We start from the raw sequence: 288,358 nt of genomic DNA, 5'->3' as shown, positions 1-288,358 counted from the left end.
TAGTCATGTGCTTGCTATCTGAAGGGGCTCTGGAAGAGTGAGTGGGAATTATGCAGGGCATGAAGGCTGAGATGGGGTTAGGAAGTTGGTAGGAAGAATGCTCTGAGCAGAGAAAACAGCTTGGGCAAGCTACAGATGATTCCAGAGCTGTGAGGCCTGGAACGTGGGGGCAAAGGCTGGGGGTGGGCAATGACAGAAACCAACAGTACCGACTTCTCCCCAGGCTGGAGAGGTCCCCAGGAGGCCTCCTGTACACCGGCAGTATGGCCAGCTCCCTTCCTCTGCCCAGATAAAACTTAGGCTCATTCCTGCTGCCTCCAGTCCCATTAGAACCACACCTCTCTGTCTTCATTCCCCTACACATGCAGTTGATTTGGATTGGGGTCAGGAGGAAAGCTGGGAATTCAGCTCTCCCTGCACATTGAGAGACTTTGTGTCTCTCCAGAGACAGTTGATGGAGTGAGGGAGGGTGTTCGGTTGAAAGGAGAGCTGGCTCAGAGGGTCACAGGGGAAGCTTGCTGGAAGGGAGGTAATGTTGCCCCAGAACCTAAGGCAGGTGAGGCTAAGGGTTCCAGCCCAGGGCACCAGCCTCAATGGCCCCTCTTAGGCTGAATCTAACACCCCCTCCCTTCCCATCCACCTGCTACAGGGCTGCAAGGCATGGTGTTACTCCAGCCCCAGTGCTAATCAGGATCTCAAGAGAAAAGGGTATCCTTTTTTTTTAATGTTTATTTATTTTTGAGCAGGGAGGAGGGGCAGAGAGAGAGGGGAACAGAGGATCTGAAGCAGGCTCTGCACTGACAGCGGAGAATCTGATGCGAGGCTCAAACTCACCAACCATGAGATCATGACCTGAGCTGAAGTCAGACACTTAATCAACTGAGCCACCCAGGCGCCCCTGAGAAGAGGGCATCTTTTGTATCCTTCTGGCCCCTGTCCTTCCTCTTCTCCAAGGCCATCTCTGCCCTGAAACTTCCCAGAGTTTATCCCCCTCCAGAGAGCCCTCCCCAAGTGAGGACACCTGGGTGGTAAAGACTCAAGACTCAAGCCCAGGAGTTGCCGTGTGTTTATTCACACTTGTTTCCCTTGTTTGTGGCCAGTGGCTGGGTGTTTCCTCCCCAGCTGGCGAGTGCCCAGTGGCCCCACTAGGATGAATGGGCCTATAGTAAGCCCACACCAGGCTCTTCTCAGCCCTTTCTGAGCCTGCCAGACACGGGAACAGGATCAGGAAGGCATTTTGATGGCCTTTACCTTAAATCTGTCCCAAGAACTTGATTCTAAGACCTGAGACCCAAATCCATTGTCTGCAAGGCTGAAGTCTTATTGTGCCCAACCACCAGGTGTTTGATGGGAGGCATAAGAGAAACAAGCAAAACTGGAAACCAGCAAGGCAGACAAGAAATGTGGGAAGGGCCTAGGAGGCTGTGGAGCCATTGGCCAGCCCAGGGGCCTCAGGACTTGAGGAAGAGGGCAGTGGCAAGATGAGAATGCTGAGTCAACTACCCAGCTACCCAGGGCAGTGGGTTCACCAATAACCTCTGGGATTCCAGAGCCGCTCCTCCCACTAGTGCTGAAGACTGTGGACCAAATCTTTGTCTCCAAGGAATTCATCTGTATGGTGAAGGTTTGGTTGATCCAGAAGATTCCTACGAGGATTTCTAGACCTGACAGTTGGGATTCCTTTTTGCTTTAATGCTCATGCTCTGATTGCAGTGTTCATGGAAACACAATAGAGGAATGCATTTCCAAACACAATAGCCTAAAACCAGGGCCCTGGAAACCCACAATAATAAATACTCATGCCCCTCATGTGGTGTCTGAAATGGCCAGTTAGTTCAGGGTAGAGGAGTGGAGTCTCCCTAATAGCCGAGGTAGCCAAGATCAAACAGCCAACCCACGCATGGAGCTTCTGTTAGTCATCTGTGCTCAAGGCCAGTTGTTAGTTAAGGCCCTTGGCTTTGCAGGCCAGAAGGCGGCAACGAAAATAGGGCACAGTTCAGAGTGGGGAAGCAGACTCAGCACACATTCCTGTGTGTGCCAAGGGCTGTCATAAAGGCAGGGTTGATTCACCACTCCATTCATCTCTTTGGCCATTCATCGTTCACTCCTTGAGCTCTCCCTGGCTGAAGTTGCATGACAGGGTTTGTGTGGACACAGAGGATTAGGTAAGACAGTCTCTGCCTAGGGGGTGCATGGCCAGGCTGGGGGCATGGATGGGTAGCAGCAGTTAAGGGCCACCAAGATTCAGGAGGCCGAGGTTGGTGTGTACCTGGCCGAGGTGGCCCTAGGGGAGCAGGATGCAGAAGGAGGAGCTGACCCTGGGCTGTGGTGAGTGAGTAGGTGTCAGGCAGGGGAACAAGACAGAAGTCAGACAACTTCAATGGTGCAGCCCCACCAGGCCTGGAAGCCACATGAAAGGGAGTGGACTTTAGCCAGAATATAGTAGGAGGCACAGAAGGGTTGGAAATGCAGCTTGCTCAGACCTGTGCCATCAGGTGAGGGATGGTGATGTCCTGAGCAGGTGCAGGAAGGGGGGGAAGCAGAGTAGTATCCTAAACACCCAGTTTTCTCGTCTGAGCAACAAGGGAGGTAGTGTTGAAAACACAGGAGGAGTTTGAGGGAAGATGGCAAGTTCAGCTTTCCCTGAATCACACACGCCTGTATTTTCTTCAAGCAGTGAAGATTTCATTGATAGTCTGTAAGTGATTTATTGTTCCTCCCTGTGTACATCCATTATCCTCTGGATTCTTAGTCCTATATACCCAGAGACAGAGAGAGGTGCGGAGACAGGAAGAAACCCCCAGAGAGTGTGTTCCAGAGAGAAGCAAACCTTTCCTTTTCTTTCCTTTTGCCCTAAGACCATGCCTCTCACAAGCATGAGCCAGTTCCTCTGTCCACACAGTGCCTGCACCTACTCCCACCTTTTTCTGACAGCGGGCCTGGAAGCCTTTTGAAATGGAGGCCCCGTGAGAAACCATAACTTGCCAGAGGTCACACTTCAGGCAGTAAACGTTTCCTGATGCTCACAACGTGGTGGCCACCAAGGCATGCAGTTCTGCCTCCTTTTGTGGCTGTCAGAAGACACCTAACAGGTCCTGGGACATGGCAAAGACCTGCCTTGATCCATGGGACTGCGTGGCCAAGGGATACCTCTGGTGGATGCATCAAGGGTCTCCAGCCCAGATGAAAGGTTGAGAATATGAAAAAAAAAAAAATGTCAGGTCTGAATTCCTGTGGAAGTGCCTCCTGACCTTCTCTAACGTGGTGTGGTTTGACTTTTCCGGAAACCAAGCCCCCCGACTAATGGTTATACTCTCTTTTCTAATAAATACGTGGCCCCGGGCCCGGCTCCCTTCTCTGCTTTGTCATGAGGGACCCGTTATTTATGACTTAGGGATGAGTCACAGGCTTTGGCAAGGAACTCACAGCTCTGGGCCCAGTGTATTTTTCCACTCAGTAGCAAGTGAAGGAGGGTGGATGCTTGTAAATTCTCCTGTTGAAATGACTGTGTAGGTATCTTCACAGGGATGCTCTTCCTAGCTCAGCTGTAAATCTTCTCCCTGTTGGACATTTCTGGCAGTCTTTGGCTGCTGCCCAGGAGAGCGGGTGGGGGCTCTATGGACTCTGGACTCAGCCCCCAGCCCCAGCTCCCAGGCCACACAAACAACTACATGCCTCACAAAAGTGCCACGTATTCTGTGGGGACTTTTCCAAGGCACCTTGGGCACAGCGAGTTGATGGAAATGAAGGTGTCAGAACAGTAAGTCCCAGAGAAGATAGGGTGGTGCATGAGACACATGGGTGGCATGGTATAGGGCTTCCAGGGCTCCCCATCACCCCCAGATCTCAGTGTGCATTCCTTAGCTGGGAACTCCTGACTTTCTGTGTGTGGGCTGACCCTCACCCATACCAGGTGTGGACTGCCCTGGACACTTTGCACTCACTCCCAGCCTCCCTGCTTTGTTCCAGCTCTTCTCCCTCCCTCCAAACCCCCATCCTCAAAGCCCCTTCTCAAGCACTATGCTATTAGTAATCAGACCATGTTGTGGATGATTTTTTACTTCCTATTTACTCATCTTACTTGCCCAAATAGATTTTGAGCTCCTGAACAGAAGGTCTCATGTCTCTTTACATCACTTACATGATAGCCAAGCACTTGATTTGGGGGGCAGGTAGGAAAGGTGTCAAGAACTGTAAAAGGAGCTGAGGTTTGCACCCTTCTTGCAAGCTAGAAAGCTTACTTGCCACAATTTCCCAGATGCTGGCAGAAGACATGAGACTCCTGGGTCAGAGTCAAAGGACTTATTACTCACAGCGATAACAGTCTGGAGCATCAGCATTTGCACAGCCCAGGGAGCCCTAATTTCTACAGGGTTAGGCAAAGAGGGCCAGGTGATACCTGCACTCACTGTGGGTTGTATTACAGAAGACCTCTGAGCTTAGAGAGTCTGAATCTTTTATAATAGGCAATAAGTATGCCTCAAATTTGATCTAGAAATAGACATTCTCTTTACTGTTCTGGACACAGACAAAGCTGCGAATCAAGAACAAAGGGAGCCTGTGTCTGTGCTGGCAAGATGTGCAGAAAAATGAGATGCATGGAGCATTGTCTTACAACAGGGGCTCAATAGATTTTTTTTTTAATTCCTCTCATAATGACTGTATCTGCCATTGTCCAAAACTCTGTCATAGTGTACCAGCTTAGAGAACCCCAACTCCAAATTGCACATCAGAGCAGTCTTGGTGAGGTTGAGGGCAAGAGTGGGGGATGTACCTCATTTGTAAAAGCATTATTGCAGCAGGCCCCCTGGGATGCCTGCCATAGTCTTCAATGTCACCTCTACAGACTGAAGACTGCCTGTTACACACCTGTGTCTGCCTGTGCACAGGACAAGCCAGAGTTGATGGAGGCTTAGCGCTCCTGGAGGCAGTCCTCAGTCAAAGACGGGGAGATGGTACATAGATACCTCAGCTTCCTTCCCCTTGCCTGGAATGACTCAGTGAGATTGTGCCCCAGTTTCCCACACCAATAGCTACTCAATAGCACTCCCTTTACTGGCTTCTTCCCCTCCCTTTCTCACTTTTGTACTCCTTCAGTGCTTTCTTAGATCGTTTCCCTATTTGCATTCAAATCTTTGTCTTAGTACTACTTCTAGGGGATCCCAGCCTTAGACACCTAATTGATATCATAATGCTGTATGTTTGAAAAATGAAATACGGCAGGGTGCCTGGGTGGCTCAGTCAGTTAAACATCCAACTTCAGCTCAGGTCATGATCTTGCAGTTTGTGAGTTCGAGCCCCATGTCCGGCTTGGGGCCGACAGCTCGGTGCCTAGAGCCTGCTTTGGATTCTGTGTCTCCCTCTCTCTCTGCCCCTCCCCTGCTCATGCTCTGTGTGTGTGCCTCTCTCTCAAAAATAAATAAATATTAAAAAAACAAAAAGAATGAAAATGAAAAATGAAAAAATGAAATATGTATTGTCCTCACAATACGAGGTATAGAAAATAGCTTACCACAATGTGCTTAAGTCATGGAGATATGCAAAAGATAGTAATGATTCTTTCCAAGAGAAGGGCAGATCAGTGGAGGACAGGGAGGGAAATAATGGGATTAAAGGGGCTAAGATATCCTAATGTAGACCCTGTGTCAGCTCCTGAGAACACAGCAGCTGAAACTGTCTCCACAAGTACAAAAGGGAGACATGTAAGGACCATTGGCCAAGGGGACATTGGCCTGCAGCCTTCCCTTCTGTGGAACTCTCCCCTTATGTTCCAACTCAAAGTCTACCCCCTTCTTAGCCCAGACTCTTCCATTACAGGAATCTCAATCACACACAGACAGAGATGAGTATCTGAGAATAGCTATGAATGGGATCCCTGCAGCATTGACTTCACAATAAGCTTCAAAGTCATAAGTGAAAGAATAGCCAAGAAGGGGAATGAGGTGGGAGTCAAGAGCTTCAGAACCACTTGGGGAGCTTATCCAAACCACACACCTAGCAGGTTGGAGACATCCCAAGAGTGGGCTGAATGTCTCCAATTCAGCTACATCCCTGCATAATTTACATTCTGCCCAGAACCACTCTGCCAGGTTTCCTCCTCAGCACCTACACTTGAAATTCTCCCCTCCAACCATTCAACAAGCAAATAAAAGCATATTAGGAAATGACTAGAATTAATTAGCACTTATCATTTTGCTCACTATCATTATTATCTCTTGAATTCTTTATATTTTTCAAAGCTTTATCGCATTGACTATATGTCATCTGAGTTTCTTTCCATCCACCCCAGTAGATAATTAAGAAAATATCTTATCCTGATTTTATAGATAGTGAAACTTTGGATTAGAAAAAGAAGCTTGATGGAAATTCTCCTGCTTTACAGATGAAGAAACTGAGGCTCAGAAAGAGTGGCTTGCCTAAGATCACACAGCACATTAGTGTCACAGAGAGTAGGAGGAGCATCTTGTTATATGATACTCTAGTGGCTATCACCAGTTGGATTTTAAAATCTCCCAGGTCCTGTCTGCTGCGTACATTCAGCTCATGGTCTTCATTAATCTTCATTACAGCCCTTCCAGGTAGGTGCCATCATTATCCCCATTTAATGTATGAGGACATCAAGGCTCAGTGTAGTGAGTGCTCTGCCCCAGGAGGAGGGCCGATCCTGGCTGGGTGGGCATGGATGTGTGCGGGGTTAGGCTTCATGGCCTGCCAGCTCCCTCCAGGCATGAGCTCAATCAGATCTGACAGCCAGATGTCTGGGCTGTGACGTCAGGGCTTAGGGCAAGGGTCTGGGGGGCAGCCAAGCTCTGTTTGGTAGCCCCCACCCAGACAGCTCCCCATGTGCTGGGCCACATGAGAGCCAGAGTGAAAGAGTGTGTCTATTCCTCCCTGCTGAAAACACCCTGCTGATGGGCCTGGGGCTGGTCTTTGTACTAAAACCAGCCCAGTATTTATGGGTTCCTGGTTGGAGTGGGCCCTTGAAGAGTGCTGGACTCAGTCCCTGCAGCTCCAGTTCCAGTGTAGACAGCAGCACCAGAAAGGGCCAGTGACTGCCCATCCCAGTAGCGCCTAGCTGAGCAGAGGACAGTGCCTCCCCTCCCCCATCAAAGCCTCCTCTGTTCAGCCACAACCATTTGGCTATTGCTCCTTCTACAGACCTGCCCCATGGTCTCTTCCCAGGGAGACATCTTGCTCCCCTCCCAAGCATAGCCCATGGCTCAGAATGTACACCCAGGCTGACCTCACCACTTCACTTCAGGAACAGTTTGGTGTGAGTGCCAGGCAAAGTCTTGGGTCACTGGCAATGAAAGTCTGCTGTTGTGTCCCTTTCCCCCAGCCCTGACACTGTCCTTCAGCAGCGGCCCTTGAAGCCTTCTCAGTATCCAGATGTGTGGTGTCCTACAGCCTGGCTGATGTCCAGCCACACTGCAGCAGCATTAATGGACCGTGTAGGAATGGAGGCTTCTGCTGGAGAAGACTGGAGGTCAGTTTACTTAACTCAATTATAAACAAAAGCAATAATTAGCCTGGGTGAGGAAGGGAAGGGGAAAGGAATAAATTAAGCCCAGGCTGAAGAAACACCTGTGGAAAGGACTCCTCAGCCCAGGGGAACAGCGGCTGCAGTAAACAAACCACGAGTGACCTTGGCTCACAGACTATTAATTTGCTGATTGTTGATGGGTTTACACAGCCTAAAATGGGAGGAAAGCCATGGTCAGGCAGCAGCCCAGTCATCCTGTGTGGGAGCATTCAGTCACTGAATTAGCAAAGATGAACCAGCCCTGGCGTAGGGCTGTAGGCCTGAGAGGGGATGCTGCCATATTGGGGGACAAGGGGGCAGCAATGGGGCTGTGCCCTCTACAAACTCAGAGACAGACTGGGGGTGCGGTCACATTTGCACTCCGATAGCTACAATACTAAGCAGAACCAAACTAGTATATGTATTACTTAGGACTCTTGGTTGCAACTTGAACCAGATTAGGAAAAATGATGGATATTATTTACTCAGAGAATCCAACGAATTCATGGCAAGAACAGGAATCCTTCAAGCTCCTCCAGATGTGTGTGTGTGTGCATGTGCCTCTCTCTCTTTATATATATATACATATACATGTATATACATATACATATATATACACATATATGTGTGTGTGTGTATATATATGTGTGTATATATATATATATATATATATATATATATACATATATATATATAAACCCATGCCATCCATGCCTTTTTATGTGTTAGCTTCCTTCTCTCACTGCACAATGGCTTCGATCACACAAAGAAGACATGGCCTCTAATAGCTTCTGAGTTTTACATCATACTACTTCTTTCTCAGTTTTTAGAAAACATATCAGGGAATGACTCTGAGTGGCCTGGATTGAGTGAGGTGGTTGGTCTTAAGCCAATGAGCTAGAACTAGAAAGGTAAGGAGCTACGATTGACCCAGTTTGGGGAAGTCTCAACAGTGACCACAAAGGCAGGGCTGCCAAACACCAAGGTAGTCCCCTCCTTTCAACCACGTGATGATGGGGACAGCAGAGAAAGGAGAAAACTACATATATAAGGAGGGGTGAGAGATGTTAATAGCATAGCTGGACACTGCACTCTATTGACAGTAACAATACAGAACTATAATGGCAGCATGAGCAGCAGAAATCCAGAGCAAAGAATATGTGACTGAGTTGGGCAGACCAAATAAGGTAGCCCACAAGTGAGTTTTGAAGGATGAGTATGTGTTCAACAAGTGAAGAAAGGGGGAAAGGCCCTTCAGGTCGGGAGAAGCAAGTGACAAAAGATACAGGAGCCTAAGAACATGTGGGTATGACAAGAAATGGTGTGTCTTGGGATGCCTGGGTGGCTCAGTCAGTGAAGCATCCAACTTCAGCTCAGGTCATGATTTCATGGCTCATGGGTTTGAGCCCCACGTCCAGCTCTGTGCTGACAGCTCAGAGCCTGGAACCTGCTTCCAATTCTGTGTCTCCCCCTCTCCCTGCCCCTCCCCTGCTCACTTGTTCTCTCTCTCTCTCTCTCTCTCCGTCAAAAATAAATAAACATTAAAAAAAATTTTAAAGTCTGTGCTAAGAAATGGTGCGTCTGGGTGATGGAGTGAAAGGTAAGCCTGAAAAACCTTATGGTCCCATCATTCAAATCCTTCACATTTTTTGAGCTAGGGTGACACGATCATTTGTTCATTCAACAAACACTTTCTGGATGCTTGTTATTTTCCAGGCCTTGTGCCTGATGCTGGATCCAGGGAGAAGGAAAGTATATGCCCTCAGAGAGCCCCTGGGCAGGTGAGAGAGGGATACAGAAATGGATCATTACAGTTCTGCTCTGACCAGACAGAGGCTGTGTCATAGAGGCCAGGGGTTAGAGTTACATCTCAGAGCTCCCAAAAGGCATGGGAGTGGGTGAGAAGGGGCTTCCCAGTGGGGTAGACACTTAGGCCAAGTCCTGAGGGCTGAGTAGGTATCTGCCAAGTTGGGCAGATGGACAGAAAGTGATGGGTGAAAAACACAGGCCGAGAAACAGGATATGCACTTTTCAGAGCTCATGAAGCCACCTGAATGGCAAAGCATGAATAGGAAGAAGCAGAACAGGGAATGGACTGGGGTGTGCTCTATAGACACTGGGGAGCCATGGAAGGTGTATAAGCAGGGGGCGCACATTTTAGACAGTCTGGCTGCTCTGTACACCTGGGGAGGCAGATGCACAGGGGACAGCTAGCAGGCGGCTGCAAGGCCAGGAGGGAAGTACAGATACCTGGACCGAGGCAGGGAGATGGTGAGGAAGGGATGGCTCTGAGGGAGCTTGATGGATGGACTGCATGGGAACTGATGGAGAACCTGGGGTGGGAGGGGTGGTACCACACACAGAAGCTAGGGCCCCACGGGGAAAAGGGAATTTGGGAAGAAAATAATGAGTTAGGTTTGGGGGCATATTGATTTTGAGGTGTTAGTGGGACCTCCAAAAAAAATTACCCAGTTGTGGGGTGGAAGTGTGGGTATAGAACCAGGAGGTACGTCTGTGCTAAGATGCAGAGTTGCGAATGCCTTACTTCAGAAAAGTGGGGTTTGAATCTGTGGGTGCATTAAGTCCCCCATGGAGAACACATAGAGAAGAGAGCAGGCCAGAAAAGGGAACACCAACATTTAAGGGGCAAAATATTAACAAGGAGCAATCAGAGGTAGTTGTCCACCAACATCTGTTCTCTCCTTCTTACATGGCAATGGAATTTCTGTCTGGCTAGAGATCACAGTCCCCAGCTAGGTGTGGCCATATGCTACATTCTGGCCAGTGGGACACGAGCTGAAGTGACACTGCAGCTTTTGAGTCTTGCTTCTAAAGGAAAGTTGTGTGGCATTCCCCTTCCTCATCTCCCTTTTCCCACGTATGACAGGATCAGGAGCAGCCATCCAGGACCAGGACACGGAAGTGGCATATGGAAGATGGCAGAACAAAGAGAAGGAGCCAGGCCTTCACACCATCAAACCAACCAGCCATGCACTCAGCCTTCCTGAGAGAGAAATGAATTTCCATCTTGCTTAAGTCACTGTATTTTGGGATCATTTGGCCCAGAGGGTAGCAGAAAGGCCAAGGAGGAGGATGGTCAGTGTAACTGGCTACCAGAGAGGTCAGAGGAACAAGGTCAGAGAAGGTCACTGATGACTGCAGAGAGCACAGACTCAGCAGGCTGGGGGCAGGCTGTGTCTGAGGGGGGCAGGCTGTGTCTGAGGGGAGCAGGCTGAGCTGAGAATGGAAGTTGAATAGAGAAGCAAGTGTAGACAGCTTCAAGAAGACAGGCTGAGGGTGGGAGCAGAGAGACAGGCTGTGGGCCAGATTACCAGCAGTGTGTAGACAGTGATAACAGGCGTGCAGTGCTAGTAGATATGGGGGAGTGACCAAAAGGATATAGGGAAGCCCTATAGTTGTGGGAATACTCTTGAGTCCCAGGCTATAGCATGGTGGCCAGAATGGATATTGGAGGTGTAGTTACTGGACAGGGCCATCTCAGTCCGCAGGCCCATAAAACACCCCATGATCATGAAGGAGACCAGGAGAATGGAAAGAATTGCAAAGGCAACATGGGGTGAGGTGGGAGGATCAATGACTTGGACTAGATAGGAGGCAGGTTTGGACAGGGATTGGAGTACAGTGTTTCATGACAGGTTTGGGAAGGAGAAGCAAAGTTTCCACAAAGTCTATCATCAGCGTGCATGGACAGATCCAGGGGCAGCCCACAACTGCTTCTCTCAGGTAGCTTTCATGGAGCCATAATTGTCTGCTGTTGGGGACACTGACTCTGTCCAAGCTGATGTCTGCTGGGCAAGAAGAACCAAGGACTAGGGGGCAGACTGGGGACCTGATGAGGGAAGGAGGAAGGCAGAAAGGAAAGCTAGGTCAAGAGAAAGAAGGAGGATCCCATCTCTTGATCCTGGGCTTTCCATCTCTGGAACAGGAAGAGTGGGGACTGGAAAGTTCTGGGTCAGGAGGAGCCGAGTAGACGACTGGGGACAAGCTGGGCCTGAGGCTCCCCTGGAGAGTAGCGGGGAGACAGAGGGTCGAGGGTTCTGGTTCTCATGTCGCCAGGGCTGAGGGGAGCATGGCTGGAATGCACTACAAGCCAGCGTCCATCCCCCGGGGCAGCCAGTGGGGAATCTCCAGCCCTGAAGTCATCGCCACCCGAGGAGCCTGGACCCCGCCATGGAAAAAGGGTCCCGCAGGGGCGCCTGGCGCCGGCCAGTAAGGATGAGCTCATAGCTGTTTGCCGCCTCTTCCCCTCTTTTCCAGGCATCTCAGATTTCTAGATGTCAGGAGCATCTGACAGACAGGAGCAGAGGACAAGAAGGGGGATGGGATACAGACCCAAGGTGGGATGTAGGGTGCCAGTGGTATTCCCCTCCACCCCAACACTGCTCCTTCTTCCCTTGCTTCATCCTAGGCCATATCGAGGGGTGTTACCTTCCCTACTCACTTCCCATTTTAAGGCACCAAGGAAGCCCCGAAAACAAGGCTCCTAAGAAAATGTATCTGTGTCACCTGGAGAGGTGGCACTGCTATCCTCTCCCATCAGCCCACACTACTTATCATATACTTGCTTTGGAAATGAGGGTCTTGAACCCAAAGGGAATAGCAGACAGAGTAGAGGAAGCATTCAGGTTGGCAGGAGCATGGTGAGGCTGGGGACATCTGGTAGGAGGCAAGGAGCTGCCACACAGCAGTCAGAGCACTGTGCTCAGAGTCTGAGCACAGGGCCAGCCCCAGCTCCCGCTCTACCACTTCTAGCTGTGTGACCCTGGGGAAGCCACTTTCTGTGTCCTTCAGTTTCCCCTATGTAAAATGGAAATGCCACCTGACCTCAGAGTGTTTTGAGGATCAACAGAAAGCACAGAACTGGACTTTGAAAGCTTACAGCTCTTTGCACTCAAGGGGAGCACATTACTGATGTAAATAAAGTGTACTTTACTTTATGACTGCTACATTATACAACTGCAGGGGCCACCATTCACACTGCAGCCTTTAAGAATGGAGCACTTCCATGATGTGAATGCTGCTCTTGGGAGTGGTGCAGACCTGCAGACCTAACCCTATAGCTGGGCAACTGGCTTCCCAGAAGTTTCCCTGCACAGAGAGTGGGGCTACCTTAGTCATCTGACCATTGGGTGGCTCTCTGGGAGCCAGGTCCCTGCAGAACAGTACTGCATAGGAGATTCTAATCTAAAGGAGAACATGCTGCTTCCCAGGGGGAAGCCAGCCATTGCATCTCACAAAGTCAGGAGAAGATCAGACAGACTGCAGTTAATGAGACAGTCAATGAGACTGCAGATGAGACAGTGACACCCAGGCCAGGTCTGGCACCGGGGAGACTGGATCAGACATCTCTGGAGGACTACCCAGAACCCCTGTGAGGTAATCAACTATAAAGACTGGATTTCCTGTCTATACAGGGGACATCAGACTGTCAGGGTTATTACCATTGTCAATCACAGCAATGGCCTTGGAGGTTGAACACTCAGGCGTGACCCCTCTTTAGGTTATTGTCTCCACTGTGGGAGCCTGAGGGATAGGGGGATGTGCACTCAGGGGCAGCCAATCCCATAGCTGCACAGCTCTCCCTAGCATCTAGAACTAGAGGCCTCTTGGTGGTAAGTGTCATTTCATTTGCAGGGAGAATTTTCTAAGGGAAGAGACGGAAGGAAATGAGCAATGAGCTGCCAGTTATTGAGTCCTTGATCTGTGCTAGGCACTTTACCTTTGTGCCCAGCACATAGTAGGTGATGACTAAATAAGGTGCTGAATGAATGGATGAATGGGTGGAAGGTAGGAGGAAAAAAACCAAAGTCAACTAACACCCTAACTAACTGCAGTGATTCTTCCCCCTACAAGAGCGATATAATGTATTTCTTTCTTTCCTTCCTTCCTTCCTTCCTCCCTCCCTCCCTCCCTCCCTCCCTCCCTTCCTTCCTTTCCTTCTTTTGTTCTCTCTCTTTCTTTTTTTAATTTGAGAGAGAGAGAGAGAGAGAGAGAGAGAGGGAGCAAGTCGGGGGGAGGGGCAGAGAGAGAAAGAGAATCTTGAGCAGGCTCCATGCTTAGCGCAGACCCTGATGCAGGGCTCAAACTCACAACCCTGGGATCATGACCTGAGCCAAAATTAAGAGTCAGACACTCAACCGACTGAGCCACCCAAGGGCCCCTAATGCCTCTTCTAAGTAAACACCTTTGTGTGAAGCAAAGTGCCTTGAAGAACCATATGGTTTGCAAAGCCGGCCTCAAGGAAAAGCGATGGGAGGCTAAGGGAAATCATTTTCTCATCATAGGAAAATGAGAATTTGACAGTTTCCAGAGAAAGCACAGGGTACAGGAAAGGGTGCAGGGAATGGGGAGAGGGGTGGAGCTTGGCAGTATGGTAGCCAGGCTGGGCCTTCAGAGAAATATGGCCAAGAAGAATGAGCAGCAGAGGTGAGGGTGGACTTTTCAGAACAGCAAGGCCCAGAAATCACTCTTTAAGCTCCCACCTAGACTGCACTTACAGGGATCCAACTTCTAAGACATTCCCCCCAGAGTGTAAATAAAAGCTGCCACATATGTGTCCCTGGTACTTAGGAATATGAAGAAATTTGTGGGGGTGAGGTGTCCATCAAACAAAACCGAGGACCATCAAGGTGCTGAGAAAGGTATGGAGACGGGGACTGACACAAGACTAAGCCTTTGCTTATATGCTCTTGTTCACAGTTCTGTGTGAGTTCGGTGGTCAATACTTCCAGCCTTCAGAATTCTGGAAATGAAACAGGCTACCTCATCCATGGAGAATGCTCCACCCCTAAACAGAGTTCTTAGAAATGAGTCTCAAGCCCTAGATTGGGGATTAAACCATACCAGACCCCTTCCAATCTTGACAGTCCATGATTATGTTAAAATGGTCAAAGAAATCCTTCCATTCATTGAGCCAACATCTGCCACCCTATCTCATACTGGAAAGCTTTGGCCTTCATTCACTTTCAAGTCCTTTAAAGATCTGAAAAGAGCTGTTATGAAGAGAATATTTGCTGCCCTCCAAAACTTCATCTCTCCTGATTTGGGCAAACATCTGGACTATACCTCCCAGCCTCCCTTGCAGTTATGTGCAACCACATAACTAGTTATGTCCAATGATACTTTATAGCAGAAGCAATGTGCACCATTTCCTGGCCTGACCCATAAACTTCTCCTATGCCCCCACTCCTAGTTCTTCCCCATCCTGCTGACCAGGATGTTTACACCCAGAGAATTGGAAGCCATGTGTTGCAGATGGCAGAGTTATCACCAATGGGTTTCCTGGTGCAAAGAGAATTAATGTACAAGAGAGTGATACGCATGAAGCATTCCCCAAGCTTATTTGGCTATGTAGCATTTTATCTGTGGTTTATGTTGCAAAATATCTCAGCATGGCTTTCAAATCCCTCCATGCCATGGCTCTAGCTGACCTTTCCATCCTTATATTCTGCTGCTTCTGTCTATCAATCTTGTGCTCCAAACAAACTTTCCTAGAATCTGTTGGATTTCTGGGAAGCCAGAAATACCCAGGGATATGAGGAACAATGGCAAGCAGGTTTATGAACTTTGCCATAACTTGTCCTGCCTCTAGCTCTGGTATCTCCTGCCTCTAAATTGTTTTCTCCTTTCCATGAGCTCCTCCACACTGACCAAGTCTTTCTTTCATGACCATAGCAGCCTTCCATGGTACCTACATTGTCCCTACTCTTCCTGTACCCTATGAGCAAACGGTGCCTGTCACAGTCATTGAAGAGTATACAAATATTCCAGTTCTTCTCTTTCTAGGCACCTGAGAAGATTGCACTTCCTTGCCTCTTTGGAAAATAGTCTTGTTTCAGCCAATAAAATGTAGGCAGAGACAATATGTGTCACTTCTGAGCAATGTACCTAGAATGTGAGTACAAAAGTCTGTTGTTGAAAGCTACAGAAATTTTGGACCATAACCTAGCCCAAGCTGACCAGTACAGAAACAATGCATGATTCATCACATTCTCTCCTAACTGCCACAGTGACGCTAAAAGCACACAGAATTGGACCCTCCATCAGCACAGCCCATGGGTTACTATGAGAGCAGAACCCCCTTTTAACATATAGTATGAGAATTAAACTTTCACTATATAAACTTCCAAAGATGTGGGGGCTATTTGTTACCACAGCATAACCCAGCCTATTCAAACACTTGTCTTTAGATGCTCTACATATGTATCTGTCTTATGATTTTGATTGATATTCTCATATTTATAATATTCTGTTTGTCATTGCTAAATCCAGTATCATTGCTCCCATTGTCAATACCACCATCTTACTATCATGAAATCCACCATCTTGGCCATAGTCACTCCAGCATCCCCACCACTGCCAAATCCATCATCACCGCCAACATTCCCACCATTATCACCACTATCACTTCCACCTTCATTGCTCTAATTACCAATGCCATCCACATTACTATCACTTCCGCTTGCTTGACTCCCATTACTGCCATCAACCCCACTAATACCATGTTTCTCATCATGCCACTGTCACCACCATATCACCTCTACTATCATTGCTAATACCCCCTTCTCTAACATCTCCATCTTCAGAGCCGCTATCACCTCTATCATCATGAATAGTCGCCTTCATCATCCCGCTAGAATTATTTACGCCATTACTTCCAATACCATCGTCAACATCACTTCCACTATCGCTAGCCCCATCACTGCATCTATCACTTCTCTAGTCACTCCCTCTGTTATGCTCATTATAAATCCCCATTGTCATGCCTCTTCCTCATCTCTATCAGCGCCATCATCACACTGTCACCTCCAGCTTCACTGCTATCATCACTGTTGGATTCTAGAAGATACTCACAGCTCTCCCCTCCCTCATTGCTCTACATTCAAGGAGGAGCACTGCAATAGTTACTCAGGTCTAAGAATATCTTATAGTGCACTGTGTTAGTTAAGGAGATAGAGTGCCAGACTGAACATCTAGCCCACATGGGTGCAGTATGAGGGCTAGGGCTTGCTCCCCCAGGGAGAAGGCCCAATCATCTCTCCTTATTTTTGGCTTGAACTTTTTCTCCCCATTCCTCTCTCATTCTTCCATGTGGCAGCCACATGGTCCTGGAAAGGCTTGAGAAATCAGAGTAAATGCAAGATGTTTCTGTGTTTCTTGCTCTCCCTTTTGTGGCTTTCTGGTGAATGTGGACACATCCAAGACTTGGGTTTGGACCTAGAGGCAGTAGATGGAACAGGTCTTTCAGCTGATTTTGGTTCTGAGCCATTTGGACTGACTTATTTGGTCAAGAAGTTCTCCACATAATCTAGCATGGCTCACTAGAGTTCTCATTTTTATATTCTATTTAAATCTTTATTTTTTTAATCAAAGTAATACATGTACATATTTTTGAAAGTAAAATGTTCTACAAGGTTTATAATGAAAACCATAAGACTTCTCCAATCCTGCTCACTTTTGAGTCCTCCTTTCCTGAGGCAAGCACTTTGAATTGTTTTAACTCTTTCCTCTAGGATTTATTTCTATATTTCTATATGACATGGTAATACTGATATTTCTTATATTTTTCAATATTAGGTTTTATCTATTGACCATCTACTTATGGAAGATGAATATTCAGCTTTCTTACACCATCTCTCTTCCTCTAACACACACACACACACACACACACACACACACACACACACAATATTGCTATTTGTTACAGTATTATTCAGGATTTGCATTACTATCACTATATAACTATCACAATTAAACTACTTTTCCTTTCTTATACAGCTGTTTGTTTTCTCTTGGAAATAATAATTATCTTGATTTGCCATTTGCTTAATTTTCCATGTATCATTTGCTAATTTATCTCCAAGGTTTCCAATGGAACTGAAATTTTCCTTGGAATGTACACTACTGTCAGTTTCATTTTCTTCTTGGAGACCTCCCTCCTGGAGTCCTACATCCTCATGGCTAACATGGACTGACCATTCTCTACATATTTTATATGACTGTCATCCTGACACTTTCCTTCATCATCATTTTCAAACTTCCCTTTGTCTCTATCCTGATCATGGGATCTTTTGCCTCCTTCTTCTCCCTTGGTTTACTGCTCAGTTAAGGTGGATAACATTCCCCAAGATCCTCCTGGAAAATTCTGTGTAGGAGGTAAATTTGTAAGACCATTCGTGTCCAAAGGTATCTTTATTTTTATTGCTGTACTCAATTACTAGTTTGCCTGGATATAGATCTCTGTGGAAATCACCTCCCTCAGGATTTAGACACATCGTTCATTTTCTTCTACCTTACATGGTAGTTGTAGAGATCTGTGATACAATTCGAATTCACAATAATTTGTAAATAAACTTCTTTCCCCTCTCTGAAAACTTTTAAAGTTTTGGGTGACTTTGGGGTGAGTTGTTTTTGTTTTTAAATTCAGTTTGCCATATACTCATAGAAAAAAATTGATCTGTAAATTTATGTTCTGTAGTTATAGGAAATTTTCCTCCTTTTTAAATTTTCTCTCTAGGACCAAATTTTTAGATGCTGCTCTTAGACTGACCATGTAACTTTTTCTGTCAATTTTCTGTCAATTTCCATTTCTTTGGTCTACTTTTGGGGACTTTGTCCTGACTTTATATTATATTCCAACTCTTCTTTTTATTTTTTAATGGAATAAGGATGTTATATTTGTATGTCCAAGGACTTCCTTTCTTCTGCTTCTTGTTGAAAAAATCACCTCTAGTTCTCATTAAAAGAAGGCATAACCTTCTTTTATCATTTTAAAAATGTTAATCATAGTTTCTGTGCTTTTCTTCTTCACTGTTTTTTTGTATATTCCCTTTTCCTCTTCGTTGGTTTGGATGTCTGCCTTTCATGTTGAAGGCCCTCCTCAAATATCAAGTAATTCTTAGCTGTCCGTTCATATTGATATGTGAAGCACTGCAGTTCTGATTGGAAGTGGTGGAAGGAGAAGAGAGAAAGTTGTTGACATGTGGGCCTTACCAAAGGGTAATTGAGTGGGACTTGCAGATTCACAGGGAGACCAAATATCAAAACCGGTAGGTCTTTTCTCTTGGGAAAATCAGTTACCCTGGGAAACTTTCCTCCAATATCTTGCCTGTGTGGTGTTAACCTGGCTTACACTTTTCTGAGGACTGATGAGGAAGAGAGCTGAGAGCCTCATCTTTCAGGGAACAGGTTTATCTTTAATCCGTAATTTTAGAATGGCTCCTCTCTCCTCCCGTGGCTGTGCCTGGTGCTCCCACATCCAGAACTTTTCAGGTTCAACATCTCAGAGCATAAATCTTCTGTCTTCTACCAGCATGGAAGGGGATGATTACCTGGATGCATAGGGTAGAGGAATAAATCTGGAATGGGGAGGTTCTTACTGCTTTTTTTTTTTTTAACTTGTAACCAATCCTCCCATTTTCCACCCTCATTCTGAACCTCTGCCTTTGGAAGTAACTGATGCCTCCAATTCCCAGACTTTTCTGGGAATCTGTGGCTAAAAATGTTTTGCTACCTATTGGTTCTTGCCATCTACCCCCACAACCCTGTGGGCTTGAGTTTCAGTTTTCTGTGGTCTGCTAAGTCAGGTACCACACATCCATACACTTTCTGATTCCCAAATTCTTGATTTCTCTTGTCTGCTGCTATTCCCTCTCCCATTCTCTCTTTCCCTGTGGGTTTATGCCTTTCTTTTTTAAAAAAGCCCATTAATGCCATGTTAGTGGGGCTTCTGGAAATAGCCAAGATAAACATGTGTATTCAATCAGCAATGATTAAGAAGTCTAATGTTTTCTATTGCAGTTTAGGGCCAGTGTAACAGTTAATCATAAAGCATTCTTCCACCTTGCTTTGCCTGCCCCCTCTGTGCCTTTCTCCTTGAGTGGATAACTGTTGAAGGTAATCCTGATCACAGAGCACCATATCTCACCATGACTCCAAATCAAATGAAACGATCATCCCAAACCACACAAACATCATCACCTCTAACATAGGCTTTATAACCACCATCACCATCACTATTAGCCTCATCCCTGGCATTTTCCTCACATTTACTTCATTGTAGCCTATACTACCATCTCCACCACTACACTCATAATCACCTTAACAACATTCTCCATTACCTACTCCATAGCATCCATCACCACTGTAATTTCTGACACCATCTCCACTCCCTCCGCCATCATCTCATCATGACTACCATCAACTCCACTGTCACCGCTGCCATAATTTTCACCAAAACTTCTACCATCTTCTCCAACATTATCACCTGTAGAATATTTTTAACTATATATTGAATATATTCTTCCAGATGAATTGTAATAGTGATTGTCAGTAATGTGGGGGAAGGAGTGATTTCTACCTTAGAACACACAGCATCCTTCTTTTGACAAAGAGAGGGGTAGAAAAGAACCTAGTGGTTTCTCCAGCTTAAACCACCTACATGGGAAGAGGGAGGGGGAGAGGGAACATTCATTGAGCCCTTTCTAGGTAATAGGCATCCTACTAGGCACATTAGTTAGCGTATTTTCTCCAGTAAGAATCATTGCTCCAGTTTTACAAGGAGGAAACTGAGATTCCCAGATGCTAAATAACATACTCAAGGCCACACAATTAATAAGTGGTGGAGCCAAGATTCCAACCCTGTGTGACTTCAAAGTCCATATTCTTTCCATTACACTATGCTGGCAAGAAATCTCAGGAGCTTGGTTTAAGCACAATGGGTTATGACTCTGAGCAAAGAGAGCCATAGTCATGGTCCCTGATCCCAGGGAGACCTGATCTGATGAAGCAGAAGGAAGTCTCTCTCTCAAAAAGACTATTATCTGATGAAGAAGTTTCAATCCCAGCCTCACAAAGTCTATGCCCTGTCTGAAGGCCTCACTCAAGCAGTTCTTCACAGTGCCCAAGGCTGCCACCTCTCCCTGACCTTGAGTTCCCAGAGGGAGAGGGAGGGAGTGTGGACATCCAGTCCTGGGAATGCCTGGGGTTGAGAGAGCTGAGTTATTTTGGGATTGTTTACATTTGGAATCTTCCTGATCTTTGGTCCCAGAAAAACACCCACATGTTGGAAACTCTTCGGAGTTATTCACTGTTGGGGTTTTTCTTCATCTCCTTCAGCTTTTTCTTCTTCTTGGATGGAAAAAAAATCTGCTAGTGATTAGTCACAACCTGTGAGGCTCAGCTTTTGACAGCCCCACTGAGAAGAGAGAGACAAAGAGGCTCAGAGAGAGGCCCATGGGCAGATGCTGCTGGGAAGGAAATGTGGTTCACAGCATTGACCTCCCGGGATGAGGGATGGTCCATTTGCCTCTCTCTGCCAAGGGACAATCACTCCCCAGACCATGATTGTTCCATTCCAAGCCTTCATCCCAATTTCACTGGGGAGCACAGGCCAGAGCATGCATTAGAAAGCGGCCCAGGGGGTCAGGACCTGGGCAAGAAGGCTGAAAGAGAGGAAGGAGAAGCAGGTGCCAGGCACAAAGGATGCCCACCTCTTAGGCTCCCTCTGGCCACATTCTCCAACACAACCCAGAATGCCCCATTTCAGATGGAAGTATAAACTGACAATTCCATACCTCCTTGGACAGCCATTTGATCTCTGACAGGTTTTAATACATCTTAGGGCTCCTGGAAATCCCAGGGTGTGAGAGGGCCTTCTGCTTTTTTGCAAGAAGGTCGGGTGGGGCTGAGCACTGTCCACAGAGGCCAGGACAAAAGGAGATTGTTTGAGCTGAAGAATTAAGGCCTGGAAGTCAGATCTGGATCCAATTTTAAAATCTAAGGATTGTGAAACATGATGGGGAGGGGGTAATAAAGGGAATTTGGGAAATCTCCCTTGGTGTAGGTCTTTTTAAAGAGGTTTCAAGGCAACAAAGGGAAAATCAATTAATACAATAGGCAATAATACGGCAAGATGGCTTAATGTCAGGGGAATGGCGGAGCCAACCCTAAGGTGTATGGGACCCCAGGAAATTTGTTTTTTGCCAGGCTTCTGTCTACGTAAACAATTTGAGTCATTCAAAGTCAGCATGTCAGCACCATTCTGAAAGCCCAGTCTCGTGTGATCCCACATAAAAAATACTTCACCAGCCAGGGGAGCAATCCACTTGCCAGACTGCCTGCCTGGAATTGAGTGTGGCTATGAGGCCTCAGGATGGCTACATAGGTATGAGTCTTTTTGCCTCTTGGAGCATCTGGCCGACCTCACACATGGGATAAAAGGTTGGAGGGCACTTGAAAGAGGATAAAGAGGGAATGGGGCTCACATACATCTCAGTCCAAGCTCAAAGTGACCCACTCAGAGGGCACTGCCAGCCTTGGTCTGTTCTAAACACAGAAGGGGACCTCAAATACCTCAAGAAAAGGACTGCAAGGCATAGGGCCCTTCATGCCCAAGCCTTAGGACGGTATAGGGACTGAAGGCAGTAACCTCTCAGCAGGGCACCTCCTAACTCTACAGAAAGGAGTGCTAAGGGGCAGGCAGCAACACCTGGTTTTTATTCTTAGCTTTGACTTTTACTGGCTGTGTGACCTTTACTGGCTCTGTTCCTCTCTGCGCCTCTGGTTCCTCATTCAGTGTCATAATGCCTACCTCAAAGAGCACCGGGCTGCTCTGGTCCTGCCTCTGCCTGGGTGGACTTGCCCACGGGCAGTATGGTCCAGATCTAGAATCTTGCCCCTTGCCTTCCAGAGTCTCCAGGCTGGGGGTGTGCTAGCCAATACCACTTCTCCTTGCCTCCAATGCTGGTCCTGGGGTCAGAGTTCTGCTTCTCTGGAGGGGTCTCTAAGGCCAGTCCCTCTGGGGGAGGGCAGAGGGCCAATCCAAAACAGGCAATTGAGGCCAGCAGGGTTCAAGAGGCAAGCCTGACAGCCGGGGGAGGAAGGTCCACTCTGGGTCACCTAAGTGAGATTCTAGAGGATGTCATACCTTTAGAAATGCTGCCTTCTTGGACTGAAGGGGACAAAGAGGATGAAATAAGAGAAGGAGGTATGACAATGAAACCAAAGACTGAAGAGACAAAGCCATGAGCCAAGGAAAAGGACAGCATTCATCTTGGAAGAGGGAAGGAAACTGATTCTTGCCTGTGGGGGCAATTGGGCAAGAGGTTGAGGAAGTTGCTGGGCTGGGAGTCATCCTGACCTTGTCACAGAAAAAGGAGGTGGCAGCTAAGCCCTCAAAGAAAACTATTCAAGCCTCCTTCTTGATTCAGCCCTAGATGTGACTGAATCTTGGTGGCTTCCCAGTACAAGTCTACATTCTCATCCACGAAGCAGCCAGAATCTGGGGGCCAGGTGGGGAGTGAGGGCCAGGACTTGAATAAGCCAAGCATGCCCCCCCCAACTCCCTTTTTATCTCCTGATTACCCACCGCCCCCCCCCCCAATACTGCATGTAGGGGCCTCCTGGAAAATTCTTCCTGATGTCATCTCTGCTCTTGCCTGTGGAACTGGACTTAGATGCCCTAGGGTTCTCAGCACGGTCAAGCCAAGCTAGAACAGTCCCCAGAAGTAAAGGCAAAGGAAGCCCTTAGCAATGACCCAGCAAGGGCTCCATAGGAACCTGTCATGAAGACACTCCATGCGGTTGCCATCCCCAGCACTCTATCCTGGCAGGTGGCTAGCCTGGCCATCCGCCCCCTCTCTTCACATTGCAGGGCTCTCTAAATCAGCCTGGGAGGCAGCCCCCTGGCCAACCTCCACCTCCATTTGGAAATACCTCATTCCTCTACCTACGGCTACTTAAAAAAAAAAAAAAATGTACTCTGCCAAAGAATTTTGTTTTCTCACTTGGAAATTTAAATGAAAGTCTTACCAAGATATAAAAAATCAATTCCATTTATAGTGGACATTCAATAACTCCAGACTGAGAGCTGAAGCTGCAGGTGCAATGTCAGACCTGCCAATGCAGCCCCAACCTGGTAACAAAATATGGGACAGGGACCGGCCCCACCCTAAGAGGAGAAAGAGTTAAGTGCCTTCTGGGTCCAGAAACCTAGAATTGAGGGAGAAGGGGTCTCCGGGGCCTTAGTGGGGAGAAGTGGGGGAAAGTACTAAGAAAGCAGAGCAGATGGGGATGCCTGGATGGCTCAGTCAGTTGAGCGTCTGACTTTGGCTCAGGTTCATGATCTCACAGTTCATGAGTTCGAGCCCCCTGTCAGGCTCTCACTGCTGTCAGCCTGTCAGCACAGAGCCTGCTTCTGATCCTCTGTCCCCCAACTCTCTCTGCCCCTCCCCCACTGCCACGCTCCCTCTCAAAAAATAAATAAAACGTTTTTAAAAATTAAAAAAAGAAAGAAAACAAGCAAGCAAGCAGGGCAGATGAAAGAACTGCACCTGAGGGGAAGATTGAGGCCCAAAGCATGGGGACCACAGTCCAGGAGGCTGGCCCCACTCAGGCCAACCAATGCCCTTCTGCTCTAGATTTCATTACCATTTACCATAACAATATCCCTTTAGATCTTTCTCATAACTAACATCTCCAGGGAGGGATGTTGTGCATTATTTCTGTCATTTTACAGATGGAAAAGCTGAGGTAAAGTGACGACATTTGTATTCTTTCCTTGCTGACACCCTTCTTCATAGGCAGGAGCCCGATGAGGAACCCAGGGAGCAGCATGGAGCCACTGGTCCTGGCCCTGCATGTTGATAGAGCTCTGTTCCTGTCTCTCATCTCCCTGTGTGGGGTGAAGAAGAGACAAAGCTGCCCCAACCAGGTCGTAGACGATAGCTCTCAACAGGACAGGAGGGGGCACTGGTCACCAGGAAGTAGCCTAACCTTCTTGACCAGGTGCCCTCACCCACACTCACCAGTCTAACTGCCTGGACCAGGGCCCCTGGCTGGGACGGGTTGTGCAAGAGAACTGGCCTCTCGAGAACCAACCCTCACTCTGTCAGAGAAAGATTTAGCCTCATCTCAAATACCTGTGTTCAAATGTGCCAACTCCATTCTGCTTAGGCCACTCTGTGATGGAACTGAGACTGGGCCCAGCCTCCACCATCAGACTGGGAGCTCCCTAAAGACAAATTCTGGATCTTTCTCCCCTCCACTTTTACACGTTTAGTCCCAAGACTATTTCTTGCTTATTCTTTGCTTGTTAATACCCTATCACCCCTGCAAAAAAATGCATTTGATGGTTGATACTTTCCCGTCCCAGACACCCACCTGTCTAACTTGGATTTCCCTTCATAGACTGACAGAGATCCATGCTATGTGTTTGCCATTCGACGAATGGGTCTGAGTGTCCTCATTTCCCAGACGGAGAAAGCAAGTCTCAAAAGGTTGGGTGACTAGCCTGTCAGGACGCAGTCAGTCCTGGACCTCTGGCCTTCCAGCCTGCAGCCCTTTCCCCAGACAACCTCACCATAGCCTCCTGGTGTTCACCCCAAGTAAAATCCAGGAGCCGGCACAGGAACTGGGACAAAGAGGAGGAGGACACTGGGGCCGAGGCCTTGACCCCAAGTTCCTATTTATAATCCTTGTTCCGGAGACGGCCACTTAAACACACATTCCTGATAACTGAATAATCTTTGGCACCAAGCAAAAAATAGCCTGTGGCCCAGACCACAATTGCACAGCTGGAGCGGGGTGAGCAGGGGCGACACAGGGCCCCAATGGTGCGGGACAGGCTTCTGAGGGGGGAGAGGGGTGGCAGGCGGGGCTGGGGTTGGGACAAGTGAGTGGAACTGCAAATATAGCAGTTAAATATAGCCTTGCCAACCTGGACATGGTGCCAGCCTCCTCTACAGAGAACGTTTCCCAAATCGGCTTGGGTCTCCTTTTCCCAAAGGAAATGAGAGCTAGAGACTTGAAGGGAGGAGCAGGAGGGATCTTGATGGCGATGGAGCCCAAGGCTCTGGAGCAGTTTCCAAACAAACTGCAAACCAAGAAAAGTAGCTCTGCTGGCATCTTCGGGAACGGCCAGTCTGATGGTAGAGGCATGGCTGTGCCCTGAGGCAGATAACAGAGGACATCTCATTCCCCAAACCAGCTGATCAAGACCCCATGCATCTTCCAATACCAGGAGGACTGATGCTGAGGCCTCTTCTCCAAGAAAGCTCAGGCCAACGCAGAAATGTAAGTGAGAGACATGGAAAATTGTGGAGTCTAGAATCCTGAGGGATCTCTGAAGCAAGCAGGAGGGGCCTGACCCAGGCAAGGGCCCCAGAGAAAGCAGCCACGGCCCCTCCCTCCCTCACCTAGCCAGCCCCAGAATGAGCCAAGGTGCTGCTTGAGCTAACACTCTTGACAAACTTTGCTCTGCTCTTAACTGTTTCCTCTCAGGACCCTTCAGCTGCTCCTTTGAGGCACAAGCTCAGTTCTGAGTTCTAAATTTTGGAAAGTCTGTGTGCCCCTTCTTCAGTAATGACTAAGACACATGACTGCAGGCCTCAGGCTCTCCTGCCTACGTGGAGGCATCCCCTGTATTCTGAGGCCATTCTAGGCAGGGCTCACTCACAGTTGGGGAGAAGTGTCCTCACTTATCTGCTCACCATAAGCCATCTGAAGAAGTCTCACTCCAGCTTCTGCTGCCACTGTCCCTTGAGAACCCCCTCCATGCCCAGGTGTCTCCAAGCTCTCAAGGTCGCCACGCCTACGGAATGTCAAAGTACTGCTTTCTGTCCCATCCTCCCTGGGCGAGGGTCTGATTCATCATTTCTCATGAAGAAATGAAGAGAACAACATCCTCATCACCATTACTGTGCTTATGGGTCCTGAAGCATCACCGACTGGGCCCAAACTTCCACAATGTCCAGTGGTTTCTCTCTATCGAGAGTATGATCCACACTTAGCACATTGTGCTTGCCCTTTCTTCAACAGCCTTCCAAGAGGAAGGTGTGGTCTTTTGAGAAGCAATGCCCCACTCCCCACTTGAGAAGGTGAGATGCCCAGGCCTCCCTCATTGTCCCTGACAGCCAGGGCCAGGTACTCAGCACAGCTCAGCAAGGAGCATGCCAAGAGCCACCCCTCAGCCTTCCCAGGCTATGGCTGTCAGTGGTTCTGCAATGTTGCAGGCGAGGGAGCCAGGCCACGCAGGTCCGGCGCCAACAACTCTGGGGTCCCAGCATAGTGACCCTGGCCCTTCATTCCACAAAGATGCCCCAAGAGCCACCATGTGCCAGGAGGTATGCCAGTTACTGAGAGCAGCAGAGGGAACAAGAGCCAGGAGTCGCCCTGGCAGCTGCTCACAACCAGGTGTGCCAAGAGCACTGATGGAGAGCAGCAGGAAGCCTAGCCAATAGCAGATAGGGATTGGGAAGGCCTCTGGAGGCCAGGGAGGAAGAGGAGGTGAAGGACTCTAGACAGTGAGCCTGTGTGTAAAAGGCCCTGAGGAGGGAAAAGGAGGCCACTTGAGGATGTGGAAGAAGGGCAATCTGGTGCTCAGAATGCAAGGGGAGAGAGGGGAGATTAGAAGGCAGGGTGAGATTAGAAGAGGGAGTGGGGGCCAGATCATGCCCTGGGGCCAGACTCTTCCTGAGAGCAACAAGAAGCCCCACAAGGGTTTTAAGCAGGGGCTGAGCTGACCTATTTATAGGTGAGAAGGATCCTTTGGGCACAGTATGGAGAGTAGGCCGGAAGGGCCTAGACAGAATGTGGGCAGACCAGTTAGGAAGCACTTGCAGATGTCCAGGTGAGCAATGACGGGCACCTGAACTCAGGTAACAAAAGGAGGAGGTAGAGAGAGCTGAGCAGTCCTGAGATGTATTTAAGAAATGGAAGCCATAAGGCATGGTGAATACTTGACGTGAGTAGGAGAGACAGAGAGAAGTAAAACATTCCCTCATTCAATCATTCATTCAACAGCAATGCCACGAGTTTCTAACACACGTGAAGTTCTTTGCTAGGCATCGGAGATACAGTAGTGAGCAAGACAATAAGGTCTCCTTGGAGGTTTACATTCCAGTGACATGGGGACAATGTAAAATAAACACGTAAACAAATGCGAGATCATTTTAGGTAGTGATAAGTGCTATGAAGATAATAAAAAAAAAGGATAAATAATAAAGAGGGATTCAGGGAAAGGGCTTACCTTAGGTAGGGTGTTCTTTGAAGCCATTTCCAGAGGAGAGGATTGAAATGCCAAGGCTCAGAGTGGGGATGAGCTTGCAGTCTTTGAGCACAGAAGGAAGACTGAGGTGACCAGGGTGTAGTTTGAGAAGCTTGGGGAAAAGGAGATTAGAGGATTAGGCACATGCACATGTTCAATATGCACACACACGCGTGCACACACACACACACATGCACAGGCACACACATGCCTCCCAGGATTGTGCAGAGTTGACTTGATACAGCACAGATTTGGGGAGAAGATAAAGAAAGGAAGAAAAGAAGGAAGAGAGAAGACAGAGAAGACACGAAAACCCATCACCGGGAGATCATAAAACAAACACTGGCTCTCCACCGGAACCACCAACCAAATTTGCGTCACTGTGAAATTTTATGTAACTGGGATCATACTTTTAGTCTGTTTTTTTTTCACTATTATATTATAACTTTATAATCCAATGAAATGTGTTTACATAAGATATCAAAGACCTAAGGGTATATGCCATGGAGTTCCATACCAAAGAAAAGCTAAAGTAGCTGTGTTAATGTCAGACAAAAGAGATCTTAAGAAAAAGGCATTGCTATAGATAAGGTGATTCATTCACAATCATAACAGATTTAGTTCATCAGAAAGGCATAACTAGTTGAAATTCTATGCACCTAACAACAGAGCCTCAGAAATATGAATCCAAAAATTACCAGTACTTCAAAAAAAAAAAAAACTGACAAATCCACAATCACAGTGGGAGATTTTAACACATTCTGTTAGTAATTGACACACTAAAAAGAAAAGAAAATATCAGGGCACAGAAATTTTGAAAAACAGGATTAACAAACTTTGCTTAATGCACATATGTAGGAAACAGGACTCAACAAGTGCAGAAGATACATTTTTTGTTTGAATACACTTCGAAGATTTCTATAAACAGACCTTATACTTGGTTCCAAGGTCAATCTCAACAAATGTAAAAGAATGAAATCATTGAACATGCTCCCTAATCCCAGTGCAATTAAACAAGAAAAGTGTAACAAAAAAAGATAACAGAAAAATCCCCTTATGTTTGGAAATCAGTTAACACATCTCTATATAACCCAAGTGTCAAAAATAAATCATCTGGAAACTAGGAAATATCTTAAACTCTCCAATAGTGAAAATATTATATAGAAAAGTTTGTGATGTAACCAAAACAGGAAGAGGGAAATTTACTGTATTAGATATATTTCAAAAGGCTGAAAAATAATGAGCTAAGTTAGAACAACACCAAAACAAACCCAGAAGATAATAAAAAGGAAATATCAAAAGTAAGAGCAGAGGGGCGCCTGGGTGGCTGGGTCCCTTAAGCCTCTGAGACTCTTGATTTCAGATCAGGCCATGATCTCACGTGGGGCTCCCTGCTGAGCTTGGAGCCTGCTTGGGATTCCCACCCCGACCCCCCTGCCCCTCCACCACTCATGTGTGTGTGCACCCTTTGTCTTCTCTCTCTAAAAATAAATAAATAAACATTAAAAAAAAGTGAGAGAAGAAAATGACGAAATAGAAAACAAACATATAATAGAGAGGTTCAACAGAGAAAAATTGAGTCCTTGAAAGAACTAATACAATTGACAAACCACTAATGAGAATGCCTGAGAGAAAGAGAGACAGAGAGACAAAATGAGAGAAGACCAGGCTAACCAACATCAGGATGAGAAAGTAGACGTCTCTGCAGACGCTACAAAGATTTGGAAGGACAAGAGACTGTGCTACAAAACAAAATGTATGAGAATAAAGTTGGATGCTGCTGTGGTGTCAAGCCAAATAAGAACCAAAATGACCTGTGGGGGCAGCAACCGCAGTGGTAGCCAGCCGCCTGTCTGCCCTCCCCCAGCCAGCCTGTTCCAGGTGGAAGCTTTTGCCTCTCTAGTCCTCAGAAGCTGAAGGGTCTCTGTGAACTTGACACAGACTTGAATCAACTCAATTTACCCAAGCTGGAGTATAAACCACACGCCCATTTGTTCTTCTGCAGCAGGGACTATCCGTTCCTAGTGCCTAGAATGCACCCTCCACTCCAGGATACCCTTTCCCAAGGTCAGGATGTGGAACGGAATAGCAGAGTAGTTAGGTACATAAGGTCAGGAGCCAGGCTGCCTGGGTTCAAATCCTAGCGCTATATTTTAACTTAAGCTCTCTGTGCTTAAATTTTCTCACTACAAATTTGGGATAATAGATTATTGTGAAGATTTGATGAACTAATACACGTAAAGAGGTTAAAACAGTGTCTGGCCTACACTAAACAGTCAATAAATATTCATCATAACAACTGCTACTACCTGAGAAGACAAAGTCTTACCCAGAAGATGCTTGGTGAATGTGGAACTCAAAAGGAGTTGTGGATTGGTTTGGAAGGAAATTTTGCTTTGCTCTAGGGAAGCCCCATAAAACATCTCAACTCTACAAGTGGACCCTCCTCTATTTTCTGAGCCTCTCTTCCCTGAACATGGCTGGAAAGCAGCAAGCTATTGTTTCCCTGATCTTTTTAATTCTGATCTCACCATTCCAACCCACCCGATCTCTTGTAAATGAGCTGAGCATCAATGAGTTAGGTCACAGTTGCTGTAGCTGTGAACTCAAAGGAGTTTCTTAATGCCCTGTACCTCAATTTCACATAAGTTTCACAAAAATCATCTACATGGCTGGGTTGTTGTCCCTGTTATCTATTCCTACGTAACACCACTTCAACCTTAATGGCTTAAAACAGGGGTCAGCAAACTATGGGCCCACTTTGTGGTTTTGTGCAGCTCACAGGCTTAGGATGGTCTCTTAGGTTTTTAAAGAGTTGCAAAATATATCAAAAGAATACGATTTCGTGACATGTTTAAATTACATGAAATTCAAACTTCAGTGTACATGAAGTTTTATTGGAACACAGCCACACCCGTCCATTTATGTGTTGCCTGTGACTCCTTTTGTGGGACAACAGAGTTGAATAGTTGCAACAGAGACCTAAGGGCCCACAGAGCCCAAAATATTTACTATCTTGTCCTTTACAGAGGAAGTTTTCTAGTCTCTGGCTGAAAATATCAACTGTCATTTATTTCCCTCACAAATCTGCAATTTGAGCAGCACTTGGTAGGGATGGATTATCTCTGCTCCTTTCAGTGTCATATGAGGTGGCTCAAGGCTGGGAGTGAGTCACCCAGGGGAGGAAACTGTCTGAAGCCCCGCTCACTCACCTGTCTGGTGGTGGGTGGCAGCTTACAGCTGGGACCTCTGCTGGAACCGTTGGTCAGGTCACCTATGCGTGACCTCTCCGTGTGGCTGTCTGGCTCCCTCACTGCATGGTTCCAAAAGCAATGTCCCAAAGGTTGCCTTTTCTCTTGGGCAGAGGAACAGCATTGCAGAGGGTCACTGGTTGTTTCAGGGGATGAAGAATGGGCCTGGAGGGGATGAGGGTTGTCACCCAGCCGTGCTGAAGGCCCACACACAGTCACGCACATCTGAAGAGCCCTCGCCATGGGCCACGTTCCATGCCAAAGCCTGGCCTCCAGATGCCAAGCTCCGGTCAGGGCCACATCTGCCATGGTTCCCATAGGACCCCCCAGACTGCAGCCATGTGCAAGAGTCCTGTCAGTCGTGAGCTCAGGCCTTCCAGTTATAGGGACACATGGCCTGGCAGATCGGCTGCTCCCCAATGCCAGGCCTCAGCAAAGTATTCAGAACTCAGAGTTGCAAATGTCAAGACATTGTATGTGTCTCCATTGGATGAGGGACTGGGCAACCTTTCATCATTTAGGGCTTTTCGAGATCACAGTCTCATCCACATCAGTTACACTGTAGATAGTACACTCATCCACATCAGTTACACTGTAGATACACAGTTACAGTGTAGATAGTCACACTCAGCCCTAATTCTGGTCACATCAGTGTGACCTCAGACTGACCACAACCGTGGCCACAGACCAACCCTGACTCAGACTGATTCCAACCCTAGCCAAGACCAACCTCTGACACTGGCCACAAAGCTGACCCTGTCCAAAGACTAATCCTGACCCTAGCTACAAAATTGACCCTGACCCTGAACCACAGACTGACGTCTGACCTTGGAATAGGGCTAGAGGAATGCACCAAACCATAGCACAGCCTCATGGGCCCAAAGGTACACCAGTCTAGCTACACTTTAGTGACAGCCATGTGGGCCAGGAGCAAGAGGATCCGTCCTGAGCAAACCCAGGGCTACCTGCAGCAAGCGGGTCCTGAGTGACTGCTCCCAGGCAAGGTGACTCAGAAGCACCTTCCAGAACATTTGAAAGGACCAAGTAGTTGCCAAATACACCAGCTTTGCTTGGCCTCTGGACCTTTGCCCTGGAGTTCCCACCACCAAACAGGTTTTCTACACTTTTGCTAACTCTAATCCTGCTACATCCAGTGCCACCTGCCCGAGGAGGCTGGTCCTAATGTCCACTTAGGTTTTCAAAGGTCTTTGCCCCACATGATCTTGATAGGAAGTGTCCTCTAAGAGGGTCACTGAAGAATTTTTCTTTCCAACTTTTTAACTCGACACTATAGACAGCACCTTCCACTTGTTTCCCCCAACACAATTCAATAGAGACCACTCTGCCATTATTTAAACACAATTTCACTATCTTCTTGTGTACCTTGTTGCCAGGGAGAAGTCTGGTGCCAATCTGATCTGGGTTTCCTTTTGTAGGTAATCTGTTCTCTTTCTTCCAGTGAGTCAGGAGGAAAAGGCTAAGGGGCAGAAGGGGCAAAGAGTTCATCCGGTGGGACAATGGGGGTGTGGACAATGGGGTGGAGCCTGTTTGAGAGTGCCTTGGTCATGCTACACCCCCCCCCCCCCGCCTCAACTACTGCACCTGTGCTCCAAGCACCACCTGCTCCTTCTTCTCCCGTATTCCTGAGCCTTGACTCCTTAAGAACTAGGGTGCTCTCCATTCACAGCTTCTACTCTCAGAGCTCTGCATTTCCGCTCTGTCATGGCAGAGGGCCAGTCCTCATTCCTGCAGGGCTGGCCAGGGGACACGGCACACACATGTGAGTATCTGCTATGCATATTTATCTGCAAGCATGTGTGTATGAATGTGTGTGACTGTGTGTTTGTACATGTGCACACTTATGTGTGTACATATATATAGACACGGATGAGTGAGTACGTGTGAGGTATCTAGATGTAAGTGTGCCTGTGTTCAGTACGTGTGTGGGTGTGCGTGGATTATGTGGATATTGTGAATGTGTTATATATGGGATGTATCTACATGTGTGTTTGAGAATATGTTGGTCTTCCATCCCCAACCAGCAGTGTGCTTCTTGGGGGAGGCACCCTGCAGTGCCCCTCACCTATGTTTCCTGCAAAGTCCTTGGACTGGATATGGCAAATTCCCAGCAAAGCTTCAGGGCGTGGGTCCAGTGGGACTGCATCCCAGGCCTCCCGAGTCTGTGGCCAGTAGCCCTGATAGAGCCAGAAACCTGTCAGCAATTCAGTGCCTATGGGTGGCCTGGAAGGAATAAGGCTACCAGGAGCCTTTGGGGGTGGGCTTTTGCCTCAAAATTGTTACCCCAACACCAAGTCCAAGTTCACATGACAGTTGTTGCCAGCATATAGCACCTGCCACTAATGCTGCTCTTCTCTCCCCAAATCCTGTTCCCAGGCCCCAAATCCCAAGCCTGTCAGCATGAAAAGCACTAGCTCCTGCTTTCCCACTCCACCACTAACTCCCAGATCCACCTGCTGCACTCCACATTCCATACGCACCCTTACAGAGAACGGGAAGGAGACTGTGTGTCTTCCATCCCCAGGAAGTTCACATTTTCCACAGCCAGGATTCTGAGCAGGCCCGAGGGGAAAAACCAAAGAGCACCCTGAGAAAAGATCCCACACTTCAAGGTAAAACTTCAACCTCCATCTCAGCTCTGTCTGCCACCCATGAACCAAATCTGAGGTTTCAGAAACCTCTCCAGGTTCCGCTGCACCCTATAGCTGGGAAAGATTATTAGAGAGTGAATCACTTCATCTGTCTCTCAAGGCCTATCAGGAGTTTAGGAGCCCAGCACACAGGTTCACACTCTGACACACACTACCCTTCTGACCATGTGGAGAGAGAAGCAGAAAGTGAAGCGTCCTGAGAAGAACGTGAGGCGCCATGGGAGGGGCGTGAGGCATCCTGGGAGGGGCGTGAGGCACCCTGGGAGGGGGGTGAGGCATTCTGAGAGGAGGCTGTGATTTGGTTACATCACAGCTGAACTGCTTATTAGCTTTATGACCTCCGGCAAAGTTTTCTTTAGTTTAGCCTCCTTATATGTGGTGACAACTTAAAATCCAAATTGGAACACTCATAAGAGTGACGCTATTAATAATTGTACCCAGACAACAGGTATGAATCCCAACCATTCCAGGCAAATGGGGACATGTGATCACCCTACGACCTGCGATCACCCTGTGTCACCTACAGTAGTGATAATGAGGAGCAGGAGGGAAGAATTCCAAAGGGAAGAGCCCCTGCTAGATTTGCAGGCATTCCATCTGGCCACCAGCCAGGGGCTGAAGGTGAAGGGAGGGAGAAGGCAGCGGGAGGTCCCACCGCCTCGCAGCCCTTGTGCTCCGGGCCTCTTGCCCTGTCCCCGCCCCACTCACCTCCACATGCCCCGATTCTCCGACTGGAAGGCCGCGCTGATGCCTTTAGCAGCAGCCCAGGTTTATCTCCAGGGGAGTGCTAGGTTCAAAGATCAGATAAATTTTCTGGCAGACGTGGGACTGGTGGCCGACTGCCAGAGGTAGGAATGGCCCCGCTGGCGCGGGGTCAGCTGGGTTATTTTGACTCCTCGACATGGGGTGAGGGGCCTTGGGAAGGAGAAGTCTATAGTGTAGAGGGAGAGAGACTCCTGTCTCTGATGAGCTGGACTTGGCTTTGCCTTCCAGCTTGGAATAGGAGAGGGAGAAGGAGGAACTGGGGCAAGGAGCTGGAAAAGGAAGGGGGAGAGGGAGTTGGGAAAAAGAAACCTGGAGAAGGACCTATTTTAAAAGTCACTCATTTGGTTCCAGCTCTCCCCCACCACACCCCAAAGCTCAGGCATCGGGCCATAGGGTGTGGTGACAAGGTGTGTGTGGTCTGTGACAGGAAACCCTTAGGCATCCAGGGTGGCTGGGGAGAGGCCAGGTAGGGAGGGGGTGGGCAGAGCCAAGCATAGGTCACCACAGCCTGTCCCCCTGTCTCATCACCCTGAGAGTCCCTAGACCAGTGTCTTCAAACTTTTGATAGTGACACACTTTTTATGTATGCTGCAACCTAAAACACATAAAGATTCCCCCAAAATATTTGCCCTTATTAAGTCAATGCATCCTATATTTTCAATTCCACTTTCAATTCCATTTTAAAATGCTGATTGTAAGTCAGGGCATTGTTTTCACAATCTAGTATGGGTCATGACCTATGATTCTGAAAACCACTGCTCCAAACTAGTACTTTTCAAACTTTAATGACCCTGCTTGTAAATTACCTGGGAGCTTGCCAAATGCAGATTCTGATTCAATTCGTCTGCAACCTGAGACTCTGCATTTCTAATAAGCTCCCAGGTGATGTAATGTTGATCCTAAGATCCGGAGTAAAAGGCCCTGGATCACAACTTCCTGATCAGCACCAATTCTAGCAAAGGGCTTGGGGATCATGTATGCAAGATGAAAGGGGAAGGGGAAGGGTACCCACACTAAGGGTTGTCCACCACTCAGCAGCCTCCAGGCAAAGCTGCAACTGAAATGTAGCAAAGACATGATGGCATAGGATAACAATGAACTGCCCTCCAGGGGCCCAGGCTGTCTGTACTGCTCTGATAGAGGAGCCAAGGGAGAGTACAGCTGCCAGTCAGCATTACCTAGGCCTTACAGGAAGGAAGGAAGGAAGGAAGGAAGGAAGGAAGGAAGGAAAAGGGAGGGAGGGAGGGAGGGAGGAAGGAAGGAAGGAAGGAAGGGAGGGAGGAAGGAAGGAAAAGGGAGGGAGGGAGGAAGGAAGGAAAAGGGAGGGAGGGAGGAAGGAAGGAAGGAAGGAAGGAAGGAAGGAAAAGGGAGGGAGGGAGGGAGGGAGGAAGGAAGGAAGGAAGGAAGGAAGGAAGGAAAAGGGAGGGAGGGAGGAAGGAAGGAAGGGCTGGAGGGAGGGAGGAAGGAAGGAAGGAAGGAAGAAGGGAGGGGGAGAAGAAAAGAAAAGAAATTGTAGGGGTGCCTGGGTGGCTCAGTCAGTTAAGCCTCCAACTTCGGCTCAGGTCATGATCTCATGGTTCATGAGTTTGAGTCCTGCATCAGACTGTGCTGACAGCTCAGAGCCTGGAGCCTGCTTCGGATTCTGAGTCTCTCTCTCTCTCTCTCTCTCAAAAATAAACATTAGAAACAAATTCTTAAAAAAAAAGAAATTGTAGGTTTGGGGACCTCACTCAGCAATCTAGCAGGCAAGGTTGACAATGTCAAATTGGGATTACTCATCAGAAATCCAGCAGTAACCAAGAAGAGCTGCCTTGTTAATGTTCCATTATCTGGGTGCAACAGTAATGCTGACCTTGCCCATAGGTACTTAGGTTAAAAAAGCTATGCAGCAATTGATTAGGGCAGTGGGTCCCAAATAGAGCTCTACAAAACACTATCTCAAGAAGATCAACGAAAAATGAGTTCCAAGGTCAAATGTTTTTGGGAAACACAGCATGTTATCTCCTCCAGCCCCACTTAGAGTATCCTTGTTTACAGTGGAAGGCAATGATAAGACCTGCAGTCAAGAGCCCTGTTTAATGTGCTTGAATTCATCCTTTCTCACACAACCATGGAACTCTTATTCTCTTTAACCTATTGGTATGGACTGAACTGTGTCCCTTCAAAATTCCTATGGTGAAGCCTCCAATATGACTGTATTTAGAGATAGGGCCTTTAAGTACATAATTAAGGCTAAATGAGGTCATGAGAGTAGGGCCCTGATCCGATAGGATGGATGTTTTTATAAGCAGGGGAAGAGACACCAGAGCTCTCTCTTTCTCTCCATGTGCTTTCCCAGAGGAAAGGCCACGTGAGGACACAGTGAGAAGGCAGCCATCTGCAAGCCAGGAAGAGAGGTCTCACCAAAAACCAACCCTGACATCACCTTGATCTTGGACTTCTAGCCTCCAGAACTGTGAGAACATTTTGTGTTGTTGTTAGTACTCTGTATGGCAGTCCAAACAGACTAATATATCTATAAGCATACCATGGAATTTGCTTCAGGAAATCAGGATTAGATTTGTACTTTTCATGCTGTTGATCTTCTAGGAGACTTATAAGTTCATGTAGACAAGAGAGGGACTGTGATCACCATTTTGAAGTTAGGAAATGAAAGTCCACAAGCATAAAGTGAGTGGCTCAAAGTCACATAGCTGGGCAGAACTGAGTACATGGAATTCAAACTCACTGTGACTGACTCAGAAAACAAGTCCCCCACTGTCCAGCAGCTGTAGTCTACTAAGCATGATATGATATTCCCACTCACAATAGATCGTGGGCTGTCTCCCTAAACACAGACAAGGTAGTAAGAAAAATTGATGTTGATCAAAGGTTTCCTGGAAAAGATGATTTTATAAGGGGTCACACAGCAGTCACATTGGAAATAGCCAAAATCAAAACTAGCAAGACCAGTTCATGGCATGAAGTTAAGTACTAGGCTGAGGACCAAATATGATCCTGGCTGGCAATAGAGAGCCAATGTAGGTTCTCGAGCAGCAGGGCATGACATCGTCTGAGTCAGTCTAGGTGTGTGGGATGGCTGGGAAGGAACCTGGATGTGGGAGGCCCAGGGGCCAGACCAGCAGTAGAGTGACGCTGCAGAGGTGGAAGATAGAAGGAGTAGGGAGTTAACTTCAACATTCTCCCTGCTGAATGTCTTGCCTAGCGTGGGGATATAGGGTCCCGGGGGCTGGATGGATTTTCCAGGGTTTGCCATGTAGAGCTGGTTATGGAAGCCAGCTCTTCCCAGCCTCCTGCAGGGGAAACTGACAAAGAGAGGTGGAGGGTGGATGGAAAAACTATTTAAGGTACTAACCACACATGCACGTGTGCACACACACACAAGCACACACACACACACCATGGATGGCTGTTGGGCAGGGAGGCTCTCTTTCTGCTCCCCTTCTTTGTTCCCCACATGTAAGTGAACCCTAGCTCACTGCTTTCATTTCCATGTTTCCTCCCAGACTAACTGGTTCAGCCCAGAATTGTCACCCCATGAGGGAGGGCACCTGGCTGGAGCACCAACCAGGGTACAAGCTGGCTGCCCAAAATATGGTCAATTGACCCTTCAGGACAATGACTCTGAGGTCTGGGGGGTTGTAGGACTCTTCGGTTGCCTTGGAGGACAGAGGAGTGCTGGGGGCCAGACATCCCACATTAGTCCCTCACCATCATTCCCATCGAAACTGGACCTGAACCGGCTCAGCTCCACTTTTACCTGCTTTAATAAATTGGGGCCCTTAGGGCACCTGAGTGGCTCAGTAGGTTGAGCATCTGACCTCAGCTCAGGTCATGATTTCATGGTTCATGAGTTTGAGCCCTGCATCAGGCTCTGCATTGACAGTGTGGAACCTGCTTCAGATTCTCTATCTCCCTCTTTCTGCCCCTCCCCTGCTGCATGCGATCTCTCTCTCTCTCCGTCTCTCTCTCTCTCTCAAATAAATAACATTAAAACAAACAAACAACCAGGGGCCCTCATACATTCATTCAGTGGAAGGGATCTACATCTTAAAAGAACAAGGTGCTGAGCTGTGGCTGATGCCAGGCAGGGATCACAATGGTGACAGAGGAAACATGGGGAAGCTCTGCAACTCTACTTAATGCTCAAGCCAGTTCTAAGAGCTAAGGATGGTTCTCCAATTTTACACTATGGAAACCGAGGCTGGAAGACATGAATTAGGTCTTCTGCCCCTGACCACACAGCCAGAGTCTCCCGTCTTCCCTGGGGCGGCAGCAATTCCAGCAGCAACTGGTTACCAAAGGGAGTCTTAAATAGAACCACCACTGCTCCACTCACGGAACATTCTAGAGAGGCAGCAGGACATGAAGACTGAGAACAAGAGAAGTAGGTATTAGAATTCTGTGGCCACAGTGTCTTATAAGCTGTGCAAACTTGAGCAAGCTGTTCAACTGCTCTGGTTCTCATCTGTTAAATGGAGATAAATAGTACCTAGTTCACAAGGTAAATGTGAGATGAAGTACATACAAATTTGCAAAGCTCTTACAACGGGGCCTGACTTTAAGTGCTGTGTAAGTAAATATTAAATGAATTCACTCGTTTGATTCTGTGTGGTTGGTGCCCACAGTTAGTGCAAATCAGCAGGCTCGGGGGGGGGGGGGGGGGGGGAATTGCTACCAGGGCCAATCTGAGTTCAAGCCTGGGTCATTTTCCATGACTTGGATGTGACCCTCTTTCTGCCACTCATTGAGTGATGATTTGGGCTGGCAAATCTTGCAGGAAAACTGGCTGAGATCAAAGCCCAGTTCCCCACAGCCCCCTTTCTGAGCTATCTGCTCCTCATGCACCCTTCTGGGCCACAACACACATGCAGAAGGCGAACTCTCTGGGCCCAAACAATTCTCTCAAGGGGGGCTCTCAGGGTAGGGCCTCAGCATGGTAAGGCAGAAGAGGACTAGAGACCCACTCCCCTGGCCATGACAGGCAGGGGGCATTGTCCTCTTCTTTCTCCTCTACCACTCTGTCTCCTGTGCTGCGGCCACAACTCACTTCCCAGGCTCCCCTGCAGGGGCCCCTCCTGTGGCCCCAATCCTCCCTCGGCTGGTCCTCTCCTGGTCGTCGCTGTTCAAGGCCACAGGGAGGGGCTGGAATTGGGGCCCTGGCTACAGGCCTCAATGTCTTCCAGGTGTGGGGGAGGCCCAGCTGGATGGGCAGGTGTGGGGAGGGCCCGAGCAGCTGTGGGGTGTCTGGAAGGCATTTGGGCAGCTAATGAGCTCAGGATCTAATTAAAACACTGGAGGAGGAATCTGGGCCCAAGCCATGTGGCACAGGAAGTGCAGGCCGGGGGCCTGCCTGGGCCTGGGTTAAGCGGGACGAGTGCCTGGCTGAAGAGCAGAGGCCAAGGGGGGACTCAACTGTAGCCCTGACCCCACCCTTCCTGGCCCCACCCCTTCCTCCAAAACCCAAGTTGCTTGGATTCTGAAGTGGCGGGGCACTTTGACACCACACCACTGCACTCTGCAGAGACGATCGATCAACCCTGGGCTGAGGGCTGAGGCCTGCAGGGGTTAAGGGTGAAGACCAAGACTCTGCCCAGCTAAGTCCGAAGTGTTCCCGAGGACTGGAGATGAGGGAGTAGGACCCAGGTGAAAGGAAAGCCAGGGAAGATTCACCAGCCTGATACCCCACCCCACCCCAAAAATGCGGGCATCCAAGTGGAGCTGAGCTGAAGATATCAGTCTCTGCCATTATTACCTCCTCACCACCAACATCACTGTCACTATCTCTATCAACCCTCCGCACGCTGCTCATCGACCCGCGATGCCCTTGACAGCCTCCCCACCCCATGTTGAACACCTACCTCATTGCTCCCCCCAGGTCCTCCCATTTCTGGTGGAGCAGATCCCAGCTTCCTTGTACACCGTCCGGACCTTAACGCTTGCCCCCACCATTTACGCCACCCCCGCTGGTGCCCTGAGGAGCTCAAGAGAGGGGTATGGTAGTGTGGGCAGTGTCCCCAGTGTCCACATGCTGGGGCTTCTGCTGGGGCACTCCCTAGATAGACATGGCTCTTGCTTCTGTGTACCCTAAATCTGGAATTCCCTTCAGTCCAGACCAAAGAACTTCCCATGAAGGAGATATTTCTAAAGAACTGGCTCAGGACCCCAGTGGTCTGGGTGAGGGTCTGCCCAGTCTTTTCCCACGAATAATCCCACCAACCCCCACGCCTAGGCTGACCTCTTCCTCCTTCACGTCCCTGCCCCTCCCACCATCCCTTCCCATCTGCTCCCAATAACTCCAGCTAACATCTCCCAGCATGCTTTTCACCTCTTAGTCCCTGCGGGAGGACTGAGGAGGCACAACACCCCCCCCCCCCATTCTGGTCCCAACTCATGGTGTTAACAAGGAACAGGTTTTCACCCCAGCTGTGGGCTGGGCTCTCAGACGGGAGTTTACTCCCTCCTGCCTTCTCCTTTATTCTTCAAATGGCCCAATTTCCCCAACAGATGCTGGATGTTGAGAGGAGAGAGGCAGGTGGGGAAAGTGAAGGCTTCTTTCTGGAGTGGAGGTGACAGGGAGGGGAGGAGAAGGTGGGTATCTGGGGAAGCAAGGGGGACCATCGTCTGGAAGTACCTGGGGAAGCGGCAGTCCAGAGGTGAGAGGGGAAGTCAAGCAGAGGTCCGGCCCAGTCCTTGGGGGCACTCTCAATGGAGGGCTGGATGCTGAGGTCCCCCTACCAACCCAAGCCTCCTCAGGCCTCAGTGTCACCTCCTCCCTCCCCCATCCTCCCCATTCCACAAGCCCTGGGGAGAAGTCTTTCCCCCTAAAGCCTTCCCACGGAGCGCCCACACTCCAGTAGGACTGACCACAACACCCCTGCCCCCACTTGCCCAAAACAGCCTCGCAGGGCACAAGGACACTTGTTTGCACAGGTCTATCCATCTGCTACCCCGAAGGTAGCATCTGCCTCATTTATCTGTCCTCCTTACACAAGCTTCTGTGCTCAGCACCCAGCCCATAAATGCTGATTGACTGAGTGACTATATAAATGCAGTGGTGGCACTCACACAAACTGGCAACCTGGGAGACAGAGTGTGGAGCCCTGTTTTTTCTCTCCCCCTGCTTGGTTGTGCAGGTTTAGGCAACTTCCTTGCTGCCTCTGACCTCAGGGGGTTGGACTAGATGCACGGGGAGTAGGGGTGCTGCTGTCTCCCCAGCACAGTATGATCCAATAGGCTGTGGCTGAAAAGTGCACACAGGAACTACTTTGCAACCCCAATGACCTCCCCCAAGTGTGGGGTCCAACCCTTCCCTGGGAATGCCCCTCACAGACTTCACTGGGGAGAGGGATGGTGGGCTGTCCAGGGGCAGAGCAGCACTATGGACACAGCCCCTGACAGGCCAGGGTTTAATTTGCTCCTCAGAGGCCATGCAGGGGTTTCCCAGGATTCTGCATGGCAGGAGTACCATGAGAGGCTCCCCCAATATCTGGCTGCCCTTGCCAGGCCAAAGGAAGATGCAAGAGACAAGCCAGCATCCTACAGCCACGCTTTCAATGAGGAGGGGTGGTTTCCAAACCAGAGCGCTGACCTCACACAGGTCCCAGGGCTCACCTTCTCTGCCATTTGTCTCTGCCCATGAGCACTCTAGCAACTCAGGATTTGAAGGGAACTGGAAAGACCTCTCCTCATATGCTCCTCTGGCTCCTCATATGCTCTCCTCCTGGCTCCCCACAGGTGTCATTGTAAACTAGGAGCCTTGAGAGGGCAATATGCACCCACCCCTAAGGAAGTAGAGCTCTGGTGGGCAGGCAGAGGCATTCTCAGAGCTCTGAAAGTCCAACTCCCTGGGCCACCTCCTCCAGGAAGCCTCCCCTCATAGGGAGCTCCTTGTGTTCTATGGTCATTCCTTGGCCCTCAAAATAAAAATGCAGGGCCCCTTATTCAAAAAGTATTAAGAATTTCAGGCAGCGACAGGAGAGCATTAAGGCAAAGGCAGGGCCCTTCTCGGCACAAGGCCCTGTGCACAGGTCACACATCCATAAAGCTGGCCCTGTGAGGAGGGGCCCATGCCTCCTCATCGAGGTGGAGGGCAAAGAGCTGAGGGGCTGGACTGGCACAAAGCCAAAGGGAATGGGAAGAGACCTGGAGGTGAACAGTGAGGGGCCCAGGCCTGGAGGAGGGACACACAGGGTCACCTCCAGGAACAATGGGGCATTCAGGAACAGCCGGTCTTCTCAGCAGGGCCCTGACGCCAGGCTCAGCCCTGCGATTCAGGCTCCACTCACTGAGTGAGCACTGGCAGGGGCTCAAGTAGGAGAAAGTTGAGGCTGCGGAGGTGGCCGTGGTAGAAACATCTATTTTTACCCATGTGGGTGGGGAGGCAGGTCAACGGTGGCTTTGAGTGAGTCCCAGAGCAGCCACCACAGGGGCCAGTGAGGGCCTGGGCTGGGACAGTCGTGAAGGAAGGGGGGCAGGCAGCCCATGGCAGCTGACGGCCACCCAGGCAGCCCACCCGAGGAGCACCAGGTCAGGCCTGTGTTGCGCCTAGGAGCAAGATAGCCTCCCTAAAAGAAGCCGAGGAGGGCACTGCATCTATCCCCAGTTCTGCTCCCCCAACACTCACTCCAGGCCCTTGCCTCTGACACAACTGACCTAGAACAGAGCCGGAGACTCGTGGAGCCTAGCCCACAATCCCCACACCAACCCCTAAATAAGGACCATCACCTGTTTCACTTTAGGTCCCTGAGGATGCTCTGGCCCATCAAAGTTGGTAAGGGTTCAGGAAGAAAGACAGAGTCTTGGCTAACTTACCCTGATGGGGACACCTGCTCAGTTACCCTCCATTGGAAGTGGAGTGTGGGCTAGCCTTTAAATAAGGAGCCAGGAGATGTGGTTGCTGAAGCCAGTGGGTAAAGCGTTGATGGGGGAATTTCAGACTCTGCACCAGCCTGGCACCCTGCTTGGGTGGCCCCTACCCAGCCTGTAGGTGAGACCAGCCAGTCCCCACCCCCTGCCTCCGGCAGCCAGCATATGAGGCCCCCACCTGTCCTCCCCGCAAGGGAGATACTGTGTGCTGAGGTGTTTACGTTACATAAACCTAACCACGCTCGTCAAGACAATTTGTGGCTCCCCCTGAGTAATGAAAACTCAAACGCCTTCTTGTGCAGGGCCAGGCTGGGCTCCCAGCCACAAACCCTGGATCCACTTCTAACTCCTGGATTCCTCTGGGCCCCTGCCAGCATGAGAGAGGAGGAGGGACCCCCCCCCCCCCGCCCCAGCCCCACTCTGCTCACCACTGCCTACACTGCTGGGCTACCTCAAGGAAGGCAAGCAACCAACCCCTTGGGCAGCCTGCTGAGACTGTGCCAGAGGAGGGCACAGGTCCCCTCCCTGCGGGAGACCCCACAGGATTTGGGGATGGCTTGCACAGCCCTCAGGAGCCATGTACTCCCACACTTGGCAGGCTCCCTCTTCATTTAAGGACAGTCTGCTATCCAAAGGCCACTGGCCTCGCTCCTCAGCCACTCTTCCTGATCCATCACCTCTTAGACATCGTAGCAAACACTTAGTGTTCCTTCCTCCCTGTCACCCCTTCCAGGTGAGAAGGGTGGGGCCAGAAGTCCTGGGGCAGGAGCTACTCTGGAGGCTAGGGCAGGGGTGGAGAGGAGAGAACTGAAAAGAATGTCCACGCAAAGCTGCACTGCTTGTGTCCCACACAGTCCCGAAGAGGGAGTGCCATCTATATCATTGTCCTTAAGGATGGGGTCCTTGGAGGTGTGCAGTATACAACCTGTACAGCCTTCTCAGACAGCCCTGTCAGCTTCTAAGGAATAAGGGGCAGATCTGGGCTCCCCCAGGGGGCATTGCTCACTCTTTATAGGTCTTCTGAGCAGACCTGAGGCTGTCCCCTAACAAGTCCTGCCTGTTCCATGGGGCCCAGCAGATTCGGATCTAGCTCATAAACCACAGAGGTCTGAGCGCAGACAGCCGATGGGAGGAAAGAAGGCGCTGGCCCCAGCCACCAGCTGGGGCAGGAGGGGGAAAGGGGCCTGTAGACAAATGGTTTTTACACTTTGAGTTAATGAGGGTCAGGCAGGGGCACCCACTGGCAGGAGAGGATAAATGAGAGGAAAAGTTGGGGGAGGGGGCAGGAGGAGGGGGGAGAGTACTCCAAATAAGGGAGGTGAGCGGAACACTTAGTCATAAAAACCTCATAGAAACACACACGTACACAGAACAGGTCAGCCCCACGCGAGCTTCCAGAGCCCCGCTGTGTGCCAGGCCCGGTGCTGGAGGCTGTGAGGCAGCTGTCTCCAGGCCCTTTAGTAGCAAACCCCTATCAGTGAAAAGTCTGCACTCCCAACATATTTCTCTCTCCATAAATTACCTCTCGTCTGACTGCCACGGATTCGTTTCTTAGGGCACACTCTGTGCTTAGAACAAAGTTGGGTACAGGTGATGGATGTAAATCCTAATTTCAACTAGTCCTTGTGATATCTCAGTTTGTGTCACTGACCTCTTGTCAGATCTGATTAGGTGCTTGTTTTTTCACTTCCTAGTGCAGCTTGTCAGATGAGCCCTTGCTGGGGTGAGAGACGGGCGCGTCAGCCCTGCCAGGCATTTCTGCTTTGCCTTGTTAGCTTACCTTCACTCCGCTATTCTCTTCTGTTTGCGTTGTTAGTTTATCTTCCGTCGGAGTGTTTCACGGCAGGAATCTTTCTCAGCCATGTGTCCAATTTTGCGAGGGCTCTTTTAGTTAAATCCAGATCAGGTAACCTATAAATCCTCTTAACCAGACTCACACCAATAGCTAAGACACCAAACACTGATAAGTAAGAGTGGTGCTACCAAGACCCCATCCCTCAGGATACCTATTTACTTGGCATAAAGCCTGTACCCATCTGTCTCATGTCATAAGAGGAGTCCAGGATCAATCTGAACAGTACATACTAGGAAAGAGCAGTGGCTTTGATTTTGTAAATATTTTTTTCTCATACCCCAGTGAAGTATTGTGAACCTCCTGAGGTCCATGGAGACCACCCCGGGGGGAGGGGGCAAAACACAGAGGTGGAGAAGACATTTAAATATTTTTATTATTTTTTTAATGTTTATTTATTTTGAGAGAGAGAGCACATGGGGGAGGGGCAGAGAGAGAGAGAGAGAGAGAGGGAGGGAGAATCCCGAGCAGGCTCCACACTATCAGCACAGAGCCCGATGTAGGGCTCAAACTCATGAACTGTGAGATCACGACCTGAGCCAAAATCAAGAGTCGGGCACTTAACCAACTGAGCCACCCAGGTGCCCCAAGAAAACATTTTATATGCCCTTAAAGACTGAGCTTAAGGTAGGAGAAGAAAATGTGAAAGAAATATCTAAACAATGAACATCTACCATGTGCCACATCCTCCGTTCCTGTCCTCTGGACCTCACAGTAACCCTCCAAAAAGAGCTATGAGGAGTCCACATTTAAAGGGGGAACAGAACTTCCCCAGGCCTCACAGATGGTGGGGAGAGAGGCCAGAGAGGTGGGAGTCAAGTTCAGGCTGACCCAAGTAACTACTACGATAGTAGACAGGGGGTGGCAAGGGCCCTGAAGGAGACACAAGGCATGAAAGCAAGGTCTCTGAGCCTGCCCTGGTGAGAACTCAGAGGCAGCCTCACGAAGGAGAGAAAGGAGGTTTTTCACAACTGGTGATATTCAGACAGGCTCCCTCATCCATACAGTACCTACACTCCCACCCCCCTGGGGGTCCTCACCTGACACCCCACTACCTCAGCACCTCACAGCTTTTCTGCAGCGCTTTCTGAAGAATCAGCAGCCTGCAGACTCTCAGGACTTTGCCATCAGGGCAGGTGATCCTGAGCTCTCCCCACCCCCCACCCCGTGTATTCATTTCCCTACCGCGCCCTCCCCTCCAACCCTACCCCAAGCCTTTGTGGGCAGGCTGGAAGTCCAGAATTTCCTTCTTCCATAAGCAGCACTGTTTGTGGACAGCTCTAGGGAAAACACAGTTTTCTTAGTAAATCCTCTCTCCTCAGTCATGCCAGTGATTCACCCTTTGCCAGGGTTGGCCAAGAGACCTAAAGGGCTCCTGCCCTAAGCAAGGAAGCAGGGACCCACTCGCTCGGCCCCGACCCTCTGGCATCCTGAGGCCTCTTTCCCCACTTCGTATCTGAAGGACTGCTTAACACTTTGAAATCGCCTCCCAGAATGGCCAGTGGAAAAAAAACCTATTTTCTCTGGACGAGATTTTCCAAAAGAAAAGGAAACTGCCTAAAAGTCCACCAGTAGGGGACTGGCTAAATAAACTACGGCTTATCCAAATGGTAGACTGTTATGGAGCCATAAAACCGTGTTGCCGCGGCACGCTCAGTGATGTGGATAGACAGTCAGTATAGTGGTTGCAAGCCACTGTGTACAATGAGATCATATTCTTTAAAAATACTAACATATATTTCATACTCACATGGAAAATTCTAGAGATACCTATGTGCCAACAGTGGTTCTTTCTGGGTAATGGGATTAGTGGCTCTTTTATACTCTTCCTGTTGCTAGCTGTTTTCTCAAATTTCTATAATGAACACATAATACTTTTGTAATAAGACAAAAACCAATAAAAGCTATTTTTAAAAATAAAATAAATAGTCACCCTTGCCCATCTGGAAATAGTGTGTTGCCCGAATCCCCAGCAGGGGCTAGAGTGGGTAGTGAGGAGTGTGAACACTGGAAGCATTTCCCCAAGTGGCCAACCATGGGAAAGAAGACAGCCAAGGAGGCTCTGTGCCACACTTAGCCTAGCCTAAAGTGGGTGAAGGCACCTACTTCATTCCTGGCAAGGGCGACACAGGGAGGGATAGGAATGAACTGGATGACACTTGCCGAGATGCTGCCTTCCCTGGTCTGGAAGAGTTGAAGATGAGCTGTGTAACAGATGACAGCCAACTCCCAGGCAGTGAACAGTATGACCAGACCAGCAAGCCAACTTCTTCCTGCCTCAGGGCCTTTGCACTTGCTGTACCTTCTGCCTGGAATGCTCTCACCCATGTTTTGCGTGGCTCACTCTCTCACTTCAGCCAGGTTTTACTCCGATGTCACATTTTCAGAGGGCTTCTCCCCAGACCCTATGGAAAAAGGCCACTCTCCATCCATCATCATTTTTATCTCCTCCCCCAGTTCATTTTTCCTCCTCATGCTCACTTCTTGCTACCTGAAATTGTTTATTGTCTGGCTCCCTGACCGGGAGCTTTTAAAGGGCAAGAATCCTATGCTTAGAGCAGAGCCTGGGCACACCTCACAGCGCCCACGCTACCTCCTCACACAACTGCCCCTTCTTGATTCCCATGCCTGCTCCACACGGAAGGGGCTCTGGGTCCCGCTGAAAGTCACGAGCTGTGAGATTGGCTGTTGGCAGCGGAGTGCCTAGGCCTGTGTTGGGGCAGGAGGTGGTGTGCAAAGAGTGAGCACTCTGAGTCGACATGGCTGGGTTTGCCTTGAATCAGCAGCTGTGTGGCCTCTCTGAGTCTCAGTTTTCTGGTCTCTAAAATGGGGTTCAAAATAGCTCCTTGTCACAGGTAAGGATTAAAGGTGACAACGTGCCTCGTACAGCACCTGACTTACAGTTGGCACTCAGTAGCCAAGGGCTCCCCCTCTGACTGGCCTCCGACTTCACCCTCACCCCTGAACTGAGCCAACTCTGGAGGCCAGGGAAGAGCTGTGGCTCCCCCTGCCCCTGCCCCAAGCTTCCCCACCCCCACTGGGAACAAGAGAGCAGAGCTGCCTGGTGGGGATGGGACTCATCCTGGGTGCAGCAGGCCCGAGAGCCTGGCCTGGTAGGAGGGGAGTCCCAGGCATCTGAGACAGCCTGACTGAACAGGGACGCAGCCTCCCCCACCCAGCGGCCCTTGGGGAAGGCAGGGACCCCCCACCCCGCCCCAGCTCCTAAGGCTGGCACTGGCTGACGGGGGGCTGACAGAGCCAGCCGTCCCTCTCTCTGTCTCCCTTCCTCTCTCTCTCTCCGTGTCTCTCTGTCTCATCCCTGTCTCTCTCTCTCTCTCTCACACACACACACACACACACACACACTACACAACACACACCATACACAGACATCCACCACACACACATACCACACAAACCATACACACATCTCACACACACACACCACACACCGCACACACAAAAAACATACACACATACACACATCCCTGCCTGCCTGGCCCCCCTCCCTCCCCTCCTCTCTCCTATTCTCCATGGTGGAGGTGTTCCCTCAGGCCCATTTTTCTCATTCTTCTGGCAGTCTGAGCCGAACTGTGAAAATCCAGCTCTCCCGGGCCAGGCCCGGGTTATGTAAGAGGCCCCAGAAGCCCGGGGAGGGGCAGATAGAGCCCCCATCTCCAGCGTGAGCAGGGACAACTCTCAGCTCCCACTTCAAGCCTCTCTGTTCAGGGTCACCAGGGCCATTCCTACCTACCCCCTCCCTCCCAGCCTCAGACTCCCTCACTGCCTACTCACAATGCCCTCATGCAAAATCCAATCTCTGCCAATTCACCCATCCTTTTTCAAAACCAGCATTCGGGAAGGCCAGGGAATCAAACACACCCAACCCCCCACCCCTGCAATCCCCTGAGAGTAACTCAATTCCCCTACCTGCTGCTTGCCAGACGACCACCCCTAGGTCTGAGAGGGGATACACTTCATTCCTGGTGTGGGGCAGACAGGAAGCCCCAAATCTCCCACAACCAGAAGGAAGGGTATTACCAAGGAGAGGCTGGTCACGTCTCCCCCCAGCAGGCTTCTCGAGGGACACTCACCCCCAGGCATCCATGCCAGCTAAGCCCCCTGATCGTACGGGTCTGAGGGAGGTGAGTCCAGCTTTAAGGAGCAGACCCTCACCAATGGAGCTCAGAAAAGGGTATATAAACCAAAACACCAGTGTGGAAGTGTCTGTCCCGTGGGTGACACAGCTGGATCAGCACGGCTCCACACGCCCCCTTCCCGTGAACAGGCCTGCTGGAAGCCAAAACGGCATCAGAGGTTTGCCCACTAGTGAGGCAGAGGGTCAATTCAATGCTTCATATAGCCTTGGGGGATGGAACTCCTTGCCAGGGGTCGCCTAGCCGGCCAAGTCTCTCTTCCCTGGACAGTCAAGATGGGCGTCCGAGACTCACACGGTTCTCCTTAGATGGGTGAACACGTGCTCCGTTAAGGCTTGCCAGGCCCTGGGACCAGTCATCTCATCGGGGAGCCTTTGCCAGCCTGTGCTCGGGTCCTGCATGCAGTCACTTCCTAGTTCAGCTCTGAGGGCAGCTCTATTTCTGTCAGTTCTACGTTCTTGGATGGCACCTTGCTGCTGCCCCAAGGTTCAATTCGTGTGGGGGATCCAGGAATGACTGCAACTCTTTCCTGGATCCTGGACAGCAGGGAAGGGAAACGAGGGTGTGGATCAAGAAGGGTCCCCTGCCCTGCCCCATTTTCCAGGCTCAGCCACGTACTTACTTGTCCCCTCATTTCAGTAGCTGGCAGAGAGTCATAATTGAATTTGCAGTAGGGCTGAGAATGAAAAAAGAAAACCCTTTACATGTCTGGGATTAATTTATCCCTGATGATGGCCACATTCACACGCTCCTTTCTGCTTAGGTTTCCAGAGCATTCTGGCTGACAATGTGAAACACACACACACATACACACAGAGAGAAAGCATGTGTGCCCTGAGTGCACGCTGGGAGCGTGCGTGCGCCTGCATTCGTGACTGTGTCTGGAAGCATGGGGCTTCCTGGGTGGGTCTGACCATGACAGATGTAGCCGTCTGCATGAGGGGGTCTGTATGGGGCAGAGGGAGTCCTCTAGTGTGCACATCCGTAGGGATGCCCACTCTGGTCATTTGTGGGCAACTCTCCCGCAGCTCACCAGAAGCCAGAGTGGAATAACCAAGGCCGTGCTGTTTTGCTATGAAAGGAAAGCCCAGACGTGGTGGCCGAGACAGGATGGCACAATGGGCGCCGCCAGGGGGTCAGGGGAGCCGCGTGGCTTTACCACCCCCTGTCCTCATGCAGAGAGCAGCAAGCCCAGTCCCCCCGGACAGAGAAATGGGGTCACCATCACCCCCACACTGGAGGCCCCCCCCCGCTGAGAGACAGGAGCCATCTCCCACCTGCCCTGTCTTCTTCTTTAGTGCTCTCCCTCCTCCCTGAGACCCAAGTCAGCACGGAGGTCCTTTTCAAAATAAATTGAGTGCTCACTATGTGTCACACAATTTGCATCATCTTGGGTAGTCCCCACAACACCTTGCTAGGGAAAGACCACCATCATTCCATGTTGCAGATGAGAAAATAGAGGCCTAGGGATAAAGTGACTCATGATCACACAGCTAAGTGGCAGAGGCAGGGCTTGAAGTGCTGTGTGCCTGCTGCTAAAAGCCACCCTCTGGTGATGGGGATTAAGGAGGGCACTTGTGGTGATGAGCACCAGGTGATGTATGGAGGTGTGAAATCACTACACCGTATACCCGAAGCTAACATTACACTGTACGTTAACTAACTGGCATTTCAATAAAAACCTAAAAAATAAAAAAAATAGTAACAGTAAAAGCCACATTCTAGCAACATCTCTTTTGACATTCCTTCAAAAGGCTGGGAATCCTTCTAAGAATGAAGAAGCCTTTTGGTCCTTGAAGCTCTGTTCCCAGACGGTGTCTTCCAGGTGAGTTTGGTGGTCCACAGTGGGAGTGCTCAGAGGGCAGGACTCTCTGCATTCCCACATCCAGGGAGACCCAAGAGGGGTGCCCTCCTGGGGTTTCAGACAGTATTATCCTTCTGCCTTCCCTGTCTTGAAGGGTCTCTTGACACCTTCTTCCTGTTCTCTGGGTAGTGAGCCTGGATGGTAAAAGTGCTCCAGGAAAAGGAGAGGAAAATGTAGGTTACAAAGAGGTAAAATATACCAGCATTACCCATCATAAGTGTGGGTAAGATGATTTCTTTGTGGATTTTGGTCTTTTGTCTGTTCTTGGTCAAGTTCCTTTTGAAAAGATTCCAGAACATCTCTGCCAAAGCCAGCAGTAAAGGGAAGAGTTTCCTACATAGGCCTCAGCTGGCAGAGGGATGGAGTGGGCCCAGGAGACTGGGGATAGGGTCATAGGTAAGCTTCTGGAGGGCCCCACAGAGATCCCCTGTGTCTGCAGGAGGAAGGGGCAGCCAGGCTCTGGCCCCAGGCTGATGGCAGAAACATGGAGAACCGGCCAAGCTGGGGCAGCATCCAGCCCCTCTGCACAGGAGCTGAACCAGCCATGGCCCCTAACTCCACCCCACCCCCAAACACACTCAAGCTAGCCCTGCAGAGCCAACGAAAAACATGGAACCAGGTGATCGATGGAGCCTACCATGAACTACTGTGTTATGAGGGAAATGTGACATGAGGCTTCCCCAACTGGATTTGGGGGGACCAGCTCAGGGGGCTTGTCTCTCTCTTCCTCCCATATTCTGTTTCTAATCGAATAAGTCTGGGAGCCAGTGCCGGTGGGGGGGAAGGGGTGGTTAGAAGGGAGCCAGCTCTGGCCCCTGGTGGAATGACAAGCCAGCTGAGGAAATGCTCCAGCAGTTGCGTGAGGTTCTGGTCTCTTTCCTGTCCCCGTTGCCTGCCACAGTCGTCTGTCTCTGTCTCTGTCCCTCACCATGAATCTGTGTCTCTCTACATCTGTCTCATCTGTTGTCTCTCTTTTACACACACACATACACCGTGAAAAACTGAGACCAAAACAAAGGCAGAGAAATGGTATGAAACCCACATTGGGCCAAGCCACAGGGAATAGGAGCTGCAGCTGGTTGTCCTGGAGGAAGGAACAACAGCAAATGGGGAAAGAAGGGAGAGGAAGTTCCCACCTGTCATGTCAGTATCTCAGCCGCCATTTAAGGACAAGCACATCAGGCTGAACCCTGGCCCTTACCCTGTTCTCTTCAGCAAGCAGGAAACATTTCCTGGGCTGTCCCCGTGTCCCTGTCAGGGGATGCCCACCTGGCTCCTCTGGAAATCCCATAATCCTACATTTATGAAACACGTGGAGAGAGGATTGAGACAAGTTTGAGTTCCCTGGAGGTGGAGGCAAATGGGGAGGGGTGTGTGGGCCCAGGGGCAGGCCAGGGCTGTGCTTATAGCTCTTTCTGTCTGTCCAACCTCCCTGTCACCCTTCCTGGGCTGTCCACATAGCCCTAGAAAGGGAGCAGAAAATGGTGTGTGTGAGCACACACACATATGTGTGCATGTGTGCACACAGAACATCTCTCTCTAAAACACTGACAAAGTAAAGGCAGGGAACCGAGTATCCTGGATACAAAGGGCTTATCAAGTTCTACTGAACCATTTTTTGTAATGTTTATTTTTGAGAGAGAGACAGAGAGACAGAGACCGGGGGAGGAGCACAGAGAGACGGAGGCATAGAATCCGAAGCAGGCTCCAGGCTCTGAGCTGTCAACACAGAGCCCCACGTGGGGCTCGAACTCACAGACCGTGAGATCATGACCTGAGCCGAAGTTGGAAGCTTAACTGACTGAGCCACCCAGATGCCCCTTTACTGAACCATTTTTTAACAGATGAGAGTTATTCTCCACCTTGCAGCAAGAGTGGGTCTCAAATGTTGAGAACTAACAATTTCATTTAGAACATAAAGATCCCTTTTGAAATGGCTCTGAGAGCCTGGCTATTTAAAGAGAACTTTCAGTGAAACAGTCAAGTCCCTTTAGTGAAGGAAGCAGACATCTCATTAAGGTCTGTGATGCGATTTCAGCCCTGGAGGCACAGACTGAGGGTGGGAGGAGGCAGAGAGAATCATGTTTGCAGCGGTGGCTGCAGGTCAGAGGAAACACCCCGGAGGAAGGGCCAAACAGAGACCTGAGGGATGGGCAAAGGCCAGGTCTGAAAATGGCTCAGCTCAGCAGAGCAGAGGGAAAGGCAACAACAGATGACATGAGAGAGGCAAGTGAGGAGTCGCCTCTGGAGGAGCCCTGCGCCATTGTGATTGACCTCCCTCCTGAGGACAGTAGAGAACCAGGCCAGGTTCAGTTTCACTGCTTGTGGACAGTGGGTCAGTGGAGAGGAGGTGGGCTGAAGAAATGATCCTCGGACTTCCATGATGTGGGCCCAGTGGCGGCCTCATTGCAAGTGGAGGTGGTGCCAATGGGAAGAGAAATAGCTTGATTCAGAGAGACTTGAGAGTCAGAATCTGGGATTCAGTGATGTCTTGGATAAGGGGTTAGGAGGAAGTAAGACTCAAGGGTGCCTCCCACACGTCCAGCTCCAGTGACCAAGCATCTGGAGAGAACAACAGGGCAGCAATGGTTCTCATGGGGTGCAGAATGCAGTGCTGGGTGGGAGGTCTCGAGTTTGTGGAGCCTGTGAATGACCCTTGGGGAGATGCCCCTTGGGTAAGACGCTGGATAACATGGCTCCAGCACAGAGCAGAAGGGGAGGGGGGCGGAGGTAGAGGTAGGGATTCCAGGGTCAGTAGCCTCTGGAGCACAGTGGAAGCCATAGGAACATATGAGGCTGCAGAGGAGACATACAGTGTAAAAAGAACAGGGGGCCAGGGCAAGAGCTTGGGGAACACTGTAGACCAACAGAGAAGGATGCCTAGAAAGAGAGGAGAAAAATCGGACAACTGTGATGTCACAGAAGCCAAAGACTGAGAGTGTATCACGAAGCAGAGCGATATTCGGTGCTGCCGGCTGCTGCCCAGACACGGGAAGGGTAAGTGGCCACAGACTGAACAGCCAGGGCTAGATGGGGCCCCAGTGTGAATTAGAAAAAGGTGCCCCTTCCTCAAGGTACTTTACTTCTATCGGCAAACTACTGTAACACACTGATTTTATTAGAACAAAACACTTTACTGCCATCTGTAGGAAAATTGTTATAATAAATAATAAATGTATGATGTCTCAGATGTGGTGCCTGTGCAGGGTAGCCCTAGTTATTGGCGATGCAGTAAAAACGGTGTTCAGGAAAGCACAATATTTGCCAGGGAGATTGCTGTGAGCTGTGGGTAGCACGCTACATCGTCAAAGATGGCTTAAACAATAAGGAATTTATGACCCCATGTAACAAGACGACTAGAAGTTAGGGCAGTTTCAGAATCGGTTCTTTCTCAACGGCTTCATGGAGAACCAGGTCCTTGCCATCCTGTGTGTGCTGGCTTTCTTCCTCAGGCTGGTCTCTTCATGATCACGAGGTGCCTGCCATAGCTCCGGTCATGACAAGATGAGAAGGCAGAAGATGAAGATGTATCTTCTTGTGTGTCCTTCGTTATTGGGGATAAAACTTTCCTAGAAACTTTCCCAGCTGCTTCCCATCCCCCATAACCACCACCACCACTTCCCTACAAGTCTCACTGGTCATAAATGAGTCACATGCCTCCTCCTAAGCCAATCGCCGGCTAGGGGAATAGCATCAGTGTGATGGTTTGAGCTAATAAGACCCTTCCGGCTAGGGCTAGGGCGGGGCTCCTTTCTCAGCACTTGGCCATGGAGAAAGCTGAACAGTATGAGGATTCTTTCAACAAGGAGGAAAAGACAGGAGTGTGCCACAGGCATAAAGTCAGGCCACAGCGGGTGGAGTGCAAGGTGTGGACAGGGAGACACAAATGCAGAGGATGCTTTCTAGAACTTTGTGAAGGGAGAGGAGATACCATAACTGCAGGGACACGTGACTCTGTCCTAAACACGTCTGAACTTTCTTGTCCAAAATTGACTTCATGAATGGTACCAACCCTCATAAAGCCAGAAAATTGAGATTTATCCCATTTGGAATTTATCTCCTATCATACCTCACCCCACTCCCAGTCCTAACCAGTCAATCCTCTGGGCCTATCAAGTCTAATTTTCAGTTATTTCTGGAATCCGCTATCTCTACACCAAAGTTTCTCAACAGCAAAAGAAACGGCCGATTTGGACTGGATAATGATTTGGGGTAGGGGGTGGGGGCTGTTCTATAATGTTGAAGGATGTTTAGCAGCTACTGGATGCCGGCAGCACCCTCACCCCACCCCACTCTCCAGTCGTAACAATCAAAGACATCTCCAGGCACTGCCAAATATGCCTGGAGGGGTAAGACTGCCCCTAGCTGAGAACCACTGCTCTGTGCCCACATGGAAATTCGTATAGATCTTTGAGCTAGTTTCTGGCTATGGCTAGTCTTCACACACTCTGTTCCCTCTATTGTCTTTTCTACTTTCTGCCCTTGACCCTGTAACCCCTGCTCATCCATCAGTGCACTATAATTGCCAATCTATTTATCTTCTCCTACTCAATGGTGAGATGTGGGAGGACAGGAACCACCTTTATAAACCAATGTTTATCTTGATCAATGTTGCATTTCTGGAGCCTAGCCCTTTGCCTGGTGCACAGATGGCCACACATAGATACACACACACACACACACACACACACACACACACATATTTCTTTAATGAATGAATGAAAGGCATGAATGAATTAATGAGTGATTGACTCCTGCCTGAACTTTCAGAGCCTCCCTAGCTGGATGTTGAAGACTACTTCCAGCCTGAACCTCTCCTGAAGAGAGAATCACTCAGTGTTTGACATATAGTTCACCCAGAAGGGTCCAGGACATCAGCCCTGTGCCAATCAGGTGGGACAAGGCAGAGCCTCAGTCTGGGTCCCAGAGTGAAGAGCAATGAAGAGCCAAGTGCCCTGGAAGGATCACTGTGGGGCCTCAGCGCCCGGGCCAGGGGAGCAGGCTCACAGCAGGAAACAGGAGAAGCCCTCCTCGGTAACAGAAAGGGAGGCAGCCAGGCCAGCCGCTGTGCTCCAGAGTTCCAGCCCCTCAGGCGAGAGAGGCAGAGGCCTCTATTTTGGAAACACAATGTTTTCAAGCGCTTTGCTTTTTCTCTAAGTGTGTTTCTGCTGCCCCCATAGATTAAGCCTGATTCCTGCAGGAGACGACACACACGCAGCTTCAGACCACAAGAAAAAGGTGTGTTTGTGCAGACCCGATCTCTTAAGCAGAGTAAGGAAGCAGAGGGACGGAGTCACAAGAAATCCCAAATGTGTAAAAGATAAGGTCACAGCTAAAGGTCCAAGAGCCCTCCCTACCTGGAGAGTTTCTGACCCAACCCTTTCCATGGTGACCCACTTGTATAAAGTGCATCCTCTTCCAGGGCGTGGTCAAAGAAACTAGAAGGTACAGGTAACGGCCCACCTAAGCAGAGCACAACCTGGGAAAGGAGGAGGAGAAGCCTCAGTGAGGACAGGCAGGGGGTAAGGGGAAAGTCCTGGAGAACCAGAACAGCAAGTCTCAAAACTCACCCACCTCCGACCAGTCTTGTCAAAGGATAAAGCTCCACTCAGAATGCAGAGCCAGAGATGGCCCACACCCCACTCACACCCCACCCACCCAGACACATCCTCTACACGGTCACACCTCATTCAGCGACTATAGGGACACACATGCCAACATGGCCCTGTGGTTCAAACTGTTTTATACTGAAATACATATGGGCTGATCCAAAAAGGGCTGGGTTGAGGGGAAAAAAGAAATGATGAAGGTGGGGTGGGGGGTGGTGATCCCAGGGCTCGATGTCACCAACGCTTGCAGCATGTGCCAGTCTGTCTGTCTGTCTCCCCTGGCAGGCCGGCCAGGCCTAGAGTTCTGGAGGAGCTCAGCTAAGCTGGGTGGATAAGGCAGCCAGTCCTGGGCCAGAGTCCTCAGCTGAAGGGCTTCACCAGCTTCATGGCAGCATAGTTCTGGAGGGAGGGAAGAAGCAGGGACATGTGACAACAGCTGCCAGAGGGGCCAGAGCTGGGAAAGGAGGCTCACCTACTCAACCACCTGCCTATACCTTACCCTCACCACCCCCCATGCCACACTCAGCTCAACACCCTACCTCCTGGCCCTCTGGCCAATCACACAAGCCCATCCCCCTCCAAAATTCTGCTTGCACCCTCCAACCTGCGGCCGCAGCTACCCAAATTGCTGTCTTCTCCCCCACCAACCCAAGGCCCACTCCCATGTTCTAACCACCTGTCAAAAAGATTCTGATCATCCAGGGCCTGGTCAGGGCAGGCCTGCCCTGGCCTCTTCCATCAGACAGGTGGCCTGAAGGCATGGCCATAATTCTCCCCATCCCCCTCCCATACACCCCCGACATGGGAACCCACACGGGCTTATTGGCCACCACACTTCTGTCCAGAAAACAGAGAAAGAGGGTTGGGGGTGGGGTGTATGGGGACAATCTACCATGCAGGTCAGCACCAGAGATGGGTCACCCCTGATTAAGCCCTGCCTGATGTAGGACTGACAGGAATCTCCCCTCCCCACTCCTCCCCCCAAAAAACCATGAAAACACATACAACACAACACAAGACTCCTAATTGGGACAGTATGTTCCCCAGCGCCGGCCCGGGAAAGCCAACTCTGGAAACAAAGCCGCCGCTCCTTCCCCGCCAGATCGCCTCCTGCCTCCCTACGCTGGCCCTGCTCCCGGCTGGCTCTGGTGGGGGGGGGGGGGGGGGGGGGGGGGGAGGGGGGTGGAGCTGGTAGGAATCAGAAAGGCTGCCCTCCATGTCCCCCTCCCAGGGCAATTTCCAAGAGCGTGGGAAGTTAGGCCAATTGGAGGAGAGCAGCGGTGGCTTTGGGCCCCTCTCTACCAGGCCCTCTGCCCCCAAGGCCTAAAGGCCAGGTGAGGGTCTGGAACCCACCAGCTGATTGAGCGACTTGGCTGGAGGAAAGCAGGATTTACCCAGGTGGTAGACCCACAGACAAAAACAGTGTGCAGCCTCAGGCCTAGGCTGCCCAGACCCCTCACCTAGGATCTGACCCTCACAGAGGGTCAGAGTTGGTATTTTAAAGAGGGCAATTTCCAGCAGGGCTCAAGGAGAGTGAGGCCATAGCTGGGGGACGAGACCGGGGAGGGGCTCTGACCAGGGCTACTGGCCAAAGTGCTCCTCTGCCTCCTGCCCACAGGGCCTGGGGCTAAGGCTGCCCCAGAGACGAGGAAGGACCACAGGCTGACACTGACACTCTCCCTCTCCTGGCCAGGTAGTAGGCCTTCTTTCCCCAGGCCCCTGAAGTGCCACCCAAGTGCCTGGCAGGACAGGGCCCAGCTGGCCAGGGGCTGGTGCTATTCACACAATGGGCAGTGGTGACACTTTGGACTCGCCCCTGCTGGACTGACGTGCAGCACCCTCAGAGAAGGCAAAAGAGCTCCCCTAAGCACAGTGCTGTCACAGCAGGACAGAGCAGTCCTAGCCCAGCCTCCTCCTCATGAAGAGAGACTTGCCAAAGCCAAAGTCACACAGGAAGTCACTGGCAGAGCCAAAATCTAGCCAACATCTGACTCTAGGCACAGAGCTCTGTCCTGCACAGCAGTGAGTCACAAACCTCAGTATGTCCAGGGCAGATTCCCCTCCACAGACCCAGGGCCAGTCCAGGCCTCTGCATTTCTAACCAGCTCCCTGGAGCTGTTGCTCCTCCTCAGACCACCTCCTTGAGGAGCAGGGGTCTGCACCAGCTCTCCTTTGCCTGAACTCCCCTGGCCTGAGCCTCAGGATAGAGGTACCTGAACAGTACCCTGTCCCTCGTTCACGGGCTTCATTGTGTCTCCCGGAGAGCCACAGAGCTCCCCAGCAGCACAGAGCTCATCGCCTTCTCCTTCATCCCCACAACACTCCCTCACCTCCTGGACACACACCCTGTGCTTAGTGAGCTCTTCACCTGAACTGGGTGGCATCCGGATATACCCAAAACAAAAGGAAGTGAGCCTGAGGACAGGTGGGCAAGAGGAACCATGCCTCCCTGACTTGGCAACCTGGGCCTGCCCAAATAGGGGGAAAACACTGAGGCAGAGTCCTGGGCCTGACTCCTGATGCCAGGCCACCACATTCGCATGTGCCCTTCCATGGTCTGTGATTTTGTGATTTTGTCTTCCTTTGCTTCAAAAGGGCCCCCAAAACTGCACATGTTTCAGGGCCCTACAGCCTGGACCCTCCCCTAGACCACGGCCATATTTAGCCAATTGGCCATGACTCTTCCTGGAACACGTTTCAGCCTGGTGCTCCAGGTGAGCACAGCCAGCTTAGAGGGCCTGGCCTGCAGCCCGACACATCAGCCATTCTGGCTCTAGACCCTTCTTTGTCACTTATGGCCCAGAGAGTAGAGGAAGCCTGGACGTCCAGACCAGACAAAACCCCTGCTATTCCTCACAGTCCATGATATTAGGAACTGAAGCAGATGGCTTTGTGGTTTTAACTGTCTTCTTGGAGGAAGGTGTGTGCTGCTCATATAAGGCCTCGCCAACCACAGAGGGAGAGAGCTCTCCATTCTCCTTCTCCTCCTAGAGGATTCACAAAGCAAAGAGCACACAGACAAGTAATTCCCAGAGCAGACTGCCCACTGTGGGGACAGTGCCCTTGGCTGGCAGCTTGGTGCTGACCAGGACTGAGGTGCATGGTGGCCGGCACTGTGGACTCGGAGCTGTCTACAGATTGCTGTGCAGACCTGAACCAGTCCCTTCCCTTCACTGGCTGTCTGTTTCTTTGCATTAGAATCAGGGTGACATGGGGTTGATTATGCCATTCTCTCTACTTTTATATCAGTTTGAAATTTTCATATGAGAATTTTTTTTTAATTTAAAGAACATTAAAAATCAGGAATTAGCTAGGGGCACCTGGCTGGCTCAGTCAGTTTAGTGTCCTACTTCGGCTCGGGTCATGATCTTGCAGTTTGCGAGTTCGAGCCCCACTTCGGGCTCTGTGCTGGCAGCTCAGCGCCTGGAGCCTACTTTGGGTTCCGTGTCTCCCTCTCTCTCTCTGCCCATCCCTCACTAGTACTCTGTCTCTTTCTCTCTCAAAAATAAATAAAAACATTTAAAAAAAAATCAGGAATTAGCCTGAGAACACTTCAAGGTCTGATGTTCCAGAGACACAGTGGGATGGGGGGGCTGGAGCATCTTTGGGGCTCCCCTGATGAGCTGTGAGGTTGGGGAGCACAGACAGGGAACACAGCCCCTGATACTCCTCTCTGGAAGGGGCCCAGTGAAGCTGGGGGTACATCAGCCTCACAAGAGTGGCCCCTGCAGCTCTTTGCCAGGCATCAGCTGGCTTCTTACCAGTGCCACCAACGTTGCCCTGGTGAGAAGCTCCTGGGCCAGCCTCCTGCCAGCCCACACCTTCTCCCAAACCCAGCTCCCTGGGAGGCAGGAGGCAGGAGGCAGGACATACTCTATCAAGGTCCTCAGGTGGACACTAAGAGCCTCTCCCAGCCCTAGGGCCTCCCTTCCTCTGGACCTCAGCAGGTGCCATTCTTACAAACAGAGCAGCCTTCACCTTTGCCCTGCCATCCACATACCCACTTACACACACTCCTTCAACAAGGTTCCCCTGCCCACCCCTGCCCAAGGTGCCTCACCTTCTGCCAACATTGACTACAGATTCTACGGGCTTGCTTAGGACAGCTGTATCTCCCCATTGAGGGCAAAAACTCAGTTTCTCTCACTGGACTAAGAGAAGGACTTTGTCCCAAGGGTAGGACTTTGTCTCTACCAGACTGAGGACTCCCCAGAGTAGGGGCTATGTGTCCCTTATCAGGCCAGGGGCTCCTCCAAGGCAGTGTCTGGCCCTCCCCTGAGGCCTACTCACCGGGAAGGCATAGACGAAGATGCCCAGGAACAGCAGTAGGATGAAGAGAATGATGAAGAGAATAATGGCACACCGGAAGCGCCGCCATAGGATGAACTTCATAGTCTTGTACGGAGAGGTGAACCAGAGGAAGGAGGTATCAGGGCGCCTGGAAGGAAGACCCGAGAGGTCAGCAGGGCACCCCCCTACCAAGGCTGCCTTCTCCAAACCCTGCTCCCAGATCACCCTGGCCCTCCACCATTGGTCCCCAGAACCCACCCAGCCTCAGGGCCCCTAGCCCTCTGAGCCTTTGTCACAGCATGAGCCTCCCCATGCTCCCCTCCTCTTCTTGGTGCCGCCAAGCCCTATGCACCCTCAGAGACCCAGTTCTCAGCCACCAGCTCCCCTTCCTGACCCGGAACTTAATCACAGACTAGAGATTTGGGAGCCGGGCAGAGCCTCAAAGGGCTGCCGCATTAGGTGAGCTATAGCCCAGTGAGCCCCAGCTAAGCCAAACTACCTGCCTAGATGCACATGGCTGGTCCATGGTCAGGGAAGGATGGTGGGACATGAACCCAGAAAGCTGATTTTCTCTCACTCATAGCCAAGAACCTCAACACCTTCCCCTAGGTCATCGTCCAACTTAAAGAGCATGCAAGATGCTGTGTCTCAATACTGGCTGTTTTAACATCACAGTGCACACCGCAGGGTATACCAGGTCTCTCTCACTTTCCACCCAGATCCCACCATCCTAGGGCAGGGACACCTCCCACAGCTCTGCCGGCCCCATGGACTAGGGATAGCACCGAAATCAAGTGGTCCATCTGTGCCTAGTCTGACCTGAGCTGGGCTGTGGGGAGGGACCCAGCAAATGCAGCTGTCTCCACTGCCCCCACAGCCGTCCTCCTGCCCCTAATAACCGCTTTCAAGCCTTCCACATCCACTGGGTTGGTCTACATCCTTAGGGGCCTATGAAGTAGGGAAGGCAGGGACTCACAGATGAGAAAATTAAGACTGAAAGGCCATTTGAAAGCCACATTGACATCACAGGTGAGCCACAGAAGGCAGCTTGGTCAAGGTAAAAACCTTGATTGGGCTCCAGAGCCAATCAGAACAGGTGTAAGAATTTTAGCTTCACCACTTTCCTAGTGTAATGACCGCTATTTAACTTTGTCAACATGATTTCCTCATCTATAAGATGGGAATAGTAACAACCCAGCAGGGAAGGTTCCATTCTACGCCATATACATACCATGTGACCGCATGCTCGGCACACAACCAACAGCTACCCAACAGTCTCTGCTTCCTGAAAGAGCTGAGGAGCCTGGTGTGCCCTTGAATGATGCCTGTCATCTGCCCCTAACTTACCGTGTGGCTTGAGACAAGTCACGCCCCGCTCTGAGCCATGTGGGCCTTGTGACCTCTGCATGGCTATGCAGTGGTTGTCTCCCTGGACCACACCTCCCAGCCCCCTGGCCATCAGGGGTAAGGAGTGGGCACTAACCTTGGGTCCTCAAGCTTAGGGTTCATGTTGGGTTCATCCCGGCCCTGGCCAGCAGGCCGCTCCTCATGCTCACTCTCTGCTACGATCTCCAAGGTCATTTCCAGTTTTCCCTGAGGAGACAGAAGGGACCTGGTCAGAGGCACAAAGGCTCTGCCCCATGGCTTGGAGAGGAACCTGGCCAGAACAGACATAAGAGCCACTGTATTATTTTAAAAAAGAAAGAAAGAAAGAAAGAAAGAAAGAAAGAAAGAAAGAAAGAAAGGAAGGAAGAAAAATGATATAGGGTTGATCTGATCACAAAAGCGCTACTGCTCCTTGCAGAACATTTAGAAACTACAGAAATGTATAAAGGAGAACATCACCCATACTTCCACTATGTGGAGATGAGCACCGTTCATATTTTTATGCATCACAACTATTTTCCTCTGCAAGTATATGAAATACCTCACTGTGTATATAGAGTTCTAGAGCTTGCTTCTTTCACTTAGAAATATATTATGTTTCACTATATAATTATATATTCTTTAAAGTTTGCTTTTTAATGGCTATAAAAACATTCTATGGGATGGTTGACCACAATTTATTTAGTAAACCACTTATTTTGGTTCATTTAGGTTGTTTCCAACTCTTTGATGTTATAAATAATGCTGCAAGAAAACACCCCAGAGCCTACATTTTTAATTGTGTCTGTTTATTTCTTTAGGAGAGATTTTTAAAAGTGGGATGACAGAGTCCAAGGGCATAAATATTGTTAAATCCCTGGCTATATATTACCAAATTGCTTCCCTAAATGGTAAAACCATTAGCCCTCCCAGCAGAAGTAAATGAGGGGTCTGTCTCTGCGTCTTCACTAGCAATGAGCATTTAGATTTTTTAAATGTCTAATTTAATAGACAAAAAAATGTTTTCACATTTAAAATTATTCCTTTAACTACTAGGGGGAAATGAACCTTTTTTTTAATGTTTAATGGCCATTTATATTTCTTTTGTGTACTATCTACGTATGCATGCCCTTTGCTCATTTTTCTTTTGAGGTGCTAATATTTCTTAATAAGTGTTCCAATTCCTTCTTCAACAAGAGTATTTTATTTCAAGGTCCACTTTAGAGGTTGGCTGGCTGCCTGTGGTTTCTCAGTAAGCTGTCAGGGATTCACTTCCTCTCCAGAGGAAGGACTGTTCTCCAGGGTGTCACAGCATACCTGAGCAGACCTCTGGGCCAGGAGAGTAGTACAAGGATGGTCCCTGGTAGAATCCTGCTCAAATGGGAGAGGCACTCCCTCGGTTCTCCACAGGATGCCCAGGCCACAGGGGAACCCAGGACACAGATCCCCGGACACCAAAGAGCAGAGTATAAATTAAACAGGATCTGCAGGAGGTAAGGGTATCTTTCCATTTAAATAGGCTTCCTGGGATGCAAGCCTCAAGGAGAGGAAGGCTGGGAACTGGAAGAGAAGAGGGACAGTGCCTCGAAAGACAGAGAGAGGCAGAGCAACACGTATGTGCCCAGTGATATCTACAGAGGAAGCTACTTGGGCACCTGCCCTAAGCTGGAGGGAGCCGACTTACCGCCAGGATCTTCTTCTCGCTCTCTTCTGCCACACAGGGCCACCAGCCCTTCACAGTTTTCTGTTCAAAAAGGGACACGAACCACTCTGGGTGGAAGGTGCCATCCAGCTGGTCCAAGGAGCATTTCTCAGCTGTCTTGGCAGGTTTGGGCATGTGGTTGAGGTCCAGCTGCAAGGAGCCTGAAGCAGAGAGAGGTTCTTTGGCCAACGGTTTCTCAATCACTGCCAGCCCAGGGCTCCCCTGGGGCTGGGCAGTTTCAAGAAAAACTGCCACCTCCTTCATTTTGATCCATGGGCTTAGCCACGGGTCGCATCCCACAAACTCTCCATTTCCCCACCCATTGCCTCTCATTCCATATACACAGCTTCCCATTCAACTACTCACATACCCATATGCTCATTAATCCACCCTTACTGGTTCACCCTTTACGGGGCTTCCCACATGCTCCATTTCAGCTTACGTTGTACAGATCCATTCATTCACCCATTGTCTCTATCCATCCATCCATCCATCCATCTTTTAAATTGCTTTTATTGTGGTAAAATATATATAAAGTTTGTCACTTTAGCCATTTTTCAATGTATAACGGAATGGTGTTAATCACATTCACAACATCGTGCAACCAATCACCACTACTTATTTCTAAAACTTTTTCGTTCTCCCAAACAGAAACTCCGTACCCATTAAGCAATATCTCCCCATACTCCCCTCCTCTCGGCCCCTGATATTCTCTAATCTCCTTTTTGTCTCTATGAATTTGCCTATTCTAGATACTTCATGTAAGTCGGATCATAAAATATTGGTCCTTTTGTGTCTGGCCTATTTCACATAGCAGGCTTTCCAGGTTCATCCATGTCGAAGTATGTTCTAGTACTTCATTCCTTTTTATAGCTGAACAGTGTTCCATGGTGTGGATGGACCACACTCAGTTTATCCATTCATCTGTCAGTGGGACCCTTGGGTTGTTTCCACCTTTGGCTGTTGTGAATAGAGCTGCTCTGAACTTTGGCATACAAGTGCCTCAGTCTGGGTTTTCAATTTTGGGGGGGTATATAACTAGGAATAGAATTGCTAGGTCATATGGTAATCTCTGTGTTTGGTTTTTTGAGGACCTGTCAAACTGTTTTCCACAGCAGCTGCACCATTGTACATTCACACCAGCATGTCTGAGCCTTTCCAATTTCTCCACATCCTCTCCAACACTTGTTGTTTTCCACTTTTCGTTTGTGTTTTTTTATAGCCGTCCTGGTAGATGTGAAGTGGTATCTCAGTGCGGTTCATCCATCAGTTTTTTCACCTGCCAACTGATTTATCCAAGCTTCTTTATCCATCTTCCTATACTGTTTATCTATTATTTTAATCCATCAGCTCCCCGTATAGCTCCATCTGTTTGGTTACATCATATGAAAATGGTATTCAGCCATCATTGACCTATAAAAGCAGCAATTTTATGTGGTTTCACCTAATCCAATCACAACAACACGGATGAAGTCAGTGGGATTGGAGCATAAATTGCTGAAGCGATTGAGAGACAAATCTAAAAAATGTTTTCTGAGGCCAAATTAAAGAAATTCTTGAATACCATGCAAAACAGATTAGGACTTTTCAGTGTGGAATGTTCGGTTATTGTAAGTATCCACTGATTGGATCTATTGTTCTAGTTTTCTTTCTTTCCACTCATCCATTTATCCCTCCACCCACCCATCTGCTTTGATCTATCTCCATCCCTCTGTAGTTACCATTTGTTGAGCATTACATCTACCCATTAATCAGGCTATTATTCTATCCATTCACTTGTTCAATTCTGTATCAGCGTTCATATACCTATCAACCCACCCACATGTCTCTCCATCTTTCAAGCGTAGATGAATGTTTATTTCCCATTTTAAATATGGTCCTAATATAATATTAAGAAAAATCAGGATATTAAACCATACGTGTGTGTGTGTATGTATGCATACACGAAATTATCCCAGCATGATCCACATATGAGACTCTAAGGAATCACAGTATTATCTCTGGATGGCTAGATTATAGATCTTAGCTATTACTTTTTTTTCAAAGTAGTATTTTTAAAAAGCAAAATATGTAACTAGAAACACATTATAAAGGAGAAAAAAGTGCTAGTTTTAATAGTTTTATTTTTATTTTTAAAAACAAAAGATGAGCCCATTTAGTTTTATTTGAACACCATTTTCTCATTCAGTAAAAATGCAGCTTTCTTTGTTTTTCTTTTTAAAATTAATTCTCTAAAGCCTCATCTCATAAAGGAAAGATTGATAGAATGATGCCAAAAGAATTTTTAAGTCTGTAAGCAAAAAAGACTCCATAAAAAAATTAAAAAGCAGCTGAAAAACTAGGAGAAATTATTTGGAATGTGTCCTTACTATATAAAAAGCTCTGAAAATCAAAAATGAAAGATTAACAAGTTGAACAATACCATGAAAAATAAAATCCCACCAGTAATATGGATAATAAATACATTTTAAAGTTCTACCTTACAAGTAATGAAGAAATGCAAGTAAAAAATTAAAACAAGGTGTTAGATTGGCAATTAAAAAAAATTTTTTTTTGGTAGCAAAAGTTTGGAGAAAATGGCAACCTTATCCAAAAAGGGCACAGGTGGGAGTAAAATGTAAACATAAAAATGTAAAAATATTCTAGAGAGCATTTGAACAAAGTATTTCAAAAATCACGAAAATGTATAAAGACCCTAACAATCTACTTCTTACAGTTCGGGAAAAATATGTACAAAGCCTTCAGAGATGTGTGCCGGAGGGTGTCACTCACACTATTAGATCTAAAGATGAGCTGAGTACCCACCAAGAGAAAATAGGCAGAAGAGGGTCCACCAACAGGCAGGAATTAAGCAAGATGATGCAGATATAAATGTAGGCAGAAAACTGCCAACAGAAAGGATGTTCTTGAAATATTAAGTTTTCCCCAAAAGACCAGGATATAAAGCATATGTGTGATAAAAACTCATTTTTCTCTCTCTATATGCCATGTATGATTACACATATGTATGTATAAATACACATATACATATATGTGTTTGCTTATATATGAAATAATATATGCCAAAATATTAGTGGAGGTTATCTCTGGGTAGAGAAATTTTAATACATAAGTAAAGGGAGACATTGTTGATCTACATTTTCTGTTTTTTCTACAGGAATTATGTATGGCAGGAGAATCAATAAAATAACGGAAGTCCCATCGATGCCCTGATTTTAACAGGCTGACTCTTTCAGAGTGAAGTTTTGCAAAAGTCCCCCCATCCTCTGAGGGCAGGTGACCAGGCCGGGAGTGACTGGGGTTGGGGGGGGGGAGTGGAGAAAGCAGCCCTCCTCCTCACCCCTGCTGGGGCTGCTCCTCAGAACGTCCCTGCAGGGGCCCAAGGGTTCAGCAAAGACCAGCTCACCTTCCTGCAATCAAGGGCCACCCAAGAAGGGCTCCAGTGATCCATCCAAAGCTGCCCTGTTCCCAAGTGGCAGAGTGGAACAGGAAGCCAGGACTGCCTTTCTCACAAAGCTCACTTCTTTTTTTTTTTTTTTAACGTTTATTTATTTTTGAGACAGAGAGAGACAGAGCATGAACGGGGGAGGGTCAGAGAGAGGGGGAGACACAGAATCCGAAACAGGCTCCAGGTTCTGAGCTGTCAGCACAGAGCCCGACGCGGGGCTTGAACTGACGGACCGCGAGATCATGACCTGAGCCGAAGTCAGCTGCTTAACCAACTGAGCCACCCAGGCGCCCCTCACTTCTTTTTTTTAATTGAGTTAAAACTCACATAACATCAAATGTGCCATTTTAACCATTTTTATGTGTAAAACTCGGTGGCTTTAGGATATTCAGAGTTGTACTGCCACCAGCACTATCTAAGCCCAGAACATTGTCATCACTCCCAAAAGAAACCCCATCCCCATCGGCAGTCACCCTCAATCCCCTCTTCCCAATCCCTGGCAAGCACGAGGCTACTTGCTGTCTCTGGATTCGCCTACTGCAGACGATTCATATAAATGCAATCATACAATATTAGTCCTTTTGTGACTGGCTTCCTTTGCTTAGCATGTTTTCAGGGTTCATCCGTGTTATAGCATAGATCCGTATTTCATTTCTTTCTATGGCTGAATAATATCCAATTGTATGGCCAGACCACACTTTCCGGGTAACTCTTACGGTTGTGACAGGGCTGTTACTCACAGTCCCACCTGCTGGCCCGGTACAGCCATCCTCCTCGCCCCACATCTCACCCTGTCTTTACCACATCCTTCAGCCCAGCTCAGGTTTCTGCACTCTTCTCCCCCACCGGAATCCTGCCTGGGGGCTTGGAGGATGGAGCCGCGGTGGCTCATTCACTCATCACTCAGGCACAAGGGTGAAGACTGACTTGAGCCCCCCACTACTTGGGCCCAGTCTGCCCAGTCTAGACAGGGGTTGAGGTGGGGGCATCCTGTCAAGTGTGAGGCCAGACAGCCGGCAACAGCCAGCTCATGCTTGCGCTGCCTTCAAACCTGTGCTTTTCCTCTCTTCCTTACTTACCTACCTGACTCATACCATCCAACGTAGCCCAGCATTCAAGGCCACCTCTGTGGACAGGCAGCTCTGACCACTCAGGCACTGCTCTGTGTCACAGACTTTACTCAGCACCAGGGAGCAGTGACCCTGAGCAACCTGAGGACAGAAAGTAGGACCACTCCTCCTGCCAGCCTCCCAAGAGTGGCAAGCACACACACACACACACACACACACACACACACACACACACACAGTGGGGGTTCTGGGTCAACTCCCAATGTGCAGGATGGTGCTGACCAGAGACGGTGCTCACCTAGAAAGTCGTCAAAGGAGAACTTGTCATTGTCCCAGATCTGAAATACGACTCGTGCTGGGATTTTGCTCTCAGTCTTGTCCAGCCTCCAAAAAGCATCCTGGCCCCGAGGAGGAAGCAGGGAAGCAAGATTAGAGAGAAACAGTGGTCCCTTCCAGCCTGGAAGGCTTCCTAGAGGAGGCAGTGAATGGGACATCTCTTAGGGATTTGCCAGAACCAGATCTTGGTGGGAAGATTGCTAAGATCCCAGCCGACAGTATTCAAGGACCCAGGAAGGACCCATACAGGCTGACTTCACATGAGGTGGCTCCTTTAAGTCTCCCAAGTCCACGGGCAGAGGCTTTGCTCCCATTTTACAGATGATGAAGTGCAGACTTGGAGAAGTTAAGAATTTTCCCAAGGTCTGACAGCTAATAATAATAATATTAATCTGCACTTCCTATGTGCCAGCCTTTTACCACTATGAGCTCATTTATCCTTCCAACGAGCTATATGGGACATGCTGCTGGCCTTACAGCTGTCAAAACCAGAGCAAGTAGCTTGCCTGAGTCACACCGCTAAGCATTGAGCCGGGATTCAAACCCAGGCAGTCAGGTTCCAGTGCTGCTCTCGCCTCTAAATCCTGCTTTGCCCATGCGCTCTTAGGGACAGGGTTGGCTGGCTGGGAACCTGGGCCCTCCCCCCAACCCTTGCTGTCACCAGAAGGATCCCCCTGACACACTGGTGGAAGGAGCTGACACCAGGGGACGGTAACCCCAGCTCCTCCCTCAGCATGGCCACCCACCCCATCTTTACCTCCAAGAGCTTGCCCTGGAGCAAATCAAAAGCCCCAGGTGCTGGCAAGTTCACCACCTTCCTGCTCTTCCCACTCCACCTCCCTCAGACCACTCAGCCTGGACCAGTGTTATCCTGGGTTTCGTCCCACAGAGGCCTTGCAGAGCAGCTGAGGGGTAAAGACGGGCATACTGAGGCCTGAGTTCACCCCTGAATCCAGCCACGCTTAACCCAAAGGACTGTCACTGGGGCTTTCCTGCTCCCGCTTGTCCTCTGTCCTCTTGCTGGAGCTTCTGCTGAGTGAGTGGCAAGGACAGGAAACATTGTGACGATCCTACAGGCAATGGACATAGGATCTTCAGACATCCTGAGTGCCGGGTCACAGTAGGGGCCTGGACAGAGTCCCGGGGGACAGACTATGGGGAGTCGGGGAGCACTTACTGATACAGAGGCTTTGCCTGCCCCCGGGCGCCCTGTACACACAGGCTTGCACCAGCCAGGGCTCTGCCTGCTGTGTGGCCACCCCAGGTCACGTAGACCCATGGGGCTCCTGAACCAAAATCCATGCCCTGTGAGGAATGGTCACCTTGCAAAGCACACGACTGCAGCTTGGACTGCTGCCTGATTTGGCGAGGGGCTCAGGCCCCCAGCTGGCCCCTGTCTGGTGCCTCCCCTCTTCCGGGCCCCAGCCCTCCTGCAGGTGCCTCCCTTCTCTGGCGGGGCTTTTATGGCCAGCTCCGCAGGCCCGCCTGCACAGGCCGCCAGCATCCTCCATTCCTCCGGCCGGCCTGGTTTATGGGCTCAGTAATGAGCCAGAGGTTCAAACGGCCCCTGGTGGGAGCAGCTGGGCTGGGGCTCCAGCCTGGGGAATGGCCCCCCAGGTCCCAGGCGCTCATTACGCTCCCGGTCTGGGCCCTTTTACTAGCTGTTTATTTGCAGGGTGGGTGCCTGACGCGCAGGCAGGCCCCAGTGGGTGTGCTGGGCTCCAGGTGGGGAGCCAGGCCGGGGCAACCAGCGGTGGTTCAAAGCAGCCGGATGAAAGGAGACCTTGTGCTTTACGACAGTCTCGTCTGGTTAATGGGGTCCCCGGAGGGCCTGCCTGCCAGAGGCCCCGAACCCCTCGGCAGAGGGCTGGCTCTGCAGCAGAACTGGGGAGCCCAGAGGCTGTGCGGTACCTCCACACCGTCCCACCCCCAGACTCAGTCCTTTGGCCCAGGCCAGCTCATTGGTGCCTTGATATGGGCACAGCTCCACCTGCCTCCTGGGCCCCTTCCCCCACAAAGGGACCAGCTAGCTCTTCCTGGGTCAAGCCAGTTCCTCCCTCACTCTCCTGGTTGACTTCAGAGCCCCCTGGAGTCTGTTTCTCAACCTCCTCTTCTGACCTCCTCCACCCCTACCTCCAGCTACCCTCTCTTGGAGTATGGTACCCCCCAGAATTCCATTCCTCTTGCCACCCTGGGGGCCTCTCCTGGACTCCCTGACCCCTCTTCCTTCTCTCTACCCCAGCATCCCTGGTGGCCCTCTCGTTCTTCCAGGGCTAGCCCAAGCCTATGGGTTGTGCCATGGTGGGTCAGCCCAATTCTCTCCTTCTTCCTCGCCAGTGCCTGTAATACCGAGATGAAACTCCATCATTGCCAGAATGGAGCCACCTCAGGTTCGTAACCAGCAACTCCAGCTGGGCCCTCAGAACTTCCAGGTTACTATCTCAGCATCACAATGAGCTCTCTCTCCATCTCCCTCTCCCTGTCTCTCCCTCTCTCCCTCTCTCTCTCTCTCTGCTCCCTCCCTCTCTCAGCACAATGGCTACTTCAAGCCTTTTTCACCTGTCTCAAGTCACCTGCCTCAGTGCCAGGAGATTCTCTCTCCTCCTACTTTGTAGCAAAAATAGAACCTCTGCTTCCTGTGACTCCTTGCCCATATCTCCACCTGTCATAATGAAGGGGGTGGTCCCACCTCCCATTTAAACAGGCCACTCTGCATCTCTCAGCCTCAGTTTCCCATCCACACCTGGCCCTTTGTATGCCATGCTGAGCACTGGAGATGGCATGCAGGATGCCTGAGCCCTCCCTTCCCCTTTCCTGGCCCCCACTCTCCCTCTGCCCACAGCAAAGAGAGGCAGCGTGTGTTTGATCTGGAGCTCTTCCCCAACAAATGCAGCATTTGCTTTGTTATGGAAACAACTTGTGCTAGACAAACACACTGAGCAAAGGCAAAGGAGATTAAACCTACAAACAGGCTAGGCTTTCCTTGACGGCACAGAACCCAAGGCTGTTGCTAAATTCTGCCTGCTGGCAGGCACTATGCAGCAATCCCTGGGTGAAAGCATTCATTTAACCTTGTTTAACCCCCTTTGCTTTTCTGCGATGGTTTCAGAATGTTCCGTGGACCGTTTTGGTTTCTCTAAAATGCAGATGATCCCGTGTGTCAGGCTGGGAAGGGGTCATGCGGAAAGGATGAAGTGAACAGAGCTAAAAAGACCTAAGCAGCACGTAAGAAGTACATTCTGTATTTCCCTCCTTTAAGTCACTCAAGCATTCAGGAAAGAAATTGGCATCACAGAAGCTTTGTGGCTTGAAGCCTTAAGCCACCTCAGGAAGGTAATCGGACCAGTGGAACCTCAACACCAGAGCGGCATTCATTTAGTTGAATAGAGAACACCTCAAGATGGATTGGTTCTAGGTGGGATGCAGGTGATCAGAAGCCCCAACAGGGGTGCCCCCTGCCTCCACTCAGCCTGTGCTCTGTGGATGCTCCCCAAGGGCAAGTGCAGTGCCACCAGAAAAGAGGCTGTGTGCCTCGGGATCTGCCTACTTTAGGAAAAATGAATTTGTTGCCCAGATAAGACCTAAATGGAGAGGTGCTGAGACACAGAACTTGAGGTCCCAGAACCCACCTCTGCCCTCTGGCTGATGCACCAGGTCCGCCAGGTGCCTTCAGCCTGCAGTGAGGTCAGGGAGGAGGGCAACGGCTTCCGGCCTAGAAGACCACAGCTGCTCCCAGTAACTTTCCAGCTTGGACAGTGATCACAAGCACCAGACACAGAAAGGTGGGGGACAAGGCAGCAGGAGGGACTTATGTAAGCAATCCCCAGTCCTATGGAGAACCCAATCCATAGGCAAAGCCCTGGACTAGCACCACGGCGGATGGGAACGATGCTCACCTTCTTAGAGACAGTGCAGACTTGCTCAGCTGGCAGGTAGTCAAAGGGGAAAATGAACCTCCAGTTAAAGTTGCCTTCACCTCCCAGGGAGCGATAATGCACATCTGTCTTTTGCTTGTGTTCTTCAAAGCCAACCATCCAACTAGACAATGTTTTAGAGAACATTTCTAATTAAGCCTTCCACCACACTCTGCATCCTCAACTTAGGCAGTTAAGAAGGTAAATGAACTTGGTAAAGGATAAAGCAAAAATAATTCCCAAGAAATCTCCATGAAGTACCAAATGTGCCATAAATTTTAAAGCCTTCCAACTTCTCTCTTGAGGGACATCCTCAAACTTTATACGTTCAACACAGAGATTTTTGCAAAAGAAGAAATATGGTAGGAAAACAACTCTGCAAGGGCAGAGACCACCCTCTTTCCACCACCCCAGAGGGAGCAGGGCAGCACCATGGGGCCAGGGACAGGCAGGAAGGGGCATGACTCCCCACCCTTTCACGTAAATATCGCTCATCTTCTCCCCCGTGATGCTGAGGTCGTCCAGGATCACGTCCTTTGTGTTCCAGATAATACAGCGCAGGAAAAACCTGTGGAGAAGAATGGCTCAAGTCCACACGGGGTTCCCACCAAAGGGTGTGCAGTCCTTGACTGAGAAGCCAAGAAGCCAGCTCACCCAGCAAGACCCCGATGCTTGCCTCCACCTGGGCACTTGGCCAAACACACACAAGAGCGGTACCCCGTGGCCCAAGTGGCCCCCCACCCAGCCTAAGAGTGACCTCCAGGTCCCACCCACAGCTGGCTGCAACCATTCTGCCACTCTGCTCAGCTCCAAGCCGATGGCTGGGGTAAGTCACCTTCTGGCTCTCCGTGGGGTGATGTTGAAGGGAGGTCCAGGCCTCCCCAGGGCCTTTGGAAATAGGTCAATCCACATCTGCAGCTTCCCCTACGGAGACATAACTCTGTTCTCTCCCCACCTTTTTCACTCCACCAAACCTACCAACCACCCGCTCTGTGCCAGATAGGCAGGGCACAGAACAGAGAACATCCAGGCCCTGCCACGGAGAGGCTCACCAGCACCCCGAAGAGGAGGTGCCCTACATGGGACTACAAGGCCGACTGCAGCAGTGAGCCCCCCTGCCGCACAGGCTGATGTCGTGGACCTGTGCCTTGGGGATCGGGGGTCAGGGCAGGCTTCTCAGAGACGATGATGTTTGAGTTGAGTCTCAGCATGCCAGATGGAAAAGGGGTGAGGGGCATTTCCAGCTGAGAGAATGACACACACAAAGTCATGGAGGGTCAGAGATCACAGTTTAGTCAGAGGGGGTCCAGAGGATTTCCGCTACAGGAAACCACGCTACCTGCCACCCCTCGGCTCCTTTCCTCTCTGCAAGCTGGGTATTACTTCTGTCCCCATCTCATAGAGAAAGAGAAGGATTGAAGTAACTTCTCCAGGGTACATAGCTAGAGAATGAAAGCTCACATTTCAACACCTGCTGTGCCATTCTGGGGTGTCGGCAGCCCCATACCAAGGAAGAGAGCTCAGTTCCAAACAGCAGAGATGATGTCCCCTGCATGTCTACGAAGGCACCTTCATTGCTACCTTGGCTTGTCTCTGCCCGTAATCTTTTCTCTCCTCCTCCTCCTCCAAAACCTAGCCCCGACTTCACTTCCTCCAGGAAGCCTCCCAGTCTCAGCCCTGGGCCTGCTGCCCCTCTGCTCACCCTCCCTCTGCACGGAGGATGCCCTTGGCCCTCCTGGTGACTGCTCTCAGTGACAGCTCTGCCATTCTGTCATAGGGTGCCAGTATCCCTGTCTGAATTCCCCACTGCAGCCCAACCCAAGGCCAGCCACCTGGATGTCACTGACCAATGGTAGGGGAACGCATCCTGGGGCCAGGCTGAAACAGTGAGGCTTTTGAATGCCTCATGGGAAGTCAGAGGTCTATCCATGGGGATAGAGGAGGTGACTCGGGTTCTTCCCCAGGTCCTGAGGGCTGTAGATATCTGGGGGCAGGTGGGGGCAGGTCTAAGAGCTCCCCTCATGGGCTAACAGCAGTCACCACCCAGACTGTGGAAAAACATGTCAAGGAGGAACTGGCCAAATCTTGAGCTCCCCGCTGGTGCCTCTGGCATATCCATGCTGTCCTTGGGGCAGGGCTGGCGGGGGTGGGGGGGGGGGGGCAGGGCTCAGGGGCCCAAGGTTCACTGTCCTACCTGCTCAATGTCTGGCTGCAGGGGGCTGTAGAGGGGCCGGGACTCCACATGCTCAGGGACGAGGCCCTGCTGCTGGAGGACATACAAGGCCAGACGCTCTTCCACTGGGCCCAGGTGTGGGTTCGGGACCTTGCCAGCCTCTGCTCCAGAGAGAAGACAAAAAAGTTGCCGGAGCTGAGCGAGCAAGGGATTGTGGGGCTGCCTGGAGGCCTCGGGAAGCCCCTGACCATCCCCCTCCCCCTCACCTCCAGCCAAGACATACTTCTGATCCACAGGTCTCACTCTCTGTAAGGGAAGACTTGAGGTCCACTGGCTCCAGGCTTAAAATCCAGGTTTAAAATTCCTCATTGCCATCATTTCTACCAAGCTTCTTTTGTAAAGCTCTTCCTCTTTTCCACCAATACAAACCCTCCCTGCACACCAAAGCTCACCTCTTCCAGGAAGCCGTCCCCAACTGCTCCAAATTCTGAGCCTCAGCAACCTGTACTCCCAGATTGGGCATCTAAGTGCTTTTAGTACTGCCATTCTCTAGTTCACACAATCTGTTCTATTACCAGCAGTAGCTAAAATAATTGCAGTAATAGTGAACTGGAACAGGAATCAGGCACTGTTCTTCATAGATATTAAGTTCTATCCTTACAATAACCCTATAAGGTAAATGCTATTAGGCCCATTTTACAGATGACAGAAATGAAACACAGAGCAGTTACACAGCTGGTCAGCAGGACAGCTGAGATGACACCCTCATTTAGGAAGGTACATGACTGGATGTGAACACCCTTCCCTATCCCCTCGTGCTTCCCAGGTACAGCTCCTCCCTGCCAGGGAGTGGGTTGAGTGCTGGTGCTGTGGATGAGATGAGGACACAGGGGTGGTTCTGACCCAGACAAGCCTGGCCAACCAGCCAGCAACATGAACTTGGAGCCCCCACGACAGAAGTTTTGATTGGAGGTAGGTGGATCCACATTTGTCCAAACACACATGTACACACACAGGTGTGTGCACCATGGTGTGCCCATGTTCACCAGCACAGATTCTCATGCACACACCAAACACACACACACACACACACACACACACACACACACACACACACACACCTATCAAGCCTGCTCTGCCCACTTCAATAGATGCCACAAAGGAAGCGGCACAGCACTGCAGAAGGAACACTGGGCCAGGAATCCGGTTCTGCCCCTAACCGTCTGGGTGACTTTGGGCAGGTCGTTAGCCATTCTTGGGCTCAGTGGCCTCATCTGCAAAAATAGGCAGATGTCCGACCACACCATCAAGAGCTTTCTGGCTTTCCTTTCTTATGAATTTATGACCATGAGCCCTGGTCCCTGTGCTAAAGCTGCTCACAGACTAGCAGAAGGAAATGAGACCACCCCGAAAACAGATGCACATTCTATGGGAAAGGAGAATGGGGGTTGGGTTAAGGGCTAATGGAGAGGAGCTGGCTCAGCCACGACCTAAAAGAGTCAGAAAAACAGAACGAGAAGGAGGAGGGGGTTGGGGATGAAGGAATCAAAGCCGCCTTTCCCCTTTTATAACCTCAGCACCAGCTCTGACATCAAATGTCCCTGAAACCAGCAGGAAGTGAGGGGCCCCCTGGGCCTGTAAACACCTCCGGGGAGTCTGAGCTGCTCCTGGTGGGCAGCGTAGGCCTGTGGACATCCCAGACACACAGGGAGCATGTGGTGGAGTTCTCAGGTGTGAGCACCGGGCAGATCCAGGGGCGAGGGTGGAGGCTTCAGGCTCTCTGGCCGCCTTTTGCCTGCTATGAGTGTTGGGGATGGAAGGAGGGATGGGTGGGGCGGGGCTCGGAAGATACCACGAAGGCCAAGCTGGCAACCTAGTGGAATTCACGTAGAAAACCGTTTCACAGAAGTAGTCTGCACCCCGAACTCCAATTACAGTCTGAGCAGCCAAAGCCAGAAGCAAACGAATCCTAACCACGACCTGGCCCCTGGCCCCGCCCTGATCCCTGATGTAGAGGAAGAGCCCACCGTGGTTCTGGGGTCACGTGGCAGCTCACCTATTTCCTCAATGGCGTATTCTTTATCCTCAAACACCACGCGGTCTGTGTGGTACACAGGAGCCTTGACTCTGCGCTGCTGGCAGAAGAGGTGGAGGAGCTGGGAGGGGCGGAGCTGGTCCCTCCACTGGTTGGGTCCAGAGCTGAGGCCCAAACACAAGGCAAAGAAGAGACCCTCCAGGGCACCGCCGAGGGCAGAGTGATGTGCACTGCCCTGCGTACCACATGCACAGCATCACCCACCCTTCACTTTGACATGGGCGCCCTCACTCGCTGTGTCTGGGGCGCCCGCTTTACACACAGAGAAACTGAGGTCCAGAGACGACGGGACTTGCTTAAATACTTACTGAGTTGGGGGCGGGGGGCGGCGCGTGGGTGGCTCACTCGGGTAAGCATCCAACTCTTGGTTTCAGCTCAAGGCATGATTTCACGGTTTTGGGGTTTGAGCCCCATGTCAGGCTCCACACTGACAGCACAGAGCCTGCTTGGGATTCTCTCTCTCTCTCTCTCTCTCTCTCTCTCTCTCTGCCCTTCCCTTCTCTCTCTCTCTCAAAATAATTAAATAAACTTTAAAAAATAAATACTGAGTTGGAATCTAAGTGTTTCTCATTTCCAGATTTAGAGAATCAGACCCCAACGAGACCCAAATTGGCAAGAAGTGGACAGGGGCTGTCCATACATGAGTTCACCTGACATTAACCCCCTCGGGCTCAACTGGCACCCATGTGTTCCACTGTCTGTCTCCCTTCACCTTTCTCTTCTTCTTTTTTTTTTTAGTTTTTTTCATGTTTATTTATTTTTGAGAGAGACACAACATGAGTGGGGGAGAGGGGGGCAGAGAGAGAGAGAGGGAGAAACAGTATTCAAAGCAGGCTCCAGGCTCTGAGATTTTAGCACACAGCCTGATGCAGGGCTTGAACCCATGAACTGTGAGATCACAACCTGAGCCAAAACCAGACGTTTAACCGACTAAGCCACCCATGTGCCCCTGCCTTTCCCTTCTTGATTCTTCCCTCTACAAGGCTCGATAATGTCTTAAGGAGAAGTGGATTACAACAATATGATGAAGAGCCAGGTTCTTAGAGTCAGACAAACAGGTTCAAATCCTAACCCCACCATTTGCAAGTCATAATATTTCTGGGCCTCAGTTTCCTTATCTGTACAATAGAGATAAGACCCTAATTGGATTGAGCAAGAGAACACCTATAAAGTGCTAAGCACAGGGCTGGCACACAGTAAGTGCTCCACATTTGGGGGGCAGGACTGTTGGCAGAGAAGCAACCAGCCCCCGTACACCTACACACAGTAGGTCTGTGGGAGTCCACAGCGAGCTCCAAACTTGGACAGCAGCCTATTCTCCAGGTCGATGACTGTCTCCCCAATCTTTTCATCTTTGGAGAGGAGGTCATAGTCATAGAGAGTGATCTTCAGGTCCTTCTCCAGAGGCAGAGTGCAGGTCAGCTCGAACATCCTGCAGGGAGCCCAGGACAGATGTCAGAATGCTGTAGGCTCCCTGATATTGTTGGGCACAGTGGGTACTCAAGGGAGGGAGAGCAGGACAAGAGCAGGGGCTTGAAAGCCTTCCTTGGCCCCTTCCTCCCCTCCCAAGAGTGGTCCTGGGGTCCACCCTCCTGGGTCTCCTATATATCTTAAATTATTACCTCCAATGCTCTACTGATGCTGGGCTTTTCAGGGAGAGAGAGAGAGAGAGAGAGAGAGAGAGAGAGAGTGTGTGTATGCACATGCACACGTGTATCAGATGCTCCCAAATCATCTGGGCTGAGCATATGGTATGTACCTGCCTGATAAACCACAAAATGAACCAATGAATTGGAACAGAAAGTTAAAACTGAAGCTTCTACCAGGACAACCGGAAGCAAGAGGTGTGAAAGTGCTAGTGCTCTGGAATTTACCAAGGGGATGGCCCAGAATCCACTTTGGGGACACTTAGGGCTTCACACCTGCTTGCAGGGTGGGAAGAAGGAGGATCTGTAAAGAGACTTCTTGGGAGAGAGTTCCTGCTGTGCTCTGAGATCCCCATCCCCCACCCTGGTCAAATGTAGATGTAAAGCCCCTTTCCCCCTGAAATAGTTCCCTGCAGGCGGGAGGCAGCCGACTCCTACTCAAGGAAGAAAAGCAGCTGGCAGCTGAGAGGAGGAGGAGAGAGAGGCTATACACTGCTCCCATCCTGGCTGGGCCACCATGATGCCCAAATGGAGCCACCCTGAATCCTACCCCACGGGACCTGGAGCTCCAGCAGTGAGACTCCAGGCCCATCTGAAAAGGGCCACCAGTAAAAGGACATAGCATCTGCCACATCGTGGGAGCTTCAGTGGGTGGGCTCAGAGGAGACTTCTGGAAAGCACTCACAAGAAAATAAATCAGCTTTAACATCTGCCACCCAGAAAGTGCCCAGAAAACAGGGGCAGTGAGCACATGGGGTTCTCCTCTCGCAGAGGGTCCCCTAGTCCTGGCCCTGCACGAACCAGAACCTCGGCAGCTAGTCTGGGATTGGCAGGAGACGTTAGACAGGACAGGGCGAGAGGCAAAGCCCCCTCCTTCCCTTCACACACACACCTACATGCTGCATGCATCTGTACCCAAAGTAGTACAGCTATACCCAGCTGGGAGAGGGGACAACTACCCTAGAGCCAGTCAGGTTCCTGATGGCACACGGAGGGACATTCTGGTTACCACCTTGACACTGTGGGTTTAGAACAAAGCGACTGTGTACAAGTAAGCAGAAGAGTCACCTGCCTGCCCCGTTTCCGCTCAGGAAATGAGGAAGGTAACCCCCATGAATAAATGTTTACAGGATATTGGCAGACAAAAACAAAGTTGTGTTTTCATTCAATTCCGTGAGTTGTGCTTGTTCAGCACATGAGTTATACAAAGAGTTTCTGTGCTCACTCTCCCACCTCGCCCTGGGCCCCGACACTCACCCCCGCCCCACTTGTGGAACCGGACAGATCTTCTGCCTGGTCACCATTAGCCTGTGGTTCACGCAGGCCACTGGACGTCACCAAATAGAGCTCCTCCCACCTCCTTCCCTGTAGCCCCTCCCTCCCAGTCCAGCTTGTTGCTGGCTCATGATTGGCAGGACCGATTCACCTTCAAAACCAGCAATTCTCCAGGCTGACTAGGCCCTCGCTGCAGAGCTCAGTGACCATAGCTAAATCTATAGATATGGGTTTATGAATTCAATGTGTCATTTGACAACATCAAAACAACACATCTTCTCCTACTGATGCCAGAGAACTAGCCACCAACTTCCCTCTGTAACTTTCTCCAGCCTAAACAAGCTCACATCCAAACAGCAAGAAATTCAGGATGCCTGGGAGCTACTCCCATGCAGTGGGCGAGCATCCTTCCTTTCCTTGTTCTTAGATTTCAAGAAGCATTTTACTACCTTGCTCTATCTATCCGCTAGAGATGAACATGCAACAAAGAAGAGAACAATTAGTAAATGCAACATGGGATCCTGGATTAGATCCTAGAACAATAAAAAGACATTATGGGAAAACTGGCCAAATCTTAATAAAGTCTAGAGTTTAGTAAACAGGAATGCACCACTATCGATTTGTTTTAAAGTTTTGACAAATAAGGCAGGGTTAGGTTAAGATGTTAATGGTGAGGGAAATTGAGTATAAAGGGTATGCAAAAATTGTACTATCTTTGCAACTTTTCTGTAAATCTAAACTTACTCAAAAGTAAAAACTAATCTAAGAAAAAGAATAATTAGCCAGTGCGCTCTGAGTTTCCATTCAGATTTCTGATCTTTGAGGTAACTGTTTATGTGATCAACTAGGAGCTTCTGCCAGGACTCGTGTCTTCAGCACATAGTGAAAAGCTAGCTGAGGTTACATCCCTGTAGACACGCAAGATCATCAGAGCACAGCTTTGCTGCAGGACCTGGGGACTTCCCAGAGGCGGCCACATCTCCACGCTGAGGTGGAGGGGGGAGGCAGGGAGGGGGGAGGCGGGAAGGGGGGCAGGGAGAAGGGGTGGCGGAGCAGGGGGGGTGGCGTTATCCAGATTGGTACCTCCACCCCAGCACCCAAGCTGCCCCCAACTTACTTTCCAAACACAGGCTCCAGAGTACAAGGAATGTAGTTATCCTGGTCACTCACTGATTTCTTCCCTATGGAGATCTTGATGTAAGGATCACACTGAAGGAAGAGACAGAAAGACTTCAGTGAATTCACTTTCCCAGCACATCTCTAAGGCTTCTTCAGTCCTCTGCCTCCCGATGGGGTTAGGAGGCCAGCCATCAAGAAGCTGCCATCCTGCCATCATGCCAGGCCAAGGGCCCCGTCCTGCACACCGCCACACCGGTTGGCCCTGACATGGACTTCTAGTCATGGACCGGCAGTGGCAATGGGGTACCTGAGTCCTCCAGACTCCCAAACCACTGCCCCATTGGAAGACGGTGGGTGAGGGCAAGGCTCATATCCTCAGAAACACAACGGCTGGTATTACACATGTGACTGAGCTAGCTGGGGTCCTCTCTGTGACCTCTGCTTCAACAGATTGAAGGGAAAGAGATGGCCAGACTTTATCAGCCCAGCCCAGCCAGCCTGGCCTTCCCCATGCCTCCTGCAAGCACTAACTCCCAGGAGCAGCTGCGGCCACAGATTGCCCAGGGTCAGAGGTGGCATAAAGAAAGCTTGAAGTGTATGAACTGAACACTGGCCACAGTCACATCTTGGAGGCCGCTGGTGGTGCCTGGGCTGGAGATGGCTCTATTCCGTCTGCGCTTTGACTTCCCAGCAGGGCAAGGGCAGCTGTGACTTCTCACCTTGAAAGGCAGGGCTCCAGGGATAGGACACCAGACCTCCACCCACAGCCTCAAGGACATACGCTAGGCCTGCACCCATCTAAGGGGATGAGAGAGCACCTCTGAACTCCAATCATCCCTGCCTGGTCCACTTCTTCCCTCTTTATCTCTTCCCAAGTTTTCTCTACCCCTCCCCCACCACCTCCCCAGAGCTCCAGACTCCTTCCCAACCGCCCTCAGGCCCAGGAGCAGAGCGAGGGGATGAGATACTTGCCTCAGACACAACATTTGAGTGAGTGCCAAAAACACTCAGTAATCAAGATAAACACATTTTGATGCAATATTCAAAAAGCTAAAATCAATGCCAACAGGCCATGATGAACAAAATACTAAATTTTAAATAAAGACAGGATCGGTATTACTGATTTTTCCTTTTGCCTCAGGCTCCACCCTGGCTAGGCACTGCACAGTTACTGAGCCCTTTCTCTCCTCCCCATACCCCCACCCCCTGAAGCCCCACAGACTCCAATCCCAGCCACACCTTCCACGTGGCCTCCTCCTGTGCCTCAGCCTCGTGCTGAACAGACACTAAGCATTCTTCTAACAAACTCTTGCCGAGTTTTTTGGCCCGTGCTAAAATACTACTTTCTTCTTCCTCCCAGCCTATCAAAACCCCATTGATCCTTAAGAATCCTATTCCTTCCATGAAGCCTTCCTCATTATTCCCAAGTCTTATGCTGCCTGGCCTTTTCGGACCTCCTGGAGCACTTGGCCCTCGACAGAACTGCATCCCGTCACCTCTCAGCGCTGTGTGTGCTCGGCTGGTTTCCACAGCTTACTGGGAACTCCCCAGGACAGAGTTGTTTCAAGATTCTGCAGTCCATTTGTACCCCTGCCTGCCATTCGGGAAGAGGTGAGAGTCCCAGGAATGTTACCTTCCCATTGGGGTCCTTGGGCTGCAGGCCGAATGCTCGGATGATGTAGATGCGGACCAGGCACTCCTGAGGCCCCTGGGCAGCCAGCTGGTGGAACTGTCTTGGGGGCATGGGAATGGCAGGGTCCTCTGGGAGGGGATAGATTTTGAAGAGGCCCTGAAAAGAATGAGGGGCCAACTCATTCATCATCACTGTCACCAACATAAACACCATCATGACCATTAATTACCCTCATCTCTGCCAGAGTTGTCTCACCAGAGACCACCAAGCCCACCGCCATCCCTAAAGGGATGCATCAACAGCATCAACCGTGTCAACAGCATCAACAGCATCACCCTCACTGTGACCACCTGTCACCTACACAGTCACCAACATCAACACCACAGTCATTACTGTAGTTACTACGGTATTGTTGCTCCTGCCCCCTTCACTTACTTCACAGTCTTAGGCCTCCCAGTTTGGGACAAGTCCTCAAGGACTTACCTTGAACTCCCCAATTACAGATGGGTCTTCGGTCTCCTCCTGAGTCTTGCCCCGGTAGAGCTTGAAGGTGTTACAAAAGTCAGACAAGCCCTCGAAGGCTTCCACATTCTCCAGTTGTGTGTCATAGACCTGCCACATGTGGGGACAGGAGGAGGAGACAAAGGAAAGAGAAAAAAGAGGGTCAGCAAAGAAAGAGGAAACATGACAGTATTCAAGTGAAGAAGCATGAGAAGGCACAGAGAAGAAAATGAAGGAAAAAGGCCATTTGCAAATTCAAGAAGCAAAGGCAGGCAGGAGAGGTGAAGGTCAGAGGCCAAGAACAAAGAGGGCAGAGAAGGAAAGCACAAAGGCAGAGGTTAAAGAATGCAAATAGTGGAGAGTAAAGAGAGAAAGGTGAGGGACAGAAGTGACAGGAGAAGGGAGGAAGAGGGGAAGGCTCTGTTCAGCACCACTCGGGAACAGTTTTCTGTTTAATCCAATGTTCTAGGTATCTAGGAGTCATCATGTACATAGGGTGGTGTATTTTTTTAAGAGAATAAAATCAAACAAATAAATGAAAAGCTAACTTGAATGTTATCTGAAGATGGCAACAGAACTCTAGAAAATTGACAGGTCTGCATTTTAAGCCACAAATGCTCACTGTCCAGGATGCCCGGATGGCAGTGGTACCAGATACCTGGCCAAGGATGACTTTTGAACACTACTTTAAATTTGTGAACCTGATTTATCGATTTCATTCCCCTTGAATTCCCACTCACTTTTACATGCTAGTGTTTTGGAATTGCTTAGGTTTAAATGAAGCAAGAGTTTCCTATTATAGATGATTAAATGTACCTAACAGTTAATGCTATTAAAAACTTAATATACAGGGGTGCCTGGGTGGCTTAAGCGATTAAGCATCCGACTCTTGATTTCAGCTCAGGTCGTGATCTTGCAGTCATTGAGATCAAGCCCCGCGCAGGACTCCGTGCTAAATGCGGAGGCTGCTTGGGATTCTCGCTCTCCCTTTCTCTCTCTCTGCCCCTCCCCTGCTCGCTCTCAAAATAAATATACAAATATTCAAAACAGAAGACCTTAACATACATGCTAAGTTGGTTATACCTGAAACTGATAGACAAGACACTTCAGGTAAATTCCTTTCTCATATTGCTGAGTATTATTTCTCATTTAGGCCTGGACCGAGTTCTGTTCCTTCCAAGAAATCTTTAATGATGCAAGTGGAGGCGGATTCATTGTTAAAAATTAGTCATATGAGTAAATATAAAGTAAATATTATTATCGCCTTACATTTTGATTCTCAAAAATAACAACCAGTTATTTGGTTAATATTTGACATGTGTCATTTTGAGTGTGCTCTTGACCCATTTACATAGTTTATTTCTTTCAAAGGACAGTTCTTTAATTTGTCGATTCTACCATATCCTCTGTTCCAGTTCCTTATTTCTGCTTTTGTTTTTATTATTTTGTTCTTCCTACTATTCTCAGGGTGGTTTTTTTTTTCTTTCTGTTCTTTGTAACTTGATCAGTTGAAGCTTTCTTTACTTGGCTCCCTCTGTCCTGATAAGGAAAATGCTTAATGCTATGAAATTGCCTCTGCTCACTACTGCCTTGGCATTTATCCATTTGTTTTGATTATAACATTATCATATTCATTTTCTTGGCATGCCATAATTACAGTTTTCTTTTTATTATTTGATCCAAGAGCTAGATGTTTTTTTTTCATTCTTTTGTTTTAATTAAGCTTTTAAGGCTATAAATTTCCTCTGAATGCTGCTTTAGCTATAACCAGCAAGTTCTAATAGGTAGCATTTTATCATCATTTCCTAGATAATCTGCCAGGGTGGGTTTATATTTTCTCTTCTACCAAGAACTGTTAAAACAGAGGTGTGTGTGTGTGTGTGTGTGTGTGTGTGTGTGTGTGTGTTTTAATTGTCTAGATAGAAGAGAACTTTTGGGCTTTTGATTTTGTTATTATAAATTCTCATTTGGGGCACCTTAGTGGCTCGTGAGGTGTCCAACTCTTGGTTTTGGCTCAGGTCATGATCTCACGGCTCATGAGTTTGAACCCCACATTGGGCTCTGCACTGACAGCACAGAGCCTGCTTGGGATTCTCTCTGTCTCTCTCTCTTTCTCTCTCTCTCTCTCTCTCTCTCTCTCTGCCCCTCCCCCGCTTGTTCTGTCTCTCCCTCAAAATAAATACATAAACTTAAAAAAAATAAGTTCTCATTTTGTGGCATTATAATCAAAAACATTGTCAGTGGTATGCCACTTTTTGAACTTTATATTAAAGTTTTCTTCATGGCCTGTTACGTGGTCAATCTTTGTAACTGTGCCAAAGGCATAGTCTCTATTTTCAGGCTACAGGGTTCAATCAGGTGAACGACTAGGCCAGTTCTCTATATCCTCTTACGTTTGTGCCCCCTTGACCTGACATGAACCAAGAGGAGAGAAAAATAAATCTCTCCCTACCTACTATTTATTCCTTTGTCTCCTGTAACTTCTGTTTTGTAAATATTGATATTGTGTTATTTAGCACATACATATTTTCATAGCTGTCACCTCTTGGAATGGCACCATTTAATGTTATTCTTTGTCTCATTCATTTGGGGGACCTGAATCTGCTCTCATCTAATAGTAAAACTGTGACTTCTGCTTTTTTTTCATTTGCATTTGCCAGGCACACATTTTCACAATCTTTTATTTTCAACCTTCATGAATCTCTTGAGATCGGATTTAAATTTTGTAATTAATGAATGATTGATACGATATGCACTGATATGATAGATATGTTTGATCTGGGTTTATATTTATATTTATGTAGTCATATAATATGTTTATGTTACATTTCCCAATTTCATCAATTTTTTAAAAATCTTTGCCTGCATGGTCTAGTGTGTGTGTGTGTGTGTGTGTGTGTGTGTTTCTGACATCTAGGATGGGCTGTGTTTATATTCTAATATTATTATAGATTTACATATACTAGTAATTCTCTAAGTATTTATGTCTTTAGGGGCAGTATTTATGAGTTCCCTACTATAGCAATAGTAAAATAATGGAATTTTATCTCCCTCCCCCTCCCTCTCCCTCACTCAGATTCAGGCAGTATTGTCTTCCTTAGTATTTACTCTGTACTATTTGCTTATAATTTGCTTATGCTCCTGTTATTTTATTTGCCAGTTTTAAATACAATCTGTCAACTCTATTTATTCTACAACATGACAATCCATGTCCTTACTCTGTATGCCATCATCTCTCCTCCTTCTGTGCCTAAGTTTTGTCAGTTTTGTCACTTCCATAACTTCACCATACATATTTATATTCTGTCCTGTTACCCTAATCCTGCCATTTATTTTCAGTATAGGTCAAAGGTAAAATATGATCACAACCTGTCCCTTCGTTCTGGCTTTCCCCATTATCTCCCAACAGAGTTCATTCCCTAGAACTTCCTCAAGATGGGGGCATGAGACCCATATCCCCAGTTTCTGAATATGCCACTTGGGTGTCTGTAGCCATTGTGCCTGAAGTGCAGCTTGGCTGAATGTAAATCCTGGGCCACCCTTTCTTTCCTTGATGATTTTACACATGGTGTTTTACTGTCATTGAGTATTAAATGTTGTGGAGAAACTGAAGCCACCTTGATTTATTTCCTACTTTAAAATGACTTAATTTAAAGTCATTTAAAGAGAGAAAAGAAGAGAAAAAGGTATGACTACCACAAAAATTCTTTATCTCCAAAGTCCAATAACATATACCATGATACATCTCAGGGTTGACCGATCTGGGTTGATTTTTCCTGACACACAGTGGACCTTAAGAGTATGTATATTCAGGTATTCCTTCACTCCAGTGACATTCTATACACTCTTAAGTATCTTTTGTTTTAGTTCACTGTTTTGGTTGTCTTTCTCCGAGACTCCAATTATGCAAGTGTTGGATCTCTTTTCCCTGACTTCTATATCTGTTATTTTCTCTTTATTGTTTTATAGTTCTGTTTTTTATTTCCATATCCTTTTGCTGACTTCCATCATTTCTGTCCTCTGCCCCTTCCTGTGTGCCTATGCCCCTTCCAAACTGCTGTGTTCTCCTTTCCTGAATCATACCAGTTCACATATCAGGTCTCCTCCTCGCACCATCCCTTGAGTTCTTTCATCTCTGCTTTGGATTCTGACTGTCCTACTTCTGAAAAGTTCACAGCAAAATATTTCATTTCATCTGCTCCCTGGAAAAATTTGCCTGGTGGGTATATACCCTCTTCTCTAAGTTTTGATTTGTATTTTCTCTTTTTCATAGTATTTTTTAATTAATGCCCTGAGAGTTCTTTTATTATTACTCATCATGAAAGGTGTTGGATTTTTCTAGCCTGATTATTTCTTTTGCTCCTCTCAAAGAGGCAGACTGCTTCCTGAAATATGGCTCATCTGTGTGATTCTTGGGTTGCTCCACCTTCTCTGCTTCTCTGAACCAGACCAGGTCTAAGGAGCATTTATCTTCAGCCTGAACCTTACTCCAAAGTTCCCATATCCCTTACTGCGAACAAAGGGGGATAACTTTTATATTCCATAGTGAAATCTCTGCTTCAGGAACTATATTTTTTTAACTACTTATTATGAAAGTTTTTAAGGACACACAAAAGTAAATATAACAGATAATAAGCACCCATGTGCCTATAACCTGTCTTAATTAATTCTCAACATTCTTTTATTGGGAAGGATGGGGCTTTCTGAGACCTGCTACCACTATGACCTTTCATCGTTTTCTCTTCATCTACTGCCTACTGGCTTCTACCCAATCTTGGTTGCCTTTGGACAGCCCTCACATGTATTTTGGAGTCTGCGGGTTTTATTTGTTTCCAACTTTTACTGAAAATGGAGTTTGTGGGTTTGAATGATTTCCAGAAGAAAAGGGGGAAAATGCTGACTTATGTAGCCATGTTCATACTGGAAGTCTCAATAAAATACTTTTTAAATTTCCAAGTGGTTGGTCTTTTTGCTTAAACTTTTGTTATTAACTTCTCATTTTATTGCATTTTAATCTGTCTTGTATGATTTCTGCTTTTGGTAATTTATTGCTAAACTAATATGTGATCAGGTTTTGTAAATATTCTCTGAGCATTAGGAAAAAATGTATTCTCTATTTTTTTTATTATTTTTCATTCCCTATTTTAAAGCTAGTTTTTATGTAGCTTAAAAAATATTTTACCTTGTTATTCAGACCTCTTATTTACTTATTTATTTACTTGTTGCTTCATCTGCCTGGGAGAGAGATGCATTAAAATTCCCACTGCAACTTTAATTTCTCTCATTTCATATATATATTCCTACCATTTTTGCTTTAAATATGTCTAAGCTCTACTGTCCTGTACATAAATGTTTGGGTGTTTTCTCACTAAGATGTGTATTTCTTATTTATATAAAACACCCATTTTGTTTCCTTTGCTTTTTACTTTAAATTCTGTTTCTCTTTTATCTGCACTTACCTTATTTTGTTTGCCATAACATTTATTTTTTAGCCAATCTAAGTTGTACTGTTTTAGACATAGCTCCTAAGGACAGTCTAATGAGTTTTGAATTTGATATAGTCTGAAAGTCCTTATCGCTTAATAGAGGAGTTTAATCCATTTTCATTTATTAGGAAAACAAATATGTTTTATTCTTTTTCTGTTGTGTTTTTCTACGATTTCTGGTTTTTGTGCTTTCTTGTTTGTATCTTTTGTTTTCTATCTTTTGCTACTGAGATTATGGGTTGTATTTTCCCCCATGCTAGTAATTTCTAAAATATGGGGTTTTTTTTTCTCTACCCATTGTGTTCTCCATTCTCTCCAGAATGCTACAGGCTATTTTTCAAAAACTCATGGTGGTGGTGGTGGTGGTGGTGGTGGTGGTGGTGGTAGTGGTAGTGGTGGTAGTGGTGGTGGTTTTTTCTATTTACTTATCCTTAAAGGACAAGTTTTCCTTCCAGGTCTGGTTCCAACCATCCCCCCCACCCCACCCGAAACAGGTTGAATGCCTATTGTTTTGGACGGTCCATGTTCACTTGGACACTGTCAGAGATCTCCTCGGAGAGGTCAGGCTGGAGGGCTGGGTGCCAATTCTATGTCCAGCATCTGAGGGAGCAGCAAAGGGGCCAGGGCCATGGGCCACACTGGCAGGAATCCTCATTCTTGGTTTCTCTCATTTTCTGGCAAGGCCACAGTACCACATGCCAGACCCAATGTGTCGGACCTTCTTCCTGGTACACAAATAGTTCAGTCTCTTTGCCCAACCTCACACACCCAACTGCAAGTCAAAGAAGAATTTGCTGCCTCAGGAAGACTATGTCTTCAGAGCCACTGCCACTGCCTGAGGCTTCATCTCTGCACATCCAGGCTTCCCGGCACCATTCACTCAGAGGCCCCCAATCTATCAGAGACAATTCTTGCCACCTTGTGGAATCATCCTCCAGAGTGGCCACCAAAGGCTTTTAGCCAGCAGAACTACCTGGAAGCCCAGACCACCCACCACTCGAACTGGCCTCAAATCCTGTTCATCTGGTCCCCTTCCGGGTGCTCCTCAGGGCACCTCCCTGCATCTAACAGTCCTTGCATACCTTCTCTAAGGAGGCTTGCCAGACAGAGCATAGCAAAATACAGAACACCCACTCAAATTTGAATTTCAAATAAATAACAAATAATTTTGTTAGATAAGTATGTCTCATGTAATATTTGAGGCATAAGACATATTTATCTAACCATTATACAAGATACTTACAATAAATTATTATTCATTATTTTTCTGCAATTCAAGTGTAACTGAGCATCCTGAATTTATTTGGCAACCCTCTCCAGGACTCTCTACGATTCCTTTGGGGTGTAACTTTGAGTCACCTCTGGTTATCTTTTTTTAAAGCAGTCTACTTTTAAAAAGCATAATTGTATTTGTGGAATTTCCTCAAAATACCAGAATTTGGCTGACTCATCCCTGGCTGTTTTTGTTTGGTTGGATTGTTTTGGGGGCTTTTCTTTGCTTTTTTTTTCACAGAAACGAAGTTTACCATATTTTTATATTTGCTAAGCAATTTCTGTTCCAATTGTAGGGGTGAAGGAATCAGAGCTCCATTCTCAAGCTGACTTTCCTCTTATTTTAATACAATTTTTTTTATTATAGAAATGTTCAAATAACTTTAAAAAACAGGATAGTATAACAAATCCCTAAGTATCCATCCTCAAGTTTTAACAATTTTAAATATTTTGCAATTTCAACAATTTTGAATATTTTGAAAATCTACCAGAGGGCCACTCACATCATCTATCTATCTTCCCCTTTCTTTTCCTTTCCTTTCCTTCCTTTCTTTCTTTTCTTCTTTTTTTTTTTTTTTTTTTTTTTTTTTTTTTTTTTTTTCTTTAGCATTGTAAAACAAATCCCAGGCCAGGCATGATTTCATCCATAAATACTTCAGTATTTTTCAACATTCTTCCAAAAGTACTTTCTTCATTGTTCCAGCCCACACTGACTTCTTGCTCTAAATCAGGGGGTCACCTCTCTCACCTCAATTAGCTCATCAGGATTCATTAGCCCTCACGGCACCAAATGAGGAGATCCTTTGGATACATGTGTTCAAAGGAGGTGACACACATGCATATGTATTGTCTTCCTGTGCCCCTCCCCCCCTCCACTGCATATGCCCAGGGGCTGTTAGACTGAAGAGCACACTGTGGAAAGGCCTCACCTTTAGAGTGTCAAAGCCCTTCTCCAAGTACTGGCCACACTTTTCCCTCTCCCCTGTGGAGGCAAAGAATTTGCTCCACCAGTCGATGAACTCCTCCTCCTGAGTGGGGAGAAAGAAAGAGATCACTTCAGACACAGAACTTGCCAAGCAAGGTCCTTCTGGACCAGACACCTAGCAAGGCTGATGGGCTGGTGTGCACTTCCAAGCTCTCCTGCTGGGTTGAGTTCAGGGGAGCAGAGAGCCTCAACTCCCCACCTCTCTGGGGACAGACTGCACAGATCAGACCACAGCACCTGCGTGGCATTGAGAGGCAGAGGCTCCAGCCCTGCTCTGCCCCCCATCATTGTGTAATTCTGTTAAGCTCCCCGGCCTCCCTTCTCCTCTCTGTGATGTGGACGTTATCATCACGGTGCCCCCTCCATTCCAGGGACAGACCGAGGCTGAAGTCAGAAGGTACATACAGTAACCCTTCGGAGGAAAATGTCAACAATGTGTCATTTATGAATAAAATGCGGTAGACCCAGGGAAAACTCAGACCTCAAAGAGTCGTCCTGCCTCCCCAACCCCAGAAAAAGAAAAAGCATCGGAAATCAGAACTTAGCCCTCCCAAGGTCAAATCAAGACAGAGTCCCTAAAAGCCAACAAATGCTTACTAAGCACCCATTATTCAAATGGAACACTATCTAAAAGAAAAGAAGTTTGTGACAACCCACTCTCTGCCCTGTCCTTCTCTGCTTACTCATATTTGTAGGAAAAGATGGACAGGTCTGTTGTGGCACACACTGGTCGCCTCACCTCCACGCCTCCTGCACATGGTGGGTCTACAGGTCTTCTCAGCTCTGTGTCTAGAATGCTCCTCCAGCCGTGTCCTACCTGTGTGTCCTATCACCCAGGGAGTCAGCAAGCTTCCTGAAGCTGGGATGGTCACTCTTCCTCAGGTCTCCCTCCAAACCCTGCCTGGAGCTGGGCGCTCAGTCTGTGCCCGTCAATACCATTAAAACTCACCCGGTTCAGTGGGCAGGGCCAAGGATGAGGTGTTAGGAGAGCCCATCTGGAACTTGCTTTTCCTCCTCTGTATGAGGGAATATGCTAAATCTCCCAAAAGTCTGCTCTGATTCTATAAAGTCAACTGAATGTCTATCACTGAGTTTCTGGAAATGGCAGTGGCTCCCTTTAATGCTCAGTCCTTTGAGTTCTGGCTTATTAAGGGTGAGAACAGGCTGGAACCAGGCCAAGGGTACCTGAACAGGCACCATGGGGAGAGGATAGGATGAAGTTCTCAAAGTCTCCACCCGTCCTGACAGTGTGGCCCTAATACCACTGAGTGGCCAAAATGTGATCCCCAGACACACAGCACAGAGAGTAGGTATCAGAGCAAGGCTGAGTCTACAGAGTCACTGTAAGACCCACTTACCAGGAGGGGCTTCTGCAGCCAGGAGAGAGGAAAAGCCATTCAGATGGGTTAAGGTACAGTGTAGCAGAGCTTTCTGGCTTGTAACCACTCTAGAAAAAGCCAGCATAGAACAAGGCCAACCCTAGCCCTGATATTTTAAGTTCAATTTAAAGAAAAATATGCCGTGGGTGAATAAACATATGCAGACATATATATCAAGCTCATAACACAGAAAAATATACTTATACAGACATGCCCAAGAGACATGTATATACTGCAATGAACATACACCCCCACAAAAATACACACACTAACACACAGGCATATATATGTGCATACAGGTAGAAAGAATTAGACTGGAAGTCAGTTTAGCTGTCTGATTCCTCCTAAGTCTTTATTTTCTTCCCCAGCACGGATACTTAAAGATTTGAGTTAATGATTCAGGCTCAGAGTCAGGCACAAATAGGCAACCAACCAGTGTGTTCTGTACAATGAAATAACAGAAGCACTAACAGAAGGACAGTAGTTGTGGGAAAGTTGTTACACTTCCCGTGGTCTTGAAAAACCAAGTAAATTAAAAAAAAAAAAAAAGAGTATGGAGACAGAGAATCTGAATAATACCATTAACAATGTCAATTAAGAAGACAACATTATGGGATCTAAAAATAGAAAATATACCTTCTTTTCCGGCACCACTGGAGCACTTAGAAAAAATTAAAAGCCACAAGCAAATCTCAATAAAGTCTCTTTGACCATAATGCATAAAACTGAAAACTAATGAGAAATTTAAGAATTAAAAATCTGAACCTTTAAAAAATTTAGAGCCACACTCTTACAACCTTCCTGGGTCAAAGAGAAAACCAAACCTAAAATCATAGATACTTAGAAAATACCAATAGTGAGAGGCTTATGCCCCCAAATTTGTGGATTATAGCTAAGTCTGTCTCAAATTCAGTCTCAAATGCTCTTGCATTTATACAAAGAGAATGAAAATAACTCATCTGATAGCTCAAGAAATTAGAAAATGAAAAATAGGAAGACCAAAATTTGAAAATGATAGGTAGAAATTAATATATTAAAAAAGGACAATATTATAATTTATAATTAAATCTCAGAGCAAACTTTCAAAAGGCCAATAAAATAAACACTTATCAAATCTAATGTTTAGAAGTAGGTACACCATTAGGAATGAGAAAGATCAAATAAAACGATATTATGGGGAGAATGAAAATATTAAAAGATTTACCATAACCAGTGACAAAATGAAAAATGCAGATGAAGCAGAAAATCTTCTAGAAAAATATAAATTCCTGAAATTGATTCAAAAGTAATAGAATACATGAAGAGATCAGTAACTCTAAAAGCTCTCAAAGAACTACCCTAAAAGAGATATCAGGTCAAGTTGATTCCTTTGGGATAAAGTTCTATCAGTCTTCCAAAGAATAAATCAGGGACACCTGGGTGGCTCAAGTCAGTTAAGTGTCAGACTTCGGCTCAGGTCATGATCTCAAGGTTCATCAGTTTCAGCCCCACGTGAGGCTCTGTGCTGACAGCTCAGAGCCTGGAGCCTGCTTCCGATTCTGTGTCTCCCTCTTTCTCTGCCCCTCCCCCCGCCCTGCACTCTATCTGTCTCTCTATCTCTCTCTCTCAAAAATAAATAAACATTAAAAAAATGTTTTTTAAACAAAGAATAAATCATGGTTTACACACACACACACACACACACACACACACACACACATTAATCCCATTCCTGAACAGTCATTAAGATATTAATAGATTACAGGATGTGAGGGCGATCTGGCTGCAACATCTGTCACCCCACTGATCACCAGGGTTGATTCGGCTGATCTGGCTGGCTAAGCGGGTGTCCCCTTCCTCCCTCACTGCTCTATGTGCGTCCCTCCTGAAGCTGTGCGCTCCGCTCGGTCGAAGATGACAACCTTCCCTGATAGAGGAGGACCGTTCTTCGATCAAGGGTATACGAGTTGCTGTGCTCCCCTGCTAGAACCTCCAAACAAGCTCTCAAGATAATAATAGATCACAGCAGTAGATCTGCCATGGTCAAGCTGGATTATTCCAGGATGCAGGAGTGGTTCAATGTCACTGAATAACAAGGAGAGAAAACCCACAGGATCATCTATAACAGAAATTCGCAAACTATTGCCCACTCACCAGCCACCTGCTTTTGTAATTTAAATACTGTCTGTGGTCGCTTTTTAGTTACAAAAGCTGAGTTGAGTAGTTGAGACAGACACCTTAAGTCCCCTAAACCTAAAATATTTACTCAATGGGCCTTTAGGAAAAAGTTTGCCAATCCCTGATCTATAACGTGCAAATATGAAATGGGGAGAAAGGAATGAGAAAACTTTTCAGTTATTCCTAAAGGAAACTCTCAGTTCATTCACCCTCATTCACTTGTTTTCATTCAATTAAGAAGAAAAGGAAGCTTTCTATCTTAAAGCAATGGCCAAAAATAGTGCCAGAAATTCTCCCTTCTGGGCTTCTGTAAATGGGGCTGCCTCTGCCAATAATTCTCATTGATGTGGGTATAAAAAATCACTTGAGGGGCACCTGGGCGGCTCAGTCAGTTAAGTGTCCGACTTCAGCTCAGGTCGTGATCTTGTGATTCATGAGTTCAAGCCCCACGTTGGGCTCTGCACTGACAGCTTGGAGCTTAGAGCCTGCTTCAGATTCTGTGTCTACCCCCTCTCTCTCTCCTTCCCCTGCTTGTGCTTCTCTCCCTCCCTCCTTCTCTCTGTCTCTGTCTCTGTCTCTCTCTCTCTCAAAGATAAATAAAACATTTAAAAATTTTTTTAAAAAGTTGAAAATCAGGGTGGTTTGGGAACCAGGAACTTGGGAGCCAGACTAGCAGAGTTCAAATCCTGCCACCCCTACCTGTGGGACCTTGGATAACTACTTAACCTCTTTGTGCCTTAATAATCTATAAAATGAACAAATAATAGTACCAATTTGGTAGAGTTATGGCAAGGAATAAATGAGTCAATTGGTATAAGGACCTTAGAACAGTGCCTAGCACATAAGTGCAATGTCTGTGTTTATTGCTCTCGCTGATCATGGTATTGTTTCTTTGGTGCAGACCGGGTTAGCTTCTTGGCCAAGGACTGGCTATCTCACAAACTGCCAGCAGGCACATAGCTAAGCACAGTCTTTCCAGAAGGCAATTTGGCTGCAGGTCTCTACAGCCTTAAAAGTGTGCATACGCTTTGACCCAACAAGCTGTTCTAGAAATCTATACACACAATGGAATACTATGTGGCAATGAGAAAGAATGAAATATGGCCTTTTGTAGCAACATGGATGGAACTGGAGAGTGTTATGCTAAGTCAAATAAGTCATACAGAGGAAGACAGATACCATATGTTTTCACTCTTATGTGGATCCTGAGAAACTTAACAGAAGACCATGGGGGAGGGGAAGGAAAAAAAAAAGTTAGGGAGGGAGCCAAACCATAAAAGACTTCTAAAAACTGAGAACAAACTGAGGGTTGATGGGGGGTGGGAGGGAGGAGAGGGTGGGTGATGCGTATTGAGGAGGGCACCTGTTGGGAGGAGCACTGGGTGTTGTATGGAAACCAATGTGACAATAAATTTCATATTAAACAAAATAAATAAATAAATAAATAAATAAATAAATAAATAAATAATAAACTTTAAAAAAAGAACAAAGAAAGTAATCATAGGCATAAAGATTTAACTTCATTTATAATAGTGAAAAATTGAAAACAACTTAAGCATCCATCAATAAGGAATTGTTTGGGTAAACTGAACATCCACATGATTAGATGTTATGCGACATAAAAAATTATGCTGTTGAAATAGCTTTATTGATATGGAAAGCTATTCACAACTGATGAGATTGATACAAGGTTAAAAAATGAATAACATGATTTCATTTTAATAAAAGGACCAGAGCCTAAATGTTCATAGCAGTTACCTCTGAATGATAACATTATGGATATTTTGTTTATTCCTTTTATTTTTGTGCATCACTCAGAATTTTCTAATTCTTCATTGTGTGCATGTATTCCTTACACAACTTTAAAAATTAAATATTTTTAAAGTAGAGAGCAATAGCAGGATGCTTTAAAAAAAAACATCACCAAGAAAATGAAAATATAATTCACAGAACAGGGGGAAATATTTACCAATTATCTATCTGATAAGAGATGTGTCACCAAAATACATAGAGAACTCGCACAATTCAATAATAAAAAGACAAATAACCCAATAAAAAAGGAGCCGTGCATTTAAACAGACATTCCTCCAAAGTTGATAAGCAGATAATAAGCACGGGAAAAGGTGTTCATCATTAGCCAAAAGGGAAATGCAAATCAAAACCCCCATGAGAAAACACTTCACACCCACTAGGATGGCAGACCCACTAAAAGAGTCAGAACAAGTGTTGGTGAAGATGTGGATAAATTGGAACACTGCTGACGAGAACATAAAATGGTACAGTCACTTTGGAAAACAATCCGGCAGTTCTTCAAAAGGTTAAACAGAGAGCTATCCTACGACCCAGCAGTTGGACTTCTAGTTATATATCTAACAGAAAGGAAAACTTACATCCCCACCAAAACTTGTACAGGAATGTCTGTGGCAGCGTTATTCGTAACAGGCAAACAGCAGAATCCAGATGCCCATCAATTGATGAACGGATAAAGAAAATGAGATATATCCATACAACGGCATATTATTTGACAATAAAAAGCAGTGACGAATTGATGCACAGCATGGATGAACCTCGAAAACATGATGCTGAGTGAAAGAAGTTAAACAAAAAGACCATACATTGTATGATTCTATTTACATGAAACGTCCAGAATAGGCAAATCTGAGGCAAAAAGTAGATGAGTTGTTGCCTGGGGCTGCAAGTGGCTGGGAGGAAATGGCAGATGACTGCTCTTGGGTACAGGGTCTCTTTGGAGAGATAAAAAAAAGTTCTAAAATTGATTACGGTGATGGCTGCACAACTCCGCGAATATACTAAAAAACATTGAATTGTACACTAAATAGGAACTTTTATTACGTGGATTATCTCAATAAAACCATTCAAATAAAAAAGAACAAATGACCAAATACGAGCTTATAACCTTTAAAATGACAGCAAAAGCGGCAATCTCAAGCATGTACTCTAAGGAGATAAATTTTTTTTCAGAAGAACAATCAAACGATCACCAAAAAAAGACCTAAATCTTCGCACACCCACTTTTCCTCGAGAAGCTCTCTCAACTGCAATTCCGTCATCCCTCAAAGTTCCAGGCAGCGTCCAGTGGCTGAGTTTCCCCAGCAGACCCATGGCTGGTGAGGAGCACAGCCCAGGGCGCCTTCCTAACTCCGGGTTGCACCAGCTGTCCTGCCGCTCAGTGGCTCTTGTCTCCCCATCCCACAGGCTAACCTCTTCTAACTCTACCCCCTTGGCAGAAATTGTATGTGCAGCAGAATCACAATTTGTGCATTAACTTGTTTATTTTTTGCCTCTACAATCCTCTGTTTGCCCCTTTGATCTTCCCTGTGTCTACTCCCTTGCCCCTCTCTGGGGCACTATCATACTTCCAGCCAGCCCAACCTGCCGTTAACCCTACTGCGCATCTGCCCCAATGTGGCTGAGGGAAAGAGCAAACCAGGGGCTCCAAGTTCATGTCACTGCTCCAAGTTCATGTCACTGCTTCAAGTGGGTCTCAGGGCTGTCCATCCGCCCACCTCAGTTTCCCACTCCTGGAACTCTCCTGTCCCCTAACACCACCATCCGGTACTTTCTGCTTTGTCCTCAGACCCCGGGCACCTCCTCCCTCTGCTCACTCTTGGCCAGTGACCCTCCTTCCCTTGGAAAGCAGAAGCAGTCAGAAAAGAACTGCCACGAGCCCTCACCAGCATCTGTACCATATTCTGCCTTCCATCCTGTCACCACACATGCTCTGTTTGTACCCCAACACAAGGCCAACTCCTGCACTCATGCCCCGGGTCCTGTGCCTTCTGCCTGCTCAAGGACACCACTCCACAATCCTCCTCACCCTCACCCAGGCCATCCCACTCGCATCTCTACTGGGCCATTCCATCAGCATTCAAACATGTGACACTAGTTCATTCAAAGAAAACTCTCTGACTTTCTCCTTTGGCTCCCAGCTCATTTCTTTCTCCCTTTTACAGAAAAACTTACAGAAAGAGTAATCTACACTTGTGTCTAGTTCCTGTTTCTCCATTGTCTCTGCTCAACCAAAACTTGTCAAGGTCACCAGTGACTTCAGTGATCAATCCAGCAGCAGTATTTGATACAGGCAGCCACTCCTCTGTCCTTGAAACATCCCCCTTGCCTGGCAGAGGACCAGGGTGGTGTCCTCCCCTGTCACCGGCCAAGCCTTCTCAATCTCTGCTGATTCTTCCTGGTCACTCACCCTTTGGTCATCTGAGTGCCCCGGGGCTCTGTGCTCAGAACTCTTCTCCTCTCCATCCACTCTCACTCCCCGGGGTTCCCCTTGAGACTTACATCTTTAAATGGCAAAGATGCTAAGAATCCCACGCGGAGCTCTCTGCAGCCTGGATGACTTCTCTGAACTCCAGCTCCCCCGTTTCACCTGTCCCACTGACATCTAATAAGTGTCTCAAATGCACCACATCCAGAAGCCAATTCCTGACCATCCTCCACCCACCTGCTCCTTCTAGTCTTCCTCGGATAAGTCAATGACACACCTTCCTTCCAGATGCTCAAGCCAAAATCCCTGCAATCACCTTTTGAGTCCTTTCCTCATGTCGCATGTTCAGTCTAACAGCAAACCCGTTGGTGCCACCTTCAGTACATATTCAGAATCAGACACTTCTCCCAAATAACTACCACCCTGTTCTCTGTTATCTGGAATATTACACCAGTCTCCCAACTGGCCTCCCTGCTTTCACCCTTGCCCTCAAATCTACCCTCAACACAATAGCACCCCCCCCCCCCCCGCCGCCCCATGCCGGAACGCATCAGCCCTCAGTGCAATCCCTTCAGTGATTCACCAACTCAACTCAGGACAAAGCTAAGCCTCCTGTGATGCAGTCCCCTCACCTCCCTGACCTCATGCCCTTTGTCTTTCCTCCTCATTCATGCTCGTCCAGCCACAGTGGCCTGCTTGGTCCTTGAGCACTTCCAACACCTTCATGCTCTTGCCAGGAGCTCTATTCCTCCTGTAGATCCATGGGTCACTTCTTCACCTCCTTCAAGTCTTGACTCAAATGCAATCTGCTTTATCCGCCACCACCATATTTTAAATGACCACCTCTTCCCCCAGCAAATCTTATCCCCTCTTCCTTGCTTTTTCTCCCCAGCAACCATCACCATCTGACATTACATATATTTTACTTAGGTATTAGTTTGTTGTGTCTCCTTCCCCATGAGGGCAGAGATCTTTAGCTTTTTTAACACTATATCCCCAGTACTTAGAACACTGCCTGGCACATATTTTGAGTTCAGTAAATATTTGACGAATATGTGAATGCCTGAACAGCGGGAATGAAGGAGGATCTTTGGCTTTTAAATTTCCAAAGGAAGATAACATTGTTATTTAAAAAAGAATAGGTTTAAGAGGATGTTTTGTCCAGCCAGTTTTCCCATACTCTGCAGAGGAGATGAAAGTGTAGAGGAGGAGTGGAAGAAAGAACTAGAGATTTGTGGTAGTTTCGATAAGGCATCCCCACACCTGGACCCCAGGTTAGCTCTGAAGTTTATATGGAAGAGACCCCTCCTTAACTTCAGGGATCTGGTAAAAGGAGGCCTAGAAGTTTCCAGAAGCATTGGGACATGAGGCACTTGGAGGAGATGGCTGCATGGGCATCATGGGAGAGAGAGGCACGGAACCCTCAGCATTTCCTGTAGACCCCAGAGTGTCACGAAACAGCTGCCAAATTGTAACGTGTCCCCCAGAAGGGCTTGAAAATTGGTCGAGAGAGAGAGCCAGGGGATCTGAAAGGGTCTTGTGCCCAAGAGAATAAGCTATTGTCTGTGTGGTCCATGCACCCAGAAATCAGTGGGCCTATAGATACAGGGCAGACACATACTGGTGACCAGGGGACCCTGTCTATGGAGGCCATGACATTATGGAAGCTCAACCCAGAATGTAGCTGCCTCCAAGGGTAAGGACAAGGAGGAAAAACCCAAAACTGACTCAGCTTAAACCTGAACTACTGAAGGACACCAGGGCTTTTCTGCCATCAGGAAAAATATGGGCTTAAAAAGGAGATTACGTTGACTTACAGAAAAACAAAGTTATGTTTTTAAACACACTCACAGACGTGACTTGAAAATACCATTCCTGCTATTTCACTAATTTGTCTTCTGATAGAGTTATTTCAAGTCCACTTCTTCCTTCTCTTCCAGTATTTACCCTGATGTGTCAAAGCCAACCAACCCTCTGATGTCAGTGGAATCCCATAATCCAAAACTCCAAAAGAGTAACCGCCATATGTTCTCAGATTCCAAGTGTGCTCTTGACCTCATTTTGCAACAGCTAAGCATCCCGTCTTGGAACATGGCAAACAGGAGAAACAAATGCAAAAGGCTTGATTGCTAAGTGTCATCTCAGGCTTTTGCAAGCAGTCTGGCCGTTAAAACTTTATATCCCCATGCCCAAGGTTCAAGGCCCCTCATCATTCAGCCAGCCAAGCAAGTAAGTCTGATCAAGGCACGGACTGGCAGTCTCTCCAATTTCAGCTAATAGCCAGCATTCAGTTCCTGAGCAACCAGAGCTTTGTAACAAAGACATGCTTCTCTGGGCTTGATCCAGTGTAATGGGTACCCTAATCCCTCTGAAGACCCAAATCAGCACAGCACATTCTGAACATTTAACCTCCCATTTTCATTCAGTGGGCCGAACACATTTCATGAATATAGACAGCAAAATTGACAACAATAATTCTAAGCCTGCCTTTCTGTGAAGTGAGGAAAACTGAAAGGGGGATGGGAGGTCTCACTGGTGTTCTCTCCCAGGATGACCAGTTGAGTCAAACAGAAAAATTCCTGGTCAAATCCATTTATCACCAAAGTTGTAATGTTAAACTTTGCTTGGGTCACTATATGGAACCACCCATACCCACCTCTAAAACAGAAGTCTTTTTTTTTTAAATAGTTTTAAGCAGGCCTTCATTGTCGATGGTTGACCCCTAGACTGGGTTGAAAGTGATTTCTCTCTTAGCATAAATCATTATCATCAAGATGGTAATAATGGAACCCAACACTGGGGTTACTGTGAGGCTGTGAGTCAAAGTCCGCAAAGAGACTTTATGACCTATAAAGTTTACCATGAAAAATATCCTTGTTGATACGGCCAACATCCCCAATACCACTGCCCCAAAACTCAACATCTGCATCACTAGAATAATGATATGATGCCTCTAATTCTTTAATTAATGTCCTAAGTTTTGAGCAACTGAGACTATTTTCTCATGCACACACAAATACAAACACAGACGTAACACACAACCACTTATGTACATATAGACAGACAAACCCCCAGACATGCAAGCACCCTGATTTCAAACCTGCCACACCCCATACATACTAAACCTCTCATGCCCCCCCAAACCACACAAACATATGCCCACAGCCAGCTACCATGTTGATTCAGCAGAACTCTACATACTCATCACAAAATCACTTAATTATTTCCACAAGTGGAACACTAGGCTTTCAACCTCTTGTTCACACTCCCTGTAGTCCTGCCTCTGTGTCTGTCGTAGAGATCATTATTCCACTTATTCTCACTTCAAGCTGGACCAGCAGAGGTGGGAGGGAAGGGAAGACCTTTAACCAAAATGCTGAATTGTTTCCAAAAGGCCCAGTGAGTAAGTGTGCCCGAAATCTAGCAAAGTCAAGCAGATGGTGAGCAGAGAAGGGTCAGGGCCTGATAATTTGACTATTGGCCTGTTCCAGATGGGAGACACAAGTGGAATGGAAAACCTCTGGGGAATTCTAGCTTACTAGCCCTCTCCCGACCCTGGAGTCTACGGTAGATAAGATACATGAGCTCATGACTTGGTCCTCCAGGGACAGTATGACCACATATACCCATGCAGGAAGCCTAGAGGAATGGGGATCTATCCAGCAGGGTGGATAAAAGAAGGTCCCATCAGAGTCCTCTAACCTCTGAAGAAAGCAATGAGACATCACTAATTCAGGATTTGTGATGATTCCAATAGGGCCTGGGCAAAAGCTTTCCCTATCTTCTTCATTCTGCTTATGTAGATGGTTTTGCTTAGCAAGAGTTCCAACAATCTACTTAAGAGAAAAACTATTTTTGAAGGCTTTCCCAGGACTGCTGAAGCATTCATCAAACTACAGACACTAATCTTAGCTATCTTAAATTCAATTTTAAAAGTATTTTGGGGGAGCCTACTATGTGCCAAAGTCAACCTACTTTCTAGTTACTGTGTGCATTTTCATACACAAAATCACATTACTTTTCAAATATTTCCTATTTTGAACTTGCTGCTACTTCAGTCTGGTTTCCCCAGCCCTCGGTCAATGTAAGAGAGGTGTTAAAGACCCTGGGTTGGTTAATAAGCTTCAGTGAGTATACTTGGGGGATTTTTACTCAGCCATGAGCACTGTACCAAGTTCTAAGCACTGTCCTGACCCAGACTAGGGGGCAGGAGGGGACAGGGACAGGACAGTCAGGGGTAGGAAAGCATATAATTAGACCTCAGAGAGAACTTCTTGTCCTGCAGATTTCCACAGAAACCTGAGCATTTTTTCTCTGAGAAGCGATGAACCCCTTTTCTCTGGACGGGAAAACAGGTCCCCCATGGACCAGGGGAAAGACCTTTTGGGAAAAGAGGAGTATGGTGGGGTGGAGGCAGAGACAAGGAGGGCTGGTTGAAGGGGCTGGGGCCTCCTCCTGCCTGATGAGGCCCTGGAGTTTGCCAGACAAGTTTCACCCCGGGCTGTCCCCCCTGCAGTGTGCATCGAGGGAGGAGGGGCGCACCCCCGAGGAGACCACAGGAATGCCAAGCAGGGGAAAGGCGCCCGGAGCCAAGGGCTCCGGCAACGAGGATCCAATATCGGCGGGTGACTCCAGCCCCCGTAACAGGAGAGACCGTAAAGTATGTGCTCTGCTTCCCAACCAGCAAACACAGCAAATAACCAATTACTCCAAATAGCTAACAGATTTCGGCTCTGATTTCCCTCCCCTTGCCTCCCCTGTGCCTTCACTTGTCATTTGATGGGCGATTTGTATTTGCTCTGAGAAAATGAGAGAAGGAATGACTCACAAAGGAAGGTCCAGATTACACGCAGTGACAGGCATCAAACCTCCCTCATCAGAACTAATGGGAGTGGGGGGAGGCCAGGCTGCACTGGCAACACATCTGAACCGGAGATATTTTTAAAGAAGTACAGTTTTGTACTTTCGAGCACATACAGTAATTCTTGCTAAACCAATATTGCCAAATACATGTCCTCAGGAAACCTACTTTAAAGAGAGGAGAAGTATCTTCCTAATTAGCACATCTGCTAGATACCAAAGTATAGGTAAAACCATTCGTGTTATTAAAGTTAAAATACTCCCCCTCGAACTCTCAAGTTCAAAGGTGCAACCGTGAGGTTCTGAGACAAACTGCCTCGGATGCCTTCTGGAAATGCTTCCTCACTTGGGAGCCACACCCTGTAATTGATTCCTTTGCTCAGAAAACCTTTGCTTCAAAGTCTTTGGATAAATTGTTGTCAGTATTCATGAGCTGCAATGAGGCATTCCCCCAAAACTTGGAATTAAGGGAAATAGGGCTGCCCTCGGAGAATTAGACCGTGAAATCAATGCATAGTGGTTCAGAGCAAGGACAGGCAAAATCACCTCAAAGCAGAAGAGTGGCTCTTACACTAAGCCTTAACCCTAAATGGGTAGGCTGTATTAATACAACCCGAGAAAGAAAGTGAAAACAAGGAATTGGCCAGGCCTGGAAGTACAAGAGAACGAAGGGTTGGCTGTTGACAGTTGCTCACATCAGCACCCTCAGGGGATGGATGGTCCCGACCTTTGGAGATAGATGGATCTGTCCATCTTGGTCAGCTGCTGCTAAATTGCAAGTCACAGAACCCATCTCTCCTCATTCTAATTCTTTACTCATCTCCAGTCACAATTTGGCTTCCCAACTGCTGAACCTATAAGATACCACAGGCTGGACCACAATCCAAGATCATGTCCCATGGGCAGAAGTATTTCTCACTATAAACTCATAAACTGGCAACCTCAGTTTGAGGCTTGAATAATAAGTATCCAGCCCAAAGAAAATGGGCTCATTTTCTGAGGTGTCTGAACCACAAGGTTGAGGATCCACTCACAAGACTGTTGACACCTCCCTAAAGAACACCCCTGTCTTGTGGGCCTGGTGGGAGAGGGTCAACTCTCCTTTACTTCAGAAACTCCTTACGGTAGGAGGTAGGAGCCGACAGGCAAGGACCTTGGCCCTGACCTAGCTAGTTAACACCTTCTCCCTTTTATAAAAGTTTGAAATTAGAAAGGGACCCATGCACTAATGGACAGAACCATCTGGGCTCCCAGTACGTGAAGCAAGGACTTCTCTCTGTAAGGACAGATAGAAAGAAGAGAATAAGGTTCAAAGGAAGGGGAGCAACATGAGGACTAAGACAGGGGTTATCTTAATGAATTGAGTAAAAGACAGAAGGAAACCAATGACTACCTTATGTTCATAGAAAGTCTCAAGAGGATACAAGAAGTTAGAGCATGCAGTCCTGAAGGAAATATAACCTGAATGGAGACAAATAGGACTGTCAGAAATAAAACTATCATAGGGGCGCCTGGGTGGCGCAGTCGGTTAGGCGTCCGACTTCAGCCAGGTCACGATCTCGCGGTCTGTGAGTTCGAGCCCCGCGTCAGGCTCTGGGCTGATGGCTCAGAGCCTGGAGCCTGTTTCCGATTCTGTGTCTCCCTCTCTCTCTGCCCCTCCCCCGTTCATGCTCTGTCTCTCTCTGTCCCAAAAATAAATAAACGTTGAAAAAAAAAATTTTTTTTTAAAAAAATAAAAAAAAATAAAACTATCATAAAGACATTGATTTCTAGCAAAATGACAAACAAGAAGGCCAGAGAAACTCACTAAGTAAGAACACCTAAATTAACAGATAAGATATCTTTAAAATCCTTTTTAAATGCATGCTAGAGCTGATGGGAATGTAAAGAAAATCCATGGGGGCAAATGAGGAAGCAAACCTCAGAAAAATAAGGAGCCAAAATGCAAACTAACTGTGGGGCTCAAAAAGCCCAAGCTGAACATTTAGTTTTAGTGACTCTGGGTTTGTCACATTTTCAGGCATCTGGTAAAGTAAATGCATACCCTCTGCAAAAGAATGTTAACTTTCATCCAGGCCTCAAAGAACTCTCAGATAAAGTTCCAAGGAACATGAGTTAACAATCAAAAATAGTGCAACATGTCAGGAATAAGGCACCATGAGCAAGAGTCAGCTAGAAACACCGACTGCATATCAGACCTAATGTTACAGATACAGAAAACAGAATTGTCAGAAATAGGACTTTAAAAAAAAAAAAACACTGTTTACAAAAACAAAAGACATTAAAAATTGTGGCAAAAGAATAAGAGACTTTCAAAAATAAACAAGCCAGGGGCGCCTGGGTGACACAGTCGGTTAAGCGTCTGACTTCAGCCAGGTCACGATCTCGCGGTCCGTGAGTTCGAGCCCCGCGTCGGGCTCTGGGCTGATGGCTCGGAGCCTGGAGCTTGTTTCCGATTCTGTGTCTCCCTCTCTCTCTGTCCCTCCCCCGTTCATGCTCTGTCTCTCTCTGTCCCAAAAATAAATAAAAAACGTTGAAAAAAAAAATTAAAAAAAAAATAAACAAGCCAGCTGCAGGGGATGGCAGGGGGAAGAACTTCTGGAGATAAAAATATAATACTTAAAATTAGAAACTCAATAGATACGGTTAAAATAAGCCTTTAAAAAATTTTTTTAATGTTAGGTATTCTTGAGAGAGAGAGACAGAGCATGAGCGGGGGAGGGGCAGAGACACAGAATCTGAAACAGGCTCCAGGCTCCAAGCTGTCAGCACAGAGCCTGATGCTGGGCTCAAACTCAGGAATGGTGAGATCATGACCCGAGCTGAAGTCAAGACATTTAACCAACTGAGCCACCCAGGTGCCCCTAAACATGAGCCTTTAAAAGCAGCTAAAGACTTAGTGAACTTGAAGATCTATCTTCAGAAATTAGCCAGAGGGCAACACAAGAAAAAAGTGATATGAAAGAAAGTTGAACTAACATGGAGAACAGAAAAGGTCCATTGTAGATCTAATCAGAGTTCCAGAAGGAAATGATAGAGAAAATGGGAAATATGTAACATTTAAAGAGATAGTGATTGAAAACTATATAGAACTAATTAAAACAAAACAAAACGAAAAACAGTTCTCAGATTTAGATTTAGGAAGAAAACAGAAAAATGGAAGCAAAAAGATAGTAGTATCTTCAAAGTGCTGACAGAAAATAAGTGTCAGTAAAACCAGTATTTCCAAAATAAGGATGAAATAAAAATATTTTCAAGCAATAATTTAAAAGTGAGAACATTTACAATGAACTAATCCTAATTATAAGAATTTCTATAAGCTCTACTTCAGGTAGAAAGATGATCCCACAAGGAAGAAGACTGACCTACAAAACAAAGTAGTAAATATGGGTATAACTAAAATGAAATAGGTTACTTTTTTTTTTTATTTTTTTTTTCAACGTTTATTTATTTTTGGGACAGAGAGAGACAGAGCATGAACGGGGGAGGGATAGAGAGAGAGGGAGACACAGAATCGGAAACAGGCTCCAGGCTCCGAGCCATCAGCCCAGAGCCCGACGCGGGGCTCGAACTCACGGACCGCGAGATCGTGACCTGGCTGAAGTCGGACGCTTAACCGACTGCGCCACCCAGGCGCCCCGAAATAGGTTACTTTTAAAACTAATATTGTTTTGGGGCACCTGGGTGGCTCAGTCAGTTAAGCATCCGACATCAGCTCAGGTCATGATCTCGTGGTTTGTGAGTTCAAGCCCCGTCTATGCTGATAGCTAAGAACCTGGAACCTGCTTCAAATTCTGTGTCTCCCAATCTCTCTCTGCCCCTCCCCTGCTCACGCACTCTCTCTCTCAAAAATAAATATTTTTAAAAATAATAAAATAAATAAATATAAAAATGGTATTATTTTTAAAATGTCATTTACAGTTAAAACTAAAATATTGAACAGACATTTGTAAATTTGTATGTGACTGGAATTAAAGCATTCTAAGTTCCTTGTAATACTCTGACGGAAGCTATAAATATTAATTAGACTTAGAATTTGCTATGTTGACTATGCATGATAAAGTTTCTATACTAATCACTAAAGGAATAGAAACAGTGTATAGTTTTGAAACTGAAAAGGGAAGAAAGAATGTGGGGTGGGGAAGTAATCTTTCAATCCAAAAAAGAAAAAAAAAATGAGGGGGAAAATGGGCAGGATGAATAAAGACAAAAAATAAGATGGCAGAAATAAATCCAAATATATCAATAAACACAATTAATAATTGGACTCAACTCACCAGTTAAGAAAACATATTGCCAGAACACACGAAAGAAAAAACAGAATCCATCTATTTCCTGTTTACCAAAGAGACAGCTAAAACATAACGTCACAGAAAAGTTGAAAGTAAAACAATAGAAAAAGGTATACTAGGAAAATACTGGCCAAAAGGAAGCTGGTGTGGCCTATATTAACATGAAAAAAAACACTCTCATTAGGAGATATTTTAAAAGGCAAAGGGCCAGAGGTTCACTAGGCATCATTAAAAGATTCAATTTGGGGTGCCTGGGTGGCTCAGTTGGTTAAGTGTCCGACTTCGGCTCAGGTCATGATCTCACTGTGAGTTTGAGCCCTGCATCGGGCTCTGTGCTGACAGCTCAGAGCCTGGAGCCTGCTTTGGATTCTGTCTCCTTCTCTCTCTGCCCCTCCCCACGTGTGCTCTGTTTCTCTGTCTCTCAAAAATAAATAAATGTAAAAAAAAAAATTTTTTTTGATTCAATTTTCTAGTAAGATATAAGAATTCTACCTGTTTGTGGCTAATAACACAGCATCAAATATATAAAGGAAAAGTAGGCAGGATTATAAGGAGAAAATGAGAAATATCAAATCAAAGCAGGATGTTCAATTATACCTCTCTCAGAAATTAATGAATGACACATATAAAACTCAGAATAAAAATAGATTTAAATAACACAATTAACAGTGGTGCCTGGGTGACTCAGTCGGTTAAGCGTCTGACTCAGTTTCAGCTCTGGTAATGATCTCACGGTTTCAGGAGTTTGGGCCCCACGTCGGGCTCTGCACTGGCAACACAGAGCTTGCTTGTGATTCTCTCTCTCTCCCTCTCTCTCTGTCCCTCCCCAACTCACACTGTCTCTGTCTCCCTCAAATAAATAAATAAACTTAAAAAAAAAAAAACCAACACAATTAACAAGTCTGATCCAAATGGACATGTTATATGTAAAACACATTTATAAAGACTAGACATTCTTTCCATGCACACACAGGACAATTACCAAAAAATGATCTTGTAATAGACCACAAAGTAAGTATCAAGAAACATAACATACAGACCCCATTCTCTGAACCATAGCACAGGTAAGCTGAAACCAGCAACAAAGAGATAACTTAAAACATAAGCTAGGAACTTGTACTTTTAAGCAATGCAGGTGCCAAAAATAAATAGAGCGAAAATCAGTAAACACTGAACTGGAAAACTAGAAAATAATAACAACAACAACAAAAACAGTCATCAAAACCTGTGGGATGCATTAAACAGTACTTAGAGGGAATTTTATAGTCTCAAATGTTTATATTAGAAAAGAAGAAAGTTTAAAAATCGATGAACTAGACATGGCACTTAAGAGGTTAAGAATAAAATAACCCTCTCCCAAAAATAAAAGGAAGGAAATGATAAAGAAATTAATAAACTAGAAAACAAGGAAACAATAGAATATCAACAGAGCTAAAAATTGGTTCTTTGAAAAGATTTTTTAAAAATCTGACAAATTCTGGCAAGAATAATAAAATAAAACCTTAGGAATTAAAAGGAACATAAATAAAAGAAGGAAAAAATTGAAAAAGTAAAAGGTTATTGTGAGAAATGGTATGTCGATAATTTTTAGGAGGAAATGGATAAATTCCTATAAAATATAAATCACCAAAAGTGACTCACATAGAAAAAGAAAACCTCAAAGGTCCTATAAACATTTCTTCACATTCTATCGGCAATTTAAAATATCCCCAGGAAAAATACTTAGTCTAGACAGCTTTAGAAATGCATCTACCAAACATTTAGGCAACAGATAATGTCAGTCTTTGTCAAGAGACTAGAAAAAGAGCATGTATGCCCCCAAGTCATTTTTTAAGATTAGTATTATGTAGCTACCAAAACCCGAAAAAAATAGTATCAGAAAAAGAAACTTCAAGCCATTATCACTCACAATAATTGATGCAAGAAAATTTCCTAAATATTTGCAAACTGAACCAGCAATGAACAAACAAAATAATAACGCTAATGATAATGATAATAATAATAATGTATTGTGACCAGGATAGATTGTTTCAGAAATGCAAAGTTGTTTCAGCAATTAAAAAAAAAAAAATCCTATTAATGTAATTCACCACATTAATAGATTAAAGGAACACCACATTTACAGATCAAACAAATTATATAAACACCTTAACAGATACATAAAGAACATGCAATAATGTTTCACATCATTCATGATAAAAACTCTTAGCTAACTGGTAATCATTCACCTGAAACACCAGTGGTGTAACATAAAAATATTCACTTTTAAATTAGAGCAGATAAGAATACTCTCTATTATCAGTTACATAGAATATTGAATTGAATGTCCTCACCAGTGCAATAAGGAAATAATAAAGAGAAAAAGAAATTGAAAGTACACAGAAGAATAAAAACTGTGATTAATCACACATTATATGACCAACTACACAGAAAACCCAGAAAAATTATCCAATCAGTGGGATTAATAAGAGAATTTAGCAAAGTTTCTGAATATAATGTCAGCATATGAGAATAAATTTCATTTATATACAAGCAAAAAATTATTAGATAATGTACCTTTAAAATCCAAGTAAAAATACAATAAAGCATACAATTACTAGAACTAAAATCTAATAAAAGTTGTACCACACTTTTTTGGGAAAAAAATATAAAATTTATAGAAAAACATTAAAGAATACCTAAATAAATGGAGAGAGATCATATACATGTTTAAAAGACAATATCATAAAAATGCTTTCCCCAAATTGATCCAAAAATTCACTCAATCACAAATCACAACAGAAGCTGACAAGCTGATTGTAAAATTGACACGGAAAAAAATAATAATAAAATAAAATAAAGAAAATTGAGATGGAAAAAGCAAAGGACAAGAATAGCAATGACACTCTTAAAAATGAATGAGGTAGAATATTTCCTTTACCAGGTATAAGACAGTGGAGTATTAGTGCAGGGAAAGACCAATGGAACAGAATAGATAGCCACAAACCAACCCACACTTTTATGGAAACCTGATATATGACACAATTGTCATTACAGATCAAGAAAGGATAGGTCATTCTGTGATGACATGAATTCACCGGTTACCTACATGGGAAAAAATAAAAAGAAATCCAATCTCTACTTCACACTTTGCACATAACACAAATCAATGCCAGATGGAATAAGGACTTAAGTATGAAATAAGCAAGATTTCAGAATTTTAGAATTGTGAGGACAAAATGCAGACTAATATCCCCTTTTGAAAAGAAAGTTTAAACAAGGCAGAGAGGGAAGGAAGGAGGGAGCAAGGGAAAGATGAAGTAATAGCCCAAGAGATCCAAAATATAAATGACAGGAATTTCAGAGGAAGAGGGCTTAAAAATGACTAGAAATTAAGGAAACTAACCGAATAGCAGAATTTTTGAAGAGCTGATTCTTTGGATGAAAAACAACCATAAAAGTAAAAAAGATAAGTAACATAAATCACAAAATTAGGAATGAAGATGAAAATGGGACAGATATAGAAATGTTTTTCCTTTATTGTAGTAATAAATACAAAGCCACGGTAATGTAATAAGCAATATCTGGGGACATCAAGCTACCAAACTGACAGAAGTAGAGAGTGATCAAAAACTCCCCTTCCCAAAAAGGTCCTGGGCCCAGTTTTATAAAGAAGTGCAGGGCAGTAGATGCATCTTACAATTATATAAGGTATGCATTCCTGAAAATCTAGAATGCAAAATTCACATAACAGCACCATTTTCAAGAAAAAATAAGTATCCTACCTATCAGCTACACCATAAATACAATTTGCTTGGCTGCCACCTTCTAAATTGCATGACTGTTAATCATTTTTCACATTTAGGTTGATTCATATTACTAGACATCTTGTACATAAAACAAGACTATTAAATGTTTACATCATGAAATTGCCAACATGCATAATTCAGATTCATAGAGTGGCTTTAGTGTATTTTCAAACCTTTAAGAAACAGTAATTCCCATGCCATAGAAACTGTTCAAGAGCACAGAAAATGAGAACACCTCAAAAAAGTATTTATGAAACTTATAATTCTGATGTCAAAACCTAACAAAGACCACTTAAAAGTAACACTTATTGGGGCGCCTGGGTGGCTCAGTCGGTTAAGCGTCTGATTTCGGCTCAGGTCATGATCTCACAGTCCGTGAGTTCAAGCCCCGCATCGGGCTCTGTGCTGACAGCTCAGAGCCTGGAGCCTGTTTCAGATTCTGTGTCTCCCTTTCTCTCTGACCCTCCCCCGTTCATGCTCTGTCTCTCTCTGTCTCAAGAATAAATGTTAAAAAAAAAAAAAAATTAAAAGTAACACTTATTAATAGACATACAAAAATACTAAATAAGTAAGAGCAAATCTAACTCATAATATAGACTAGAAGTTCTTTCAAACTTGCCCTTACCGAGGATCAACAAACACTATGCTTTCCCCCTGCTAACAGTGTAAGGTGCAAAGCCAGCTGAGAGCCTGCAGCTAACCTAGTATGCCCACTATGGCACCCACCGGGGCGCTGCGTGCTTAAGAGTCACTGTGCTGGTTCTCAAACCTGTTTATGCCGTTGTACTAACAGGGTAATTAGATCAGTAAGTCAATATTACAAAAACATATAAAATTGAATTTAAGGGGCACGTAGGTGGTTCAGTCAGTTAAGTGTCCAACTTCAGCTCAGGTCATGATCTCAAGGTTTGTGGGTTCAAACCCCACATTGGGCTCTGTGCCGACAGCTCAGAGCCTGGAGCCTGCTTCAGATTCTGTGTCTCCCTCTCTCTCTGCCCCTCCCTGCTCACGCTCTGTCTCTCTCTTTCTCTCTCTCTCTCAAAAACAAATATTTTTTAAAAAATCCTTTTTAAGAAAAACCATCTATTCTAGAATATGAATTTAATGATTTTTTTAACTCATGAAAATTAAGTATGAGTGAGATTTTTTTTGAAGTTTTTATTCAAATTCCAGTTAGTAAATATGCAGTAAAATATTAGTTTCAGGTGCACAATACAATGATTCAATCAGTGAATTTAATTAAATAGGTGGTGGGGGGTAAGGAGTGCACCTGTTGTGATGAGCACTCAATGTTGTATGAAAGTGTTGAATCATTAGTGGGATGTTTTTAAGGGAAGGTATGGGAAGGAGGAATCCTAAATTTTTAGAAGGACTCCACAGTCTGGTTTTTCTGCAGGTATCATTAAAATCTCACCAAACTTTAATAAACCTACAGGAAAAATCATAGATAATGCATTTTGGATGTGGCTTATACCAGGAGGATGACAGGACGACACTCTAATAGCAGATCCAGATGGAAGGAGGCCTTGGCACATGTCAAATGATTAGCATGGGAAGATACACAGATAGGGTCAGAAATAAAATGTTTATGGTGTGTACGCATGAATTTTAATCAGTCCCATTCAATCACCTTTTTCAATTAGCCAACCAACTACCTGTCGTGATTGCATCGGATCAGAGAACTTCAATTATAGGAAATTATAATACCATGACCAACTGACCGATTCAGATTTATCCCGGGAATGCACGAAAATTATACATCATATTAATGGAACAACATCAAACAAAATAATCATCTTGATAGATGCCAAACAGCAGTGGATAAAGTTAAACTCCTATACCTAATTTTTAAACTATTAACAAACTAATAGTAAAGGGCACAACCTTGGCAAAATCAAGAATATCTATCTTAAATTACCAATCATTATCATAACTAATGGAAAAATGGTAGAAGCTTTTCATTAGAATCAGTAACTACATATGTTTGCTCACTAGCATCGCAATTATCAAATGTTATTCTGGAAACAGGAAGAAGGTATACTTATTAGAGAGATAGTGACATATTTATTGCTGTTTGAAGAAAACAATCTTACCTGCCTGGAAAATCCAACAGAATCAATGAACAACTCTCAGGATTGATAAAGGAGCTCACTAAAGAGCATGTTTCACAGTATACATACAAAATATTGTCTCCCTATATTCTAATAATAAATAGCTAGACCCAATCATTTTTTTAAAAAGATATTCCCTGTAGAGAATAAACAAAGGCTATAAAATGCCAAGGATTAAATGTAACACAAAATGGGCTAAAACTATCTAAAGTAAACAAAAATAACTCCTCTAAGAAACAAAATATAATACACAAGTGGAAATTAAAACTAAAATTAAATGGGGTGACTGGGTGGCTCAGTCGGTTGAGCATCCAACTTTGGTTCGTCATGATCTCTCACTTCGTGGGTTCAAGCCCCTCGTGGGTCTCTGTGCTGACAGCTCAGAGTCTGGAGCCTGCTTTGGATTCTGTGTCTCCCTCTCCCTCTGCCCCTCCCCTGCTCGCTCTCTCTTGCTCTCTCTCTCTTAAAAATAAATAAATGTTAAAAAAAATTTTAATTAAAAAAAAATTAAATGTCCAGTGATACGGGAGTGGTAAAACTTTATGGATGGCTATATAATGGGATTACATGTAGCCATGTTTTTAAAGAATATAAAGATATGGAAAAACATTCATGATATACTTTTAAGTAAAAGAAAGTGCAGATTACAATATGATTCCAAATTTGTTTTTAGACAAAAGTATGCACACATGCATAAAAGATATCTAAAAACGTGGGCACATCAAAATCTTTTTTTGTAATTTTTTTGAAGTTTATTTATTTATTTTGAGAGACAGAGAAAGAGAGTGGGGGGGGCAGAGAGAGAGAGAATTCCAGCAGGTTCCGCACCGTCAGTGTGAAGGCCCGTGAGGGGCTCGAACTCCTGAACCGTGAGATTATGACCTGAGCCAAAACCAAGAATTGGACGCTTAACCAACTGAGCTACCCAGGTGCCCCATGAGCACATCAAAATCTTAACTGTGATTATCTCCAACTGGTAGGAATACAGGTGGTTTTCACTTTCTGCTTTACACTCTTTTGTTTTCTGTATTTTCTACAATGGGTACATCAGAAAAAATTTAAAAAATATATTGCCTCTTCCTAGAAATCCATAAGATGCCTACTACAGGAATCCCTCCCCCTGACAGCATGAACAGAATTTAACAATGGGCGGGTTCCATCTCTTAGGACTCCCCCAGCAGCTCAGGAGCTGCTCTGGCCCTCAGCATGGGACTTCATGAGTACAGGGTGAAGGCTAAACGCCCAAGTCATCTTCCTGGAGGGACCCATGACCCCCCAAGATGACACCAAGGAAATCAGCCCAGCTGTAGACTGTGGGCCCCAGCATACTTCTTAGAATCTGCTCAAGACAACCAAGGTTCCTCAGTCACACTTTCACGCCTCTGGGAGGGGCAGAGAAAATCAACCTGCCATTGCCCACAGAAGCTTCTCGTGTCCTGTTTTCCGGTGGTCAGGATCTAATTTAGAGATTTCCCTGTTTCCACTGGCCCATGTGATCCCAACCAACCCTCTAGCCCTCAAGCAGGTAAACAGGATTAAGGTAAATCCCAAGATGCACTAAGAGATAACTCAGGGATGTCTGTTTCTGAGAACCTTCCCTGAGCTTGCCCCCCACCTTCCACCACTACACAGGGCAGGTAACTGTTTTCTGCTGGGCCTCAGGAAATACAGTCGACACTTGAGCAACATGGGCTTGAACTATATGGGTCCACCAACACACAGATTTTTTCAATGAATACAGTACATACAGTACTGTAAATGTATTTTCTCTCCCTTACGATTTTTCTAACATCATTTTCTTTTCTCTAGCTTAGTTTATTGTAAGATATATGTACAATAATATACAGTACATAATACATTTAACATACAAAATATGTTATGTTATGACTATTTATGTTATCAGTAAGGCTTCTGGTCAACAGTAGGCTATTAGTTCAGGTTTTTGAGGGGTTAAAAGTTACCGAATTTTCTACTGTGTGGGGGCTGGTGTCCCTAACCCCCACATTGTGCAAGGGTCAAATGTACTTCCTTTCTTTCCTTCCCACTCTCCTTCCTCTGTTCCTTTCCTTAACTCCCTACCCCCTCCCCCAGCCCCCCAGGGAAATCAAAGAGCCCACAAATAGGTAAACAATACATACATGAGGACTGGATGGAGAGGATGCCATGTTAGTGGGGGCAGAGCCCGACAGACCATCTGCAAGCTACAAATTAAACACTCTGGTTAGCAACAGGGTTAGAGAAACCACTTCAGGGAAAACTGGACAGCCCCCAAGGACATAGAGCTCTCCAACCAGGGAGGCTGCAAAAGTTGTGGAAGGAACACGTGTTTTGGAGTTGGATAAGACTGGGTCCAAATCCTGGCCCCATTGCTTTATCAGCTGCATGACCCTGGTCAAGCCCCCTGACCTCTCTGAGTCGGCATCCCCATCCAGAGAATGGGCACAAAGCCCAGCTCATAGGGCAGCAACGAGTATGGAGGAGATGCAGGCCGCACACACCCAGCACAGGTGAGGCACGCAGAAGGAGTTCAGCCAATGCCTGTCTCTTGCCCGCATTCTCACTACCCTTGGCACCACTGACTCAATGCCTTCCCTGCCTTTCAAACTTCCCCATCTCATACATACTCCAAGCTCCCCATCATCCCTGGTGGTTTCTTCTAACAGCTGAACTACACCAATCCCTGCTTGGGCATGGTTCCTAAGCTAGTACCTGTTTCTGAGTCTTTTCTATTCAAGGACAAGAACCAGGGCATCATATGGCTTCCCTGAAGCCTATATAAGGGGGGGCTTTATGAGTCTTATAGTCCAACAACATGCCATTGCTATATTAAAGAGAACTTTCTGCATCCTCTTCTGGCTTTGGATCCTTGTCTGGAATCTTCTGGTACTGTGACTCAATACTTTATTGTGTGAATCCGTGCGTTACAGGGCCCAGAGGGCCTCAGGGGTCAGGACTGGAGACAAGTGAACACTACAATGGTCCCAGAGAAGGTGATGGGGCTCTGGGTGGATGAGTATTAGTCTAGGTAGACAAAGACAGGAGATGCATTTCAGGCAGAGAGGATAACAAGTGCAAAGGAGCAGGGGCGCCTGGGTGGCTCAGTTGGTTAAGCATCTGACTCTTGATTCCGGCTTAGGTCATGATCTCTCAGTTCATGAGTTCAAGCCCTGCATTGGACTCTGCACTGACAATGCAGAGCCTGCTTGGGATTCTCTCTTTACCTCTCTCTCTGCCCTATCCCCACTTGCACTAGCTCTCTCTATCTATCTCAAAATAAATAAATAAACTTTTTTTTTTAAGTGCAAAGGGATAAATGAATAAAATACAGCACATTCAAGAAAGCAAATGGCTCAGCTTTGGAAGGCAGGCACTGGGCAGTGGGCAAATAAGGCTGAGGGGCTCAGGAGACCAGCAGGGACACAGACACCCACGGTTAAGCCCTCTCTGCCTTTGAGCCCTGAATAGGGGGCTCTGAGAGACGCCACAGGAGGCTGAGCCCCAGGCAGCCCTCCCCTCCTTGGCAGAAAAAGCCTGGGAGACACATTCACCTGGGGGTCAGAAAGGGCTCAGGAAGGACAGGATGAAGATGGCTGAGACCTGGAGGGGAGTCTTGGAACCACAGACCCGTCCCTGCTTTGTGAAGAAGGCATCACCGAGGGGGACCCTAGCCTCCCCTAAACTAGTCTCATGGCTGTTCAGAGCTAGAAGCACAGGCAGGAGGGCAGAATGGCCGGTGGACACCAGGCCAGGCCGCTGGATGGTGCTGGGGTGCTGGCCACATGTTGGTGGATGCGGTGTGACCCCTGGCATAGACTGGATGAACTCCACACAACCCGCCCCCCCCGGCTGCCTCTGCCCCTCCTGCTCTCATCCTGAGCCTCACAGAAGCCTTATTGTTATTTTTAATACAGTTTGTTTTTAGAAAGGTGAGAGGGAAACCGGCAGTTCACCAGAGCAAGAGGGAGAAAAAATAAAGCTAAACATAGTGCTCCAAAGATCTGGTCCAGCTTCCGAAATTACACGTTCTCCTTTGGGACGTGGGCATAATTTGCCGCTCCAGTTCTGGGAGCACGTTGCCACCTTCACAGCATCCCAGAGACTATAACTGGAGTGGCAGGCTCAAAATGAGCCCAAGCTAGGAAGCCAGGGAGCAGCCAGCCTCAGCACCCCACCCCACAGCATGGGGAGCAGGTCTTCAAACCTTCTGATGCCTTCTCCACACCAGCCTCCAATACCTGCCCACCTCACACACACACACATACACACACTCACACACATGCAGTCCCACTGCCAAGCCTCTGCTCCCACTCCTCTGCCCACCAGGAAAGTCCTCCTCTCCCCTCTGCTGTTCTAACTCCACCAGCCTTCACAGCCTTTCTCTCATCTGGTCACCCCCTCCCCAGAAGCTTTCCTGATCACTTAGCCCATGCCGACCCACAGGGCCAAGAGAATCCACAATCTTCGTCCCTTGCTGATAAAGCATCTCACTGGAGACCAGCTACACACGTCTCATCTCTCCCAACTAGCGTGAAAATTTCAAGGTGTTCTTTCTTTATGCCTCTTCAACCTGCGCGTAGTCCCCACACCCACGCCTGGAAATTCTCCTTCTCTGGAGACACAGAGGAGCCCCCCTACCCAGGGTGGGCTCTCAGAATGATGGGCAAGAGTCACCCCTGACCGGGCGACTCCAGGGGCATCTCAGTGCCTGCAAGGTGGGTGATGTGTGGGGTAGGCAGGGACACCACCTCTACTCTGAGCTTCAAGACCCTCTGTAGGTGATGGGGGGTGGGGGGAGGGCTCTGGGTGTGTCCCACACAGTCTTTCTCACCACCTCTTCTTTTTTTTTTTAAATTTTTTTTTCAACGTTTTTTATTTATTTTGGGACAGAGAGAAACAGAGCATGAACGGGGGAGGGGCAGAGAGAGAGGGAGACACAGAATCGGAAACAGGCTCCAGGCTCCGAGCCATCAGCCCAGAGCCTGACGCGGGGCTCGAACTCACGGACCGCGAGATCGTGACCTGGCTGAAGTTGGACGCCCAACTGACTGCGCCACCCAGGCGCCCCCCCCTTCTTAATCAGAACCCCAAGAACCAGCTTCATGAAAAAGCGGGTTAGCAAACAGAGACCCCAATTTTGTTTTCAGGAGAGAAATGGGATCTGATTCAGAATCAGAGACAAAAAGAGAAGCCCAGGGGGAAAGGAAAGGATGGGAAGGATATGTTGGTAGCCGTTCACTCAGACTGTGCCTTGGTTGGAGATGATGCCTGTTTGCTCATAATTATCCTATATTTTCCAAATTTTATGTAATTAACATGTATTTGTAACCAGAGAAAATTAAGAGATCCTTTTTAATTTTTTTTTTAAGATTTTATTTTTGAGAGACAGAGTGCGAGTGGGGGAGGGGCAGAGAGTGCCGGAGACAGAATCGGAAGCAGGCTCCAGGCTCTGAGCTGTCAGCACAGAGCCCGACGTGGGGCTCGAACTCACAAACCGTGAGATCACGACCTGAGCCAAAGTTGGAGGCTTAACCGACTGAGCCACCCAACTGCCCCAATATATAAAAGCAGAGCACTAAATGGAATGAAATAACCTCTGTGCCCCCTCTTTGAGGATATACCCAGCCCTGCCCTCAGAATGTTAAAAGTCAGGGCCATGATTCCTGCAAAACCACTCCTGAGTCTAGACACACTCTCAGGAGCTTGCACACACAGCTGCTCCCAGCCTTCCCCACCTCTCACACACACTCATGTGTACACACCACACACACGTGCACACGCACTACCCCATTCCCAGGCTATGGATCTAAAACCTACACAAAGGATAGGCACACAAACCAAGAATAAACCATGGAACTAATTCACAGGAGCCAATCTCCTCCTCGCTTGGATCACCAGAGAGGAGTTCTTTTTTTTTTATTTTTTTATTTTTTATTTTTTTTTTCAACGTTTTTATTTCATTTTTGGGACAGAGAGAGACAGAGCATGAACGGGGGAGGGGCAGAGAGAGAGGGAGACACAGAATCGGAAACAGGCTCCAGGCTCCGAGCCATCAGCCCAGAGCCTGACGCGGGGCTCGAACTCACGGACCGTGAGATCGTGACCTGGCTGAAGTCGGACGCTTAACCGACTGCGCCACCCAGGCGCCCCCACCAGAGAAGAGTTCAAGAGGCCAGGCACGTGCTCACATGGGACCCTCCTCACCCCGAGATGGGTGCTGACCTAGGAGCCCTACGAGGCCGAGTGGACAGACCTGCTTATGTATACATTTTGGACCATCTCTAGAATTGGCCACTCCTGACAGAAACCAAACATTTCTAGAACCTGAAAAACTCTCCGCCGTGAGTTTCAGCCCAATGACAACATCAGAACGAGTGTGAGACAACATTTCTAATGTGTGGCAGACTCATACCAGGAAATGAGCCGATGATGGTAAGCAGGTTCATCATGTACAACTAAGGAAGGGGATGGAAGGGACCAAGACAGAAGCCGGATCTCTCAAGAGCGGATTTGAAACTGGGGAGGAGGCCTCAGCTGGGTCCAAAGTCAGGACCTAGTGAGCTCCGCAGTGGGGACCATGTCACCATGAGCACGAAACAGTCTGCTGAGAAACATGGGTTGGGCAAAGAGGAGCCAGGAAAAATCCAAATTCTGCCAGACTTCTTGTCCCTCCAGCCCCCAGAGGGCAGAGACTTCTACTCATCTGGGGAAGGGGAGAAGGGATGTGAGCCCAGCCAGAATTATCTGGCACACCATTTGGAACTCGTATGCATTGCCTCCTGGATATGCCTCAGCATGCCTTGTCCTCTCAAGTGCCAAGGGGTATGCAGGAAGGACGGAGGGAGCAAAAGATTTCCTGATCAACCAAATATGATCAATGGATCTCAGAGAAAAACACAATACAAAATTGGTTTTCCCCAAGTCCCCCATCAGACACCATCAGACCCAGGCTTCCTGGAGACCAGGACTGGTCTCCCTGCTGGCCTCAAGGTTCCTTGAGAGTAGGACAATGTCTTCTCAATCAGACAGGGAGCTCAATGAGGGCAAGGTCCATGCCTCCTCCATCAGAGCAAGCAGGTCTCACTTCTTCCTTCTCCCGGCCCACCTCTGAGGCCCTGACAGCCCAGGCCCTCCTCGTGTGGACACGCCTCCAGGAGCCCAGATTCCAGCTTCCCACCCTTTGCCTGGCCAGCAGCTCTAGCCAGAGTGGCCACGTGCTCCCACAAAGAGCGCAGACCCTGCACTGGCTCAGACCCCAGCCCCGGTTCACTCGTGTCAACGCCGGGAGGACGTCCAGACTGGGCCTCCTCACCGTCTGCCTCTGGCTGTGCTTGTAGCCAGCAGGACTCAAAATAGTCCCTCCCCATCTGAGTCTGTAGACATTTTGAGGGCAGCACACACAGAACGGAAATCCTGCTGGGCAAGCCCTGCACTTCCCTGCACAGACTCAGACAGCCCACTGAGGGGGCGGAAAACAGGAGCCAGGATTGGGTAGCCTGGAGTTTGGGGCTAATTATCTGCCTAATTCAGCTACAAACACCCACCCAGGCCAGAAGGCACTAGTATTAAACGTAGTTGAATCTTGGGTAGGGCCATCCAAAATTTCCACTTGGGTTTTCCCAGTCTAGAGAAGCTCCTTCTTAGACCCATTCAGAGAGTAGGCAGGCCATCCATCCATCCATCCACCCACACATCCACCCACACATCCACCCATCCAGGTAGCCTTCACAGAACATCTCCTTTAAGCCAGTCCTGTGCTGGCATTGATGTCACACAAGAAATGCGCCCCAGTGACTGCCCTGAACCTGGTCTGGGGAAGGTGCTGACACTTGCAGAGACAATCAGGACCTAAAGAAAAGGCAGGGACCAAGATGCAGACAAGACTTGCAGGAAGAGGCGGTGGGGAGGGAGCCAGGGATGAATCCTGGAAGGAAGTGACCACACCTAAGCTGAGTCTTAAAGGATGACCAGGAGAAGAACAGAAGGTGTCCCCGGTGGAGAGGATGGTAGGAAGAACCCTAGAGAGTCACAGAGGTGGGAGAAACAGAGGTCACGGTACCGGTGAGGATTCTTAGCATCAGAGAAACCATAGAGCAAGACCTCGTCTCAGCTCAGCAGCAGCTAGGCCCAGGCTCACAGCAGAGATGTTCCCGTGGAAGTGGCAAAGGTAAAAGGTGCGCGAGTGAAAAAGAAGCAGAAATCAGCCCCGCGTGTCAGAGGGAAGACCCGTGACAGGGCAGCTTGGAGGATCCTGAGCCCACCTTAGCACCCCACCCAGTGTGTTCTCTTGCTCCCAAGGCCAGTATTTGTTTGGTGGTTTAAGGAAATGAGACCCTCCCAAAAAGGGATGCCATCTCTGGGTGAATAAACAGGCCAAGAGCCCGAGGACACAAGTACTGTCTACACAGGCTGGAGGCTCTGCCTCTGGGCAGCTGGGAAGCTCTGGGAAGCCAGCCCCAGATGCCAGGGGAGTGACCAGCATCATGCAAAGCCGGGAGAGGGGTGACAACCTGGAACAGATGCAGGTCAAGGCTGGTGCTCACGGTGAGGCCTTTCTTCATCTGCACTGTGGGAAGGACTGGGTGACCTTGGCCCTACAGGAACTAGAGCAGCCCAGGGCCCAAGGTGGGGAGAAGGCCTCTTGCTCAGTAAGAGATGCCACAGACCTCCTGCCATTCTGTTTGGCACTGGAGTCTGGGTCACCAGCTGGCCCCTAAGTTGCTGAGTACCTGGCAAAAGGATGCCTCTTACCTGCCCACAGGGTTGGATTCCCTTGGAATAAGATTCCCCTTCTCTCTTTTCCTAGAGTTGGGAGGAGGGGGATGGGGCAAGAGGGACTATTGGCTTGAACACAGACCCCTCTTCTTCAGCTGCCTCCAAGGTGCCACCAAACATGAGCCCATAGATGAATCTACCCATAAGGAGGGTTGTGGCTGGGGTAAGACAATGGGGCTGGAGCACCCCTAAAACTGCCTGGTCACTCCCTCCCCTGTCTTCCTTCTCTCTTATTTGCTGCCCCACCATGATTTCCTGAGTAATCTGCAGGGAGAGCCCTCAACACAGCCCTCTAGGTAGAGGGACCTTTTTTTTTTTTCATGCTTTGAGGATAATGATTGGGTCTTACCCAGGAGATCACACACACTGACTTCCCCAACCCCTCCACCCCACTCCTGACCAGAATGAAAAGTTCGCATCTGGGTTCCTCCACCTATACAGTGTCTAGCCACCAGGGAGAGAGATGTCCGATAGAGGCTATGTGATAAGGAAGGGAGAGGGAAGGGCAGCCAAGGCCAATGGAGCTAGCATCTCTCCCAGGGGGCCCAGTTCTCATCTTACCTGGATGGGGATGAGGGGCTCCTTATCATCAATGTCAATGAGCACGTCTTCCCCAGGACTGAGTAAACTCACGTCATCTGTAGGGAAGATCAGTGTCCAGGCCTGGAAGGGGCTGGCTCTCTCAGGGGGCTCGCCCCTCTCCAGCCACAAGACTCAGCCAGGATACTGAGCCAAAAGGCCCTCAGTCTTCCACACTTCTCAATCTGTGTCTTTCTCCTCCTCCCACCCAATTCTTCCCTCTCCTGTCTCTGTCTCTCCCACCTTCCCTCACATTCTCTGTCTTCCCAGTTCTCTCTCTCCCTCATCATGCCATGGAATCCATGCCTTTCTCTCTCCCTCAACTCTTCCCCTACCTCCTCCCTTTGCAGCCCTGGCCTCTCAGTAGCCCAGACCTAGGAGATGCCCCGAGGAAAGCAAGATGTCCACCCTTCTGGTCAGCTGAGCAGAAATGACTTCTCACTCACATCCTGCTAAGAGGAGGGCCTCGGGACACATCTCACCTGGGAAGCCCCTCTGCCCTGCCCCAGCCCCTCTGCCCTGCCCTCTCCATCAACAGCCTCACCCCTACCTGGGCCGCCCTGCGGGGACGGACTCTCTTCAGAGTACTGGTCACACATGAAGCTCTCCAGGGAGCGGACGGTACACTGGCCCACCACAGGCCGGCGGCCAAACTGGCGGTTATCAATGACCTTGATCACGATGGGGGGACAGTAGAGCTCCTCTCTGGGCAGCATCTGGGCAGAGCAGGAGGGAAGCGCTAGACAATGGCCTGAACCCACCTCTGGGAGGTTTCGGAGGAGGGGGGCTCTCCTTCACAGGACAAGCTCAAAGAGCAGAGAATGACCATAAACCCACTCATAACCCCCAACAGCCATAAATCCAAAGTGGTGGTTGGCCAAGCCCAGGAGCTGGCCAGGGGACCAGAAGCCACACACCTTTTCTATCTGCCTCCTGAATGCTGTATGCAGAGGCTGACTTTCCCCCACAGCCTTACCTTCCAAACACATCTAGCTCAGCCCAAAGTTACAACAAGTCTACTTTCCCTGAACCTTCACTGGCTGGGGAGGGGAAGAGGGGAGAAGTTGGCCCAGGACTCAACATTTCTTGCAGACAGTCCCCCCCAAGTGGATACTCAAGAGTTGGCTTACAGACCCAGATTCTTCCCCCTCCCAACCCCAGCCCCAAAAGCACTTTGAACACAACTTGAAATAATTTATATGCTCTCCTTCGGTGGCGGCTTTGGCTCAGCCAAGAGGAGGCTCCTGTTGACAGCCACTGGGCCTGGAATTTCTACAGTGCTTTCATCTTGCAAACCATTTTCCTTTCCTCAGGCTTGCCTTACTCCGGCCACTAGGCTCAGGCAGCCCGGGGAGCTGCAGAGGACTGGGGGCCTGAGGGCCATGGGGGTGAGCCCACAGCACGGCTGGGGGAGGACCCAGTCAGGGAGGGTTTGGAGGAACCATGGAAGGTCAGTCCTGGCAGGCCCCTGGGGGGAGCTCCAGCGGGCTGAGACCTGCCCTGAAAGGGAACAGTGGGTCCCTTCTGTGCACTCGGGATCTGGGCAGGAAGGAGCGAGCTGACCCCATCTGTGCTGCTCAGAGGCTTCCACTCTTCCAGTGAGGAGAGTGTGAGCTCTGCTTCCCCATTTTCACAGACGAATGAGGTGGGAAAGATGCCATGACCTACCCAGGATCCCACAGGGAGTCAGAGCAGACACCCGAGCTGCCCAGGGCCCTGAGGAAAAGTCTAGGCATCGGGACTCAGGAAGGAGATAATAGGGAGGCCACGCTTACCACTTCCATGAAGAGGGTACAGATGTCAAAGTTGGGGTTCTTCCGGAGGTTCTTGATGACACAGGACTGCACGGTCTGGCCTCCACACTCCACCACAAGGCTGGGAGAGGAGATACTGGCCAGCTGGTAACTCTTCATGTTCCGCAGGCCCCATGCCAGGATCTGGGGACACAGAGTGAGGAGAGCGGCTGGAAAAGGCTCAGGAGAGGCTGGGGGCAGGAAGGGAAAGGGCCAGGCTGCCTCCCCACCCCCCGCCCCAGAGCCAGGCTCACCTCTATGGCGGTACGCTGGAGCACTGGCTTGATGTTCTGGGGAACCATGTAGATGTTGGCCTCCCTCTGAGGCGGTGGGTACGGCAGGTCTGTGTCCTCCGACTGCAGGGGACGGCAGGTAGAACAGAGACAACAGTGGGAGGAAGGCCAGGGCAGAGAGACAAAAAAAGGGAAGGAGAGTCGGGGCCGAAAGAAGGACATGCATGGACAGACAGAAACAGAGAGGCAAAGGCACACAAGTAGGCAAACAGGCAGGCAAAAATGAGAACACTGAGTCAGTTTTTGCCAAACACCATATTCTCCAGGATCACAATTTGAGCAGCCTGGCCCAGGATTCAGGTGACCTTGTTTCCAATGAACCCCAGGCCACCCCTCCTCCATAACGCAGGCTCTGATGCATCAGTGAGCTGCTCAGGGTCTCCCCATCCCTGACACACACGACCATGCATGCACACACGCGCACACACACACACACACACACACACACACACACACTGCCCACTTTCATCCTGGCACGTCCACGCCAGCCCCTCTTAATCCCAGAGAGGACCACGTATCCTCCTGCTAGCCTGGTTGTCTTGCCTCCAGGCTCAGACCCTCCCGACATACCATCCACCCTGGTGTCCCATCTCTGTCTCCATCCCCCACACCACACCCTCCAGACACCTGCCAGCTCCACACCCCCACCTCTCGCCTCCAGCCACCATCAGGACAGAACACTTGCTCTGTGAGCCAAAAAGACAATTCACAAACAGGAGAAGGGGACAGAAGTCGCCATCATCCACAGGCACTGAAGGGAGCTGCTGGGGAGGCTCCTTCACCACTATAGACCAGAGATGAAAACAGCATGTGTCAACTCTGCCTATTAAGGGTTTGCCAGAGAGACTTGGGCAAGAATCCTCAGTGATCACGAAGAAATACACAAGGAAGCAGCTGGGGCCAGGCAGGCACACATATACCGCTGTGGATTAAACAACTACCAAGTCTCACAATGGTTAGGAACACAGGTTCTACTCCACCAACTACCGAGCTAGCTAAGTTATTTCATCTCTCTCTGTGGCTCAATTTTTTCATCTATAAAATGGCTATTAAAGTTGCCAACCTCTAAAGATTAGTGTGAGGCCTGAAGAAGTTAACACGACCCTTAGAAGAATGGGTTCATGCGAACCCTCAACAGGTCTACTAGCCCACGTGGCACCTTTGTTACAATTAAAGAAAGATGTCCCTTTCTTAAGACTCTTTACTTCCATGTCAGAAAATCGTCATATTTTACTGGTTTATTAGAACGAGACACTTTACTGCCACCTACTGGAAAATTGTTATAATAAATACAAATATATGATATCTGCCCTGGAAACTGTCTCTCTTTAGACACAGTGCCCTTGTGCAGTGCACAACCTACATGTCCATACAAGAAGGCCTTGACACTCAGGAGATGTTAACCATAAATAAAAGGACTATGACGGATACTTTAGAGCTTGTCTTGTGTAATCTCATTTAACAAACAATAGAATCACTAGATTAATCCTCTAAGACTCTTGCTTTGGGCTCCTTCTCAAAGGATGGTGCATCCACGTACAAATGCCCTAACGTAGATGGTGGGAACAGCTGGAGCACTGAAACACATTGGCTTCCTCCTGCCACAACCAACCCCAGCTGTCACTCTTGCCTGGTGACACACTGATGACACTACACTTCCCTGACCTGCAGCAGTAAGAAGTTCATTTCTAGAATCAGACAGACCTCAGTTCTGGTTCCAGCCTTGCTGCTTTCTAGCTGTTTGACCTTGGGCAAATTACTCAACGTCTGTGACTCATTACTCTCATATGAAGATCTGGGATAACAATACCCTTACGAGCTTGCTCCAACAATTCAATAAGAGAACAAACATAAAGTGTCTGGCACCCAGGAGCTGCTTAGTAAACTGCAGTGCCTGTAAGGATTACATTATTGTGGTCGGTACCATTGTGTTTACCATTAGTGTTCTCGATCTCCCAGGGTGACTCGAGGAGAACCAAGCCACCAGAAGCATCTCTCAGAACGACACTGGCTTCCTATGTATCCCTATGTCATGGGGCATAAAGTGAAGGAATTCACAGTCTTGCTCCAAACCTTCAGTGCAGGTGGTGTGACGTAGGAAGCACCTACATTTGTAGACGGGCTGAGAGACGAATGCTGTCGGGAGGAGGGGTGATGTGTGCTTCACCCTGGAGGCAGGGCCCTTTAAAAGAAGGGTTTTTCCTGAAGGCCTGCTCATGGTCTGTTCGTGGCCTGCTGAAGGCTGATGCCCACTCCAGTGTGGGAGGGGGGCGCCCAGGGGTAAAAACCCAAGGACAAAAGGAGCAAAAAGAAGGGATCAGGGAGGCAGAAAGATCAAACCTTTCTCACGTGCTTGTAACATTCTCCTGAATCACCAGGAAAACTCATTAATATATTTCCCTGCCCAGAGCATTCCTCTCCAGGCCCCCAAACTCTGGGCAGTGTCCCTCCGATTCCTGTTTATCCTTCATTTCCATATGCCCTCTTTCCTCCCGGCTCTGTTGAGCTCTGTGGTGATGCTCCTCTCTACAGGCTGAGACCAGGATCCCCATTTTCAGGAACCTGTTTACGAGGAGGACAGGAAACAAGAACCTCCAGGAGGCTAGGCTCCAGTACCGTTTGGAGGAGGCCCTGGAGGAAGAAGGCAGGTGCACACAGCTGTGGAGCGCCAGGCCCGGCGGAAGCAGGAGGGAGAAACAAGCAGAGACAGTGGTTAGAGGTGTGTCCGCGGGCAGCTCCTTCGGCATGGCGTGAGGCCACCGTTCTCATCCCAATGCTATCCCCGTCCATCTCACTGTCCCCGGGGGTCCAGGGACATCTTTGCTCCCTGCCATTTGTCACCAGGATCCCTGCCTCTGCAGCCCATCCTCCACCCCCCGCCCGGCCTGCATGCCGCCACCACGGTCTTCTGCCCCCTCCACACTGTGCACACTTCACTGCCCATCCCTGCCCTGTGGAGTTATCCCTGTACATCTACACCTAAAGGCTCTCTTGTTCCCCGACCCTGTCCCATCCTGTCCCCCCCAATTCTTCACACTATCTGCTGGATCCTTCCCTTCCCCATTTAAAGATGGTCTCCCAGATCCAGCCCCAGCAGCTCTCTGCATCTTCAGGCAGCCTCCCTCCCTCTCCTCTTTCTCTCTGGAAAGTTCTGCCTCCATCCACTCCCTCTCAAGTTCGATTCCACGAGGCCCTCTGCCCAGTGCACTCAGCTCTGCCCCCTGCACCCCTGCCTTGGAAACTTCTCTGTCCAAAGTCAACAACAACCTGCTTGTAGCTCAGCCCAAAGGCCACTGGCAGGCTCCTGTCCTTCCCACTCCCTCAGCAGCATCCTGCCAGCTGACCTCAGCCTTCTTCCTGAAGCCATCCCTCTGGTGCCTTTACACTGCCCCTTCACCTTCTCCACCCTCACCCTCTGCTGGCTGAGTCTCCTCCTGTGCCCAGCCCTCTCCTGGGCTTTCTGCCCCCGGGCATCTCCCCTAAGCCCAGGACCCATATCCCCAACCTCTTAGAGCTCAGTTCACCTGTGCACCCTACTGACCCCTAACGCTGAACTGGTCACAAACTGGATTCTCTAACTTTCCCCTCAAAACCTGCTCTCTCAGAAACCAGTCCCACCATCCACTTTGACAACCAACCAAAAAGCCCCATGCCACCTTGGCTGTCTTCCCCCACATCACGGTGCCCAATTGACCGCCTGGGGCCTTGGGGATTCTGTCTCCCAAACTTCTCGCATACTCATCCACCCGTCTCCTTCCCTTGGTTTGCACCCTCACCTTCTCTTGCCTGGATTCACTAGCGTCCCCCTAAGTGGTCTCCTTGCATCTGGTTTTGCAAATCCCTCCCAAGAGCCAATGCATGCTGTACTCTGCAGCCAGCGGGAACTTTCTAAGAACGGCATTCTGTTTAAAACCCGTCCAATATTCCCCAGCCACTCAGAATGAAGCCCATACTCCTCGGCATGGCCTCCAAGACCCTCATCTTCTAGTTCCTTCTGACTTCCTTGGTCTTGCCTCCCACTAGATAACCTTCCCTTCCGGGGTCCCGGACAGTGATGAGCCACTTCCCCGTACATGCTCAACCCGGCCCTTCTGAACACTAGCAGGTTGCAGGAGGCAGCACGCTCTCTTTACCTTTGAGGCTTGGAGTTGCTGGTCCCTCTGTCTGAAATGCTCTTCTGCCCACTTCATGTGGCTACATCCTACTCAGACTTCAGATCTCCATTTAAATCTTCCCTGGTGTCTTGAGCTCAAGGTAAGCTTCCACGGCAACGTGACTCACTCCCATTGAAAGACCACCACCCTGTGCCATCTCTGTGTTAAACCAGCAATTCTACACACAGGGACCACAGCTGAAATCTCCATCCCATAACTGCAGGACTATGAATGGGTAATTGAGAGGAGGGAGGGCGGGAAGAGGGGCGAATGGGTGGGTGGGTGGTTGGATAAAGAAAGGACTCTGGCATACTCTCCCCTCCTTCCCAGCACTCCTATCTGCACCAGCCTGCTTCATGGGTCCTCACCAACCCCCTCCCCAGTGCCTGCGTGTGGCTCCCTCTGAACGGCTTCCCATACCACCCACCTTCCTGAATCTAACACATCTTTCAGGGCCTCGTTCAAGTTCTCCGTCCTCCAGAAAATCTCCCAACCACTCCGGAAACTTCTTACCACCCTACTCTCTGACTTCTTTTACCTCTAAGTGACAGTGTGGCCCGGTTTCCCAAGGCCCTGGCTGGTCTCTGACACCTCACTGTGAGAGAGTCCTATGGCCCTGGCCAGACGGTCAACTCCTGAGCCTACGTTTCCCAACCTTCTCCTGGTCCGTCTGACTTGAGGGGTTCGACACCTCCTTCCAGGAAAGTGATTCTCAATGTGGCTGGGCTTCAGTGATCCTTACCACATCTGGGGAAGCATATCAGCACTGCCAGGCAGGGATAGATGTAGACTTAAAGTGTTACCAGGACATCCTAATTCACTGTCCTAGGTGAGACAGGGACTCTGAGGACCACAGACCTCAAGGGCAGGCATTCAAAGCCTAATTAGACGAAGCCACATCTGACCAATCCCTTCCTTGCTTACCCTCCCCACCCACCCTGAATGCAGGGCAGCCCCAGGACTGCCCCACGGATGGGTGTGCAGGGAGGGTGTTTACCGAGCTGCCTCAGATCAAGAGGACAAGGACCCAAGGATAGGTGAGGCTCACTCCCCCATCAGAGCAAAATCTACCCTTAAGCCCCCTTCAGTCTATCTGTCCAGTAGGCCAGCTCAGGACAGAGAGCTGAGGACAAGCCATGAGGGGGACTTCCTCTCCCAGGTCCTAGGGCCACCACACTAGACAGACATTCATTTCCAGGGCGGGGTTGAGGGAGGGGTTGAGCTCCCCCAGCCACCTAGGTTGTCCTGTTACCAGTAGCCCATAGACCGCCCCCCCTACCTGACCTAGCAGGATACAGTCAGAGGACCCTCTGGACATTCAGATCCTGGTTCCTCCGGGAGGGGAGCCCCAGGCGGGGGCAGTCAGGCATGCTGGGAGGGCTCCATTGTCTGCCTGCCCCACCCAGCTCGTTAGGAACAACATGTTGCTCTAATTACACTTCCCAGGAAAAACAGTGTTTTAAATTAAGGCCTTGGGGGAGGGAAAGGGGGATGGGGACCACTGGGTTTATTTTCCTGATTGCAAAACACCAAAATTTCCCTTCTAGTGGATTTGGGGGTGCGGGAGAGTACCTCATATACATCTCAGATTAAAAGCCATACCCGGGATTTGGAAGGGGACACAGTGACATCTGGTTGGCCCCCTGAGCCTTCAGTGAAAACATCCACGGAGCATGCAGTCCCTTCTCCCAGGGCATCCCCTGCCACAGAGCAGGACAGAAGAAGCAGAACCAAGCGTTCTGAACCACGCCCCCTTCAATGGTCAAGTCTGCAAGCCCCAGCTCACCCCAGGTGGGATCTCTCTCTCTCTCTGCACATGCTACACATCCTTGGGGCCCCTGGTTGCTAAGGAAACCTCCACCTCTTCTGCTGCCCGTGCGTGCACGTGTGTATTCTTGCGCGTGTACACACTCGTACACACTCACACGTGCATGTGCACGCTCTCCAGTTCTCAGGAAATCTAAAATTGCAGTTTCTTTGAACTCATTCCCCTTGGCAGCACGGACCGCCTTTGTTCTCCAGACGAAAAGGAAAAGAAACGAGACAGAGGGCTCAGAAGAGGCGGGGAGAAGGAGGGAGACAGGGAGCCAGAGGCCAAGGAGCAAACAGAGGAAGAGGGAAACAGGAAGGGAGAGCAGGAAGAGGGGAAAGTGGGCAAGGCTCAGGAAGAGGGAGGATTCTTACTCTACTCTGGCAGAGAGACAGGGGAGCTGGGGAAGGAAGTCCTCCCCTCACCCAAGCTCTCTGCAAGGACCCAGGTCTCCCAGACGTCACCACAGCCTCAAAGACACAAGACAAGAGACCCGCTTCCCCACCAGAGCCCCCCAGAGAGGGCTGCTCCAGATGGGCATAAAGCCTGGGGGAGGGGAAATCATGTCAGCCAACAAACCGGCCCCAGGCAGGGCCAGGCCCCCAGTCCAAGACACCGCCACCTAGCCCCCTTCCCCAACCCCTTCTGCCAATCCTTGCTTCTGATGCTAGCTCAGCATCACCTCCTCCAGGAAGCCATCCCCACTGTCCTCCATCTGCTCTGGGAGCCATCGGCATACCACGGACACATGTCGTTCCCGGACACTCCCACACAGGCATGGGATGCACTGGCCAGAGGCACTCCCCACCAGAAAGGCCATCCTTAAACCATCCTTCAGAGTCACAAAAGCTTTCGAGGGCTCCCGTGGCCACTGGCCCAGAATCTAAGCTGCCAGCGGGCCTTTTCACAACCCTCAGGGAAAGCAGGAACACTCTTCACAGGGATCAGGCCGGGAGCCTGGAGGGTGCTGAATAGGGGGATACAGGCAGAAGCTCGGCCACAGCAAAGACGAAAAGCCTGCTAAAGCGTCAGGCTTCCTGTAGGACAGCAGCAGCAGCCGAACTCACCTGGCTACCCCATCCCTGGGGACCCTTAAAACTAAATAGGACCCAAGACCTTGGCATGAGGCTTAGCCTATAAGTGCAGGCAAAGTGGCTGAGCTATGGAGCCCCCAGGTTGGGGTAGGGGCCCCTGAGAATGAGGGGGTCCACGAGATCATCTTCGGGAATTGTTCCCTGGACCAGCTGATACTCCAGTCATCCTACTGGGCCTCAGACCCTTTGAACCTGCCGACTCAGCCCAGTCCTGTGCCGAGCAGACCCCCAAGATTTGCTCTCCTCTGGCCCTGCTGACCCACACCCCGCCTCAGTCTGTGGCCTGGCTGGCTCTGTAGCAGGACACTTGGCTCTCTTCGGGGTCTGGCCCAAAAGCGGCAAATTTTGATTTGCTTCCTGACAGTGAGACCACAGCCAGATCCCTGCTCTCGGAATCTGAGCCTTCACTGTTACATATTACAAATCCAGTTATTAAGGACTTTAACTTTTTTTTAATAACTCATCCCTGGGCTGGGTCTTCTTCAGAGCAGGCTGTGGGTTTTGGCCACAAAGTGCTCTCAATCAAGAGAAAGGGCTCCGTGCTGCTTCCCTGGACAGGACTCTGCTCCCCTTTCCAAATCGGCAGTCTTTCGCAACTGCAGCCAGAAGCAGGAGGCTGCCTGTCAGGCCTAATTACGGCCAGCTCACTTGGCGGACCCCACCTCGGTCTGGGAGCAAAAGGAAGTGAGGTAAGGGGCGCGGGGCCTGCGGATCCCACATCCTGACCCTGCGCTTCAAGTCCAAATTGCACTGAAAATGTCAAATGGTGTCCGCTCCCAGCCTGGGGATTCCCTGATGGCAGGAAGTGGCTGCCCTTTACCCAGTCCGTCTGACCAGGGCTCTCCTTCCTGTCTTTCTGCCCAGGCCTCTGCCCCTACTCATCCCTAGGACCCGCTCACAGATGTGTAGGAGGCTGTAAGGGAACGTGCTCCTCATCCCTCATGGCAAAGGATAGAGCCTTGCTTCCTCTGGAGGCAAACCTCCATCTTCTTCCAGAACCTAGGAATCCCCAACCCCACCAGCCCCTAAAGCAGCCAGGTCCTAAACTGGTGCTTGGCCCCTTGGGCCAAAGGCACGTTTCCTGTCTTCCTGCAACAATGTCTGGCTAATGCTACCTTCACCAGAAAGGCTTCCTTGACGACTCTGGCCCCTTATGAACATTTTATTCTTGAAAACACGCCATCTGGTACTCAGCCAGATGAGACTCTGTATTTCTGCCAGGAGGTCTGGGTGAATCCAGCCTCCAACAGGGCAGCAAGCCTCCTGGGGCCAAAATCATACCAGGATACAACCCACGCAGCTGTGGATCCACAGTGTGGGGAAGAAAACCCAGTCAGATCTCTGAATGGCAGACGCTCACTGGGGCACCAGGAACCCAGAAGGCTCTGGGGTACTTGTCCAGGGGCAGTCCTTCTCCTTCCCTCTGTCCCTGCCCACCTACTCCCAGCTACAGGCCACAGCTGTGAGGGTTCAGCTCACCTCTTCCAGGATTCCTGATGTATCCTGCACCTGGGCCACACCATGGGATAGTCCGCATCCAGAAGATTGGGGGGGGGGGGGGGAAGAGAGGAGGGGAGGGTAAAAGTTTACCATTAGTGATGAGGAGCACTAGCCTGGGGCAGAGATCCACAAACCAGATGTCATCCTAAGAGAAGCCAACAGAACCCACTTCCCATCAAGGGTAAGGGTGATATGCTTCCAGCCATGCCCTCCACATGGTCCCTGAGAAAGAAGGGGTGATGGGTGTCGATGCAGAGACTGGTGCGAGAGGCCAAAGCATAAACCTCCAGCTCAGGCATCTCTAGAAGGGACAGGAGAAAGGAAAATGACAGATGGTGGGAAGGGTCCCAGACCCTGTGCAGCAGCCCCAGGAAGCAGACAGGCTGGACACCCTGGAGCTGCTGTTTCTACTGGAGCATGTGGACTTGGAGAGGCAAGAAGAAACAGCCCAGATCCCCAGGGACTGGCAGGCCTGAGGGCGGGAGCTTGGGCTGGACAGGAGAGGGAGAAGGAAAAAGACTAGAGGGGTGGGGGGCAGAAGCAGAGGGTAGAGTTGGGGGCAGGGGGCAAAGGACAGCCTGCAGGGTAAGAACTGTCTGCAAATCGCACAGGCTACCTCATAAGCAGAGAGGCATCCAAACGGAGCCTGCTTCTCAAAGCCGCAGCTGAGCCTGGCGGAGAATAGTACTTCCTGAATCGCATAAGCAGGGGTACCAGTAAAGGGTCTGCATTTTCTACCACGACCCCCAGAAGAAGAAGGGGGAGCAGGAATAAACTCGCCACCACTAGCAGAGGGAGGAAAACTGCATCAGGGTGGAAATGAGGAGTTGGGGAAGAGTCTAAATCACAGCTTCAGGAACTCAAGCGTGCGTCGGAATCCCTTGGGGGCTTAGTCACACACAGGTTCCTGCGCTGCACCCTCAGGGTTCCCTTTAGTAGGTTTGAAGTGGGACCCACGAATCGGCATTTCTTACATTATCCCAGGTGAGACTGCGGTGAACACCACTGGGCTGAGCCGACAGTTTTCAGCCCTGGCTGCACATTAAAATCCCCTGGACAGCATGGAAGGATACCGGTGCCTGGGCCACTCCCCCAAGAGATTGTATTCTGTTTGGTCTGGGGTGCAGCCTGAGCATTGCTGATTTCTAAAGCTGCCCAAGGGATTCTTTTTTTGTTTGTTTGTTTAATGTTTATTTATTTTGAGAGACAGAATGAGCACGAGTGGGGGAGGGGCAGAGGGAGAGAGGGAGAGAGAATCCCAAGCAGGCTCCGTGCTGTCAGCACAGAGCCTGACGCAGGATTTAAACCCAGGAACTGCTAGATCATGACGCAAGCTGAAATCAGGAGTCAGATGCTCAACCAACTGAGCCACCCACAGCCCCCAGAAGGGGGTTTTGCTTCCCCATCAGGAAATAGAACCCTGGTCTCCCACGTGATAGAGAGGGATACTCAACACTCTACTAATGAAGATGTTTATTTTTGAGAGAGAGAGAGCACGTGCTCAAGTGGTGGCGGGCAGAGAGGGAGGGAGACAAAGGATCTGAAGCAGGTTGTATGCCAATGTCAGTGCACCGCCTGATGCAGGGCTCGATGCAGGGCTCAAACTCACAAACTGTGAGATCATGACCTGAGCCAAAGTCGGATGCTTAACTGACTGGGCCACCCAGGCACCGTATCTAAAGCTGCCCAAGGGATCCTAATATGCCTACTGCTGAGAGCCACTGGGCTGGGTGACCGTGAGGTCATTTCATTCAGAGAGTCTGTGATTCTTGGACTTCTCAGGGAAGAAGGGCAAGAAAGGCCAGAGCTGGGCAGAGACCCCACCCACTGCCCACCTTGCCCCTGTGGTCCCACCAGGGCCTTCCCCTGCTTGAAGGCAGGACCGTAATCGTGTATGCCTGATAGCACTTCCTGACCCCGCAGGGACTGCAAACCAGGAGGCTGGCAGTCAGTTAAAGAAGAAAAGGTAAGGGGCATCTGGGTGGCTCAGTCAGTTAAGCATCCGATTTCGGCTCAGGTCATGATCTCGCGTTCTGTGGGTTCAAGCCCCGCGTTGGGCTCTGTGCTGACAGTTGGAGCCTGGAGCCTGCTCTGGATTCTGTCTCCCTCTCTCTCTGCCCCTCTCCTGCTCATGCTCACTCTCTCTCTCTCAAAAATAAACATTCAAAAAAAATTAAAAAATAAAATAAAAAAGAAGAAGAAGAAGAAAGGGTAAAAGCAAGACTTACCTCAAAACCAGGAATATGGTGGATGGCCGGCTAGGGTGCAGAAAAAAGAGAGCTTTTAGTCAGGTGCCTTTCACCCAAGGCCCCATCACCCCCTCCTTTCTGCCCTGGCCAGGCAGACACATTTCCAACTGCAAAATGACACTCGTGGAATAGGTCAGTGATAAGGCAGCGCAGGGGTTTGCAGACTTATTTGGAGGACTAGGGACTCCTCAGAGGAAGCTGGAAGTGATGGGCGACTGCACGGGGAAGCCAGACGCCTCACCCAGAGTAGCCCGATTTCTCTCTGGCTGACACAGGGAGGTTCACATTGCAGTCAGAGCAAGTTTAGAGATATGGCTCTAAACCAAATGCCTTATTTCACAGCAGGGAAGTGGCCGGCCCTGGGTCACACAGCGAGGCCCTGGACGAGGCAGCACTAGAACAGAAGTCCTGCCCGGACCCTTCCATGGAGATGCCCCCATCACAATTAAGCTTCCCCAAACCAGATCACAGAGGTCCTACTCCCAGAAACCATATCGACTTATGACCCAGGGAAAAATATATCCAATGGCCAGAAGATTCAAACATTCGAACACAGTCCAGGTTCCAACATTCTCCCCAATAGTTAGATCATGTCATGCTTTGGGGTTTAGAAAAGATGGGCAAAACCCGTCCTCAGCAGGTGGCCTGACAGCAGGTGGCTGTTGGGTGTTCCCCACTGAGTTCAGGTCCCTGGTCGGGGAAGAAGGATGTATTGCAGCCCCTCTCCTCCACTGGGGCATCCTCTCCCTGTGCCCCCCAACATTCCCCCACTAGGTACTCCCTGCCTGGGCCTCCTGGATCCAGGCATGAACCAGCCTCACCTTCTCTCTCTGGATGAGCTCAAAAGAGGCCAGCAGCTCACCCGCTGGCTGGCTGCCCCTAATCAACGGGAACCAGGCCAGCCGGGGCATCCGTTCCAGACTTGGCTGACAGATGCAGCGTCCCATGAACTCGTCGGCACCCTAGACCCGGCATGGAGAAAGAAGAGTCAGCATCTCCCAGTCCGGGGCTCTGGGTGGCCTCAGAGCAATCACCAGACCTACATCTGGCCTCCTGAACTAGAAAGGGACTCAGGAGTCAGGGCAGCCCCCTGGTGCAGAATGGTGAGCTCTGCCCCCCTTAAAAGAATGTGGGGACAGTATGCAAGTGGCCTCCTGCCACTGTTGCTAGATTTGAATTCCCATCACGGTCGAATATCCCTCTAACTAGCCTTCACCTTGATTTCATTTAATCAAGCTCTGAGCCCATTAGAGACCAGGGTGGCACTAACATTTCTCCAATGCCCTCAGCAGAGTAGGGATTCGACCTTTCCAAGGGCTTTTGCCTCTCCTTTAAATTCCCCATTTCCAGCTGGGGAAACGGTGATCACTCATCAAGTTAAATGAGTCTTATTAAAATGATGTTTTCATCTTATCATCCCTCTGCTCAGGCACCATCCATGGCTCCCACTCCCTAGAGAATAGAGCCCACATCTCCTCCCAGCATGGAAGGCTCCTCATGGAGCCTGCTTGCCTCTGCTGCCCTGCCTCGTTCTCTCTGCACATCCCCCACTCCAGTCTGCTGGCCTCTGCTGCCCTCTCAGCCCCTGGCCTTCACATGGGCCATCTCCCCTGGCCGTACTGCCCTCTGCCCTTCTAAGCCGTCACCCACAGCCCTGCCCAAGCTTGGCCCTCTGGCGTGGTCCTCTGTGACCTCACTGGCCTGTGATTCTGGCCTTGTGATCAACTTCCCCAAGGGGACAGTGGCAGGACCTGGGTCTTGGCCAGAGGGTATGGCAGCTCTCACAAGCCCTAGTGCCTTGCCCAAGGCCCTCATCTGGAAAGACCCAGAGTGGAATTGGAAGCCACTGCCTGCAGTCACACCACTGCTGGGGACGTCCCGAAGAGCCATACCAGAGTGGCCACCAGCTCCTGCATGGACGCCCACACAGCAGGTGATAGCCCAGCACCAACCTCTCAGCATGAACAGCAGCCAGAGGCTGGGAGTGGTCCTGGAGGCCCCTCTGGCCCTGGTGTTGCCCCGTTAGCTGCTGGGTCATGGAGAGGTTGTGGGGAGGGGATCCGGGGCAGCCAGACCAGCAGGAGCTCGAGGCAATGGGTATTCACCAACAGGTACGGAGTTATTTGACTATGTTAACAATGCACACAGCCTCTGCTCTCCCCCAGGACCCTGGAGCCCCACACCCAGAAGCCATGGCTCTTCTCCCCCGGTGAGATCCCTCCCAGGCACTGGTCTGCAGGGGAGAGGCAAGGTCAGAGTAACATTGTAAAAGAGGAGGTGGGATGCTATTGGAAGAAAGTGTCTGTGTGCTGCCGGCCTCCTGGCCAGCCCTGCTCTAGCACTTGCACCTGCTCCTCTGCCTTGTCCCCCCGCCCAGCACATCCCGGTCCTCCTCCCTCCCTCCTCTCCCTGCCCCAAAGGTGCCAGGCCCTGTGCTCTTTCCCAAACAGTCCCAAACAGACTCTTCCTCCAGTTGCTCATTCCCCTCGCTGAGCCAAGGGAAGTGCTCGCAGGTGGGCTTCCCCAGCCCAGGCCCGCGTTGCCCACTGCGAGTGGGCCCCCTCCACCTGGTGGGACACCTTAAACAGCATCACCTTGCCCCACCCCCTGCTGACCACACCCTCCCAGAGCATCTGACATCCAGCCATGGCAACTCTTTCTGGAAACATCTTCCGAACCCTTCCCCTCCCCTTTTATCCGCGGCCACCCCACCAACCCAGGCCGGACCTCTCTGCTACGCACGCTGTCAGCCAGCCCAGTCTCTCCCTTTTCTCTTTTTTTTAAAATGTTGCTCGGCCCCGTCACTCCCTGCCTACCCTGGCCTCATACTCCTTTCTCCTTCCTCCCAGCCTGCCCTCTGCTCTCCTCAGTCTCCCCCTGCCCCACACCGTGCTGCAATGCCCCTGTGCCTTGCCGCAACACCCCAATCACATTTCCTTCAGGGCCTAGGTCTGCCCCACGGCCTTCCCTCACATTCCAGCCCAGGGCTGCCTCTCCCTCCCGGGAACCTTCTAGAGCTGCACTGCCCAGTACCTGTGGCTATTTAAATTTGAAGCTTAATTAATTAAAACTGAAAGTTAAAATTCAGTTTCTCAGTTGCACTAGTCACTTTCACTGCTCGATCACCATGGGCGTCGAGGGGCTCGCATTCTGAACGGACAGCCGTAGAGCATTCCCAGCATCGCAGGAGGTTCTGTTGGACAGCTCTGGAGGGCCCTGCCTGTGCTACTGGAGGATTCCCTGCTCTGTGGGTGATTCTCGGCTCCCACCTAGACTGGGAACCCCAAGTGCAGAGCCACTCAGCCTAGCACACAAATGCCTGATAAACGTTTGTGGAGTCAATGCAGCTCTCAGATGGGGACAAGGAACTGGCCTGGGATCTTACAAGCAGGTTAGAGGCAGAGAAAGCCTGACCCCCAGCCAAACACCCTTTCCAGTTCCATCCCCTGTGTCTGCCACCGGCACAGCACATGTGTGAGCAATCCAATTTTAATTACTCTAGAATATTTTTAACTGCCCTGGAGGCTGTGGGGTCAGGGAAGAGGCCACCTGGCTGGGTAGCCCTCACAGTGGTGTCTCCCCCTGACTCCTGCAGGGCGTGGGCAGTGAGGGGACGAGGGAGGAAGGTAAGCAGACTCACGTAGGTGTCATGGTCATACAGCTCCACCACAATGCTGGGCGGTTGCTCGGCGATGCCAGCTGGCTCACCAAAGATCTCAATCTCATAGAAGATGAGTGTCTGGTCCCAGGTAGGGTTCAGAGTGTTCTTCGCCACCACGGTCTTCTGGCTCTGGTGCAGGAAGGAGACGATGGCGTAGGGATCTGTGTGGGCCGGGCACAGGGAAGGGAGGCAGGACACAGCAGAGACCGTGAGAGTCGCCCGCTCAGGAGTCACGCGGACCCCAAAGCTGGAGCAGAGTCATGGCCGCCGTGCTGCAGCAAAAACCTACAGGTGGGAGCCCACTTCCCCAGGGCCCCTCACCTAGGTCTCTGTAAGGCCAGCTGGTGGGACACAATGGGGAAATAGAGACAAGGTCCAGGAGAGCAGGCCAGAGATCCAAAGAACTCCCCTACTGGACTCCTCCCTGGGCTGGCTGCCGGAGGCCAGGCCCAGCTAGAGGAAGCAAGTGCCCAGATGATGCATTCATTCCTTCATCCAGCAAGCATTTATTGAATGGCTTCTACATGCCAGGCCAGGAACTAGGTGCTAGGGGCTGAGAATACATACAATTGAAGCAAAAACATAATCCATGCAAGCAACCATAAAACCACAATCCTGGTCAGCACTTTGAAGAGTGCATATAAGGTGCGGGGGCATGTGTGAGACAGTGTGAGAGAAGGGCCTATCTTCCTCAAGAAAGGGAGAGCAGACCAGAGATGTCGGTGCCATCAGACCGGGGTGCCTAGGCCTGCATTTCAGCAAGCCCTCTCTGGTGGCCACACAGCCTGGAGGGAGCAGGGACATCAGTTATGAGGTCTCTGTGAGCATGGGTGATAGTGATGCTTAGATGGGCAAGGACACCAGAGGGAAGCACATGGGCTCATAAGCTGTTTAGCAGTAGGTGGGGTTCAGAGGAGCCCTGCGATCCCTGCAGCTCCCTGCTGCCCCAGACTATTTTGCAGTCTTCCAGCCCCAGGCATGCTGGCTGGGGACCCGTGTGCTGGCAATTCCCCCTGCCTGCTTCCAAAGGGAAGTTGGTGTTACTAGAGAAGATCCTACGGCAGTGGCTCTAAAATGTGAGCATACAGCAGAATTACCCGGAAGGCTTCCCCAGACTGCTGGGCCCCACCCCCAGAGACGTATTCCTCAGGTCTGGGGTGGGGCCTGAGAATTTGCATTTCTAACAAGTTTCCAGGAGTACTGATGTGGTGGTCTTCCAGGGCCACACTTTGGAAACCAGTGAAAGAGAAAGTCCTACGGAACTGAATGCGTGTAACTTGGGACAGGGGCAGAGGGCCCAGAGGTGGAGCTCCTCCAACTTCTCCAATTAGGATGTCAGACTTGGTGCAGGGTCCAGTTTGCTGCCATTTTGTAAGACCCAGAGTACCAGGCATTTGCACAGGAAAGTCTGGAGATGCAGGAAGCTGGCAGTTGGATGCTAGATGTCTGGGAGGGCTGAGCCCAAATGCTCTCACACGTGCCTTATACCCTTGGCACCTGCTCCAGCCTGCAGCATCCTGCATCCTCTGAGCCTCACAGTTTAGCCCCAGCGGTGCTCTAACCCCCATGTGACCTCAAGAGACCCTCAGCACTAGAGGTCCGGTGCTGGGAGGTCCAGCTATAATGCTGGGGCTGAGATGGGGAGAAAGCACTTCCTCACAAAGGGAAGGGAAGCAGGATAGGTTCCTTGGCCATAAGGAGTCCAAGTGGCACACTATGGCCATTGTGCAGGAGGTGACAGAGAGTGACCGTAGAAGAGGTGAAAGACTGGGATGGAGAGGGGGAGGACTCCCATCAAGAGATGAGGAGAGTAGGATCCAAGATTCTGGCTGTTGGCCGATGGGCTAGTTTTAAGGGTGGGGGAGATCCAACTTAGGAGGCAGAAGCCACGGGCACTCATTGGCTGAATAATGCTGGGTTGGGCTAACAGGAGGGAGCCACCCACACGGAACCAGACTTTAAGCACAAAATCACAGTGCAGTCAAGCCTGGAGGGCTTCCCGAAGGAAACTGGTTGTGAACTTGATCCTGTGGGTAGAAGAGGGCAATGCAAGGCCCTTGACAGGGGAAGGGACAGAGGAGACATGCCCACCCATCCTGCCACCGCTACCTGGTGGAAGCCTCCCTGGCATGGGGCTCCCCCTTCCGTGCACCGGCCCTGGCAGGGTGGGCCCCAAGCACTTCCCCTCCTGCCCCTGGCAGGGCCCAGCGGCGTCTGTGCATTTAATGAAACCGTCTGGCTGTGATACCATCAGTTCCAAGCTCGGCAGAGAACCTCTCCCTGGTTCCAGTAAGGGAAAGAGGGAGCGTTCTGATAAATAAAACCATATTAGAGAGCCGGCGAAAAAGCCCCTTTTGTTCCCACCCCCCGTGCTTCCCAACGCTTTATTTTTATAAGCGCGAGGGCCCCAGACCGACCGCGTTTACACAAAGATCACAATTGCACATTGTAGCGGCTGTGCACGCTGTGTTGGTGTTGCCAGCACCCCCCACGCTGCCCCCCCCCCCCCCAGCAGGCCGACTCCTTCCAGCAGCCCCAGCAGCGCAAGCAATGAGCTCAGCTCTGGGGGAACAGGGAGGGGGTGGCTTTCAAACAAAAATCACCCAGACCCACACACGCGCCCCACCCGCCCATGGGAGGAAAAAACACACAACAAAGGCATTGTAAAGAGCAGGCCTGGAGGCCTGGGGCCTCAGACACTGGGCTACTGTGTGCTGGGGCCTGGCTTCTCCCCCCACAGGGCCCAGCCCCTCCAAAAAAAAGAAACAAGGCAGGCGGGGGTGTTGCTGAAGCAAGGTGGTCAGATGAGGGAAGGCCAGACAACCGCACAGACACATCCCTCTTCCAGGAAAGCCAAGAGGAAGGAGAAGCAGATCCCCAAGGGGAGGTGGAAGAGAAGATAAGGGGCTGGTTCTTCTCGGTCGGCCCCAGCCTAGCCCTCTCCCCAGGGCCACTCCCATAAAAGAGGGTCGGCATTGGCCCCCAGGCCTCACCCCCCAACCCACACGGAGCTGAAATGGAAAGTGGCTGGATCTGAGCTCTCTAAGCACCATTAACTGTCCCAGGAAGCTCCAGCCATGAACACACATGGTTCTACTGGGCACCATCACCTAGAGGGGCCCCAGGCAGGTGGTTCTTTTGCTGGACCTAGAGCCCTGCACCTGAGCTCTGCTGCTCAGACCTTCCTAGAGCCTTCCCAAACCTTTACAGTACACTAAGCTTTCCTCATAGGCCCTGCCACCTTCCCAGCTCAGATCACCAGAATGGGGGACAGGGCAGGTGGCATCATCCTACTTGTCCCCATGAAGACTAGGTTACTAGCCCATGCTCAAACGTGACGAGGGCCAGACCCCCTGACTCCTAGTCTAGTGTTCCTTCCACTTTTCACTTAAGGGTTAAAAGAACCCTTAAGAGAGAGGGGAGTAGATCACAAATAAGGCAGTGCAAATGAAAACTATAGTATAGCAATATTTTCCCTATTAAGTTAAGAAAAATTGTTCAGAATTATAAAACCCAGTGCTGGCAAATATTTGATGAAATAGGTACTCTCCTTTACTGCTGGAAGCAATTCAGGAAAGCAACTGGGCATTATGCCCTAAAACACATAAAACTGTTTATATTTTGTTTCCTATATTCCTGGGAATCATCCAAATTAACCAAAAAGCTATATGTAGAGAGATGTTCATTCCAGCATTATTTGTAATCCATCATTCATACAATATACAATTTCTGACTGCCCAGCACGTGGTAGGTAAGCGCAGCACTAGGAAAACGAACATAAATGAGATGCAATCTAGGCTCTTAGGATCATGACTATGGTCGGAAATGGTGACCACACAACAGAGTCCAAGGTGATGTGCAACTTAATAGGGGAATGTATAAGGTGCTGCTGGTGGGGGACAGCCCACGTAGCCTGGTGGCATCAGGTCAGTCTTCTCAAAGGAGGTCTCCCACCATGAGTCTCAAGAAGGAAGAATAACCACGGCAGACCAAGGAAGAGGGGGCATTCTAGACATCCAGCGTGGCATACGCAAAGACACCAAAGAGCATGGGCATTTGGGAAACAGCAGGAACTGGTCTGGCTGAGGAGGGCCAGCCCAGGGCAGTGGGGATAAAAGAGGAAGGAGGAAGCGAGGCAGCTCACAAAGGTCCCAGATCCAAGCTGAGCAATTTGGACTGAATCCTGTAGATCAGGGTTTCCCAAAATGTGTTCTTCGTAAATTCGAGTTCCCTGGGGAGCTAATGAGTGCTTAAACAAGTCAAACAGGCTCCTTTCCTGCAGCCATTTCAGAACCTCTCAATGCCACTGTGCATCGTAAATCTTCAAGTGTGTAGTGTTTCCCAGTCTCCCTTGCTCAGGGACCCTTTTTAAGTGGAGCATTTCACAAGCCTCCAATGCACTTTGGAAAACAGCTCCGTAAGCTCAACGGGAGAACTCCCCTAGCCGGAGCCAACCTGACAGAAAGCTGCGCTTCAGGAGGAGGTGGGCCATGACTGGGGTCCAGACACAGTAAGCCCCAAAGCAAGAGCTCTCCAGCCCCACCCAAGACAGAGTCTGGATCTGGGTGAAAACTAAGCACCGGTCCCCACGGAGGTGAACTCAGCTGTGGGGCAGCCATGGATCATCAGACCTCATTGCGGCCTGCCCTGGAGCAGCACCTCTCAGGACCACCTGCCTGCCACACATCTTTGATCTACCAGGAGCCATGAGGCCAACAAAGAGGGCACAGGACCTTCTGCTTTCTTAAGAAACCCCACTCTGGTAAATTAATAACCTGGCATCTGGTCTACCTACCCTCCCTGATTTGCTTGGTAAAAACCAAGTCAGGCCACCTCAGCCCAGTGACCAGCGAGATCCTCAAAGAGGAGTGTCTGATTCCCCCATGCTAAGGACCATCTTCTGATACGTGGTGACCTCACAACAGAGCTGCCCACGGGGTGTCTGTCTTGGCGGGAGATCTGTAAGCAGAGCTTATGGCTCGCTCAAACCCCAGCCAAGGTGCCCAGCTGGAGGAGAGAGCAAATCAGAATTCCCTGGGGAACAGTTTGGCAAATGAGACAGCTTCTGTCCTGATTCCTTTTGAGAAACACCATTCTACACTGAAGAGCAGTTCCGCTCAGGCTGCAGCGTAAGGAAGCGATGCTGCCCGCTAGATACAGCGTTGAGGACATGTGATTTCTAAGTCCTCCAGAGTCATATCTTTCCCAGTCAAACTGAATTCAGTGCACAGTATAGATGCTCACCAAGCAGGGGCGATCCCAACCCAATATCAAAGCGAAGTCACTTGAGTTAAGCATCATTTTACATTTTTTAATGCCTAATTGCTACACAGGTCACACACGCTCACAACCACAAGCCACACACGTCCTTCTAGTGCCTGGAGAATCAATGCTGGCTATATATTCAAACCCCACTGGAGGTGGAATCCTCATGCAGCCTGGGCAGAACATCACAAGCCTCCTTTTCCTGCCTGGGTTTAATATTATTCAACAAGTATTTCCTGGGCAGTTCCTGTGTGTCCCCCCAAACCCCTCGGCCAGAGAGAGAAGGAAGCAGACACAGCGCCCCCCCCCCTTTGGGCAGCCCCAAGGCCCACCCCTCAGGGCACAAGCAGAGAGTACAGCTCAGGGCCATGGGAGCCCGGCAGTGCAGGAAAGGCCTAGAGCACCACAGGTCACAGTCGATGGAGTACTTCTGGAGGAGAGCCCTCTCTGCCCCAGACACATGGCAGGCAGGCTGAGGGTGATACCGGTGACAGACACTGCGCTAGACCCTCCCCTGGCCCCAGACATTCTGGATTCACACATGAGTTTCCTCCACAAAATGCCAGCCGGTGGCCACGCACAGCCTCCGGCCGCCAGCCGCCCCAGGGTCAGTGCCAGGGGAGAAATTGCTTTGGTTTAGGGTTTGGGAGTGAAAATAAACACTCTGGGTTTTATAGGTTCACCCATGTTGGCTGCTGTTTTCCTTTCCAGCAGCTGGTCAATCAGGCCTTTCATTCAGAAGCCAGCGGCCTCTGAGGAAGCCCTGGGCAGTGCCCTCAAAGCTCAAGGGATGTTTATTTGGGGGAGGGGGTGGGACTGGGATGGAAAGTGTGACATCTCCCACAGACCAGCACCAGGCTGACCTGCCTGTGGTCCCCAGGGTGCATGCTGCCTCCTAGAGGGTTCCTTAGGAGGGGCTCCCTCCCTGCAGGGGCCTCGGCCAGCCTAACCCACAGAGGACGAGGGCTCCCCCTCCTTGCCACATGCCCACACAAGCCTGCCGCCTGCACCCCCATCTCTCATGCCCCCCTCAAGGAGGAAGAAGCAAGACTGTAGATTAGCCCACCTCTTTTCTCTGGGCTACATTCCAATTGTCAGCAAGCATCCTGGCAGGTTCCCAACAAGGGGCAATTGCATATCTGCTCCTAGCCCGCCAGTCCCTGCGTGTTAGTTTTGCATGTGCTTTTCAGAGGGCACCCTCAGGACCCCGGGCCCAAAGCACAGAAGAGAAATTGCCCCATCCACCGTGTGCCTGGCTGCACAGGGCTGGAAAACAGGTCACCGAGAGGACAAAATGCGAGGAAACACAGCTGCTAGGGGTGAGGGATGAGAGTGGGCCCCCATGGGGGGAGGAGCAGGGCCAGGAGGAGGACAGGCAGGTGGCTATAGGCTGCAGTGCCTTTCTAGGAACAGAGTCACTCTCATAGAAGAACTCAGTTCTACTCAATTAAGCAGTAAGCTTTTGGAGGGTGGTAAGTCACTTGTCAGCTATTTTCACTCAAGCAATTTAGTTAAGCATCTCAGTCTCAGTTTTCTTCATCTATAAAATGGAGATATGAAATACCCACTTCAGAGGAGAGTTGTAAGGGTTACATGAAATAATGCCAGTAAAATGCCTAGGCTTGTCGTGAGCACTCAGTAAAAGTATTCACTCTTTAGCTACCAATGCTGCAGGTTCAAAGGCAAAGATAAAGCCCCTTCCTAGAGATGTTCACAATCATAGTGAGAAAGATAGATGTCAACTGATCTATGCAGTGGTCAGGGCTCTGAGAGATGTGTTGGTGGGGAGCTGGCCAAGTGTTGAGGAAGGAACAACCAGCTCAGCTCAGGGAAAAGTCAGAGCATCTGGGCTGCGTCTTAAAGAATGAGTAGGTGTTTGCAGGGTTCAAGATAGAGGGAATACATCTAGGCAGAGAGAACACTGAGTACAAAGGTCGGGAATGTGGAAAAGCTCAACAAATGTTGACAAAAGCTGGCGAGGCCAGAACTAGTGGTTAAAGGTAAAATAGGGAAAGGTTAAAGGCAAGGTCCACAGGGGTCAGGTCAACAAAGGAGCTGTCTGCCAGGCTAAGAGCTGGGGATTTCTCTCTCAGTGTCTAGAGTTGAAATCAGAGCAGTGACATGACCAGATCTGTCTGAGGCAGTGTGGAAAGTGGCAGGGAGACCATGAGTTGCCCAGCGTGTCCAGAGAAGAAGGGGCGAGGCCAGTCCTCAGGAACATCTCCAAGAGAAATTCAGAAGCCAGAATCAACAGGACCGGATGACTGATGATTTGCAAACTGATGGATAATAGACACATGCTGATGTGATGCCAGGACCAAGATAGGCAACAAAGGGATCAGGGGAGGAGGGCACATGGAGTTCAGTTTGGACAGGATGAACTGAGGAGCCGCTGAGGCATCCAGGGAGAGATACTTAAGATGTGACTGGACATCAGGGGCGCCTATCAACTAAAAGCCTAGAAGCTTCCCTGACATGAGTGGTCCATGAAGCCAGGGAAGGTGAGGGGACCCCAGTGCCCAGAGAAGAGGACACAGACCATCAGGACCATCAGACTGAGAGGGCCACGAAGCTGAGAAGGAGCAGGTAGAGTAGTAAGAGGCTGAAGAAGACCTAGGAGAAAGAAGTATCCCTGGGGGTCAAGGCCAGAGGGACTTCCAGAAGGAAACGATGGTCAATAAAGCCAAACCCTGCAGAAGGGTCAAGCAGGCCACCTGACAACCAGAAAGCCATAGTGACCCTGGCAGCCACCTCCACAAATCCAACAAACACAGCTAAAGCCCCCACCCATAGACAAAGCCCCAGGGCCATGTTTCCTATGGTCCAAAGGTCTGATGGCTCAACTCCTAACCCTCAATCCCTGGTCCCTGGCTCCCCTCCCACCTACCAGAAAAAGAGTCCTTGTCCATCGAGGGCAGGTCCCGGGCCTGGTACATGTAGCAGCGTAGGTGGTAGCGGTTCCCATCTACACCAAGGAAAAACCAGAGATGCCAAGTGAGGGGCTAGGAGTGGCTAAGAGGGGGAGCTGGGGCGAGGGTAGAGTCTACCCCTAGGAGGGGCCACAGATGAAGGGTCTGAGCAATAGAAATGACACACGTCACACTCTGCGGGAGTGAGCCCCCCACAGGATCAGAACAGACTACAGCTCAAAGGTAGACACCTAAGTGCCATGTTCTTGGGCCTAGTGAGAAGTGGTGAGGGGGGATGGAGGAGAAGGAGGAGGAAAGGCCAAATAAATGATGGGGACAGCCAGAATGCACAGGGCCTTGAATGCCTGATTCCAAGCTTTGAGTTGATGCACACGCCACACGTAGATAGATGTGTGCATGTGTTCACAGATGCCTGCACACACACACACACCCCAAAAGATACTGACCCACCACAGAGCACATAGACTCGATTCTCCCTAGCCCCCCATATACACTGGACCATATAACCCCATACAAACAAGCACAAGGTTACACATCCATCCATATCACCCCTGTAGACACCCCCAAGCATCACTTACAATCAAAGATGCAGGAAATCGTGGGTCTGTTCACACCAAAGCTCAAGGTGGACACGGACATGGAATCTTCACTCTTGTCGTCCACCACGCCGCCCTGGAGACACAGAGCTGGTCATGGCTGATTCTGACCCCAGAGCCTGGGAGTGGCAGGGAGACTGGCCCGGGTCAGGAGACCTCTAGCCACTCTTCGGATGCTGAGAGCTGGGCCATCAGCCTCTAATTTTACTCTAGGGTAGCACATCCTCCTACAGCATCCCCAGACTCCAATGTCAAGTCCACAGGGAAATTGTTCTCTCTCTCTCTCTCTCTCTCTCTCTCTCTCTCTCTCTCTCTCTCTCTCTTCAATGGAGACTAGACTCAGAATGGAATTTTGAGTTATTCCCACCCAAAAGGTTAGAGTCTGATAGAAGGAAGGACTCCAAGGGAGAGAATCCAGTGGGGATTTCCCCAGTGGGATGAGTTAAGAGAAGCCAAAGTCTGGAGGGCCCGGTCCACCATCTCTGTCCACCCCCTACATATTTGGACACCGGGTCCTAGCTCTGGGAGAGGCTACACCGCATCATCACCACCTCTCAACCAGCTCCCCCTGAGCCGAGGGTGAAAGAGAGTGCAGGTTGAGGCCAGGACAGGCACAGGAGCAGGAGGCTGACTCAGAAGCCAGTCTGCAGTTTACTGTACATAAAGTTAGTCAGTCAGCCCCTCACTTTGTCCTTGTTAGCACTGGGCTCTAACCACTGGGCCACGCACCAGCTTCCTTGGACCAGATGCCCACCTCCCTGATGCATCCAGGGCCACCTCTGCCACCCTGCAGCCTCTCACTGGGGTCCTGAATGGTTTGGGGAACTCGTAGACCAAGCAGGACCTCCCCCTCAGTGACAGAGATACAGTGGCCTGCTTCCTGTGATCACAACTTCAACACAAGCTCTAGAACCAGACTGCTGGAGCTCCAATTCTGGTCCTGTCACTTATCGGCTGTTTGACTTTGGGCAGCTTGCTTAATCTCTCTGAACCAGTCTCTCTGTAAATTTGGAATAATTCTACAGTATCTAGCTCAGAGAGCTGCTGTCATTGTTAAGGAAATACATTACATATTGTTCTTAGCACAGCTCCTGGCACATAATAAATGCTCAACCGATGTTTGCCATTAATGATCTTATGAGAGAAATGAGGCACAGGTGGGACAAAGGCAGGGTAGTCATAAACTATAAAGTTTGCAATTATACTCGGGGGTGGTTCATATACCTCATATTTGTTCAAAATTATTCCAGGAGCTGGAAAAGTGGACATTTCAGGAGCCACAGCCCTGGGTAGAAATCAAAAGCAATCAATCAAGCAATCAATCTCTCAACACACACACACACACACACACACACACACACACACACACACTCACACACACACACTCACACACACACACAGACACACACACACACAGGGGAGCAGGATAACAGGGAGGGGTGTCATGCTACAGACAGGGAAAGACCCAAAGGCCACCATGCCTGAATCCTTCCCTCCTGAGCAGGTGTGGACCCCAGGCATCCTGGGCTCCCAACAGAAAAGGCATTTGGCCCGGCGATGTTACACTGGCCTCCCGCCAGGGCATGTACCAAGTCCAGCAACTAGTGGCTCCCAGTTTCAGGATCTGCAAGGCCGCACACAGGGCTGGACCTGGGGGGGGGGGGGGGGGGGGCGCGCCGGCAGGCCACCCCGGGCGTGAGGTGCGGGATGCCAAGGAAAGCAGTTCAGAACAGGGCTTGGCCAGCCCCCCGTGCAACAGCCATAGTCCGTGCCACCCAGGGCACCTTGGTGGGGCGAGAGGGGGTTCAGCTGGAGGCAGGGTGGAAGGCCCAGACCCCTGTAGCCCCTCCACCTCAGCCTGCAATGCACTGTGCCCCCCACGGGTAGGATGCTAAGGTGAGTGAAGGGAGGGAGGCTGGCTCTGACCCCACCCCCCCCAGCCCTATAATTTCTTCACTCCCTCTCAGTACCTACAGGGACCTCCGTGCTCGCGGATCGCTGCCAGTGCACATCCCCACTCACCTCACGCCTCCTCCAGATGGCTCCCCTAGCCTCCCCTCAGCATCACTCCCACCAAGAGGCCTCTGTCTGGGGCTTTGGCAGCAATTTCTGGGTCTCTGTCCAAGGGCAGTCTGCCCTCCTGTGATCAGAAAAGGTGTCCCCCTCCCTGGGATTTCCATGTGGGCGGGCGCCAGGTAGCTCAGGCCTAGCTCAGTGCTTGGCCCACAGCAGGCCCTGGCCCTGAGAAATAATGTCCTTCAGAGGGAGGAACCAGTGTCCCCTTGGGGCATACCCCTCACACTGCCTGGGCTTCTCCACCTGTCCTGCCTCCAGAGTGGGGATCCACAGGGTCCTCGGCCACCCCCCAACCCTTTAGCCTACCTCCCAAGTGCAGACCTGCCTCTTCCTTCCCTTCCCCCCCCCACCCCCAGCTCAAAATGACAGATAGGGATTGCTGAGAAGAAGCTGGGAGAACGAGGAGCCAGGCTGAGGGACACCCAGTAAGTTCGGTCCCTCCCAGCAGAGCCCTGGCCCTGCGGCCACCCTGGTTCCCAGCCTGGGCAGAATTCTACCCATCCCACTGGCCAACGTCTTTACATCCTCTAGCCCACTGACCTTCCCAGGGTGCTCTGCACGCATCCTCTTCAGGCCCTGGGAGCAGAGAGAGGCCAACTTTCCCCCAGCCAGCCCAGACGTGGCCTCTGAATTGAGTCTCCAGCAGTCTGGACACTCCCAGACACCCCCATCCCTGATGATTTCCACGCTCAAACCAGCTGAGACCCTCTGGGGGCCCCTTCCTTGTCCCCAGGCCTCTTGCACATAAGTCTTTCTGCCCCTTTCTTTTCCTTCTTTTTCCTTGGGTGGCCAGCCTCATCCTCAAGGTCACCCTGCCAGGATGAGTCAAGCACCCCTCCCATGTGCTTCCATGGCACCCTGGATCTAGCACCCCCCCATCTACCCATCTCCTCCCACTGAGACCTCTGTGAGGATTCTGTCATACACCCGGCACACCTCACACACAGCAGGTGCTCAAGACAGACCTGGAAAGCAAGTAAGTGAACACATGAATGCAGACACCTCAGGAGACAGCAACAGAGTGAGCTCTGGAGAGAGCTTATGAAGAAGGCCGGCCTGTCACCCGGGCTCATGTACATTAACAGATAATCTAATGTCACACTTCCTTCACTCCGAAGTATTTTTTGGTTTTCACGCGTGGGCATACAGGGCTCACGCTCCAGGAATTTCTCTCAAAGCAAATAATGAAGCCTCAAGAAAACCCGATGTGGGAGCTTCTGGGAAGCACCACCTTCCCATCAGTCCTTCCCTCTGCCTGTCTTGTGCATTGCTGGATGTTCAGCAGCATCCCTGGCCTGTACCCATGAGACCAACACAGCTTCCTGACCCCTCAGTTGTGACGACCAAAAATATCTTCAGACATTGTCAAATGTCCCCTGAGGGATGGGGTGGAGGTAGAAATCGCCCCCAGCTGGGAACCACTGGTGGAAAGGGAATGCAGTGGAACATCCACAGCCCATGGCAGGTTCCTAGCACACAAGCAGCACTCAGCAAATGGTGCAAGTGAGGTCAGTTTAAATCTTTCAACTCTCCAGTCTCGTGCTAAACAATACCTTCCTGCTTTAATCTGTTTTCTTTCAATTTGGAATCCATCGTCTTCTCTCTGCCATAGGACCTTTGCACGGGCTGTTCTCTCGACCTTGAATGTCCTCCCATGTGAGCTAACTTGAGCTCTTCCCTCAGCTCAGTCATCACTGAGGCCTGGATACTGCTGTGGTGGACATGTCTTCAGCCTCTCCTCACTTCTCTCCTGTATCCATCTCTCCGTGTGTCCAGGCAAGGCACACACGCTCCTTTATCCCCAGCACCCAGCCTGGCATCAGGCACTTAGTAGTCACCCAGTGAAGATTTGTCACATAAAATGAATCACCGGCATTCCCTGTCCTAAGCCACGTGGGCAGCATTTAGGCCCTAGGTTCCAGGGGAAGGGTCTGGAAAGCGTACATCAGCTAGCACCCTGCTTCCCTCGGAAGGCTCAGAGTAAGATGCCACCACAGAAAGAGCAAATGATAGGGACTCACCCCCCCGAGGACGGAGCCATCTCTGGGGTGGAACAGAATGGAGTGAACCCTTGGAAGGCCCCATTCAGGAAAGCTTCCTGGAGGAGGGGAAAGAGAAGAGGTGCTGACTCAAGGGGAGCAGCAGTATGCTGGATGTGTGCCCCCCGCCACCCCCACCCCAGAGCTCAGAGGAAGCCTCAGCTAAAGGGCGAAGCTGGGGCCGGGCAAGGAAGGAGAGAAAGGCTGACTGACTTCTGCTCCTGCTCAGAGCCCTGGGTGGAGAGAGCCAGGCTGCAGTGGCGGCTGACACTCCGCTTTCTGTCCACCCACCCTTCACCCCCACTCCATGCACTCGCTCTTCCCCAGCCTCCAGGGCCGGGCCCTGGGCATTGGGTTTCCCACAGCCACATTCCTGCCTCCATAGCTCATGCCGATGCGACTCCCAGACTGTGGTCTGTGGCCACGCACTCCATCTTGGGGCTAGCTGTGTAAGGGATCCTACTGCTCGCCCAGGGGACTGGGTAGCATCCAACCCGCTGCTGCCCGGCTGGCGGCCACGGATCTCTGGAGGAGCCCGAGCTTAGGACCGTGAGGAGCTCTCTCCTCAGATGGTGCGGGGCTGCCCCCGGGGGTCGCCAGAGGCAGTGGCTAAACCCACTTTACCTGCTGAGGACTCCTGCCCTAGGACCCTAGTGCGGCCACCACACAGGGAGGAGGCGGACAGGTTCTGGGAAAATAAGCAGCCTATGAAGGGGACCCCTCAGCCCACCTAAATTGGATACGAGATCAAGCGCCAGACCGCTAGTGTGTCTGGAATTCCTCCTGCGCTGCTGCTTGTCTGTCACACACACACCTCCTCCCTTTGCCAGTGGTTCGATGCCTCATCCATACAGGGCCTAGACATCCAGCTCAGGAGCTGTAACACGGGGGCAGGACGGAGGGGCAAGAGCGGCGGTGGATGCAGCGGAAAGGCTGAGCAGAGGGCCTCTGGGGCTGAGCAGGCAGAGGGCGGAGCCACCGCAGCCACACCATGGCAGTCAGGAAGCAAACAACAGAGCCTTGGTGGTACCTCAAGGGGGCTACAAGGGTACCCTCTACCCCATCAGAGTCAAGCAGGTGGGTTTCGGGGACCAGCTGCTCTCCTGGCTTCATGAGGAGGACCCAATCCCAATGCCTGATGGACCCAAAGAGCACAGGGACAGAGCTGTCGGGAAGGCTGCTACGATCGGGGCCCTTATCTCTTATGTAAACAGGATCAGGGGACCCCCCCCCCAGAGCAGCAAGTGCTGGAGATGGCCTGCATAGATCATAAGAGCAGATTCTTAAATCTTCAGGTGTATTGCAAGCCAGCCGTTAAACACAGCCATTTGTAACCATTACACCACATGCACTTATAACTACAGATATTTTTTTAGAAACAAAGATGATACTCAAACTCATCACTTCCTGATGATTTTATGACCTTTGACTACTGTCCTGCTCCTGAGGTTACTTGCACCTAGTGTATCTGTGGGCTGGAAATACTATCTAACCATCTGCTACTGCTCATCTCTTCCCGTCTCCACTCTCAGTGATGCCACATTGCTAGCTTGAAATCGGCCACAGTGGGGGTATGTACACCACGGAAACCAGCAAGTACTACAAACCAGGCTGAGTTTGTTTTTTGGATGTTTTTTCTGGAGAGCCAGCTGTTTAACACTGACCAGCACACGCTACGGTGAAGTGCCAGGATCTCTTCTCCACTACTGGCTTTGCTAGGACATCCAAATAACAAACAGCAGCATAGGAGCAGTATGCTATAAACGCTGCACGACCCCACCATTATCCACAAAATTTTTCGTAACACTCATGTGAGGAAACACCGCTAGGACAATTATGACTTGCCTTCGCTGTACCTCAACTTGCCTATCCGTAAAATGGTAGTGATGATAAAACCTATCTCTTAGGACTGCTGGGAGGGTTAAAGGAGATGATGCACCAACAGGGCGGGGAGGCAATGCCTGCTCTAGAACAGCTGGCAAACGTTGTTCGGAAAGGGCCAGAGAGTAAATACACCTCTGCAGGACATATGGTCTCAGCAGCCACACACCATGCATACACAAATAAGCACGGCCATGTGCCAGTAAACCCCATCTATACAAGCCGGCAGAGGCCACACTTGGCTCGTAGGCTATCGTTTGCCAACGCCTGTTCTGTAAGGAGAGATTCTTATTTTTGCTGTGTTGTTCTTACCCCCATCTAGAAAGTGAAAAAGCTGGGGCCCAGAGAGGGTAAGGTCTTCCCTAGGATTGTACAGCAAATTAACTGGCAGAGCCAGGGCATCTCCCGGCAGCCTCTCGGGGCTCTTCCCAGTTTCTGCTTCCCCATCAGAACTCGGCACCAGAGCAGGGCTCAGGGACAGGACAGGGCTGAGCGCCAAGTCAGGGCCTTGGGGAGCCCAGGGCCCACGTCACTGCCCTGGCTGCCCAGCCTCAGCTTCCAGGGAAACCCCACACAGGCTAGCAGGCCAGGCCAAAGGAGGGGAACGCTTTAAAAGAGGGAACTCGGGAACACAGACCTCCCTTCCTAATCAGGGCTGATTGCAACCTTAAGTAGAATAGCAGGCAAGGGTGCACCCCCGTTTAATTTACAGCTGGAGCCGAGGCTTGGAAGCAGCTGCAAAAATCCTTGCAAAACTACTGGCCGGCCCCTGGGGAGTTTGGGAATGGAATCAGGAAACCTGGAGAATCCACGATGCCACGTGTGGGCTGGCGCAAGCGTCTGCGTGTATGTGTGTGTGTGCGCGTATGCGTCCCTCTAGGCTTTCCGTGTCTCCCAACGTGGAGGCTGCAGAGAACGCTCAAGCGGGTTTTACCCAATGCCAGGGTGCCTCCGTAATCAGGGCCATAATCAGGTTCCAGTCTGTCTGGGATGGCCCTCCCTTATGCCTCTTTCCCAGCATGATTACACATAGTATAGGCAATAAATTATAAGGTCACCCTAGCAATTGTGGATGCAGACCCCAGCGCATGGACCGTGGCACGCATGGGGCACCAGACACATCTGCCCAGCTGTGACACACACACCCCTCAGCACCCATGCATGCCTGTGTGCTGGCATTTTGTCTCAGGTACCCAAACATACAATTGGACCCTCAAGACTTCAGCATCCAGATCTGGAGTGAGACTGATCCAAGGGTCCACCCATTTAAAGGAATTACCCAAATGGTCCTTCTGTGTGGAGCAGCAGAAGGCTCTTGAGCGGCCGGCCAGCCTTCCGTTAGCTCCCGCTAGCACAAAGCCAGGTAGAGAACAGGTGCTCAGCTACCATACTCAAAACATAGAATCCAGGGAAACCTGCAGCCACCTCCCCCGCCTGTGTAGACCAGTGGGGATTTTGATTACTTAATGAGGCAAACCCCTCTCACCTCCCAGACGCTGCCCCTGGTCAAAGCGCCCGCTCTGGGAACCGGGCCTGCATGCTCTGTGTACGGCATGGGCTTCATCCAGGTGCAGAGACGGCCCCTCCCCTCCCCACTCACATCTGACCTCCTTCTCAGCCAGCTCAAAACCCACATTGCTCCTCTCTGGCACCAGCCTTTCCCCAAGCTCCCCCACCCCCACCCCCAGCACTTCCAAGTCCCAGCTGCTCTTCTCTGCCCCTAGGCTTGGTCTGGGAATGCCTGTCTCTGTAGATCCTCTCCACTTCAGGTCAAGACTCAGGCTTCTGACAACCAACTGGAGGCTTCCAGGGCTGACGGCAGTTTTGCCAACTCCCCTCTAACTGCCCCAGGGAAGCCAAGCCACATGGCTACACAACAGCCAAGAGCTCTAGCCAGCAGCCCAGGACCCTCCCTAGGACCCCACTCAAGGGCCCTCTCTAGGGGGAGGACATTACGCCTTAATAGGAATGGAGATACGCACTTGGGGAGAGAGGACAGAAGAGCCCATTGTCTGGCCTTGGTTCTAGAACTGACTCACGCTGGGCCACTAGGCAAACCCCTTCTCAGGTCTGTTTCTTCTGGAGTAATATGAGGGGCTCAGAGTTGTTCTAGAACAGCACTACTGTCCAACAGAACTTTCTGCAACGATGAAACTGTTCTAGAGCTACACTGTCCAAAATGGTAGCCACGAGCCAGGTGGGGCTATTGAGCACTTGACATGTAGTTGGTGTGACTGGGGAACTAAATTGTCTTATTTTAATTACTTTAAATGTAAATTTAAATACTCACATGTGGCTAGTGGCTACTGTATTAGACAGTGCAGTTCTGAAACCTCAGTCTCCCCAACTGGAAAATGGGTATAATAATAGAATCCAGTCTTCTGGAGTCACTGTGAGGATAAAATGAGACAATGTATATAAAGCTTTCAGCCTGATCTTTAGCACACGGCAAAATGGGTTTTAGCAATTCTTATCCTCTTTGGGGTCCTAAATTCCCTTGAGAATTGGAGGAAACCGTGAACCTTATGTCAGAATTTACACACCACAGACACACATGTGCACATACATGCACATCACACACGTGTACACACATACGTGCACATACATATCACACACAAGCACATTGCGCACATATTGTTATGTGCACACACATCATCCATGTGCTTACACATCACATCCGCACACCCACAACCATGCATCCAATTTCAAAGGGACCCAAAGCCAGGTGGAGAGTGCCTTTCGAACATGAAAGCTCCTTCCAGCTCTAAAAATCTCCAAGGCTGTGAGCACATGTTGCCGAGTCCCCATCTCCTTCCCTCCTGCCCAGGCTCAGGCATTTCAGAAAACCCTTCCTAACCCTCGGGGCCAAGCACAGAGGCAGGGCTCTGGAAAAATCCTTGCACATGGAGGGCAGGCCCAGGGCAAGGGCGACAGGATGGATTCCGTGAGCTCATCCCAGCAGCCGTCACCAGAGTTCCCAGAGAGGCTGGTGGCGTCGGGAAGGGGTGCTTGGGTGGGAGCCGGCGGTGGCGGCAGCAAGGGGTGTGGGGCGAGGAGAGGGAGGCTGGATGGAACGCGTTATAATAGCAGCTTTGTGCTCTGCTTCCCAGCTCCCTGGGAACGCCAGGAAGATTATGAAACCGGTGTCTTTGGGAATGCCAGGATATTAGCTGGAAAAAGAATAATACGAAAATAAAATAATGCTCGGGATGGAGACAGCAGACGATTAGCAGACGGAGCCAGGGCCTCCCGCTCCATGGAGGGAGCCAGGCTTGGCCCCAGCAGAAGGTTTCAGGGAAAGGCTGCCCGTGCTAATGAGCAGACAGGGCCTGCCTTCCAGCAAGATGTCTTCAGGAGGGAAACTGGCAGGCAAGGCTCGGCCTTCTGGTGGACCTGTGGGCCAGGAGAAGGATGGTAGGAGGCAAGGGGGCGCCACAGGCCTGGTGCTCGGGCCCAGACAGCCAGAAATGTCAGATTACCAGGGAGTCCACCTGGCCACCACCCATGGCTCTTCCCTGGACTCCTTCAAGGTCTGCCTCCCAATGTCCTTCCCTAAGAAGCCTCCCTCACTAGACACCATCATTCTGGAATGACTCTCATTCTGCCCTCCAGCACTTCAAAGATGCAGATCCTATGGGGTTTATTTGTACTCACATGTGAATGCCTCTCTTCCTAACCAGACAAGAGTCCCCCGTAGGCCAGGCCTCCACCATCAGATCAGGGGATCATTAGAAGTAAAAATCACTTTTCTCCCACCAAGGAGCAAGGAGAACATGTCATCATACCCTGTCTCCCTCTCTAGGACCCTGGCCACACACCTTCCCCAAATAATGGATACACTCCGCCTCTCTCTAAAAGGCATCTAAAGGGGCGCCTGGGTGGCTCAGTCGGCTAAGCATCTGACTCTTGATTTTGGCTCAGGTCATGATCTCACTATTCGTGAATTGGAGCCCCACCTGGAGTCCTGTGTCCACCCCACTACCAGTGCAGAGCCTGCCTGAGAGTCTCTCTCTCCCTCTCTTTCTCTGTCCCTCCCCTGCTCTCTCTCTCTCTCTCTCTCTCTCTCTCTCTCTCTCTCAAAATAAATAAATTTTTAAAAAACATGAAGGGAAAAAAAAAGGCATCCAAGTAGGGAAGGAGGGTGATGTGACCGCCCCCCTCATCTTCCTCAGGCACGATGTACTTCACATCTTCACTACTCAGAGATGGTCCTTGGACCAGCAGCACTGGCATCACCCAGAGTCCTCTTAGAAATGTAGACTCTAGGTTCACCCAGACATGTAATCAAGAGTGTGCAACAAAGCCGCCATATTGCTCCTACATTGACTAAGGCTGAGAAGCACTAAAGACATGCCATGTGGTTTTTCCTTACAACGACTCTAGGATGCAGTGACTTTCACAGGTGAGGTAACAGAGTCGCTAAAGGGATAAGTAACCTGTCCACAGCTAGGAAGCAGAGAAGGCAGAATCCAAACCAAACCTGCTCCACTGAGAAGCCTCACCTATCCCACCATGCTCTCACCAGGCAAATCAGCAGACAAAAGTAACCAGCGGGTAAGGGCAGCACCCAGGACAGTAGCTGGGTCCTGGCACCCAGAGATCCCTACCATCTGCTCCCATGATGCAGGGTGGACTTTAGCCCCCATGCCTTGCTGGAGCATCAGTATGTCCCAGGACGAAAGACAGCAGGTTCAGGGCAGGAGCACATAAAAGTGGCCATGGAGGAGTGTGTGTGTGTGTGTGTGTGTGTGTGTGTGTGTGTGTGTGTGAGAGAGAGAGAGAGAGAGAGAGAGAGAGAGAGAGAGAGTGTTTGTGTGCATGTATGAGTATGTGTGCGCATGTGTGTGTGTGCATGTGTGAGTGTGTGTTGTGTGCTGATGGAGGTTCGATTCACTAAAGTAGAGTAGTCTAGATAGTTACCATCAAATGGGCCTGTGGCCCTGTCCAAATGCTGGCCACACCTAAAGACTTTCCAAAACTGTGTCCTCCAACTCCAGGTCTGTGGGATCCAGCCTCTCCAACCACTGTCTGCCTCTGGTTCTCTATGTCAGCCAAGTTCCCCCAGGACTCAGAGGACTTCACTATGTTGGTTTCTTCTGCATATCACAGGCAAGTCACATCTGCTTCACAATCAACCACCTCCCCATGTCTGTTGCCTTGACATTTGATTTCAATGCTCCCTCACGACATTTTCTCCCACATAAAGAATAAACGGATCGGTTTCTCCATGTCTGGGAAGTACCCCCCTTCATTCTCCCAGTCACCGAGCCATGAAAGCTTGGCAGTGGGTCCCCAGCCTTGTTCCTCTTCTTCCCCCAGATCCTGGCCAGCCCCGGAACACATCCACACTTCCGTCTATGTGTCTCTGGCTACCTCTGGCCTTGCGTTCTCTCTCCCACGGCCCTGGCCTCCCTGCCCTAAGCGGCCCGGCAAGCGGCTGCCAGGTCCGCCTTCTTCACACAGCACTTAACCATGTGTGTCAGACTTGCCAGGGCCAGCCATGAACTCATCGCAGCCCCAGGCCCACCACGCCCGCCCCATGGCCCAGCAATGGGAGAGGCCCTACCACGCACCCAGCAGACTCTGGGCCCATCTGACCCTCTCCAAACTCTGCCACTATACTGCCATCTACTGCCTCCCCTAGCTCCCACCCCCGATGGTCGCCTCATCCCAGATCACTAATCAAGGTTCCTGATGGTCTCTACTCTTCCACCCCCAATCATCCTCCGTGACTACTTGATTAATGGCCCTGAAGCCCAGCTCTGACCAGAGCACTCCTCTGCTCAACAATCCACACTGGTTCCCTACTGCTCATTGAACAGAGTCCCGTGGCCATCATCAAAAGCTCTTTGCCCAGCACCATTTGGGTTTTTTTTTTTCCTTTCCAGGTGCTCTTCTCCCCATCCTGGTGGTGCTGTCGACTACAGAAAAGGGGCATGACCAAAGTGGCCAATCAGAACATTCCATTCTTCACCTTCAGGCTGGCATGGGCACATGACCAAGACAGCTAGTCAGTCACCCACGAGACTGTCACAGCATTATGGTGAAAATAGCACTCTCCTCTCTGGGGCCTCCAACTGTGAGGAAAACAGAGGATGCCAGGTGGGCTGTGCTATTTTACCTACCAGGACTTTGCCGGCTATAAAGTTGGTGTCAGTCTTTTTTGTGGGCACCATCTTCGTTACCACACAGAGTGAGGCAGTGTGAGAATGAGGCCAAGACAGAGGCAGATGTCAGAAACAGAGTCCTGCCAGGCTTAATGCTTGTTTGGCCTCTTGGGCTCTCCCATCAATCTGAGCCCTTAAACTCCTCTTCTCTCTTTAACCCATTTCATTGAGTTTCTGTTCACCTTAGGGTGCCCGCCCAGCCTTCTCAGACATGGCCCTGACTCAGTTCTGCCGCAGAGGCCTTTATCCTCCCGCCCCTCAGCTGGAGCCACAAGACCACCCCCAGGCCCTGCCTTGCGCCCAAGCCAGGCCCTTTCTGACAGGACAAAGAGAGTCAATGGACACCAGCCCTGCCCTACAAGCCCTCCAGCTGTGGCTGCTCCAGCTGGGGCAGCAGTTTCCTCCCACCCAGGCTGAGCACGAGCCCAGCAGCCCAGAGCTCTGCCGTCTCCTTTCAGCCTCCCCACAACTTGGCCCCAAGACATCATCAGACATCCAGCATTATCCGGCCCCCAGAGGGTGTCCTCTCCCATGCTGCCACCTGGCCCACCATCAAGGCCCGAGAGGGCTGTAACCCCTCTCGGGACACTGCCAACTTCACCTCCTCTCCTGATTCCATCCCATCAGATCCTGGGCCTGTCCTCTGTACTCCCTGGTTCAAGGCAAAGACCCACTGCTCCTCACTCAGATCAAATCCTCATGTACATGTGCACCTGCACACACACACACACACACACACACACACACACACGCACACACACACACAACTGGTGCACATGTCAGCTATAGAAGCTGGTGGGACCTGCTCCCTGAGTCACAGCCCAAAGCCCCAGGGGGTGGGCTAGATTTCAGAAGAAGGGTCTCTGACTCTGTATCTCCTCCCACCTCCAGAAATCCCCAGGCCAAAACAGAGCGGAGAATGGCCCTACTCAGACTAGCCAGGAAGGGTCTGCTCATCTTTTGGGAGAACACATCAGCCAGACCCTAGGTAACCTTGAGCTGCCCCAATGTGACCTGCTCCAGAAAGTGTGCTCTAAGGCAGAAAGCCAGCCTGAGGACTCAGTTTCTGAGGTACATCTCTCTCCCAGAATTCCCAGGGATGCCGTGACACGGCTTCTGTCCAGCCAAGGAGCACTCGTGTCCAACCAAGGACATTCAGGGGTTATTAGACCTCTCTGGCTACTCCCTGGGGTGAGGCCAAAGCCTCCGAGACCCACCCTGCAGCAGCCAGCCTCTTCAAGAAGAGACAGGTCCCTCGGCTCTAGCCATAGGTCAGACCGAGACCCTCTCTGCCTGCTCCCAACTTGACTACACAAAGCAGCAGTGGATCTCCCAGTGCCAAGAAGGGAGCCATTTTACTTTAGGAGCACACCCAGACTGCCATCTACTTTCCCCACAGGCAACCCTAAAGGAGCTGTGTAGCCAAGGTGACCAGCCACTGTTCCATCTGAAGTGCTATCCCGCGGGCTCCTACTTCAGCCCTGAACAGCCCTGGAAAGCAAGTTGCACCCCGCTGACCCACCACAGGCCCAGGGACAACGTACCAGAGCCCCCTCGAGGGCAAACACGGCCGCAGGCCCTGTCTTCTCCAGGGGCTCCATGCGGCGGCGCCAGCGGCGGCGGCGGAAGGCATCCGTCTTGCGGTACTCCAGGTGGAACTTCCAGCCAAAGAGCGAGGCGTACTCCCAGCCCTCGCCCTCCGCCTCTGCCTGCCTGTGCTGCATGGGAGAGAACAGGGCAGGCTCAGGCACTGCTTGGAGGCTTGCAAGGAGTCCTTGGGCTGGACTCCTGCTGTGCCTCTCTGGCTTGCCTTCCAGGAGTCCCCACCTGCTCCACACCAGCATTCTCCAGGTGGGAAAACCTGGGAGGGCTACCTGGAGGAGGGGGGCTCTGAGCAGCTTCTGCAATGACAAGAGCCCGAGTCGGAAAATCAGGAGGGGAAGAGGCTTCCCGGGTTGTGGGGACCCAAGGAGCCAGAAAGGGAAGGTCGACTAAAGCAGGGCTGAAAACACTCGGCTTTGGGTTTGTTTGTTTACTCAGATTAAGAATGGATTTCATGGACCCAAGGTTTTCTTGTCATTTCCTTTTTCTTCTTCACTTCACCTCCCAGCTTATAAAAATAGAAGCGGGTAAATGAAGATTCTGTTTCCCGACTCCAGGCTCTTTTTCCTTAGGCTAGACCTAGGTCAGCTGTGGAGGTACCCCGCCCCCACATTTCCTCGAGGGGACCCTTTCCCAGACCTGGAGAGAGACCTGGAAGTCCCTTCCTATTCAGCTGGTGACCTGAGAGACTGTCCTCGGGTACGCCTCAGTCTCAGGCTATGAACTAAGCAGTAAGTGCCTGTCCTAGAGGGAAGCTGGACTGGCAAGCCACGCTGCCTGACACGGTTCACCTCTGTCCCCTGGGTGCTCCTGCAGGGAGAGCTGAGTCTGTCTGGTTCATGGCACCAAAAATGGTTTGTTGCCTCAAAACCTTGTTTCTCCCTGGACCCAGTGACATACTTGTCTAGATTCTCTGTGCCCAAAGAGAAAGGAAGAAATTTGGGTGATGCCAAAGGCTACTTTTGGACTGGAGGAGGCCTGGTTCTTGGACCAAAATTCAACTGCATGCTTGGGAAGGAAGAACACAGAGCAAGAGGCCCCAGGGAAGGCAGGCACTGAGGCTGTGCAGCACCTGGGCATCTGCAGGACTCTAGGAGCAGGTGCATGTGCTGTGTGCACTCATGTGTCCACTCTACGCCTCTGTGCTGTGGGTATACGGGCATGCCTGTGGGCATGTGTACTTGCACTGTGTACACATCCCCTGGTAAATGCTGAGGGAGCCCACCGAGGCCACTCTCCCAGCTGGCACACTCACACGATACATACGTCCTCACCTACCAGCTCCAGCGGCCCCCTTCTCCAGGGAACTGCCCATGCTGAAGGAAGCAAGCCCCATGGGGAGGGTGCGTCCCTCAGCCCAGCCCCAGCAGCCCCAGCTGATGACACAGCTAAGAGGGTACAAACCCCAGCCCCCTTGCCTCCAGGTGAGAATGATTTTCTGCTGCTCCAAGGGGCACCCCTCCCCAAGCCACAGCTCAGACCAAAACTGACTTGGCCTAAGACCACATCTTTGCTCCCAGCACACCAGAGAGCACTGCTTCCGTAAACTACCTGCAGCCAAACCCGTGCTCAGACCCTGCCTCTAGGACACGCAGCCACAGCCAGAGTCTGGCTATGTCTTTGTACCTCCAGGTCTTGGGCAGTTCCAAGTGCATCTCCTTGCGTAGTCATGGCCATCTGGCTGTGAGCATCTGGACAAGCATGGGAAGATCTACGTGTGCACTGTGCACGTGCTGGGTGTGATCTGTGAGCATCTCGAGGGAGCTCATGTGCCTTATACGTGTCCTGAGCACACACACGTGTGTCTGTGCACACGTGTGCCCAGCTGGCCTCCCCCAGCCAGGGCTTCATCCCACCCACCACCTAGAGGGCTCACCCTCTTCAGTGCCTCCATCTGGCTGAGGTCCCTCCTGCGCAGGCGGACCCAGCGCCGTCGACGGTGCGTGTAGTACATCTTCTCAGCAGGAACCCAGTGCTTTGGCTTCCGATCCGGGGGGATGGGGATACTGTACTCCCAGCCTGGGGGAAGGGCACCTGTCAGTCATTGCCCGGCCATTCCCCATCTTTCCAGAGGCTCTCTCTCCCTCTGGAGCACACTCACAGGCTCATGACTGACCACCGACTCTTAATTTATAGCTACAAGTATGGGCTGATCTAAGAAGTCCCCTGGATGAAGCAGCCCATTGAAGGCCGGTGCCCCGGGGCAAAAGGCCCTGCACTCAGCTGTCCCACCAGCACACCTCTTGATCTTGCTGGGGTGGGTCCCATTGGGCCCCATGTGCTGCCCACCTTGCTCATCAACGGCCCGATTGAGGTCCGTGGACCACTCTTCATCTTCCCACTTCCAGCCCAGGGGGCACTCAATGTCATCCTTGGGAAGCACCTTCTCCCCATTCTAGGACAGGCAAGTGTGAGAAGAGACAGGTATCAGCAGGGGAGCAGAAAAGATGCAACTTGACAACATACATCCCTGAAGCCCCAGGTGCCACTCCAGATCAGCATCCTACCCACACTGGTTCTCACACTGTTTCTCTGGAAACCAGAGCATGAAGCTGGGGACTTGGGAACAGGAGGGAAAATGTCCCATCTCCTCTGAGCCACAGGACCCTCCTGAGCCCAAATATCCAGGACCCCAGGAAAGCAAATGCCACCTGCCCCTGGAGCACCCGCTTACCACATCCGTGTAGTTGTCACTCATGTAGATCCACTGGCCTCCAGGGAGCCGGGTCTGGTTCTCAAACACCTCCTCCACAAAACTCAGGTGTCCCGCGTCAATGTCATGGAGCAGGCTGGAGGGGGGGAAGGGTCAGAACCTCCCCACCTATCCCCACCTCCAGCAGAGTACCCCAAGGCCTTGGCCAAGCTTCCCGCATCAGCCTCACCCCACCAACAACAGGGTAAAGAGAAGAGGGAAAGGAGGGGCAGAGGGTCAAGGGGAGAGAGCAAAAGGGGATGCAGGGATACCTAGAGACACTCATAGACAAAAGAATATACCACCACCCAAGATAAAGAAAAAGACATCAAAAAGAGAGAGAGGGCTGAAGACACCAAAAGCCTGGTGGGTGTTGAAGCTCAATAGACAGATAGATGGTTGTCGAAATGGAAAATGTCATCAAGCTGTATGCTAAAGAATTGCATGCTTGAGATCATATATATTACACTTCAATTTTTTTTAAAAAAGTAAAAAAAAAAAACAAAAAGAAAGAAAGAAAGAAATCCAGTTGTTGAACGCCAAACAGGAAAAGAGAAAGGAGAAAGAGAGAAAGGACAGTGATACAGATAGACCGCCTTGTTCTGAGAGGCACTTAAGAGAGAGAGGCGGGGCCTCAGGCATGGGAAGGGTTAACACAGAGAGGAAGAAACAGGCTGTGACCTCTTGGAGAAGAAGGTTGCAACCAGTGGATGCAAATTCAAATGGAGGCCAACTTTAGTTTAATAATAAAGGACTTTCTTGGGTCGCCTGGGTGGCTCAGTCAGGTAAGCGTCCGACTTTGGCTCTGGTCATGATTTTGCGGGCCATAGGTTTGAGCCCCACGTCGGGTTCCATGCTGACAGCTCAGAGCCTGGAGCCTGCTTCATATTCTGTGTCTCCCTCTCTCTCTGCCCTCCCCCCAGCTCTCTCTTTCTCTCTCACTCTCTCTCCCTCTATCAAAAGCAAATACACATTAAAAAATAATAATAATAAAAAATAAAGGACTTTCCAATTGTTAGAGCCCTTCCAGAAAAGAACAGCGCCTCGCCAGCCCCTGGCCCTGGAAGAGTTCAAGTGGAAGTCCCCATTGCCAGCATAGGGGTGGTAGAGCAATTAATAGCACTGTAGCCTTTCAGAGGAAGGACCAGAGCAGAGGGGTCCCCCAGCCTCCCTGCCCGTGACTCACGTCTTCTCTGGACACACGAACCAGTCTCCAGCCCAGGTCCAGCCGGCCGAGGGGCGGAAGCTATCTTTGGGTAGCTTAATCTTTCCCGTGACATCAGAAAACTTGGGGTAGGTGAGGCCTGTTGTGCCCCAGTTCCCAACCAGGGCCAGTTTGGTCTGGTTCTCATACTGGAGAGCAAGCAATAAAGAGAAGTGAGGGGGTCCAGCACAGCTTGGGGCACGGAGGGCAGGCAGGGCAGGCCAGCAGCACTCACCGTTTCAGCAAAGACGGACAGCTTTCCCTCAGCAAACTGGTTGAACTCCTTCTCATCCACAGAAAGCCCAAACCAGAGCTTCACCCGTATCTGCACTGGCATCCGGGCTCCAGGAACGCCCTCCATTGGATACTAGGTACCAGAGAAGGACAGAAACCCATGATTCCCTTTAGGATCAGGATGTCCCAACTGAGACAGGGATTGGGGGTAAGGGGGGGGGGGTCCTCCAGGACTGGACATATTGGCCTGACACCCACTAGACATATGTCCTGTTGGAGGAATTACCAGAATTTCACAGAAAGAGAAGATATAAATTTTTTAAAAAAATTCTTAATGTTTATTTTTGAGAGAGACAGACAAAGCACGAGTCAGGGGAGGGGCAGAGAGAGAGGGAGACACAGACCCCGAAGCAGGCTCCAGGCTCTGAGCTGTCAGCACACAGCCCGACGCGGGGCTCAAACCCACAGACCGCAAAATCATGACCTGAGCCGAAGTCGGACCCTCAACCGACTGAGCCACCAGGTGCCCCAGGAATGTATAATTAAGAAGGCTTCTCCCCACCTGCCAAGATTCCTCCCCGCCAAAGAAGACTGTATCATCCGCACCTAGGCGATCTCTGCTAAAATTAGCCATGCCTAGATAGACCAGGGTCCCCCATTCTCCCCTCTCCCACCACATCCCATTTCTGTTTCTTCTAGAGTAACACTGCCCAATGGAACATATAACATTTCCGTCGCAATGAAAATGGTTTATACCCACATGGTCTAGTCTGGTAGCACTAGCCCCTTGTGGCTGGTGACTGAACACTTGAAACGTAGCTGCTGTGACCGAGGAACCAAATTTTTAGTTTTATTTCATTTTAATTAACTTAAATAGCACCTTATGGCCACCATATTGGAGAGTGCAGTTCTACTACGTATCTCTAAAGGAGATAACAACGATCCAGGTCTGGAAGGGGAAGAGGTTAAAGCTTCCTCCTTAATTTTCAGTTTGTTTGGGATGGGGGGTTGTGTTTTTGTTATTTTTGTCTTGGCTCGATGTCAGTGTATCATCTGATAGCCCTATCCTTTCAAGCGCTTATCAGCATGTTAACCACTAGGCACTGGTCCTCAATTGCTTATTATCCTGAAACTTTCAGAAGCTCTGCCAAAATGGAATAACCACAACAACCCAGCATAAAACAGTTATTCTCCACAACTACTTCCCTGTTTGATTGAAATCAACGGTCAGATATGGCCTGAGGAACAGAAGTTCTCACTCTTAGAACAACACCCTGTCTCTTATAGGAAGTAGCACATTAAGTACCTAGGTTTCGTGAGCATGAGCCTGGAGGGGTATCTCCTCCTCTGCAATGGGGTGGGGGCTGAATGAGAGGAGAAGGGAGTTTTGATGGGTTCAGAAGAGGAAAGGGGGGGCCGAGGTAAGAGGTCCACAACAGGTAGAGGAGGCCTACGCCCCAGGAAGGAGAGCCCAGGCCATGGAGAGGGATCAGAAAGGGGTGCAGGGCATGCCACGACAATGATGGTCTCACCCTTCACCCGGTCTCTCTGCTTTTGGTTCATCCGTGGTAAAGCCTGGAGGAGGGCCTGACCCCACATGTCACCCCCTGGAAACCTCCCATGACTGTTGGCTTCAGCTGTCCCCTCCCTGGGGTGGTTAGTGGCCTTTTTCCCTCCAAACCACGAGCCCCAGGGAGATGGCAGGAATGCCTGACCCTCCCTTCCCCCTTCCAACCCCAGTCTCTCCCCTGCCCTCCCCTAGACGGGGCCAGCCTGCCGGACCCAAAATAGCAACGGCAAATAAAGAAATGTCTAGTTTGGGGCTCCTCTCCCTCTCTACTGGTGCTCATTTTTTCCAACTTTGGTTTAAGTTAAGAAACACCAATGTTTTCTTGGTCTCTGCTTGCTGCCAACATTTTTGTAGAGCTTGCTCAGGAGCTACTGGCGGGGCTCATAAACTCAGTGGGGAAGACTTCGAGAAACAATTCTATATCTTTTTTTTTCCTTCCTTTCTTTTTTTTTTTTTTTTTTGCTTGGAATCAGGGAAAAATTTTCAGTTTGTGTTTCCCCAAAGACGCAGGGCCGAGAGGTCAGAGCCTGAAGCTCATCCTGTTTAAGTACATCCCCACCTGCACTCTAGCCAGACAACCTTTCCTGGTTAGCCCCGCTCCAATGCGGCAGCTCCCTCACTTCCTTTCCCTTCTGCCCTGCTAGGTGAGAAGTTGGCTTAGGAGGGATGTAAAGCAGGATGCTAGGAGGTTAGGACAGCACAGGGAACATGCCCCAGGTGGCACGTATGCAGGTGAGAGGGGGCAGCCCACCACCTGACACCTGCCCACTCTCTCTCTCTCTAGGCAAAGCTGGCCTCCCCAGTGACCCCAAGTCCAGGTATCTGCTCATCTCTGCCTTTATGTCGGTCTCCAGTCGTGCTGGTGGAGCCTCCTCTCCCCAGGGAGCAAGGGAGCTCCACGGGGGAGAAAGGGGAGAAGAGCGGAGAGAAACGGACATTCATGGATCACCTCGTTCCAGAAAGACCCATGGCCTGCGTCACCTAACTGAATCCTGAAAACCTGTGACGTGGGCAGCCTCCTGCTCATTTTACGGGTCAGAAGACCGCCAGCAGGTCAGGGAGGTTAGGCAACACAGGATTCCAGCCAACCCCGTAACCTGTCCACACACACTGTGCCGTTGAAGCCTGTCCTCTCTACCGACCCCAGGGGGTGACAGGAATGACTGGCCAATACGTGAATGGGTTGACCAACAGCCACTGAGAGGTTTGAGGCTAAGGCTAACCAACAATGAGTGGCTGGAAGAGGCAAGGCAGGTGCCGGTCCTAGTGTGGATAGAAGGAGGGGTGGGGGAGAGAAGGCTGAGAGCAAGGGGCTGGGGCAGATGGGCCAGGCTGGGAAGAAGGCCAGATGGCTTATAATTCCAACAGAACCATCTGGAGTGAGCAGTGAGTGGCAAGGGGCAGGCCTGCCTTCCAGGGCTACTCTTCCTCCGGCAGGACAGCCTCAGTGACAGCCCTTCTAACAGGGACTCTCCCCTCAGACCCAGGCAGTCATGGCACAGGAAGGGATTTCCCTGAATTGTGTCCTGGCCACCAGGCCACAGTATATCCCAACCAAAGCAGCCTCGGCTCTCTGTTCCCACATTAACCTAGAGAGGAGGATGGGGTCCTCAGGCACCTGCTCACATCCCTGTCACTCAGCCCAAGGCTGGCCAGTCAAGAAGATGGACAGGGTGCAAGGATGGGGGTTGGAGGAGGAGGAAGGGGAGGAGAGGTGCAGGCAGGACAACATGAAGGGTACTGGATTACTCGCCCCCAGCTCCCTGAGGGGCCAGAGCCTTAGGCACACTCGATGCCCAAACACCAGCCTTCCCACAGGGAAGAACTTGAATCTGAGCATGATCCCAGCTGGAGTCAATGCACTCGGGCAGAGCATTGAGGTCTCTACCAAGGCTCTTACAGGTTGGGGTGGGGGCTGAGAGCTGAACCCAGCCAGATCTGGGGAGATCGAGAACAGCCTTGGGAGTCAGCCCCTCCCAGACAGCCAGGGGGCAGAGGGGCACAGACCCTGTCTCATTCATTCCTAGCACCTCCGATTCCAGCTCTCACCTGCCAACTTTCTAGACCAGGTGTGTGGGGTCTAGGGACTTGGTAGGGGAGAGACAACAGAAAATGGTTTTACACAACCATTTACACAAAGCCCTCGGCCCCTTCTGAGACTCAAGCCTAAAGACTCAGTTAGATGGAGAACAGGAGGGGACATGGAACAGGAAGGGGACAACCTGGGAGAAAATACGGTCACGACTTGAGAAAAAAGAACCCACTTTCAGAAATATCGTCTGCAGCTTCCCACAATTCTTGCCACAGTAGTTGGGACCCCGCCGGGAGAAGAGGATCTCGTGGGCGGGCACCCGCTGGTACGCCACTCGCTTGTCTCCCTGCAGCATCCAGATGATGATGTCGGGCAGGCTGTTCTGGGGCTGGAGAGAGGACGGCAGTCAGGGTGGGGAAGACCCACGCCCCACAGTCCACCCTGAGACACCCAAGCCTCTCCTCCCAGCTTCCAGCTCTCCCACCACCCACCCTCAAGAGTGGCCCACCCCTTGACCTCCCAGGGCCAGCTGGGCACCTCTGTCTTCAGCAGCTATGAGCCCCCAGGGACAGGGCATGAGGCTGCGTCCGCTCACATCAGGAGCCTGCCAAAAATTCACTGAGCTGAGTCCACATTTTCCGGGAAGAGACACTCCTGCCTGGAGCCGAGAGCTTATGTTCTTAGATCTCCCTCCCCTGGGTAGATAGATGCTTCTTGGCGGGGGCAGAGATTGGAGGATTTGATTTGACTCGAGAAATGACATCATACTTAAGATGCTACCCTTCTTCCTCACCCCCGAGAATAGCAGCAAATCCATAGATGTGCCCCTTCCCCGAGGACACTCCCACCCTCCTCTCTCTAATAGCAGGGACTTGTGGGGTCTGGTCCTTTTCTGGGCTTAGTGACATTGGGCTCTGAAAATGGTGACTAGCCCGGAACAAAACTGCAAGGCCCTGAGCCCCTCGGAGCCACTAACTATGAGTGAGAACCACTGGGCACAGCCCATCTGCTTCCAAGGTTGGTGAGCAAAGTGTGCTCAGTGAGGTGGTGCTGGGCCTTTAACCAGGGCCACGGCTGACAGCTGATGCTCCTAGAGCCTCGCTGGGCATTTCCCAGCTGCACTGCCTCCCTGCAGCAGAGATAGGCAGCCCCACTTGCCAGGTGAGAAATTCAAGCTCAAAGAGGGTAGGAGCCAACCAGGTTCCTTTGACTCCAAATAATGGTTCCTAACCACTCTCCCAGCGTGGTGCCAACAGAGCGGCAGCTGCAGTGCTCCTGCGAACTTGCTAGAAATGCAAATTCTCAGGCTCCACCCCAGACATGCAGGATCAGACAGGGTTTACAACCTGTTTTAACAAGCCCTTCAGAGGATTCTGATGCACACTCAAACCTGAGAAAGACTCTCTCTGGGTTCCCTTGCAGTCAATAGTACACACTTGACCTTAACCCTTCCCAGCCATATCACAATCTGTGCTGAGAGTTCCAGGGTCAATCTGGGCCAAGATTATGGAAGGCAGCCTTTGTCCAGCCCAAGAGATTGGTCTGTGGCCACTGCATGGGGACAGCCTGTGGCTGGGCAATACAGTGTTTGCCCAGGTAGCTGGCCACATGCCCAACGCCTTGCTCAGGGACGAGTCCAAGGCTCACTCTCAGGGACCAACTCTTTGGGCTGCCTTCTGCGCAGCCTCCTACCTCCTGGACCCCCTCTCCCCTTCCACAACTCGCCTCTCCAGAAGCCCCTCTCAGGCCCCGCCCTTTCTTACATTCCTTCTGGGGAGGTCCCTCCTCATCACCCCCACCCCCTCCATAGGGGGACCACACACCTCTGGTCGGAATGGGCAACAGCTAGTCTACCCGTAACATCTGAGCAGAACTTTGTCCTCATTCTGGACAAATCTGTAGAATGCTTGCTTGGCCTAGGAACTGGGTGGGTACATCTGACCTGGGGTGGGGAAGGGGGTGTTATGCAGGTGGGGACAAACTGCAGCCACCACTCTCTGATTCAATATAACAAGGTTCAGAGTTACTATAAATGCAGCCTCCTCAGGCCTGGGGTTCAGAGGCATTTGGGAGAGCAGGAAATGCAGGGCCACTTGCAGGTTCAAGGCCAGGTGCAGAAAGGTACTAGTTGGCAGGAAGGAGTCAGGTCCCCGGGGAAGCAGGCCCCAGCACTGAACCTGGAGCCAGGCGTCCTGGGTTCCGGTCCCAGCTCTGTCTCTGGCACACTTTGTTGACATTTATTGAGCACACTGGGGGCACCGTGCGAACACTACCGCACAACAGGCTCTGAGCTAGGCCCCGTAACACCCAGGATCCAATTGCAACCTCTCTCCTCCTGCTGGGGACATTGAGGATCAGAAAAATTGAGTCACCGGACCAAGCCCACCCAGAAATGGAGCCAGAGCTGGATCACAGCCCAGACAAGTGCCCACATCCCTCCCGGTTCTGATGCTCTCAGGGAGGAAGAAAGACGCCTTCCAGGGATTGACTACCTCATCTGCCAGGGCCCGGACACGCAGCAGCCAGTCTTCCGCCTGCTCCAGGGCAGCAGGGAGCTCGCTGCGGCCAAGTTTCAGTGCCAGGGCCGCCTCAGTGATCTGGCCTAGGTGACGGGTACGCAGCCTGTACAGGTACTGGTCCAGGTGGGTGGCAGAGGGTATCTCTTGGACGTCGCCTAGGGGTTGGCTGTGAGGGAGAGACAGATGAGATGAACCCGGCAGTCGTCCAGGCCCAGGTACACATGCTGTACACACACATGCACACGGACACACCCCCCCCGCCAAAATAGGCCCCACACCCTCCGCCTGCCTGTTGGGTACTCCGTGTGCCCCAAGTGCCTTCTCCAGCCTGACCCACATGCACAGTCATCTCCATGTGACCGGCTCCATCGTCACCTCCTCCAGGAAGCCTTCCCTAACTACACTGGTCTGTGTGCCTCCTGTTCTGAAGTCCCTCCGCCCGTTATTCCAGAGCTGCCTGTTTGGAACTTAGGAGTTCTTTTGTATGTATGTGAGTTCTGTTGCATGTGTGTCTCCTCTGCCCAACTGACTGCAAGCCCTCAGAGGGCCCAGCAGGTCCCTCGGTGCCCTGCACCTTCCTAGAGCAGAGGCCGGAGTGCTAAGTTGCCCTTGGCTGAAATGAATCCATTCTGTTGTATGCACACTTTCTTCAGGAAGGAAATTTATGGACCCCTGACAAGCCACTGCAGACACTGTGGGGAGGCCGGCAGCCAGCAATACAGATGTGTCGACCTGGGGCAGCCCCATGACACCCCTCCCAGAAGCCTTTGGAGAGGAGGTGCGGGGTACATACAGCCCCAGAAATACAACCCTAGGCCCCAAGTGGGGGTTGGGTTTAAACTCAATCCTATTTGGAGGCAAAGAACTCTGACCCTCCCCATCCCTCTGGGCTCCCTGGAAGTCTTTCTTCACGTGGCCCTTCCCGACCATACTAAGCCTCTGGGGTCAGTCCATACACACACAAGGGTCATTCAGGGAGCGTGGGGTGGGGGCCTCTGTGCTCTCCCTCAGCAGGCAGGAGCCCTCTGGATTACCCCTGCTTGGGGGTCTGGGGGCTGCTCCACCCCTGCCCCACCCCCACTGAGCCCTTGACTCCCAAGCAGGACATCAGTCAAACCCGTTCCACCAGTCCTGCCCCCAGCACTTGCAGCCCCCCCCCCCCCCCACCTCACACTCCCCTCCCCGCAGCGTCTCGACTCCGGCTCCCGGCTGATTTATTTTTCTGCCAATTTCCCCGAGCTATGCAGAACCAATTACCGCCGGAGCGCAGCGGCACTGCGGCCGCCAGATACACCACTCTGGCAGGCCCTCGGCGCACTACATTTTTCCTGTTATTTTTTTTAATTGAATTTTTAGGGTGGGGGGAGCGGTACGCAAACTCCATCTCGGGGAAACTTAAGCCCCGGGGCCTGTCTCAGGTCACGTACTGCACACCCTGTAGTAATATAATATTTACTGCCCCGAGGGTGCCGCGGATGGGGCTGCCCCAGGCCAGGAGAGGGGCGGCCTCCATCCCCAGCCCACTCGATTGGGGTGGAGGGGCATGCCGGGTGGGTAAAGGGGGGCCTGGGCCAGAGTCCTGGCTGGGGCCTGCCTGGGAAGGAGGCCTGAGTGGGCCTGAGGGTGGGGGCAGGCAGATCTGGAGTTGGATATGGAGAGCTGAGCCAACGAGGCTGATTTACGCTCCCAGCCTAGGTCGGGAGCTGGGAGGGACTGCCATACAGACCACCAGAGGGAGATTTTCATGGAGGCCACCAGTCCAGCCAAGACTCCCTCAGAAACAGCCAGGACCCGTGACTGCCACCAGCAAGATATCCTGGACCTTTACCACCCCAGGAAAGCCCAAGGCAAGAGGTACCAAAGGACAGGGAGACTGGAAAATGAAGGTCAGATGATATTGTGCCCCCAACCTCAAACAGGGGCTGTTGCCCTGCCAAACCTGGCTGACTCGGAAATGGTGGGCAGGCCCGGGGCAGGGCTCAGTGCAGGCTGAGAACAGAGCTGGACCGCTCAAAGTCACCGCCGTCCCCTGCAGTGGATGGGTGTCTTTGTCAAGAATAGCATCTGGAAGGGACAGTGTCCAGCCTGAAAGATGAGCTGGTCCAGGGGTCATTCACTTCATTCCTCATGAGCTGGTCCTGACGGGGGGCGGGGGGGGGGGGTGCTGGGTTTGGAGATCCCGGCTTGCCCACAGGGAACACCCAGAACAGAGAGGCTAACAGGCTAGGTCGACTGAGCAGCCTCAGAGGCAGAAGTACTTCCTGGAGGAAACTAGTCAGGCCAAGAAGAGCCAGATGGCATTCTGGCCGGAGGAACAGCATGTGCACAAGTCGAAGGCTCAGGGGCAGGAGGGAGCACATGTGGGGTGGTGAGAGGCTCCAAAGGGCCAGAAGGTAGGACTTCTGAGGTCCATGAGGCAGAGAGGGAGTGGGGACAGAGAGGCCCCTCCACCAGGATGAGAGCTGGGACTTTTCCTGAAGGCAGTTGGGAGCCACTGAGGGCTGAAGCCAAGGTGGCACGACAGTTTTAGGAAGACTCCCGAGAGTGAACTGGATGTGCCGACAGAACATCCAGGTAGAGATATGTAGCAAGCAGATGGGTCCGTAGGTCTGAGGACGAGAGGAGAAGGCTGGGATAGAAGAACAGAGGGGGCACCACTGGCAGGGGCAGACGGGCTACCAGGGAAAAGGGCGGATGGGAAACGAAGGACACTGATTTCGGAGGCAGGATGGGGCTGGCTGAAGGAACGGTGAGCAGCCAGGGGTCGGCTCTGGTGCACTGGCTTGGGGCCCCAACGCTTGTCAGCATGGAGTCAGAGGTGAAGGCAGGCCTCTTGCTGCTGTCCCAGGGCTATCGGTGGCCTCGAGCGGTGCCTGAAGGAATTGGTCCTGATGCTTAGTATTCCTCCCTGGAGAGCCATTTGTGCATTCCAAGAAGATGGGAACCGCCCCCCCAACTCCTGGCCTGGGATCAGTGTCCCTATGGGGCCCCCAGGCACCTTCTATCCCCAGGAGAGGGACTCAAAAGGGACCAGGCTTAGGCAGAAGTATGAGAACAGAGTCCTGAGAGGGCCAGTGAGGGCAGCCCAGGACTTGGGTCCCACCTGTCTCCGATGTTTCAGGCACCTGAGACCCGCCAAGGTCCACACGACCCATGATTCAGGAGCAGTGCTGCGGGTAGAGCCCAGAGCCCTGGCCCACCCTCCACACCCGGGCTCCCAGGCTCCGAGCCCCTCCCTGTGCTGACTGCGCCCCATGTGCCCCTCCAGCCTCACTCTGTCCTCCAAACTCCAGACCACAGCTGTCATCAGGTACCCAACACAGCCAGTCCTAAGCTCCTCGTCTTCCCCTAAAGCTGCTCTTCTCCCACTGATCCCCTCTAAGAATAGCCCTATGTCTACTCAGCTGCTCTGGCCAGAGCTGGGGAATCATTCTAGACCTTCCTTGAGCCCCCATATCTAATCAGGCCCAGCCACTTACTAGAGGTATGAATCCTAGCACAAAAAGTGTTCATGACGAGGCTGTTGTCATTATGATGCCTCCTCAGGAGTCCACACTGCCCTGTGTCTCTCTCTGTCCCCATCCCTCCCCATGTCCCTGGCTTGGGTAACATCTTCGTCCAATGTCCGCTAGCCACCCCACCAACCCCCTGGCTCACACTATAGCCAGGGCGAGCATCTGAACCCCGAGGACCCCCGTGGCCCCACCCAAAGCCTCTCAGAGCCGAGCTCACTTTGGTGGACCCCTGGGTCTGTCCCATTTGGGTTTCAGCTTCCCCTGCCAATCCAGGGAGGAAGCAGGCATTTCAGGCTTCCGCACCCTTACCTGGACAGTCCCCTCTCCAAAGGCTGGCTCCCACTCCTCCTTCAGAACTCACATTGGGGGCATCCCCTACTCCAGGAAGCTTCCCTGAATTCAACTTGAGCTTGATGTACCTGCTCTGAGCTCCTACGGCACACGCCTCTAACTCCCCAACGTACGTCTTTTGCTCACTTTTGCATCTGTCACCTCAGGAGGGCTGAAGCTGCAGGCTTCAGAAAGATTCAGGGAATGGGTGAATGATCTGCCTGAAATTCCACCACTGCGGGGCAGGGGAGTTTCTCTGGGGTAATGTTTTGTTTGATAAAGATGCGCTTCCCAACTGGGGCACAAAGGACGAGAAGGCCCTGTGTCAGGCGGCCACGGTTACCCATCTGAGTGCGAAGGCACTTCTCGGACATTCAGCAGAAGGGGAATGGTAAGATTGAGAGGGGCACAGAATATGGGTTTCATACATTTATGCTTAACCCCGCAGACAGTAGAAAAGCAACTGTTTATCATTAAGTCCATTTAACAGCTGAGAAAATGGAGGTCCAGAGAAATGAAGCTGCCCAAAGCCACAATGCCGGTTAAAGGGACAAGAAGCTAGGTCTTCTGACATTTTTTCTTAATAGTAATTATAGCTACCATTTATCAAATACTTCCTAAAAGACCAAGCCTTTTGCTTACATGCCATCATAAGCAGTTATTCTTAATATGTGGTTGAAGATGAGGAAAGGGAGGCTCAGAGCAGGTGGGTGGTGAGCCCCAAATCACCCAGCAGTGGAGGGGAGGCCGAGATGCTTCCCCTTCTGCTGGGCCTCTAAGCACCCGCACTTTCCATCACCCCCAGAGCCCTCTTTTCCTGAAGCTGACGATCAGCCGTGTCAATAGAAGGTTAAATAGAAACCGGGGTCCCCGACATGGCCTTGGGGAGGAGGGGCACTGTCACCCCCACCAGCCAGCTCCTCCTGGAGATTCCATCAGGGAAATAGGAGGTCGGGGATCAGAGACACAATGCTCCCCATTCAGGTGAGCCGGGCCGCCCCAGGCCCACAGCTGCCGCTGCTGCAGGGAGATTTATGACCTGCTCTAAATGTCACCTTTTCAACTCCCCGCGCTGGCTCCACCACCTTTGGACTCAGCACGGGCTGGACTGCTGGCCAAGCGTGGCTGGGGAGACGTGCCGCCACTCACTGCCACACACGAACACTCCTAGGGAAAGGGCCTGGCTGAGCCAGGAGGGGCGGGGGGGGGGGGGGGGGGGGGGCGCGTGGGTGCCAGGCACCCCCTACCTGCAGTCGGAGATGAGCTCATCCATCAGCTGAGCCAACAGGGAGTCCACGTCCTCGGGGCTGCACTGAGCCTTCAGGGCCAAGTGGATTTGCTCCAGGCCAGCTTCCTGCGGAACAGGCAGGCGAGGGTTGGGAGCGGCACTGCAGGGCGGCAGGTACGCACCAGACCCCCAACCCCCAGGCCCCGTCACCGAAATCTGAGTCCGTCACCCTGAACCAAACGAGAGAACAGGTAGAGCAGAGAAGGCGGAGCCCAGACCCAACAAACCAGAGTCTGTCTCACCTCGAGAACCTTCCGGGGCTCCCCACACCAAACAGATCCAAATTCCCAAGCCTGGGACCCCAGCCGCTGGCCTGGTCACGGGACTTGAGGCCGTGCACAGGCTCCCACAGAACTCCGCTGCATTTGGCTCCTCACCGGGCCCCCTCAAGCTGGTCTGATAACTCACAGCCGAGGGACCTGCTGAGTCCACACCAGTCCCCACCTGGAAGGGCCCATCCCTTCCCAATCTGCCCGCCCTTTCTTCAGGAACACTCAGACAACCTCCAATAGCAGGGAGTTCCCTCTCCAAACTCACGGCCCAGTCCCTCCCAGGTCACATCCGCCTCCTCCTGGGGTTCCTCTGCAGCCATCTCCACGGGCCTCAGCCCTGACTTGTGAGACAGAGACCTCTCACAGAATACCTGTCAGATCAAGGGCTCACCCCTGAGTCCTCTCAGGTCCCCTCCCCACCTGTCAGCCTTCCCGAGCACATGCCATTCTGAGGACAGGCCTTGGGAAGGACACCCAGTCCAGGCCCTCAGGGAGCGTCTTGCGAGAGAACAGCTGACCCCCAAGGAGTCTGGACCTGTAGAACATGGACACCAAGCCCTGAAGAACTTGGGCGCTGGCTGGTCTCCTCCTTCCCCAAGAGCTGCCAGTCTCAGGAAGACTGGCCACCATGCCTTCACATAGGCCTGTATCCCCTCCCTGCCCCTTCAAGACCCCAATTGCCCCCCACACCGCTCCCCCATCCGCCTCACTGTGCTCACCTCCACACCCACAGACATGCCCAAGCCTCTGCAACCCCCTCCCTCCACCCCGCTGCCCCCAGCTTGCTCCAGCAGCGTGGCCGCACCTGCTTTCCCGGGGTTCCCATGGGCCACCCTCCTTGTGGATGAGCCTCCATGCACGCACAGAAACAGCCTGGGGCCACCACCAGGATCACCAGCTGCACGCCCTTGACCTCTACACCTGTGTCCACTTTGATGTCCTCCACTCTCTGGCCAAATGCCAGGCCCTCAGCTCTCAGCATCCACAGGGAAACCCCCAGAGGGCCCCCTGGTCACATCCAAAGCAGGACTCACTGCCTGACCTCATACACACTGCTTCTCCCTGCCTTTCCAAGTCCCCAGCCACCAAGTCCTTCTAGCCCAAGTCCTGCAGCTTTGCTCCTGAGGTCCCTCCTGCCTGGCGCCTCGTCATTGTTCCCGGACTACCTCAATGGCATCCTAACAGGGCTCCTGCCTCCCATCTCCTCGCGGCCTCTGCAATGCCCCCCCAATGCTTCTTGGCCCTTTCCCTCCTCTGAGCCCCCATCCATTCCCGTGGTTCTCCTAGAGTGTCACCTGCACTTCAGTTTGGAACCTCTGTATGAGAGGTGTGGGGTGAACCTGTGCTTGCCTTCACTCAACTGACTCCCGAAGGCATTCCTGTTCAAGTCTACCTTGTGGCTGCAAGCCTCCAGCACAAACCCCTGCATGTGGTCAGAGTCAAAGGCAGTTGGTGAATGAATGAATGAATGAATGGGTGCAAGGCTCCATCCTGTTGCTTCAGCGTGGCTCCACTCAGCTCCTTCTCTGCATCATCTCCTACCTCAGTCTGGGATCCTCAGATCATTCTCACTCCTTCTCCCTGATCCACAGGCCCCCACAGGGACAGGGGGCGTGCACAAGGGTGTGTGCAGGTGTGAGGCAATTTCTACTCACCAGCCGGTCAGCGATCCTGAGCAGCTGGTTCTGAGCCTCGACTCGGTGGCTGATGTCCTCCCAGTAAGATGACAGCACCACCACAGGCTTCACGTTGCCCCAGGGCAAGTAGTAGTAGTGGCACCCTGGAAGGATGCAAAGGGCCTGGTACTGAGCCAGGAGCACAGGGGTGGGTAGGAAAGGGACCCAGGGTGGGACACATTCAGGCACCTGCTCCTTCCCCCTGAGAACTCCCTTGGACATACACATGTGGTTCATATTCCCCAAGGTTCAGACAAGGGGTCTGAGCTCCCTTCGTGTGCGGAACAAACAGCAGCTGCTCTCATTAGGGCTCTTTAGCTCATCCAAACAAAGGGGTTGTTAGAAGGACCCTGGGAAACCCACGCTCTCCAAAATCTCAACACCAAGCCAGCATGAAATTGACTACTGCCATAGGTCAGCATCAACGCTGACCACAGCCAGTTTTAGGAGCCCCATCTGTGGCCCTGGCAACAGGGACCCACCTGGAGGTGAGCGGGGAGTGGGGGGTAGCACAGGGGGACAGAGCTGGGAGTCACCCCAAATAGGTTTGCATGGGCCAGGGCCTTTGCGTGGGCCTCCGGCAGCTTTCCGTGAGAAACAGTATTGAGGGTTCAGCCCCTGCTCTGTGGTCTGGGTCCCAGCCGGGCGCACAGCCTCTGGCCTCACCGTCAAAGACCGCCCGGCTGTACTGGGTGGTGGAGGCCAGCGGCAGGCAGGTCGTGTCGAACTTGTTACCGTAGTTCCCGATGCTGACCTCAAACTGGATGGCATCATCAACATCCTGGAGCATGGAGGCTGAGTAGAAGGCAGCAAACAGGGAATACTTGCGCCTCCGGAGGTACTTCTGGGAACAGAAAGGGCAGCCGAAGGGTCATGAGGAGCAGGAAGGAAGACACTGGGGTGGGGAGGGATCACGTGTCTGGCAGGCCCTGGCCGTGACTGGCGCCCAATAAATCCTGGCTGGACAGATGGGCGGTGAATGGTCCAGCTAAGCAACAGTGCCCAGATTTGGTTACTAACTGAGGAAACTCATTCCAGGCCTGTGTATTTGGCCCCGTTCCTCTAATAAGGTCTGATCCTCCAAGGTCATGCTGCTCCTCAATCCAAACCGGCAGCAGTGGCCTCGCCACCACGGGGATGCCTGGTCGCCTGCATCTGCCACTCGAAAGGGGCCAAAGGGTCTAAACCACCATGCCTCTGCCCAGAGCTCCCAGCCCATGCCACTCAGAGTCTCCACCACACCATCCAGCCCTGCATTATACACAAGCTGCCATGTGTTTGGGACAAATGTCCCCTCTGGGCATCAGGCACAGGACTGAGGACATGGCAGGCACTCAATCACACATCCCAAGATGACTTTGCAATCCCCTTCACGGAAGGCAGAAAGAAGATGGTTACACAACTGGGTTTTTGAATCGTGTAAATAGAGGGGCGCCTGGGTGGCTCAGTCAGTTGAGCATCTGACTCTTGATTTTGGCTCAGGTCATGATCTCAGGGCTCATGAGACTGAGCCCCGCGTCAGGCTCCACACTGACAGAGCTTGGGATTCTCTTTCTCCTTCTCTCTCTGCCCTCCCCTGTTTGCACTCTCTCTCTCTCTCTCTCTCTCTCTCTCTCTCTCCCCTTCAAAATGAATTTAAAAATTTAAAAACTAAGTACATAGTAATAATAGCTAACGCTTATTGACTGCTCACTGCATGCAGGTTTGAATTAATTTAATTCTCCCAACAATCTTATGAGGTTAAGTATAATCACTACCCCAACTTCACTGATATGGAAACTGATACAGAAGGATTCAAACCAGCGCTTTCTGACTACAGAGTCTGAAAGCTTAAAACACCACACAGACCCCATACAGCTGCCTCCTGGACACAAGGCTCAGCTATACCGCTTGCTGCTCTGGTACATATAAGCCTCAGTTTCCTCATCTGTAAAATGGAGATACTAACAGCAGCCACTTCACAGGTGCTGGGAGGACTCAGTACCATCAAATGTCACTAGCATAGCGTTTGACATACGGTGAGTGATTAATAAGCGTTAGCTATCTTTACATTATTGTTATAAAACACACTTCTCATTTTGCATCGAGCTCTAGACTTTTAAAATATTTTCATTTATTTTCTTTGAGCCTCTGAATATCCCTCAGGAAGGTAGGATAGCTGTGGGGTTACTCCCATTTCACTGCTTAGGTACTGAGGCCCAGAGGGGTGAAGGAACAGACTGTGGGTACAGCTGAGCCCTCCTCCACCATGACAATAGAAGCCAGCCCCATTTGGTCGCCACCTCCTTCGCTTCTTCCAGAGCCACACCCCTCACCTCCACCCGAAGGATGTCATCCGCAGGGAGGTCCTCCACCTTCTGCTCGCTGTGCTCCACCAGCTTGGTCTCCAGGGAGAGCAGAACCCGACCTCGGTAGGCCACACCTTCCCCCTAAGAGGGGAGGTTGGGTCACCAGAAGCAGAGAAGGGGGCGGTGGAGGCGAGGAGAGGAAGGAAAGGGGCCTGATCTGGTCCGGGCTCATCTCCCAGACAACCAAGAAGGCCCTGGGCTACCCCCATCACTCTGCAGATAAGGAAACGGTGGCCCAGAGAGTTCAGGGGACATGATAAGCCGCCCAGATGGTCAGTACCAGACTCCAACCCAGCCAGGGAAGGATGAAACCTGAGACAGATAAGGCCTGGGTCCCTCAGGGGGACCAGGAAAAAGGCGGCGGCGGGGGGCAGGGGGGTGGCTGTTAGGCTGGCGCTGAAGGGAAAGCAAAAGGCAGGGGAGTAAGAAGGAAGTAGAAGCCAGGAGGGGGCCAGGTGGAAAGAGGGTTCTCTGAGGGGACGCTGTCTGGCCCTGGGCTCCCATCGGGCTCTTGGAGTCCAGACTGGAGCAGACGCTGCCCAGGCTGGGAGAGCCCCGCATGCAGGCCTGGGGATGTGGGTTTGGGGGGGTGCTGGCTCACCTTGCCCATGTTCAGTTCTGCGTAGGGGTCCGGGAAGCCAGTGAACTCCCTGGGGCTGCCATAGAGGTTGACATAGCAGGGCCCAAAGGTGGGGAGGAAGCCCAGATGGTCGTCCACTGGGAGACATAGGTGAGGATCAGAAGAGCCAGCCCGGTGTGGCTTTCTAGTGCTCAGCCCAGCCAACCTCAGGCCTGAGCCCATCCCTGGCCCTGAGTTCCCTGAACATGCAGAGGATGCAACCCCCATAAGTGTATAAAGAATCATGACACTGACCATTGTCTCCCATAGGCCCTTTAATTCTCACCACTATGCTGAGATGTGGAGATGGTTATTACTTTTATTATCTCATTTTACAGATGAGGAAACTGAGGCTCAGAGATGCAAAGGAACACATCACTACAAAGTGGCACGGCCCAAAATGGTCTAACCTCAAATCCCATGCACTTTGGTCTAACCCCAAAGCCAGCACGCAAAGCTGGGGCCCAGGGCCCTCCGCTGCCCTGCCCCTCTCAGGCCACACCCCAGCCTGCATCCCCACTCCCTCTTTCACAGGAGCGTGGGGACACACAAAGGAGGCCCAAGAGTCTGGTGACCAGAGAAGCCATCACCCAGGAAGCCGGGGGTGGGGGGGAACCTGGCTAGATGTCCCAATCCACAGGGCACTCCTCTGGCACGTGTCCCCCATACCCACCACATAATTATGAAGTCGAGACAGATCACCCAACAGCTCTGACTCACTCCAGCATTCTGTCTCCCTCCCCACATTGTACAAAGAACCACCTTTCAGTGGAACAGGTTGGAGGACAGTGCAAAGGAGAATCCCACCAGTGACGAGGGAAATCTTTTCTCTACATCACTGTCTCCTCAGAGGCTCTCTGTTGTTATGGCATGATTTTCCAGTCAACGGTCAAGTTTCCCAGGACAGGACGTCACTGGACAATATTCTGAGAACCCGGAAAAGCCAAGGTGTCTCTTCCAGAAGAAGGGGGGAGAGGCTGTTTCCAGAGGGCCAACAATGGGAAGTGGGCCTGCGAGCAGGAGCCATCTGGGATGATCCACTCCTTATGAGCAAGGATGGGGCAAGGAAGGTACAAAATAAATGGCCTCAGCAAGAAAATGCTTGAGCCAGACCTAAGGACAGGAGCTGTGAAGCCCAAGTCCCACTGAGTGCCAAGACCCTGGGGTAAAGTGGGGTGGGCAGGGACAGAGCTTGAGCGCAGGAGCATGCCTCCCCACCGAGCCAGCTGCCGTGCGCCTGTCACCATTCTCCCTCCAGTCCCCAGCACAGACAGGGCTCTGGCATTTGGGACAGAGGTGGAGGTGCAGGCTAAGGAAACTAACATGAGCTTTACTAATTATTTGTACTAATCATCTCCATTATGATTTACCCTGTAAACTCCAACTTCAAGAGTTTTCCACTTACCCTGGCCTCCTCCTGGTCCCCAAGATGCCTTGCCCAGGGCCCTGCCCCACCCCCTCCCTGCCTGCAAGAGTGGACTCATTTGAGCCTGAGCTGGAGCCTAGCAGATTCAGGAAGGGGTTGCATGGGGAATTGTCTTTAAAGCATTCCAAGCGATTTTCATATTCAACCGCGGTACAGAAGTAACAGCCAAAGGTAAGCTCAGGGACCGTGGTGGTGTACCTCAGTCCCATCTCAAGCAAATCAAATAATCCCCAGCAACCAGCACCCTCTGGCCTCCAGCTAAAAACCCGCAGCCCACCCCCTTGCCATCCCCAGGAAAGCACATACGGTCCATGGCTGGAGAAGGCTTGACCACACCTGCAGGCTCCTCTGAAGCGTAAAGAAATGGAAAAGGGGTTAAGATGGACATGACTGGGAGGATTGGTTACATGAACAGGCATGTGGATGGAGAGTTGGCAGACAGACAGATGGAAAGACGGCTCCTGTGTGGGAAATAGATGTGGCCCAAGGCCCCAACCCCCTCCCACCTGTGAATTTATCACAAATTAAGTCATTACTGCACCACCACCCCCAGCCAGACACAGCCCCCAGCAGCAAGATGAGCCTCCAGGTCCCTCCCCACCGGTGTCTGCCTACCTATGTCTGAGTGTTCTGTTTGCCAGTTGAAAATGGGACCCGAAACTTGACTCAATACATTCAAGTAACAACACAGAAAAGAAATTGTGCTTTTTTTTCCCCCTGTATTATAGCCAAATAAGTGAGAGAAACAAAGCACAGGCACAAAGAAAGGTGGGGGGAACATGAAAGGCAGTGAGGCATACCCAGCACTCCACCTAACAGGCAGGTTAACAATTGGGACCAAGGTCCCTGAGCAATGGCATTTCAAGGTACGACATCTCCATCTAGTGGCCATTTTCAGTATTGCCAGCAAGAGCACCATGTTGCATTTTCACAACTGCAGGCACCGGCGTCTTGCTTCCGGCACCCACCACTCCAAGTGAAGCATAGTGCCAGACCCTGCCCATCAGCTGAAGGTTCTACACCCTGGGACATGCCCCTACATTCTGGTAAGGGGTCTCCATAAATGAGAGAAGCAAGGAAGGAGATGTTCTAGCACCCTTCTGGGCTCTTAGAATCTGTCCCTCACTTCTGAGGTAGATATAAGACACCCCCAAGGGAGTGGGCACCCTTCAGTCTCCCTCCATGGTCCTCTCTGATTTTAGCCTCTTCCTGCCCTCTGACCCTCCCTGTTTCCTCCTCCAACTAGCTAAGCATAACCAGGTCTGGGGGCATGACCAAGCCTGTGATATGGTGGTAAAATCTTTGATTATTTTCATTTGTTGGTCATCTTTGCCTCCTTGTCTCCTCCTAAAATATATATCTATGCCTATTTTCCCACAGCTTCATGGCTATAGTTAAGAGCCAAGAGTTGGGCAAAATATCATGAAGCAAGACTGAATAGAAGCAGAGAGAGAAACAGCGAAGACAAGAGAGAAGGGTAGCATGGAAGTCCAGATACGAGGACAAGGCTGACCCACTGGCGCAGAAGGCAGCAGGAGGGTGAGCCCCTGGGACCCAGTCCCGCAGCTCTCTACAGCCGGGCCTCAGCTAGGAATGCCGGCTGGCAGAAGTGAGGACTGCAGAAACCATAATTCACGGCCATTTCCATATCCACAGGAATAGGTCTTCCTCCATGGAGGAGCCAGGCCTCTGGTCTTAGGGGAGCTTTTAGCAACAGGGAGAGGACCCACATGGGTACAGCTGCAGCCCCGAGGAGAGCCGTGGCCAGGACCCACCGGAAGGAAACAGATTCCATTTTAAGCTCTTTTCAAATGATTACAAACAGACCCGGCCAGTTATCTCAGGCTAATGAGGCCGAGGTCATAGTTCTGACTGCCATGTGCTTCTTGCAGGGGCAAACTCCATTTCACATCCACAGACTGACTCTGAATCCTGGCTGTAAACCGGTGCCCCACCTAGACACCAAGGTCCCCCTATCCCCACCAGCCATCTGACCAACACATGCCTCTGGTGTCCAGGAGGACCAAGCGGTGGCTGCCGAGAAGCCTATTTCCCAACGGCACCTTTCATTAATTCCTTCATCTCTTCGTTCGTTCGTTCGTCCATTCAACAAACCTAATCAGGCACAGTGCTGGGCACCTAGTAAGACATGGCCCTGCTGACAATTTAGACCAACGATTCTTAATTTGGGGGCAGAATCCTAGGTCTCCAGGTGCCAAGGAGACCTATCCCAGGTTCTCTCCTCTGCGTCTGCAGGCAACTCATAAAGTCAAGGGCAGAGTGACCAGCGAAGCTACCTAAGACAAGGCTTCTATTTAGTCCTCATCACCCTTCTGCCAAAATCCAAGGGTTTTGCCGTGTTTTCCCTAAGCCCAGGGAACTGTGGCTGTAGAAGCCCCAAACACAGATGAATACTCCCAGTTTGGCGGCCTGAGCCACGCAGCCCAACTCCCTCACCTGGGGGAAGACCAAGGACAGGCCCTCCCGGCCTGGTGAGCCACACAGCACAGCTGTGCCCTGGGACACCCACGTCTTCTTCTAGAGAAGGCGAGGCCATTACCTGCCACCAGCCCCGCCAGCTCCTTCTCTCAGCAATCTCCCACGCCCACAGTTTGGCTGCCTGACACCAGCCCGTGCCAGACAGGAGGAGAAGCCGAGAACTGCTGGGAAATCATCATCTGTGCTCCAGAGACCAAAGGAAAAAAACAAAAACAAAAACAAAAAACTCTATGGATTTCTTAGCTGTGGAAAAAACTGTAGGACCCAAGTGCCATCGATGTAGGATGATTTTCGTACGTATAAAATTATAAAAGAGTCTGTGTCGGTTTCACGGGCCTCATGTGCCCGTTACCTTTCGAAAGAGCTGCAGCTTCTCAAAAAAAAAAAAAAGAAGAAGAAGAAGAAGAACTGCAGCTTCTAAGGAAATCACTCCTTTTTAGAAAACAAAATTTTTACTAAATGCTTTGGAGCACAGGGTCCAAGGAATACTTAAGTGTGCCCAGGCAAACTTGTGGGCAGCAGTGCTTAAGAGGCTAGTGTTAGGTCCTGTCCTCACTGGAAATAAAAACAAAAACATGAAAACAAAAACTCCTGGTTGTGCCAGATAATCTGGTGAACCCCGAGGGCAGAGGAATATGGAGAAACAATGCGTTTTTACAGTTTGGTTTAGTCGGGGTATTGAGAGCAGTGAGAAAACAGCGATAGAACCCCCTAAAGGGAAGAAAGAACACAAGCAGCTGAAAGGAAAACTGGAGTGACGCGTTCTGAGATGGCCTCAGGACAAATGGGAGAAGCTGGGCAGGGAGCAAGGCAAATACGAACTTTCAGGGTCTCAGTGACGCACCTCTGCCAGAAGGGACATTGGAGCAGTTGTGAAGAACAGCTCTATTCTGAGCAGTCAGTTAAACTCTTGTATTGTTTCAGAGATCAAGCTATTTAATAACGCATTTAAAACTGGTTAGCTAGTTGCAAGAAGAGTCTCATTTACTCCCAAAACAATCTGCGGGAGAGGATTGAACCCACCTTGGAATGCCTCCCTGACCCATGCAGGGTTGCCCATGACCTGAGCGCCATCTAGTGGCCAAGTAAACCTCTTTCTCACATTCCCTTTAAAACCTTCATAGTGACCCTGAAAAAGATCAAGGCCAACATCACCAACAGAAATGAAGACTGACTGGGGGGAGAGAAGGATCTAAACTCTCCCTCGGGCAGCTAATAGCAGGCACAGGTGTAGCCTCATGAAATAGTAGCCATCAGGAAACAGTCAGAAGGTCATTTTGTGCTTCTACGAGGGTCTGCCCCTGGATTCTAAAGCCAGAGACAGCACCAATCAGAAAACTGGAGAAGATTCCTTCCATACCAGGAGTTTCGATCTGCAAGGGGTCCAGAATGCCCTCCCTTCCACCCCACCCTCATGATGCACTGACCCTCAAGTCTTTCTACCTGCACATCCAAAATAGCCATTCTCAAAAATTATCTGAACAGCATCAGAGAAGTGGGATGATTGTTTCCACAGTCAGTGGGGGTAGGAGGCTGGAGCAGGAAGGGCCCTCACAGCAGTGTCTTATGGATGGCAGTTTTTATGTGTTCCACCGATTAAAAGTACCAATGATGAAATCAGAATGCCAGAGAGCAATTGGATATTAAAGCTACCTGAGGACACCTGGAATTTCACTGCACAATTCTTTAGTTTCATGTGTGTTTGAATTTTCTATAATTAAAAGGTGGGGGGTTTTTTTAATGTTTCAGAGAATGTAGAAGAAGGGGATTGCTCAACTTTAAGAGTACCAGATGGAATCTTCCAGAAACTGGACACATTAACCTGTGCTCCAGGTAAAGATTTGTCAAGGTGAATGGACAGAGAACAATGCACCCTGTCTGTAGAAAGGCACCAGCACTGACCAGGTCTTGCCAGAGAGTGAATAAAGGAGAAAGGAAGAATCACAGAGTGCTGACCAAGGTAGAGAAGCAGCATCTGTAAGATTCCAGACAGCATTCACCTGAAGGTCTCCAGAAATGATTTGGAATTCTCAACAGAGTGCAAGAAGACATAGGTGTTGTGAAGCAAAACAAAACTTTTGGGAGAGAAGCGACCAAAAAGAAAATGAAAAATATAAAAGGAATGACAGAGGGGAACGGAGGCGGGACAAGAAACTCAAAATGCGATGGCCAATTTTAAACTACATGGAAAGCAGTAAGGAGAACTGGTACAGGGGAGAAAGATCAGATTAGTGATGCAGAAAGCCAATAGTAATGATACTACACAGCAAAGTTACTTTACTTTAGGTTTTCATGCATACCAGACACTCTAAGAATGTTACATTTATAATCTCACTGGATCTTTACAACAGCCTTATGAGGCCCGGCCTGGCGAGAGGGGAGGAGTGACTCACTCAGCTACAAAGAAGCAGAATTGGGACCCAAGCTGCCTGGTTCCAGAGTTCCTGCTCTTATCCTCTACCCCACCCTGCTTTCAGCTGCTCCTGTTCCAATGTTAGAATAAATTCCTCTTCAACTCAGATTTAAGAATTCACCACGACTCAGATAAAATTCACTGAAAAGAGTCCTGCACTTGGCTAGATCAAAGTAACTTAACTGTAAGAAAAAAAGATGCGTTCCTACAAGCAGCATCTAGTTAGAAAAATCAAATCAGGCTGCTCTCAGAAAGTGCACCTGAATAAATGCAAAATAGACTAAATATTTAAATGTAAAAAAAAAATTAAAAATAGAGTTAAATATAACCTTGGGGTTTGCTGAAGGCCTTCCTAAGCATGACGTATGGGACAAAAACCGTATCATTATGTAGATAAGAGATTTTGAAAATAAGCACAAGAAGTTAATTAGAAAGCTTTAAAAGGAAACAACAAAATAAGCTGAAGAGAGTTAAAGAGTAAAAAGATGAGAGAAGACAAAATTTAAGAAGAAAAAATTAGAAAATTAAGAAAAAATATTAGAATTGATAAATAAATCCAAAAGTTGATTCTTTGAAACAAAGTTCGGGGGTAGGGGACTTGTAACAAAGCTAAGCAAGAAAAAAAGAAAGAAAACGCAAACACATAACATTAGAAATTAGAAAAGGGAAAACACCATAGGTAGAGAGAATTGTTTAAATTATAAAAGATTGCTCTATACAACACTATGTAAATAAATTAGAAGAGTTCGACATAGTGAACACTTTTCTATGGAAAAAAATTATCAAAATTGACTATAGTAAAAGTAAGAAGCTAAAAATAACAATGGTCACAGGAGAAACTGAAAAGTTTTTAAAGAGCTAGTACTATACCCACTCAAAAAGGGCACCTAGCCCATCTGGTTTTATGGGTGAATTCTTTCAAACCCTCAAAAGACTATATTCTTATGTTATATAAACTTCTCCAGATGTTAGAAAAGACTTTAAATCTTTCCAATTAATTTTATAGAGCCAGCATAACCCAGATACCAAAACCTAAGAAATAACAAGCAGACATACCAATTAAAGATAATAGAAAATCAAGAAACAGGCCCAAGAACACATTTAAGAATTTGGTAGTGGATAAAGGTGGCATTCCAAAATATAGGGAAAAGATTATTTAATATACAGTGTTGGTATTACCAAAGAACAACTGTGAAATAAGTAATGTTAGATCCTTGCCTTATTTGCTAAGGAAAAGGTTAACAGATTTAGCTACATAAGAATTTTAAATATCTACACATCAAATTCTATTACATGGTAAAATAAAACAGACAAGAATTATTTACCACATATACAACAGGGGAAAAGTTAACATCCATATATATACAGAACTCTTACAAAACAGTGAGAAAAAAACAAACATACTATCAGAAATATGAACCAAGACAATGAATAGGCAATTTATAATAGAATAAAATACATAATAAATACATAAGTAATATGTAAATATAAAACAGCTATTAAAATATTTTTAAAGTTGCATTCATCAACTTAACCATCTATTGATGAAATGAAGATTAAGACAACGATGAAATTCAACCATCAAATTAACAAAGTTCTTTTTTAACATTATTTTATCCTGTGTTGGCGAAAGTAGAGCAAAATAAGCCTATGTGAGTGATTAGAGGGTACATTAGTTCAGTCTTTTGAAGGGCAATTTTGATATATACAAATAGCTTTAAAATGTACAAATCCTGGGACACCTGGGTGGCTCAGCTGGTTAAGGGTCCAACTCTTGATTTTGGCTCAGGTCATGATCTCACAGTTCGTGTGATTGAGCCCCGTGTTGGGCTCTGTGCTGACAGCATGGAGCCTGCTTGGGATTCTCTCTCTCTCTCTCTCTCTCTCTCTCTCTCTCTCTCTCTTTCTCTTTCTTTCTCTCTCTCTCTCCCTCCCTCTCTCTCTATCCCTCCCCTGCTCACACACACAAACACTCTCTCTCTCTCAAATAATAAATAAATAAGCTTTTCAAAAAATTTACAAATCCTTTGATACAGCAATTCCACTTCTAGGTATTCATCCAAAAAAAAATCATGAATTGTATAAAAGATTCATCTACAAAAATATTCAATATAAAATTAGTTTTTTATAATGTAGAAAAATTAGAAAACCTGAATATTCATCATTAACTAGTTAATGTGAATTAAGATACATTCACACAGTGGAAAATGGGTATTCATTTAAAATGCTATTGTACAATATTTAATAACATGAATAAACATGTATGTTATATTGCCAAGTGACAAAAAGCAGTTTTCAAAATAGTTGTTTCAAAACAGTTTTTAATGCACACACACCTGGGTATACATACAGACACATTCATGTACATATGCATACATACACACAAAAAACTCCCAGAATATTAATAATTAGCTCTTATCTGGGGGGTAAGCATATGGGTAATTTTATGGGCAAATTTTATATTCTTCTTCATTAATTATTTTTTAAATTTTACAAAATGATCAGGGCCTACTTTTTCACTGACCAATGAAAGCTATTTCGAAATAGAAACTCCTAGAACACAGTTGGCCAACACAGAACCTGATGCACAGAATGGCCGCAGCCACCCATGTTATCGGCAGGAGGGAATTATCCTCTCTATACCATTCAGTGATGTATCCCACCCGCCGAGGTGTAGAGAATCCTAAGTGTCTGTAAGGCCATCTTTCTCATTGGCCACAGCCCTTCTTCATGACAAATGGGCTGCAAAGGCCTCATAATTAGTATTCCCTTTTTTGCACTCTCAAAACTACAGGTATAAGACAGGTAGGGGTAGATCAGGGGAGAGTGTGGAGGACCAGAGGACAGAATAAGGGAGGGAAACTTACCTTCTATTTCTCCTCCAGGGGCAGAGATTTTCGACATACTCAGGTAGGTGGTGGCCACGATGTCATTGTGGGTGAGGCGGTCCCTAGAATAAGAGGGCGGAGAGGGCCTGAACACAGGAGGGGGACTGCACGCCACAGCCCACCCAGGAAGGAGAAGGTTATACATCTTTATGGGTCTCAGTCTTCATATTGGGTATGTTACTGAGGCCTGGTAATCCTAGGGAAGAAGAGACTGGAAAGGAAGTGTTGCTCAAGACTCCTCTGAGGGAACTAGTCCATCTGGCCAACCACCAGCATCCCATCAGCCAACCAACACTGGGCTGCCAGCCTGGATATCTGGGGAGACATCTGCAGGTTGAAAGGAAAGAGGCCAGAGGCAGGAGGGAGGGCAGGAGAGCAGGAGGCTGCTCTGGGAACCAGACCCCCAGACCCAGGTTGAGCAAGGTTCTAGAAGCTCAGGAAATATCCAGGCCAGGAGAAAATGGGGCATCCCAAGAAGAAGCTATCTCCAAGGCCACAGTCTTAAATTAGTTTATATTAGCTTATATTAAATTAGCTTATATTAGCTAATGCAGGATTACTTTTTGTATCTGACTTTATATGTGACGAGGCACTTTCAACCTCCTTTATCTCAAAGGATCCTCTCAACAGCCTTGAAGAACTAGTACTTTTATTATCCTCTCCATTGCACAGATGAGAAAATTGAGGCTCAGAGGTGGAAGGTCCTTGCCCAAGGTCAGCCTGGGAGGGAGGGGCAGAGCCAGAACTGAAACCCTGGTGTCCTGACTCCTGATCCAGTGCTCTTGCCATGGTACATGCACAGGGGCCTGTCCCTGTCCTGCTTCCTCGGAGGAAGGCTTCTCCCTTCCCTAACAAGCATGGGGCACTACAGGTAGGAGTTTGAGCAGACTGACTATAACGAGTCCATTAGCCAACAACGTCCCATGCAGACCCTCCCTCTGGGTCCCACCCCTGCCCCCTTGACAATAACATAGAGAATAGCTGGCATTTATCAAGCACCTACTGAAAGTCAAGCATTGTGCTAACATCGTCATATGAATTAGCTCGAACCCTCACTCAGTAGCTTGAACCCTCACTCAGCCCCATGAGGCAAGTACTCTTGAGGATCTCAGTGAGGAAACTGAGGTTGCCAACATGGCAAAACTAGGATTTGAGCCAGATACACCTGACATGGGAAGCAGAGCTTTGATTGCAGTCACCCACTGCTTCCTTGTCAGGCTAGACCAAGAGTCCTCAATCCAGTGATTTTGACCCCCAGGGACATTTAGCAAGGTCTGGAGATAGTTTTGAATGGGGACAGGGAGCAAGAGAGAGATGCCATGGTTGCCACCAAACACCTTACAATGCATAGGACAGTCTTGTCCAGTAAGGAATTTTTTGGCCCAAAACGCCATAGTGCTAAGTTGAGAAATGCTGGACTAAGCAAGACCTATCTCCTTCCTGAAATTTCCCGGGATCCATGTTCCTTGGAGCCCTGTAGGCTCTCTCTCCCTCCTATGGGTACCTAGGCCATAGACAGCTTCAGAAAATGACACACCCAAGCCCCATTGTGAAAGACACGCTTGGGCAAGGCTATTATTCTATTTCTCTTTTCAGTGCTATACCCATCAGATACCTGATCTCTACTGCTCCTTTCCTTCCTCTTTGCACTTCCCAGATTGGTGATTAAGCTTTGATTTTAAAGTTTTCCACCCGGGTGGGGACTAACCAACAAGAATGGATTGTCAGCAGAGATCTTCATCATTTTTCCTGATGAAGGATGGTGATAAGCCCTGGGAAGTAAGAACTTCCTGACACATCTGACAGTGAGATCATCAACAGCAGATAACTGGCAACTGCCTTCATGACCGGCCCCTGGAAAAGACCAGCACTTAGAGAGGAGAATGAAATTTCTGACCTCTGGTCTTATCTGAACTGTGTGAGAATGGAGACAGATTCCGTTTTTATGGGGTAGAAGGAACTTCTTGAATTTTTGTTCTTTAACAAAAAAGAAAACATGAAAGGATTGAACAGAAGATTAAGTTACAAGGAAAAGGCCATGTGGACCATATCATATTTCCAGGGCTCAGGTGATAACAAAAGTTTATCTGAGTTTTCTGGGAAGAAAGCACTTTTCTGGACAGGAACTTGCAGCAGCAGAACACTTTCTGGCCAAGAGTTGGGTTTTGGGGCTTGGGGTTGCTTTTGGAAAATACAGCAAGTCTGAAAATAGACTCACAATAAAAATGCCGCTTCAACCCAAACCAGAGATGCAACCACCGGATTCCGTAATGTGTTTGGATTGTACAGTATGCTGATGCCTTCGACACAGCTCACACGGACCCCGGCAAGGCCCACCCACCACACACAACACAACCACACCCATGCGCACATGCACACAAGAGTCCACAGGCACCGACACACACAGACGCATACAGCCAATCAGCCCCCGTCACCACAACACACTCAGGTGCGCACACACATCGTGAGCGGAGATACAGAGGTGGTTCTGGGGACGTGGAGCACATCTCTCCCCAAGACCGCTTGCCCACGGAACATACCTGCGGTCAGGGCCCTAGAGGCCTCTCCCTCCTGGCCCTCCTGGCTGCTGCTTTCCTCTCTAATTCCCACAAGCTGTTTTCTCTAGGCCTAGGGAACTGGCGCACACTTTAATGGTTCTGTGGCCTGGGGGTTTTCCCTGGTCTCTCATTACCCTCCTGGCTGGGGGTACCATGGCCTGAGACCAAAGGAGAACACGCTGGGAACCGCATGGCCAAGACTTTTTGGGGGCAGAAAGAGGACAACTCTCTTTTTGGAAAGCCTCATGTCTGGAAGGTCCCGGAGCTCATGCATGTGGACCCCTAATAGCCCTCCAGGTGTGACAGAGATCACCTTAACACAGTGGGAAGCAGAGAGCCCAGTGGTTAAGAACACAGGCTTTGGGAGCAGCAGGCTTGGGTTCGATCCCAGCCTCAGCTGCTTCCCAGCTGTCACTTTAGATAGATCACCCCCTCATCTATAAAGTAACCAGGAATCGAGCTGAGGATCACATGATGTCACGCATGTAAAATACTTGCTGGGCACAGGACCTGGCACACAGTAAGTGCTCATTCCACAGTAACAGCCCACAGCGGGCAGTGGAGGGGGGGGGGGGGAGGCGGGTCACAGCCCATCCTCCCAGAAGCCCCTACCCTTTCCAGCTTCCTTGCCTTTGCTTATGATCCTCTTCGCACTGGAATGCCTTCACCCTGGACTTATCAAAATCCTACCTCCTCCAGGAAGTCTTCCTGACAACCCCCTGCCCTAGGGGATCTCAGGCTTCTGGCGATCTCTCTGCTCTACCTGGCTGCCCTCTGTACCTTGGAGTAGGGCTGTGAGTAAGCTTCCCAAGAACAGCCCACGACCTCTCCTTCTCTGGCCTCCCAGCAGAGGAAACTCCCTTACCTGAAAAAGACTCTCCCATTATGTGTTCTCAACTGAGGAAAACTGAAGGACCCAGTGAACCCTGACAATAGTCACCCCAAAGACTCCAAGACTCAGCACTCACCAGTCTATGACGCGAATCCTCATTTTTTCACACATAGAGGGAAACTGAGGAGGGAAGAGAGACATGGTGGAGTGAGATCCTTTTAAAGAAGGGGAAGTCCAGGGGAGCCTGGCTAGTTCAGTCAGTAGAGCATGCAACTCTTGATCTCGGGGTTGTGAGTTCAAGCCCCATGTTGGGTATAGAGATTACTTAAAAATAAAATATTTTTTATAAAAGGGGGTGGGCATCTGGGTGGCTCAGTCAGTTAAGCATCTGACTCTTGATTTCCACTCAGGTCATATCTCACAGTTGTGAGATCAAGCCCCGCGTAGGGCTCTGCGCTGGGCACGGAACCTGCTTGGGATTCTCACTCTCCCTCTCCTTCTGCCCCTCCCCTGCTTTCACTCTCTCTCTCTGTCTCTCAAAAATAAATAAATAAACATATAAGAAGAAGGAAGAGGAGGAGGAGAAGCAGAAGAAGAAGAAATAGAAGAAGCAGAAGCAGAAGCAGAAGCAGAAGAAGAAGAAGAAGAAGAAGCAGGAAGAGGAGGAGAAGGAGAAGTCCAGGATATAAGCAGGATGCTGGGGAGGCCAGGAGCCCAGGGTCTGCTGGGATGGGCCCGAGGAGGCAAGGCTTACCATGGCAGGCAGGGTGATGCTCTGGTTCCACTGAGGGTTGGCTGTCTTCTCCAGGATCTTGCTGCAGAGCTAGAAGACAAAGAGGACAGGTGGATGGAGCTCCAAGGGAACTATGATCTCCTTGGGAGACCACCTCACCAGCCAGGGCTGCTCTCTACCATGTTGGCCACCCTTCAGGCTGGGCAGAAGATCCTAGGGACCTTAAAGGCTCAGACACAAGGAATTTGCAGAGACAAAGCTCAATGGTAAATCAGATCCAGAGCTGGAGAGTATGGGGTGGGGTAGCAAGAGAGTGCGTGGATGGGGTGGGGGTGGGGTGACAGATTGCCTGAATTCCACGGCCCTTCTACCCTTATCTCCTACCTTTGACTGGAAATCCTCCTGCCCCAGCTCCCATATGTCCATGACCTTAGTGTGGGGGCCCTGAGTCTAGACTGGCTTTCCCGGGGGTCCTACAGCTAAACACACTAACCTCTACGAGTCAGCCCAGACCACCTGCCCCTTTGGAACACCATGAGCCCTAAGAGATTGAAGATGGGGGAAGGAAGTGGAGGCGAAGGGGAAAGGGGAGCTAGAGGGCCAGGGCTTGAGGGCCAGGCACCAGCATCTGAGAATGAGAGAAGAATGCAGCAAACACAAAAACCCCATAAGCCACAGTCTGCCTCAGATCAGCCCTGCTCTTAAGACTGGGCTTTCCACAATCAAGAAAACTGGCAGAGGTGGAATCCAGATCCAAACCAGTGACTTGTGTGCTCTACATGTGCTAAGAATGCCCTGGGAGGTGCCACACTCCATAGCCAGCTCCGGAGAATCAAGTCCCTGCACAGGGACAGCAGGTAATCTATTTCAGATATATAGATCCTGGTAGGTTTGCATGTCCTACAGCCTTTCTCAGAGCGTTTACTGTGGGCCCTGCACTGTGCTAAGCATTTATGTGCATTATTTCATTTAATGAACATCTGATCAGGGGCTTCCATTCTTCCATTAAATGAGGGTACAGCTTCCATGAAGGTCAGGGCTTTGTCTCCACCCCTGATCCACCCAAAGTCAGCCCCTGTCCCCACCCTCCCCGCCTCCCTGTGAGAATAGCCCAGACAAAGCTTGGAGGCAAGGATGGGTGCCAGGATTTGCTCCTTGTGTCAGCAAAGAAAGGAGTAAGGAAAGAAAAGAGACCGACAATTTCACGGGCAGAGGGTGAATGAAAGTTCAAAGGGTTGAACACATGGAAAGATACTCAACCTCCCTCATAAGAAAAGAAACACAAATAAAACCAAGACACCATTTGTCACCCATCAGATTCATAAAACTCTAAAATCCGACAGCCCTCTGGTGGCAAGGCTATGGGGAGACTCCTTTCTCATATTGTGCTGGCGGAAGAAAAAAATACCTCAACCCTCTAGAGGGCAACTGGCCACTATCCATCCAAATTGCAAGTGTAAAAACCCTTTAACCTACCAGTTCTACCTCTAGACATTCATCGTACAGAAATACTTGCATACGTGCAGAATGACATATGTAATGAAGTGATTCACTGCACACAGCTTGAAGTATCAAGGGTACGGAACAACCCACGTGTCCACCAACAGAGGGCGGGTTACCTAAACAGCAGTCCGTCCGCACAACGGGCTGCTGTGCAGCTCTGAAGAATGAGGACTGCTCTGTGATACGAAACAATTTCCAAGTTATATTATTAACTGAGAAAAGGTAAGTGCTGAGGATGTAACGCACTACATGATGACTATAGAAAACATGGCCGTATGGTATGTTTGGAAGTTGTTATGACAGTAGCTCCTAAGAGTTCTCATCACAAGGAAAAAACATTTTTTCTGTCTTTTTTTTTTGTATTTTGTATCTATATGAGAGATGGATGTTAACTAAACTTAGGATAATCACTTTGCAGTTTGTAACTCAAGTCATCATGCTGTACATTTTAAGTTTATACCGTGCTGTATGTCAATATCTTAGTAAAAGTTGGAGGGGGAGAAAAATTAAAAAGCAAAGTGCAGAGCAGTGAGTATAACATACAACCATCTGTGTTAAGAGAAGAGCACGTAAGGATTTGTAGTCTGATTTGTTTGCACACGCATAACGAAACCAGAATGATGCAAAAGCATCTAACTGCAATGCTTCCCTCTGCCAGGGAGAGAGTGATGGGTGGATGGGTGTGGGGCAAGAGGAAGAGATTTCATGATGGCTGCTACACAGAGGATGATGATAGATAGATAGATAGATAGATAGATAGATAGATAGATAGATAGGGTCTCCACAATAAATATATTACCTAACCCAAATATTTGATGACCAAAATTTTTAAATAAAAGGAAAACAAGGACTCTAACCGGACACAGCTGAGAGATCCTGTCGATACCGTGCCTCAGCTCCCTGGTACAAGAAGGCACAGGAGCGATGTGTGTGCTCCCCACAGTCCCAGGAGCAATGCCCCCAGGGCCTGCTTCAGCTTTGGCCCCAAGTTGCTGAAGACAGCCTCCACAGCAGGTGTTTCCACCTGGCCACCCTGGGCTGTGGGTCTGGGAGCCTGAACATAGCAGGTCTCCCCGCCACACCCAGGCCGGCACTGCCTCTGGCCCTGGAAGACCCCAACAGCCTTCCCACACTCTGCTCCACTCCCCACACACTCAGCCGAGCCAGCACCGAGCTTCCTCCCCCTCTTTCTTCCCCTCTTCCTCTTCCTCCTCCTTTGTCTCTAAGCCTTTTTTCTGTTTTACCCTCCTTCACTTCCTGATAGTGTGTAATCCATATTGACCGTTCTGGAGGGCTATTTGGCCATCTGTATCAAATACTGAAAAATAAGCATGCCCTCTGCCCAGTTCTAGAAACTTCTCTATAGAAAAAACAATCTGAGTATGAAGAAATATTCCTGCACACTGATTTGTCACAGAGATGTTCATAAAAGATGAAACTAGCAACTACAACAAAAAAGTTATCCCAAAATAGGTTACGTCAAATGTCATATGTCAAAAAAGTTATCCCAAATGTTATGTCACAATCATAATGGAATATTATACAGTCTTCAAAAATTTATTTCCAAGGCTGTTTAATAGCCTAAGAAAATACTAGACTATAAAAATAGTTTACCAAGCTGAGTAGATAGAATTGATTCTTGTTGTTGATGGTAGTTACATATTCTATAAATCACCGAGAACATTGAATTTGTGAATATTAAACCACTGTTCTGGGGGAAATACAGGGTTAGGCTCCTATCAGCCTCTGTCACAACAGTTTTCTCAACTAATCAATACATAACCTTGTGTTATGTGTGTTTCTGTTTAAGGATTCTTACTTAATATATACTGTTGTGGGGCACCTGGGTGGCCCAATTGGTTAAGTGTCGAACTTTGGCTCAGGTCATGATCTCGCAGTCCATGGGTTCGTGCACTTAGTCAGGCTCTATGCTGACAGCTCAGAGCCTAGAGCCTGCTTCAGACTCTGTGTCTCCCGCTCTCTCTGCCTCTCCCCTGCTCACGCTCTGTCTCTCTCTCTCTCAAAAATAAATAAAAGTTAAAAAATTCATATATGGGAATGCAAGCTGGTGCAGCCACTCTGGAAAACAGTATGGAGGTTTCTCAAAAAACTAAAAATATAACTACCCTACGACCCAGCAATTGCACTACTAGGTATTTATCCACGGGATACAGGTGCACTGTTTTGAAGGGACACATGCACCCCCATGTTTATAGCAGCACTATCAACAATAGCCAAAGTATGGAAAGAGCCCAAATGTCCATCGATGGATGAATGGATAAAGAAGATGTGGTGTATATATATATATATATATATATATATATATATATACATATATATATACATATATATATATATACACACACACACATATACATATATATATATACACACACACACACACAATGGAGTATTACTCAGCAATCAAAAAGAATGAAATCTTGCCATGTGCAACTACGTGGATGAAACTGGAGGGTATCATGCTAAGTGAAATTAGTCAGTCACAGAAAGACATGTCATATGACTTCACTCATATGAGGACTTTAAGAGACAAAACATATGAACATAAGGAAAGGGAAACAAAAATAATATAAAAACAGGGAGGGGGACAAAACAGAAGAGACTCATAAATATGGAGAACAAACTGAGGGTTGCTGGAGGGGTTGTGGGAGGGGGGATGGGCTAAATGGGTAAGGGCCATTAAGGAATCTACTCTTGAAATCATTGTTTCACTATATGCTAACTAATTTGGATGTAAATTTTTTAAAATATTTTTAAAAAAGAGAAGTTGAAAAGAACATTTGTAACTTACTATAACCTAAAATTGTTTAATAGTTTCTCTGATATTATACAGCTTTTGTATAGGAATTAGATAAGAACATAGCAATAAAATTGCTGGTAATATATAATATGAAGCAAATATCTAATAAACACTAAAAAAAGAAAAATATCACCTAATAATTTATGGGTGGTCTACCAAAGAATTTTACAAAATAGGGGCACCTGGGTGGCTCAGTCGGTTGGGCATCCGACTTCAGCTCAGGTCATGATCTCGTGGTTTGTGAGTTCGAGCCCTGCATCAGGCTCTGTGCACAGAGCCTGGAGCCTGCTTCGGATCCTGTGTCTCCCCGTCTCTCTGCCCCTCCCATGCTCATGCTCTGTCTCTCTCTGTCTCTCCATAATCAACATTTAAAAAAAAAAAGAATTTTACAAAATAGTGAGCTATCTGACACCAAAATTACACAGTCAGATGTGTTGTTGTTTCTTGATTTAATCAGAAAGCCATCCTGACATTTGTCAATAAAAAGCATGAATGGTCATTTAAAAAAAAATTCATATATACTGTTGATTCATTAACACTGAACTCACAAAAAAAAAAATTGAACTCGCAGTCAGCGTCACTGTAACTCCTGCCTGAATGCAGCTTATCTAACATATCTTTACTCTATAAGGTACACCCAGCCTTTTTACACAGAGGAACACTTGAGCACTACACTACAGCACTACACTAGGGGAGCATCTTAAACAGTCGACTCACCAATAAAGCGCACAAAAATGTGAAAAACACAACACCAGGCAGACCAAGAAAAGGACACTTAATTACAGGATGAGAACTGAGACAAAAAGGCAGGGTCACATTGTTCCAAATCAGCTGGCAACGTGGGCCTCAGTCATACTGCACAGACCACAAATGATCATGAAGCAGCATGACTATAAATTTTAGGATTACAAATAGGAGTACCTGGGTAGCTCAGTCGGTTAAACATCCAACTCTTGGTTTCAGCTCAGGTCATGATCTCACGGTTTGTGAGTTCGAGCCCCACGTCGGGCTCCACGCTGACAGGTCGGAGCCTGCCTGGGATTCTCTCTCTCCCTCTCTCTCTGCCCCTCCTCTGCTCTCTCTCTCAAAATAAATAAATTAAAAAAAATTTTTTTAGCGAGTAGGTGAATTTGCAAATATCCCCAAATAATGAAAATCAACTCTGAATCCAATTTTTTTCCAGTGGGGGAGTGGAGGTTTGGGAGTGAAAGCACTAGAGAGAAAAACACACTACAAGGAAATACCCACAAATGTTAACAGTGGTTATCTCCAGAGTGATGTGGGGTACAGAAATATGGTTAATTCTTTTCATTTTCTTTTATTTTCTCTGATTTTTTTTCAATTTTTTTATAATTGGTAGGTTTTTTTCTTGAGTTCAGAAAAAAACTTCCTTGAAAATCTCCCACCCTGCCCCCCAAGTACCTTTCCTTTCCTTCTCACATACTACCAAGAATCTGTGTGTGTGTGTGTGTGTGTGTGTGTGTGTGTGTGTGTGTGTAAAATCAGGTATGGTTCACATCTTGAATAATAGTGCCGCCAAGTGTCCATAAGTGGAAGTGCAATGAGACCCAGACTGGGGTGAGCGGGGACACAGAGGGCAAAACTCCAGGACTCCAGATTAGGATGTAGTGAGAAAAAGTGACATACTGGCAGGCTAAGAGAAAGGGACAGAACGAACGAGACAGGCAGTTCAGATAGCTGGAGGAGAGAGAGGGTGAGATAGAGGCCTGGGGACTGCCAGGAGTGTCCAACAGGCTGAAGCTTTCAAAAGGGAGGGTCTCAACTGCCTCCGCCACAATAAGCCTCTTCCTTCTGGGGGCTTCTTGCAGAAGCCCAGTCACCAATCAGCTTTATATATAGCCCCTTGCTTTGGCCAGGTCCCCTACCTCCATCACATCCCCCGAACATGTGCACCTACCTAGAAAAACCCCCAGGGCCAGTCAAGAGCATCTCAGAACAGAAGACCTTGGGAGGTCAAGGTGCCTGTGTGGACCCAGGAGCAGCCAGGAGCCCCAGAACTCTGAAACTCAGCTCCAAAAAAAGCCATTAAATTTGAAGGCAGGTCAGTCTCAGTTCTCGCCACCATCAAAGCACCCTACCATTTGGAGGAAAGTGAAATAAAAACAATCTTGAGATGTGACCTTCCTTATCTGTCAAATTCAGAAATTAATCCCAGTCTTTGGAAGAAGTGTCCCACAGGCCTATCCAGCCACACCTTTCCCCTTCCTTCTTGCCTTCATTTATTCTGTTACAGTCCTTCCTGTGGCCAGGTACAGGGCATCAGACCCCGATCCCAAACCCACACTAACACAGCACTTGGGTGAGGACCCACAGTGAGCATTTACACCTCTGCGTGAAAGAATTTAAAATCGGAGTTACCTCTCCCACATACATTTTCACTGAGACCCTGAGTTAGGCTCAGGATGGAGGAGCCAGCTTGAAGGGGCCCCCAATGGCCAACTTGAGGACAGTTCATACATCCAACACAGTCATGACGGATTTTAACACACTGAATTAATAAAAAGTATTGAGGTCTATAAGTAATGCTCAAAAGGGCCAAGGAGGAGGAAAGCTCTTCTTTCCAGAAAAACACTAGCTTGTAAAGAGAGAAGGAATGATAATGAGAAAATCACCACTTTGCAACCCCAAGTAAATGACTTATTCCGGCAAGGAGGTCAATGGCTGCATGGACCATTAGGTAAGAAGCTGCTGGGAAACAAGATACACAGTGCCAAGACATCGCCCACAGTTACTTGCAAAGTACAAAAGGGAGCATGTCGTTTGACAAGAGGGTGTTCTGGAGACACTATCTCAAGCAAATGATCACACAATCATCACCAGTGGTGGGACAACCTCACCTCTCTTCCTGTTATGATGCAGTACGATGTACACAACATCACGTGTGACACATTCTTGCCGAAATACTGAATCTGAATCTAGTCTGGCCTCAACACCTAATTTCCAGTTTGTAGGAAATACAGGGCCAGAGGAACAAGTTAAACAACACCAGAAGGAAACAATCAGACAGATCCAGAACATGGACAAACGGCCTGGACTCTTCAAAAAAGTCAGTATCATGGGGTAAGAAAAACTACTTTTGTCGGGCTGGGGGCGGGGGGATGGATAGGGGAAGGGAGGCAGGAGGGGCTGTTACAGAAGAGACTAAAATAAAGAGGCCCAAGGACAAAATGCAGAGCATGAATTACAGTTAGGTCTTCAATCAACACACTAAGCCAGCTCTAAAGGAAATTTGGGGGGATGATCAGAGTAAATTTATATGAGCCAGGATGGGATAATATTAGGGAATGATTGTTGATCTCATAGGTCTGATAATATTACTGTAGCTACAAAGAATTTTGTTACAAAGAATTTTCTTTTTCTCAGGAGATGCATGCTGAAGCCTTTAGGAGTACAGCCTGCAACTAGGTTTCAAATGATTGCCCAGGGGGAAGAAAAGTATCTATATACAGAAAGTAAATGTGACAAAATGTTAGCAAGTGCTTCATCTAAGTGGAAGTCATACCAGTGCATGGGTGTTCACTGAATAACTCTTCTAACTTGATGTTTTAAAATATTCAAAGTAAAGAATCAGAAAAATGTCTATCATCTACACACAGGAAAATCACTGGAAAGATGGGCACCAAAAATGAACTTTGTGTGGTGCATTATGGGTCATTTTATTTACTTTTTTCTGTAATTTTCAAAATGCATTAGTAAACACGTATGTCAGTAATAAAAAGAGAAAAGAAACAAAAGGTGGGGAGTGGATCTGGGCATCAGATAATAAGACACCTCCCTCTCCCTCCACCCCACCCCCATCCCAGGCCCTCCTCTTGTCTGTGGGATGGGTTGGCAGACCCTGCTCCTTTTCAAAATGAATCTAAGAAGAGATTACGAGAAAGGAAAATGGCAAAGTGCTGTGTGAATGGAAACCCACACCACCCTCACCTTTTGGTGTGTATTATTTTTTAAAACTTCTCTGCAATTGTCCTGTGACACCCGTGGGTTGTCTCCCCCACTCCCCACCTCTGCCTAGGGAGGGAAGGGTAAGCCCACTGCCTCGCACCCACCCTCCTGCCACCCAGCTCAGACTCTCAGCCCTTCTTCTCTGCCTTGTTCCAATTTTCCCGCTAACATCCAAGCCATGTGACTCAACTCTCCCAACCCTGGTTCTACGGCAGGTGGCACTATCCACAAGGTTGGCACGACCTCAGAGGGCCATGACCCCACCCTTGCCAAACCCCTGTGGTTGGGACACAGAGGCTCCCTGCCAGGGCTTCTGAGAACGGGGGCAGTCTGCACCCACCTGATATGTCATTTTCCCACCATTTCCACCACAGTCTCTGCTTTGAGGTTATGGACTAAATACGATTGGGATCAGGCTCTTACCCACAAGTGGGAGAAACAGATGCTAACAACTACTGTAATGAAATGGAAAACCTGCTAAAAGAGGGCCCAGGGCACCCTAGAGTCCTGATGGCTTAGCGCATCAGGCCTGGGGCCTTAGGGAAGCTGAACATTAAAAGATGCTGGACTTGGGGCAGGGAGTGAAGGAAGGGCACAGGCATGTGCAAAGCCTAGAAGTGTGACCCTGAAGGGAAGGAAGAGGCAGGACAGATGAGAGGACACAAGGCCGCTGTGTGAGCAATGTAGTTTGTATGCACAGGAGGATGCAGGAAGGGAGCCCCTGGGGCTGAAACCCTGCGCGAGGCCACGCTCCAGCAGGGGCTGCAGAGCTGCATGTTCCTGGCAGGGGGCGCCATTCTCCCACTTGCACAGATACCATAGCAGCTGACTTAAGCCATGGAGACCAGGTGAGAAAGTTCAGATGCATAGCACCTGATCAGCCAGATTATACGTTTGAACTTCATTGCACAAACAGGGCTGTTTTAGACTAATTATTCTGGTGGCTTTCTCTGGGGAGAACCCAGAGAAGAGAATGAAACCCAAAGCTGTTGTGTGGTCCTGGGAAGAGACGACAGTGGGCACAGGGGAAGGAAGGGCCTTGGGACACGTTTGAAATCAAAAGCTAGGGTGGCATGTTTGGCATAAGGAGGCTTAAAACGAAGGAAGAATCAAGGCCCACGTCTTCTCCCTTTGACGTCGGTACCTGCTTACGATGGAGGCTCCTGATAGAGGGCATATTGGGCAGAAGAGGACTCTTCTCCAGGGCCCAAGGGGCAGCAGATAGAGCTGTGCAGAGGCCTGTGGAGGTCTGGGGCTGAAGTGGGGGTCAGAGTTAAACAGAGCTGTGGGAGTCTTCTGTGGAGGGGTGAGGCTGAAGCTTGGGAGTGGCCCAGCTGCCAGGGAGAGCCCGCAGGATGGGCAGAGGAGGCCGCAAGAGTGCCCGCCTGCCTGGGGTGGGCTGGAGGGAGGGAGCCCGCAGCAACACCCTGCCGCTGGGCAGGAAGGTGGGCTGCGAGGAAGAAAGGTGCCAGTCACCCCTAGGGCCCCTACCAAAGTGGACTTTCTCCACTCAACTCCTGCCATGACTTTTTAAAAATAATCACTATGTTTTTATTGTTTTTAAGTTTCCCTACCTTTATGACTTCACATCTGGTTTCCATTCTATTGCTTCATTTTCTCCCAAATACTCCTCTATCTACCCACTGCCTATCTGTCCTCGCCGTGTCTATCACCTATGTCTCCAACTCGGATACCCCAAGCAGACCCGCCCACGTGTGTGTGCCGGGCAGCCCCAGAGAGCCAGGCCGTGATGAGTGCCTCACCGTGCATCCTCCCATCAGTCGCCCCGTGCACACCTTCTATGGGCAGCACCAAGGGCAATGTGGCCCCTCACCTTGTCCTTTACTCTGCTCAGCACCCATCCGCAGACACACCCAGCCATCACCCTCCGGAGAGACTCCTCCTGCTTCCTTGCTTCTTACCATTTTCCCTGCAAAGCTGACTTCCATGAAGGGATCCACCAAGTTCTTCTTGTTACTGTCAAAGCCAAAGATCTGCTTCACATTGTCCATCACGGCATCATCCACTGGGGAGAACACTCTGGTCACTGCCCGCCTGCTGTCCGACCACCAAAACCCCAGCATTCCACCTTACTGTCTCCAGACAGTCTTGGGACTCCCTGAGGGAGTGGCACCCCCTCAGCCCGGGGACTCCCGGAGCAGCAGCTCCTGAGGGCACACACTGCTTCTTCATCCTGCCCAAACAGCTTGTTCACTGGCCCCTGCTCTCAAGGGCTTTCTGTATAGACCCAAAAGATAACGGAGTGAGGACTGACTGATTGATTAGCAATCCACATCACTAAGGACAATTAACAATCCAGAAAAAGACTGGAAGTTGTTATAATAATACCCCATAACTGGTGGCCTGTTTCACATTTTCCTTTATGTCTCTTAGCACAGTGATTTACCTGCCCTTAACCAATAAGTCACTTCTGCTTTTTTAAAAAAACAATTTTTAGTCTATGCTACTCCAAATCAATAGTTTACTGAGTTAGTTATATTATTTGCAAATGTATACACAGATAAATAGGTATGTGCACATGTATACTTATGGCATGTACAGATGTTAGTGTGTATATGAATGAGGGGAAAGGCAGGTACAGATTACATACCAGCTGCTGTCTACATGAATACAACAGATAACAATTAGCAAGTACTCATGTCCTATGTACCCACTTACTTTGTTTTATTTATATTTAAACAAGACTGCAGAGAATTAAATATAAAGCACATTCACCTTGAACAAAGCCAACATTTCTATTTCCCCAGCCCCCTGCGGGAGCTCACCAATCTCACTTCTGCCTAGTTTCAACCAATCAATGCGGAATGTTCTGAAGCATGCATTTTAATGCCCATTTAAAACCCATTACTTGCTCAAAGGCTTTCTCCTTGATTTTGGTACAATTCGGTTTGTACAAAAAGAATGCATTTCTCTTTTTAAGTCATTAGTCAAAGTTTAAGCAAAACTTCAAATAATTAGCTTTATGCAAAACTTATAAACAGGGATCTCAGTTGCAAACGCTCTCAGTGACTCTTCTATGGACAGGAATTGGCTTGATTATGCTAACACATGCTTCAAAACAGTGAGCCGCTTTGAAAACGACCCGTGTGTGAGCCCTACTCCAAACCTAATCAATACAAAACACTGGAGGTGGGGCCCAGGTGTCTGTACACCTTTAAAGGTCCCAGGAGACTCTAACGTGCGGCCCAGATTGAAACCTATGGCTCTGAAATATTCAGCATAATTCCTCCAGCAGTTCCTGAGCACACAGGGTGGGCCCAGTGCAGGGCCAGTCACTGTGAGCAACCAGGCAGTGGCCACCCTGTCACTCTTTCTTGGAAAGATGAGGACACTTCCCCAGTTGGCCAGGGACTGAGGGGTTCCCCAGGCTGTGGGACTCTCCGTGCCGAAACCAGTCCCACGCAAACGGCATGATGGGTCACCAAGTGGATGGATGCTTTTCATCTGTGGAGACACTGAGTCCTTCCAACATCTCAAAGACTGCTTCCCCAGCCCAGGGTCCCCCACTTACAATCTCCCAACCCAGGGAGGACACCAGACTCACTCTGTGGTAAGTCCTCAGCTCTGAAGACCTTCAGGCAGAAGTGGGCTCCTCGAAGGGCCACGCCAGTTGGCCTGAGCAGATTGTTTTCGATGTCCTCCTTGTCTTCAGAGGGGTCCTTTCTCTCCAGCTACAATGCAACCAAATACGCACTTCAGCACAGTATTTTCTCTCCTTCAACCAACACCCCTTAAATGGTGCGATTTGAACAAAGGTAGATCTCGCCCTGCTGCTTACTAACATGTGATCTCAGGCAGATTCCTCCCTTGAGACTCTGCATCCTCACCTATACCGTGGAAACAGTAACACCGACCTTGCAGACTGCTAGGAAAATCAACTTCAGTAACATGTAAATGCATGCATCACACAGCGGGTATTCGAGAACCTCAGTCTCCTTCTCACTCCACCCATTAACAACAGTGCAGACGTGACAGGTCTAAGCTTCATTCGTTCAGTCAACAAGTATTCAGTGAGTGGCTACTAGGTTGCACTGAAGGGGGAGGGATGCAACAGTGAACAAGGTAGTCAGAGGTCCTGCCTTCATGGAGCTCACCATCTCACAGGGAAAGAGCACCTTTAAGCAAGATCCTGCTCTTCCATTCCACTGACTGGAATACAGACATGATGATGGGAACTGAAGCAACCCTCTTGAACCATGAGATGGAAGCTTCATGATGAAGACAGCGGGGCAAAGACCAGGAGCCTGGGTCTCTGGTCACCATGGAAGCACCAAGCCAATTCTGGACCGCCTACCCAGGCATTTATGACAGAAAGAAATTCACTTCTATCCTCCTTAACACCTATTATTTAGGGTGTCTTTGTTACAGCAGCTGAACCTATATCTTAATTCACACAGGGGCCCAGGGGAGACGTGAGGGGAGTGTGACCTTGGTCATTCTGGTCTTGGGATGGGAAAGAGAAGCATGCACTGAGGCTGTCACACCAATAAAACTGACCAACCCCTTGCATGTGGATTGACTGAAGGATCAGAAATGAAATCAGGCCTCTGGCTTTTGGGGGAACTGAGTGGATGACAGCCATTTCCTAAGATGTCACCTCACACAGGATGGGAGCAGTTGTGAGGAGCGTGCGGCAGATAATCCTGGGTTTTTATATGTTAAGTTAGAGGGGCCTCAGGGACATGTTAATGCGGCTTTCTTACAAAGCAACTGAAACTGGGGTGCCTGGGTGGCTCAGTCGGTTAAGCATCTGACTCTTGATTTTGGCTCAGGTCATGATCTCACGGTTCATGAGAAAGAGCCCTGCGTTGGGCTCTGCACTGTCAGTGCTTGGGATTCTCTCTCTCCCTCTCTCTGTTCCTCCCCTGCTCGTGCTCACTCTTGCCCTCTCTCAAAATAAACAAATAAACTTAAAAAAAAAAAAAGCAACCGAAACCGAGTGTCTGAAGTTCGGAAGATCCAAGCTAGAGATGAGCAACTTAGGAGTCTCAGGTGGAAAGAGATGGGCTCCTGGAAAGTGAGAGTCAAAGAGACAGCAAAGAGGTAGGCAAAGGAATTTTACTGAGCCACTGAATTTGAAGGATCCATATTTTTATAAACTTTTTTAATGTTTATTTTCGAGAGAGAGAGTGCAAGCAGGGGAGGGGCAGAAAGAGAGGGAGACACAGAATCGGAAGCAGGCTCTGGGTTCTGAAATGTCAGCACAGAGCCCCACATAGGGCTCGAATCCAGGAACCATGGAATCATGACCTGAGCCGAAGCCAGACATTTAACTGACTGAGCTACTCAGGCACCCCAAAGATCCATATTTTTAAAGAGGGGGAAAGCATCAGGAGAATCACTGATGCTAAAGGAGAAGAGAGTTTGAAATAAGCCATGAGCTCTAGAATCAAACTCTGTGGAGGAACAGAGAGGATTAATAGCAGAGAAGAGCCCCTGGAGGTTGGCAACAGTGACCCTCCAGCATGTGGTTTCAGGGAAAGAAGGTGGCGGGAATCCTAGTGATGAGGAGGAGGAATGAGCAGTTGGGAGAGGAGTAGAGAACAACACAGAGTACTCCCTGAAGAAGTTGGCGATTCCTGGAAGCGAGCTGCAAGCACTTTGGAGGAGAGGGATGGGGAGCAATGAGTGAAAGTGAGGGTGTTCGAAGGTAGGGACATCTTGGGCCTGGTACAGACCAAAGGGCAGAAGAGGAGACACCAGGAGGAGCACGTAGAACAAGATGGCGGAGGACTCGAGAACACGGCAAAGGAGGCGGGAAGATGGGGAAGGGAGGGAAGACAAATGAAGTCAGGAATGAGGAACCAGGGAGCTTCCAGGAGCTCACATCCTTCACCGCTGTGCAACCCTGCCTCTCCAAGGAGGCGGAGGTTGGGGCTTAGGAAAGACAGCAAAGTTTGGAAACAGCCACTGTGGAGAATGGAATGAGTAAACCACACCCAAGTAAAAGAAGAGGCTGGTAGCCCCCAGGTTCATCTAGCCAGCACCTCCAGGTGACCTCTGCCACCCAAACTGACCAAGGAGTGGTACAGACAATAGGGGATGGCTGAGTCATGAGGTGAGGCAGAACCCCCTATTGTGGGGCCAGTAAGCACATGGTGAGAACTGTGATGGAGGTGGGTGGGATCCATCCAGCCTGGAGGAGGGGAAAGCATGGCAGGAGGACACTGATGGACTGGGAAATCCGAGAGGAGTCAGGGGGGGCTGCAATGCCGGGGAGAAAGGACTGTCATTCAGCAGGGGTGAGGGAGGAAAAAGGCAGAAAGAGAGCAGCGGAGAGAGGGATTTCGGAGCTCAGGGTCTTAAAGGAAATAAAATCAGATATTGGTGGCTCATCAGCGAGGACACGTCACACCTCGGGACAACGGCAAAGATGAGAATCCGCAAGCAGAGATGTCCCTGGACCAGCTCTGTCTGTGCCAGGGGTGAGTAACAGCCCAGAAGAGGGGGACTCAATCAGCGAGGCAGCGTTTGAAGGAGGAGGCAGCACCGAAGTTGGGAAAGCTGCTGGCCGGGAGGCTGCAGTGGGAAGTGAAAGGTGGCTGTTCCTGACATTCCAGAACCCATGGAGAGTCGGAGGAGAAAGTGGGGGCTTCTGTCTGAGTTTCAAAAGAAGTGGCTTCATCAGGAAAAAGCAAGGTTACAATTAATGGGAAGAGGAGGAAGAAATGTTTTAGGAAAGGGTAACAGGCTCAGAGATGCCACGAGAAGAGCCAGATTGTACAATGTCTGGAGAGAGGTGCTACAGAAGGACAGGGCTGGACTGTGGGGTGAGAGGCAGGGACAGGTGCCTTTGGGAGGGCGGAGCTTGTCCACCTGAGCTCCATCAGCCCCCTGCACGGCACAGAACCCTGGGTTCTCCATCCCCCAACCCTCCCCACTGTGGTTTCCTGAGCCTTTGTCATCAGCCAACCCCTATTCTTGACGTCCTCGTGGAACCTGCCCTCCGCCTCCATGATTAGTGGCTTTCCCTGGGCGACTCCACCTCCCACCGCTCTCGTCCCTAGAGATCCGCTTTCCCCACTCTCGCCTCTCCCTCTCCTGGCTGTCACAGGCTGGGAAGAGAAGTCCACACCTTGCACGTGCACCCACCACCACTCCACCAGCTCTTTTATCTGCAAGTCCACACCACCGAATGTGCCCCTCTCTCCCCTGGTTCCCACGGATACCGGCCACCAAGCTGAGGACGCGTGGTCACCTTTCCTTGATGACCCTAGTCCCTGCCTCATCGCTTGCCTATATGCCTTCCAATTCTCCCAGCAGATAACCAACATCCATGTGGACAAGTCAGTCACCAGCACAGCTCCCTTCCTCCACCAGCAGCACCTTAATCTCCCCTCCCCTTCAGCTCCTGGAGGCATGGCCATATCTCAACTTCCAGCCACTCGGGGCCCTTCTTCTAGCAAAACTGCGGCCACTGAAACCTTTCTCTGAAGACAGCTTTCAACCCGTCTGCCTCCTCCAAACTCTCAGTCACAGTGTGAGGCAACCAACGCAGCCTGGCACACTGCAGGTGCTCAAAAATTGTGCGTTCCCTTCTCTCTGCCCGCCCCCCTCATCAGCTCTAAGCCTTGCACCCCTGCATCCTCCCTGCCCGGCACCACCAGCCATGTCCCGATGCCCTGGCTCCCTCGGCCCAGTGCTTCCACTGCTCCTGCCTTGCCCACGCCATCTACCTTCCTCCCTCCTGCTTCCAGGCCACTGACTATTATGGGGCCCCACCACAAAGCTGCCAACCCGGAGTGGGCGCTCTTGTGTCTGCTCAGAAACCCTTCTGTTTACCTGGAATTAACCCCTCATTCCTCTCCCACAACTACTGCAAACTTTCTCTCTTCTGGCCAAACATGCAAAGATGCTGTTACCTCCCCAATTCCGCATGCCTCTCTTGTTCTTCCCACTCTCAACCTGTAACTTGACTTACTGGCGTGTAAAGAGGATAATGGTATATGCTCAGCCGATAAAATTCAAGGTGGAGTAGATAGAGAGAATGATCTCACTTTTGCAAAAAAAGAAAAATATGCAATAGATGGGTGGTTGCCAGGGGGGCGGGGAGGCGGGGAACTGGACGAAGCATGTCAAATGGTACAACCTTGCAGTTATCAGATAAGTAAGTCACAAGGATGTAATGCACAGCATGGAGACTCTAGTTAATAATACTCTATTGTATATTTGAAAGTTACTGAGAGAATAGATCTTAAAATTTCTCATCATAAGAAAAAATATTTTTGTAACTATGTAAGGTGATGGGTGTTAACTTACTTATCATGATAATCAGTTCACAATGTATACAAATAATAAATTGTTATGTCATATGCCTGAAACAAATACAATGTTATGTCAATACCTCAATTTTTTAAAGTAATAAACAAATAGAAAAATATACATGTAGATCCTTCTGGAAGGATATGCAACAAGATGTGAATCACAGCTGTCTCTGAGGGGTAGAATTATGAGTGATTCATTTTTATTTATACTTCTCCACATGTTCTACAGTTCTCATAATTACCATGCATTCTTTTAAATCAGAAAAACCGCGCACCTGGGTGGCTCAGTCAGTGAAGCGTCCAACCTCCACTCAGGTCATGATCTTGAGGTTCACGAGTTTGAGTCTTGCATCGGGCTCTGCACTGGGATTCTCTCCCACTCCCCCTCTCTCTCCACCCCTTCCCCACTTGCGCTCTCTTTCTCTCTCTCTCTCTCTCATCCCTTCTCTAGCTGCACACACACACTCTCTTTCTCTCTCAAAAGAAATAAACTTTAATAAAGTAAATAAATAAATCAGAAACATCAAGTTGTGTTTCTGTTTGTTTGTTTGGTGCCTCTCCTGCCAGATGAGGGGCTGTGAGGACAACCCAGGCAACGTACTCACCGGCGCTTCGTCTCCGGGGCCCAGTACACAAAGGCTGGCTTTCAGGTAACCTCTGGCCCCAGCAGAGAAATCATCAGGGTCCGAGAGTAGCAGCCACTTCCTGAGATAGGTGTGTCCTAAGAGAGATGACGTCTGTTGGTGATGGCAGAATTAGAAGGGTCCAAGTCTGCAACCACATCTGGGAGCCTGGGGCCAACTACATTTGGGGGAGAGGAGGGATTTATTCACGCAGACCTAGGGGCCACACGTCGAACGTTCATGTGGGTCCAAGTCAGAAATGTCAACAGGAACAACTATAAGAGGCTACCAAAGCCAGACCCCCCGCCATTTTACCTCCCTCTCAGGAAGTGACCAGACCAGAACAGAAACCAGGGTGTGGAGAAATACTAGACTTGTTATCAAAATGGCCCACCCCTGTCGAAGGTGACACCAGCAACCCTTGCTTGGGGGCTTCCAGATTTAGCATCCCTGACTGGGCCAACCGAGACCCACATGGGGGCTTGTATCTCCCTGATGGCCTGTTTTACTTGGATGATGGAAGCCTGACTTCTCTCCATTCCTGCAGCTGTCATCTCCAGGATCAGAGTCTACATCTAGATTCTAAAACCCCGAAGGAAGAAAAGTGATTGTCCCAACTGGCTGTCCCCAACAGCCTCCAAAACCAAAATGCAAGGATATGGCCAAGGTGATGAGGATATGACTCACGGGGCTCTCTGTAGATGGTACCCACATCCATCTGAAATCAAACCAAGAAACACAAATCAAACTCTTGCCTCTGGAGTGTTAAATGAAGTGTGGTGCATTACGCCGTCACATTAAAAATCATGCTTTGAAAATCGGCGACATGGGGAAATGTTCATAAGCTGACATTACATGGGGAAAAAAAGCCGAATACATTTTGATCAAAGCTTGGTAAAGCGTATCTATGCATAGGAAGAAAGAGCAAAAGAAACACAGCAAAATGGTAACTGTGCTCTCTGAGTGGTAGCTTCAGGTGGTAGATTGATTTTACTTTTTTATTTTGTCTTTCTTATATTTTATAATTTTTTATAAAAGTTCATAGATCAGCAGGACATTGATGGCTGGGGAGGCTATGCCTGGGGGCAGCCAGAGGTATGAGAACTCTGAAGTATATTCTTGTTCTGAGAACCCAGAGGTTAAAGTAAAAAAATTATTTTCTTTTTTCTAATTATAAAAGTAATCCATGATAAATTTTTTTTTTAGGGCAGTTTTAGGTTCATAGCAAAATTGAGTGGAAAGGACAAAGATTAGAGACTCAATACATAAAACCCCATTTATTACAGAAGGACTCAGGATAGATCCCAGTCTTTTAAAACTGCCTCTCCAGGAAAACTGACTTAGTTTTCTATCTTGTGATTACTTCCCAGAGAAGGAGGCATATTTTACTTGGATAGCATGGAGAGGTTAAAATAAGCCTGTACCCCTTCCTTCCATTTGATAAATGCCTGAAGATTCAAAACTGCGAAAATCAGTAAGGACCCATCAAAACGCCATTCGCGAAGGTCTCCATTGCTAGTTGCTTTTGCTTTATGAGACCTGCTGATGCCTTCCTGCGAGCTGAATCATACTGTGAGTTCTTGGTTCTCTGCAGTGCACTCTTGGCTTCTGCGTGATCTGGAGCAAACGGAGGCGCAGGCTCCCCCCTCTCCCGTGTCGCATCCTGATCCCCTGGACTCCACATCTGGACCCAACTCCAAACCCAGAGCGAGGGCCTGGTCAGAATTAGGAGGGCCACCTAACAGCCAATTCCATGCTGTCTTCCCAGATGTAAGGAGCAATACGAATCAGAAGAAGCTGAATTCCCCCTGTTGGACGTAAGGGAAGAGATTTCCCTCTCTTCCCTTTTTGTCAGGACATTAGAACATTGTTTTGTTTTTTTAACTATATTCGGGCAACCTGGGTGGCTCAGTCAGTAAAGTACCCGACTTTGGCTCAGGTCATGATCTCGCAGCTCATGAGTTCGAGCCTCGCATCGGGCTCTGTGCTGATGGCTCAGAGCCTAGAGCCTGCTTCAGATTCTGTGTCTCCCTCTCTCTCTGCCTCTCCCCGGCTCATGCTCTGTCTCTCTCTTCTTCAAAAATAAATAAATATTTTTTTTTAAATGTTAACTATATTTCTCCAACACAGACCAATAGGAACAGGAGCCTTAAAGCACAAGCCTCTGCGCATGATGTACAGAGTTTCTACTAACATGAATTAGCAAGAAGTAACCAATTTCAAGGAAAATAAATAATTACCCGGAATTCCCCAATGAGAGCATCTGTCCTGAGAGAACGGGAGTCTACCACCTGGGGGGGAAAGATAAATTAAAACTCTCATTTACAAGTAAATGTTGGCCCAGGAAGGACCAACACAACATCTCTTCCCTCCCAAGCAGTTAACAGCCAACACTTAGGTAGCACTTGCTGTGTTCCAGAGATTGTTCTGAGAGATGTTTAACACTCACATGAACCCCATGAGTAGGGAGTATTATTGCCCCCTTTTGACAAATGAAAAAACAGAGGCACAGAGACATTATAGGACTTGTACAGAAGCACAGAACCCCGAAACACACAGGCAGAACCAGAATACAGACAGTTTGGCTCCCGAGCCCACACGTTCAGCAACTAAACTACACTGCCTTCCAGAAGAAAGATTAAAAAAAAAAAAAAAAAAAAAAAAAGCTAAGGCCCAAAAAAGAAAATCCTGGCCAGAAGCAGGCACATGGACAAACAAAATAAAATGAAAATAAGTGTCCACTGCAGGAATGATTTCAGGGCCCTGACCTACAGCATCTGGGGGGTTCCTGAGCAGTGGGGGTTCCCCACCCCACTGCTGCCTCCATCTGAGCTACCGAAGGCATTTCTGTGACCGGCAGAACTTGACGGTCTTGAACATCACCCATCCCCTGGGCTTCATGGCTTCTTTCTCACAAATGCTGACACTCATGCCAACAGGCATATACGCCCATGCACGCTGAAACGTACATGTGCACACATGCACAGGGACATGCATGTGAGTGTACATGTAACAGAGAACACTGTTGCCTGAGACATACCGTGATGAAGATGGGCTCGTCAAACAGCTCCGAGGGAGAGTCAAACACATTGAAGAAAAGAGTCTGTGGTCCAGGGCGAAAGGGAAACAAATGAGTAGCTGCTGACCACAGGGCTAGACAGCGAGGGGTTCTCCACCACCCCTTGGACCACCACCCGCAGCCTTGACGTCTGGTCCATACAGAAGTGTGAACTGAGCTCAGCCCAGCAACGAGCTCTGGGGATTGACAAGTTCTGGGGTATTCACCCCTGACCTCATGGAGGCTGTCATCTCAGGGACAGGGTGGGTGGCTAGCCCTACAGCATGACAGAGATGTGGAGCATCGAGAGCCCAGTGCAGGAATAAGAGCTACAACCCTCCCTCCAGGTCCACAGATAACCTACTCAGAACCCAGCACATCTCTCCACACAAAGTTAGCACCATATACAAAAACAAGTGGTTGCCAGGTATCTGCTGTGCGCTCCCAGTTCAGAAGGGCCACCAAGGTCCTAGCCCTGCTAACCAGTGCCTCCCACCTCATTGAAGAGTGGGCTGTTTCCCTTTTGGATCCGTGTCCTCTTGGTCTGCCCGGCAGCAGTGACCTTGACCACAGGCTTGATGTTCACCCCTGGCAGCTGGCGCCCCTCGATCACTTGCACCCTGATCTGAAAGCCAGGAGAAAGTATGGGCAGCAGGAAGGGGGAAAGCAGTCAGGCCCCAAGGGAGTCAGAAATCACTGCTGGCTTCTCAGAGGGGTGTGAAGAAGGAATTAGGGAGAACCTGGGTGACTCGGTCAGTTCAGTGTCTGGCTCTTGCTTTTAGCTCAGGTCATGGTCTTGTGGCTGGTGGGATTAGCCAGTGCAAAGCCTGCTTGGAATATTCTCTCTCCCTCTCTTTCTGCCCCTCCCCCACTCACAATCTCTCCCTCCCTCTCTCTCTCTCTCTCTCTCTCTCTCCCTCTCTCACTCAAAATAAAGAAATAAACTTTAATAAATAAATAAATAAACAAACAAATAAGAATTAGGAAGAGCATTATAAGAACAATTGTATTTTCCTACCAAGGTCCCTTGTATCTATCAAATCCTATAGTTCCACACACGAGCTGCCAGGATGCCCCAGGGAACCTCCCAGAATTAAATTCCAGGGCTGGGCCAAGGACCCAGACCCCAGATCATTTCATGCCGCCATTGGCACAAGCCCTCCCGCAGACACCTCGACACCAGCACATCCGAGTGGTTTGAACATTCTTCACTGACAATTCCCTCAGAGGCCAAGCTTACATAGTGGAGTAACCCCACTGTATCCTTTATAGGATGCAATGCTTTCTCATGTTCTGAGAAATAAATTAAGAGTTTTCTCCACTGAACTTTGAGTAATATAAGGTTTCAGGAATATCTGTGCTTCCACATTTAGGCAAGGTATTTTAAAACATGAACTTTTAAAATATTAGAACAATTTTCAAGGAAAAATAAGATGTTTACTGGTTTTAAGTTTTAGGCAGCAGTTACTTATTGACAGATCAATCAATACTTTCTTTTTAAAAGCCATACTATAGGGGTGCCTGGGTGGGTTAGTCCATTAAGCGTCTGACTTCGGCTCAGATCATGATCTCAAGTTGGTGCGTTCGAGCCCCACGTTGGGCTCTGTGCTGACAGCTTGGAGCCTGGAGCCTACTTCAGATTCTGTGTCTTCCTCTCTCTCTCTGCCCCTCCCCTGCTCACACACACTCTCTCTCTCTCTCAAAAATAAATAAACATTTAAAAAAAGTTAAAAAGCCATACTATAGAAGAATATATTATTAATAACAGTGGGAACGTAGAACCATGATTTTTATTCTCTTCATTTTCCTGTATTTTCTAAATTTTCTACAAAAAAAACCCATACATCAATTTTCTAAAAAGAAAAAAAAAGCAGTAGGTACATGTCTTGGGAATAATAATAATGTTAGAATTTTGTCTCTCAGGCATAGATAGTGGTTACAGCCAGGACTTTCACCTAAATTATCACGATTTAGAACTAATATATTATTCCAATTTGTTGCACTTAGTAAAGAGCTAAGTTTCCTGTTTTTAATTTGAAAACTAATTCTAAGACTTAGTTCAATGTCACTAAATGTCACTATATCAAAATGGAAACATTTGTAGAAAAGAAAAAGCATAAGCAAAGGACCAAAATTAAAATGCAAATAAAATGGGATGAACTTGGGGATTAAAATATGTCAAAGGATTAATATTAACAGTTTTATTGTGTGAAGAGCTTGAACAAATTCAGATTCCACATGACTTTTCTGAAGAATCCATGGCTCTAAGGAAGGGAATGGATCGAGAGAGAAAAGAAGAGAGCTAGACAGAGCTTCCTAGGTTTGGGGATCTTGTTAAAATGAAGATTCTGATTCAGCAGGGCTGGGGGGGGCGGGGTGGGGGTCTGCATTTCTAACCAGCTCCCAGGTGTTGCTCGGGCTGCTGGTCCAAGGACCATACCCTGAGTAGCAAAAGCTAGCTAGTTGGAAATCACAGAACAAATGTAAAGATACGCTACATCTCTGCAGTGACACTCCTGCCTCATTTTTTTAAAGAGCAAAACCAGGGCTGTGTTCTGAAGCTCCAGCACATGAACTGCTCATTCAGTGTCTCTCAGGGGCCCGGGGAACCACAGACTCCCACCTAGGAGAGCCCTTAGGACCCTGCCCAGCCTGGACAGAGGAGGCTGTGGTTGGACAGTCAGCCCATTACCTGGAAGTCCTGTGGTTTGTCTGACAGCAGCTTTCTGGATGTGGGAGCACTTCTCTTCCTTTTGATCCCGGGCTGGTAGGGGGGTGGATGGGAAGGTGGCTTCCTCGGGGTGGCGGGAGCCCCAGGGCCTGGGGCCCCACTCTGATCCACTAATGGCTCTGCCTCATCTCCTGTGAGCCCCTGGTCTTCAGTGTCCTCCTCTCCTCCTGTGTCTGGGAGGAGAGGGTGATAATAAGGGCTGGTCCCTCTGGCCCTGGGCTTGGGACGCCCCCTGGCCAATGGAGGAGCCAAAGGGCATGGGCGCTGAGACCCACCACCCACCTCCCCTCCCCATCAGTGAGCCAGGATGGATGAGGGAGAAAGAAGAGGAGCTTCCAATAGCTGAAACTTGAAGGCAGTCAGTCCAGTTAGTCAACAGGGAGGAAACAGAATGGCCCTAGCCCTCCCCGCCATGTCCTGCAGGATCAGCCCCTCTGGCCAGCTCGTCCCACTCTCCAGAGCTGACAGATGGCGGCAATGAGACAGTTATGGGTGGTAGGATCAGGATCAGGATAGCCTGGCCCGTGTCTCACCCGTGGGGGCCAGCCACTTCTTTCCAGAGTATCTTGTGTCCACGGTGCTGTCACTGAGCAGGGACCAAGTCTCAGCCCGGCTCTGTCCCCCACCTGGCACGTGGGCAGGGCACAGCCCCAGGAGGGGAGGAGGGAGCTGGGTGAGGGCAGCCAACCTAGGGCACCCCCATCCAAACCTGTTCTCCCTGCCTGCCTGAGCCTGGCACAATAGCTCAGAAACAGTTCCCATGCCTGTTGGGGACTGTCCCTTCTCACTACCTTCCAGGCAGGACTAGGAATATGTCACCTTTGGGAGTTTTCCCTGAGTGGCCCGAACCTAACTCTGTCAGACCCATCTCCAAGGCGGTCCCAGAACACTCGGGGCCCTTCACTCTCCCTACTCTCTGTGCCCCAGAGCACCCCTTCTTTCTGCCCACCGCCTCCCCTCCGTGGCAGCCTATGCCCCAAACCAGATTGACCTCCCTATCCCCAAGCTCCAACACTGTGGCTGGGCAGGACAGGCTAGGGCACACCCCCACCAGGCGCCGCTCAGGTTTTAATGTGGTGCCTCTCTCTAGCTCCCTGCACCATGAGAGAAATTGTAGGCTCTTTCCCATGACCACGTCCCCACCTGGAACTTCTGTGGAGCTTCCTGCACATTCAAGCAGGCTGGGCCACATGGAGGCCTTACCAGCCCCACACCGGCAAGCCAACCACCCTGGGCTGAATCCTCCCTTGACTGAGCCAGCAGAAGCAGCTGAAGAGAACTGAGGCAACCCTGCAACTTGTTAACTCAATCTGCTCATTTCGCAAGTGATAAACTGTAGGCCCAGAGAGGGAGAGTGGCCAGCCCAAAGTCACACAGCTACTTGGTGCCAAAGGCAAGAAAGGAACTCATGTACCCTGAATTTGGCCCAGGGCTCTTTCAAGGAAAACCCAGCTCTTTTGTCACATGCCATCACCAAAGGCCTATTAAGTGCCAGACCCAGGCAGCATTCACTGCTGGGGAGCGGGTGGGGCCTCTGGTATCATCTGGGACTGACCCCATCCTAGCACAGGCATGCCTTCTGAAGCCCCCACCCATCCGAGAGCTGAACAGTACAGAGCACCAGCCCAGACATGGCCCCTCCCCAAGAGGGCTCCCTCACGCTAATCCTAGTGGCACTTTTTCTGCACGGTGGAAGGCAGCTCTCAGGACTCCCCACCCACTGGTGTCTTCTCGCCTCTGGACTGGGCAGCCTCCAACCTGGGGAAGGCAGCAGAGGCTGCCTGAAGCCTCACTATGCCTCCCACCCCCAGGCTTAAGCACTGCTACTGGGCTTCTTCCCAGGGGCCCTGCCAGGGTGGGCTCCTCACCAGCCAGCATATCCAGGTCCGGCAGAGTCGGGGAGGGTTCCAGAGACGCAGACGGTGGGAACAGGGGCACAGCTCCAGGGAGTGGCGTGTAGGACACCTGCAAGACCAGCGAGGCCTGGAAGAGATGGGAGTGGAAGGGCAGCAGGTCAGTACATTGGCCTTGGACCACCACCTCCAGCATCCTTCCTATCCCTTTTACCCCTCCACCTAGGAAAAAGGCTCTAACAGGGGTCAGGTTTGCAGGAGGCTGTGGCAAAGCCTCCCCCAGGGGCCCATCAGCATGGTCAAGTGGTCAAAAGCACAGAATCTGGAATCAGGTCCTACCACTCAGAAGCTGTGCGGACTTGGTCAAGATCTGTAACCTCACCATGCCTCACCTTCCTCACCTGTAAAATGATAGTACTAACAGCAATAGTACCTTCCTCGTAGGGTCACGTGGGGATTAAGTTAGCCGATAAAGCACATCATAAGCTTCTATAAACGAATCCACAATTCAACCTCTCCTGCAGAATTTTTCTTTCTTTTTTCTTTTAATGTTTATGTTTTTATTTTGAGAGAGAAAGAGAGGCCGTGTGCACGCAAGCAGGGAAGGGGCCGAGAGAGAGGGAGAGAGAGAATCCCAAGCAGGCTATGGTGTTGGTTGTCAGCACAGAGCCCAAAGCAGGGCTCAATCCCATGAACTGTGAAATCATGACCTGAGCTGAAATCAAAAGTCAGACGCTTAATGCACTGAGCCACCCAGGCGCCCCTCCTGCAGGATTTTTCATCTCTCAGCCTGGGGCTATCTTCAGGAAAAAGCCTCCTTGGCCACTCTGCTTAGCTGAGCCTCCCCCCCACCGCCCCCACTGTTTCTCCACAGGCAGCTCAGGCAGCAGCTAACTCTAGAGGGTCTTGGGGTGCTGCTCACCTTTCTGAGCCCTCTTTCCTCCCAGGTGCACCCCTGTCCCCCACCTCAACCCCAGCTATTCCAGCTCTGACCAGCCAAGAGGAGAGGTACTACTCACCATACTCTCATGGACCAGGAAAGCCTGCCCTGTTTTTCACCCCATGGAACAACTCCCCAAGACCTCACACTATTCAAACAGCCCCAGAACCTGAAAAAAGGTACAGCCTCAGTAGACTCTCCAGCCTTACAGTTCCTAGGCCAGTGGGGGCCTGGCCCAGCCTTCCCTGGTACCATAGGTTCAGCAAGCCTCCTGGGGCAGCCTTTTTATTGATCAAAATAATAAATGCTCTATTTAAGAAAGTTTAGGGAATACAAAAGCCTTAAAGAAAAAAAAAATAATGCAAGGGAAAACAAATTGCCGTTAAGTCCACCTTTATTCACATTTTGATACAATTCTCTTCCATCTTTTTAAACAAATAGTGTATAGCCCTGCTGTATATAAAAATGCTTTGGGAAAAAAAATGCTTTGGGGATGCCTGGGTGGATCAGTTGGTTAAGTGTCCAACTCTTTTTTTCAGCTTTTGATTTCAGCTCAGGCTATGATCCCAGCGTCATGGGATCGAGCCCTGAGTCAGGATGCTGAGCGTGGAGCCTGCTTAAGATTCTTTCTCTCTCTCTCTTTCTCTCTCTCTCTCTCTGCCTCTGCCCCTCTCCCCTGTTTGCTCTCTCTCTCTGTCTCTAAAATAAAAAAAAAATTTAGGGGATCCTGGGTGGCTCAGTCGGTTGAGCGTCCGACTTCAGTTCAGGTCATGATCCCGAGGTTTGTGGGTTCGGGCCCCATGTTAGGCTCTGTGCTGACAGCTCAGAGCCTGGAGCCTACTTCAGATTCTGTGTCTCCTTTTCTCTCTGCCCTCCCCACTCGTATTCTGTCTGTGTCTGTGTCTCTCAAAAATAAATAAACATTAAAAAAATTTAATAAAAAAAATTTAAACGCTTTTCTTTTATTATGCTAGACAGTAAGCATTTCCCAGGTTTTGACAAACCCTTTTTTTTTTTAATTTTTTTTAACGTTTATTTATTTTTGAGACAGAGAGAGACAAAGCATGAACGGGGGAGGGTCAGAGAGAGGGAGACACAGAATCTGAAACAGGCTCCAGGCTCTGAGCTGTCAGCACAGAGCCCGACGCGGGGCTCGAACTCACGGACCATGAGATCATGACCTGAGCCGAAGTCGGCCGCTTAACCGACTAAGCCACCCAGGCGCCCCAAACCCTTTTTTTTTTAAATGTTTATTTTTGAGAGAGAGGGAGAGACAAAACGTTAGCAGGAAAGGGACAGAGAGAGAGGGAGACACAGAATTCAAAGCAGGCTCCAGGCTCTGAGATGTCAGCACAGAGCCTGATGTGGGGCTTGAACTCACAAACCGTGAGATCGTGACCTGAGCCGAAGTCAGACGCTTAACCAACTGAGCCACCCAGGCGCCCCTTGACAAATCCGTTATAAACATAATTGTTAATAATGCATCATATCCTCTGAACAGCTCAGCATAATTCACTAGACATCTTTACTGATTCCAGAAACTCCTGGCGTGGGAATCCTGGTCCTGAGACAGAAAGGGCTGAAGGTCCTTCATTTCTCTAGGTCTGGGGCTTGAATCTCCCAGACTGGGGTCTTGGCAGGGGCAGCCAGGCTGAGGGAGGGCAGGACAGTGGAAGGGTGGGGCTCTGAACATCAAGGAAGGAAGCCAGTGTAGCCCAGCATCCCCAGAGACCCAGGGCAAGGCCAGGGAAGGCAATGAGACCCTTCATGTGCTGAAACCAAGGGACTGCCCTCACGGCGGTCCAAGCTTGTGAAACACCACCAGGTGTCGCCACTTGAGCAGGCAGCGAGCCGTGTGCCCTAAGCTCCGGCAACCCAGAGGAAAGAAGAGCTTCTGGAGCCCCACCTCGGTGCCCAGACCCGCTCACAGTCACCCCAGAACTCTTGGAGATTTCAGTCAGCATCTCAGGGGTGGACCTGGGCATCTGTATTTTTAACAACCTGGGGCTTTCCCCCACTTCATCAAAAGGCAAGTTGGGCTTTTTGGAAAAGTAACTAATTCTAGTAGTAGGCCAGGGAAAGTAGATGACCCTGGAAACTTTTTGTGCCAGAAAACAAAGAAATACTCAAAGAATGATAGAAACATGTCAAAAGGACACAGAACTCTAGTTTCATGGACTCCCACTGGCCAAATCTGGGACAATTTAAATATGAAAATAAATATAGTAGCAGATTAAACCATTGAATAAAATAGGAATAGGTTAATCTACACAGAAATAGAAGAAAGCTTTTCCTTACAGTGAAATACAAACTGATGTATGCAGACAAAAATAATTGATTTAGAATATCACCATTTGGCAACCATCCAAGCAATAATTAATCCAACCAAGGAAATAACAATGGATGTGAAAACTGCCGGGTAAAAATCGGATAAGGATCAGAGTATTTAGAGTCACAAGGTACCCATTCCCCCTCCCCCGGCCCCCCACAATTCCTACCTATAAGAAAAGGGAATGGATTGGTGATTAATGGAGAAAGCCAGTAAATGTGATGTTAATCAAATGATCAAAGTTAAAAGCTCAGTAATGTGGATACAACGCGGGCAGCAGAGCATCATAATATTCTCTTCCTGCCAAAGATGCTCAACCTAAATCTAATCACGAGAAAACATCAGACAGACCCACACTGGGAGACGTACAGGATAACCGACCTGTATTCCTAAAAGCGTCAAGGTCACAGGTTGTAGAAGTCGAAGAAAGACTGAAGAATTCTCCCAAATGGAAGAAGAATAAAGACAAAACAACTAACACAACATATAATCCTTAAGTGGATCTCTTCGTTACAAAGCACTGTTGAAAACACATGAACTTGAATGGGGGTCTGTGGCAGTGCTGTTATCAACATTAATTTCTTCAGTTTCTTCAGGCTGTGGGTTCTGTAGGAAAAGTCCTTAGTCAGAGAAAATACACACTAAATTCAGGGTGACAGGCCAGGAGGTTGGAGACTTAGTCTCAAAGGTTTAGAATAATATACTCTTTGTATTATTCTTGCAACCTTTCTCTAAAACTTAAATTATTTTAAAATAAAAGGTTAGGGGTGCCTGGCCCCTCGTGCGCTCTTTCTGTCTCTCAAAATAAAAAATAAGAACTTTTTAAAAAAATAGTAAACTAAAACAAAAGGTTAAAAACCTGAGAAACGTGCTTCCGCTATAACCATAGGAATCTCATTCAGAGAGACAAATAAGCCCCCTACCCATTCATGCTGAATCCCACTTTAGGACCAGCCACAGGCCAAGTGCAAAATGAAAATATGGTCCCTTGTTTTTTGTTTTTTATTGTATTTATTTATTTTTTGAGAGAGAGAGAGAGCAGGGGAGGGGCAGAGAGAAAGGGAGAGCATCTCAAGCAGGCTCAACACCATCAGCATAGAGCCCGACACAGGGCTCAAACTTACAGACCGTAAGATCATGACCCAAGCCGAAATCAAGAGTCGGATGCTTAACTGATTGAGCCACCCAGGCACCCCAAGTATGGTCCCTTGTTAAAAATTTATTAGGAATTTCAAGATGGCAACAGCAGAGAATTAAAGCAAGTGCAGGGCCTAACTGCTCATGAGGCTGGCCCGGTGTGGGGTAATGGCTTGGCTCAGCCTGTGTTGGGCACTTTTCTGAAAGGTGGAGGGCGCCCTACCTGACGTATCTGGCCTGACCCATTCATTCATTACTCTGCTTAATCATCCCCTGCATAAATATATAGGGAGCACCCGCTAAGGGCCAAACACGTCAAGATACTAGACTACTTCCACGAACAAAGCAAAGGCTCTTGCCTCCATGGATGGAGCCGACATCTTGGCAGAGGAGACAGACATTACATAGTCAGTGAAATAGATGTGTAAATTATAAAGTATGTTGGACAGAAAAGGAAACCAGAGCGAGCAGGATCGGGGGAGCAGGAGGAGCTGCAGGTCGCAGTATGAAATCTACCCCGCTGTGGTGAAGAGAGAGGAGCAAAACCTTGGAAGGGGCACAGCTTGGCTGCCTTTCAGCCCCAGCTCTACTAATACTTGGTGACTCGGGTCCCCCGGCCCTAGGAGCAGATCCCCTTGGAGAACATCCCTTCTTACGTCTCAGACCCTGCCCCCCTTGGAGAATACCCCTTCTTACGTCTCAAACCTTGCCCCCCTTACCAGGCCCTCCCTGCACCCTTGGAGACTTTGCACACCATCTCTGGGTCAGAGAGAAGGTGGACCCGCAGGAGCATAGCTGCTGCTCTCCATGACCTGGGTGCCAACACCTTAGCAAGGGGGCAGCCCTGCAGGAGAAGCAGGAAGGAGCAGCAGCCCCGAAATTTGAAGACCATCCAGGCAGCATCAGGCACCTCCACACTGAGAGCCCCACACCAACCTCCGGAAGAAGTGGCAACATCCTAGTGGATGAATGAGACTCCAGTCACTCATTCAGGCACTTGAATGAGACTTCCAGCACAGAACCAGCTCCATCTTTTATTTACCCATCAAGGAACTACAGGGGCATCCCTGGCAGCTTCAGATGACCTGGAGCCCAGGACCTAGAACAGACTCTGGGGAACCACAGCTGCAGGTGATTAATACTGGAGGCCTTTAGCTCTACTGGGGATCCACAGGGGCATGTCTATGGATTCCACCCATGGTCAGGACCTCCCACCTTCACCATGATGTCATACCTCACTGCCTGTCCCTTTCTGCAGACGTAACCAGAGCTGAGATTTTCCTCCTGTAGGATGTATGTGAGCTCTGCGCTCTTGCAAACCAAATGACCTTGGCCTAGAGTCCTTCCGGGGCTGTCCACATCAAGGTACCCCACCTGATAGCCCTGTTCAAGTCTCCGGCCCTGGACCGTCACAAGACCGTCATCCCGTCACAAGACCATTATCAGCCAGTCATGTGTCCACCAGAACACGCTGCCCTGGAGGAGCAGGTAACCTCAGTCACCCATGTCTGCCATCTTGGGGTCCACAGTCAATAATATCGCAGAACTCTAGAGGGTCCTGTCTGGTCACCAGGCTAGGAGGGCCTAGGAAACCAAAGACAAAGGCAGAGGACAACCTCATCGGATCCTCCTCCAGGTTATGCGACCCAGCTCTGGGGTCCTTCGCCCACCCCACCAAGCTCAGTCCATTGCTTACTGCCTGCTTCCTAAGCCCCGGCTCTCTTCACACTGATTAGCGTGACCAAACCCTAGACCAGCCCACTCCCACCTGCCCCGACACACACTGCATGAGAGGATAGGAAATCCCCGTATGTGTCACGGTCTTATTTATTACCTTTCCCTGAGAAAACACCTAAGAAGCTGGGGGGGGGGGGGGGGGGGGAGTGGGTAAGATGTGGCCGTGACTGAGGCAGGAATGGTTGGCAGCATCTTCAAACTGCTTAAAAGAAACTCAGGGACCCACCAGAGCTGTGCATCCACTCGCCACCAGTTCCTGCTCCCAACACACACAGTGCCCTCCTGGCTCCCAACCCACCACACCACTGAGGTTCATGTTTCCTTGTCACCCAGCAGGTTTCATTTTCGGATCTGCCTCTGGTTGTGAAGACTGAAGCCTGGAAGGCTCAGTCGGTTAAGCATCAGACTCTTGGCTTCGCTCAGGTCATGATCTCGTGGTTCGTGAGTTCAAGCCCCACATCAGGCTCTGTGCTGATGGTGTGGAGCCTGCTTGGGATTCTGTCTCTCTCCCTCTCTCTCTCTCTCTGCCCCTCGTTCTCTCTCTCTCTCAAAATAAATACATAAACTTAAAAAAAAAAAAAAGACTGAGGTAATACCAACAGTTTCCATGCTGTGTCCACACGCTCATTAGCAAGCTGCTCTCAAAGGAAATTTGTGAGTACGTTGCTTCTTTCCTCCATGTGTGTCCAGAACTACCATAGGCCTGGACGCTCCCCCAGGACAGGGATAGTGTTTTCCCCTTCAGTCTAGAACCTGTCTGAGGACAGATGTGGTATCTTCTCATGGCACACAGTGCAGTGTGCCACATCTGAAGGGATTTGGGTAAATGTAGTCTATAGGCCAGCCTGCAGCAGGATTTCACAACCTGTCCCAGCCTTCCTCCTCCTCTCAGTCTTTCCAAGGTTTTCCAAGGATCCTGCACCCTGTCTTCACTCCTATCACTCGCTCAGCAGGTTGCTTTGACAATCTGAGCTAAACTCAATTGGGTATGCCTGACATGCTCTGCCCATTAGGCCCAGCCCAGAAATCTGCCTCAGTAAATAGCTAGTAGAATCCTGAGCTTCTGACAGGGCTCCCTGTCCCTTCTGAGTACAACCTCAGTTCTCTGTGCCTCCCGCTCCATTTGCAACCATCCCCAGGTCCCAAAGTGGGAAGCCCCAGCTCAGATGGTCTTGGGGCCTGGGGCCCCTGCCTGGGCTGCTCTGTGACTTAGCACTATCACAGGCACTAGAAAATGGACTCGGATAGTCTCCACTGGCCAGAGCTGCCTCCTGGCCCCACCTCCCCTAGCCTGTGCTCAAGTGGGGGCTAAACCATGCAGGGCTTAGACCTCCTCTCCCATCCATCACCTTCTGGCTTTCACACCCCGCTCTTGAAGACATGGTCTATGAAGAATTGGCAATTTCTGCAGTCAGACAGGAGTCCCAACCCAGAAAGGAGAAGGCAGCAGGTTCCCAGCGGGTGAGCATGAAGCACAAACAGAGTGCGGAAACAAAGAACCAGAGGAGAAGAGGTGAGATGAGACATCCAGGGATGGTCACCAACCTGGCTCAGCCCCATGGACAGGGTCCAGGTATGAAAAGCTGTGTCTCAGGGGCTGGATGGGCCTCTAAGCCTGGAGAGGCACAAGTGCAGGAGAACTTTCAGGAAACACCAGTCATGGATGCACAGAGAGCAAGAGTGGAGAGGTGTTTTAGCAGCACATCCAGGAAGCTAAAAACCCCGGTTGGAGGTACCAGGGGCTGTGATTTAATGATTTAAAAGAAATACATATTTGGTCATTCAGGTGACCAAAATATACTTCTCGGATATATTTGGTCTTCATCCACAGTTCCTGAAAACACTTCAGAGCCATAAAGATAAAATGGGTGTCTTATTATTAACGAAGGTGACTTTTGGACCCCACTCATGGGTGGGAGCTGGTTGCCAGGAGGACCAACCATGTGATTAGAGAGTTGGAACTTTCAGTCCCATCCCTCCCAACCTCTGGGAAGGGAAGAGGAGTTGGCAGTTGACTCAGTCAATGGCCAATGACTTAGTCAATCATGATAACAATGAAGCCTCCATTAAAAACTCAAGTTTTTTGGTCTCTTTTTTCAGAGAGATCCTATGTTTAGGGAACCAGAATGCTTCCATATGCCACTGAACAGGGCCCCATGCTCCACAAGGACAGAAAGTTCCTTTGTTCAGGACCTCGCCCTATGTATCTCTTTATCCAGCTATTGATTCATATCCTTTATCAAATCTTTTAATAAACTGGTAAATGTTAATAAGTGTTTTTCTGAGTTCTGTAAGCTGTTCTAGAAAATTAATCAAACCTAAGGAGAAGGTCACTAAACTTCCAATCTGTAGCTTGTTGGTCAGAAGCACAGGAGACAGCCTGGGGCTTGTGACTGGCATCTAAAGTAGAAGGTGGAGGCACACTTGTAGGACTGAATCCTTAATTTGTGGAATCTGATACTGTCTCTGGGTAGATGGTATCAGAATTGAGTTGATGTTGGGGGGGGGCACCCCCTGTTGAGATTGGGTCTAAAAGAAGTTTTAGAGGAACTCTAAAAGAGGGGCTCAATACACAACAAAGTGCTGCCCAGCCCTGAGGTTTGTTGGAGAAGCTCCAACCAGATCCTTGACTCAAAGTATCTCCTTCACCAGCTACGTACAGTTCATCCATCAGTGCTCTACACCTGTAGAGAAAGCCGTGGTCCTCCTCAGAATCCAGAAGTGCTTGAAGTCCTTCTTGTCTATGTGGATGTGATACTGTGATTTCTAATTACAAATATATGTGTGTATATATGTATATTTGGTCATTGTCCCTGATTCTGGCACAGAGGTCCTTTTGGGAACTCCTTGGCATTTCCTAAGTGATAAGAACCATAAATGTGTCTTTTGTTGTGCTAATGGAAATCACCTAAGGATTGGATCTGGTCGCTATTGGAGCCAACCTTGCAATTAGAAGGTTGTAGAACTTTCAGCCCCACCACCTCCACGGCTGGTGAAATGAGTTCAGTTGCCAATGAAGTCTCCATAAAAACCCAAAGGACAGGGATTGGAGAGCTTCCAGGTTGGATAATAACCAGTAATCTAGTAAATAAAATATTTCTCTGAGTTCTGTAAGCCACTCTACCAAATTAATCAAACCCAAGGAGGGGGTCATAAGAACATTCCGCCTAGAGACTGGACTTGAGATTGGCATCGGAAGGGGAAGGGAAGGTCTTGCAGGACTAAGCCCTTAACCCAGTGCTGTCTCTGGATAGACAGTGTCAGAACTGAGTTGAATTGTAGGACACCCAGCTGGTGTCAGAGAATTGCTTGGTGGTGTGGGGGGAAAACCCACATACACACATTGGAAATTGGTGCTAGAACCCTTAGATTGCACGACTAGACTGGAGAATTCAGATGGAGGACAAGGGGGGATCAAGAGGTGATGGAGACAGGCTCAGTGATACTGAAGGAGATTATCAGAGGACACGCCCACCAGTTGACCCATGAGCTAAACCTAGACAATTAGACGCTCCTCACCCCCTCTACCATCCTTGGAATGTAAGTTCTGCTTGCCGTCCTTGCTCCCAAAGACTGCTCCGGGCATCGTCTTGAGCTAGTGACATGGCATTGAGACTATCTGGATGGTATCCATGACTGAACCCAGTTAAGATCTCTATACAAACTTTTGAGATTTGGTGGATGGGTGCAGATATCTACTTATCTTGCTGTTGCCCCAGACAAGCCTCATAGGTAAGTTCCCTGCTTACTAAACCGGCTGCCTACCAGTCTGGAGTGCCCTGCCTCTTTCTTTGTTCTCTCCCTGCCTTCCTTGAAAGGGAGCTGGTTTCAGATTTCACCTGGAAAGCTCTTAAAGAGGTTACAAACCTACGAGTGATCACTGCACTAAACCCAAACGTTCTGCCCATAAGCACTATCTGAGAAAGGGATGGATTCTCCTGGGAAGTAACATCTCTCATCAGGGAAGCATCCAGCCAACATTGGCCTAAGTAAGATGCCTTGGGAAGAAATTCCAGCATCAGAAGCACAGTGGACCAGGAATCCATTCAAGTCTCTTCTACTCCTGAGAGTTTAAAATATGTGCCACCCTGTAATTTGTCCCTATTTGGACATGGATTCGCTATGTGACTTCAGTCAGTCACTCTCTTTCCCCAGTTCTCAGTACCCAGTAGTAGTTCCAATCAGAGTTCTGCCCAGATTGGCCACTTCCTGACTCACCAAGTCAGCCAAGAGCCTCCCCCCTTCACACACACACACACAAGATAGCCCCACTGTGTCTAAGAGAACTCAGCCCAGAATCCCCAGGGCCTCACTGGGAGGAAGTATTTCCAAACGGATGGTCCCCCAGTGCATCCTGGGAGGTGGAGCTGACCCAGAGGGAAGGTCAGGAATTCTACTGACCAGGAAGAAAGAACCCTGCAGCATATATTTAGCTCCCTAAAAATAACGGGAAGCCAGAGATGAGAGCTGGAAATTGTCTGCTAGGACTGGGAAAGCACTGGAAAGGCTGGGGGAGGGGCAGGAAGGACAATGGAGGAAAGGAAGAGGGTCTGACAGGTCCCGGTGGGCAGGGGAGGGAAATGTCTGTCCCCCTTCCCTTGTGATCTGTGACCCAGATGACTCAGATATTCCAGATCCAGAGATGGGGGCTGGGTGGTGAGGGAGGGCTGCCAAGGAGATTGGGGGAGCCATAACCAAGGCTGCCCAGGAAGCTTGGGGAGACATCAGGTTTCTAGTGGAAAACCAGTCCCAGGAGGTGACTGTACCTCCCTCCAGAGCAGGAGGGGACCCAGGGGACAGGCAAAGCTGGTGTGAAACAAGGCTGACTTGAGCCCAGCAGGTGGGGCCAGGATCCCCTCCTGTCCCCTTCCCACCTCTTCCATGCCAGTTCCTTTCCCCAGCACCCTAAGCTCTAGCCAGGGAAGGCCTGGCCTGGTTGCTGGTAGCTGGACTATGAAACACCACTTGGGTCAGAAAGGCAAGTCCTCAGACCAGACACTAGCCTGATGCAAAGACCCAGTGCGCACTTACCCCTGTGGGCTGCTTCTTGGTGTCCAGCAGGGGAGCATTGAAGCTCGCAGACAGACTGGGGGTGGCAAGGACCTCCCGGAGTGGGATGTTGGCTTCCCCCAAGAACCTAAATGGAGAGAAAAGTAGAATGTAAAGAATTAGCCTAATGTGCCTGACTCTTCTCCCAACAGACCACCCCCACCCCCACCCCCACCCCCACCCCTGACCCTACCACCTTACCCCACAAACAAACACCCTGCAGGCAAAGCTGATCTGCCTAGAACACCACAGTCCCTTAGGACCCCTTAATGCTCCCTAGCACCCTGCCCCCAGCCACCCCATGTACCATCCGAGGAGGGCCAGGCCCCTCTCCCTGCACACAGATGAGAGACACCTTCTCCCAAGGTCAACTTTGACCCCTTTCTGCCTCTCCCCAGAGGCCTCGCCCCATCACCCCTGTCTGCCTGGACACTCCCATATAAGGGCTGTCTTGCCCATCACACTTCAACAATCCACCAGACCCGTGTCTCCTGAAAGCCATCACACCTTCGTTGCTCTGAAGGTGCAGTAGCCCCTCTAACCTCCATCTACACTGGCCATCTATATCGCTTTCCCAGGCCTCGGCCAGCAATGATCATAAATGAAAAACAGTCTTTCCTGTCTTCAGAGACAGGGAGAAAAGCAAATTGGGCCAGGGTGGACATGTCCCACTCCCAAGAGAGGCCCAGGACTGTAACACCACATACACCTAAGGCAGCACCTCTGACTGAGAGGTGGGAGTCCCATAAATGTATGGGCTCTTGGAAAGAGTAGATGATTGAGTGACAATCAGTTAAGGGATCCTTCAAAGAGTGCCAAGGAAAATGTGTGTGTTCCCTAAGCTAAGAAATGGGCAAACTGCATTCTGCATCTCTGTAGCGGTGGCCGGAAATCAGGAACAGCAAGTGGCCCGTGTCTATCAGAACTGTCGCCTGATGTCGTATCAGACTTCTGTGTGCTTCCTGCATATTGCTGTCAGGGTGTGAACAACGAAAAGCCACAGGGGTGCTCTCATCATTTGCTTCTTAATTTTTTTTTTCCCTGATGAAGAAACAGCACACCTATTATTTGGGGCCTTCCTTCTTTTCTAGTGTCTGTAACAACTGATTAGAATATAGGTTTTTATGAATACAGGTTTTATGAAGCTTTATTGAGATAAAATTTCTATCTTGACCTAAATAGCTGATTTTTAAAACTGGTTGCTCACACAGGAAGCCATCAAAATCCTAAAGGAGAACACAGGCAGCAACCTCTTTGACTTTGGCCACAGCAACTTCTTACTAGACACGTCTCCAAAGGCAAGGGAAACGAGCAAACATGAACTATTGGGACTTCAAGATAAAAAGCTTCTGCACAGCAAGGGAAATAATCAACAAAACTAAAAGGCAGCCTATAGAATGAGAGAAGATATTTGCAAACAACATATCTGATAAAGGGTTAGTATCCAAAATCTATAAAGAACTTACCAAACTCAACACCCAAAATACAAATAACCCAGTTAGGAAATGGGCAGAAGATATGAATAAACATTTTCCCAAAGAAGACATCCAGATTGCTAACAGACACATGAAAAGATGCTCAGCATCACAGCATCAGGGAAACACAAATCAAAACCACGATGAGATGCCACCTCACACCTGTCAGAATGGCTAAAATTAACAACACAAGAAACATCAAATGTTGGCAAAGACGCAGAGAAAGGGGAACCCTCTTGCACTGCTGGTGGGAATGCAAACCGGTGCAGCCACTCTAGAGAACAGTAGGGAGGCTCCTATGATCCAGTAGAACTACCCTATGATCCAGTAATTGCACTATTAGGTATCTACCCATAATACAGATTTACCCAAAAATACAGATTCAAAGAGGTACCTACACCCCAACATTTATAGCAGCATTATCAACAATAGCCAAACTATGGAGAGAGCCCAAATGTCCATCCACTGTTGAATGGATAAAGAAGATGTGATATATATATTACATAATATATATTGTATACATCACATACATATACTATATATATAATATATATACACACACATACATATATATATACATATATATAATGGAATATTACTCAGCCATCAAAAATCATGAAATTTTGCCATTTGCAATGACAAAAGGAGCTAGAATGTGTTATGCTAAGCAAAATAAAGTCAATCAGAGAAAACAAATACCATATGATTTCACTCATATGTGGAATTTAAGAAACAAAGCAGATGCACATATGGGAAAGGGGGCTATGGGAAAGAAAAGAGAGGGAAACAAACCACTAGAGACTCTTAACGATAGAGAACAAATTGACGGGTGATGGAGGGACGTGGGTGAGAGATGGGCTAGATGGGTGATGGGTACTAAGAAGGGCACTTGTGATGAGCACTGGGTGTTGTATGTAAGTGACGAATCGCTGAATTCTACTGCTGAAACCAATATTCCACTGTATATTAATTAAAATTTAAATTTACAAAATAAAATAAAATATTCATAAAAAGACAAAAAACTGCTCACAATGAGATACTACCTCACATTCATTAGGATGGCCACTGTCGAAAAAAAAGAAGCAAACAACAAAGGTAGGTGAGGATGCGGAGAAACTGGAATCCTTGTGTCTTGTTGGTGGGAATGAAAAAAAGGGAAAGGAAAAATGGATCAAACCACAGAATCCAGCAACTCCATTTCTGGGTTATCTATTCAAAGAATTGAAATCAGGAAGTCAAAGAGATATTTGTATACCCATGTTCATAACAGCATTATTCACAATCGCCAAAAAATGAAAGCAACCCAAGTATCTATCAACAGATGAATAAACAGATGAATGAATAAATAAAATGCAATAAAAATTAAAATAAAATTAATTAATTAAAAGCATGCATACAATTAAATATTATTAAGCCTTTAAAAAGGAAAGGAATTCTGGGGGCGCCTGGGTGGCTCAGTCGGTTAAGTGTCCAACTTCGGCTCAGGTCTGATCTCACCATTCGTGAATTCGAGCCCCACATCGGGCTCTCAGCTCAGAGCCTGGAGCCTGCTTCGGATTCTGTGTCTTCCTCTCTCTCTGACCCTCCCCCACTCCCACTCTGTGCCTGTCTCTCTCAAAAATACATAAACATTAAAAAAATTACAAACAAAAAAGGAAAGAAATTCTGGCACCTGCGACAACATGGATGAACCTTGGAGACATTATACTAAGTGAAATAAGCCAGATACAAAAAGATATATACGGTATGATTCCATTTGCATGAAGTTCCTAGAATAAGCAAGCTTTTGAAGAAAGAAAATAAAATAGAGGTTACCAGGAGGGTAGAGGGAATGGGGAGTTATTATTTAGTGGGTACAGCTTCAGTTTGGGGTGATGAAAAAGTTCTGGACACAGATGGTGGTGATGGTCGCACAACAGTGTGAATGTGCTTAATGCCACTGAGCTGTGCACTTAAGATAGTTAAAATGGTAAGTTTTGTTATGTATATTTTACCACGATAAAAGTAATTAATTACTAATTAATTAACTGCCACTTACATAAGTTTCTAGACAATAAAATCACTTGAGCTCCATTATTCTTGGGACCAGTGGACTGTCGGTCACCTTACAGGTTCCTTCGCCAGCAAGGCAATAGCCTGATTTGTGCGGAATTTTGTAATATTTTTCTGACATTTCTTTAAAGAAAGGGCTAAAGAGAGAGACATTCACTACTATTCATTCCTCGTGATGCCAGGAGTCACATTTTCTAGAATTTGGACTGGGGTGTGTTATATTCTTTTGCAGCATGGAGCAGGCTTGTACCACAGCGTAAGCAGGGGCTCCTGGAGTGTCTCCATCCTATAGGGCCAGCATGGGGAAGGCACTCGTCACCAGTGTGTTGACTGAAGTGTCCTCAGTGTCACCAGGTAGAACCCAAGACCTGCTCTTTACTGCTCGCCTGCTTGTACCCTATGACCTTTGTCCCACATTTTTCTATAAGCTCTTCTTTCCAGCTTGTCTCTTAACTCAGGAAAAAGACCCCACTGGCATAGCATCCCATGATGGAAACCAAAACTACCCCTCAAACAATAATGACCACGCTGATGAAGAGTTCCAGTAGCCCAGACTACCCAGACCAGGTCGAGTTTAACTCTCCACTTACACTGCGAGGATGAACCATGGAGTGAGCCATGGAGTGACTAACAGTTACCTTTACCTCATTATAATACTAAAATCTCTGCCTGAGGAGGAGCACAAACCTCATTTACATAACATACAATGTAAGTACAGGCATATTTCCTTAAGGTGCATGACTGTCCTCATGCCCTGTCTAAAGATTTTAAATAGAAGGAACCCATTCACCCCTTGCTAGGGAAGTCATGGCTTTGGAAGTTATTCCCCATGATCTTTATTTGCTGCAAAGAAAGTTTCCTTTGTGCAACAACTCTACCAGCTGCAATTTCTATATGTGACTCACTGAGGAGCAAACTCATGTTAGTTAGTTGGGTTACATCTGGACCCAGGCAATCTCAAAAAAGACAAGACAGTCGGTGTAAAAGACCTGTGAATCCATGGCATCAGAGTCACACTTCCCTCCAGGCAGCAGAGCAGACAGACTGGCTTCAGCAGGTGGATGGCAGAGCCTGCCCTAGAACTCAAGTCCCCACATCCCTGAGGGGTCACCTGGGGAACGGAAAGGCAGAGCGGACAGTGGGAGCGGAGGGGGTGGCAGGCTTGGTGGTGCAGACATGCTACTGGAAGGGAGCCCTGGAGCCTGCTGCAAGGGCAAGGCCTGGCCTCCAAGGCCTCCCTTTCTGGCACCAGGCCAGCCAACCCTCCGCCCCGGAGAATTCCCGGAAGTGGGGCAGGAACAATGGGAGGAAATGCAGAGGGAAGTGCCGGCCCCACCCCTGCCAGCCCAGGCACCTCCGGAGGCAGGGAGACCTGGGCCAGGAGGGACTGCTTGTTATTTCCTCCCTTAATAACTTTCTGGACCTTGAAACGCCCCCACCTCCCACCCCTGTCATAGGCCTTGGAACCAGTCCTTTGGAGGAACTGGGTGGCTTCACAAGCCCCCACTCCTCTAGGAGGAGAGGCTGGAGGCAGCACAGCCAGCTGCCTGTCCCCACCCCTAAGGAGCAGGCTGCCCCAGAGTGGGCAGCACAGAACTGCTCTGGGAGGCCAGCCTGGGGAGGTCAGACTTCCTGGGGAGGTAGGCTGGGTCTCAGGCTTGATCATAGGAAACCCTTATGGCCACTCTTCATTCATTCTTCCATAGAGTTGGAGGAGAGGTGGCTTTATTCAGGAGGCCTAGGGGAGGAGGGCCCAGACCCTCAGGGAGACCCACCACATCCAGAGGTCAAGACTGAGGCACAGACTCTAGGGCCCAGAGGCCTACAGGAAGCCAGCGATGCCAGGTGCTCAGGAGCACTGGCACTGGCACTGATACCAACCAGTGGCCACTTGTGGCAGACAGGATTCAGCAGAGGTCATATGAGGCAAGGAGGGGCCTGGGGGTCCTGCACCAGCTGCCTGAGAGCCAGCTCTGTGTGCAGAAACTGGCAGATGGGAAGGAATACCCCCCCCCACATCCCTATCTCCCCCCGCCCCCCGCCCCCTGCAGCCTACTAATAGAAACAAGTCTCTGTTTTCCTCCCCAGACCTGGCCATCCCTCTTGGCAGTGCTATGTTCTGGAGCCATTGGAATGTGGCAGCAGGAGAAATGCGAGGGCTGAAATCACTGCTGCCATCCCACAGAGTGAAAGAGAAATCAGGAATTGGCACGGGGGAGGAGGGAGAGGTCCAGGCAGTTTACACATTGACAGGGCACACATTTTTCCTCCAAGGAAAAGGAACTAGTTCCCAGACTCATCACCCAGTGAGGCTACTATCCTATCAGAGATGGGAGAAGAACTACAGGGTAATGGCCTCCAAATCTGAGCCCTAAGTGGGAGGCTATAAATTAAAGTGGCCAAGTGAGTTTATTCTAATGAAACACAGAGAAATCTAAATAATTTCATTTAAAAACCTCAGGCCTTTTTCTGTGGACGCTAAATTTAGGGGCACATTTTGATGAGGCACAGGATATTTGCAGGGTCTAAACGTGTCTCTTAAAAGACTTCGGGAGGAGGGTGGCACCTGGGTGGATTAGTCAGTTGAATATCTGACTCTTTGAGACAGGGTTGTGGGATCAAGATCCACATTGGGCTCCATGCTAAGTGTGGACCTGCTTGAGATTCTCTCTCTCTCCTTCTGCCCTTCTCCCCTACTCGCTTGCTCACTCTTTCTAAAATAAAATAAAGAGGGGTGCCTGGGTGGCTCAGTCGGTTGGGCGGCCGACTTCGGCTGGGGTCATGATTTCGAGGTCCGTGAGTTCGAGCCCCGTGTCGGGCTCTGTGCTGACAGCTCGGAGCCTGGAGCCTGTTTCAGATTCTGTGTCTCCCTCTCTCTGACCCTCCCCTGTTCATGCTCTGTCTCTCTCTGTCTCAAAAATAAATAAATGTTTAAAAAAATTAAAATAAAATAAAGAAAAAATATATTTAAAAAAATGAGACTTCAAAGCGGGGAAAAGAGCAGTAAATATGCAATGGAAAAATCAGACACCACCTTGACAAGTGATCAAAATGAACATCTCCAATGAGGGGCATCTTGTGCTTCTAGAACCTGAGACAGATCAACACACCCGCAAAGTACTCTGGCCAGAAATTAGTAACAAATCTAACCATGAGAAAAACATGAGACAAACTTCAAATGAAGAACATTCAATTAACAAAAAACTGGTGTATTATATTATTCAAAAATGTAAGTTGTTGTAAAAGACGAAGGCTGTGGGAAATGTTCCAGATTAAAGAAGGCTGGTGACCCTAGAGGAGAAAGCAGGAAAAGACCTCTCTGACCTCAGCCGTAGCAATTTCTTACTTGACACATCCCCAAAGACAAGGGAATTAAAAGCAAAAATGAACTATTGGAACCTCATGAAGATAAAAAGCTTCTGCACTACAAAGGAAACAATCAACAAAACTAAAAGGCAACTGACGGAATGGGAAAAGATATTTGCAAATGACATATCGGACAAAGGGCTAGTATCCAAAATCTATAAAGAGCTCACCAAACTCCACACACAAAAACCAAATAATCCAGTGAAGAAATGGGCAGGAAACATGAATAGACACTTCTCTAAAGAAGACATCCGGATGGCCAACAGGCAGATGAAAAGATGCTCAACGTCACTCCTCATCAGGGAAATACAAATCAAAACCACACTCAGATATCACCTCACGCCAGTCAGAGTGGCCAAAATGAACAAATCAGGAGACTATAGATGCTGGAGAGGATGTGGAGAAACGGGAACCCTCTTGCACTGTTGGTGGGAATGCAAACTGGTGCAGCCACTCTGGAAAACAGTGTGGAGGTTCCTCAAAAAATTAAAAATAGACCTACCCTATGACCCAGCAATAGCACTGCTAGGAATTTACCCAAGGGATACAGGAGTACTGATGCATAGGGGCACTTGAGCCCCAATGTTTATAGCAGCACTCTCAACAATAGCCAAATTATGGAAAGAGCCTAAATGTCCATCAACTGATAAATGGATAAAGAAATTGTGGTTTATATACACAATGGAGTACTACGTGGCAATGAGAAAGAATGAAATATGGCCCTTTGTAGCAACATGGATGGAACTGGAGAGTGTGATGCTAAGTGAAATAAGCCACACAGAGAAAGACAGATACCATATGGTTTCACTCTTAGGTGGATCCTGAGAAACTTAACAGAAACCCATGGGGGAGGGGAAGGAAAAAAAAAAAAAAAGAGGTTAGAGTGTGAGAGAGCCAAAGCATAAGAGACTCTTAAAAACTGAGAACAAACTGAGGGTTGATGGGGGGTGGGAGGGAGGAGAGGGTGGGTGATGGGTATTGGGGAGGGCACCTTTGGGGATGAGCACTGGGTGTTGTATGGAAACCAATTTGACAATAAACTTCATATATTGAAAAATAAATAAATAAAATAAAAATATATAATATAATAAAATAAAATCTTTAAAAAAATAAAAAAATAAAAATAAATAAATTAAATACATTTAAAAAAAAAAGAAGGCTGGTGAAATACAACAACTAAATTCAATATGAGAGTCTAGACTGGATCCCATACTGAGAAAGAGGGGGAGGGGGACTTGCTATAAAAGGCATTATTTGGTCAATTGATAGGACAGAAGATGAACGGTGAATTAGATGAAGTATGGCAGCCGTGTTAAGTTTACTGAAGTTGGTAACTACAGTGTGATTATGTAAAAGAATATCCCTATTCTTAATCCCCATTTTTAAATTCTTAAAAATATATTTTACACATTTCTTAGGAAATATACCCTGAAGTATTTAGGGATAGAGGACCATGATGAATGTAACTTACCCTCAAATGAGAGACAGAGAAAAAGGAAGGAAGAAAACGAGAAGGAGGCAGAGGAGAGAGAATATTATAAAGCAAATGGAGTAGAATGTTAATCAGTGATATTGATATTTTTTTAAGTTTATTTATTTTGAGAGAGAGTGTGTGTGCACAAGCAGGGGAGGGGCAGAGAGAGAGGGAGAGAGAGAATCCAAAGCAGGCTCCTCGATGTCAGCTCAGAGCCTGATACGGGGCTCAATCCCATGAACGGCGAGATCATGACCTAAGCCGAAATTAAGAGTGGGACACTTAACTGAGCCACCCAGGCCCCCTTCTTTGTTCTATTTTTGCAACTTTTTTGTAAGTTCAAAATTGTTTCTTAAAAAAACTCCAGAAGTGTTTCCATATGTCAGTTTCTCATTTTTTTATCTTTTAAACTAAGAAAAGGGGGCGCCTGGGTGGCGCAGTCGGTTAAGCGTCCGACTTCAGCCAGGTCACGATCTTGCGGTCCGTGAGTTCGAGCCCCGCGTCAGGCTCTGGGCTGATGGCTCAGAGCCTGGAGCCTGTTTCCGATTCTGTGTCTCCTCTCTCTCTGCCCCTCCCCCATTCATGCTCTGTCTCTTTCTGTCCCAAAAATAAATAAACGTTGAAAAAAAAAAAATTAAACTAAGAAAAGGACATGTCAACTAAAAATACATACATGACAATTCAAATCCGCTCATCACTGACTCAGCTGCACCTTCCTCTCACCAGATTCAATGAATCAGGCGTGACAGGAAAGTCAGACTCCCTGTTCTGGCAGGATGCACACAAACACGCACACACGAACACACTCCGGGGAGATTTAAGATCCCTGTGAGGAGACAGCTGTGATCTGTGCCCCCTTCAGCCCTCAGCCATTCGTGCCTGGCAATGAGGAGCAGGAAATGAGGGACAGCCGGACATTCCCACCCCTGGTCTCTGGCAGCCTTCCCCCCGGTATCTGATTCCCCAGGGACTGCCCAAAGGTGACTAAATAGTTTTCCACTTCAATCCAGAAAAAAACAAAAAAACAAAAAAACAACAAAAAAAGAAAAACTATTCTGAAACTCAGGGATGTCCTGGAATCTATAGTTATAAAAATCCTTGGAATATAAGGGAACGGTCAACACTTCCGAGTATGCTGAAAACAATGAGGTGGTGAACTGTAAATATTCCTGCCTCCCAAATAAATATTCCAGAAAGGGCGGGGGGCTGCAAACCAGCCTAATGAAACCCAGAGGCTGAACTTAGGCTTACTTTCCCCAACTTCTAGCAACAGCAAACCGCCACTCTGCCTCTTTAAATGTCTTAGTGCACACACACACATCTGGGTGAGTGTCTATTCCTAGATGGGAATGACATTTGTCAGCAGGGAGAAAAAACCCTCCACACATAACACAGATGGAGAGTTAATATTCCCAATAGGACCCCAAACACACAAACTGCTATGAATTAGTAAGAAAAAAGCAAGCAATTCAAAATATAACGATAGGAAATTGACAGAAGAAGAAGTATAAATGGACAATAAAATACATGAAAAGATGCCCAACTTCACAAGTAGTCAAGAAAATAGTTTAGGGGCACCTGGCTGGTTCAGTCAGTAGAAAGAAACCATGTGACTCTCGATCTTGATATAGGGCTTGTGAGTTCGACTCCCCCAATGGGTATAGAGATTATTTAAAAATAAAATCTTAAACACACACACACACACACACACACACACACACACACACACACAGTTTATAAGATACTTTTCTCCCCCTACCATGGCACTAAGCAAAAATAAAAATTGACAGGCACCTTTTTTTACACTGTTGGTAGACATAATTAGAACACATTTTTGAAAAGTAGTTTGGCAGAATTTATGAAAATGTTATATGTTCATATCCTTTGATCCAGTAATCCCACTTTTAAGGATCTATTTTAAAGAAAAAAATAATCTAAGGACATAAAGCAATTTGAATAAAGATATCCACTGAAGGGGCAGGAAAGAAATGAGAAAGAAACTGAATCCCAGCCAGTAAGGATACGGTGGGATAAATTATGGGGTGCCCACCCTGTGAAATACCACACAACCATTTAAAATGGGGCTGGTCAATACATACTGACCTGGGAAAGGGTCCATGATGAATTGACAAAAAGCAGGGTGTAGACCAGTATGTATGGCATGATTTCATTTTTGTTTAAGAACATGCATACACATGTATGTAAACTGATGTTTGCACAGGCTTAGGAAAAGCAGAGAAAGACATGCGCCAAATTGTCAACAACAGACACACTGGAGGGAAGGGAAGCAGCAGATGGGGGGAAGGCTGGGAAAACTTGCACCTCTTCCTTTATAGCTCTTTAAGAATGGAGGTTACTTTTGCTTATAAAAAAAACACTTGAAATTTTCTTGTGAGTTTTCATAAATTAAGGAATGTGTGTGCACATATGTGTGAGGCATGTTGGTGCACACTCTGTGTCCACGAGGAGCATGTGGGTGGTACGTTCAGTCGGTGTGGTCTGTGTACGTGTGTTTGTACGGACCCAACAGTCCCCTCACGCTACACACCTTCCAATGTGCCAAGCACGCAGTAGGGCATCTGACACCCACACACTATCTCATTCAAGCTTCGCGACAACCACGCAGTGTAGGTACTGTTGTGGCCATTATCCTGATGAGGAAGCAGGTTCAGAGAAATCCAGGTCGCAGACAGTGTCAGGATGAGGCTCACTACTGACAGGGGGTCCCTGAGAGAAGGCTTTGAGCCTCATTGTCATGCCACCACCCCTCCCCTGCTCGGCTCTGTGGACACAGCTGGGGACCTGAGACCCCCTGCTCCCTCAGGGAAGAAATCCCTCCACCGCATCAACGCACTCCCTGTAGGGGCCACAGGCACCATCCGGCCAGACCCCCTCCCCCAGCAGACACGGCCATCCCCTGTGCATTCTTGTGCTGAGCTCCTCTTGTTAAGGACTGAGACTTTTGTTCAGCTCCTCCCCGGAAATGCCCACATTCCCCAATACTTAGCCCATTGTCCCAGGAGGCCCAGGACACCCACACACACACACAAACCCTGAGGGCACCAAGGCCTACTGTGGGCTCAGAGGCTGCCCTGAAAGCGATAGTCACAGAGGTCAGGTAGACCACTATTCCCAAAATATCTCCTCAAAGCCTATAGTGGCGCCTGCTGCTCACCATTAACATTCTTTTGCTGGTCTACACAGAGTCCGGCAGGGGCGCCTGGGTGGCTCAGGCAGTTAAGCCTGACTTCAGCTCAGGGTGTGATCTCTCAGTTCACGAGTTCAAGCCCACGTCGGGCTCTGTGCTGACAGCTCAGAGCCTGGAGCCTGCTTCAGATTCTGTGTCGCCCTCTCTCTCTGCCCCTCCCCTGCTTGGGCTTGGTCTCTCTTTCTCTCTCAAAAATAAATAAACATTAAAAAAAAATTTTTTTAAACAGAGTCTGGCATAGACAGCACCATTCCCCAGGCTTCTAAGAGGAGCAAAACATTAAGCCATGGGCTGCCACCAACACTTTAGTATGAATTAGTCTTTTTTCAAATCATCACTGGCTGAGAGCAGGCTTTGATGGGAAAGGGTTGAGCCAGTGAGAACGGAAGGAACTGGGGCAGCAGGAGAGCAGCACAAGAAAGACACGGAAAAGAGGATGTGCCAAAAGGAACTGCCATGTATGGAGCAGCCTCTTCATAGCACTTCCCTCAGATGAGCTTGTGCGTTTGATTTGACACCCCTTGAAGAGGAAGAAACAGAGAGGCTCAGGGAGCTGCGCTGAGACTAGACCCTGTTCTTCTGCTGGACCACAATGTCAAACCCTGTGTAAGGATGGGAAGAGGAGCAACCAAAAGAGGAAGGAGGAGAAGGAGCAGGCATTCAAGAAAGTTCCCAAATTGCCTCGTGGGCCCCCAGCCAGATATGGACACCATGACTGATGACCCAGATCACGGGCAGGGGAGGGCAGGCAAGGCTCTGCGTGGGGCTGAGTGGGGCTCAATGCCCCACTTTACGGAGTCACCGGGTCCCTAAGAGGTACCAAGTAGACCACACTATTGCATAGAAAATGCTATCCTAAACCCTAAACGAAGGCTTTTTCATATGCAGTTAAGTGCCTCTGAACTAGTCCTTGGTGTAGAGTTAGGAGTCCTTCTATGCTGCTTGATTAAAGGGAGGCAGGGTGCATAGTCACCCTGAGAAAGAGTTGCCAGACCAAATACAGGATTCCCTGTTAAGCTGACATTTCAGATAAACAGTGAACAATTTTTTATTATAAGTAGATCCCATGCAGGGCGCCTAGGTGGCTCAGCCAGTTAAGCGTCTGACTCTTGATTTCAGCTCAGGTCATGATCTCACGGTTGTGGGATCGAGTCCCACATCGGGCTTGGTGCTGAGCATGGAGCCAGCTTAGGATGTTCTCTCTCCCTCCCTCTCCCCCTCCCCCACTCACATGCTCCTTCTCTCTGTCTCTCTCTCAAATAAATAAATAAATAAATAAATAAATAAATAAATAAATCCCATGCGATATTTGGGACAAACTTAACTGGGTGTCCCGAATGTTTCTTTGTTGAATCCGGCCACCCTACCCCAGGGCTGGCTAGGCCTAAAGCCAATGAGCTACTGTGGTCAAAGTGGAGAACGTTTTGACCCTGGTATTTTTTTTGACAGGCAGGTGTTCTGACCCCATGGAGACTTTTGCTTCCATGTGCATGTTTACCAAATATTTAAATCAAAGATATACCTACATTAATTCATTTCCACTGAAAAGACATTCTCTGGAACAAATTAAATTAAGTCCATTGAATTTGTTGATGTACTTTCTATACAGTGCAATTAACTATTTCCTTTTCCTTCAATCTTTATTTCTATTTGACTGAAATTAGTGTCAATGGTAACAACTATTTTCTGTTTAAATTTCCCAAACTCAGATTTGGCTCAAAGACTTTTTTTTTTCAATCCTTTGGTTCACATCAAGCTCTATCGAATATAGCTCCTTCCTATTTTGAGTTTTCTCCTACAGAATTACTTCTATTATGGCCCATTTTCCCAGGTCAGTGTTTACAGTTACCAACAGGATTCTTCATTCCCTTTTACATTCCCTTCGCGATTCTACCCATGTGTGGTTTTAGCCATAAGTATTTTGTGGTGACTATTTCCACCAATAATTACACACATACACTATTACAAGAGTGACAGTTTATATTTCTTTCCTAGCTAATCCATGAAAAAATTGAGAGTACTTTAGGGGCGTCTGGGTAGCTCAGTCAGTTAGGCATCCGACTTTGGCTCAGGTCATGGTCTCACGGCTCATGGGTTCGAGCCCCACATCGGGCTCTGTGCTGACAGCTCAGAGCCTGGAACCTACTTTGGATTCTGTGTCTCCCTCTCTCTCTGCCCCTCCCTGCTCACACTCTGTCTCTCTTTCTCTCTTTCTGTCTCTCTCTCTCTCTCAAAAATAAACATTAAAAAAAAATTTTTTTTTAATTCAGAGTACTTCCTTACAGAAGTGCCAGTTCAACCTTGAGTGCACACTGGCCTCCCCTGAGCAGTTACAAGAAGCGCTGAGGCCTGCACCCCACTCCAGAATTTGCTGTGGAGCCCAGATACTGATCTCTTTTACAGCTCCCACATCATGCTAATATGCAACCAGGGCAGGAACACTTTTGTAAAACTCTAGAGCTACACTGTCCAACACTGTAGCCACTATGAGCCCCACACCAATGGTGGGGGGGGGGCCTCTCTGCTGCAGCACAGAATGGGTTTTGGATCCTGTCTCCCTCTCTCTCTGCCCCTCCCCCACTCACACACACACACACACACACACACACACTCTCTCTCTCTCTCTCTCTCTCTCTCTCTCTCTCTCTAAGAAATAAATAAATAGAGGCACCTGGGTGGCTCAGTCAGTTGAGCATCCGACTTTGGCTCAGGTCATGATCTCACAGTTTGTGGGTTCAAGCCTCGCGTCAGGCTCTGTGCTGATAGCTCAGAGCCTGGAGCCTGCTTTGGATTTTGTGTCTCCCTCTCTCTCTGCCTGTCCCCCATTTGTGCTCTGTGTCTCTGCCTCTCAAAAATGAATAAATGTTAAAAAAAACTTTTTAAAATAAATAAACATTAAATTTAAACTGATTAAAAGTAAATAAAATTTAAGGTTCAGTTCCTCAGTTATACCAGCCAACACAGAACATTTCCATCATCCCAGAAAGTTCTGTCAGGCGGCACTGGTCTGGACTGAGATGAATGGCTCTCACCCTGGGCTGCACAGTAGAAATACCTAATACCTGGGGCTTTGTAACGACACCCACAAGGCACGGATATAGATAAAAGCTGTAGGTGATGCTATTGTGTTGCTCGGATTAGGAACCTCTAGGCCGAACATCCCAGTGGTCAGAACAGCCAGTCAGGGATCAGGGTCGACACCTCTGCAGCGTCCCTCTGAGAAGCCCAGAGCAAACAAGAAGTTGTTCAGTGCAGCCTGAGACAGGAGTCCAGGACCTCCAACTGGGCTTTCAAGAGCGTCTCCTATCCATAGGAGTGGAGTTTCCCTTTCTCTGCATTTCAAACCTGGTTTTATCAACACAAAGTTGGCCCGGCCCCATAGTTGGCTCTGGGGTCCCTTGGGCTCAGGGTGGGTGGGTGTTGAGTAGCCAAGAGGCTCCCAGCCTCCATTCCTGTCCTGAGGCATGGAGGCTCCCTGAGTTCCCACTCCAGGCCAGCAGACCAGTCAAGGCCACCCCAAACTGCCAACAGTCATGAGGGGAAACACAGCAGTACCAAATGCCCCTCCAACAGCTTCACCCTTAGGCACCTTACAGTCTGGTGAACTGCTATGGAGGCTGCATACCCCACTGGCTGTTATAAGGAAGCCAGAATTCCACTATTTCCACACATGACCATGTGGTTTGGGCAATCTCTGAAATTCTTCAGATGTGTACGAATATAAGTTTAAATTTAAATTTAGTTTAATTCAAATTTAATTTTTAACTGCTACAACTACAAAATTAAGACACGTTTGGAAAACTCAAAACCTACATGCAAGTATAAGAAGTTTCTAGCAAATTGGGAAGTTTTGAGAATTAGCAATTCTGCAAATTGATATTTGAGGAACTGATTTCTAGCCCTGGCCCTGTAGTAAACTGGTTCAGGGAGCCGGCTTCCCCCTAGGAGCTAGAGGACACACAGAGGGGCCAACGAGAAGGCCCCAGGGTGCTGTAGAGCCGGGCCACCATGTGGGGCACTGGCCTCGTGCCACCCAACCTGGCCCTTGAATTGATAAAAAATATCTTCACATCCCCTGCTCTCAGGTCTCCTTCATGATCTCAGAAATCTCCCTACAGGGCCTGTAAAATGCTGAATATGATCACAAAAATGAAACATGCATTTCCTCCCGCGTGTCTTGCAGTAACCAGACCGTCCCACCTTTGCCTCACTAAGCTCTCTCAACTCCAGCATCATGAGGGAATGGAACTCTCCAGAAGGGTCCAGCACTGGCCGGGGCCTTCTAGGAGCCTCTGACTCAGTGACTACGAGCATGCTGCAGACCTGCTTTCAAGAATAGCTCTGCCAGGGGCGCCTGGGTGGCTCAGTCAGTTGGGTGTCCAACTTCAGACTGTGATCATCAGACTGTAATCTCACAGTTTGGGAGTTTGAGCCCACATCAGGCTCATGCTGTCAACATGGAGCCCGCTTCAGATCCTCTGTCCCCCTTTCTCTCCCCTGATTGTGTGTGCTCTCTCTCTCAAAAATAAACATTTTTTTTAATTTAAAAAAAGAATAGTTCTGCCATCACCAGCCTCTAAGAAAAGCACCCCATCTCTCAAAGCCACAGTCTCCCCCTGTAATGACTATCATTGTAACAGTAGTACCCAACTGATTAAAAAAAGATCTTGTATTATAAAGACTCAGCACAGGGCCAGACACTCAGCTCAGCCCTTGGTAAACATCAGCTGTTGTGCTTTTGCTATTATTATCCTCAGCCTAGTATCTGAGAATTCCTCCCAATCGGGTCCCGCGGCTCCCTCCTCACTGGACCGCATGTGTCATGTGACTGAGTCCCACCTGTGAGGCCTTGGCCTGACTGTCTGCCATACCCAAATGCTGGAATGCCCTCCCTTCTTCACCCCCCAAAGCCTTAGAGTCAGTCTGTGAGGCCCTCTTCCAGAAAGCCTTCCAGGACTGTCCTGTGCTCAGCGTTACTCCCTCCCGCACCTGCAGATCCACCAATCACACTTATTAGAGGCTGCATTTTCTCCACAGAATGTGTTGGGGTACATTAGCATGAACTGATTCCAGCCCCTGCCCCCCATGCAGATGGGGTAGAGGTCCCAATGAAAGTGCACCTACCCTCCCCGCACATACCATGCCCTCACCCATGACCAGCAGAGCCACAGAGAGACTGTGGCAGTTGGGTTTTCTTCCAAGCTTCTTAAGATTTCAAACGTTCCAGGTGTTTTGCAGCCTGAGACCCTCGTTGGCCTTCCCGAGGCCTCTCAATCCTCCCTCCTTCCCTCTCTCTCCTCTCCCACCCCAGGGTAACACAACCAGGCCTCCCAGGCCTTAGACACTGGCTGACCCAGTTCCCAGACAAAGGCACCCCTGTCAGCAGATCACAAAACAGCAAGCCGATGCTTCAGTAAATGGCACCAAGAGCAGGAACCCACTGCTGTCAGCACCTAACACAGCTGTACCCTGCCATGCCCGGCAGGGATGCTGAACCCAACCTTCACAGTCAAGGCTAAGGGGCCTCACAGGCTGCATCTCTCAGACCATCTGACCCTGCAGTGAGCAGAGCCATCAGTCTGCATGCTCAGTTGGTCTTGCCCGCCCCCCTACACTACCACCAGCATATATAAGGCCTGGAGCTCAATAACAGGAGAAAGGACCCACTGCCCGCCTGTAAAGAGCCTACTTTTGCCTCCACAACTTTGCTCCTCTACTGCCCCTGCCTGGAAACCCTCCACACCACATACATGAAACAAGAGAAAAGCCTGCCAAAGGGAGGTATGCAGTCACTACAAACCTTTACTATCTTTTGGCGTCTAAACCACAAAGCTCACCTCACGTCCCTCCTCTTCCATGAAGCCTTCCTTGAGAACTCCCTGCTAGCTGCAGCTTCACTTTGCCAGTCCGTCTGCTGGGGTGTGTGCCAGTGCCCTCACCAGCCTGGACTGGGCGGGGAGAGGTGGCCGCACCCAGGCACCCCTGGGCTAGAGCAGGACACTAGGAGACTTTTCCTCTCTGCTCCCTGGGGCACAGGCTGTCTGCACAAACATGTACACATCTGATTCGAGCCCATCTCCCTTCCCTGGAGCCTGCACAGCTCTCAGATTTACCCCTGGCTGAGTTCTTGAGACTACAAGCAGGCCCCTCCCAACAGCTACCACTGGCCCAAGCCCACAAAAGGCAGGTCTTCAATAAATGCTAAATTGAAACACTAGCTGCAGATTCTGGAGTCTATGTCCACAACAAACCTACCTGTGCCTTCAGGGCACAGAGTCACCCTTGCCCACCTCACCTGTTCCTTCCCATTGTCTCATGGTCTTTGACCACCACATGAAGTTCAGAGCTCTGGTCCAAAGGGATGCCCTTGAGGTCCCATTCAAAGCCCTGGAAGAAAAAGAGGACAAAAACATCTTAACTGGTGGCCCCCTAGAAGAAGAGACTGTGTCTGGTTCACCCTGGTGCCCCCCCCCCCAACGACATTGAGCAGCCATCCATGAAAAATGCTGGTGGGTGGGTAGATGAATTAGTAAATGAATGAATACACGAACAGCAGGGTTCCAGAGCTTCAGAAGAGGCAGTGAAAGCCACAGGCAGCAGAAGAGAGAAGAGGTCAGGCTCCCATGGCCCCTTTCCCCCAACTCAATTCCACCAATCACCAGGAAGTCAAGCCAGGAGCACAGCTGGGGAAAATCAAGTGACCCTGCAGGGTCCTCAGAGACCAAGATCAAGGTGCTCATGTGGAAACCGGGCCCCTCATGGGCAGCATGAATTAGTACCACATGGAGAACACCCATCCAGAGAACCTGGGACTCTCTTCAGAGCAAAGGTACCCCTGTGCATCCCAACCCCATCCACAGAAGGCATCCAGAGCTTCCAAAGGACCACCAGGGGGCCATGTGCAGGGAGATGGTAGAGGTCCTGGTTTATCAGGGAGGACTGTGGGGAGGAGGTAGGCTTTGGGCAGGAAGAACAGCTGGCGTTAGGGAGACGAGGCAGGCCAGAGAGCCCCTAAACTATCTGGCTGGTAGTTCTGTGTGGATGGCTAGAGCTGAGAGGAATAGAAACAAAAGACATCGCACTCCTCCCCATGCCACACCCACATCAGAGGAGATGGTTCTATCTCCCTGGCGGGCCATGACATCAACCCTCCTCCCAGGAGACAAGCAGATTTAGTTGACACACTGGACCAGCAGCCCCTCCCCTCCCTGACAATACCACTGAGAAAGTCACCTCCTGCACAAGTCCCTGGATTGTCACTGCAGAGATGGTGGCAGTGGAGCAAAAAAGAGGGAGAATGGAAACCTTATATACCTCATTCCATACGGGGTTCACACTGTTCTTGATGACTTTGGTTCTCTTCTTCACCCCTATGAGAGACACAAAGGGACAGTGGAGAGACAAATCTTTTTAATGCCTGGCTGGATATCATGTCTCCTTCTACATTGACTCTGTTGAGATGTCTTGTTTTGGTTGACATCTAGGAAGAAAACCCACCCAGATATATAGTTGTAAAAGAAAGTGTATTTTAATAAATTTTCAGATCATTGTGGATATCCTTCTTTGACACTACACCAAAAATTCAACAAGTAGTATTTCTTGAAACAAGGTAGATGAACATTTTGTAGTCTATTACATTGAAATCCATTGTTCTGTCTTGTACTTTGAATGAATATCTTACCCATGCGTGATTCTGTAATATCTTGCCTTGGTTCTTTGGAGGGTTTCTGCTCACTGAGTTATGTAGACCTTCCAAATATTGACACATTTTAGTATATAATACCAGAAAAATCACATTCATTAATATTACCATCCATCTCATCAAGAAGCTGAAAGATACAGGTTTTCTAAGATTCCAATTCTGGTTTGAAAGCTCAAATTTTATGACTGGCAACAAATAATAAATGTCTGCTTGAGGTGGAAAGTTCGCTCATTCATTTTCTTTTTTTTTTAATTTTTTAAACGTTTATTTATTTTTGAGAGACCGAGCATGAGCGGGGGAGGGGCAGAGAGAGAGGGAGATACAGAATTGGAAGCAGGCTCTAGGCTCTGAGCTGTCAGCACAGAGCCCAACACGGGGCTCAAACTCAAGAGCCGTGAGATCATGACCTGAGCCGAAGTTGGACACTTAACCGACTGAGCCACCCAGGAGCCCCTCACTCACTCATTTTTAAGAAAATGTCTGTCGGGGCGCCTGGGTGGTTCAGTCAGTTAAGCATCTGACTTCAGCTCAGGTCATGATCTCGCTGGGTTTGTGAGTTCAAGCTCCACATCGGGCTCTGTGCTAACAGCTCTCTCTGCCCCTCCCATGCTCATGCTCTGTCTCTCTCTGTCTCTCAATAATAAATAAACGTTTAAAAATGTTTAAAAAAAAAAAGAAGAAAGAAAATGTCTGTCAAATGCCCAAGTCTGAAAAATCAGTTTGCCAGTCATTCTTTCAAGTAAAAAACAGTATCACGTTAAGAAAAAGAAACTGGTGGGGCGCCTGGGTGGCGCAGTCGGTTAAGCGTCCGACTTCAGCCAGGTCACGATCTTGTGGTCCGTGAGTTCGAGCCCCGCGTCAGGCTCTGGGCTGATGGCTCAGAGCCTGGAGCCTGTTTCCGATTCTGTGTCTCCCTCTCTCTCTGCCCCTCCCCCGTTCATGCTCTGTCTCTCTCTGTCCCAAAAATAAATAAAAACATTGAAAAAAAAATTAAAAAAAAAAAAAAAGAAAAAGAAACTGGCTAATTCAGCTTACAACTTAAGCAGCCATACGTGTGCTTTTTCTTGTAACAACTATTTTTCAGCATGTAGCAGATGTGTTCTATGCATACTTCTGTTTCAACACCCAAAATATTACAAACACATGTACTTAGGGATCTAGTTTAATAAAATTAATAATTGTACTGCTTTATCAAGGACATTCTTCAACAAAACTGGCTTTATTTTTAACTGCAAATACATAAGGGTGAGGAATACAATGCCAAGTACAATGTGGCACCAAGGCCTTTACTAGTATTAAGGCACCAGCAGTTCTACCTTCCGTTGTACCATTAGTGCAAATATCAACACAGTTGAAAAGGCACATATCATCTTTGGGTTATTCTGAAAATAGTTTTAACCTTGCTGACCTGCTCAAAGAATCGTGGGTATTCCTCCAGGAGTCCCTGTAACACATCTGAAGAAACTCTTAGGAAATTCATTGAACATTTCAGCCTCTGTTTCCTCATCTATAAGGTCATAATATCTCTTCATGGGGTTTTGTGAAAACTAAACAAGATAGTATGAGTGAGGTTCCTGGCACACAGCATACTCATTACATACGAAGTTCATTTCACTTCCTCTTCCCCTATGCCCCACTCAGATTCATCTAGTGGACTCCTACTGATTCTTCAATACCCAGCTCAGTTGTCAATCTCCCTTGTCTCTCCCAGACAGAGATGGTTGCAAGCTGTGATCACATATCAGAACACATATATGTGTTTCTATGTCTCTCCCCAACTGGACTGTGAGCTTCAGAGGGGACACCATGCCTTACTCATGTAGTAACCCTAGTGTATAGCAAGGCAATGGAGTAATGAAGTGCTGAATAAATGGGTCTTTTCTTTCCCAAGTTGGCTCCAAGTTCACTTCATCACCAGGGGATAGAACTACTGTTCTCAAGGAATGCCATAAGACTGCATTAAGAGTAGGAGAGTATGTCAGTGGACAAAGGGGATGAAAGGAGTCACAATGAGAAGGAGGAGATCTGGGAGGGGCAAGAGTTATCTTCTCAAACCTGCCCTGGCTGAACCATTCTTGAAGGCCATGTTGGTATGTCTCCATCAGTGAGACACAGCTTTGGAGTCATTCAAATAATAGCTACTGCTGCGTGACCTTAGCTAGAACTTATTACCTCTCTAGGCCTTAGCTCCCTTGGTGGTAAATTGATAATAAGAAGAATGTTCGCTTCAGGGGTACCTGGGTGGCTCAGGGGATTAAGCATCTGACTCTTGATCTAGACTCAGGTCATGATCTCGCAGTTTGTGGGTTTGAGTCCCATCATCAGAGCCTGTTGTGATTCTGTCTCTCCTTCTCTCTGCCCCTCACTTGCTTGTGCTTTCTCTCTGTCTCTCAAAATAAATAATTTTTTTTAAAAAAAGAAGAAGAAGAAGAATGCTCACTTCATAGAGTTTTGAGGAGATAAGAGATTCTATCTAAGTGTCTATTTCCCTTCCCCTATCAACTCCCCATGACCTGCAAGAGTAACATGGAAAAATCCCATCTGCAGCCACTCTTGAGTCATCCACTTGGAAACATTTCCTGGTGCTCCTGGTGCTCCTGGTATTAATTGAACAGTGTCCATGTGCCAAGCCCTGTGCAAAGTGTCTTTCAAGCATTTCCCACTTCCTGCCTTCCCTAAAGATGAGGCGAACAAAGGCTCTCAGTGAAATTTCACTAAGTATGGTTAGAAGGACCAACGCTAAGACTCTCTGAGTGACATTAAGGGAGGGTCACTGAAGGGCACTACAGCCCCTAAGAGGTGCAGGAAAGAAGAAACCTTAAGCCAGTACAATCACATGACTTATAGATGGCAAGGAAAGGGAAGGCATGCTGCTAATTAGGAAACAGTTAAGAAAACAGTTCCTTCCTTATCATAGATTTAGACCTGTCCTGTCCTTGATAATTAATTTTGGCCTTGAGAGATGTGGCTCTACATGCGTAATTTAACAGATTCAATAGTTAAAGATACAGGAGAGCCCAAAGGTCATGTTGAGGTTGGGGACAGGGGACCACGTCCTCTTCCTGGATTGCTCTGCAGAATTGGAGGCCAGCAGGCCTCCATAAGAATCATGTTGTAGCTCCAGGGTATTCCTCCAGACCGAATGACTCAGCGAGAAGGAATAAATGTACAATGGGAGGACTCTTCTGCTCCCCATGAAAAATCTTCACTTCTTTCCCCAGGCCTACCTACCCCAACTTTTACCCAAACCAGAGCCTCCCATTGCCATAGGATAGAGGTTTCAAACTGCTCATTGGGACCCATTAGTAGGCCATGAGATCAACTGAGTGAGTTGGCCAGTATGTCTTTTTAATGACAGAATAGACTAGAAAAGAAAATATCAGAGTACATCTTTCACTGGGTTATATATTCACATACATATTTATATGTGTGTATTATGCCTTTTTAAAATGTTTATTTATTTTCAAGACAGAGGGACGGGGGGGAGGTGGTAGAGAGAGAGGAAGACACAGAATCCGAAGCAGGCTCCAGGCTCCGAGCTGTCAGCACAGAGCCCGACAAGGGGCTCAAACCCACAAACCATGAGATCATGACCTGAGCTGAAGTTGGACGCTTAACCAACTGAGCCACGTACACACCCCTGTCTTGATATAAAATATATTTCTTGTTGTGGATAACAATCCAAAAATTTTGAAAATAATGCCTTAAATGAAGGTCATCAGAGGAGAACTGAAGAACAAAGAAACCACCATCTTGGGTCTTGAGTGCCGAGAGCCAAGGTGTGTGACAGGAATGAGGTAGGACACCATCCTGGTCCTGGGGTTAACTCTGGTAAAGACCATGGCTGTGGGAGGGAAGCTGAGGGGCCTCAGAGACAGAAGCAGAGCAGAGGTAAGAAGACCGCCTATCTTGCCCCATCCAGTACCTGGGGCCACCTGGCTAAGCAATCTCCCTTGGTGGGAGCCTCCAACATCTCCTGACAGCCAAGCATCAGGCATATCCATGGCCTCACATGAGAAGCCACATCACTACCCTTCTGCTCACCACCTGGTGAGGTCTACCTGTCAGTGGCCAGGGAGCTGTCTCTCCAGCAGACTGGGCTCCAGGTCTCACTCGTATCTGTAGGCCCATCTTGTGGGGACAGGCTCCTTTCAGTGATCAGGATGCTTGTTAGCCCCAGGGACTTGGACACCCACAGAGGTTATGGGGTGGAAGGGAGCTCCCTGACATCTGGCAGAATCAGGTGGCAATCTCCCAGTAATCCCCACAACACGACTGTAAGGTCACGGCACATTTGGGAAGCAGACAGAATGCTTGTTTTCGTGACACTGATGACAATGGAATCTTTAGGGCTATTGGGATCATACAGAAGACAAACTCTAAAGCAGGGGTTTTCACTGAGGGTACACTCAGTCTGTAATTTGGGAGGTTTTTATGACTGTTGAAGGAGGGTTTAAAGAAAAGCTGAGAGATACTGATCCATTTCCCAATGCACCTCAAAGACATCAAGGCCCACATGTCCGTTGACAGATGAATGGATTAACAAAATGTGGGATATACAAACAATGGAATATGATTCAGCCTTAAAAAGTAAGGAAATTCTGGGGCGTCTAGGTGGCTCAGTCAGTTGAGCATCCGACTTCGGCTCAGGTCATGATCTCATGGTTCATGAGTTAGAGCCCCACATCGGGCTCTGTGCTGGCAGCTTGGAGCCTGGAGTCTACTTAGGATTTTGTGCCTCCTTCTCTCTCTCCTCCTCCCCCTCTCACACTCTGTCTCTCTCTCCTTCAAAAATAAATAAACATTTTTTAAAAATTTATTTAAAAAGGAAGGAAATTCTGAGGAACCCTTTTGCACTGCTGGTGGGAATGCAAATTGGTGCAGCCACTCTGTAAAACAGTACGGAGGTTCCTCAAAAAATTAAAAATAGAACTACCCTACAACCCAGAAATTGCACTACTGGGTATTTATCCAAAGGATACAGGAGTCCTGATTTGAAGGGGCACATGCACCCGAATGTTTATAGCAGCGCTATCAACAAGAGCCAAAGTATGGAAAGAGCCCAAATGTCCATCAATTGATGAATGGATAAAGAATACAATGGGGGCACCTGGAGGGCTCAGCCAGTTAATCGTCTGACTCTTGGTTTCGGCTCAGGTTCATGGGTTCGAGCCCCGCATCAGGCTCTGCACTCACAGCACAGAGCCTTCCTGGGATTCTCTCTCTCCCCCTCTCTCTCTCTCTCTGCCCCTCCTCTGCTCCCTCTGTCTCTCAAAATAAATAAACTTTTTAAAAAATTTAAGAAATACAATGGAATATTACCCAGCAATAAAAAAAAGAATGAAATCTTGCCATTTGCAACACTGTAGATGAAACTAGAGTGTATTATGCTAAGCAAGTCAGTCAGGGAAACACAAATATCATATGATTTCACTCATATGTGGAATTTGAGATACAAAACAGATGAACGTAGGGAAGGGAAGCAAAAATAATATAAAAACAGAGAGGGAGGCAAACCATAAGAGACTCTTAAATAGAACAAACTGAGGGTTGCTGGTGGGGTGTTGGATGGGGTGATGGGCTAAATGGGCAAGGGGCATTAAGGAGGACACTTGTTGGGATGAGCACTGGGTGTTATATGTAAGTGATGAATCACTAAATTCTATTCCTGAAATCATTATTACACTATATGTTAACTAACTTAGATTTAAATTTTTAAAAAAAGGAAGGAAATTCTGACAACACTACCACTTGGATGAACCACAAGGACATTATACCAAGTGAAAACAGCCAGTTACCAGGGACGTGAGGAGTTATTATTTAATGGGTTGAGGACCATTAAAGAGTTCTGGGATGGATGGCGGAGATGGTTGCACAACAATATAAAAGTACTTAATACCACTGAAGTGCACTGAAGTGCACACTGAAAGATAATTAAGATGATAACTTTTATGCTATGTGTATTTTGCCATATCTTTTCAAAAAGTCCAGGTGTGAGACAGTGAGGACACAAAGGCTATGGGTCTCGGGCACACTGACCAGCGACTAGGTGGGGAAGAGAGAAGCAGGGAGAGCAGAACATGTCTCAGGTTCTGACAAGGATGCATGGGTGGCTGGTGGTGCCATTCACTTAGAGAGGGAGCAGAGAGAGGGGTGGAGTTAAGACGGTGGAGAAGTAGGGGGACCAGGATTTTCCTCGTCCCTCAAACACAGCTGGGTTGACATCAGGTCACTGGGAACACCCAGAAAATCAATCTGCGGAGTGGCAGAAGGATCTCCACAGTTGGAGGGAGACAGCTTGGCAGGACTGGGGTGCATGTATGTGAATTGGGGGAGAGAAAACAGCATAGGCACGGAGGGAGGGAACCCCTTCTGTGCGGAGACAAAAGAGAGAGAAAGAGAGAGGGCTTCCCTATCGAGTTTGCCCAAAAGGAAAACCTCTCCAGACCATGCACTGGGGAAAGAGAATTCCAGAGAGCACCAGTTTCTGTTTTCCAAACAGCCTTAGGAGCTGAAACTCAGAGGTTCCTAAAGTGAGCGACTTTCTCCGGAGTGGAGCCGGGAGCCGTGTGTGCGCACTCCTGGGGAAGAAGGAGCCCACCCCGGGGGCTCTGTAGCCATCTCAGGGGTACGCTGGGAGGGAACAGTCCCCTTCCTCGAGTACTTTGGGAAGAGGGTTTATTGCCTCCTCAAGGACGAAAGGCTCTGCAGGTGCCAGCCAAAGGCCTTTTATCAGTAGGGCTGAGTGGCCTACACCAGAACAGGGTCGGGGCGGGGGGGTCCTTTAACACATCAAATTTTGAATCCCAGCTGAGCCCCTAGGAGTCACAGGAGACTGTGGAGCAGGGCAAGCCTACTGCCCCTGAGCAGCGTGGTTTGAGACACCCAGTCCGGGGTAGAGAGACTGGGGTGTCACCATTTTTCTCCCCAACACCAACACGGTGGGGCTTCAGGGAGCAGCACAGCAGCCCCCAGTGGAAGCAGGATCTGCTTACACCAATCCCTGCCCCTCCATGCCTGCTAATTGCTTCTCTACCAGGGCGGGACTGACACTGACCCACCCAGCCAGCCTCCCCTCCAGACCAGAAGAGCCACTGGTCCCAGGGACCAACAGACAATTGGTTTTTGTTTGGTTGTTGTTGTTGTTTTTGTTTGTCTGTTTTTCTTTTCTTCTCTTTTCTCTCTCTCTCTCTCTATCCTCTTTTTCTTTTGGAATCGGATTCATAGTTTCTGATTTGTTTTTGGTCAATTCTTACTGTGTGTGTATGTGTGTGTGTGCATGTGCATGTGTGTGTGTGTGTGTGTGTGTGTGTGTGTGTGTGTGTGTTGTTTGATCAGGCATTTTTACTCTATTCTTTTTACGCATTTTCTTTCTCTTCTTTATTTTCCTTTCTCTTTCTCTGGATTTAACCTTATAGTTTTTTTTAATGTTTATTTTTTGAGAGAGAGCACAAGCAGGGGAGGGGAAGAGAGGGGGACAAAGGATCTGAAGCAGGCTCTGCACTGATAGCAGTGAGCCCAACGTGGGGCTCAGACTCACAAACCACAAGATAATGACCTAAGCCAAAGTTGGGCACTCAACGAACTGAGCCACCCAGGTGCCCCATAGCCTTATAGTTTTTTGATTCTCTGTTTGGTCTTCTTTTCTCCCCTTTCATTTTTCTCTCTTTATGGGATCAGGGTCCCGCCTTGCTTTTTCCTTTTTTTCCAGGGTTAGTTCAACAAACAAATCACAGCACACCTGGTGGAAGGTCCAAACAATCCACCACTACAAGCAAGGAAGAGCTTTGCAGAGGACAGACCAGTGGAATAGAGCAGCCAAAATGCAATAACAGAGTGCATGCAACATACACCAAAACACTTCCTGAAGTCACAGCCCTGGACAGTGTATGACCCCTTCTTAATATAATAGTACTCGCAGGTACAGGGCACATAGCAAGCTATTAAAATATGCAAAGGACACGGGGCGCCTGGGTGGCGCAGTCGGTTAAGCGTCCGACTTCAGCCAGGTCACGATCTCGCAGTCTGGGAGTTCGAGCCCCACGTCAGGCTCTGGGCTGATGCCTCAGAGCCTGGAGCCAGTTTCCGATTCTGTGTCTCCCTCTCTCTCTGCCCCTCCCCCGTTCATGCTCTGTCTCTCTCTGTCCCAAAAATAAATAAACGTTGAAAGAAAAAATTAAAAAAAAAAAAAAATATGCAAAGGACAGAAGTTAGCCAAAATGACAAAACAGAAGAATTCTCCCCAAAAGAAAATTTAGGAAGAAATCACAGCCAGAGTTTTAAACAATATATCTAAACAAGAAGTTAGAATAACAATCATAAAACTAACAGTGGGGTTTGAAAAAAGCATAAAAGACAACAGAGAATCTATTGCTACAGGAATCAAAGACCTAAGAACTAGTCATGAAGAATTAAGAAATTCTATAAATGAGTTGCAAAATAAACTAGATACGGTGACAGCTAGGATGGAAGAAGCAGAGGAGAGAATAGGTGAAATAGAAGATAAAATTATGGAAAATGATGAAGCTGAAAAAAAGAGGGAAGGGAAATTACTAGATCATGAGGGGACAATTAGAGAGCTAAGTGATTCCATGAAATGAAACAATACCCATATCATAGTAGTTCCAGAAGAAGAGGGAGAAAAAGGGCAGAAGGTTTATTTGAACAAATTATAGCTGAGAACTTCCTTAATCTGGAGAAGGAAACAGACATCCAAGTCCTAGAGGCACAGAGAACTCCCTTCAAAATCAACAAAAACAGGTCAACACCATGACATATCATAGTGAAACTGGCAAAATACAAAGATAGAGAATTCTGAAAGCAGCTAGGGACAAATGGGCCTTAACCTAAAAGGGAGGCATAAAAGAGTAGTAGCAGACCTGTCCACTGAAACTGGGCAGGCCAGAAAGGAGTGGCAGGAAATATTCCATGTGCTGAATAGGAAAAACATGCAGCCAAGAATCCTTTATCCAGCAAGGCTGTCATTCAGAATAGGAGAGATAAAGGCTTTCCCAAACAAAAACTAAAGAAGTTCATGACCACTAAACCAACCCTGAAAGAGATCCGAAGGGGGACTCTGTGAGTACAAAGTAGCAAAGACAACAAAGGACCAGAGACATCACCACAAGCATGAAACCTACAGATAACACAATGACGCTAAATCTGTATCTTTCAATAAGCACTCTGAATGTAAATGGACTAAATGTCCCAATCAAAAGACATAGGGTATCAGAATGGATTAAAAAAAAAAAAAAACAAGATCCATCTATATGCTGCCTACAAGACACTCATTTTAGACCTGAGGACACCTGCAGATTAAAAGTGAGTGGATGGAGGGGTTCCTGGATGGCTCAGTTGGTTAGGCATCCAACTCTTGGTTTCAGCTCGGGTCATGATCTCACAGTTTGTGGGTTTGAACCCCACATTGGGCTCTATGCTGATGGTGCAGAGCCTGCTTGGGATTCTCTCTCTCTCTCTCTCTCTCTCTCTCTCTCTCTCTCTCTCCCCCCCCCCGCCCCTCCCACATCTCTCTCTCAAAATAAATAAAAAAATAAAACCTTTTAAAAAATAAATAAAATAAAAGTGAGGGGATGGAAAACCACCTATCATGATACTGGACATCAAAAGAAAGCCAGAGTAGCCATACTTCTATCAGACAAACTAGTTTAAAACAAAGACTGTAACAAGAAGTGAAGAAGGGCATTATATCATAATTAAGGGGTCTGTCCACCAAGAAGAGCTAACAATTGTAAATATTTATGCCCCAACATGGAGGAACCCAAATATATAAATCAATTAATCACAAACATAAACAAACTTATTGATAATAATACCATAATTGTAGGTGACTTTAATATTCCACTTTCAGCAAAGGACAGATCATCTAGGCAGAAAATCAATAAGGAAACAATGGGGGTGCCTGGGTGGCTCAGTCAGTTAAGCATCTGGCTCTTAATGTCAGCTCAGGTCACAATCTCCCGGTTCATGGGTTCAAGCCCCATATCAGGTTCTGCCACTGACAGTGCAGAGCCTGCTTGGAATTCTCTCTCTCTCCCTCTCTCTCTCTGTTCCTCCCCCAATTGTGTGCTCCCTCTCTCTCTCCCTCTCTCTCTCTCTCTCTCTCTCTCTCTCACACACACACACTCTCTCTCTCTCTCAAAATAAATAAATAAACTTAAAAAAATAAGGAAACAATGACTCTGACTGACACATTGGGCCAGATGGACTTAACAGATATATTCAGAACTTTTCATCCAAAAGCAGCAGAATACACATTCTTCTCAAGTGCACATGGAACGTTCTTCAAAAGAGATCACATACTAGGTCACAAAACAGCCCTCAACAAGTACAAAAGGATTGAGATCTTACCATTCATATTTTCAGATCACAATGCTATGAAGCTGGAAATCAACCACAAGAAAAAAATTGGAAAGCCCCCAAATACATGGAGGTTAAAGAACATCCTATTAAAGAATGAATGGGTCAACCAGAAACTTAAAGAAGAAATTTAAAAATACATGGAAGCAAATGACAATGAAAACACAAGTCCAAACCCTTTGGGATGTAGCAAAGGCAGTCCTAACAGGAAAATATACCGCAATTCAGGCCCATCTCAAGAAGCAAAAAAGGTCCCAAATACACAACCTAACCTTACACCTAAAAGAGCTAGAGAAACAGCAGCAAAGAAAGCCCAAAGCCAGCAGAAGAAGGGAAATAACAAAGATTAGAGCAGAAATAAATGATACAGAATCCAAAAAACAGTAAAACAGTTCAATGAATCTAAGAGCTGGTCTTTTGAAAGAATAAAAAAAAATTGATAAACCCCTAACCAAACTTCTCAAAAAGAGAAAAGACCCAAATAGATAAAATAACGAATGAAAGAGGAGAGATCACAACCAACACCACAGAAATACAAACAATTATTAGAGATACTATGAAAAATGATATGCCAACAAACTGGACAACCTGGAAGAAATGGACAAATTCCTAGACACCCACACACTACCAAAACTCAAATGGGAAGAAATAGAAAATTTGAACAGACCCATAACGAGCGAGGAAATTGAATCGGTTATCAAAAATCTCCCAACAAATAAGAGTCCTGGGCCAGATGGCTTCCCAGGGGGATTCTACCAGACATTTAAAGCAAAGTTAATACTTTGCACCTGGGTGGCTCAGTCAGTTAAGCATCTGACTTCAGCTCAGGTCATGAGTTCACAGTTTGTGAGTTCGAGTCCTGCATCAGGTGAGCTGGAGCCCCACTTTTCTCCCTCTTTCTCTCTTTTTCTCTCTCTGCCCCGCCTGGGATTGGGATTCTCTCTGTCTCTCTCTGTCTCTCTCTCTGTCTCTCTCTCTCTCTCTCTCTCTGCCCCTTGCTCACTTGCACCCTCTCTCTCAAAAAATAAATAAAATAAAGCAGAGTTAATACCTATTCTTCTCAAACTGTTCCAAAAAATAGAAAAAGAAGGAAAGCTTCCAGATTCATTCTATGAAGCCAGTATTACCTTGATTCCAAAATCAGACAAAGACCCCACTAAAAAAGGAGAATTACAAGCCAATATCCCTGATGAACCTGGATGCAAAAATTCTCAACAAGATACTAGCAAATCAAATTGAACAGTACATTTAAAGAATTATTCACGATGGCCAAGTAGAATTCATTCCTGGGCTGCAGGACTCATTCAATATTCGCAAATCAATCAGTGTGATACATCACATTAATAGAACAAAGGATAAAAACCTTATGATCCTGTCAATAGGTGCAGAAAAAGTATTTGACAAAATGCAGCATCCTTTCTTAATAAAAACCCTCAAGAAAATCGAGATGGAAGGAACATACTTTAACACTATAAAAGCCATCTATGAAAGGCTCACAGCTAATAGCATCTTCAATGAGAAAAAAATGAGAACTTTCTCCCCTGAGATCAGGAACACAACAGGGATGCCCACTGTCACCACTGTTGTTTAACATAGTGTTAACGACAAAACAAAATAAAAGGCATCCAAATTGGCAAGGAAGAAGTCAAACTTTCACTCTTCACAGATGACATGATACTCCGTTGGAAAACCCAAGACTCCACCAAAAACCTGCTAGAGCTGACACATGAATTCAGCAAGGCCGCGGGATATGAAATCAACATAGAGAAATTGGTTGCATTCCTATACACCAATAATGAAGCAACAGAAAGAGATATCAAGGAATTAATCCCATTTTCAATTGCACCAAAAACCATCAAATACCTAGGAATAAACCTAACCAAAGAAGTAAAAGATGTGTACACTGAAAACTATAGAAAGCTTAAGAATGAAATTGAAGAAGACACAAAAAAATGGAAAAACATTCCATGCTCATGGATTGTAAGAACACATTTGTTAAAATGTCAATACCACCCAAAGCAATCTACACATTCAATGCAATCCCTATCAAAATAGCACCATCATTCTTCACGGAGCTAGAACTAACAATCCTGAATTTTGTATGGAACCACAAAAGACCCAAAGTAGCCAAAGTAATGTTGAAAAAGAAAACCAAAGCTGGAGGCATCACAACCTCAGACTTTAATCTATATTATAAAGCTGTAATCATCAAGACAGTCTGGTATTGGCACAAAAACAGACACATATAGGGGCACCCGAGTGGCTCAGTCAGTTAAGCATCTGACTTCGGCTCAGGTCATGATCTCGTGGTCCATGAGTTCAAGCTCTGCATTGGGCTCTGTGTTGACAGCTCGGAGCTCGGGGCGGGCTTAGGATTCTGTGTCTCCCTCTCTCTCTGCCCCTCCCCCACTCATGCTCTGTCTCTCAAAAATAAATAAAGCTTAAAATTAAAAAAAAACAAAACAAAAACAGACACATATATCAAGGGAATAGAATCAAAAACCCAGAAATGGACCCACAGATGTATGGCCAACTAATCTTCAACAAAGCAGGAAAGAGTATCCAATGGAAAAAAGACAGTCTCTTTAGCAAATGATGCTGGGAGAACTGGACAGCGACATGCAGAAGAATGAACATGGACCACTTTCTTACACCACACACAAAAATAAATTCAAAATGGATGAAAGACCTAAGTGTGAGGCAGGAAACCATCAAAACCCTAGAGGAGAAAACAGGCAGCAACCTCTGTGACCTCAGCTGCAGCAACTTCTTACTTGACATGACTCCAGAGGCAAGGGAAATAAAACCAAAAATGAACTATTGGGACCTCATCAAGATAAAAACTTCTGCACAGCAAAGGAAACAATCAACAAAACTAAAAGGCAACTGACAGGGGGACACCTAGGTGGCTCAGTCAGTTGGGCGGCCAATTTGGCTCAGGTTATGATCTAGCAGTTTGTGGGTTTGAGCCCCACGTTGGGCTCTGCACTGACAGCTCAGAGCCTGGAGCCTGGTTCAGATTCTGTGTCTCCCTCTTTCTGCCCCTTCCCCACTCGTGCTCTGTCTCTTTCTCTCTCAAAAATAAACATTAAAAAAGTTTTAATAAACAAATAAATAAGTAAAAGGCAACTGACGGAATAGGAGAAGATATTTGCAAATGACACATCTGATAAAGAGTCAGTATCCAAAATCTATAAAGAATTTACCCAACTTAACACCTGAAAAACAAATAATCTAGTGAAGAAATGGGCAGAAGACATGAATAGACACTTCTTCAAAGAAGACATTCAGATGACAAACAGACACATAAAAAAATGCTCAACATTGCTCAACATCAGGGAAATACAAATCAAAACCACAATGAGATACCACCTCACACTGGGCAGAATGGCTAAAATTAACAACTCAGGAAATAACAGATGCTGGTGAGGATGTGGAGAAAGGGGATCTCTTTTGCATTGTTGGTGGGAATGCACACTGGTGCAGCCACTCTGGAGAACAGTGTGGAGATTCCTCAAAAAATTAAAACTAGAACTACCCTATGGCCCAGTAATTTCACTACCAGGAATTTACCCAAAGGATACAAAAATGCTGATTTGATTGGAGCAAATACACCCCAATGTTTATAGTAGTGCTATCACAACAATAGCCAAATCACGGAAACAGCCCAAATGTCCATCAACTGATGAATGGATAAGAAGATGTGGTATCGGGGCATCTGGGTGGCTCAGTTGGTTAAGCATCTGACTTCAGCTCAGGTCATGATCTCGCAGTTCATGGGTTCGATCCCCTGTTCATGCTCTGTCTCTCTCTCTCTCAAAAATAAATAAACATTAAAAAAGGAAAAAAAAGGGGCGCCTGGGTGGCGCAGTCGGTTAAGCGTCCGACATCAGCCAGGTCACGATCTCGCTGTCTGTGAGTTAGAGCCCCGCGTCAGGCTCTGGGCTGATGGCTCGGAGCCTGGAGCCTGTTTCCGATTCTGTGTCTCCCTCTCTCTCTGCCCCTCCCCCGTTCATGCTCTGTCTCTCTCTGTCCCAAAAATAAATAAAAAATGTTGAAAAAAAATTTAAAAAAAAAAAAAAGGAAAAAAAAGATGTGTTATATAAATATACAATGGAATATTACTTGGTGATCAAAAAGAATGAAATCTTGCCATTTACAACAACATGGATAGAACTGGAGGGTATTATGCTAAGCAAAATAAGTCAGTCAGAGAAAGATACATATCACATGGTTTCACTCATATGTGAAATTTGAGAAACTTAACAGATGAACATAGGGGAAGGAAAGGAAAAATAATATAAAAACGGAGAGGGAGGCAAGCCATAAGAGACTCTTAAATACAGAGAACTGAGGTTTGATAGGAGTGGAGGAAGGGATTAAATAGGTGATGGACATTAAGGAGGGCATTTTTCGGGATGAGCACTGGGTGTCATATGTAAGACATGAACCACTGGGTTCTACTCCTGAAACCAAGACTACACTGTATGTTAACTAACTTGAGAAGAAAAAAATAAACTTTAAAATTTTTAAAAAAAGAAAGAGAGCAGAGAAGAGAGGAAATGGGGTGTTCTGGACTCCCAGAGAGAGAGAGAGACAGGCTGTCTCTGCCCATGAGTCAGGTGACAAGACTTACTGTAAGAAGCTTCCTGGCAGCTTAAGATTGTGCAAGCGGCCTTGATTATTCAACAAGTATGTATCGAGAACTTGTTCTGTTTTGGGTACTCGGTTGCCACTTCATTAGACTATCCATCGTACAAAGAGCATGATAAAGATTCAAAGTATCAGGACAAAACCAGAAGGCAATGGCAACTGAAGGAGAAAAGATAGCCCTGGCTTCCGCTGAAGGAAGATCTGCTTTACTTGTCAGCACAGATACCCTCTTACAAAAAGGAGGGGTAGACTCTGATAACTTTGATACTTGCCCACCATCTGTGCCCCAACCTAAACCTATACACCTCAGGAACTGGGCAGCTGTCATTGCCCCCCATTTCCAGAAAAGTCCTACTCTTCTCACCCTCAAGAACCCACCCTAATATCCATCTTCCTAAATCCTCACTGAAACCACCCTTTCCAGGAAACAGCCAGGAAGGGGGGACGGTAGGTAGATATACCGGCTGTGATAGAATGTACTCTGAGAGGGGTACTCTTTAAACCCAACAGGCCAATTAGAACTGGGGACTATACCTGAAATATCTATGACAAAATGTTAACATCCTTAATATATGAAGAGCACTTGCAACTAATTAAGAAAAAGACAACCCCCACAAAAAACTGGGCAAATTAAAAAGCAACTCAGTAAGAGGGGCACCTGGGTGGCTCAGTCAGTTAAGTGTCTGACTCTTGATTTCAGCTCAGGTCATGATCTCACAAGTTCATGGGATTGAGCCCTGAATCTGGCTCTGTGCTGACATCGCAGAGCCTGTGAGACTCTCTCTCTCTCCCTCTCTCTCTGTCCCTCCCACCATCCCTCCCTCTCTCTCTCTCTCTCTCTCTCTCTCTCTGTCGCTCAAAAATAAACTTCTTAAAAAAGCAATTCAGTGAGACATAAATGCAAGTAAGTAATAGGTAATAACATTGAAATATCACAAATACTATTTGAACCTAAGAAATGGTTAAAGATGATTGTTAAAGCATGATAATGTTTTGTGTTAGCAGGATTATAGGGAAAAAAGTTTCATACTCAGCTAATGAGAGTGTAAAACTGGTATAGATGTTCAGGAAAGCAATTTGGGAAATGCAGCAAAGCCTTACACGCATCTCTCTAACCTCTGACACAGACAACAGCAATGCCACTTTCAGTGTTTACCCAAAGGGAATAATTAAATATGTTAATAAAGATTTAATCAATTGGGGTACCTGGGTGGCTCAGTTGGTTAAGCGACTGACTTTGGCTCAGGTCATGATCTCATGGTTCGTGGGTTCAAGCCCCACATCGGGCTCTCTGCTGTCAGTGCAGAGCCTGCTTCGGATTCTCTCTCTCTCTCTCTCTCTCTCTCTCTCTCTCTCTCTCTCTCTCTCCCCCTCCCTGTGCTCTCTCTCTCAACAATAAAGAAACATTAAAAAAAAATTTAAATGAAATAAAATCAAGCTTCACTGAAGCATTAGCACAGCCATTTAAAAAAAGATTTAATCACTAGGATATTTCCCACAGTGACAGTATAACTTAAGCAATGGATATAAATATTAACAATTTGATATAACCGAAATATACATCAATAGGGGGTTGATGAACTGAATTAGCGTGCATCCATGTAATAAAATACTATGCAGACATTTTAAAAAGACGTGTAAAGGATTATCTACTGACAGAAAGATGCCCCTGGTTCATTGTCAAGTGAAAATGTAAACATTCAAACATTTGAAAAAAGATATCTGGGATGGGACTATCTCTAGAGAGGAAGGCAAGGGATCTGGGAATTGTGATGGAGGGGTGAGACTGGCAAGGTTCTGTTCCTTGTCCTGGTGATACACATGGATAGTCCCTTCCCCATTTATTCATTAAAGCTGGGTGTCTCAACCTTGTCACTATTAACATTTGAGGCTGGATAACTCTTTCTTATGGGTATTGTGGGCCAGTCCTATACACTGTAGGATATTTAATAGCATCTCTGGCCCTTTCCCACTAGATGCTAGTAGCACTCCAACCCCCCTCCCCAACTCGGTGGTAACAACCCAAAATGTCTCCAGACATTGCCAAATGTGTCCTGAGGAACAAAATCACCCCCAGCTGAGAACCAGTATATTAAAGCATACGTTTACATTATATGTACTTTACATGGGTGTTAAATTTCACACCTAAAAATTGCTTTTTTGAAAAAGAGGAAAAAAGAATCTTGGATAACCGATAACAAGTTAATTCAAAGTACCTGGATTTGGGGCCATTCATTACTTTTGCCTCATATATTCCTGCAATATGTCCTTTTTAAGATTTTTATTTATTTATTTTATTTTGAGAGACAGTGTACACGCGCTCAAATTGGGGAGGGGTGGAGAGAGAAGGGGAGAGAGAGAGAGAGAGAGAGAGAGAGAGAGAATCCCAAGCAGGCTCTGCACCAACCTGGAGATCACGACCTGAGCCAAAATCAAGAGTCAGACACTTAACCGACTGAGCCACCCAGGCACTCCTATAATAAATCCTTTTTTTACACTGAGTATGCATTATGTTCACAAAAAGAAAATAGAAGGTTATTTCAACGCTTTAAAGCCACTTTATAATGTTTAAAAAGCCAGATTCAGACAGCCCTGCAGCCCACATTCCCTATACAGCTGAGGCACACCAGCCCCTAAGAAGTCTTTCCACCTTCAGAAGTTTCTATAAGATCCCCCAGCCTCCTGCCCAGAGCCTAGAGACCAGCCCCCACCTCTGTGCTCCCCCACCCCCACAGGAGACAGAAGGGTGGGAAGGAGGAGAAAGGGAGAGGGGCAACTAGAGAGACATAGGAAGGAAGCGAAGCCCTGACAGGATGAAAGAAAGGGAAGAAACAGTAATGCCTGGGTGAAGCAGGGTAGAAATTCACCAAGCCAGGTCGCAGGAGAGCACACCCTCAAGGAAATAACATGTCTGAGCTCCAAGGGAAGAGGGATCTGGTTTTGCTTTTGGCTGTGTCCCAGCACCTTGATTAGCACCAGCACATACTAGGTGCTCAATAAATATTTGTTCGGTGAACTAAGTGCATGAATGAAGAGGCATAAATAATCACATTAGCCAGTGGAAAATGGGCAGAACAGAAGAGAGGCACAGATCATCAAATGCTATAGGAAATGAAGCCGTTCATTCATGCAGATAATCTGTCAAACCTATCTGCCACAGCCCAGGTACCCATGGTAGTTTTAGTTAACTAATTAGTTAATTAGTACAGAACAAAGGAATGATAAGTATTCATTAATAACCTCCACCCTGAACCCATGAGAGAGGGAGAACCCATGAGAGAGGACCCAGAAAGTGGCCTCAGAGTCCAGCCTCCCAGAGCTCATGGTCTATTTCGGGAGGTAGGTCCTGAAATTACATCCGAGCCTGGAATGCCCTGGGAACAACTGCGGGGAAAGTGGGGCCGGCCAGGTCCATGCATTTGGGGCTGCAAGTGGGAGCCAAGCAACCAGTGCAGGCTGGTTTCTCTGCAAGCAGGCCACAGTGCCCTCTGTGCCATGAGGGGATCAGGCTCTAGGCTTCTCACCCCACTAACTGCACATCTGAAACGTTGGAGAATTTTTAGAAACATCTATATCTGGGCCCCTCCTCCAGAGATTCAAGCGAAGAGGGGATAAGGAGGTTGGTAGCGGTCTTTTTTAAAGCTCTCCATGTGTTCTGTTGTGCAGCCAGGGTAGAGCACCCCAGCCTAAATGATCTGTAAATTCTGGGTCTGATTCTAATGGCTTCTCCCCCTAAGTGTCAACTCAGCCATGGACTGCAGTATGAATAGCCCCTGGGGTGGGAGTGGGGGAGGGAATGACATTAATTTCAGATTTCACCACATCTCACATCAATTTCTCTTAAAGTGTGGTTCCAAAATGTTCTGCATCAAGTAGATGTTAAGCGCTGAGTCTCAGACCTCTTGGACCTTGCTGGATCAGAATCCAGAGGATTCTCAGGCACAGCAAGTATGAGGACCACTGGGCCAGACTGCATGAGGCTTCAGGCACATCTGAAGGATGGTCAGAGCCTGGGCCAGAAAGCACACGAACACTACAGAGAACTGCTTTGTGCTCAGCACTGGGCATCCTGATAAATAGGACAGGCTGCTGCTCTCAAGCAGTCACAGCATTCTAAGCGTTGATCTGAGTGCTGGGCACAGGCTGGCTGGGGTGAGCACTCTAGCAGACCTAGTAAGGTGCTGTACACACAGAGAGAAGAGACTCGTGAATGCCAGCGGAAGCCTGGGTGCCTTCTTGGAGAAGGTGGCATTGCAGCAGAGCTTTGAAAAACAATAGGCTTTGAACAGTTGGAGATGTTACATTCTATTATATTTCCATTCTGCTAGGAGTTTATCAATGCAAATAAATAGTAAAGCATCACAAGGGGTCGGTGGGGGGGGGGTATGAATACTGAGAGGACAGCCGCTGAATGGGGTACCTGGGCCAGGGCAACAGCCAACAGGGGCCTCAACAGATGTGGTCACCTTCCTGACCCAAGGGCACTGCCCACTCCAAGCACTCCCTGCCATGACCACTGACCTGGACACATGGCTTCCCCAGGTTTCCATTCCCTTATCTGCAGAATGGAGAGATTGGGAGTTACCACAAGACTGTTCCAGAACCAGGGGGAAAGAGCTGTGAACAGATCCCAAAGCATCCAGGAGACCTAGGCTTCTTTAGGCCCCTGGTCTCAAGACCCTTACAGAACTTCTTTTCCAGCCAGAGGTGGACCCACAATTTCTATAAGGGAATGGCTTAGGCAGATGAGCTAGCGACCTTGTCGTGAAGTTGCATTTCATAGTAGGCATCCAGTAACGTCACCAGCTCATGAAAAGAGCAAAGCTTTCCAAAATGTGTTTACTTACATTTTTCAAAAGAGGGATAAAATGTAAACTGTCCCATAACAAAGAATAAATGTGAGTATTTCTCACTTTGTCAAATTGTGTCTGCCATCTATGGTCATTATTAGTTTGAGGAGCTTGGAGTCCGGATGGAGATCCTGGGTCAGAGCTAAAAAGCCCCCTGGTGCCCTCACTGTTTTCAAATCTCAGGAAAACACCAGCCACTTTTCCCTCTACTTTTGATAAGAGAGAAACCCTCTCTCCTCTCCTTATTTATCTTTCTTTGCAGAACTGGGGTCCTGACTCACAGCCATTGTTCCTTCTCTTCATTTTAACATATCCTTCCTTTTCTCCTTCCCCCTCTTGAGACACCTCCTCCCATGAGAATGTCTACCTTAAAGGGGATGGGTTAAGGGTACATGGTGAGAAGGGGGGTTAGGAGTCCTTTGTTGCTCCAGAGAGAGAGAGAGAGAGAGAGAGACCCTCTCTTGTCTAAACACCTCATGTAGATGCTTAGGCTCTTTGAATTCTGAAAAACATCCTTGACACCGCTCAAAATTCTGGCGTCAAGGCCATATCGCTCCTATTTTGTTCCTTTTCTTCCCAATTGAGGCATGGCGGATTCAATATGGCCAGTGTTCAATAAAGACGGGCGAATGAATGAATGAATGAAATAAAGACACAACTTCAAAAGCACACCATCTACACGCCCAGTTTGTAAGCGACCCTGATTCCTCTCTCTGTTCTGCACCCATCTTTCTTTTCTCACCCTTAGCCTCACTGCCCGGTAAAGGGTTCTCGCATCATACCTCCGGGAACGGGTCTTAGAAAAGTGGCAACTATTACATACTATAGCACTTTCCGTTTTCCAAAACTGCAGAGCACTATGGTATTTATTATGCTCTGGTTCATCCTCCTCGCCCTCCCTGCAGGGCTGAGATTTCTGTCCCCGTGCCCTGGGCTAGGGTTAGTGCCGGAGCCGTGGCCGCAGATGCGGCCGCGCGTGGAGGGTCCGGCGGCGCGGGCGCGCGGGTGCCGCGGCCAAGGGGCTCTCACCTCGGAAAGTCAGGCTGGCGACCGGGTCGCTGCGCCGGTCCTTCTTCACACTGGGGAGGTTGCTGGCCCTCACCAGCAGGCAGCACAGCATGGTTGGGCCGCCCCGGGCGCGCAGAGGCACGCGGGCAGGACGGGAGCGGGAGCAGGGGGCCCGGGCACCAGCGAGCGAGAGCCCGGCACCGCGGCGCCCGCTCCAGAGGGGAGCAGTCGCCTTCGCTGCGCTTCCGCGAAGAAGTCCGCGCGCCCGGCCGACGCCGCGGGGAGGACACAGGACACCCGCCGGGCGGACCGTCCCACCCCCGCCCGGCCCTAGCCCCCGCCCAGGCCCGCCCTGCGGGTGGCGGGCGGGGCGGGGCTGGGGTCAGATGGGCACCGGTGGCTGCGCTGGTCCCCCTCGGCGGATACCCGCCCCGGGCCGGGAACGGAAGCGGCGCTGACGCGGAGCGCACAGCTGAGCCAGGCGCCGGCGACTGGAGCCCGGCGCTCTGCCCGCCGGGGCCGGAGCGCACCAGTGCCGACCTCGCGGGAGGCCGCGTCTCAGCACCCCGCTGCGCCCAGCCAGGCTCCGCACGCCTAGGACGCCGGGAGACTGGGGAACGAGCGAAGGCGGGAGGAGGGGACATCCGGCCGCAAGAACGCGAGAGTCTGCGGAAAACTACCAGTTGCAGCGAGCGTGCGGAGCAGCGGGGCGACACGCTCCAACCCGAACCCCCCGCTTCGCGCCGCCCGACCAATTACCCGCCCGCGGTGCCCAGGCGGCCGTTCTGGAAACACTCCCGGACCGGCCCGAGCCCTCGCGAACCCGCCCCTCAGCTTCTCCAAGCAGTCTGGGGTCGCTCGTCTCCGTGCGCTGAGGTGTTTAAATTATATTGCGTTCCCTGAAGCACACCGATCCACACGCTGCCCACTCGGTCCCCCTGCCACCGGCTCGACGGCAAACTCCAGGCCCCCTCGCCCCCTACAGGGGGGAGGAACTGAGTTTAGCGCGAGCCTTGAGTGCTTGTCAGGTCCTTTGCAGCTGGTGGACTTCTCGACCACGGGAGCCCCGGCTTCTCATCTCTACACCCCTACACCGCAGCACCTAGCACCGGGCAGGACACTGCCCCTCCTCCACCTCCTCACTGGTCCTTAGCCTAAATTCAGTGACTAGTCATCATTCTCCTGCAAAACCTCTCAACTCGCTTTCCCCTCTCTTATTTAGAGGCTCCAGCATTTTTCATGTGGGTAAACCATAACCTGGTGAAATCCAACTCTGCTTACTCCACCCTGCACCGAAGATGTTGGAGAATCGCAGATCTAACCTGCCCCCACCACTTGATAACCGTGACTCCTGACTCAGGTGCACCCTGACTGCTACCCAGCAAGCAATCTTTCCACAGTCTCTTCAGAGAGGACTGTCATACTTCTGTCTCCCCAAACCTACAACACGCCAAGCCACCCTCACTCTGTTTGCTTCCTATTTACTGAGTACAGAACTTCCCCCAGGCTCCCAGGCTCCTAACCCCCATCAGCATCTGTGCCCAAATCCTTTGCCTTCTCTCCCATTTTTAATTGTTTTTCATTTTATTGATTTTTAGAGAGAGAGAGAGAGCGCACGCGCATGCTTGGGGGAGAAGCACAGAAGGAGACAGAAAGAGAATCCCAAGCATGCTCCATGCTCAGCGCAGAGCCCGATATTGAGCTCAAACTCACCAACCGTGAGATCATGACCTGAGCCCAAACCAAGAGTCAGAAGCTCAATGACTGAGCTACCCAGGTGCGCCAACCTTCTCTCCCATTTTTTAGGAATGAAACATCTATACTCCTAAGACCGGCTGGACACTTGGGCACTGGATCCCACCCCTTCAGTGACAAGTCTGAGGCTGTCTTCTCCCCAACCTTAAAGGTTGCACCTTTTCTAGCTGGCTGGGGACTTCCTCCGGACTCTCCCACTCTCCCTGGGTGACCCCACTACCTTCATAATGAGGTGGACACTTGCTTCCTCTCCAACATTCAGACCTCCTTCATCCCTCTTAGCAGAACGCAGCTGCTCAGGTATGACCCCCCAGGCCCAGCTCCAGGTAGATCCTGATCTACCTGAGTCCATCTCCTGGCAACGGCTCTTGCTTTAGCACCAGACATACGTCCTGAGTTGTTCTCCAGAAGGGATGGGCTTTTACTCCGGAAACGGACAAGCCCAACTCCCTCCCCTGATTCTTAAGAATAAGGAAGCCTGAGGATCCCATTGGCCTACCATCTCTAGGATGCAGCAGACACCTGTGGCAGCAGACCGGAGAGAAAAATGGTCTGCCTGGGTCTGAGATGACTCTGGAGCTGTACGCTGTATATGCACAGAACCGACCATGTCTCTGGATCCTACTGGGGCCTAGTACTCGATGGGAGTTCCCTCCAAGGGGGCATGTATTGCGAGGGAAGGTCACCCTAAGACTGTTAATTATTAAAGCCTACTTGAGGCAAGATCTCACTTACTTGAAGCTTAAATCTTCCTTGCTGACACCCATGACTTTGGTAGCATCTATGTGCCCACAGTATCCAAATGCCTCCACTGAGGCATTTTCTCTACTACCCTCTCCTGCCTGGGCCACTGCAGGGGCCTCCCAGCTGGTCACCTCTAGTCCATTATCTACACTGGGGCCAGGTGATCTTACGACAGATATGATCAGGCCTCAAAGGCCTCCCTTGCTCTTGGGATGAAGCCCAGATCCCTCACCTCCACCCACTGAGAAAGGCCACTCCACCCCTCACTCTCTGAGTCCCAGCTCCTATGGCTTCTCAGGTTTGGGAACGTGCTGAGCTCTCTTCCAACTTGGAGCCCTGCCGTCTCCTCTGCTTGTGAACGCCTTCCCCTCTCTCTTTACAGGGCAACCTCCATGCATCCTCAGGCCTCAGCTTACATATTGCGCCCCTGGGGAAGCCGTCTCTGACATCCTGGCCTAGGATGGGTCCCTCTGGCAAACAACTGGACAGCCGCACTTTTATTCTTGGCATTCATTGCAATTATAAGGAATAACTGTGTAATTACCTGCTCGAGGTCTAGCTGGATGGTGGGGTCAAGGAGGGGAGAGACCAAGGACATCTCAATCGGCCAGGTATTCCCAGTGCATAGTAAGGGCCGGCCTGCGCTTGGCGTAGTGGCCAGTGGACTTAGTTCCCCAGTGTCCTTTCCGCCCCATGATGAGATTAAGCCAGTGGTTCTCAAAGAGGGCAGTACTGCCCCCTGGGGGAGTTTTGGATATAATGATTTGGGATATTTTTTACTGTCCCAGTGATTCCAGGCTGTGTTCCTTTCCCCCAGCTCTCCACACCCCGCCACCTCCTCCTGCTTGAATCCATCAGAGGTAGCACAGGAAATCTGTAGGGGGCATATCTGATATTTCCAGAGGAATATTCCAAAGGACTCGTACATACAAACATTTGGCTTGTGTCCCAGCAACAGGGGCTCCACACGTCTGTTCTGTAAACCAGAAAAGCAGCAGCTGGTGGCCTGAGCCCCGGACACTTCCTGAGGCCCCTTTCCCATTCCAACCTCCAGCTTCCCAGCCTGGCTGCTGTTCACTGCTTCCTGATGAGATAACTGACTGTTCCTTTGGAGACATCATAGTGCAGCCTCGTCCTAAAGGGGGCTTCCTCCCAAAGGGACTTGTATCAGGAATGCAGTTCTCATGGACAGCCAGCTGGGCCCTCAACTTGTCGCCTTTCTATATGTTCTCCCCTTCTTCTACAGAAATGTTGCACAGTTTTACCTGGACACATGGCCACCCAAATAGAAACTAGATACGGCCTCACAACTAGATATGGCCATGAAACCAAGTGATGGCCAGCAGGGTATGAGCAGAATGTACAAACTGTCTGATTGTATCCTTATAGGGAAGAGGCACGCCTGCCTGTGCTGTGATACAGGTTGTGATGGTGAAGTCACCAACCATGTTGTCAAGGGGACCCCCGGGAATAGCAGAGCAACAAGACAGGAGGATCTGGTGCTAGACAGCCCTGTGGGTCAGCACCTTACTGGCCAGAACTGCCTAAACATCAACTAGGAGGTAAGTGAGAGAGACTATCGTGTTCACACCACCATTAGTTAGGGCTCACTAATAGCCAGGTTTGCACCCCACCTGAAGCTCAGGTACGGGACAGCTCCTCAGCACCCCAGACTACCCCAGTACCTCTGTGAAGGTGGTAGGGCCAGCTTAGGAGCCACTGAGAGGTAGGAAGGTGGTGAGGGGACATGTTTTGAAGCTGAGTCTGCATAGCAAGCCCGGACTTTACTTAAGATGTCACGTTAACTGCAACAACATTTCAGGGCTGATAGAGATGAGGAGGAAGGGACTAGAGTTCTCCTCGATTTGCCCCATTGCCCCATCGGTGTATTCACAGATAGGTGCTGACTGATAATCCCAAGAGAGAGGAGACTGGCTGTCTGTTATCCCAAGAGCCCAGGACTAAGGTCTCCAAGATTGAATGAAACACCGTGCTTCACACACTGTCATTGGTGTCCCCTGGGGGTGCATTCGGCCTACAGACCTATTGTCTTTGAGCAACACAATGTTTTACAACAAAATAATAGCTTAATTAAACATCAGGAGGTTTCTCCTACAAATCCGAATTTATAGCTTCTCTTGAAAAACCAGAGAAGCTGGCACACGGACCCAAATTCTCTGCCTGACAGTGCCTATCTGGCACCTGTGCAGTGAGCCGTGCACTCTCAGCTCACTCCACTTGCCACCACTTACCCAACGCGCATTTGCTTTTCCTTCTGACCTCATCTTAGTTACACCACCTCCCAGGCTCCCCTAGGCATGTGAGTTTTTGGTCCCTGCCCTCTTCTGTCACCTATTAGGGGTCCTACCTCCCTGTCAGTCGAAGAAGAGGTACTTCTAACTGAGATTCTTCTTGTTGCTGGAGTTGGGCCGACTGGTATCTTCTGGCTCAGGTCTCTCTTTTTACCAAGGCCTGACGTGGGGTGACCAAGAAGCAAACACACCTTGCCCCTCTGCTCAATGATACCAACCTTGAGATGAAGACTCTGCCTATGAATTTACAGGATTCCTTCAGGGCACATGTGTCAAGGTCCAAGAACTTCCAAGAGTATGGACGGTCCAAGGCATCCTTCTGCCCTCTCCCCTCACATTCACTGAAGGATACGTGCTCCATTGATAGCCCAATCCAAAGCTGGGACTGAAAGGGCACCTGTGTATCCACCAAGGGTGTAGAATGTACAGGCAGCAGTGACTCTGGCCATGGCCATGATCATGTGACTTCCCGGGCAGAACCATCTTGTAGTGGGAACAATCAGATGGTCCTGGGCCTCCATCCCAGTCCACCCTTTTCTAGCTATGTGACCCGAGGCATGTGACTTGATCTTTGAGAGTCTGCTTCCACTTCTGTGAAATCGAGAGAATGATACTTCACAGAGCTGTTGGGAGGATTCAAACTGAACGATAGCCTTTCCGGCACAATGACTGGCACACAGTAGGTTATAGTAGATGTTAGCACTCTACTGGCTAACATTTCATTCTAATGAAGCAATTTGGAAAGAGATCAGCATACAGATAGCTGAGATTGAGCATGACTTTGACCTGGGGAGAGGCACCGAGAAGGTTTGTAGGCTTGAAGGGTCACCAGAGGAATATTTGTCCCAAGAAAGACCTACCACCACGGTGATGGCCGTGGCCAGACATCAGGCAGGTGGACAAATGCCTTCAGCTCAGAAGGGGCTGCTCCAGAGTGGGCAGCCAGAGGAGATAGGACCAAGGTCCCTTGAGGCAGAGGGGATGGCCACTCACCACTGAGCCCCTTGTGCCCAGTGTGATGCAGCTGATGATAGGAATGACCGGGCAAAAAAGATAGTGACAGTCTTTTTGGATGTGTGAAGTGATTTCCTTGTATATGTACAATGCATGTTAACTATAATAATTATAATAAATAAATATATATATAATCATATATAATACTAGTAATAATAGCTAGTATGCATTGAGTGCCAAGAGACTGTGTCAAAGAGACTGGACTCCAGGGTGTGAGCAGACCTGGGTTCAAATCCTGCCCCTCCACCTTTTACTGCTTGTCTCTTGAAAATCAAAGGTAAATTATGATCCAAAGGAAATCGTGAAGCGGTGAAAGATGGAGCGCTGGAGCCAGATTGCATGAGCTCAGTTCCCAACTCCACTACTTACCAGTGTATAACGTAACCTCTTTGTGCCAATTTTCTCATCTGTAAAATGGGGGTGATAGTTGCTATTATATATGGTTGCTAGGAGGGTTAAGTGTTTACATACAAGTGCCTGGTACAAATTATAGCTGGAACATGATGTAGCTCACGGTTAATGAGTTTTATTTAGAACAGTGCCTAGCATTTACTAAGCTTGGTATCAGTTAAATACATCTCTTTCAAAGATTATTTTTTTGAGAGTGACAGAGCGCAAGCAGGGGAGAGAGAAAGAGAGAGACAAAGGATCTGAAGTGGGCTCTGTGCCAACAGCAGAGAGCCCAATGCTGGGCCTGAACTCAAGAACCAAGATCATGATCTGAGCCAAAGTCAAATGCTTTGACTGAGTCAAAAGCTGAGCCACCCAGGCGTCCCTAAATATGTCTCTTTCAAAGGATTGTTATGGGGTTTTAAAGAAACAGCAGCTGAAAACGGTACATTGTTTGTACTTAAATGAATGCCCATTCTCTCTCCTTGTGATGAATGTACATTTTCAAAACCAGAATCCTCCATCTGTTAGTCATTTGTCTTATATTGTGTGCCCTGCAGCCTTGCACTGCCCCCTACTTTGACTCAGCCCCATGCCAGGTACCCCCAGCACCCCCCCCCCACCCCACCCGTGCTGGCTCAGGCTCATGGTGCCTGGGTGTGGGCAGCACATGGTATGCTTATTCATGAGCCATGGATGCTGAGAACAACAGAGGGCGGTGAAGAGGGGGGTGGGGGTGATGATGGGAGGTGCTTTAGCCCCTGTATGACCTTGGCCAGGCCCTTGCACTTCTCTGGGCCTATTTGTTCATCTCTAAAGAGGAAAAATATCCCCGCCTTTTGGCCTCACAAAGCTGCTGTGAGCATGACATGAATTTATGTGTGCACAGAGGAGGTGTCATTATGGGATATTATAATCAGGTAGCCAAAGGAGGAGCTTTATGGGCCCAACACCTAAAGGGTCTGGCTAACTGGTGAGGAACTACTCCCCAGAAGGGTGTTTGGCTCTGAGTAGTGATAGTGTGTCCCTGAGACTGGGGCCTTCTGTGTAATCATTCGCCAACTTGGCTCTGGCTGGGAGAAGGAGGGTGAACAGGCCTGAATGCGGCAGGGAGGCCAAATTTGGACTTGGGTTAAGAGCAGGGACAGTGCAGGAGGTGGAATGTGTCCAGGGCTGGGGGAGGGAGGGACTGCATTCCCGGTGACTGGGAGTGTGGGCTCACCAGCCCCCTCTGGGGGCACTCACTGTCAGCACAGACAGCCTACTTCCTTTCTCCCAGGGAAGGGGAGACCACCCAGGGGAGCCAGGCAGCAGGCAAAGGGCAAAGCTGCAGACTGACATCACGCAGGTGGGGGGAGGGGCGAGTCAGGGACACCAAGGGAGAATGACGGATGCGGGATGGGGAAGATGTCCCCACAGACAGCCCTTGGGGTTGAAATAATGACAGGAGAGGAGCCACACCAGCAGTACTCCTGTGGGTAAAGCACTTCAGGGGTTAGAAAGTGCTTCCCCATACATTATTCATTCTTTCCTTTCTCCTACTAGGGTTCAGGGCCTGGCATGGGTAGGGGAACCATGAATTATGAGACAAGTATGTATGTGTGTGTGTGTGTGTGTGTGTGTGTGTGTATTAGGGGTGGGGGAGGGTGGGAGAGGTTGTGATCAGGGAAGAAAAATCTGGTTCAGGCTGAATGGACACCAGAGGAGACAAGACCCTTGAGAACACAGGCAGGGCTCCATGGTGGCCCCCCTTGAGGTTCTTTTATGCATTGGACAGCTCTAGAGGGTGCCATTTGCAAAGCTTGTTCAGCCCTTGGCCTAGGGCACTGTGATGGGGCCTAGGGCACTGGAGCAAGAGGCAGCTATTCAAGCACAGGGTTTCCCCCTCCCTCCAAGATGACAGTACCCTCCTTCCCCTCAGCTAGGGGGATATTCACGGTGGGTATGATGCTCCCTGCAGCTGAGCAACTAGGAGCCCTGGGCCCTTCGTGAGGCTGCTGGCCTGGCCTGACATGCCCAGTGCTGAGGATGCAGAGGAAGTGTGGAGGCCCCCCATTTGTGCCTTTGTCTTTCCCCTGGAAACACCTGGATAAATTTCATTTCCGGAGAAAACTGTGGGAAACTGGTGGAGAACAGGTCAAAACAACACGTTAGCAAAAAAAACAGCTGTAGTGTCACCTCCCACTCCCCTTCTATCCCTCCTCTTGGCTCAGGCTGCTTCCCAGGTCACAGGCTCATTCAATGACTCCTCCTTGAGAAGCCCCAAATTTCACATCCAGGAGTGTGTGTGCACATGCACCTGTTCTGACATGTCTTTGTGTGCTGTGGTAGACACACGCCTTCTTTCTCTGAACCTCTACCCCTTGGAACATCACAGATGTCATATGCAGTCCTGGGTGTACATGTGTCTCAGAACACATATGTACATAGGCATCGGGCGTCTGGGAACAAACAGGTATATCCAGGAACTCACGAAACTGAAAAGGGAGGTCTGTTGGATGTTATGATTTCTGAGGGCCTGAGATGAAGCCAGGTCTCTGGAGAGAAGGGAAGTGACAAGTAATAGAGACTGAGAACAAACCCACTGGGTTGGGGCTGGGGGCTGGACTCTCATACCCTTGGCTCCGGTCCTCCTCCCCCCCCCCCCGCCCCCCAATTGGCTCTAAACCTAAAAACCCAGCGGGGTAGACCACAGCTCTGGCTTGACTGTGAGGGTAGTCCCAGGAAGCAGATTGGGCCTGGTCCTCACTTCCTGGAGAAAAAGTTCAGTCATGACCATGGGAAGACTTTACTGTGGGAGGTCCCAATCTGATAGGGGAGTAGGCTCCTCTGTTCAAGGATGATGAAGATACCACTCCCCAGATACCACTCCCCAACAAGCTCCAGTCTGGTGGGAGGGGAGGGGAGAAGGGAGAAAGTTCCTAGAGGCTGGTGCTGGTGTCAGCCCTGCCAGCTGCTAAATTTCTCCCATCCTGTGCGGAAAGCCAGAGTAGGATCCCTGGACAGGAGAGCGCTGCCTCTGCCCCCAGTGGCCGCCTGCCTGCCAGCCCAGCCTGTGATAGAGAGCTGAGGCCTCGGAGAGCAGCCAGGCCCAGGCCCCGGGAAGACAGCAGGGCTATAAATAGGCCTGGGACCCAGCCTTCGGTGGAGAGGAGGAGATCCCCGCAGTACAGTGCGGGGAGACCTCTGCTAAGAGACCCAGAAGAGTGAGAGGAGAGGTGCTGGCCCCAACTTCCAGGCCCACTTTAGCCCCAACCTGGGTTCAGCTTCCAGGTTCCAGAGAAGCGCTGTTCAATCACCTCATTCATTGCCTCAGTTTCCCTCTGGGTCGCCCCTTTCTGAGGATGTGTGTCTTTCCAACACTCAAAGTCAGTCTGGCTGGGGCGTGGAGTCTCTTCTCTCCCATCCCCGTGCCCTCTGGGTGGAGGTCTGAGGCGTCCCCTTTCTGACCCCCCCCCCCCCATCCCTCCGCCCGGCGGGGATGCAGGCCCCTCCTACCTGCAAACACCGCTGAGCAGTAGGCATCGCTGATATCGGTGTCTGGGGTGTGGACGTTCTCGGCGTAGAGGATGAAGACTCTCAGCATGACTGGCGCGAGAAAGGGCCCCGTGCGCCCAGGGCGCGGAGAGGGCTGGAGAAGGTCGTGGAGGATCTAGGCGCAGCTCGTGGGTCTCCTCACTGGAGAAGGCTGGAGGAGGGAGGCCGTTTGGGATCGCTGGCTGCCGGCTCAGATCTTCTGCTCTTAAAGAGGAACAGGCCAGCCCCGGGCTGCTCCAGTGGGCTACACGCGGTCCTCGCACCCTCTGCTTACCAGCTTGTCAGCAGGCGCTCTGAGAACTGGGGCTTCTGCTCATCTTCCACCCCCGCCGCCCTACCCGGCTCGGCCGAGCTGTAATTCAATGCTCCGGCCGCAGACTCTCCCAATGACAAGGCATTTTGCACCTGGCTGGGGAAGAGCGGACTGGGCGGCGGCCGCGATGGCGGAGGGCTGGCCCAGGGCTCAGGACGCCCGGCGCAGTCCAGATCTCGCTCCAAATGGGAGAAAGGCTCTGCCCCTCCCCCGACCTTCCACCCCCGGCCTCGCTCCTCGCCAAGTCTGTCGCCTCCTCCCGACGCGGGGATTTGAGCACTCCCGGTCGGTCGGAGTCAGCGGGCCGCTCTGAGGACCAGTTGGGGAACAGGCGCAGGGACTGCGCTTTCCTGAGAAGCCAGGAGCTGAGGAATTTCATTGACCGACCTGGTCTAGCTGCCTTAAAAACTCTTGCTTACCTCCCCCTCCCCCTCCCCCCCGCCCCCCACTTTCTGGCTATAAAAGCAACATCTGGTACCTTTAACACAAAAGCATAAAAGAAAGAAATCTCTGAGTCTGAAAAAAATAGTATTAACATTTGGAGATTTACCAATCCAGGCTTTTCCCTCTTGAGTGTGTGTGTGTGTGTGTGTGTGTGTGTGTGTGTGTGTAAATTAGAGAATTTATTATATTTCTGAGATCAATGTATATGCAGTTCTGTGCACTGCTTTTTCAGGTAACATTTTCTTGCATCATTATTCATTTTTCATAGACAATTTTTTCAATAGCTACATACTTTTGTATCATATGAATGGACTAGATTTACAAAACTTTCCCATTGTTATACATCACTATCGTAACAGTGAGAAATACTTTTTTTTTGTATAAAAACTAGGATATAACCCCATCTTGAGCCCCTTGTGCTAGTTCCTTAGATTGGATTTTCAGCTTTGGAATGATAAGGTTACAGGACATACTTTTTTTTTTAGGTCCTAGTACCTATTGCTAAACTGCTTTCTGGGAGCTGTGTAGATCCACATTCCCAGCAGTTGGGTGACTCACCTTCTAAAGAGGGCCACTCTGATGGGTGTGCACCTGTCAGCAAAACTTCTCTCCCAGCAACCCATGGGGGTAGCACACACACCCAGGGCAGGAACAGATTGCTGGGGCTTTTTGCCCCACGGGTGGTAAGAGTGGGAGCAACCCTCCCTGAAAGGTCTGTAATTTTAGGATCAGGACAGCAAACATTTCCTGCAGCAACCTGTGTCTCTTCTTTTCTTTGCCTCTAGCACACTATGTGGTTGGGGAGGAGGGGGAAATGGGGGTTGAAATTCAATCATTCATTTAACAGGCGTGTATCAAGTCTTACAACATGCCAGGACTGTCCTGGGTGATGGAGACACAATGATGAGCAGAAGTGGCATGGTGCCTGTTATGGGCTGAATTGTCCTCCCCGCCCCCCCCCCCCCCCCCCCCCCCGCCAAATCCATAAGTTGAAAATCTATATGTTAATCCATATGCCGTAACCCCCCAGTTAGGAATGTGACTGTGTTTAGAGATAGGGCCTTTACAGAGGTGATTAAGTTAAAACAAATCTGTGTGCTCTAATCCAATGCAACAAGTGTTCTTTTTTTTTTTTAATGTTTATTTTTGAGAGAGAGAGTGAGAGAGAGCATGAGCAGGAGAGGGGCAGAGAGAGAAGGAGACCCAGAATATGAAGCAGGCTGAGCTGTCAGCAGAGCCCAACGTGGGGCTCCAACTCACGAACCGCGAGATCACGACCTTAGCCGAAATCAGACGCTTAACTGACTGAGCCACCCAGGTGCCCTCAACAAGTGTTCTTATAAGAGAAAATTTGGAATGGAGACACCAGGGATGCATACACACAGAGGAAAGACCATGTGAGGATACAGTGAGAAGGTGGCTCTCAAAGCCAAGGAAAAAGGTTTCAGAAGAAATCAAATTTGCTAACCAATAACTGGATTTTGGATTTCTAGCTCCCAGAACTGTGAGAAAATAAATTGCTATTAAGTCACCCAGTCTGCTGTATATTGTTATGGTAGTTTGAGGAAACTAATATAGTCTCTGATTTCAAGGAGTATACACTTCAGTGGAGGAAACTGACACTTAATGAAATAATCAAGCCAATCATATACCAGTGCAAATCTGTAAAAGCAAAAAAGGACAGAAAATGGCGGCCCTCGTGTATCCTAGGAACAATGAGAGGTATCTGAGATGAGATGTGAAGGCCAGTTAGGAGTTCATTGGGCAAGACTGAGGTTGCGGCAGAGAAAAAGGGTGTTCTAGAGAGCAGTAAGAGAATGCTCTGGGTCAAGGCTCTGGGGAGGGCCTGGGAAAGACCACCGTGACTGGAGAGCAGGCTGGGCGTAGGGGGTGTGGAGGTGTGGAGGAGGTGAGGCTGAGAGAACCACACAGGACCTGAGGTAGTCCAGAGGAATGACAGGATCTAATTTACTTTTCAAATGCTCCCTCTGGTTGCTTTTTGAAGAATGAAGTGCAAGGCGCCAGACTGAAGGCAAAGAGATCAGTTAGAAGCTCCACCAGAGGGATGGTGACCCAAGGTACTGAGAGTGGGTTGGAAGGAAGTAGAGCAAAGCTGGGAGGAAGTGGGAGGGACGTTCTGCAGAGCAAGTGTATGAGTAGATCAGGTTTCTTGCTGCTAACCTTGGCCATTATATGTTGCTGGACAAAAAAACTTTGGCTTGGATGAAGTAATTGACTCATTCATTCATTCACTTAGCCAACATTTATAGGGTGCCTGTATGTGGCAGGAATTGGCCAGATTCAAGTTTTAGAGAAGGGTACAAGGTAGGGGGTAAACTTTAATTTCATTGGGAAGAAGGCAAGAGGCCCTGTTGATACAAGGAAAGCCCAAATTAAGATCTATTTTTAAAGAAGTACAGTTTGGCTCTGTTCAGATGTATAAAGTAACACGAACCTGCTCTAAGGCAGAACTAAAATTGGATCTCAGAAGCACCTAGCTGCTTGCAAATGTGGTGTGACTAAAGTGATTTGACCAGAACCAGTTTTCTTTATCTGTTAAACACCCATCCCCTTGCAACTTCTCTACATTATTTATTCATGCAGCAGGTTCTCTTCAAACTTTTTAAGTAAACTCTCCCCACAACATGGAGCTCACACTCATGACCCAGAGATCAAAGTTGCATGCTCTACTGACCAAGCCAGCCAGGCTCCACTCTCTTCAAACCTGTTATCCACAGGACATTCTGTACAGAAATAAATGGTTAGTAAGAATGCACCTCAACTTTATTCCTCAATGTGTAGGATATGTTTGGGGTGTCTTCTGTATTTCAAAGAACTACATTCTTTGAGACCACCCCCTGGCAAAGGGAAAGAGACCCAATTCAAGATTCAACACTGAACCAATCTGCTGCTCTCTTTTCAACAATTTGGAATTGAGACTGAGGGATGCTAGCCTCTATGTGTGGCTGGAGCTGAACTGAATAAAACTGGAGGCTCAGAGGAACCACATGCATGGAAAAGTGGAGAAATTTGGAAAAAAAAAAGACACCTTGATCTTGGACTTCTGGCCTCCAGAATTGTGAAAGAATAAATTTGTTGTTGTAACTACCACAGTTGTGACAATTGGTTAAGAGCAGCCACAGGAAACTAATACACCAAGCCTCTGACAATGCAATCAGACCATTGTTGAAAAGAGCAGGCATTCAGAACGTTTTACTGCTTATTGTTTTGGGGCAGAAAAGGAAGGTCAACTCTCCAACCTCACTGCGAAATCAAGGAGCAAGTTTTATATTATTTCCCAGTAGAAAAAAGAAAGAAAAAAACCAGCAGATTTTTAGCGAAAGAGGTAATTTGGAAAACGTACATGATTTCTATGTTCTCTGCCATACATATCTTGGCAAAGCTTCCTGAGAACCACAAACCTTGGTCACACTTCAGTCATCTTATGTTTCCCCTGAGAAAAAAAACTCATGGTAGTTTCAGAGGGCTTCAATTTCCCATGAAAGGGGCCTTTCTGAGAATCTACCATAATAAATACTTAGTAAGCACTTGATAAATAGAAACTATTATTATCCGTTCAGGAATGGCTGCTGGTACAAGGGAAAGGAGTGTTCAGAATGGATGGTCAGATTCCTCTGGTCTGAAATTCCTCCCTGAAAGCCCTCCCTTTAAGCAGGGAGTGGAGAGCAGCTTGTCTGCTGAAGTGCATAGAACACAGCTCTGGGCCCATGTAAGTGGGTCCACTGGTGTGCACAGCCCTCCTTTTAACTTTATTTCAGAGGGTGAGGAGTCTCTAGATTGGATGAAAGAAAGCCTAAACACACACACACACACACACACACACACACACACACACACGGAGAGAGGGAGGGAAGGAGTAAGGGAGAGTGAGACAGAGTTTCTGAGGAAAAAGATGGGGTATGGGACAGACTAGGAATTAAACTTTTTTTAAAAGGTTTTAGTTGTTATTAAATTTTTAAAGTTTATTTATTTATTGAGAGAGAGCAAGTGGGGTAAGGGCAGAGAGAGAGGGACAGAGAGAGAATCCCACACTGATAGCATGAGCTTAACTGACTGAGCTACCCAGGCGCCCCTAAACTTTTTCTGAAGTGAGGTAATCTCACCTTGTAAAAGAGGCTACAACATCCCACTACGTACCAATATTAGCAAATGAGAAGAAACCTACTGCAGGCCCCAGCAGGGGGGAGACTCAGGTCTTGGTGATGAATGGTTCCCTGCTAAGATGCAGAATAAGGGCACCAGCAGAGCTGATGCAGATGAGGGGGAGCAAGTGTGAGGGGGTCCCTGCTGTGTGTCTGGGGGAAGAGATTGGCCAGGGAGCTTTCTGACGCTCCATACCCTAAAATTCCTGTTGAATCATGGGAAGATATCACCACAATGCCTAAAGAACATTTCCAGAAGTTAAGAGGGCAACAAACTGGTAGCAGTTTCAGTGTTTCCTCCTTGGCTGAAGGGTAGGACTTTAGAGAAAGAAAGGATACCATGAGAAGTGAGTATCTGACATGTCGATGTTTCAAGTGTGGTCAATCTGAAGGTCCCCTGTATCAGAATCTTCTTGTAAAAAGTGGAGATACCTGGGTCCCTCTGCACTCCTACATCTATTGAGTCAAAATCTCTGCAAATGGCCCAGGATTCTGACTTTTAAAAGCTCCCCAGTTATTCTTTTGCAGACCAAAGACCAGGAACCACTGACCTGGGTAGTATCAAAGAAAAGGCTTTGGCTCTTTGGATCACAACCTAACATACCAGATGAATGCATTCTTGAATCCAGATGGAGTACGTTTCACAAGCACTGAAAAGATTATGTTTGGAGACTGGCTTTAAGTGGAAAAAAGAGAGCATTGGGAAGAAGAGGGAGAAGGTGAGGGAGATAATATTCAGCTAAAAACTGTAAAACCAGTAGGACAGGAAAAGAACAATGGCAGCAGTGTAAAAGGATGACTCTGGAGTCAGACTACCTGGATTCAAATCTTAGCTCTCTTTACGTACTAGTTGATGGGTCTTCAGCAAGTTACCTTACTTCCTGAGGCTTGGTTTCCTTATCTATAAGAATGTCTGCCTCATTGGATAAATGCTTGTGATGGTTAACTTTATGTGTCAGTTTGACTGGGCTGGGGGATGCCCAGATAGCTGGTAAAACATTATTATTATTATTATTATTATTACTATTATTATTATTATTATTTAGCATTTGAATCAGTAGACTGAGTAAAGATCATCCCCACCATCTTGGGGGGACATCATCCAATCCATTGAGGGCCTGAATAGACCGAATAGACCAAAAAAAGGCAAAGCAATTTGCACGAGACATTCATCTTCTCCTGTCCTCAGGCATCGCCTTCCTGGTTCTCTGGCCTTTGGACTTGGTCTGGGACTTACACTATTGACTCCTTTAGTTCTCTGGCCTTTGGGTTGGGACAGTTACTACACCATTGGCTTTTCTGAGCGAGCCTCCAGCTTACAGACAGTAGATGATGGGACTTCTCAGCCTCCATAATCATAAGAGCCAATTCCTCATAATAAATCTCTTTATATATTAATATTGGCTCTTTCTCTGGAGAATTCTAATACAGTGCTTTGCATATATTATATGTGCCTGGTGCATAGTGAGCATTCAATAAATATTAGTTGTTATTATTATTGGAATGTGTAACTAGTATTTCATAGGATTAAAAGTGTTTTTTTGTTTATATAGTTTATTGTCAAACTGGCTTACATACAATACCCAGTGCTCATCCCAGCAAGTGCCTCCTCAGTGCCCAACAT

At 48.9% G+C, this 288,358-nt stretch overlaps 1 protein-coding gene across 25 annotated transcripts; it reads right to left on the bottom strand.

Moving 5' to 3' along the window:
- Positions 1-56,739: 56,739 nt before the first annotated feature.
- On the bottom strand, positions 56,740-282,217 carry DYSF (dysferlin). 25 transcript variants are annotated; one of them, XM_047851369.1, is made up of 58 exons: positions 281,776-282,217; positions 250,787-250,842; positions 249,768-249,859; positions 231,880-231,985; positions 220,721-220,835; positions 219,386-219,478; positions 218,814-219,025; positions 216,618-216,746; positions 216,104-216,166; positions 215,304-215,354; positions 213,751-213,781; positions 213,046-213,161; positions 207,721-207,847; positions 206,078-206,181; positions 195,887-195,955; positions 195,269-195,312; positions 191,722-191,804; positions 184,249-184,290; positions 182,499-182,614; positions 181,865-181,978; positions 180,216-180,393; positions 179,529-179,653; positions 177,561-177,667; positions 172,442-172,634; positions 170,182-170,337; positions 166,349-166,480; positions 166,096-166,262; positions 164,892-165,006; positions 164,507-164,612; positions 164,094-164,236; positions 162,160-162,333; positions 148,435-148,528; positions 147,814-147,891; positions 139,641-139,822; positions 136,822-136,962; positions 135,980-136,009; positions 133,731-133,760; positions 127,810-127,851; positions 125,155-125,256; positions 124,883-125,044; positions 123,658-123,823; positions 123,090-123,166; positions 115,895-115,957; positions 90,877-90,975; positions 83,172-83,300; positions 82,689-82,844; positions 81,054-81,145; positions 78,277-78,447; positions 76,977-77,119; positions 74,942-75,084; positions 73,583-73,671; positions 73,220-73,315; positions 72,730-72,871; positions 68,796-68,895; positions 63,962-64,140; positions 62,396-62,505; positions 60,913-61,060; positions 56,740-57,021 (listed from the first exon to the last, which is right to left on the bottom strand). In XM_047851369.1, the coding sequence occupies exons 1-58, from the start codon at positions 281,861-281,863 to the stop codon at positions 56,983-56,985; spliced, it is 6,450 nt and encodes a 2,149-aa protein (XP_047707325.1). In that variant the 5' UTR covers positions 281,864-282,217; the 3' UTR covers positions 56,740-56,982. The 25 variants fall into 25 exon arrangements, 24 of the variants coding, with proteins under 24 accessions (XP_047707325.1, XP_047707323.1, XP_047707324.1 ...); XM_047851367.1 differs by lacking the exon at positions 281,776-282,217 and adding an exon at positions 272,084-272,332; XM_047851368.1 differs by lacking the exon at positions 281,776-282,217 and adding an exon at positions 272,084-272,332 and having other exon boundaries at positions 74,942-75,081.
- Positions 282,218-288,358: the final 6,141 nt, after the last annotated feature.

Source organism: Prionailurus viverrinus, chromosome A3, assembly GCF_022837055.1.
Source record: "Prionailurus viverrinus isolate Anna chromosome A3, UM_Priviv_1.0, whole genome shotgun sequence".
In the NCBI taxonomy this organism is placed as follows: Eukaryota; Metazoa; Chordata; class Mammalia; order Carnivora; family Felidae; genus Prionailurus; species Prionailurus viverrinus.
This window is presented reverse-complemented; position numbering and strand designations above follow the sequence as displayed.

What these genes read in the sequence shown, in the direction of transcription:
- DYSF (XM_047851367.1), bottom strand. Translation starts at nt 272,174, where the DNA reads ATGCTGTGCTGCCTGCTGGTGAGGGCCAGCAACCTCCCCAGTGTGAAG. An exon ending in CAGAACTGAACATGGGCAAG is followed by an intron (nt 181,979 to 182,498) that starts GTGAGCCAGCAC and finishes CTCCCCTCTTAG; the next exon opens with GGGGAAGGTGTGGCCTACCG. An exon ending in GATTTCCTGCATCTTTGATT is followed by an intron (nt 147,892 to 148,434) that starts GTAAGTGATGCT and finishes TCCTTGGTGTAG; the next exon opens with ATGGGAACCGCTACCACCTA.